This window comes from Camellia sinensis, chromosome 13 (assembly GCF_055761805.1).
Source record: "Camellia sinensis isolate YWXY chromosome 13, ASM5576180v1, whole genome shotgun sequence".
NCBI lineage: Eukaryota > Viridiplantae > Streptophyta > Magnoliopsida > Ericales > Theaceae > Camellia > Camellia sinensis.
The window spans coordinates 2,326,440-2,614,797 of record NC_138973.1 but is presented as its reverse complement, the minus strand read 5'-3'; the positions used below and the strand labels follow the sequence as shown (position 1 = coordinate 2,614,797).

Sequence of the window (288,358 nt, the reverse complement as noted above, 5' to 3'; positions counted from 1 at the left end):
GCGCCTTGGTGCGCCTATCGACTTTAATAACACTGGTTGAGAGTATTAGGAAAATTATCACAGATATTTTCATTTGAAAAAATAAATGATAGTATGAACAACTTTCACCTCAATTCTTTACTCTTTTCTTTATGTCCATTTCAAATTCCTTTTACTTGGTTTTGTTCTGGTGTATAGATTGGAATTAATGGATTGAAGTGTTTCCATTATTAGGAAATTTATAGTAGATATGTTCATTTGATAAAATAAATGATAGTATGAACAACTTTTGCTGCTTGGCACTTGCCAAGACTGGTCAGGAAAGTAATTTGTGCATGGAGGCTAATCTAAATAGCTGCTCCTGTTGCAATTTTAGATAGCAAAGTGCTTTGTGTTATTCATTGAGAGCTATTTGGAGGCATGCATTTCATTTTGAGGATTTACTAATTGGGAGATTATACTTCTCTTCCTAGATACCTTCCATGTGGTTCCCCCCCCCCCCCCCCCCCTAATAATAGCGATTAATAATTTTACTTACCAGTGCTTATTGGATAAAAATGAAAAAAGAAAAAAAGAAAGAAGAAAATTTTATTTAACAACAGTGTATGCGCTGTTAGGTCACCTGAGAGATTGTTTGAAGAGAGGAACAAACTACTGTCTTGGTGGTTGAAATGACCATTTCTTTCTATTTCAAATCATTAATGGCATAGCAGTCTTTTTGGGTATTTTCTTTTTTATTATTAGTCTTTCAGGAAATGTAGCTGTGTTTTAAGTAATTGGGATAGTGATGGATTTGCTTTCTTACTTTTCTCATGTCAAGCTTAAAATGATAAGCAAGTATCCATTTTTCATTCATGTGCTGTAAATCGGATGCAGTTGTTAGCTAGCATTCTGTTCTTTATTTTTTGGTTATGAAGTGGTGATGTAACAAGTTATTTTGGTGGCTTGCTCAGGGTTTCAGATACACAGACACACCAGATTGCTGCTCGGAAGGAGAAGAAGCTGGAAACATTAAGAGCTGCTCTTGGGATAAGCACCTCTGTAGTTGACAGTCAAAAAAAGAACGACCAGGTGTCAAATTTTGTAGAGAGTGGTGATGATGATGGAGTAATAGACAACCAAAAAGAAGGTCTTAATGATGATAGCAAGTCGCACAAAAATGATGCTAAAGATGACAAGGATGATGTGACCAAGGCTGAGAAAAAAAGGAATAATGAAGGTGGAAGAGATGAGACTGATGGGTTAAGAAAACACAAGGTTCAAGAGGGCAAAGAAAGTGGGAGAGTGACTGATTCTTCTGATACAGATAGCATTGAAAAGCATGTAAAGGGGATCAGGAAGAAGCATCATAAAAGTAATCAGGAGAGTGATTCTGATATTGATGTTAGGAAGAAGAGACAACAATCATCAAGAAAGGACAATAAAAGTAGAAGACATTACAGTGATGATTCCGATTCCTATTCCGATGATGAGGAGTATGAGAAAATGCGTACGAGGCATGACAAGAAAAGTAGAAGACATGACAGCGATTCTGAACCTGATGGTGAGAAATATGAGATAACTCGGAAGGGGCATGACGTCAAAAGTAGACGACATGACAGTGATGATTCTAAGCCTGATGATGAGAAATATGAGAAACCTCGTAAGAAGCATGACAACAAAAGTAGAAGACGTGACAGTGATGATTCTGAGCCTGATGATGAGAAATATGAGAAACCTCATAAGAGGCATGACAACAAAAGTAGAAGACATGAGAGCGATGATTCTGAGGCTGATGAAGAGAAATATGAGAAACCTCGTAAGAGGCATGACAACAAAAGTAGAAGACATGTGAGTGACGATTCTGAGGCTGATGATTATGAGAAAACCCATAAGAGGCATGACAACAAAAGTCGAAGACGTGATAGCGATGATTCTGAACCTGATGATGAGAAATATGAGAGAACTCATAAGAGGCATGAGAACAAAAGTCGAAGACATGACAGCGATGATTCTGAGGCTGATGATGAGAAATATGAGAAAACTCATAAGAGGCATGAGAACAAAAGTCGAAGACATGACATCAATGATTCTCAGCCTGATGATGAGAAATATGAGAGAATTCACAAGAGGCATGACAACAGAAGTAGAAGACATGACAGTGTTGATTCTGAGGCTGATGGTGAGAAATATGAGAAACCTCATAAGAGGCATGACTTAGGTAATGATGATTCTTTTTTAGATGAAGGCTTTAAGCATAAGTCTCTAAAGGGGAAGCCACTAAAATCGAACAGGCAAGATGATCCTGAGTATGACTCTGATAGAGATAGTGGTGAGGGAAATAAAAGAAATCAAGTGGAGAGAAAAAGGAATAAGCAGAAGCAGAATGGTAGTCACAGGATAGAGAAAGAGGTCTCTGTTTTGGATGATCGCAGGAAAATTGATGAGAGGTGTGAGAAAAGTAGCAGAACGTATGTTGTGGCAAGTGACTCTGATTCTGACAAAGCACGAAAACTGAAAAAGGAAATTGTGGAGAAGAGTACAAGGCGTCGTCATGACACTTATGATGATGATTCTGATAAGAAAATGGAGAAGACTCGGAGAAGTGGAAGGCACGATACTGATAAGGATGACTATGATGACCATAAGAGCGATACTTCCCATGGGAGAGACAGCAAGAGTGTTTCTGACAGTGATTCAACTGATTACAAACATGGGAAGAGGGACAATTCCAAGTCATTGGAGAAGAGCAGAAATGGTCGTGGAGGTGATTCTAGTAGCAGAGGCGGTCAAAGTGGACATCGATCTAGTCTAGATGGGAGGAGTTTTAGATCTACTGTAATTGGAAATGACGACAGGAAAAAAGAAGCAAGTGCTCCTCAAAAGGGTGGTGATGGGTTGGACATGTTCAGGAAGTTGGAGGAGCTGTACCAGTCAAAGGAGGATACTTTGGAGGGTCCTGGTTATGGAAGTCAAGAAATGATGAGGGCCAAGAGGAAGGTCGATGATGGAAACCAGGATGGGCAGCCCGAAGCAAAGTCTAGAAGCCGAAATGTAGGTAAGGTGGCAGATCATAGTAGGGAACAGCAGAAGGAACCCGAAGCATATACTAGATCTCACAGGATCAAGGATGACCAGAAGTCAGATGCTTATTCAAGGTTGAACAGGTCTGGAGGAGGGGATGGGGATGACAATATTGAACGTGGTGGCATAACTCATAGCAGGGAGCAACTACGTCATGAGAGCAGAAGAAGTGATCGGGATAATGAAGAGCAACAAAGGGGCAGGAGATACAGCAGGGATGAGGATGAGAGCAGGGGAATCAAGCATAGAAGAGATGAAGAGGAGATTTATAGAAAGAATAGGATAGATGAGGAGCAGTGTCGGCATGGAAGTAGAAGACGTGGAAGGGAGGAGGAAGAAGAGCGTGAAAGTGGGAGAGATGAGAGGGTTAGACATGTTGATTCCTCAAAGAGAGTAAAATATGAATATTCTCGGTCAGGTGAGGGACGAAGGCATGACATTGACAAGCGGGACGATGGACGGACCAGGCGACGAGACTAAAGTTGCTTGTTATCTTAGAGACGGCTCTATAGATTATGATACATGAATGGTGAGTTTAAATTGAGTTTTTCTGTTATTTCAATGCATGTGCAGATTCTGTGCGATAGTAATCATATTTAATGTCAGATGTTATTACAGATTAGTTGCATGCTTCCATGTTTATATGTTTTCTGCACTGACTATTGCTTCACCTATCAAGAATGATAAATGTGTGAGCTCGCAACCCCAAGGGGTTGGCCTGGTGGCAAGGCCTTAGGTCTTGGGAGTGTGCTCTCTCCAAGGTTCATGGATTGAAACCTCTTTATGTGCTAACGATTCCTTAAGCCCATTGGACTAGGGAAAAACCCTTGCATTAACCGAGGTGTACTTGTGGGAAACTCCTTGTTAAGGGCCTGTGCACCTTTGGGGATTAGTCGGGATTTGATCCAGAGACTCCAGTGCCAAACCAAAAAATAAATAAATAAAATAATGTGCGAGCTCGCCAATTCGTTGCCCCTCCAAGAAAAATTTGTTGAAAGCCACACATTTTTCTGTTATGTTAGTATCCTCTTTAAGGATGGTTTCAGTAGGAAAAGATGAAAAAGTAAGAGAGAGGGAAGCAATCTCTTGGAGTCAAAAAGCAAAAATAAAACGGCTAAAAGAGGGGGATAACAATTCTGAACTTTTTCATAGAGTTGCAAATGGAAAGAGGCAAAAGAAATTCATGTAAAGACTTGAGCTAGGATCTAGAAAATTAAAAAATTTCTTTTACGAGTATGAGGTTTACCTACCTGATGAAAATTTTCATGTCTGGAGTTTTATACGTGGGAGCATGCATGTACTGCTAACAATGAATAGTTGTCGGTTTTTTCATTTTTTCATGCAATAGTTGAACCAGTCAGTAGTCATTTTTTATGCTGTCATGTTTGTGTTGCTTCTATTTATAGATAATCATGGCTTTGATTTGTTTTGAATTGCTGTGTTTTTTCAGTGCCACTGTTTTGTCAAAGCTGGATACTGATGTCATTGGCAAGATGGAACCAAATTATTGCTGGGATTGATGGAGTTGGATGATGGTTTGATGATGTATTTTGATGATACTTTTTGTATGAATGATTGAGAGAATTTTTTGCATAGACCAGTTAGTTTGAGTACTTTTATGCACTATTTCCCCGTCTCTGTATAATGTTGTATGATGTGTTGATTTCATAATATTGTAAGCTTCTTTGCTACAAATTTGGCATGCTTTTATCTGGTAATGTAGATTCTCTTCCTTCTTGCTTCTATTAAAATTTATTGCATAGCATCTTATATAGAATATAGAACATGTTAATGTTGCGATTCCTGTGTATTTTAGATCAGTTATTCTACTTGCATAGAAATCAATTACACTATGACCCATGTGAGTGGGTTGTGTTCTTTGATTGATTGGTTTGTGTATTTTAGATTAGTTATTCTACTCTCACACAGAAATCAATTACACTATAACCCATGAGAGTGGGTTGTGTTCTTTGATTGGTTTGTATTCCCAGACTTATTCTTTTTAGATGCTATCTATGTTCATTGGTGTGCTGGGGAATGCAAAATGTTAGGTACCTGGTAGTAGTAATACAAGTGGTGTTATATGAATAGAAAAATGTTAGGGATTCTAAGGGCTTGTTTGGTTTGTTTCACACTGTGAGTTTTACATTCATACGAGACATTTGGTGAAAATATTGGTAAAATATTTGAGGTTCTTATCATTACTCATATGAATATGCATTTCTTGGACCTACCCATTTATGGATCTTGGTGTATACTCATATTTGTGTCCGCCCTTATTAATGGTGGGGCTTCAATTGGTGATTGTATTGTTGGCCAACAAAGTGAAGGTACTGCAAGATTTTGAGGTAAATTATGTGACGTGTTATATTATGCATGTGTAAGAATTGAGAGTGCCAACACTTGGATAACCATTATTTCTTAGAAAGTGAGATAAATTTATCTTATCTGGTTTAGTAACTTATTTCTTTCATTGATACTTAAATTTGGGTCTTTATATAATTTTTTTTCCAATAATCTAATATTTTAATAATATTTTTATATTTAGTCGTATTGGTTTAAAGTACTATAATATCTTATGTACTATAAAATAGTCTAGGAATAGAGTTATCTCTTAGATTATTTATTCCATTATTGTTTATAAAGAATATAATTTCTAATTTTGTCATCAAATTATTTATTAGTTTTTTGCTTCTTTGTTTAAGTCAATATTTATTATCGAATTCAAATTGTCTATTTTAGATTCTATAGACTCAAATTTGGTTTTTACATAATGTTGATTTATTTTTTGTTTTTTATCTAATTTGGAAAACTAAGAACACATAATATTTGTAATATTATTTAAACTAGAACAAATATTATTTATATTTGCAGACCCTTTAGTAATATGCAAACTTTGGTCATATTTATTATTAACATTATTTTTTGTATTTTCAAAGCATATTATATCTTCAGGATTAATTGTTATTATAGATTATTGTTAGTACTTAAGACCCTCCTAGTATATTTATCCAATGTCTAAAACCTCTTTTTATGAACTTAAAGACTTAATTATGACCAATAGTCAAAAGATCTTAATGAGTATATGGGTTTTGACATACACTAAGTATATAGGTTTTACAATAATTATAAATGAAAAAAATAATTATGAAGATATAAATACACAATTAAAGACTAAACTTGACATTATTTTATTTTTTTTAATTTTTATAAAATAAGGCACACCATACACATTTATATATATCAAAAATTTAGACGTAAAGAAAAATACTTACATAGCTTGATCTTGCTTACAAAATTTTTTCACCAAACTCTGATACCAATTACAAAACAAAAAGGACAGGAGCTTTTTACTATTTTTATTATGGAATTATGATAGAGTTATGATGTTAAGAGAAGTTAGAAGTTAGAAACGAAGTAGGCAAACAAAGATGGAGAGAATTTACATTGTATATTATGTTGGCTTGAAAGCCAATTTATAGACTACATCTTACATATACAAACAAAAAAGTCATCAAGTCTAACCGTAGGCTTTTTTGGTTGATGACTTTTTTGTTTTTCCAAAAGCTAGAAAAAAAAAAAATCCTAATATAATAAATACATTGAATACAGAAAGTCTAAACAACAATAATTATAAGGACTTTTGAGTTCATATCTTCTGACAATCTTCTACAGTTTCTACAATTATATACACTTTTGCAATTATATATACAAGTTTTAAAAGTGTGGATGAAGGCATACACATACGTGCACTTAAAGAGTTAAGGTATGTGTACACTCCATGTGTGAATTTTAAAATAATTATGACAGCTTTGATGTAATTAAGATAAGAAAATCATGAGAGTTGTTATTTATAGTTTTATTTTAGGTATACAAAGGTTGTGACATTTTTTTTGGGTGACATGGTATACGTCAATAGGGATTAGTTTGTTTTGTTTTCTCCATAAAAAGTTTCAGCACTCGAGGACATGTTGTGTTCTCTATTCGTGGGTAATCAACCTCAAATTGATAAATTTGTCGCCCAAAACAGTTCATATAGATTATTATTAGTATTATTTTTGTTGCAAATATATGGAGTAGTTAGGAACCATAAGATTTCATTTGTATATCCACACAAAAAAACTAAACGAATAAAACAAAATGGCTGAAACCACCCAAAAAGGGTTTGTTTGAGCTATTTTAAATGTCAATATTTAGCTATTTAGCTATTTTGATCACCATGACCTATCTATGAACCAGTTTGCTTCCCCTCTCTTTTATTGGTTTACGTACTAAAAAACAACAATATTACATACTCCTTTACAAGCATCATTGGTGGGGACTGGATCACCCAACCACCTCTTACGCAATGTCATGGTCATAGACCTCTTGGGCTCAAGGTCTGTGTTGATTGCTATTTCATTACTTGAAGAATACGAATCATTTTTTTCAGGAAGGACTTGGAGCATCCACTTTTCTTTGCACCAAACTCATTATATACATTGCCTTCCCCAGGATACTAGCAATATCACTGATTCCAGCTGCTCGTTAAAAAGAAAATTAGTAGTACTGACAATAGTTTTTCTGCCCACGATTTGCATTGCAAAGAGACTACACAAACTTGTAGGCAAACTCATTGGCTTGAAGCAGAATTGATGCAAAGCATAATTTATAGTCCAACCTCCAGGTCATTCTGTGCTCCAAGTCTGCTGAGTTTCGACATGACAAAAGAAACAAAACGTAACAAATACAAGCCGCAATCTGAAAGTACATAAAAGAAAAACAAGTATACTGAGTTCAATTTCCGCACATAATATTAGAGGTTCCCATACAAAGCAAGGGGTAAAATAATCATCTAATGTAGAAAAGGGAATCATAGAATGACTTAAAGACAAAATAGGCTAAAATAGTCAATAAGACAAAATAGGCTAAAATAGACAAAATATAGTATGTTAGGATTGTTGAAGAACAATGTTTTACTTGAACCATATGTTTCTGCTTGATTCAAATCAGCATGCCCAATTGTTCACATTTTAAAACATGATGATTATGAAGTTTTAAATCAATATTTGCCACAAGATTTGATAATTTAACATTCACATGTTGTGGACTAATAGTCCTGCACTCAATCTCAAATATGCTTGATGGTATTTTGCAGATGGATTTAGGATGAAAAAATGCAAGTCTAATTTTGTTTTACATGGAAATCAACGTGATTTTGAAATACAAAGGGCATGTGAGGAAAACAATAAGCATTGAGAAGTAGAGGATACTGTTTTTGTTCATCATAAATGAAAAAATTCTCCATGATTTGCAGTTATGGAACTGTTATGTCATTGAAGAACTTACAGCAATATTTGGGACCAATTTCATTGCAAGTATCGACTCTGTTGTTGAACCCATTTGCTATAATCTTGTAGTAATTGTTGCACGAGTAACGGTACAAGCCTGTCCAGTAGAGTTTGCATCATTCTGTATGCCACATAATTAGCTGTCAGAATAGGGTGCTTGTATTTGCTTCACAGAGTGATATAAGTTCAAGAAAAGTTGCAGCTAGTGGAACAGGAAGATTTCAAAGATTATAGAATAAGCCTAGAAACACAGAACCTAGTCGCAAAACCAGACATAATGTATATGAATGGATAAGATTTTCTGGAACAAATTTTGTAAAATATTATCCATTTGTGTATTATGTGTTCTATTATGTGTGGTTGGTTTCTATGCTCATAGCAAAACTGTGCAAGTGATGCCTTGTGCCATGGTATAGGATTGTTACTCTGTGCGAAAGCAGGCTCACAATGTTAACGTAGGGCTATTGAACCCGACGTGGTTAAATGTGAACTTTTTGAAATACTAGGAAGCACGGATACTCCGAAACAGCCCCGTACGCGTATTGGATACAAATAGGCGTCCAATATGGCGGGATACGTATCAGATACGGCAAAGAAGTATCCCATTTTTTTTTTTAATTTTTTGAATTTCCGATGCGTTTAGGATACGCGAGGATACTTCAAGGATACGCTTGGGATACTTTCGGGATACGGCGGGGTGAAAAAATAATTTTGAAACTTATAATTGAGGTCAAAGTGTAAAATAACAAAACTATATCTAAAATAAAACAAAAAAATCAAACAAATCCTACCTAGAGGAGTCATCGAACAGCAGCAAGCGAGTCGTCGTCTCTGAATTGCAAACAGCAGCAAGTCGCCATCGCCGTCCTCATCCTCCTCGTCGATCAAGGTTTGTCACTCTCACTCTCATTCTCTCTCTGTCGCTCGATCTCACTCTCTCTCTCTCTCTCGCTTGATCTCTCTCTCTCTCTCTCCCTGTTTTGATTTTTGAAAATGGAGGCATATTATAATGTTGTTAGTGATTTTTTTCCCTGTTTGATTGAACCCTAATGAATGCTACAATTTGGTATTATAAAATTCTGTTACACACATACAATGGTTTAAAGTTGTATATAAATAAATGCTAGGGTTTTGTTTATGGTTATAAATTGATTGGTAAAGAAGAACCTGTTTTTCTTAATGGATTTTTTAGATTTTGTTTTTTATTTTTTGGTTTTTGTCGTGTCTCAGCCAAGCATGTTGATTTTTCTTGTCTTTGCAATGGGGAAGGTTTTTGCATGCAAGGTGTTTGTTTAGAGGGCTGAACAGTGTTTGTGAAAGGGTTTCAATCAATTCCTAGAATTACCTTTTTAATTCCTCTCAATTTGTTAAAAGAGTAGATCATCTTGATTTCGCACTTTGAAAGTTACTTTCTGGTGGACTCTTTTGCTTTAGGTTTTATTTGTATACATACTACATTACTAAAAATTATAAAAATAATATTTTTTATGAATGTATCTCAGTTGTACCCGTATCCTAGTTTTTCACAGTTTGCCGTATCACCGTATCCGTACCGTATTGTACCCGTATCCGTATCCGTATTTCCTAGCTGAAATATCAAGAGAAGTGCCTTCCAGTATGAGGTTAGTTATACATAATCAAAAGAGAACATCATAGTTTTCTTCTTTTTTAATAATATATATATATATATATTTGTTGCTGATCCAAAAAAAGAAAAAAAGAAAAAAAGACATAACTATCAGTTACATGGGCCGTTGGCTTAATATCATAGACTAGATATACACCCATAAAACATATAACAAGGTGCCCCATAATAAGGTACAGCTTATAAATATATTATTGGCTTTATTTTGAGTAAGTAATTGGCAGTAAATATTAAATAGTTAATTACTCACAAATTCCCGGGGCCCTCAACAGCAGATATTGGCAGCATAGTAAATGGCTGTGTGTAAATCTGTGTATAATGGATGATGTCAGTTATATAATCAACACACCATTAATTGTAATGAACAAGATCTAATGTTCAGTAATGAGCTCAAACTAAGATGAAAGTGAAATTGCAAGAACGATAAACTATTCTCACATAGGGATACATGCAATGGAAAACGAGCAAAACAACTCTTAAAGAAAACATGGGAAAAACATAATCTATTTGTAGTGTTATGCACGTCTCAAACTTGCTTATGTCTTGATAAAAATCTGACCTCAAATTCATTGATATAGGTTGATGCATTATTTAAAGTTTTTGTAAAAGAAATGGGTTGATTAGAAGATCCTCGAAACTTTGAACAAGCCGATTCAACTGAAAAAGGTTGATTTTATTAAGAAAATGTTAAATTAATGGACTGTGTTGGGTGGACCTGCCAGACTTAAGATGATTTAAATGCATACTAAGTAAATATATACTGAGTAAATATCTTTACAAATACTAAAAGGAGAGTAACAACCTCAAGAGTGAGATTCAACTTTACATCAACATCCAAAAACGGTTCAGTGTCATTTGGGTCCCATGTTATGCGATTTCTCATTGATGCTGCATGTTAAAAGCAAAGAATCAAATGCAAATTTCTTAGAGCATGTAAGCTAAATTTAACCATTCATCGCTAAAATCTATTGCTTGAAACAACATGCACAATGAATTCGATGCTCATAAAAAGACTATGATGATGTCCCTAGGGTACCTAGCAATGGAAAAGCTTAAAACAATTCCTGTCATGAGAACCGAATTGAGCACTGGATAAATCTATTTAGGATTGGGTAATGAAAACATTGGGGGTCCTCTGTCAATGAAGCTCTCAATAGTTCATGAGTGTGGGATAAGTTTATATAGTTCTCAATTTCCAAATCTCAGCCTATGGAACAAGATAGAGATGAAGCCAACTATAACCTTCACTCACCTTGTGCGATCATTGTTAAATAGTGATGCAAACCAGGAAAATTAAAGGATTTCGACTCAGCCTTAAAATTTACCTGAAAAATGTTCGTTCTGGCGTTCCAAGACTTCTGAACCCACAAACTGCAACCATGTTCAGAACACATAAATAACCGGATAAATTCCTCAGTCCTCTCGATGGTAACATGTTTAATACTCAATTTGTTTTCTATTATAAATTTGTCAACATAAAATCCAAGCCCCACTGTTTTCACCCTAAATAATATATAAGGAATAAATTGTAATTTTCTAGTACTCATAGAAACTAGAATCCAGAATCTCTATGCACAAATGATATAAGAAAGCTTTTCTCTCTTTCTCCAGCTCTAGCATCCCTCCTTGAAATTAGAATAAAGAAAAGAAAGAAACGAAACGAAACAACAAAGGAAAAGAAAGAAAGAAAGAAAGAAAGAAAGAAAGAAAGGAGAAAAAAACCTCCTCCCTGATGTTCAAATTAAAATTGAAGCTCACCTTGCACGACAACATCTCAACTGTACAATCTTCATCTGTTGGGGTCACGCGTAAGTCCAGCACTGGGGCCACTTCAAAGTTCAGAAGTTGAACTCTTGGCAAGGTACACCTGTTTAGAATACCATTCAGAAAGTGCGGGACAATTGCTTCCATCTTTTTTTTCTTTCTTCTTTTACTGACAATATATGCAAGAACAATGACAAGCTATAGACAAGAAACATAGGTGCAAAAATTAACATGAACAAGCATATACATGTGTGTATATATAAGAACATAGCAAACTTGTACATGAGCATGATTAATTTTGTCAAGGCAATATATAGAAATAGCAAAAACAAAAAGGAAAAGAAATGGAAAGGGAGGAAAACATATCCAACATAGTCCTCAGGAACACCCACACTACTTCAAACATACATAGAATCAAAGATCATAGATCTCTAGCCACTAAACAATGAATAAGGAGGTGATCGACTGATTCCCGTCTTTTCTTACACATGCACCAGTTCACATGACTATGCCACCTCATACTAAGGTTGCCAATGGTTGGTTCTAGCCATGAACCACCATCCACACACACACAAAAAAAAAAAAAAAAAAATGCAGCCTTGGGATCTAGCCATGAACCACCAACATTCGACATAACATGGAGCAAACCAAGAAGGTGCAGCAGCTCCTCCACCTCATACTACTCACAACTGAAAGGACACCTCTAACTTCCCCTCCCCACACCAAAGATGACTCCCAATTTGGGTTCAAAGTTAAATATATCTGTGTGTGTGTGTGATTGCTTTCTGTTTATCAGCATATTTTCATTGCTAAATTTCTTGCGTAAAAATCTGGTATATCTTTTGAATTAAAAGATTCCAATATTGATTTTTGAACTAAAAAAACTACAGAAGCTTTTTTTTCCCTGCACTCTAAAGGAACTTTTTTTTAAAAAAATCTGCCTCGAATGCATATCCTGCATGATGAATAAAAAACAAAAGGAGGAATTTCATTGATTGGAATGCCTAGGTAAAATTTGTCATCAATTGAATAACGAACCAAACCAAACCAAACCAAAGTAACCCTTGTGTCCCACTCAAGTGAAGTTGGTTACATGAATCTTTTTTTGCCATTCTGCTAGGCTTCATATTAGGATTGATGTTCATAAACAACAACTGAAGAAAGGAAACTGTAAGCGATAAACTACACCTGTACAGATTAGCGTCAAGGAACTGAAAAGTCTGCAAGGCACTGGTGTTCAAGATTGCTTCAATCCCAGATGGGTGGCTCAGAAATTCACTGATATGATATATCCTCTTGCCCCCACCACCATCATTATAATTTGGAAGCTTCACTCTGTCCTTCTTTCTTGCAGCTAAGTTTGCTCTTTTGACATTTGAAAATGATGACTCTGCTTTATTTACTATGAGAAAACTGATTTTCCTCCTGGAACAAAATTGACTTTAAGGCCCACACACAAAAAAAAAGTGAAATGAAACTAATGGAAATTTGCTAGAATCCCCAACATTTGACAAAAAGAGAACTTGCTGTGGAATAAATCACACACACAAACAATAGCAAGAAGAATCAATCAAAAACAAGAAAACACAACAAAGATTTTATGTTGTTCAACAAGATTGCGTACGTCCACAGCTCACACAAATTCCATTATTCTAAAAGAAAAGAAGCGTACAATATAGTTTCTACGAAGACGACATTATTATATATCCTAGGGTTTAACATCAACGAATTACTTAATACCCTTGGTGCAATTCACCTTGGGGACAAAGCCCCCAAACCACCCTCCCCTCAACAAACTCAACATAAGTTGCATGTTTTTATTTGGCATTGATGAGAAGTATTTTATTTTATTTTTGCAGGGCAGTTGGCCGCAAAGCCAAAAGAATACCAAACAAAGCCTACTAATTAAAAATTAAAAAGTCTATAATAATGCTCTCCAGGGAAAGTGCTTCTTGTAATTTATAAACATGACCACATTTATGATTAAACATCTATTAATACTGTGTTTGGTTGAGGGATTTGGGAAGAGATTTGGAAAGGAAAAGGGAGAAGGTGTGTGAAATTAGGTGAAATGTAGGTATATTTTATTCATATTTCACCAAACTTTTCCCTTTCTCTTTTCAAATCCCTCTTCAAATCCTCCAACCAAACACAATGTTAGGCAACAAGAGAAGCACCATCCCCTACTTGAATAGGAGATCAAATATACACTGTGGTTGTCATCAGTTAGGCAAAAAAAAACACACACACACAAAGAAGAAACCTCAAAACCAACAACATGACATGAGAATTCAATTGAAGAAAAGAAAATGAATTACCTCGGAGTGATGAACTTTCGGAAAGCAAATACTGGAAATGTTGTGGAAGAATCACATTTAGCTGCCATCGTCATCATCAGCACTGGATAACAGAATCACTCACTCCTGCAATGAAAAAGGTAAAAGAAAAGGATATAAATTTCTCAATTGAAGCTCAAAATCAAAAAGATAAATCATATTTGGGATCAAAGCAGAGCTGTTTGAATTTGAGACTGTAAATCATAGAGAAACCAAATCATCAATAATGAAATATATACATACATAAACGAAGAAGATTTTGTTAGAGAAGTACGAGATTGGGCTCTCTGTTTTCTGAACCAGAACACTGTTGTAAGTAATTAAGTAGGAAGAGAGAGAATACAGAGGTCTCCCTCCCTCCGCTGGAATTGCGGAAATGCCACTGCTTTGCTGAAGTGAATGAATGATGATATCAAATGCCATATGTTTCTCGATAGTGTCGGCCACGTAGGCAACTGTGGAAGCTCTTGAAAGGATAGGCCAAAGATTTTGTGAATGGCATTCAAAAAATATATAACAATCTTATATGTATTTATTAATATATTAATTAGTGTATTAATTGATAATGTGATATAATTTAAAAAAAAATTAGTATTTATAATTTATATATAAGTATGGTCAATAATAATATTATAATTAATTAATGCATATAATACTATCGAAAAATATAATATATTAATAACGCCTTTAATCCATCATCAAATTTATTATTAAATTTAATGATACAATGCATTTCAATACTGAATTAAGATTTTTATTAAATTCAGTGGGTCATCCGATTTAAAGTAAGGGGTTGGTTTGGGGTGTCCTAAAAAAGTATATTTTTTGTCTTTTTACGAAAAGATGTGCAGAAAAGTAGAGAGGTGATGTGATGGAAAAAAGATAAGAAGATAAAAAGATGAATTATATAGTAGATGTCAAACCAAGCCTAAATTTTCTGTTTGCAAGGCTAAAATCCAGTAGTCCAACTAGTTGGCCACCAATAACTATTTACAAAATTTGATAAAAAGTTAAATGTTGTCTTAATTTGATACAAAAAAATATTTCTCTTTTTATTTAATATCAATTTGATAAAACAATTGAAATATTATTTTTACTAAATTTTATTAAATTTAAATTTAGTAAAAGATATAAGTTTGCATTACAAATAACATAAGAGAGAGATTCTTAGGATTTAATATAATACTAGGGCAAATTAAAACTATACCTCATGAGTTTTGCTTAAAATACGAATTATTCCTTATGATTTAGAAAATTATAAATACCTCCATGTCCAAATTTTTTATTTAATAAAATTAATTGAAAAAGTAAAATTTCTAATTGTTCACCTATATAATAATAAAATTATCTGAATTATTAATTGAAATAAGATTTTAATATTATTAAAAATTATTAATTAACTTGATGATTTATTAATAAAAATACTTAATTATTATGAAATCAAAAACCTTAAGAGGCATAATGTAATTTTTAGAATCACAAGAAATAATTTATAATTTAAGTAAACATAAGAAAGTATGTTTGTAATTTACTCATAATACTACTAATAAAGATACGCTTAGGATTAAGGATTCATAAGGCTTGGAGTTGAACCCATACCTTGAAGTGGGACCGATAGGGCTGAATAAGACTATAAATGAGACTCTTACCTAGTTCGTTTATGAAAAATTTAGAAATCTTCTAAATGTTAATTTGTGATTATGCATCAATTTTAAATAGTATATAACAATCCCAATCAAATAATCAAGACAAATCGACACAACGATTTTAACGTGAAAAAATCACAATTTGAGCACCTCCAACTGTGATAAAAAATCATGAGCAACAGCCACAAAACAATCCACTAAGAAGATATAAAGGAATTATACAGGTATACTCTCAATTACCTAGCGAATCCACACTCGAATTGAACCAACCCTTATATGCCTCTTCCAACCCCATCTTCACCTAGGGATTGTCTTGACGATGAGCCCCTCCAAAATCCACCAAAGCTTCAGGCTCGAATTCTTCAGAATCCACCAAAGAACAACTTTCTCTTTTTGTATAGAATGAACAAACAATCCTTTGATGTATGTTTCTTAAACCATGAGTTGAATAATCAATGAAACATCAAAGAAAATTAGCAAAATATCCCCAGATATAAATCCTAGAACCCAAGAAGAAGACCTGGAGAAGTTATCTTAGATTTGGAGCAACTTGCGAATTTATAGAATCTGAAATCGCGAGGTCCGCTCGAGTGTGGGAATTGATGCTCGAACGGGGATTTCGACACTTGAGCGTAAAAACACGGATCACAGTATTTTTGCAGACTCACCAAACTTCTGGAACTCAGCATTCTCCGCTCGAGCGGGGAAACAGACGCTCGAGCGGACAAGCAACTTTGAATGCATTTTTGCATTTTGCTTCGGCAGCAAGCTGACTGGGCAGCTCGACCCCCGTCATAATCAGCGAAGTGGCAATCTTGAAAGCATTAACATCACAAACTTCTCTGCAAGGCACAATTCGGGTTGGATTCGCATCTAATAAACTCATAGCCTCACTGAAATAAAAGTGCGAAAACAAATACAACTAAAAGGAGTTTTGTCAAACAGAATTGCAAAGAATAAAACATAACAGTTTACTTGTGTGTGTGTGAGAGAGAGATGAACCTATTAGACTCCGTGTGGGATATTAGATTGGGTTAAAATAGCTATATAAGATAAAATAGATTATTTTAATTAAATAAAACAAAATATCACATCTAATCCATAATCATTTTATTTTTTTCTCTTACAAAAGTTAAAAAAGTCAAAAAATTTATTAAAAACAAACTTTTTTAGTTTCAAGTTAAAATAGTCAAAAAAATTAAAAAGTCAAAAAATCAACCTATATCCCAAACGAATCCTTAATCTAGTTCTTGACTGGACTCTAATAGAAAAAATATATATATTTTCTAAAAAACGAAAAATGTTCAAATTTAATTTGAATCTTTGTCCGTTGAGCGTAGTGCCATAAACCATCATGTAGAAGTATGTAAGATTTTTAGTATTAGAGCATCACTATTGTTAAAATTGTTTCTTAACTAAATTAACGGTATAAATTTTAAAAAATCACCTCCATCAGTTTTACTTGTAACTTATTAAAATTTGTGTTTATTATAGTATTTCGCTACAACAAGCGAGGTACTATTTATCACTATTTGTGTATTGTCAGATGTCTGGCCGATAAATTGGCATTTTTTTTTATTATTTACATTTTTTTTAGTTTTACCTTTACAAAAAAAACATAAGAATTATTTTCCTAGTAGCTCATCAATTTAATTAAAAAAAATAATAACAAATATTTTAATACAATTGAGTTAGAATAGAGAGTTTGATACAGTGGGGTAATTAACTAAAATAAAAAAATAACTTTTTAAGTTATAATTTTACTAAAAATTTAAAGAGATTGGTGTGAACGCTCTTAGGTCGGTTCATCAAGAAAAAAGTAAGTCAAGCTTAGATATTATTTACTTCTCTATTTTTTTTTTTAACACTGTTTCGTAAAAGATTAAAAAAATATATTTATTTAAATTATCTCAAACAACCCTTTAATTATAAACACACTTGAATCTTAATTTTTTGACCGTATCTAATATGATACTGATTTTTAAATTTTACTTCCGGTTTAAATTAAGAAATTTTATGAAAAGAATATAAATAAGTATAAATTACAAATACTCTCTCTGGGATTTATTTAAATTACAAATTATTTTCTGTAATTCTAGAAATTACATTATATCCTCCTAAGATTTCTATTTTCATAACAAATAGGTTCTTTTATTAATCAATCATCAAGTTGATTAAAAAATTAAAATAGGGAGGTATTTGTAATTTTTCAAATTACAGGGTGCAATTCGTATTTTAAACAAATATCAAAGAGTGTATTTGTAATTTACCTTATAAATAAAGAAGGAAGTTATTAGAGTAAATTACAAACACATCCTCTGAAGTTTATTTAAATTATAAATTACCTTATGTGGTTCTAGAAATTATATTATGCCCCCCTAAGGTTATAGGTCATTTTGTTAATAAATCATCAAGTTAATTAATAATTTTCAATAATGTTAAAATTTTATTTAAATTAATAATTTAGATAATTTTATTATTGTATATGTGAACAGTTAGAAATTTTATTTTTTCAATTAGTTCTGTTAAATAAAAATTTTCTAACAGAGAAATATTTATAATTTTTCAAAACGTAAGAGACAATTTATATTCTAAGTAAATCTCAAAGCATGTATTTATAATTTACCCAATTAATTATTATCATTTAAGAAATATATATATATATATATATAAAAGATAGTAATTGATTAATAATTAAAAGAAATATAAAAAACAAAATTATTTGAGATATTTTAATAAATTATCACATCATCCAGTTTAGAATATGAATCTAATGACATATAACAATGTTAGAGGGATACAATTTTTGTGGTTATAATGACTCAAAATTATCAAAACGACATCATTTTAGGTACAAAATATACCAAAACGGTATTATTTTAACAATTTTAAGCCATTATGACCAAAAAAAAGGGTGACCCTCAGACATTTTCCAATGACATAATGATAAATGTATCTTCTTTTATTCCGGTTTTATTCGGGTTTGTCGTTAATTTGATCAATTACTGTATTTTGCTTTTTCTGACTTGGTTGGGTTTAGCGTTTGGTACGGTACCTGGTTGAGGAGGGAGGTTACGCCGCCGTCAATTGGGGGGGATGATGGCGTCCTGTCAGTGTCGCTGTGTGTGTCTAATAGTAATGCCAGCTGCAGCTACAAATACGCCTCCGAAATTTCCATTGGCGTCGATTCTTGATCTGAGAGGAAGTACAGGAAGAAGAAGGAGATTTTCGGGCATTTCTTCCCCAAGCCCTAGCTTTAGCTTCAGGGGAAGACAAAGACAATGCCTCCTCTTCAACAGAAATTCTGAGTCCACTTGTACTACTAGTGGTCCCTTTCATCGATGCAACTCTCAACTGGGCGGAGACCTTGCCCCTGCTACCTCTGCAGCCTACGGAGTGCTTCTCCTTGTTGGTGGTCTTTTTGCCTGTATGTTCTTTTTCTTTTCTTTTCTTTTCTTTTCTATAATCATATACCAGCATTTACTAATAATATAAAGGGAATTACAGAAATCACAATTCAATATTGAAACCCAACAACAACAACCGACCTAGCAAGCAAAGTTTCAGAGAAAGTGATGTGATAACTTTTTTGACTAAAATTTCATGTTGCCAAACAACAGGAATTGTGGTGGTGGGTATTGGTTGTAGGGTTTTAATGGTTAACTTGGAGTTGGAGACGAATAGGTGGTAGGAGAAGTGATTAGGGTTTATTTAGGCATGTTTGGGTAGAGTTTTGAGACTGACAAGTTCATTTTCAAAGGGTTGTAATGTAAACATTAACTCAAGAGTATTGCTTTGTTTATTCCCGCAAAGAAGAAGGAGAAATAAGATAAGAAGAAGAAAGACGTGTTTCACCCTTGCAACGTTTAGACAAATTCACACAATTACAATATCAAATTATCATCATAATATCGTCTCCATTAAATCAATGAGATTACATGTTTATTTATAGACTAAAACTCTTCTATTTCTATAAAGACTAGTACTCAAATTTAGAAGTTAAGAATAATTAACTAGACTGAAAATAAAACTTAGGTTAGCCTATTTCTATAAGGATTAGTTTAGGACTCAAATTTAAAAACTAAGAATATTTAACTACGACTGTAAATAAAATACAGATAATATTACTTGACTAATTTATGACCCATGATCTGTGACTACTACTAAATCCTAATATAATGATATGAAATCTCCAACAACATACCAAATTAAAATAAATGCAAATAATGATTCAAAATTATTTCAAAACTTTACTCCATGATGCCCTAAAAATGCTCCATGTGAAGTTCTAAATTTGCCTGTTTTCTTCTTGTATGCTCTTTTTGTCTTGTTTAGACTTGGAACGATGGGATGAATTAATTTGGCAATTGTTAGTGATTTTGAATTAGTTTGTAGATCTATTCTATTAGGTTGGGTTAAATTATTTGAATTACATATTCAGTGCTGAATGTATGTTTTCATTTACATTTCCAATATGGTGTTATATGTTACCTCAACCTTAGTAGCTTTGAAATTCAATAAGTAATTACTTTCATTATTATATGTATCGTTCTTTTGTTGTCAATGGAATTTTCTTAGAATTTCATTTCTTTCCTTTCCAATTAGTTCCAAATACACACAAAGGGATTTTCTTGGAATTCCATTCCTTTCCCATTTTGAAATCCAATTTCTAAAAGGATTTAGTTATCATTTCTCCTAATAGCTTGCAATCTAAACTTGCTCAGTTCTTGGCAAAGAACCAAACGAAACATGTACACACTCTTTGATCCATTTTGCTACTGTTTTGACTACCTAGAATTGTCAGGAATTGCTAGTTCTAAATTTTTTTTAATACATTTTTTATTATAGCTACATTTTTTAATTCTGCAAGCAGATACAAGAACAGGAAGCAAAGGATCGCTTCTAGGAGGCCTTACTGGTGGATCTCTAATGGCTGCAGTAAGTGTTCCAGCAACATTGCTTTTTCTGTCTCTCTCACATGTGCTTATTGCAAGTTACGTTATTATGAGTAACGTTTGGGAATAAGCTATTTTAGTAACTTTTTGATTTTTTTTACGAAAAGATGTGCGAAAAAGTAGAGAAAGTGATGTGACAACTTATATTAACTTTTTGACTTTTTGGCTAAAATGTATAGTTGACAACTTAAAGTATCAATTGTTGGTTTGGAAAATATAGTGGAAGCAATTTATTTTAAAATTCTAGAGCTTGGATCATGTGATCATATTGTTCTAGTGAGATGAAGTATGTAATCATACCTTTGTGGCTCATGAGACAATTGCCAATTTAATGCGCAAACGCATAGGAACTTTAATCGCGAACACCTTCAAATTTCAATTGGATCTTGATGAAGTTGTTGATTGAAGGTTAAGTCTTGATGTTCCAACAACTCCTTGAAGGTTTCTTGGTTCTTTCTTCGTGCTCAAAAGCCTTCAATCCAATGTCCTTGGGGAGAACTAGCCAAAAGTGGATAGTGGGATCCAAAAACGATTCACCAAAAACCGGGTCACATTTTTTCATGTGTAGATACACCTTTTGGCTGGTCAATAGTAAATTTGCTAATGTTCTCCCGGTAAGGCTTAGATTGGGACCTTTGAGCTCTCTTAAGTTCTAGCTCCAATTGGACTCTACATTTTGTCTCATGGCTAGGGCATTGAGTAAGTTCTAGGGTTCTAGCTGGAGCATGGTCAATGCTTTTTTAAAGTACCAGCAAAGAGTGAGAATTTTGTGGCATCCTTCTTTTACGAATTAAGGTCTCTCATTTCTGCACACATCTCTGTTTTCCTCATTGTTATCAACAAGATTGAGATTCAACTTTAAATGGGGGATTGCTGTTTATACTCTAGATAACCTGTAGTATTTTCTAGTATAGCCCCTGTAGACCTAGTCGAGGATCCAATAATAAATCATGTCCTGTGTTATTGTAGGGCATTCTTTGAACTCAGGCTAAAAGGATCTGTTAGTCCATTGTGTATTTATTCATTACTTTTATGGTAGACATTGGCTAGATTTCAGTTTTAACTTATATTGTGTAACGTCATTCATCATTGAACTCATTTGGGCTCAGGATTTTCTACTAGTGTGAACTACCCATAGACATGTAGTACTTCAATAGTTTAACATTGTTGGCTATATCTAGTTGGTGAAGGTATCTTGTGAATAAGAATATCCATCTAAAAGTCAAAATCATGTCAATCTAGCAACTAGTTGGTACATTATTTTCTTTAGTTGCCTTCTCTCTCTCCTCTTCCCTCTCTCTTTTGTTTCCAACATTAATATGCACTTCTAGCAGTAAAAGGTTTTGGTAGTAATGTGCTGAAAAAACTGAAAAAGGTAAACTCATCACATAGATTAACATTGCTGTTGATAGAATAGAGGATGCATTAGTATATTATTTATTGTTATGCAATAGATGTGGTGTTAATGTACAGGCTTACTTTCTTATGCAAGCATCAGAGATGAAGGAAATAGGGGATGCCCTTGCGTTTGGATCCACCTTCCTCTTTGCGTCTGTATTTGGTATGCTTTCCCATGTCCTCTTAATGTTTCTCATAATCACAATCAATTTTGTTGTATAGTTCTAAAGTTGATATATATATAAATATATATTAATTTCTAATTTTTGCTGTTACAGGTATAAGATTGGCAGCTACTCACAAAATAATTCCAGCAGGGCCTTTGTTAGGTCTTTCCATCTGCGCATTGGCTGTGTTTATCTCAGCCTATATGCAAGATAAGTCTCTGATGTAAGATATGTTCCCTAAACAGAGTGGTTACATTGATTGAATCTTGGCAATGCTACTAGAAATGGAAAAATTGCAAGGTATTTGATTTTATATGATGTTTTTGTCCTCCTTTTCTGTTCCTGGATTGAACTAGGAGCTGTTGTTTTTCAGTACTAATTTCTCCTTTTCATAAGATCCGTATATTATACATATTCAAAGTAAATTGCAAATTTAAATGACATAATTAACTCATTTTCATAAGATCCGTATATTATACATATTCTGTTCCCGGATTGACCTAGGAGCTGATGTCTTTCTGTACTAATTTCTCCTTTTCATAAGATCGTATATTATACATATTCAAAGTAAATTGCAAATTTAAATGGCATAACTAACTCAATTTTTTATTCAACAAAATGATTTAAATCGTTGTGTTTGAAACTTGTATCAAATTGTATGAATCAAATTATGATCACGCTATTCAAACAAACATGCTTACAATTATGGATTCTGTGTAAATTGATTTAAAGTGTCACGCGCCTATTTTAAGAGTTAGCATGGAAAAAATAAAGCTAAATCCAAATTCAAATTTAAGTGTGAATGAAGCGAGTTAAACCAATTAGTGCAGTGTTTGAATTTAGTTCATTTATTAATCGAGCTTGAATTCATGCTCGAACTGAATTTGAATACATAATCAAATTCAAACTTGACTCATTAAATATTAATCAAAGCTCGAGCTTGAGGCTTGCGTTGGAAGCAAAATTCATAATTCTAAGTATTATTTTACATTATTATATACGTGTCATACATTTTATGGTATTATTTATGTATGTATATGTAATAGTTGAGTGGAACTGTATCAAGCCGAACTTACTTTAACATTCAAATGCTACAGACTGATTATAGGGGAAATCTCAAGTGGCATAGTGGAAGATATATATATATATATATATATATTTGTGGTTTGTGCCAAATGCGGATTATCTCCTGATATTCAGAAATCACACATAGCCCCTATGTGGTTTATGGACTAAAATGCACCGTTAGTTTTTTTTGTCTAAGATAATGGGCTGTGTGAGTCACACGCCTATATAGAGAGTATGTCTACTTTTACGATGAAAATGCCCTTATACATCTTCAAATTTACTAAAGAATGCCATTCTTTTTCCTCTTTCCGTACTCTATTTCTTTTCCACCAGCACCTCCTATTCATGCTGGTATGTTTCTGATGATAAATTAAACCCTAGAAAAGTATCCACATGGGGCTAAAATAGAAATAAGCATAGAGTTTTGATTACCACCATGATCAAAATGATTTGTTACAATAAGATTTTTGGTCACTTCTGTGTTGTAATGTTGTTTGTTTTGTACAGTATGTATTTGTGTTTTGTTTGATTGATTTGTAAATATTATTCCATGAATCTGATTCCATGGATGGGTCTTCTCATGAATCTGATTCCATGATTGATTTATCATTCTTAGACTTTATGGATGGGTCTTCTTTGATTTTATCATTCCCAAATTTTCTGTAACCCTTTGATTTGGTTTTAATGGCTTTAAAGTTGGAACAAATAATTCTTTAAGTGAATCAGTAAATAGTTCTCAGTGAAAAATTATCTCGTCCATCTCAATTTTGAATGACCCTTCTTGGATTGTGCTAGTTGCTAGGAAGGGTATACAGTATGTATTTGTGTTTTGGTTTGATCGATTTGAATCTGATTCCATGGTTTTTGATGAATCCATTATGTTTATAGCGTGCGCGCACAATCTCTCTCTCTCACACACACACACATATATATATATATATATATAAAAATTATGCATGTGTATCATATTATGTTTACAGTCTATGATATATATTAGATATATTTGTGGAATATACAATCACCGAAACCTATATTGATTTATATATATATATATATACCCTTCAAAATTCGAGCTATTTACGAATTAGGTGATCATATATGTATATGTATATGTATCTATATACATATACATATGTAGCAAGAATTAGGCGATCTTCAAAGGTAAAATTTTTAAGAAATTGAGGGGGAGAAATTAAAAATGGGTTTTGTTGTGCGTTTTGTGCGAAAGGCAACACTCAAATTTTGTCTCGGACAACGAATTCCATCAAGCAAATAGATACAAGGGCTCCAATAATAATAACCATGGTTGCTGCCATAAGAGAGAGAAGATGCAAGAAAACTTAAGTTAGATGAAAGGATGAAGAAGGCAAGGGTGAGTATAAAAGTCAATTTACCATTGTTGTTAAAAGAAGTTAGATGTGCACTTTGGTCTATAAACTACATGGGGATTGTGTAGTTATTTTTGAATGTCAATGGGTAATCCACATTCGGCCCAAATCATAAGGGGATAAAGTGAAATTTATCCTATATTCATCAAGTGCAAGTTTATGTTGCGTTTGGTGTAAGTATTTTTGTGTATTTGGTACAATTTTTTTTTGATCATCAAACTTATACTCAAAAGATTCTCATAAGTGGTGCAATTTTTTCAAACTATCCTACTGATTACCAATGTCCTATACTTATATATCATTGTCTATTATCTTCTTTTTAAAATAAGAAAAATAAATAAAAAAAGAACCAATTTGAATACTCTAACCCTAATCATTGTTCATCTACCCCTTTGTTTTCTTTTCTTTTCCTTTCATTTCCATTCCCACCAACACCACCCATTTCCATCAGAGGGTTCGGGGAGCTACTGTTGGTGTTGGTAAGTTCATGAATCATGATTTGTGTTCTAGCATTACATATATATACATAAAGTTGATAGGGCCATATGTACACAATCAAAAGAAAATAGGGGCAGAGAGATTGCTGAGAATCATGTGGAGTACATTGCACTCTAACAAACACATCACCAAAGGTCATGAAATCCTTGCATCAAAAAGGAAAAAGAAAAGGTCAAAAAAGTTGGATATGAATAGAGAGGGAATGAGCATTTAGTGCATTATATATCAAATGAAAAAAACCACCACTAGCACATTCTCATATGCAATTATTATATTAATATGATGGGAATATTTGCACGACGGCTTTACAAATTTCAATCCTGTGATGTGTGGAGATGGATGTATTTTTACAAAAAGAACTTACTCTCTTTCTTTTTTTTATTATTATTTTTAAGTTTTCATAACCTGGCTAATGATTATAGAGAGGAGAGAGTATGTGGCTTGTAGAGCGGGTATAGATTTTACTTTTTTTTGTTGGGCAGTGGAGTTTGGATTAAAAATTTAGTACAATATCACATCATTATTGAAATATAACATAATTGTTTAATAATTATAATATAAGATGAATGAATTTTATTATTTAAATATAATTATAGTTAAACACAATCTAATAAGCATAATAAGATTCAATATATTTATATGTTCATATCATGTACTATTGATGATATGGTTATCACCGTTCTATTGAAATTTTTTTGTCGAGGAAGATAGATTGTGTTTTTTTAGTTGGGTCATGTTAATAATTAACAGGTATCATTTGATTTGAAAATTCATGACTCAGACTTAATATTGTTCAGTTCAAGAGATTTTTACCTAATCCAAAGATGTACCAAAGAGGGCTAGTTTTGCCCGAATAAGATTTCCGCTGGCTGCCTAGGGTTTGAAGCTGGGCCAATTGGGTCGCTAGAGGTGGCTTGTCGGCTAACCCACCAGTTGCCTTGTTGGTCCGTTGACTTGTGAAAGGCAACTTGATGACCAGAGTGATGAGACTAGAAGAACTAGAAAAATAGACAAAAAATGAAAGGAATTTTTTTTTTTTTTTTTTAATTTAAAAAAAGGCTTCAATCTTGACTCGTTAACCTGTGAGAGATGGCATGCCAACTGGAGTCAGTTTAGACCTAGTCTGTTGGGTAAGGGTTGTGTCTAAAATTTTGAGCCGTCGTTGCCCTGGACTCAGCTTTTTTTTGGGTGACATGGATATCATTTTCGTAATGTGGCATTACCTGATGTTAATATATACTTTATTAGTGCGATTGAAAACATTTGCCTCAATTTTTTTAGTGACTAGTGTTTACTGTTTTGAGAGAGAGAGAGAGAGAGAGAGAGAGAGAGAGAGAGGGGATCAATAATGGAGGAGAGAATTGGAATGAAGGGTGAGGAGGGATGGTGGGAGGAAGAGTTGACTACCTTTAGGGGGATGGGGAGAGTGTTTACTTTCATCATTGCGATCTTTGTTTCCATCATTCAATGAGAAGAGAAGCCTCTCCGAAAAGGACCCTCCACCCCCTCCACTCTATTTTGTCCTTTTCCGTGTTCTTTATTCTGGTCGTGAGTCATGATTTACACCATGCCTCTGTTTGATAGGAATTATTTTCAGTTTATTTTAGATTTTAGTTTAATTTAAGTTATTTTGATGTGTTTGGTTCAACTTAACAATACAGTTTATAGTTTTTTGTAAGTCAAAAATCAACTTATTCTTTGAGTGGGGGAAAAGAAGCTTAATTTATAAGTCAAAAATCAGTTTATGTTCACAGCTATAAATTTTAAGCTGTTAGGCTATAAGTTATAATTATTTTTCCACAGCTCTACCAAACGGGACCAATATCAGGCTCTTCTCCGGTTGTGTTTTTTGATTGGAAAACGCTGCTGAATTTTCATGCCTAATACGTCTCGTTTGGGAACAAGTGTTTTAATGATTTTTTAATTTTTGGCTAAAATATGATATAAAAAAATTAATATATTTAGGATGATTTTTTAATTTTTTACAAAAAGATGTATAAAAAGTATAGAGAAAAAATATTTTTTGACTTTTTGGTATAGATTGTTAGTTTTTTAGTTTTTTTAGTGATTTTTTAGCTTTTTGACTAAAATCACCACTTGCCAAACGAGGCTTAAGTCTTCGTTTGGGAAGAGCTAAAATAGTCTGATTTTTGAGCTATTTTAGCCTGATTTTTTTTGCCTCGTTTGGTTTTTGTTTTTGTCTTTTTTGACTTTTGTGAGAGAAAAAATATAATGATTATAGTTTGAATGTGACATTTTATCTTATTGACTCATGTAGCTAATTTTGTCTTTTGTGCTTTTTTTTACCAAAAGGCCAAAATCAAACATAGCTTAAGAAATTCGCATTGTTAATTCGAATCCTTTATTATATAGAACTTGTCGAGTATTTTATTTTTATAAAAAATTAAATTGATGGAATATTGATAGTGATCGAATCAAATTTATGTTAATAATTTATTTTAAAAATTATACTTACTGTTAATACAAATATGATCTGTTGAAGTGGATATCGATATCCGATCAACATAATTTTTTATACAAATAAAATACTTGATGAACGTTATATATTAAACCGTTCAAATTATCAATGCAAATTTTGTAATAGATTCACGAAAAGCCCAACAATATCCTATTCTATTTAGACTGGAACTAGCCTGCTCTTTTTATTTATTTGTAAGTAGTTCTATTGGCGTCAAATTTCATGCTATTTGATTTCATTTTTTTTTTTTTCAAGGTTCGGATGTAATATAAAGTTTAAATTTTTTTCCTCTAATTTTCATCGATCTAATATTTGTTTATTGATCTGAATTATTCATTTATCATATAAACACTTATTGAGTTTTCACTATTTTTGAGAACCATGGTATACGATAACTTTACTCTTTAGTAATTATCTACACCACTATTTTGAGATTTCACAATTGCAATATATTCTTCTAATAACAATGTATTATATCATTACATGGCACAAAAAAAATATAAAGTTATAGAAAAAATACACAAAAAAAAAAAAATCCAAAATCACATCAATTTTGTCATTCATAAAAAAAATAAATTTTTTTAATAACTTTTCAAATGCATTCACTGAAAAACTGTTTAAAAAAATCTTAAACAATCACTATGTGACAATAAAATTTTTGATGGATAATTTTGTTGGGCATGCAGGCTTACTGCACTTTTCTTATGAATGAAGCCTTATCTGGGAAAGTAAAGTTTTTAGTAAAAAATTATAATAAATTATCAAAAAAAATTCTTTTTGTTTTTTTTTATACTTCTTTTAATAATTTTTTTTTTTTTAACAATCACTAAAAAAATCAATCCCTATATCAACTCTAAGAATGACTTGTCAAAAAGTCAGCAAATGCAATCTAAAAAGAAACAAAAGAAAAGAAATAAATCATTAAAAGAGAGGTTAGTGCTTGTGAAATGGGCGGTCAAGCATTTCTGTGATTATGCTCCCTCTAATCAACCTGAAAAAAAGAAAAAGAAAAAGTTAGTAATAGAATTATATAATGTTAGAAATTTTTTGAACGGTTTAGGAATCTCCACTACTAACATTTAAGACCTTTTTTTTAAAAAAAAAAAAAAAAAAAAAAAAAACCCTTTTTCAAGCTAAAGGTTGCATCAACTCTACACTTATTTTATGCAAATGATGTTTCCCTTGATGATTAACAAGGCATCATCGCAAAAAAATTCTTTCTTTCTATTTTATTTTATTTTTTTACTAAAAAAAAGACAAACACATTGCAAATGAGGGTTGCCTTTGTGATTGATTATACAAGGCATCATCATCATGGTTGCCTAGTTTTTTATTATACTTTTTTTTTAAAAATTAATTATTAATAATTAATTTTTAAATAAAGAACAAATCAAAATAATATTTGTGTAAGAATCAATACAAAACAATAACAATATTAGTGACATATTTTAAACTTTATGCTAATGAAACAAAGCATATTTTTTTTGAGAACTATATGTGTAATTAGTCCAAACTATGTAAAATTACCACAAATCATTAAAAAAATTAGGTAATTAAAATAAAGAAAAATTAATGAAAAAGATTAAAGAAAAAAAGGGCCCAAATAATGTTAACTTCCTTTAAGATTTAAGAAAAATACTAACCTCTTAAGCTTGACTCAATGACACTATACTTTCTTAATATTTAAATTTTCATGACACTTTACTCCTTACCATCAATTATAGTATTAGTAATAGATAAGAATCCAAAAAAAAGATATTATCACATCTTTTATACAAGTATATATTTTACCTTTAATTATACAGGTGACTATATACTTCTACATTGGTTATGCCTTTTTTATCCTTACTAAAACAAGGAAAACTCTATTTACAAACAAAATTCACATAAAAAATAACATAAGAATAATGTAGCAATATTATTTTTGTAAATAAAACTCATCTTCATGGGTAGTTTGTTTCAGAATTAAAGGTTTATATTGAGCCATACTATTTTGTGTATCGTTACTCTTAAAAAAAAAATGATATAATTATGTCAAATTTATAAGACAATGTAAATGTACCTAAAAAAATATTACTAAGTTTCTAGATTTGAGTGCTTTCAACTTTAATGTATTAATAACAATCTAATTGTGAAGTAAAAAAAAATATTGTCACAACTTAATCGTTTATGTGTCACATTTCTGACCAACCAAACCTCAATACATATAGTTGATAAATAAATAAATAAAATCTCAATAAATTTATGTCAATGTCTCAACCCTGTTAAGTTAACTTTGATAGGTCAATCCGACGACTAATAGATTGGAGTATAAAAGTTAAAAAGTAAATAAAATTAAAAAAACCTACAAAAACCTACAGAATGATTATAGTTGAGAATTTGTGAGGTAGATTCGAATTTACTTGTCAAGCACAAAGATTGGTCTGTTCTCCTCCAAATTGGTCCAATAATCACCTGTTCCAATGTTCCCAAATTGTATAGTAATCTATAAGATGTGAGTCAATCAATTTTCAAATTTTTTAATATTTTTTAACAGCAAGTTAACTTTTCCATATTAAAATATTCACCACTGATAAATTTAAAATAAAGTCATATATATGAGGTTTATAAATCAACTAATTGCTAATAGTAAGAAATAAATCTCATGATTTATTTTTTCAATAATTCCGAACATGTATCAATTAAAAAAAGGGTAAATCACACATACTACTCTTACAATATTAAAAAAGATAATAAATCTAGTATAATTACACTAATATTTCTTTTTGTAAAGTTAAAGTATCTGGAATTAATGCAAGTAATTTGTACATACGTAGATAAATAAGAGAAAATATATATTTTAATATAAAATATATGATAATATTATTTTTTTATCTATATGATTAATGAATTATTGATGCAAACTGAAAAGCTTCTTTATGGATTCATAAAATGGAAAGAAAAGGTGGAGAAAACAAATATAATGGTGCCATGGTCACCTCTCTCTCTCTCTCTCTCTTTCCAAGTCATAGAGCCAGCAACAGTGCTATGACTATGAGTTTCAAAATAGTCTGAATATGAGCTGATCCATCATGTAAGTAAGGTCCAGTATAAATTCCAAATCCCATGAACAGGAATTAATAATGTGATGCTAACTTGCAAGTGGTCTAATCTAAAGTCTTCCTAATCCTTAACCACTCATTTTTTACATTATATAAAAAATAAAATAAAAATACACAATTATTTTCCAGCTTTTTTCCAACCCCTGCTTGGTAGGCTACTGTTACCACCCACATTATTCCAAAACCTAAAATCCTCCCACAAAACAAAACAAAGGGAAGAGTCAAACTTCTCAAGCCAAAAAAAAAAAAAAAAAAAAAAAAAAAAAAAAAAAAACAGAGATATTTGTTCCATCTATCAAACAAATAAGATTTAAGCTTTGTTTTTTTATAGTTAAAAAAAAATCAGCCTTATTAGCTATAAAAATTCATTTTGCTAAAATAATCTTAACTCATGTGATAAATTCATTTCTTGTAAAAAAAAAAAAAAAAATCCCCACTTTAACACTCTAGAAAGTCATTAAAATTATTAAAAAGTTGAGTGCATACCGATCAAATTAGTTTTAAATTTTTAACTCCCAAAGGAAGTTGAAGTATTGACCTAGTAGCAAAGAGGTGATTTTTTGATTAAATGATATTTAAGTTCAAATTTTATCTAAATTAACTTTTAGCTTTTTAACTAATTCTTAAAAGAAGTATAAATATTGACTTAATAAATGAGATGATTTTTCTCTCTATATGTTTTTGGGTTGAGGGAGGATGTACTCATTAGAAGACTAATTGTTTGGATAATTTACTTGCCTATGAATCTTCTGTCTAGTCTCATTTCAAATTTCAATGTATCAAAAAATAATAATAAAAGCTAGTTTACCAATTTTTTTAATTTTATTATAAATGTAATGCACATGTATTATCTCCTCCTCCAATCCAACACTTATATAGTGTCATGTGATGATGATATGTATAATGTATGGCATAAGCGAAAGTAGACCACCACACTCCCACATTTGACGGAGTCACTCATTACACGTCCGGAGCATTTAAGGACTACTTGTAATTTAAAAAAACAAAAATAATAAAATAAAATAAAAACTAAGGCCAAAGAGTTTACTTGGCGTGGCTACGTAAGAAAATGTAACACCAGTCGTTACCTAAGTAATCTGTATATTATTATGGGGACATATATTTTTGAATGTTAACACGTGATTAAAGTGACGTCGAAGTGTCAGTCAAGGTGCTACATGTCTTGGTCATGACGCCGAGGTTATCTCGGCTAGGTTGAGATCATTTCCGAAGATATCGGAGTCTGGGATAAGCGGATAAGGGACAAGAGTCTTAAAATAAGAGAAGACTTCAGTTTGGGTAAAGATAAGACTCTTAGAGAGTTTATCCCAATCCTACTAGGAGTCCAAGATTTGCAGTAATCCTAAGTCCACTAATGCTAAGCTTCTAATGGGACTAGGATTGTATTGACTATAAAAGAGATGCACCCCCATGAGTCTAAAGTACACAATTTATATTATGAATAGTGAGTTAAGCTCTTTTGCTATTTTTGAGAGATAACTGACTTGATCATCGGAGTGCCCCTGGGTGGACGAACCACCGCCAGAATCTCTTCTTTTTGTTGCAGGTTGTTCGGGACTAATCTATTCTGCCAGTGTTCTCCAACTAAGTACTAATTTGGCAGTGTGATCGGAAATTGACACACACAATTTGGCGCCGTCTGTGGAAAAGAAAGGAGAATAGATGGCTAACAACAGACAGAAAGAGAAGGTTAGGAACGACACTCCTACTAGGAGTGGGAAACTTGTTGACCTTGATGTCGAAGAAGACAACTGCAATGAAGAGACTCGTGATCAGAATCACGGAGGAAAGGACGTCGGCCAGGAAGGCAACGTACCAAAGAAAACGGACCAAAGCGGGTATTACAACGAAGACGACCTTCAAGTATGGAAGGATAGATGCCTACGGAGGGACAATGAGATGAAAGGAATGGCACACAAATTGGCAGACCTGCAATCGGTCGTTAATTTCATGATACAAAATAACGTCATGCAGCCATCATTCTCGTTGCAGGACACGCTAATTCCAGCAGCCAATGCCCAGAAGGGAGTGTAGAAAACAATCCCTGTAGCCCCCTAGCACACCAGGAGCGAAAAATACTCTCATCGGCCTTCAAGGGAGGTCGGGCGAGGAGAGTTGAGAAGGGAAGAATCTCGAAAGACACATCGCACCAAGGAAATAGACCCCAAAGAACATCGGCATGTTCAAAGGCAGGAGTTATGCTTTGACGCAACTAATGGAGAAAGGTCGAAGATGGCTCACAGCGAAGCTAGAGTAGTCCACCTAAAAGGCTGAAGTCAGGAGATAGCCGAGCTCCTGGTCGCACTAATGAGGACCTAAGGGATTACCTACAGAGAAGGCAACAAGATGCCGAGGTAACCTCCCCGGTCAAGCCGAGAATGCCATTCTCGGTAGAATTAGACAAATTCGAAGCCCCGAAGAGATTTAGCATGCCGAGATTCCAGATCTACGACGGGAAGTCGGACCCCAACTTTCATGTCGGCTTGTACCTGAACTCGATGGCGTTATACACCGGGAACGAGCCGTTGCTTTGTAAGGTGTTCCCCTCATCTTTTGGAGAAATTGCATCAGACTGGTTTCACAAGTTGTCGAAAGGAACTGTGAAAATCTGGGAAGGCCTGGCCGAGATGTTTGTGTCCAGGTTTGTGACAAACAAACTATAGCCGTTAAGGGTAGACGCCCTGATGGCTCTGAAAATTTGCAAGGACGAAAGCCTGAGAGCCTATGCCAAAAGATATTATAAGGTATTCAACCGAATACCCGAGTGCAACCAAGAGGTGGCGGTCGTGTCTTTCAAGAACGGCTTAAAAGATGATTATCCACTACGAAAGTCATTGGCAAAGACATTGCCAAAAAGCATGGAAGAGCTTATGGCCAGAATTGAGAAATATGCCAGAGCCGAGGAGGACACGCCAGGGACTAAGGAGACAAAGCAAGAGAAAGGAAACGGCTCGCCGAAGTGAGGCCGAAATAACAATGGATCCAACAAGCAAGAGATAGGATTGAGGGCTGCATAGGCAGTCACAACCGTATTCCGAATTCCAGTTTACAAAGTCTTGGAGAAAATCCGAACCCAACCCTATTTCAGAGCACCGGCAAGGGTACCAGGAGAGTTTATGGGAAGAAGCCTTGGTAAGTATTGTGCTTACTACAATGAAGATGGGCATCTGAATCAGGGTTGCAGAGCCTTGAAAGCATACCTGGAAGACCTGGTAAGGCAAGGCCATCTAAGGAACCTTGTAGATGAAGCCAGGACAAGGGAACAGTAGGCAAGACTGCCTCAGGCACCAGTAGCTCCACCTCCCGTAGCACAACAACCGCAGGCAGGCGGACCTCGAGTAATTAATGTAATTCACTCGAAGGTCAACGAAAACGAAATACGAGGGGAGACCCAGAAGGTAAAGCACTTACAGCATGTGTACCAGGTCTGAAAGAAAAGACCTCGGGCTGAGAAGTGCTAGGGACCAGTAATGTCCTTTACAGAAGCCGACCTTGAGATGGTGCAGCATCCACATAACGATGCCTTGGTAGTATTCCTCCAGGTTGGGGAGTGCCAAGTAAAGCGCATCCTAATTGACTAAGGCAGCTCTTGTGACATTATGTATGTCAGGTGTTACAAGAAGCTTGGCCTTCACCCAGACGATATGGAGCAGTCTAACAGCCTAATGGTCGGGTTCAATGGAACGCCGACGTGGCCACTGGGAGCAGCAAGCTTGGAGGTGCAGGCTGGCACCAAAAAGATAAAAACAGAATTCACCATAATCGACACACTCTCCCCTTACAATGCTCTCTTGGGAAGGCCATGGCTGCATGCAATGGGGGCTGTTCCCTCAACGTTGCATCAGCTATTGCGGTTCCCAACAGAGCATAGGATAGAAGAGGTCAAAGGGCATCAGCTGCAGGCAAAGAACTGCTCCATGGCAGCAATGAAATCCACCTGCAGCATACGAGAACCAGAGACAGTAGAGATCGAAGACGAAGACGTGGAAGTCCTAGATGACGTCGACAAAGAGCCAGCCGAGAAGAGTGAAGAAGCCCTAAAGAAAATCCTTGTCCAGCAAGAGGATGAGGAACGCTTCTTCCTTCTCGACTTGGGCTTAGCCGAGGAAGAGGAAAAAAAGCTTGAGGCTTTCTTGAGAGCAAACATTGAGGTATTTTCCTGGACGCCTTAAGAAATGCCTGGCATTGACCTTGAGGTCATTTGCCATAAACTGAACGTAGCCAGGTCGGCCAAACCTATAATCCAACGAGCAAGAAGACCGACGTTGATGCATGTTAAAACAGCTGAAAAAGAAGTGTATAAACTTTTGGAGGCCAAAGCCATTCGAGAGGTAAATTACCCGACATGGCTATCAAATACCATGGTAGTGAAGAAAAAAAGGGTAAATAGAGGGTCTGCGTGGACTTTATTAGCCTAAACAAGGCTTGCCCCAAAGATAGTTTTCCATTACCCAAGATTGACCAATTGGTGGATGCCACTTCAGGGCATGGAATGATGAGCTTCCTGGATGCCTACAGGGGGTACCATCAGATAGCTATGTACCCGCCAGATGAGGAGAAGACTGCGTTTATCACCCCAAAAGGGCTGTATTGCTACAGAGTGATGCCTTTTGGGTTGAAAAATGCAGGAGCAACTTACCAGAGATTGGTAACCAAGATGTTCAGACATCTAATTAGCAGAACAGTGGAAGTTTACATCGATGACATGGTCGTGAAGACCAAGGAACCTGAAGGTCATCTGGCCGACCTAAAAGCAGTCTTTGATATCCTTAAGACATATCGGCTCCGACTCAATGCATCGAAGTGTGCATTTGGAGTTGGATCTGGTAAGTTCTTGGGATACTTGGTGACTGGAAGGGACATTGAGGCCAGCCCAGATCAGATCAAGGCCATCCTAGAACTGAAAAGCCCAACATCGGGGAAGCAAGTACAGATATTGACTGGAAGGGCTGCAGCCCTGAATAGGTTCATAAGCAGAAGTTCTGACAAATGCTAACCCTTTTTCAGCTTAGTGAAGAAGGCCACAGACTTCTTATGGACAGAAGAGTGCGAAGTCGCCTTGGCCGACTTGAAGAAGTATTTGACCACGGCTCCAGTTCTCTCAAATCCAGAACCTAGAGATGAGCTATTCCTGCACTTAGTAGTTTCGGAACATGCGGTAAGTGCAGTGGTAATCCGAGAGGAAAAAAGGGAACAAAGGGTTGTTTACTACGTAAGCAAAACCCTGACTGATGCAGAAACCAGGTATTTACCCTTGGAGAAGTTAACGTTGGCTTTAGTAATAGCTTCAAAGAAGCTGAACCATTACTTTCAAGCCCATAAAATTATGGTGCTAACTGAACATCCTTTGAAGTCCCTGTTGCAACAGGGAGATCTGACAGGCAGAATAGCCAGATGGGCAGTGGCCTTGGGCCAGTATGACCTGGAATACAGACCCAGAATAGCAATCAAAGGCCAAGTTTTGGCCGACTTCGTGGTCGAGTTCACACTAGGAGCCATCGTACATCGGGCTCCGTTGAGCCGAAGTGAACGATGTCCAAACGAACAAAGAGGAGCCTAGCCGAGGGCAACGGAACAAAGACAAGAAAAAAAACTCAGGTCCTGCAGCATTTACATCGGTGACTCCTTTCGACTGTTTGTTGATGGGAGTTCAAAACAACAAGGAGCGGGGGCAATAGTAGTACTGGTATCTCCAAATAAACAGATACTAGAACAATCCATTCGTTTGGGTTTCAAGGCCTCAAACAATGAAGCAAAGTACGAAGCACTGATTGTAGGACTAAAACTGGCAATAGCAGTAGAAGCAGATGAGGTGATAGTCTTCTGTGACTCTTAGTTTATAGTCAACCAGACAATAGGCGAGTTCACAGCCCGAGAGGAAAGGATGTCGGCCTAAGCAAAGGAGGTTGGCAGATTAGTGGTTCTTTTTCAAAATTACCGAGTACAGCAGGTTAGCCGAGATGATAACAGTCACGCTGATGCCCTGGCCAACCTGGCTAGTGCAATATAACCTGGAAAGGCAAGGATGATAATCGTTGACTACTTGCCTAGTCCAAGCATAGAACCAATGAACACAAAGCGCGGAGCAATGTGTGTGGAGATGGGACCAAGTTGGATAGATGCAATAATGGTATTCCTGAAAAACGGGAAGCTGCCTGATGACCGAAAAGAAACGCTTAAGATCAGACTAAAGTCGGCAAGATTCAGTTTGACCCTAGAAGGACACCTCTATAGAAGATCATTTACTGGACCCCTTCTGAGGTGTGTACATCTTGCACAGGTTGAAGATTTTCTGTACAAGATACATGAAGGAATATATGGAAGCCACGTTGGGGGCAGGTCACTTGCCGACAGGGCCATCACTCAGGGGTACTAGTGGCCCTATATGCAAAAAGATGCCGAAGCTTATGTGAAGAAGTGTGAGAAGTGTCAAAGGTTTGCACCTTTGATACATCAATCAACAGCCGACTTGAATCCAGTATCCAGTCCTTGGCCATTTGCCCAATGGGGCATGGATCTCGTAGGAAAATTATCTCAAGCAACTGGACAAAGAAAGTAGTTACTAGTGGCAACAGATTATTTCACCAAGTGGGTAGAAGTTGAACCCTTTGCCAAGATTCGAGACATTGATGTGAAAAACTTCATCTGGAAGAACATCATTACCAGGTTTGGGATTCCAAGAGCAATAGTTGCAGACAATGGAACACAATTTGACAGTAAACTAATCAAAAGCTTCTGTGCAAAGTTCAAAATCAAGAAATACTTTTCAACCCCAAGTTTTTCCCAAAGCAATGGACAAACAGAAGCGTCTAACAAAGTTATCTTGGATGGGATAAAAAAGAGATTGTAACCAGCAAAAGGAAAGTGGGTGGATGAATTGCCCAGTGTACTCTGGCATATCGGACTACGCCGAAAAGATCAACGGGGGAATCCCCGTTTGCCATGGCTTATGGCACAGAAGCAGTCATTTCGCTGGAGGTCGGCATCCCAGGAATCAGAACCCAGGCAGTGGAGAATGAAACTAACGATGTATTTTTACCCCGAGATCTAGATCTTCTAGAATAGAGAAGGAAGAAAGCAGCAATTCAGTTAGGGACATACCAGCAGCAGCTTGCCAAGGCTTACAATAAAAAGGTGAACCCATGAGAGTTCCAAGTTGGTGATCTCGTCCTGAGAAAGGTCGTCGGCAACAAGAAGGATCCCAGAGAAGGCAAGCTTGGCCCAAATTGGGAAGGACCCTATAGAATCATCTCGGTCTTGGGCAACGGGGCATATCGGCTTGAGGATTGCAAAGGCAAAGAACTACCAAGACCTTGGAATACTTGCAATCTGAAATTTTTTTATCATTAGACTTTCTTGTTCTTTGTTATTAGCCGAAGTAATAACAAAATTCTAGCTTGATTTTTTATACTAATGACTGATAAGATACTTGACGATGTCTCTGGAATACAATCATAATGAGAACCCAAGTGGAACTTAAGTTCACAATAGAGGGCAGAGAGTTGGGAAATGGTTCCTGGAAAGGTAGAATTTACAAAAGAAAATTAGTTTAACGCTTGTTGAAACTTAAATTTATAAGTTGAAGTTAAACCGATGTCATGTCTAACACTTGTTGAAATTTTAAGTTTACAAGTTGAAGTTAAACTGAGATAATGTTTAACACTTGTTGAAATTTGTGAGAAATTTATAAGTTGAAGTTAAACTGAGGTTATGTTTAACACTTGTTGAGATTTGTGAAAAATTTACAAGTTGAAGTTAAACTGAGATTATATTTAACACTTATGTTTTCATTGTAGACACCCCATTTTTGACCGACCTTAAGACTCAGACGTCATCGATTGAGCGCTCGGTGATGATGCATATTGTGCTCATTCTGAGGTTTCAGAGTCTCGGCTGCGAGCCTTGCCTTTAGACCTCGAGGCTCTTTTGTGCTTTGCCTCGGTTTACGAACCAGGTCCTGTTTTCTTTGTTTTCTCTTCCCGAAGGGAGGGAGAGGTCTCGTAGACCATCTCTCAGTGGCCGTAGGCTATTTTTCCCGTTTGGAGACCAGTTTTCGGAGCCGTCGGCCGTGTGCCTCGGTTCGGGACCGCTTAACTACTTCCGTTTGCTCCGATTTTTGGCACACCCCTTGTTTCCTCCCTTTAGAGGGACACTGTGGCTCAGGAGACCACCTTCGTGGTCATACGCCACTTCCGATGCCTAACAGCCTGTTTTCGGGGCTCCGAACTGCGCGTTTTGGCCCCCGAACCTTCGTTTTGCATCTGTCTTGGTCCATTTTTGGTAAGGACCCTATTTTCATTTCTAGGGAGGTGGTAGGATGGTGGGAGGCCACCTTTTCCCCTGAAAAACAAGTTTTCTCTTTTCCTCTCTCCTAAAGCCGATTTTTCTGACGGAAAACTGGTTTTTCTCACTTTTGAGCCACAATTTCTGGCTTTTCATACCACCATTGTGTTGTGCTCATCTGGGAGACCACCAATATGGGTAGGCCGACCAGTAATTCATCTTGACCCTTTTGAACCTTGCTAAAAAGCTAGTTTTTCTCTCTCTTAGGTCACATTTTCTGGTTTTTCACCACAGGACTGTGTTCTACTCATCTGGGAGGCCACCTTTCTGGGTAAGCCGACCAGCAATTTTGCTTGAACCTTTTGACCCCTGGTCGGCCGACCACCCTGACCCTTTTGAACTGGTCGGCCAATTTTGTCTCTCTGAGTGTGTTCCAGCTGTGCCAGCTGTTTTACACTTGACCCACTGTCTGAGGGTTTTGTCCTTGTTTTGGCCCCTTTTAAGTTGGTTTTCACCTCTTTGCTTGGCTTCAAAGAGGAATTGGCCCCTTTGGTCAAGCTTCTTGAGGAAGCTTGACTTTTTTGGTCTAGCTTCCTTTAGAAGCTTTGAGCCTCTCTCTTGGCTTCTCCAAGAAGCCATGGCCTCCTCCCTCTATATAATCAACCCTTCACCTCCATTTTCAAGGGTTAGAAGCTTTTGGCTGGAAATATACATACGACCCTCTATCTCTATACTTCAAGCCTCAAAACACTCATATTCTTGGCCATTTTACCTTACACCTCTTAGCCTACCACCTCCCTCATTCATTCCAGCACCTTGGAGGTCATTTACAGAGGTTGAAAGCTCACCAACTTGGTCTAGAAGCTGCTAGAGTTCGACTCTACAAGGGTAAGTCTTCATTTCCCATTTTCTAGCCTTATTTTGCTTCATTACTTAGCCCCATTTTAAAGCATTTTTGGGCCTCGACCTAAACTATTAAATGTCTTATTTTGAGCTTCTCTTCAACTTTGCTTAAGGTCACTTTGCTGTTTGAGGTTATCTACTTCCCCTTACCCTCTATCTCTCTTTTAGGGCTTTTTTTACATCATATTTCAGCCTTACTTGTGAACATTTTCGAGATTTGTCATAAACTGAAAACGATCTTGTTTTAATCTCCTCTTTAAGTTTGGTTAAGGTCTCTTTTCTGTTTGGGGTCATCTTCCCCCTATGCATGCTTCATCTCTTCATGATTAGGGCTATGCATTAGAGCACTTGCATTGGCCATGGTTTGGCCTCTTAGCCACTGAAATCCAGTGGATTTTCAGTGGCTTAGATGCATTTTTGAGAGCCAAAATCAGAGGGGAGTGACCTCCTCTCTCCTTGTCATGTTTGGTGGTCTTGTTGGCCTTCCAAAGGGACCCCTTTTTGCATGCTTTGAAGTCATGTTCCAGGCCTCATTCTGAGGGTTTTGAGGTCTGCCTTAGCTCTGTCCAAGGCCCTTTTGGTCATATTTTATGTCCCTTATGCATGTGCGGAACAACCCTCCTCAAGGCCTTTCAAGAGGACCTTTCGTTGTATGCTTTATTGATCAATTTCAGGCCCTTTTTGGTGAGTTTTAGGGTTTTCATATTTGATTTCCAGAGGTGGTTTTGCCATGTTACATGTCTATCTTGTATGTGCTTAATAACCCCTTGTATGGCCCTCTAAAGGAACTCATCATTTTTGCATGCATTGGTTGCATTTCAGTGGTTATTTGGGCATATTTTGTCATGTTTTATTCACTGTTTTTGGCTGGTTTGATGAGTTCTCATACGCTTCATATACATGCCATGTAAACCATGCTTGCTAGCCAAATTTGCTTGCTATTTTAGTCCATCATGTTAGCACTTTTTGGCCATGCTTTAAACTAGAAATGTGCATGTTTTGGGACTGCCTTGGCTCTGTCTTTGTACTTCATGGCCAAATAATGCTTGCTTTGCATGGTTATAATTCAATACATATGCCTAACTTTGAGTTTCGGGGCTTATTTCATGCATCGGGTGCCATATTTTCACATTTCGGGACCATTTAGCATCATGTTTCAGTGCTGGAAATTACATGTTTGTATGCCATCTTTCATCTCTTGCCATGCTTTGGTAGAGTGGCATTTTATGCCTTAGGTTCGGTCCTCGATATGCGTGCACGTGTGCACACATTTCGGTTGTCTCATTTTCATCTAATGGCCACTGATGTGAGTGTGGCTGAGATCCATTCATGTTGGTGTAAGTCCATCGTGCATTGTGTATGTCATTTCGGTCCATAGCATTGTGTATGCTAGATTGCATGTTAGAGCATCGTGTATGCCATGTCACATCGAGCATTGTGTATGCCATTTCATAGCATTGCGTATGCTAGGTTGTATGTTAATCGCATTGTGTATGCCATCTCATTTGCATCGTGTTTGGGATAGGAGTTAGCCCAAGCACGGGAAACGAGGTACGCTTCGTACTCCGAGTGACGGAACGTGTCTCAATTCCCTGTCGCCAACACTCTCGATTACCCATGATGGAGTTTAGGTCTTGTTGTGTTTTCATGCGCATTCATTTCATATTGAGTCGTGCAATTCGACTCCTCGGCCATCATGCATCGAGATGCATGATTGGTGACACGAGGATTGAGGTGTGCATATATCTGTGAAAATACTTTGCCATGCCTCTTTCTTGCTCTCTGTTACAGCAAACCAGAAATCAGCAGCCTTCTAGAGCTTTGCACAGCATTCCGGGATTAATTGCAAACAGAGGCAAATTGGGGCATCGCAAGGAATTTCCCGACCAAGGCAACTCAAGCATGCATCATTCATCATTTGGAATAGAGCTGAGGCGGTCCATGGATTTGCGTGCTAATTTACCTGCTTTCCTAGATTAATTTGTTAATTAATTAGGATTTTGTATTTATGAGGACTGTACTATTTATTCAGACTGTATATTATTTATTCGGACCCTCCGAGCGAGTGCACAACTGTAATAAGTGTGCGTGCGTGTGATGTATGTCTTCCAACCCCACGTCTTTCTCCTTTTTATTTACTAGCTTATGATGGTTAGATTAGGGCATGTTTCAATTAACATACAGCATGATAGCATGTTTTCATTCATCTGTTTTGCATGCACCGGGCTCGGCGCATCATACTAACTGCATTTGTATTTCAATTTCAAATTGAATACGTGTTAGCTGTAGCATCATCATATGCCATGTTTAGAATAGCCGAGCCTATAGTAGTTGCATTTTTGCATATGTTGCATTAGGCATTTCTGTATAGTTAGGATCATGCATGGATTTCTAACTAGTTTCTGTTTTGGCTTGGAGTACTCGGTAAGTTTTATGCTTTAGCATCCTTGCATGTGTGCAAATGACTGCCATGATAGCATGCTTACCATGAGGCTAATTGCTTATGTGATATAACTGCCTGAATGCCTATGGGTGAAGGTTGGGTTATTTGGATTGGAACAATTCATCAATTGTGAGTTTTAAGCCCACTAGATAGTGGCAAATCATCTTGTTTTCTAAGCCCACCTGAGGGTGGCAAATCTACATTTTAGCCTACTTACGAGTAGCAAACCATTTTCAAAACAAACGTGAGATATTTCGTTCCAATTCAGGCGATCTAGTCTATACTTGTATGCTGTGCGCATCACATAGTAAAGTTAGGCTAATAACCGGAATAAGAACGCATAATATTTTCAAAACTAGATATCATGGTTAGTAGAGGCCGATCTTTGATCGGGCGAGCAGGGGTGCTCACGAAGTGACCTTCCCCAATCGTACCCAAGTTCCCAAGCCGAGGCAACTTTGGTGATGACGGACACGTGGCCTTAGGCAACGAGTCGGGGTTTCCTAAATCCCCCCAAAATAAATATTTAGGTGGCGACTCTGTATCTGGCAAAGCAGTACATGTTTGGCACTTCTTTCTAAAAAAATCTATTTTCCAAAACGATTTGCCGGATTTGGACTTTTTGATGAGTCATCGGTCTTGCATTGCACTCTGCGAGATTAGATACAGGACCGTGACACAAATTGAGTCCAAACTGTAGTGAGGCCCGAGGGCGCGTCTACAGTTTCTGCCGACTCTGCTGGGGATTTAGAGAACTTGACTCGAACTCATAGTATTTGGTTTTGACTACACTTATGTGTTTCTTTGCATTGCATTTGCATTGGTGCGCCTAGAACACCGTGTTTGCCGTATGCTATTCCTGAACGGTTTGCCGGAGGCTCGCTTTGCGAAGCGTGCCATAAGGCTGACCGGTTGCGGGCTCTGCCACGATGGGAACACAAACTCCGGTTTTACCGGGGCACCCTTTTGACCATTCGACCTAGTGCATATTTGGAATCCGTAGTGACCATTCCAAATTTGGACAGGTTGCTTACCCGATCATAGGTTGTTTAAAACCGCTGCATGCGTAGTGAAACCCTAGCTCTTGACAAAATAGGACAGGGAAACCCTACCCCCAACATAGGGGTGTTTTAGCTCTCATTTGCTTGCTATGTGCTTTTAGAGTGTGCCTCTACAGGAATGCATGCATCAGTTTGCAAATTTGGGTATCAGGCCTGCGGGCACCAGCATCAGTATTTTGGGGCAATCAGTTTTACCTAAGGGTATCAGTTTATAGGGCAGACTTTTGGGCAAAATTTAGTAGAGAGCATAGTTATTCGGCTACTCATATCTGTTTTGGTGAAATCAGGCTGAAATGCTGCATGTTTTCTCTTTTGCTAGGGCAGTCTTGGAACTGTAGCTTCAGAAGGCTCCAATATCCCCTGAGGTTCATTGGACTTGTGCTGATAGACTTTGTCAGGTTAGAGTTTCAGTTCAAGCGAAATCAGTGTTCCTTTGCCAGAGGCAGAGTAAAAAGGCCAGTCAGGCACAGATCATCAGTGCAATAGTCTTCGGATCAGCAGTTATCTCACCTGTGCGCAGTTGGGTTGAGATATCTGTTTTTACAGAGATAGATACACCGGCAGTTCAGATAAATCAGGGGAGTATGTCAGGGGGCAATATGTCAGGGATGGAAGACATGGTGCGTCAACTCCAGGAGAGCATGAAAGCCATGTAGGAGGACGCTGCCTGTCAAGCGGAATTTGCCAAACAGCAGGCTGTGATCATGGCCCAGCAGGCAGAGCTAATCACTAGGTTGCAACAACAAAATGGAGCATCTGTTTCGCATTAAGCTCCTCCCCCACCCGGAATTCCAACACTCGGGGAGACAGCTAATGTCCAGGAAGGTACGGATATTTCCATAGGGCCACCTCCGCCCCCGATTCTACCTCAACTATCCAAGGCACCTACGCCTATCAATCAACCGGACTCTCTCTTTGAGTTCGAGACAGACCATACAGCGTTGAAGTTGAGCAAGCTTGAAAAGTTGTTCAAGAAATCTCAGGGAGTAAAGTCCATCCCGGACATCGAGGATGGGTATACCGATGCAGCTGTGACGTTGCCGAACAGATTTAAAATTCCGCATATCGACCGCTTTGACGGCTCTGGAGACCCAAGGGTGCACCTCCACCTGTTTTCTGATATCTTGAGGCCAATGGGTTTGACCACAGCTCAGAAGTTGTCTTTCTTTGGCCGAACCATGTCTGGGATAACCGTAATCTGGTATGCGAAATTGAAGGACTCCGTGAAGTAGAACTGGAAAGAGCTGGCTGAGGCCTTTATTGCTCAATACTCCTACAACACACAGATCGAGGTCACAACTCGTGATCTCGAAGTCACCCGCCAAGAACCAAATGAGGGTTTCTCAGAATTCGTGACGAGATGGAGAGTAAAGGCCTCAATGATGACTACAAGTCCTTCTGACAAATATCAGATCAGGATGATTGTTCAGAATTTACATGGCATGTTATTGTAGAAAATGATCGTACTACCGCTGTTTACCTTTCCAGACCTTCATGGAATGGGGGTTCAAATCGAGGTTGCCATCCGACAAGGGATCTTTGCAGAAGATAATGAGCTGTTGATGAGAAATGTTGCTCGCAGTTCCAATGCTACTACTGATGGTAGTGTAGTTGTGAAATGCTCAAAAGTAGACTCTATCACCACTTCCATCAATGGCCAAAAAACTGCCACTTCAAATCGGCCCCAAGCCCGAAAATTTCATCCTCTTTACATGAGTCTCTCTCAAGCTTTGAAAAAGCTGCAAGAAGAAGGGCACCTAGAACTCCTAGAACCCCAACCCCTTCCAAATCCTCTTCCACCAAGGTATGACCCAGTTAAATACTATGCCTATCATCAACAACACGGTCATGATACGAACCGTTGCATCCGCCTCCGTCATAAGATTCAGGATCTTATTGACGAAAAGGCCCTAGCTCCACCCAAAGGACCTCAGGTTAGTACTGACTCGTCACCTCCCCACCTCAACCTCATCCATACACTACCATCCACCTTCGACCCCAACATATACATCACCCTAGCCCATCTACCCAAGCCTGAGGTGTTCATTCCAGAAAGCATGGACTCATGCATGATGGATGCACCTGGACCCTAATCATCTCAAACCCGTGAGCCCACTACTTCTGAGCTGAAGAGAATGATCGAAGATCTTCAGAGAACTGTGACAGATCTGGCCTCCGGGACATTGGCTCCGTCATCAACCACATCACATACCAGGGAGTTCATGTCAAAAGGCTTCCCAGTCTTGGAACGGGCTGCATTTGAGGAATGCCAATACCTTGGCAAAGTGGAGGGGAGTGGAAAGAACAAGATAGGGGCGAACATGGATCCCCGTGAATATCTTCTGTTAGCTGTTGAGGCTTTGAAAGCCGAGGGACTGAACAAAGAGCAAGTGCTCGCAGTTGTTGAGAAAACTATGGACGACATTTTTGCCACTTAAGTTGGGGGCAGTTTGAATCAAGGGGCAAGCCGGGAGAAGGGCCGTTGTACCAAGAATGTTCCTTTCAGCTCTAATCCCGTGCTCGGAAGAAATCAACAAACCCTGTCAGTGCCTGCCAATCCCTTTATTGGTGCGTCCAGCAAAAATCCATAAACCTCGAAGTATCTACCCCGAGGACAGAGGGTCTTCCATGCCCTCTATATGCCTTTGTCCAAAGCTCTCCAAATCCTTGTTGAACAAGGCCATCTCAAACCCCTTGAGCCTCGGCCTCTCCTGAACCCTCTTCCGGCTACGCATGATGCTACCCAGTACTGTGTGTACCATCAGCAAACTGGCCATACTACCGACAGCTGTTTCCGTCTTCGCCATGAAGTACAGGATCTATTTGACAACGGGGTCATCCTCCCGCTAAGCTCAGCAAAGTCTATCGGCACTGGAACGATGAACTTGGGAGATAATGTGATGTGATCGGGGGATGAACCAGCTACGGGTGGCGCTCAATTAACTCCAGACGTGGGAATGGCACACACTGTTCTAAGCAATATGAAAACACCAGTTTTTGTGCTTTCTGACTTGGGTATTGAGTCAGTCTTGTTGTTTTGTACAGAGTCAGTCTATTCTTATTGAGTCAGTTGGGTCTGTCTTGTTGTACCGAGTCAGTCCTATTTTGTTAGAGTCGGGTGATTTCGGGAGTGTTACCTCGGACATCACTTGCTAGTTTTGTGTTTGTCTTTTCATTTTCTTTTGAGTCTGTTTCTGCCTTGGAGCCAGCAATGCCAACAGATTTGAATGAACAACAGTGATTTTCACACTCTCGTGTTTGCTTCTGGCTTGTGCTAGTTGTGCCAAAAGTTCTGAATGAAACGACAGTACATTCCACCTGCTCTCTTGTGCCCTGAAATTATTGCATTGACCTAAGTTTTTCAAAACTTTTTGAACACTGCGGTGAAAACAAAGAGGAAGGAATTCCTTGGGATTTGCAAAAAATTTTTGATCAATTGAGAGAAAGAGAGGCGTGCTAAGCCCTTAATGATTGAGATCATGCTTGTTAATGTGAGTACTGAGAAGGACCTTGGCTTTGATCCAGATTGGTTCTACACTGTCTTCGGCGCGAGCGATTTGTCGCTTTCTTAAAAACTTTCAAAAAAATGTTTTGTGCAGTCCTGCGAAGACCTGTGTGGAATCGCTCTTGAGATTGTGCAGCTTAGGATCGCTCTCAGCCTTGAGACTCGACCCCCCCTTTTTTTTTGCTTTCCGACCTTGAGCCTTAACTCAGAATGTTCAACGGTCAACCGTAATGTGAGGCTTGTGTGGCCAGATTCGAAGCAGCTCTCGACCTAGAGGCAGAAAAATGTCCGATTGTGCTCGAAGAGCCGAAGATGGATCATTCCACAAATCAATGAAAAGAATGCCAAAATCCCAGAAGGGAGGAAAGAAGAAAATACTGTTGAAGGACAACTAAGTTCCTATCCACAACACTAGGGGCAAATTCAGCCCCCATTGGATGGACTCCTGCATCGTCAGCGAGCGGCAGCCATTCTCCTTGATTCAGATGATTTTAGGATCTCAAAACCATTTGACATGGACAAAGCTACACTTTTACCATTGATGGGCTCGCTGGGCTGAAAACTCGGAAGGGCGACCCAGGCAAAAGTTAGAGCAAGAAAAAAAAAATGAAGAAAATGAAAGGAAAAGATGAAAAAAGAAAAAAGAAATGAAAAGAATTGAAAAGAAAATAAGAACATAGCTCGCAAGGTTGAAAACCCGGAAGGGCGGCCTTGGCAAAAGTTAGAGCGCAAAAAGAGAGGTTAATACACGAGTGTACCTTAAACCTGAACTACGTAAGGCTTGATTCCCATCTTTGGGATACGTAGGCAACTTCATCCTGGAGTCCAGCCGTAAAACACTTCAAATTGATTGTGCCCATGTAATGGTTTTGATCATCTTCACCTTCTTTGTATCCGAGAATTTGGTTGTGTTCATCACTCTGAGGACTGACTACAATGCACTGTGGTGCCATTCAAACAAGGGGCAACTTTCCGTTGCCATTCAATGTGCTGCGGTGCCATTCAAACAAGGAGCAACTTTCCGTTGCCATGCTGCCCTCTTCGATCAAGGGGCAATTTTCCTTCGGATCTGAGGTTGCGCATCTCAAGAGTAGGTTCCATGCTCGTTGAGCAGTGGCCATTTGCAAAAAAAATTTTGAGAATTTTTACTGAGGTTGACTAATTCTCTCGAAAATTATTCCATTCTTCTAAAACTGGACCATTTCTTTAACCCCAAAAAGGAAAATTTTCAGTGCTCATAGCCTGACTTGCATGATTTTAAATCAGAAAATTGAACAAGCATGTTAATCTAACTCTCATTTTGGTCAAAATTGTTTTAACAGAAAGCCAAAAACAAAGATGGTCAAAATGATGAACTAGGGGCATAGTTTGAGTCAGGTGTTCTGTCTTTTCCCTATTGTCAACACACTTGCTAGAAAGGGCACTCTATCTGCCAGAAAGGGCATTCTACCTGCCAGAAAGGGGCACCACTGAAGCTAACAGAAAAGGGCTGAAGGCTCTCTCGTCCTCCAAGCAGCGAGGTATCGAGTCAAGTGTGAAGCACGAACTGGAATGGATCAAAATATTCCACTCCCTCATCCGGACAGATCTGGTCAAGTCCAAACTCCCCAGCAGAGCATCATCAACCGATGTTAGCTGCAGATTGGCTACACATCCTGTTGTAGCACAACCCCTCTGTAGGAGAAACTCACTGTTGTGAGCAGAAGAAAGAGAATCTAGCAGAATGCTAGGGGCATGAGCCTGCAACTTCCTGTTCATCCATCAACCACCCAGGGGAGGGATGAAAAATGAGAGATTGAAGAATAGAGAGATGTACGATGAGAGAAAAAGTGACAAAAGGGCTTTTTCAGGAAAATAGAGATTGAGTGCCAGAGTGATGTGAGAATCACAAATGAGAAAGGGTGGGAAGCAATACCCGGAGAAATTGGCTCTTCACGAACTGAGAGGTCTCTCATCTTTGTAACACGTCTGTGTGTCGTGTCTCTTGTTTTTTGTTTGTTTCGATTCTTGTTTTGAGTCGTTTCAAGTGTCTGTGTTTGTGTTTAGGTTGTTTACTGTCACGACCCAAACCCGGCCCTATGGGTTTAGCACCATAACCGGCCAGTAATCCGAGATTACCGAAGGCCTGCAGAACAGTAGTATAGTAAAACAGAGTACAGGGCCTGGCGGAAGCCAAAACAGTAAATAAATAATGTCCATTGAGCTGTGACAGTCTGCATGCCAAAAAGATTTTTCATGCATTCATACATACAACAGTACAGTCTATACAATAATTTACAGTCACACAGTACAGGGACCTAATCCCTTGATAACAGTACAGTAAACATTCAGTCTATACAGAACAGTAGACGGTACAGAAGGGGGAATTGTAAAACACCCCGAAGCCTTAACACGATAGGCTCGGAACCTCGCAGTAAGGCACAAAGGCTGGCTTGACAAAACTGGAGTCTAACCCGCGCTCCTAGCTCCGATCTGGTGGCTGAGCACCTACATATATATATATATATATATATATAAACAGTGAGCTAAAGCCCAGTGAATAACATGATGCGTAAAGGGTTTAAGAATGAATGTCCTTACAGTAATGAAAACAGTCCATTAAATCAGTATTTCAGTCAGTACAGTCATATGTGGTACATCCATTAGCATAACAGTACAGTAAACAGTAGGTCTTAAAAGACCGAACAGTAAATGATGGCCATCAATCAGTAAACAGTAGTGGTTCCACGAGGGAACCGACAGAGATCTCTGTAACAGTAACAGTCAGTAACAGTAGTTGCTAAGGATGCCACAATACAGTTCAGAATAGAGGACATACATTCATTCAATTAACAGTAACAGTTCAGAAAGCAGTGCAGTTCAATTGTTCAGAAGATAATCATTTTGAACATATCTTTACACAGTTGTTACTCACAGAGTTTGGGTTATAGTATGCTAGGGCGTGCCTCCCCAGTCGCCAACCCTACACAGTTAACAGATTGAACACACACTAAGCTACACAGTTGGGAGATAACATAATTTAACCCCTAATGCCTCGGTGTGTTCTACATCTATCCTCAACAGGATGTCTTAAACTAGGCCTAAGAATGCCTAGAATGGAATGAGGATGCAGAGATGTGATCAGAAGACTGTTTCAAGATTTTCAGAAAACAAGGTCCCGCTCGAGCGCAGGTTTCCCCGCTCGAGCGGTCATGTGACAAAGGTACACGCTCGAGCGTCAACTTTCCCGTTCGAGCGTACTGTAAAAGTACTGGATGGGTGAAATCTCCGCTCAATGCCCGCTCGAGCTTGAGACATGACTCCGCGCGAGCGCCCAATCCTCCGCTCGAGCGGACTGTAAAACAGTGCAGAGATACTGGATGCTCGGATTCCACGCTCGAGCGGAAGTGCAGAATCTGGGAATTCCAGATTGCACCTCCAAGCTCAAACTCGCATTCAAATGCATCAAAACCGATCCTCTTGTGCCCATTTTCTGGAAAACATTTATAAACACATAGAATAACATGTTTCAAAGCTCAATTTTAAGAAATCAAAGCCCAAGGGTGTTTAATTCAAACTCAATTTAAACCATTTTTCAAGCACAAGATGAACATGCAGACATGCATGAATTCAAACCATTTTGAAGCTCCAATTTGATGCTCTAAGGAGCCAATTGATCCAAAAACAAGTTGAAAACATGGACCATTACAAAATTATGGACATGCATGCACCATTTTGCCATGAACTCAACTCCAAATTCAACCAAGAACACATGCAAGCATGAATTATGCTCTATATCAACATGTATGAACTAAAACATGACTTAGCTCTACAATTTAACATGGACCATACAAGAATTAGTTCAAACACAAGAATGAGAAGGTGAAATTCATACCTAAGTTCCTTGAATGCAAGTCTAGGGGTTCAATTTAGCAATCCACACTTCAATTAGCAAGCAATACACCAAGCATTTCAAGCCAATTCAACAAAATGAACTCAATTCTCTCCTCTAGTCTCTCTCTTGTCGGCAAGGCAAGGAAGAAGGCTGAGGTAAACGTTTTTGGCTCAAGTATAATGAACTCAAAAGTGTATAGGTAGTGGCCCACTCAAGGGCAAGGTTGTAATTAAGGCCAACTCTGTATTTTATCAATATTTAATCTAATTTAATCATACCTAATCAGTTTTCAAATAATTATACCATAAAATCACATTAATTATGACGATCATAGGACACCAATCGGTTTCTAATTCGGCCGTCGATAAGGCCTTCAATTAGCGGTTTAAACACATGGACATGAACAGATAATTAATCAATCAAACAGATAGAATATGCAACACAATAGATATACTTGGCTAATTCAGTTTCAATTTCAGTCAGTCGGTTCAGTACTTTTAATCAGTTCAATCATCAGTCATAATCAGTCCAGTTTAACGGTAATCGGCGATTATTCGGTAAACAGTAACGAGGGTTGTTACAGTCTCCCCTCCTTATAAAGAGTTTAGTCCTCTAAACTCGAGTTACCTTCATTCTGGAAGAAAACAGGATTCAGTGGAAACAGTTCAGGATATCTTTTGGCCATCTCATCTTCCCTTTCCCAAGTGGCATACACGCCACCATGGTTCTGCCAGTCAACTTTCACTAGCTGGATCTCTTTGTTTCTTAGTTTCTTGATTCGTCTATTTACAATCTGTATAGGCCGTTCCTCGTAAGTGTAGTCATCACTCAACACTACTCAAGTAGGCTCAATCACATGGAAGGGATCCCGGAGATAATCTCTTAACATCGAAATGTGGAAAACATTTTGCATGTGCTCCATTTCAAGAGGGAGGGCAACTTGATACGCCACTGGATTAATTTTCTCAATAATCTCATACGGTCCGACGTATCTCGGCGCTAACTTGCCCTTGACTCCAAAACGAGTCTGACCCTTCATTGGTGTCACTTTCACAAAAACGTGATCACCTACTTCATACTCTATGTCCCATCTTCTGACATCTGCATAACTTTTCTGTCTACTCTGTGCAGTTTTCAGTCTCTACTGTATCAGTTTCACTTTCTTAGTGGTTTCATAAACAATCTCGGGCCCAAGCAAAGGCCCATCTCCAACTTCTGCCCAGCAAATCGGAGATCTACACTTTCTGCCATACAATGCCTCGAAAGGCGCCATATCAATACTCGAATGGTAATTGTTGTTGTAGGCGAATTCAACTAATGGCAGATGACTCTCCCAATCTCCCTGAAAATCAAGGACACACATTCTCAGTAAATCCTCCAGAGTTTGGATGGTCCTTTCTGACTGTCCATCTTTCTGAGGATGATAGGCACTACTCAGCCTCAATTCAGTACCCAATGCGGTCTGTAGACTTTGCCAAAACCTCGATGTAAACTTTGAATCCCTGTCAGAAACAATAGACACAGGCACTCCATGCAGTCTCACAATTTCATCAATATAGATAACGGCCAATTTGTCCGCATTATAGATTGTCTTAACAGGTAAGAAGTGAGCAGATTTAGTCAGTCTATCAACAATAACCCAAATTGAGTCCATACCTTTACTGGAGCGAGGCAATCCCACAATAAAATCCATAGTGATATGTTCCCATTTCCACTCCGGTATCGGTAAGGGCTGCAATAAGCCTGCGGGTCGTTGATGTTCAGCTTTGACCTGCTGGCAATGAAGATATTTGGACACAAAGTCGGCAATTTCTTTCTTCATCCCCGGCCACCAGAAATTCTGTTTCAGATCTTGGTACATTTTCGTATTCCCCGGGTGGATAGACAATTTCGAATTGTGGCCTTCTTGCAGAACTCTTCTTTTCAGTTCAGTATCATTTGGTACACACAGTCTTTCATGAAATTTCAGTACATTGTTCTCAAATTTGAATCCTGGTCTCGGTTTAGATTCTCTTTCTTCGATGATCTTCTTCAAGAAGTCATCCAGTTGTTGTTTCTCTTTAAGCTCTTCAATCAGTGCCGGTTGGGCAGAAATAGCAGCTAAGGTTCCACCTTGTTCTCGCAAAACAATTTCGATTTCAGATTTTTCAAGGTCACCAAGCAACTCTTTCTGTCCTGTAAGCAAACATGCCACGTTTTCAATTGATTTCCGACTCAATGCATCGGCAACGGTATTGGCTTTTCCCGGATGGTACAAAATCTGCAGGTCATAGTCTTTAATCAGTTCTAGCCATCTCCGCTGTCTCATGTTCAGTTCTTTCTGTGTGAAGAAATATTTTAAACTCTTGTGGTCGGTATATACTTCACATGTCACCCCGTACAGATAGTGACGCCAGATTTTCAGTGCAAATACTACTGCAGCAAGTTCCAGATCATGGGTCGGGTAGTTCTTTTCATGCGGTCTCAGTTGTCAGGAAGCATAGGCAATTACTCTCCCATTCTGCATTAAAACACATCCCAAACCCTTATGAGAAGCATCACTAAAGACAGTATAACCATCCGTACCTGATGGTAAAGTCAGAACAGGTGCAGTCACTAATCGAGTTTTCAACTCCTGAAAAGCAGATTCTCTTTGGTCAGTCCAGTCAAATGGTATCCCCTTCTGAGTCAGTTGAGTCAACGGTAAAGCAATCTTGGAGAAATCTTTGACAAATCTTCTGTAATATCCAGCCAACCCCAAAAAGCTTCAGACTTCAGTCACGTTTGTTGGTCTAGGCCAGTTCACTACAGCTTCAATTTTCTGCGGATCAACAGAAAGTCCATCTTTGCTAACAACATGCCCCCAAAACATAACATGGTCAAGCCAAAATTCACATTTAGACAGTTTAGCATACAGTTTCTGTTCTCTTAAGGTTTGTAGGGCAAGTTTCAGGTGATATTCATGTTCTTCTATGCTCTTGGAGTAAATCAATATGTCATCAATAAATACAACAATAAAATTGTCAAGGTATGGTTTAAATATTCTATTCATAAGGTCCATAAATGCAGCAGGGGCATTCGTGACTCCGAATGGCATAACTAAAAATTCATAATGGCCATACCTTGTTCTAAAAGCAATTTTATCAATGTTTTCCGGTTTAACCTTCAGTTGATGATATCCCGATCTGAGATCGATCTTAGAAAACACTTGAGCACCCTGTAACTGATCAAATAAGTCATCAATGCGCGGTAATGGGTATTTATTTTTCACAGTTACCTTGTTCAGTTCACGGTAATCTATACACAATCTCAATGAGCCATCTTTCTTCTTTACAAACAAAACAGGAGCGCCCCACGGTGAAGTGCTAGGCCTGATAAACTTCTTATCCAGCAGTTCCTGCAGTTGCACTTTCAATTCTTTCAGTTCAGTTGGAGCCATTCTGTAAGGAGCTTTTGATATCGGCTGTGTACCCGGAATCACATCAACGGTAAATTCAATCTCCCTGTCAATCAAATCTCCTGGCAGATCATCTGGAAATATATCTGGGAATTCCCTGACTATAGGAATGCAATTCACATCAGTTTTAACACTATCGTCAGTGGACACAGTCAACACAGAACACAAATATCCTTTGCACCCCTTTCTAATTAATTTAACAGCTTTCACCGACGAAATCAAATACGGAGGAGGTACTACTCCACTCCAATTAAACACGAATTCAGGCAAACCAGGTGGACGGAAAACAACTTGCTTGGTCACACAATCAATAGTGGCATGATATTTTTGTAACCAATCCATCTCCAATATTACATCAAAATGATCAATGTTCAATGGTAGTAAATCAATAAACAGATGCATATCCCCAACAATGATTTCACATGCGGGGTACATATAAGCACATGTCATGGATCCTCCTACGGGTGATGATACGGCTAGCAGATAGTTCATGAGTTCTAAGGGTCTATTCAATTTCTGTGAGAAAGCATGCGATACATAAGAATGTGTAGACCCCGAATCAATCAATACATATGCATTTTGTGTACAAATAGAGAGGATACCTGACACAACGATCTCTGTATTTTGCACGTCTCCCGGTACTAGGGCGAACACTCGGCCCTGCCTCATGGGCTCTTTCCCGGTAGCTTTGGGGTTAGGCTTTGGTGCTACAGTTGATGCTGCCACGCATGGTGCAGCTTTACTACTGGCTTGTGGAGCAGAGGGGCAGTCTTTAACCATGTGACCCACCTTGCCACACCTGTAACAGGCTCTAGATATTTTGTAGCAGACCCCTTTGTGCTTCTTGCCACACTCAGAATAGGGTGGTATGAAACCACTCCCTTGGCTGGGGCTAGTTGTCGACCCCGTATTCTGTTTCTTGTTGGCCGGGTTGTGCTTGCCTTTCTTGAATTTGAAACCCTGCCTCTTACTACGCCATTCCGACGTTGGTGTTTCAGTTTTCAGTGCTTCAATGTTTGATTCAGCCATCAAGGCTCGGTCAAGAACATTTACATAGTTCGGTAGCTTCAAAACATTGATTTTGTCGAGAATTGCAACATTAAGGCCGCCTTCAAACTTCCTGGCCTTCTTATATTCAGTATCCACCATATGCGATGCATATCTAGCAAGCTCGGTGAATTTCGTCTCATATTCCGCAACGGACATTGTGCCCTGCTTCAGCTGTTCAAATTCAGTCACTTTTCTATCCCTGACACACTGAGGGAAATACTTTTCAAAGAAGGACTCCTTAAACTGAGCCCAAGTTATAACAGTATTTGTATCGCGGATCAACATCCACCACCTTCTAGCTTCTTCTTGTAGGGTGAAGGTAGCTAGCAATACTTTATTCGCTTCTGAGCACGGGAACACCTCAAATAGTTTTTCTGTTTCAAGCACCCAAGCTTCAACCTTTAGCGGTTCCAGTCCTCCCTGAAAGGATGGCGGTTTCATCTTGCTGAATTTATGGGTGAGAGCAATAATATCCCCATCATTCACATTCGCATTAGGTTCCGGCTGTACCGGAGGAGGAGGAGGTGGGGGCTGTTGGTTCTGTTGTTGTTCAAGTCTAGCGGTTATTAGTTCCATCATTCTTTCCATTCTTTCCATTCTTGCCTCAGTAGATGAGGATTCAGGTTCATTTGCATTGTCCATTTCACTATAAGCAGTTATAACAGTTATAAATTGTAACATAAACAGTGCATATTTAGACAGTTATCACATCAACATGTATTCAGTCATAACATAGCCACACACTTTTCAAGTTCATGAGATGCCCTAATTACTTTTCTAGGACACCCTATAGCTCATTTGGACACGTGTGTGCGGTATAACTCGTGGTTAACTATCGCTCTGATACCACTCTGTCACGACCCAAACCCGGCCCTATGGGTTTAGCACCGTAACCGGCCAGTAATCCGAGATTACCGAAGGCCTGCAGAACAGTAGTATAGTAAAACAGAGTACAGGGATTGGCAGAAGCCAAAACAGTAAATAAATAATGTCCATTGAGCTGTGACAGTCTGCATGCCAAAAAGATTTTTCATGCATTCATACATACAACAGTACAGTCTATACAATAATTTACAGTCACACAGTACAGGGACCTAATCCCTTGATAACAGTACAGTAAACATTCAGTCTATACAGAACAGTAGACGGTACAGAAGAGGGAATTGTAAAACACCCCGAAGCCTTAACACGATAGGCTCGGAACCTCGCAGTGAGGCACAAAGGCTGGCTTGACAAAACTGGAGTCTAACCCGTGCTCCTAGCTCCGATCTGGTAGCTGAGCACCTACATATATATATATAAACAGTGAGCTAAAGCCCAGTGAATAACATGATGCGTAAAGGGTTTAAGAATGAATGTCCTTACAGTAATGAAAACAGTCCATTAAATCAGTATTTCAGTCAGTACAGTCATATGTGGTACATCCATTAGCATAACAGTACAGTAAACAGTAGGTCTTAAAAGACCGAACAGTAAATGATGGCCATCAATCAGTAAACAGTAGTGGTTCCACGAGGGAACCGACAGAGATCTCTGTAACAGTAACAGTCAATAACAGTAGTTGCTAAGGATGCCACAATACAGTTCAGAATAGAGGACATACATTCATTCAATTAACAGTAACAGTTCAGAAAGCAGTGCAGTTCAATTGTTCAGAAGATAATCATTTTGAACATATCTTTACACAGTTGTTACTCACAGAGTTTGGGTTACAGTATGCTAGAGCGTGCCTCCCCAGTCGCCAACCCTACACAGTTAACAGATTGAACACACACTAAGCTACACAGTTGGGAGATAACATAATTTAACCCCTAATGCCTCGGTGTGTTCTACATCTATCCTCAACAGGATGTCTTAAACTAGGCCTAAGAATGCCTAGAATGGAATGAGGATGCAGAGATGTGATCAGAAGACTGTTTCAAGATTTTCAGAAAATAGGGTCCCGCTTGAGCACAGGTTTCCCCGCTCGAGCGGTCATGTGACAAAGGTACACGCTCGAGCGTCAACTTTCCCGCTCGAGCGTACTGTAAAAGTACTGGATGGGTGAAATCTCCGCTCGATGCCCGCTCGAGCTTGAGACATGACTCCGCTCGAGCGCCCAATCCTCCGCTCGAGCGGACTGTAAAACAGTGCAGAGATACTGGATGCTCGGATTCCACGCTCGAGCGGCACTTCCCCCGCTCGAGCGGAAGTGCAGAATCTGGGAATTTCAGATTGCACCTCCAAGCTCAAACTCGCATTCAAATGCATCAAAACCGATCCTCTTGGGCCCATTTTCTGGAAAACATTTATAAACACATAGAATAACATGTTTCAAAGCTCAATTTTAAGAAATCAAAGCCCAAGGGTGTTTAATTCAAACTCAATTTAAACCATTTTTCAAGCACAAGATGAACATGCAAATATGCATGAATTCAAATCATTTTGAAGCTCCAATTTGATGCTCTAAGGAGCCAATTGATCCAAAAACAAGTTGAAAACATGGACCATTACAAAATTATGGACATGCATGCACCATTTTGCCATGAACTCAACTCCAAATTCAACCAAGAACACATACAAGCATGAATTATGCTCTATATCAACATGTATGAACTAAAACATGACTTAGCTCTACAATTTAACATGGACCATGCAAGAATTAGTTCAAACACAAGAATGAGAAGGTGAAATTCATACCTAAGTTCCTTGAATGCAAGTCTAGGGGTTCAATTTAGCAATCCACACTTCAATTAGCAAGCAATACACCAAGCATTTCAAGCCAATTCAACAAAATGAACTCAATTCTCTCCTCTAGTCTCTCTCTAGTCGGCAAGGCAAGGAAGAAGGCTGAGGTAAACGTTTTTGGCTCAAGTATAATGAACTCAAAAGTGTATAGGTAGTGGCCCACTCGAGGGCAAGGTTGTAATTAAGGTCAACTCTGTATTTTATCAATATTTAATCTAATTTAATCATACCTAATCAGTTTTCAAATAATTATACCATAAAATCACATTAATTATGACGATCATAGGACACCAATCGGTTTCTAATTCGGCCGTCGATAAGGCCTTCAATTAGCGATTTAAACACAAAGACATGAACAGATAATTAATCAATCAAACAGATAGAATATGCAACACAATAGATATACTTGGCTAATTCAGTTTCAATTTCAGTCAGTCGGTTCAGTACTTTTAATCAGTTCAATCATCAGTCATAATCAGTCCAGTTTAACGGTAATCGGCGGTTATTCGGTAAACAGTAACGAGGGTTGTTACATTTACCTTTTGTTTTTCGTTGTTGAGTCGTTTTGACTGTGTTCAGTTGTAGGCTCGATACCCAATTGAGAACTCCTCTCACTTTCAAAAAAATCATTTTGTGATCAGAGTGCCGTGCCGTTCTCCGCATTTGTGCAAAACAAGATTTTGTTCTTTCAAAAACCGCAGGGTTCAACCCAGGTCACGTGAGAACAGTAAAACCAGGACCTATTTGAAGCTACATGGGTTCCGGACTACAAAGCAAAAGAAAAGAGAAAAAAGGGAAGCATCTGAGTGTGTTTCATCTTCAACAAATTCAGTGATTGTGCTTCGGATGCACCTCTTCAGGCTTTGTCAATGCTCCGAAGTATGAGTGTGCCTCTACCTCAAGTACAAGATCAAGCCTGCTTCAAAGTTATGCACCCTTCCACCCACATTGTTATGCACTCTTCCACTCATTGTATTGTCGTGAACACCTTTAAGGGCATTTTATTTGCATCTTGTGTTATCTATTGTTTATCCTTTTACGCTGAGCAGCGTTTGGGATTGTTGTCCTCCGGGACTTTCTCAAGTTGCGTTGTACGCGCACTTGAGCGGTTGTTTTCGGACCTCTTCTCACGATTTTCGCGTGGTTAGAGTGTTCTTTTCCTCACACGATTTCAGCGTGTTTGGAATTTATCCCAAGTTGCGTTGTAGACGCGCTGGGCGGGTTGTTTGGACCTCTTCTCACGATTTCAGCGTGGTTAGAGTGTTCTTTTCCTCACATGATTTCAACGTGTTTGGAATCTATCTCAGGTTACGTTGTGCGCGCACTTGAGCGATTGTTTTCGGACCTCTTCTCACGATTTCAACGTGGTTAGAGTGTTCTTTTCCTCACACGATTTCAGCGTGTTTGGAATTTATCCCAGGTTGCGTTGTAGACACACTGGGCGGGCTGTTTTTGGACCTCCTCTCACGATTTCAGCGTGGTTTGAGTGTCCCGTTCCTCACACGATTTCAGCGTGTTTGGATTTTATCTCAGGTTGCGTTGTGCGCGCACTTGAGCGGTTGTTTTCGGACCTCTTCTCACAATTTCAACGTGGTTAGAGTGTTCTTTTCCTCACACGATTTTAGCGTGTTTGGAATTTATCCCAGGTTGCGTTGTAGACGTGCTGGGCGGGCTGTTTTTGGACCTCCTCTCACGATTTCAGCGTGGTTTGAGTGTCCCGTTCCTTTTTCAACGTGTTTGGATTTTATCTCAGGTTGCGTTGTGCGCGCACTTGAGCGGTTGTTTTCGGACCTCTTCTCACGATTTCAGTGTGGTTAGAGTATTATTTTCCTCACACGATTTCAATGTGTTTGGATTTTATCTTAGGTTGCGTTGTGCGCGCACTTGAGCGGTTGTTTTTCGGACCTCGTCTCACGATTTCAGCGTGGTTAGAGTGTTCTTTTCCTCACACGATTTCAGTGTGTTTGGAATTTATCCCAGGTTACATTGTAGACGCACTGGGCGGGTTGTTTTTGGACCTCCTCTCACGATTTCAGCGTGATTGGAGCCTCCCCTTCCTCACACGATTTCAGTGTATTTGGAATTTATCTTAGGTTGCGTGGAACGCGCTCCTAATTTGTTTTCTTTGTTCTTCCTCCACTCACGAGTCCAGCGTGGTTGGCGTATGTCACCATTTTACATCTATTGTACTCTCTATTGCATCGCATCTATTATCTATTGCATCACATCTATTACATCCATTGCATCGTATCTGTTTTATTGTCTGGTCTAGGAGACCTTAAATCCTCCGGTCTAAGGAAACCTTAAATCCTGCATCATCATTTGCACTGTTTTGCGCATCGTACTTGCATTTTACTTACATTTCATCGCACTATCTTGTGCACTCTTGGTCTAGGAGACCTTAAATCCTCTGAAGATGCAATTCCTTTGGTGTTTGTCGTGCCTGAATGACTTCTGGTGGTCTAGTATAACCACCTGCCTGTGTTTGCGGTGAGTTCCTAGGAGACCAACTGAGACGGTGGAAACTAGAGTTCGAATGCTCTTGCCTAGACCGCAAAGGTTCGGGATTTCCGAGACTAAAATCTGGTTTAAATACCCAGAGGTATATCCTCGGCTTGAAATTTGTATGGCAGCCCCATAGATTGAGATAGCATATGTATGCACCTAAATTCTGGATACTGAACCAACCTAGTCTGTCACCCTGTTGGAGAATAGGGAAAGCTACGACCACAGTCAGGGAGAAAAGTAGTACCTGTAGTTCAACCGAAAAGAATGGGAAGATTCCCATATCAGCATGAGGTAAGACATTGCTGAGGTAGGTCATTGCCAATTGCCCCTATAAGGTACCTTCACTTCCTATCTATTGCATCACATTATGTTCATTGCATTGCATGTAGCATCCATCGCATGCATCCTTTCCATGTTAAGCCTGGTCTCGCATGTACCCATACTTTTCACGTCAAAGCATAGTTATGTGATTAGGTGTACGCGCCTATTCCACTGATGGAATTGTGGTTTGAGGGTGACGGCACCATTTCTGTGCTAGACGTGGTTTGTTTGTGTCTATGCCTTTTCTAGGCAAGGAATGGTTTGGCCACGTGCCATTTTCACTCCATTCATTGCATCCATTACATTCTAGTATGTACATTGCATTGTATATAGCATATATTGCATGCATTTACTGCATATTCGTTGGATCACCTCCATTCTGTCGCTCGCGCCTTTTCATGTTGAGCTTGGTCTGCTATGTGCCCATACTTTTCACGCCGAAGCATAGTTATGAGATTTTGTGTACGCACCTAGTCCACTAAAGGGATTGTGGTTTGAGGGTGACGGCACCATTTCTGTGTTAGATGTGGTTTGTTTGTGTCCATGCCTTTCCTAGGCAAGATATGGTTTGGCCGCGCGCCTTATCCATTGCATTCATTGCGTTGTAGTGTAGTGTGTTACATCCAGCATTTAGGATCATGATCTTTCCTCAGCAGATCATTCCTCACTTATATCATGCCATCAAATTATTTGTATCTTGTGTTCCGTCTACGCACACATGGTTCTGCATGTGTACGAGCCTATTCCACTGATGGGATTGTGGTTTGAAGGTGTCGGCACCTTTTCTATGGTAGACGGATTTTGCATCTCCATCATCTTTATGATATTTGTGTGGTTTTATACTGCTTGTGGTTTGATCATCTCAAATGCATTGCATATCATTGGCATTGTTTCATTACATTGCATTGCATAAATTCTGAATTTCCAAACCGGCTTCGCGTAGCGTATAAGTCCAATTGTCGAAATCTTCTTGCATATCGTTTTGCATTTTGCCCCCGCCTGCGGGCATGCCTGCGGGCACATGTTTGTTTATCTCGCTTGTTTATCTAAGTCTTCGGCCTTATAAAAAATGGGTCGTCTCTGGGCTTTGACATTTACTTCCGTCAATTACGACTTTCGAGTTCTGTCAAAGAGGAGCAACTGTAGACACCCCATTTTTGACCAACCTTAAGAATCAGACGTCATCGATTGAGCGCTCGGTGATGATGCATATTGTGCTCATTCTGAGGTTTCAGAGTCTCGACTGCGAGCCTTGCCTCTGGACTTCGGGGCTCTTTTGTGCTTTGTCTCGATTTGCGAACCAGGTCCTATTTTCTCTGTTTTCTCTTCTCGAAGGGAGGGAGAGGTCTCGTAGACCATCTCTCAGTGGCCGTAGGCTACGTTTCGTGGTCGTAGGCTATTTTTTCCGTTTGGAGACTAGTTTCCGGTTTTCGGAGCCGTCGACCGTGTGCCTCGGTTCGGGACCGCTTAACTATTTCCGTTTGCTCCGATTTTTGGCACACCCCTTGTTTCCTCCCTTTAGAGGGACACTGTGGCTCAGGAGACCACCTTCGTGGTCATACGCCACTTCCAGTGCCTAACAGTCTGTTTTTGGGGCCCCAGACTGTGCGTTTTGGCCCCCGAACCTTCGTTTTGCATCCGTCTTTGTCCATTTTTAGTAGGGACCCTATTTTCATTGCTAGGGAGGTGGTAGGATGGTGCGAGGCCACCTTTTACCCTGAAAAATCAGTTTTCTCTTTTTCTCTCTCCTAAAGCTGGTTTTTTTAACGGAATGCTGATTTTTCTCACTTTTGAGCCACAATTTCTGGCTTTTCATACCACCATTGTGTTGTGCTCATCTGAGAGGCCACCAATATGGGTAGGCCGACCAGTAATTCATCTTGACCCTTTTGAACCTTGCTAAAAAGCTGGTTTTTCTCTCTCCTAGGTCACATTTTCTGGTTTTTCACCACAGGGCTGTGTTCTACTCATCTGGGAGGCCATCTTTCTGGGTAGGCCGACCAGCAATTTTGCTTGAACCTTTTGACCCCTGGTCGGCTGACCACCCTGACCCTTTTGAACTGGTCGGCCAGTTTTGTCTCTCTGAGTGTGTTCCAACTGTGCCAGCTGTTTTACACTTGACCAACTGTCCGAGGGTTTTGTCCTTGTTTTGGCCCCTTTTAAGTTGGTTTTCATCCCTTTGCTTGGCTTCAAAGAGGAATTGGCCCCTTTGGTCAAGCTTCTTGAGGAAGCTTGACCCCTTTGGTCAAGCTTTCTTTAGAAGCTTTGAGCCTCTCTCTTGGCTTCTCCAAGAAGACATGGCCTTCTCCCTCTATATAATCAACCCTTCACCTCCATTTTCAATGGTTAGAAGCTTTTGGTTGAAAATATACATACAACCCTCTATCTCTATACTTCAAGCCTCAAAACACTCATATTCTTGGCCATTTTACCCTACACCTCTTAGCCTACCACCTCCCTCATTCATTCCAGCACCTTGGAGGTCATTTACAGAGGTTGAAAGCTCACCAACTTGGTCCAGAAGCTGCTGGAGGTCGGCTCTACAAGGGTAAGTCTTCATTTCCCCTTTTCTAGACTTATTTTGTTTCATTACTTAGCCCCATTTGCAAGCATTTTTAGGCCTCGACCTAAACTGTAAAGTGTCTTATTTTGAGCTCCTCTTCAACTTTGTTTAAGGGCTCTTTGCTGTTTGAGGTCATCTACTTCCCCTTACCCTCTATCTCTCTTTTAGGGCTTTTTTTACATCATATTTTAGCCTTACTTGTGAACATTTTCGAGATTTGTCATAAACTGAAAAAGATCTTGTTTTAATCTCCTCTTCAAGTTGGTTAAGGTCTCTTTCTGTTTGGGGTCATCTTCCCCCTATGCATGCTTCATCTCTTTATGATTAGGGCTATGCATTAGAGCACTTGCATTGGCCATGGTTTGGCCTCTTATGTAATGACCCTCACTCTACTCCAGTCTTGCTTGCATATATTACATGATCTTGTCTTGATATGTTGCATTTTGCAAACCTTGATTTGATTTGCTTAAGAGTTTCTTGCATGTTTTGTACCCTGTTTGGTGTGAGTTTAGCCGAGGTCATCTTTAGTTTAGAATTTCCTCGGAACCACTTTGACCTCCACCTTCGCCCTGACATATTGGCCGAGATGTCATTATCTAGGCCGAGGTGTTCATCACCAAGGCCGAGATGTGTATTATCTGGGCCGAGATGTCACCTTTGCACCTAAGTGATCTTGTCCTGGAGTGGTATGACCTAGACCAAGGTGCGGCACATTTAGGCCAAGGTGTGGCACAACTTAGTCAAGTGTTGTCCCTCCTAGCCGAGATCACTGTTCCCCTACTTGCCGATGTCTTGTTATTAGCCGAGATCATTACCCGCCGGAGTGCCCATGCCATCTTGCTTGTTGAACACACTTTGTCATAATCTTGTCTTTTCACTCAGCCACCTTTTTTAGAAGAACCAACTCGGTAGTGCCACGTGTCCCAGCTGAGTGTTAAGTCAGCCAGCTGACCTAGAAATGTATCATTTGCTATATGTCTTTGTTTATGAGGAGAGAGAAGCTCTAGAAGAAGAAGAAGTTTTAGAGTGAGAGAGTGGGCTTTCGAGCTTAATTCCTAGAGATCAAACTGTTAGATTCGCGTATTGAGGTTAGATTCTTAATTTACTTTTGTCGTTCCTTATGTTTATCTAGCTGCATTGCACGATCGAACCTGCTCTGCATGTTATGCATTGGTTTAAAGTTGGTTTTAGAAAGAGAAGATAGTGTTCATGTGTTTTTGAAGAAAAAGTCTTGTTTGATTCGAAAGTTTGCCTTAAGATTCATGTTTTTTGTGTTTGTTCTCGCAAGATCCTTGAATATGGGTACCCAAGTCCATGTATTTGAATTCATAGCATGAAATCTCAGATTTTGTAATAGCAAATTCTGATCTTGCATTCATCTTCTTCATGTTCATGTTCTTCAAGAGAGGGAAACCCAGATTTTTCCGACCTCATTTCCTTAAATGTGGCCATCAAGGCAACACCTCGGCAAGGAGGTGTGGGACCTCGGCCTAGACCTGGTAGTCGCCCAGCATGTTTTCTCGAGATGAGAAACAGTGTCTTGTTTTGACTTAGCTTGGTTTTGAAAGATGCCAAGATCATCTGCATGCATGTGAATTTGTTTGAAAGTGCATTCAACAGACTTTGCCACGTGTTTGTAGGACTTGGACTTGCCTTGACCCCGACGTCTGAAGAGCTATGTGAGTGGTATTTTTAATAAAGTTATGTTATTAAATTTTGATAAAGTTTTGCCTTGCTTGTTTTGGAAAAGTATTTTGTGAAGCATGAATGATGATCCCTATTTTGTATACCAAGTATTAGCCTTGTTTTGAATGACAACCTTGAAAGTCTATACGTGCTAGGGGACTATAAGCATTTGTAGCACAATCTTGAAAGTCCGTACGTGCTAGGGGACTATAAGCATTTGTAGCACAATCTTGAAAGTCCGTACATGTTAGGGGACTATAAGCATTTGTAGCACAATCTTTGAAAGTCCGTACATGCTAGGGGACTATAAGCATTTGTAGCACAACCTTTGTTAATGTCATCCCTTGGAACTCGAAAGAATTTAATTGTTGAGACTTGAAAGATTTGTTAGACCAACTTGGTTCGCCCTTGGATTTTGTACAAGATGTGTTATACATTGATTTGATAAAGATTTCGGATATCATTCATGTAAACCCCTTTATTATTTGTACCATTCACTGAGTATCCAAGCTCACCCCTCTCTATATATATATGTAGGTGACGAGCAGGACGGCGGTGACGCCTAGATGTACTTGCTACTTGTTTTGGATCTTGCTCTATTGCAGCATCTTGAAGATTATGCTTCTTAGTTGTGTTTTGTTGTATTTTGTATTTGATGGCTGAGAAGCCTTTTGGTCAAGATGTATTTTTGTACTTCATTTGTTGTATTAAAGCTATGTAAAGATGTATGCCATTCCATTTAAACTTATGCACTGCTCTTATGGACCACTTGTATTTTAGATTATTGTTTCTGCACTTGTGAGCCCCATATATTTACATACTCTGATTGTGTGTGAATTTAGAAAGTTGGGCTTTGGTAATCTCGGATTACTGGCCATCACGGCACCAAGCTACTAGGGACGGAATGGGGTCGTGACATCTTAGCCACTGAAATCCAGTGGATTTTCAGTGGCTTAGATGCATTTTTGAGAGCCAAAATCAGAGGGAAGTGACCCACTCTCTCCTTGTCTTGTTTGGTGGTCTTGTTGGCCTTCTAAAGGGACCCCTTTTTGCATGCTTTGAAGTCATGTTCCAGGCCTCATTATGAGGGTTTTGAGGTCTGCCTTAGCTCTGTCCAAGGCCCTTTTGGCCATATTTTATGTCCCTCATGCATGTGCGGAACAACCCTCCTCAAGGCCTTTCAAGAGGACCTTTCATTGTATGCTTTATTGATCAATTTCAGGCCCTTTTTGGTGAGTTTTAGGGTTGTCATATTTGATTTCCAGGATGTGGTTTTGCCATGTTACATGTCTATGTTGTCTTAATAACCCCTTGTATGGCCCTCTAAAGGAACTCATCATTTTTGCATGCATTGGTTGCATTTCAGTAGTTATTTAGGCATATTTTGTCATGTTTTATTCACTGTTTTTGGCTGGTTTGATGAGTTCTCATACGCTTCATATACATGCCATGTAAACCATGCTTGCTAGCCAAATTTGCATGCTATTTTAGTCCATCATGTTAGCACTTTTTGGCCATGCTTTAAACTAGAAATGTGCATGTTTTGGGACTGCCTTGGCTCTGTCTTTGTACTTCATGGCCAAATAATGCTTACTTTGCATAGTTATAATTCAATACATATGCCTAGCTTTGAGTTTCGGGGCTTATTTCATGCATCGGGTGCCATATTTCCACGTTTCGGGACCATTTAGCATCATGTTTCAGTGTTGGAAATTACATGTTTGTATGTCATCTTTCATCCCTTGCCATGCTTTGGTAGAGTGGCATTTTATGCCTTAGGTTTGGTCCTCGGTATGCGTGCACGTGTGCACGCATTTCGGTTGTCTCATTTTCATCTAATGGCCATTGATGTGAGTGTGGCTGAGGTCCATTCATGTTGGTGTAAGTCCATTGTGCATTGTGTATGTCATTTCGGTCCATAGCATTGCGTATGCTAGATTGCATGTTAAAGCATCGTGTATGCCATATCACATCGAGCATTGTGTATACCATTTCATAGCATTGCGTATGCTAGGTTGTATGTTAATCGCATTGTGTATTCCATCTCATTTGCATCGTGTTTGGGATAGGAGTTAGCCCAAGCACGGGAAACGAGGTACGTTTCGTACTCCGAGTGACAGAACGTGTCTCAATTCCCTATCGCCGACACTCCGGATTACCTATGATGGAGTTTAGGTCTTGTTTTGTTTTCATGTGCATTCATTTCATATTGAGTCGTGCAATTTGAATCCTCGGCCATCATGCATCGAGATGTATGATTGGTGGCACGAGGATCGAGGTGTGCATATATCTGTGAAAATACTTTGCCATGCCCCTTTCTTGCTCTCTGTTGCAACAAACCAGAAATCAGCAGCCTTCTAGAGCTTTGCACAGCATTCCGGGATTAATTGCAAATAAAGGCAAACCGGGACATCGCAAGGAATTTCCCGACCAAGACAACTCAAGCATGCATCATTCATCATTTGGAACAGAGCTGAGGCGGTCCATGGATTTGCGTGCTAATTTACCTGCTTTCCTAGATTAATTTGTTAATTAATTAGGATTTTGTATTTATGAGGACTGTGCTATTTATTCAGACTGTATATTATTTATTCGGACCCTCCGAGCGAGGGCACAACTGTAATAAGTGTGCGCGCATGTGATGTATGTCTTCCAACCCCACGTCTTTCTCCTTTTTATTTACCAGCTTATGATGGTTAGATTAGGGCATGTTTCAATTAACATACAGCATGATAGCATGTTTTCATTCATCTGTTTTGCATACACCGAGCTCGGCGCATTGAATACGTGTTAGCTACAGCATCATCATATGCCATGTTTAGAATAGCCGAGCCTATTGTAGTTGCATTTTTGCATGTGTTGCATTAGGCATTTCTGTATAGTTAGGATCATGCATGGATTTCTAACTAGTTTCTGTTTTGGCTTGGAGTACTCGGTAAGTTTTATGCTTTAGCATCCTTGCATGTGTGTGAGTGACTGCCATGATAGCATGCTTACTATGAGGCTAATTGCTTATGTGATACAACTGCCTGAATGCCTATGGGTGAAGGTTGGGTTATTTGGATTGGAACAATTCATCAATTGTGAGTTTTAAGACCACTAGATAGTGGCAAATCATCTTGTTTTCTAAGCCCACCTGAGGGTGGCAAATCCACATTTTAGTCTACTTGCGAGTAGTAAACCGTTTTCAAAACAAACGTGAGATATTTCGTTCCAATTCAGGCGATCTAGTCTATACTTGTATGCTGTGCGCATCACATAGTAAATCTAGGCTAATAACCGGAATAAGTACGCATAATGTTTTCAAAACTAGATATCATGGTTAGTAGAGGCCGATCTTTGATCGGGCGAACAGGGGTGCTCACGAAGTGACCTTCCCCAATCGTACCCAAGTTCCTGAGCCGAGGTAACTTTGGTGATGACGGACACGTGGCCTTAGGCAACGAGTCAGGGTTTCCTAAATCCCCCCAAAATAAATATTTAGGTGGCGACTCTGTATCTGGCAAAGCAGTACATGTTTGGCACTTCTTTCTAAAAAAATCTATTTTCCAAAACGATTTGCTGGATTTGGACTCTTTGATGAGTCATCGGTCTTGCATTGCACTCTGCGAGATTAGATACAGGACCGTGACGCAAATTGAGTCCAAACTGTAGTGAGGCCCGAGGGCGCGTCTACAAAGGAAATTGTACTTGCATTCAGAAGAATCAATTCAAAAAGAAAAGGGCACTTCGGCCTACCAAAAGAGTAGTTGCTCAAAAAGTACAAAAGTGGCACTTCGACCATATGCAAGCTTACATTAATTCAAAAAGTAAGACAAAGTACTAAGTACAAAGTAAAAAACTAAGACTCTTTGGCGTCCATGGCTAGTTGGGTCTGGATTTTAGAAGACAGCTGAGAAGACATCTCGCGCGACCCCTTCAATCGCGAGCTCGACATCGATTTCTTGAAGAGTTTGGTCGAGGCTCTTGTCAGCAATAGGCACGTCTGATGTTGCCTTCTCAAAAGGAGCGTCTTTGGAGACCTCACCTTCCTCATCTTAAGTCAAGTCTAGGACTTGCTCATTTGGAGTAGGGGACTTGGCCCCAGCAGCTTCTTTCGATTTCCTCACCAAAGCTTCCTCCTCAGACTCTGAATCGTCTTCGGATTGGCTTGGAGTAGGGAGGAATGACAGGGGTATAACGTCGTCATTTTTTAGGAGGGAGTCCTCGGGGACGTCAAGCTTTTTTAGAGCAGCCATCCAACCAAGGGTGAAACCGTTGTTGCATGCCTGCTTCACTTGTTTTTTGTAGTCCTCCTTGACGTCGGCCGCCCCCTCTGCGTATGCCCTCTCATTGGCGGCCTTGATCTCGGCTTCCTTTGTGGCTGAGGCATCTTGGAGTTCTTTTTGGGCCTCAGCCGTCTTATCTTCGGCCTATTTCTTTTCGGCCTCAAGAACCTTCTTAATGGCCTCCGCAGCATCTGCTTTTTCCTCGGCCACGTCTTTGGCTTTAATGGCTGCCGCAGCCTAATCTGACAAAGTCTTCATTTTTGTCTCGACCCTTTTGATGGCTTTCTGTAAACCAGAGACCTCCCTGGTCTTGTTGGCCAACTCCTTCCTCATTTCAAAAGATTGCATTGAGAATGAGTGGGCGTGCTAGATCGCCTGAAAGAAAATGAACAGAACAAAAGTTGGTAGAAGTTCTAAAGGTATGAAAAAATAGAGAAAGAAAAATACCAAGTGTAAGAGACTTACTTGAACAGAATGCTGTAGCATCAGAGCAAAATTTTCGTATTTGCTCATCTGAGCGTTACGATTAAGATCTTCGGGCAGAAGCAAGGCGGTGGAGAGGGCAACGCCAACCTCAATGTCGTTGGCGCTATCATCAGCCTTAACCGGCTTGTCGTCGATTGTGATTGACGGGGCCCAGGGGGAATCATGTTTTAATGGCCCCAAGGTGGTCGCAGAGGATGACCTCGGCCTCTTTGATCTAGTAGATTTGGATGGTTAGGCCTCGGCGGGCCTCTTCTCAGTAGCAGAATGGGTCTTCTCGCTCTCGGCCAATTTAGAAATTGGCAAGGTGTCCTCAGTGTCAATCTGAGTCACCGTTACCTTGGGCTGAGCCTTCTTCAGACGTTTTGGCCTTGGCTTTGGTTGAGGCTGGGTTTGTGCTGGTTGAGCGTCAACTATGTCAGGGATGTCGGCTAGAAGATCTTCAGCGATAGCTTTCTTGCGGCCCATCTCGGCGACAGATGCAGTTCTACGACAGCGTTAGCGTTGAAATGGTGGGATCAAATATGGAGCCGAGGTTGACAGTTGCCCTGCTGGATCCGAGGTCGATCCTTGATCTGGCCGAGATGATGAGGCTGTAGGAGGAGTTGTAGCGGAAGGGGGAGAATTGCTTTTCTTCCTCTTTGGGACATCGGGAAGCACCGATTTGTAGGTCGGGATGAAGTTCAGAAACAAGGGAGCTCTCCGCTTGTGAACTGGCGGATCCAGTAGCTTCTTTAAGTCCTTGCTGGGGAAGAAGCACTTGCGAAAGCCCTTCGGTGGTTGTGGAAGAACTGCAAAAAGATGAGCACAGACGTTAGAACAAAGTATTAAAAACTTGGAAAAAAAGGCAAGAAAAGGTGACACTTGGCTCTTACCATCTCTTTCCTTGAAAACGGTTCGGCTTAGGAGATAAATATGGAGGTCATCGTTTGGTTGAAATTCCCAATTGCCCGAGACGATGAAGTAATCGTCTCCAACACCCTTGTTTGAGTCTGGAAGGTCGGTAATAAGCTTGTACTCCGTGGACCTCGGCTTGAGGCAATAAATGTGGCTTGTTTATGATTTTAAGCGACACATGGTGTAACAGTACTGGATGTCGAGAAGGGTAACCCTAGTATTTTCTTTCTTGGTTAGGGCGATTATACCATTGATAACTTGATAAGAGTTGATGGCAAGTTGCATTGGGTTTAATTTGTAGTAGTGGATGACTTCTCGGAAAAAGGTGTCAAGTGGAAACCTAAGTCCACACTCGATAAAGGCCACTACTGGGAAAGGCATGAGGTTCACGTCGGGCATAATGGAATCCTCCTCGCCTGCCAACCTGAGGTGGACGTCGGCAGGAATGGAAAACTCCTGCCTAAAGTACTCTAACTTAGTTGGGGTGTCTACCCTATGCTTCCACATACCCATGACGTCGGCTTAATTGAAGGAGTTGGATTTCAGAAAGAAGTGTTTTGGGAGGGTTTGAGGGACCTTGGCTAAAGCCTAAAAGTGTACTATGGTAATAGTTTGTATAGATCTAAAGGGAATTCATGTCAGTTTTTCCTAAGGTTCGTAAATTCTATAGAAAAATCTCAATCCTAAAGTCTAGGCAAGTGAAGATTGAAGGCAACAATCTGGAAAAAAAACACAGCAAACAAAAACAAGAATGCGATTCAAAGTCAAGAACAGTGATGAATCATCAAGAACACAGTGGTAAAGCTTGTGCAGGTGTGTGAAGCCAAGAATAGTGGCAAAAATCAACAGATATGTAAGCAATGTGAGTATTCAGGAAAGGATTGGGCAAAAAATAGAATCACGAAGTAAACATACTCAAACACAAGGTATTAATCAAGGTACAGATTAAACGATCAGAGACATGAGCAAGCTCGCAAATATGACAGAGTTCGAGGTAAATCAAGAACTGAAACCAGGAGGAACAGTGGCTTATCAGAAAAAGTGAGGCCAGTTTGAGGATCACCGAAGTCAGACGACGGTTGCAAAAGTGACGGAGCAGTAAAAATCTCGTCGGAAGAGATGAACGGAGCAAGTTGCAAAGCTCGAACGCTTGAATCAATGGCAGATTTGGGAGAGTGAAGAGAGAGAGAGCTTGCATGGGAATGAGGATGCAAAGGTGAAACGATGAAGAGAGAGGAAGAAAATTTTGTTTAAACACAAAATGGCGGCAAAAAGGCAATTAATGTGCCTAAAACGACGTGCGTGTCAGACGACGCACGCGAGAGTAATACGACTTAGTGGTGCGTGTCGGGTACAGCCCAAAGAAAGAGAGACGCGTGGCAAGAACGATTGAGTAGTCATGTGTGATAGCTCATACGCGTGTTAAAGCTCTTAGAATTCTCGATTTAATGGAGTAGAACCTCGACTTTTATAATGATCTCAGCTGAGAAACTTGAACAAAACTTGGTTTGTGATTTTGTGGCATTGGTGAAAGCAGACTGTAGGTTTTTGGTCATATTGAGCCGACAACCTCTTGACCTCGGTAATGAACGAATGAAGTGAGTTTAGCCAACGTGCTAAGTGGAAGAAACGATATAGGTTCCATCACCTTAGGATGCCGAGGTAATAGAACCTAGGTGGCAGTTGTGGGGACATATTTTCTGAGTGTCAACACGTGGCCAAGGTGACGCCGAAGTGTCAGCCGAGGTGCCACGTGTCCTGGTCATGACGCTGAGATTATCTCGGCTAAGCCAAGATCATCTCCGAAGATATTGGAGTCTGGGATAAGCAGATAGGGGACGAGAATCCTAAAATGAGAGAAGACTTCAGTTTGGGTAAAGATAAGACTCTTAGAGAGTTTATCCCAATCCTACTGGGAGTCCAAGATTTGCAGTAATCCTAAGTCCACTAGAGCTAAGCTTCTAATGGGACTAGGATTGTATTGGCTATAAAAGAGAGGCACCCACATGAGTCTAAGGTATGCAATTTATATTCTGAATAGTGAGTTAAGCTCTTTTGCTATCTTTGAGAGATAACTGACTTGATCATCGGAGTGCCCCCGAGTGGACGAACCACCGCCGGAATCTCTTCTTTCTGTTGCAGGTTGTTTGGGACTAATCTATTCTACCAGTGCTCTCCAGTTAAGTACTAATTTGACAGTGTAATCGGAAATTGACACACACAATTATAAATAAAAACAATTTATTTAAGTAATGGGCTAGGGAGGTAAACATGAAAGCAAAAGAGTGAAATGATAATATTCATTTATTTGTTGACCTTATTTTTACTTTCATAACTTAATTCGGTTTCTGTTATTTTTCGTTTTCATGCCATAAGTTTCCCTTTATATATGTATAGTTTGTAGCCTCCCTTCCAATAATATCAAATCTCTTATTCAACATTGTCTTTGATAGTAAACATAATTAAGAAAACAAAGCTATAATGTCGTATTGAGAATATAAATTTTCTTATTTGCAAAGCATGATATATTTTAATTCCTTAATTGCATTAATTGTTATGACATCGTGAAATAAGATAATTGATATTACTTAATACGAACATATATAAAGAGAGTCTTATAACCAGGGACGGAACCAGACTTTTGTCTTTTGAGAGGCCAAAACTTGAATAAAAATGTGAGTAATGTTAGAAATTTAAAATTTATCCACAATTATATGACAGTGAATAAGGCATTATATGGTTGTATTTGTGACCAAAAAAATAAAAATAATAATAATATATATATAATTTGCAATCAAGAGATAAGTCCAAAAGAAAAAAGAAAAAAAAAACTTAAAATTAAAAGAAGAAAGAAAATAAAAAATATATAAGAATAAAAAAAAAATTACAAAAGACAAAAGAAAGAGAAGAGCATATGAATTGTTTTTAAAAAAAAAAATAAATAAATAAAGAAAAGTTGGGAGCCAATATACATCACATAGGAAATAGCAGTAAAAATAAAAAATAAAAAAATACACAGGTAGTTAAGCCAAAAGCACGGGAATCACGGCCCTTACAGTTTCCACATAAGTCTGTCACTGCTTATAACAAGAAAAGATATTGAAGAGAAACTAAACTAGGTTATGGAAGTAAAAATAAAGGTAACAAATATTGTTTATAGGTAGAATCTTAACGAGGAAATTTATAGTAATTTTTTGTTTATAAGTACTAAAAGTTGAGCATCACTAATCCAGTAATTGAATTTTAATTCTATCAAATATTGTCTAGATTTTATTACCATCATGGTTAACTTAAAAATGTTAATTAAAACCACACTTCTAAATACAGATCATAAAAATGAGTATTTATTTTTAGAAGAAGAAACACAACCAAGTTCATAGATGATATTCATTGAAAGAACTTATTTTTATTTTTGTTTTTATTTTATCAGATTCCTACAAAAAAAAAAAGGGGGTAAAAGGGGTCTTGATCGCTCTAAATTTATTTTAATGTTTTAGTTAAAAATTTTATTTATTTGTAATTCATTTCCTATCGATCAACAAAATAAAAAATAGTATGAAATCATATCAAACAACTTTTCTTTTTCTAAAAACAATTAGTGATAGAGATTGATTTCTTAGGTGAATTTTTATAATTTTTTGATAGAACTACTTGTGAACCATCACGGCCTAAGAATATGAAGTGATACTCATGTAATAATTACATAGGCTTATGAGAAATAAGTAGCATATATCAAAACGATAATGATAGGAATACAAAATTTTTTACCAAATGAATAACTAAATGTCTCACATGAGCGTGGGGTTCACTTTTTTGTGAGCCCCCCACATATATTTAGTCATTCATTTGGTAGAAAATTTAACACCTACTAAATAACAATTTTTTATTTTTTTATTTTCAATATAATGAATTTTGTATATATGTATATATATATATATATACACATATTATAAGTACATGCACAAGATAAAAAAAAAATTATAATAAAATTTGACAAATATTATTTTTATTTTGTTGCAGATACATCCTATTTTTTTTTATTAACAATACGTGCTTCTTGTGTGGCGCATTCATTGGACCGGAGGTGGAACTTCTATTGCTTAAAATATAATAATAAGTGAGGACTTTAATTAATAAGTAGCTGTTGCGGCTAAAACACACTCCGTCTATGTCTCACGGAGTTATATAGCGTAATTATAATTATTTATGATGACATATAATTCTTAAGTTTCAAAATTTTTTTTTTTTTTGAACTATCTCTCATAATACACTGTAATTATTGCCTCAGGGGCACAACATCAGCCAAAAACATTCATCAAAATTGTTAAATTATAGTGGAGTACCTCACTAATCTCAAATTCTTCTATTATTTATTTAGGAAGTTTTGAGAGTTTTATAATTCAAAATTCTTAACAAGTGAAATTTTTTGAGATAGAAGCATATATAATAAAACAAAAATTTATAAAATAAAAAAAATTGATCGAAAAGTAATTCAAACTATTGATGTGTGGTTTAGAGAGTTTTTTTTTAAAAAAATATTCCCCAAAAAAAAAACTAATTAGAGAATTGACCCACATTTCAAATTATTTAGGAAACTAACCTACTTTTTGAAATCGCATTTTCAAAATACGATTTTGAAATTGAAATTGCATCTTGACATACAATTTTACTTCAAAATCGCAAGTTGAAAATACAATTTATGATGATATGATGAAATAGCATGTTCAACATGCGATTTGAAATCGCATTTTCAACATGCTATTTCAAGGTGAAATTACATGTTAAAAATATAATTTCAAAAGCAAGTTAATCTCTCAAATGGTTTAAAAAGTGGATCAATTCTCTAAATTATTTTTTTTTTATAAAATATTTCAAAAAATAAAAAACTCGTGGTTTAGAATCAAATGTGTAGTAGGAAATACACTTAAAATTTATCTCAGTTATCCAATCATTTTTTCTGCTTTTCTCAATTGCTTTGGCATTTACTTTGATTTTAAATAGAGTCTGTACAAGTGAACTGTGGGATTGATTTTCAAATTAGTCAAAGGGTGCATCAGTTAGTTTGGATATCTAGTTATAAATAATAATAAAAAAATGTTGATTAATAATAATAATAATAATGTTGATTATAATAGTGTAAAGATAATAAGAGACCACCACCACAATTTCATAATTCTGAATTTTGGGTAGAAATCTTAAGCATTGGCAGTGATGCGATGACTGTGATAACGCCATTAGAAATTGCCGTTACTTTAGCAATGCATGAAATATAATGATAAAAAGTAGTTTTGATTAGCTGTGAAGACGATGTTGATGATGAGGAGAGTTGGTCATTGACTCTCTCTCTCTCTTCTGTTATTAACAGTCTTCCATTCCTTTAATAATATATGTATATATATAGTATGTGATCAACTCATACATATGCTTTAGGCTATTGCATTGATCATCAAACTAAATTAAACCCACCTCCTCCTCTCAAGTTATCAGGTATTTTTCTCATCTTTCCTTCCTTTCTCTCTCCCTCTTCCATACCCTTTTGTTCCAATCCTATATTTTCCTTTTCATTTTCTTTTGCAGGAAACTGGATCCCTCCATCATCTCTCTTCCTTAACTACACCTTTATAAAATCAGTACCAGCATGTAATTTTCCCTGTCCCCTGTTTAAAAAACCCCCCCAAAAACCACCCAAAAAAAAAAATATTTATTGAATTTTATGAAAAGAGCCACAACTATATTTCTGTTATTTTAAGTGTCTAAGCTGGCTATTTTCGTTTTACCTATTCCTTAATCCTACTCTTAAAAAAACCTGAGCAGCATGTAACTTTGGCCCATTTCTTTGTTTTCAAAACTCAGAAAAACCCCTCCAAAAAAAAAAAAAAATTAGTTTTTCAATTTTATTTTTTACATATTATTGGTGGTAATTTGGCCATATTAATTAATCTGGCCAACCTCCCGACGCTCCTGTAGCAAAGGCTTTATAAAAAACCGCCAAATTATGTAAAAAAAAAAAATTTATTATATTTTCTCTTTAGGATTTTCACCCAAAAAAACCCAAAAAAAAAAAATATATATATATATATATACTTGAGAAAAACCCAAAAAAGGAAAGAAAAAGAGAGAGGAGAGAGAGAGAGAGAGAGAAGAATGGCTGATCCAGAGGTGGGAATGTCGCCGGCAATGTCAACGCCGGCAACACCAGGGACGCCGGGTGGACCATTGATATCGTCGATCCGAGTGGACTCGCTATCGTATAGTGATCGGAAGTTAAGGCCGGGATGCAAGTGCTTGCCCGTTGGAGCTCCTTCCTGGGGTGCTCCTCACACCTGCCTCTTAGATTTCCCTGCTCCGGATGTCTCGCTCACCCGGAAGGTATCTCTCTCCACCTCCACAGTATTTTCCCTCTCTTTCCTCACCCTCTCCACATTATTATGATTTTTTATTGTTTCATTGACATTTTTTTTTTACTCCTGTTTGTTTGACGTTTTGTTTCAGTTGACTTCATTATTAGCTACGGTAAATTACATTAACAATTCCTATACCGTTTAAACTCATTTCAGCCTTTACTTTTTTAATTCAGATACATTCGATAATAAAATTTGAATCTTATTTTATGTAAAGATAATTAAAAATATTTTCTTTACAAATGATAGATTTTAAAAGTACAGTCATCATATAATTTATTGTGTATCAGTTAACTTGTATGTTATTTAAAATATAATAATTTTTTTAATAAATAATATTACAACTTTCTTGGTTAGAAAGTTCTATTTAATTTGATTTCATAATCTATTTTCATAAATTTTTTCCAAGAAATTAAAATTTAAATTGGTGAGAAAAAAATCAAGAACATATTTTTTCCATATAATTTTACCTTTTGGGAGAATAGAAATAAATTTTTAAAATAATTTTTTTTATATTTATTTTCATTAAATTATTTTTTATTTTTTCAAAAGTCAAATATGGTGACAATTTTGATATCATTATTAAACTAATTTATTAAATCAAAAAATCCAAAACAAAAAATATTTCATATATTAAAAATACCAATCACACATTAAAAGTCTAATAGCAATTTATTACATAATAATCATCAAAAAAATATATGTTAACAACAATTACAACTATCTATTACATGATAACTATTCAAAAATATCAACAAAAATAACTAGTCATTACATGATCATCATCCAAACACGCACTAAAAATTAATTTAGTAAAAAATATAAAAGAAATAAAATGTAAAAGATTTATCATTTTTATATAATTTTATCTTTTATGGGTAGAAATAATTTTTAAAAATTTTAAAATAATTTTTTGACATTTGTTTTTGTTAAACTAGTATATATTTTATCAAATTGACGACTTTGCCCTTAAAATAGAGCAACATTGTCTTCAATTGTCTTTATTTGAAATGAGATTCAAAATTAAGATCAAATATATGACAATTAAAAAGTTAGAGACCAAAATAATACAAATCCCAAACTACAGGAGTAGGAATGGCCGTTTTAATCCAATTTGCAGGGCTTGCCCATACTCGCCTGAATGGGGCAGATTTTATCCACCTCGACACTTATGTGGGGCAGGAGTGGATTATGTTTTGATCACCTGCAACGGGGGTGGGGCGAGGGCGGGTATCGTTTCTTTCGATCCAAACCCGACCTAATATAATTAATAATATATAAATAAATAATATATGTATATATATAATATAATTAGATATAAAAAAATAATATTAAAAGTCTATGATTTTGTTTAAATAAAAATAAATAATAATCTTAAAAGTCTCACTGTTTATATATATAAAATAAAAAAATTATTTAGCGTGCTAAGAATTTTAATAGTTCTTAATTTTTTTGACTATTTGAAATGTGATTGAATATCTGCGGAGGTGGGGTTGAAAAATTTCACCGGTAGCAGGGTGGGGTAGGGGCTGGGGTGGGGTGAAGTTTGTCTGCGGGGACAAAAAATGACAACCCCCCCCCCCCCGCCCCCCCCCCCCCCCCCCGCCGCGACCAGTGAGCATTAACTGTAATTTGCCCTAATATCTACTTTACATTTTATTTATTTTTAAAAAAAAAAAAATCTTTGGATCACCAAAAATGTCTTTGCAAAAATAGTCTTGAAGTTGTAGCGACGGCTCTTCAGCTCGCGGCAAAAGTTTAATTTTTTTTATTAATTTTTCAGTAGTCGATGGCTATAATTTTAGGAATATTTTTTTTGGTCAATAGTATTTTTTACATTTTATTCTACAGTTTGATTCAAATTTATTTTAGTTCTTATAATTTTAATTTGAATAATTAGATCTCTATACTTTAAATTTAGTTTCAATTAGATTATTTCATTTAATTTTTTTTTTGTTAATTTTATCTATGTAAAAAATTGATGAGTGTCCCAAATTATTAAATTTTAAGAGTAAATTATAAATAAATCTCTTAAAATTTACTTAAAATATAGATTTCTCAATCACTAATCACAATTGATCATGTCTCATCATATACTTTAATCACTCAACATAAATTCATGAGTATCACCTCTTCCACTCTTTACAATCTTGTTGGGCACCACGTGAAGGTCCCCAAAATGCACCAATAACTTGTCATAGATGTGAGGGGGAGAGAATCTGATTCTATTAGTTAGTCATATATATATAACAAATTAGTAGTAGTTATTTTGAGAATCATTGAGGTGACATATGACATGTATATAATCATTCATGGGTTGAAAGTGGTTTCAGCAGTGTGATTTAGTCTTTTAGTCTTTATATTTGTGTGATTAATTTTGTTGGATTGGAATGGATTGGGTAGCTGGGAGCAGAGTTCGTGGGGACATTCATACTGATATTCGCGGCAACGGGAGGACCAATCGTGAACCAGAAATACAACGGAGTAGAGTCACTGATTGGGAACGCAGCATGCGCTGGTTTGGCAGTGATGATAGTGATTCTGTCTACTGGTCACATCTCCGGAGCACATCTCAATCCCTCCCTCACCATTGCCTTCGCTGTTCTCCGTCACTTCCCCTGGATCCAAGTCCCTGGCTATATCATCGCCCAAGTCTCCGGTTCAATCTGTGCTTGCTTCGCTCTCAAAGGTTGTTTCCACCCATTTATGTCTGGAGGAGTCACTGTTCCTTCCGCTACCACTGACATTGGCCAAGCTTTCGCCCTCGAATTCCTCATTACCTTCAATCTCCTCTTTGTTGTTACCGCTGTCGCCACTGATACTCGAGCGGTATTTCTACTATTCTCTCTTACTCTACTTACGATTTTGCTTCCTTTGTTTTAATAATGTAAAATTATTCAGCTTGTTTGGTTGTGTTTTTTTCAAAAATACTTTTCAGAAAATTCTACATTCTTGTTTTTCTTATTTTTTTGTTTTTATTGAATTTTTTTAATATTTTAAGTAATTTTTTTTTTACTTTTTAGACATATCTAACATAAATATACCTAAATGGCATGTTTGATTGGGTGGATGGGATTGAGATTATTAATCTGTGAGGTCAATTATCCTATATTTGTTTTAACATTTTGGTTTAGAATTATTAATTCAATGGATAATTAATTCAACAAATTTGTAGGATTATTAGTAATGGGGTGGATGTGGGATTATTAATCCAATGGATATTAATCCAATTGGATAATGAATATCACACTAATTTAATAAGATTATTAATACTTCACTATTAGTCTTGTGAATCAAACATGACCAAAAAGTAAAAAAATTGTGAAAAAAACCTTTTAAAAATTCACTAAATACTAAAAGTACAAAAAAAAAAAAAGAGAATTCAGTACATTTTTTTTTATATTTTTATATATTTATTAAAATTTTAAAATATTTTTTCACAATTTTTTTACTTTTTAGATATATCTAAGTAAGGTGCATCTAAAAAGGTTAAAAAAAATGTTTAAAATTTTAAAAATATTCACTAAAAACAAAAAACTACAAAAACCAAAAAACTAAATTTTGAAAAAACTTAATTCAAAAAACTCAAACCAAACACTCTGATTATTATTTTTAATTATTCATAGGGGTGTTAGATGTGGTGCGATTAGTGATGAGGTATAGATATATAGTATGATTTTATTTTAAAAAATATTTTTGACATTTTAAAAGTTAAAACATTTTTTTTTGTATAAAATAAATAGACAATCTCACTTTTTATGGACTATTTTAAATGGTCAAGAGTACTTTGTCTTCAATTCTTTTTATTTCCAATTCTAATACACTTTTAATCACAATATTGTATAAATCTCAAGATATAAGGTAAGAAAATTACTTGCGACAAATAAAATGAACGAGAATTTAAAGATACTAGGGGATTATGTGGCATTTTAGGCTAATGCTTTTTATAGTTAATTTAGCCATTGAAAATGGAAATTTGAGTTTATAAAATACATATAAGTGTGTTATTGTGACAGGTTGGAGAATTGGCGGGAATAGCAGTTGGAGCCACAGTGATGCTTAACATTCTTGTAGCCGGGTTAGTTTTCCTTCCTATCTGAAATCCCACTTTTCTTTGTTCTCTAGCTGTGTCTTTGCTTGCTTCTTTCTTTTCTCGTCATTTTTCCTCTCTTTCTTATGCATACTGTAATTTTAAGGATAAATTACATTTTGATGACTTTTTAACTTTAACTTTTAAAATTTATATTTTTTCACATTGAACTTTCATATTTTAATTTTTTTTCAATTTATTGCTAAAACTAACCTCTGTTAAAAATTACACAGAAAATGACATATTAGTAGTTACATAGTATAAAAATATTTTATTATATGTAACTCACATTTCTGACACAAACTCAAATCCTATTATAATAATATATTTTTTGTATTATGTGATAGTTATCGTGATATTTTCTGATTAATTTTTAAACATAAATTAACTTTAGAAGTAAACTGAAAAAAAAAAATTAAATATGAATAGTTAAAGTTAAAAAAATAAATTTTAAGAGCCAAAAGTAGAAAAATGGTCAAATATGAAGAGAGAAAAGTGTCATTTGCCCCAACGATTTATGGTAATTTCATATATAGATTCTAAGTTGCTATTTGCTTGTTTGCTACCATGTAAATGACTATTTATAGTTTTTTTTTTTTCTTCTTCTGAATTTGGTACTGTAGTTTTTGGGTAAAAAAATTAATTATCATGAAGATAGGTGAGGGGTGTTTTTATTTTAGATTATGCTTATGGTTTATGAGCTTATAATATGGTGACACAAACAATCTATAATGGCCCTGTTTGGTGTAGCTGTTAAAACAGCTTATAGATTATAACTTAACAGATTATAGATTATGACTTTAATCAGAAGTTGTTAATCTGTTTGGTGTAGCTGTTGGATTATATATTTAAGTTGCTGAGTAGTGTTTGTTAAATAAGCTGTGAAATAGTTTTTTCAATTAATTTTTATTTTTTGTTTATCTACATTTCTCATAAAAAATAATAATAATAATCTATAGTCCATTTGAATCTTTTTCTATGCTTAAAAAAATAAAAAATAAAAAAATTTAAGAGTATAACCATAAATTAACATGTCCACAGCAGAAGCTGATAATCAAAAGCAAGGGGTGAGCAGCTTCTCAGAATCAGCTTTTTTGAGTTAAAATAAGCTGTTAGAATCAGAAGCTGTTTGAAATAAGTTTAACCAAATAGTCCAAAATAACTTTTTCAAAGCTAAAAGCCATAAGTTGGCTCTGAAAAGCTGAAACAAACACTCCCAATATAATGTTTAGATCATAAATTTGAATAAAAATTTTAGAAATTTATAAAATGAAAATGAAATGTTGATGAAATAAATAAATAAATAAATATATATATATATATATATATTAAATTATTACCTAAATTCATAATTTAAATATAGTCCAAGAGTTTGTTTAATATATTTTTTGTTATTCAAGCTTTTGAAAATCAAAATAATAAAAGTATTGAAAACATTTGTTTAGTTATTTACGAGAAATTTTGCAAATTTTAAAAGTAGGATTGTATTTAGAAAACTTTGTGAAAACAGTTTTAGAAATAACTCACTAAATAAATATTTTGAATTTTTTTTAAAAAAATAATAATAAATAAATAAAAAGAGATTGATACGAGGGCCCAACTTGTCTCAGTTGAACCTAAAGATAGTCTAATTCCAAGCCATATATATTACGGTCGGTGGACAGTGTACGTGATGTTTCAAGTTGACAATTTCTCTACCTGCTACCCTTCTAATAATTTACCATTACTTTTGTCGCAACCCCCCTACACCTACGGCCCCTCAAGAAAATAAATATTAAAAAGATACAAAATATGATTCTATTTTTGACTTATTAGGCCTTATATTGAAATAAATAAATAAGTACTCTTTTTAAATTTATTTATATAAAATTAAACGATTTCCATAATCTTTTACAGATTTTATTACTATTATTTTAGTTACAATAAATTATATGTTTGTTATGTAAATTCACCAGAGCGATAAAAAATAAATATAAATAATAGGAAATTAACATTCTAGACAATTATTTAGCCCCCAAAAGACACGTACTGATGTGTCAAAGCATGCTTTCAATAATGGTCCCTTGTTTTTATTTCATACTAGCTGAGGACACATGATCTGGGTGTAATTCAAATAATAAAAATAAATTATAAAGAATTTAATATTATCATATATATATGTTGTTTAAGTGATAAGTATATTCTTAATAAAAACTAAGGTCTTAAGTTCAAACACTGCTTACGTTGTGTATAATAATATTTCTACTTTAATATATATAAAGTTGTCACGTAACATGAGAAGAAGAAAATTTTACTAAATCAATTTAGGTATTCACTTTTAATAATAATATAGATAAAAAGCAGCCATTTGATTTTTTTTAATAAGAAACATTTGATGAAATAAATGATGTATAAATAGGCCCTTGACTTGACAAAGGATTGGTTTCATTTCTTTGTTGATGTTTTAAACACGCCTTTATAAAGGAATGGTTTCATTTTTTGATAGCTGTTTTTTCTTTCTCAAAACATGGATAGGAAAAAACGGAAAACTTTAACGAATGGCACGAACTCGATTTTTGTTTAGTTTATTAAAAACTTGTTCAAATCAAAATAGTTCATTACGTAAATAAGTTTCAAAATCAAACTTGAATAACCTATTATTCTATTCAAATAAGTTTCAAAATCAAACTTGAATAACCTATTATTCTATTTAACTCAGTTCAGTCGTTTACAACCCTAGTTTTAGAAAACATTTTAGTTTATCCTCAAAAAAAAAAAAAAAAAAAAATCATAAAAAATATGTTATGAAACTGTGATGTTGAACTCTTCATTAAAAAAAAAAAAAAAAAAAAAAAAAAAACTAAGTATAAAAATAGAAATAAAACTTTTAAGGATGAACAATAATAACAATCTCATACTTTAAACATCCCAAACAAATTCAAGGAACGAAGATACTCGATTGACTCCAAAACAAATCAAACAAATCCAAGGAAGAAAACATCCACACACAAATAATTATATATAATTGGATAAAAAAATATTGAGTTATATATCAATGAATAAAAAAAAAAATGAAACCTGATCAACTGCCTAACACAAACAAAAAATTGTGTAGTTGGACACCTGCCACGTTATTCCTAAATCATCAATATAAAATGGTAGGTTTCACAATACTTGTCAATTATAATTATATTACTGCACCGCCTGACCATAATCTGCGATCGGGCACTGAATAACTTCTGAAATCGAAAAATTATTCAAAACACAACTAAATTGTTGCAAGGCTGTTTGCAGGCCGTCTAGTGGTGGTTCTATGAATCCAGTGAGGACTTTGGGACCGGCCGTCGCAGCAGGAAACTACAAATCGATATGGATATACTTGATCGCACCCACACTCGGGGCTATAGCAGGAGCAACTGTCTACACCGTTGTGAAGCTTCCTAACGAAGATGGTCAACCCCCACGGCTCAGGAGCATCCGTCGTTAAGAAAAATTATCAAATGAGTCGAAAATTTTAGTGCAATCATGTGTCCATATAATTATTAATGGTCATGACTACGTAATATTTTCGAAACACTAGATAATTATTTGTGCTTAATGACTTTTTTTTTTATTATAGTATTTATGTGTAATAACAGTGATGGTTGACAGTGAAAGCTAGACTGTTTGAGAATAAAGGTGATGGACTAGGCCATGTGATTGCATGTCCACACCCCTAGGCTTTGGCAAAATAATTTGCACGGTTTGTTATCTTCTCATCACTTCAAAACATCTCATTCACTTGAAAGGATGAGCTTGTGAGGTGATATGAACGTTTGTGGGCCATGCCCTTTTGTGTGTGTTGATCTTTTGTTCACATTTGTATAATATACCCAGCAATATGTGTCTTGTATTAATTTGTTTATTAAGTAATTTCTATGCTTGAGGCTTCTATGATGTTAGATAGATTTTGGATCTATTTGGGTGGTTGTGTTGGTGGTTTTTTGGTGAGAGTTTTAAATAAAATTATCATGACTACTAATCTTATTGTAATTTTGTGTGAGGTCATGAGGATGTCTTTGACATTATATGCTTTAATCAATATTGTGAAAATCTAACACCTTGGTTGATTTAAACTTGAATCACTCTCTCTCCTGAAATTTCTTTTGGTAGTCTCTTCCCAAATTGAACCACAACCACATAGTATTGTCCCCTCCAATAACTACCCCTTCCTCTCTCTACACATGCTTTAGGAATATAGAGTGAAAAAAAAAAGCAAAAAAATTAGGTTTGATGTTGAAAATGGGTTCTTAATCTCAACCACTTATGCTCTTCCAGGATCTCCTCCCACCAAGGTAGACAAAAGAAAAAGGTATATGGGAGATGGGTGAAACAAATATGGTGTAGGCTTAAGACTTTTTTGTTGTTCAAGTCAATTATATCATATAGTGCATACGTTTGAAAAACTCTAAAACCTTAGGGTTTTTGCGCAACCTATAGGTATTTGCAAGTTTGTGTGTAAAAGCATACACTTATGTATGACAATGGTTTTTGTGACGTCCCAAATTTAAGAACATTATAATAAGATTTAAAATTTTAAAATCAATATTGTCACTAAAATTACTAACATCCATTAATTAACAATTCAGGATTTGAAGTTCTTACATCACAACTTAGTCTTAGTACATAACCGAAATGACACAAATATAAAAAGAAAACTAGAGAAAAACTAGAATTTTTAGGAAATGGTTCATGGAACTTGGGCACTCTTCAAGCTAACCAAGGCTGAGTGTCGCTTTGTAAGGCCTCGGTGTCTCCTTCGGTTTCTTCGGTACCAAACATAAAACGCCAGGGCAACGGGAATGCCAGTGAGCAACGAGCTCAATAAGATACTACAACCCGAAAATGCCCACCCCGATAATAATACTCACAATTCATGAATAATGTGTAATAACAGAATAACTAGTAACATTTAGTAAGCATAAAATAAATGTTATCAGTTAAAATAATAACAATAAATAATAATAAATCAAATAAAAATATAACAAACGGAAACAGTATTTCATCATAAGGAATATGTCCACATTTTTTTTTTTTTTAAATTCTCATAGATTTAGTTTATCAGATAAATTTAGTAACTCCCCGCGGAGCACTATTTCCATTCAACCACTAAGCAATGGCCACGGGCAATTCTGATTCCCTCTTGGTCAAATATTTAAATATTACTTACTGTAACTACCAATGATGCTTACGTACCAGAGTTACGTACCCGAGTCGTGACATCACGGTCTGCCCCAAGGGAACGGTCTATGTTGTGACACCCGCACCACCAACCTTATATCGCCTACACCGATAAGAGCTGAAATACTTTCCCGTGCCATGTTAGGGTTCGCAACTCACTTGCGCAAGATTCTAAACCGTGCTTACCTCATCACTTTTACATTTTAATGTATCATTGGTTAAATTTCGTATTTCTTTACTTGTTGAGATATTCACAAAAATTCAAAATTTAATTACCAATAATGTTATACCAACTCATTAGAATCCCAACATAAAATATTACACATGTCACGCAATAATAAACAATTTATTTAAACTATGGTATGAAATAATAATGTAGATACAAAAAAAAAAAGAAATAAATCATAATCTTCAATAATCTTTTTAATGACATAAACTACACATACAAGTCCAAATTCCACAATAGGATTTTCAGACTACCAATATTTAATATACCATCATAAAATTTTATACAATAAAATCCTATCTACAAGTTTAGACAATTTATCATATGTATATAATCTGAAAATTTCAAATATAAAAAAAAAAGAAAAGAGAAGGTTGAGAGGGTTTTCTTACTTAGTAATAGGATGACAAAATGGTTGAGAATTTTGGCTTCCTTAATCTCCTACTCTTCTTCATCTCCTATTACTAAGCTTGGTTGCTTCAGGGATTTCTCTCTTCTTCTTTTTTTCCACCGATGCTTGCATGCACACCTATATACAATGAAGGCTTGCATGCATATATATATACAATGCTTGTTGAGCACATATCTCTCTCTCTCTCTCTCTCTCTCTCTTTCTTTCTCTTCATTCTAAGTTCTCTTTCCCTCAATTCCAAGAGCATAATCAGCTCTTCTTCCCTAAACAAGCATGCAAACCAACATGTGGAAAGCCTCTATCGAATTTCTGCAAAGGTTTGATTTCCTTTTTTTTTTTTTTTTTTTTGTGTGGGTTTCTGAAAATTGATACACTAAGATTTTTAACTAAGATATTTAGTAAGAACAATTATCATATTGTATCGTAATTAAAATAATTTATAAACAACAAATATTGAACACCCACAAAATTATTATTCTTAATAATGTCTTTGTTAGTGATTGAATTGGGTCAATTTAAAACTAACTTTTACACTAATATACAATTCAGATAGACTGTAGACAAAATTAATTAATTAATTAATTTATTTATTTTCTTTTAAGAATAATTAAATGTAGGGTTTTCACAGTTTTGGTATATGATTAGAGAGATAATTATGAGCATTACCACAAATTTTATAGGAACTACATTTATATTGTTGTGAATTTGTAATAGTTTTGTTAATTCTACTTATTTTAAGTTCAAATTGATATTTATGTTCTCGTCTCAGGAGACATGCACAAAACTATGTTGAAATTGAATTAGAAATGGAAGCATATGGTTTTAAATTTTGTTTTAGGATCTTAATCTCACATTATAATGATATTAAGATGATCATATTTATCTATCATGTTATGTTCTAGCAAGAATGGCTCATAAGCATAAAACTAGTGATTCTTTCCTACAAATCCACTAAAGAGAATCTCTTTCTTGAATTCAAGAATGTGTATTATCATCAATTTATTAGTAACTATTTTTTGTTATCCACTAGTGAGCAATGAAATGTGGATATGTGTAGTAATTTAATTTGTATGTCTATCTTTTTTGTTATTAAGAAGGGTTGAAACCAATTGCAGACGTACTCTTGAGCGTGATTGGGCTAATTTCGTGATTTACTGCGAATGATTGAAATTGTTTATTTTAAATCTCTATCGATTTAGATCACTAACTGTGTTTGGATTGAAGAGAAGAGTTAATTGTGAGGGCAAGGAGACAAACAAAAAAAAAAAAAAAAAGAAAGAGGGAGAGGAGGTCTCATTTGTTTGTTTGTTTGTAATATTTAATTAATGAGATTGTTGGCGGTAGAATTTGTAAAAACCAGTCATAATTTAATACGTGACACGAAGAGGGAAATTTGGAGAGTTAATGTTTCCAAATCCCATGTTCGAAACCATGTTTGGCACAAGGGAGTTCACTAACCCTTTGTTCGAATTCACACCTAGGGGGTTGGAAGGGTTTCCTACGGCTAGGAGAAAAACAACACATGTTTCTCCTCTTGCAGCACCTTTCGCAGGTCAGGCCCAGAGAGGTCAACCATACCCCCAATAGCAACCAGTACCACAGGGACAGCTAGTCCTAAATATACCTCCCTATGGACCAAGAGGACCTCAAGCACATGGGATTCCACCAAACCCTGTGTTTGTTCCTCCAGTAATAGTCCAACAAGCACATAATATGGTTCCTAGGGACTAAATTGCTAATATTGTTAGAAAAATGTGTGGACTTATGGCTCGGGGCGTTCAGACTCCTGTATATAAAAAGCCATATCCAGAATGGGTGGATAAGGTACATGAATACCCAAAGGAGTTTAGAATACCAGACTTTGCGCTCTTTTATGAAAATAGAAACCAATCAACAGTTGAACACATTGCCAAGTTCGCTGGCCAATGTGGTGAATTTACCAATAATGATTATATGAAGTTGAGACTCTTTCTAAATTCTTTAACTGGGACAGCCTTTGTATGGTATATTAACCTTACACCTAGTTCTATCTAAACTTGGCAGCAAATGGAGGAAGCACTTCATGCCCAATTCTTCCAAACAGAGCCTGAAGTTTCCATGTCAGATTTGGCAAGGTTGAGCCAAAGGCCTAATAAGAAGGTTGTTCAATTTATTACTAAATTCAAAAGAGCACGAAACAAGTGTAGAGTCATTCTACTAGAGCCTGAATTTGTGAGATTGACTTAAAATGGTTTAGAGTTTAGTCTTCGAAACAAGTTCGATTCAACTGAGTTTCGAGACTTAGTGGAATTAACCTATAAGGTATCTAGATATGAATCTTTACTTGAGGAAGAATAGGATTGAAGTAATACATCCTATAAGACTTAATATAGGGACCCTAATTATGAAATTGATGCAGCAGAAATCGTAGGGAAAGAGCCTATGACCTATGAGGCATTAATTCAGAAGGACACCACAATAGACCAGCAGTTTAAAAAGAAAGACCTTCATACGAGGTATTCTTTTGATTTAACAAAAGTAGATGACATTTTTGATCATTTGCTTGCAGCAAATTTCCTAAAGTTACCAAATGGAGTTAAGATCCCTTCCCCAGAAGAACTTAAAGAGAAAATGTACTGTAAATGACACAATTCTTGGTCTCATTCAACTAAAAACTGTATTGTTTTTTAGGACAGGATCCAAGAACAGATTTGAAAGGGGTGTTTAAAGTTTCCAGCCAAAGCAGAGAAAGCTATGAGGATTGACACCAACCCGTTCCCAGAGATTGGGGAGGTTACAGCCAATGTTGGCGTGCCAGATTTCCAAAACCTATCCTTGAAGGAATTGGAGGAAGTTAATGTGCAAATGTATGTTGCCAGCCAGACTGCTTTCAAGAAGGATACCAAAAGTTTACCAACAAATGGACAGAGCTTTGCGGACCAAAAGGATGACTCTAGTGAGGAAGCACTAGATGATGACTCTCATGAGGTAGCTGTCATGCAATGGAGGTTAAATTACAAATGGCTGAAAGGGCTTCCAATTAATGGAAAATAGTATTACAAGGATGTACAAAGACGCCCTAAGACAACCAATACCTATAACAAGAGGCCATACTGGTCCCAGACAGCAGCCATTCTTGGCTGGACCACCAGCCACTAGAATTCAATCAAAGGGTAAGAGACCTTTGCATAAGTTTAGACCACCCAATTACTACAGGATGGAAGGCAATTATCTTGAGAGAAGGCTTGAATTATTAGAGCCAGTAATTGGCCTCCAACATCAACTTCAAACAAGATGCAAGGTAATCACCCTGAAACAAGGCCTGAATTAGGCTCGAGACAGCGTACCAGAGCTAATGATTGGCCTCAACAGTTAGCTTCGAAGGTAGCTTCAAAGACTGGGAAAGCAAGTTTAGCAACTGAACTAGTGAGTTCATGGGTACTTGGGGTGCCAGACTGGTTTGTCATGCAGAACAAGCCTACGGAAATACCTGCACAGAGAAATATCTTTGGAGACAAGGGAAGAATGATTAAACCTCCCTTGGTGGCTCTAAATAATTGGATATTACTCAAGCACTCCAAAACAAAGGAACCAGATATGGTTCCAGTAATCTCTAGGTCTCAAGAAGGAAGATCCAGCGAAGGTACACCTAGTACCAAAAGGATCTGAAGGAAAGTGGAAAGAGTTCTTCATTGGCCCAATCAAAAGGCCAAATAGAGGAAAAAGAAAGTCCAAAATTGGCTCCTCAGAACAAAATAAGTGTCAGCAGAGAGCAGTTGGCTAGGGTTCACACTGAACTAAAAGCCAATGAAAGATCCAGCTTAGCAGGTCTTGAAAAGGCCTTGATGGAAAGCAACAGTGAGACTGGAGGAGAAGTTGAACTAGGCCAAAGGAAAGAAATAGCTGAAGATGAGATGTTTAAAGCCTTCACGGTTGAATAGACCTTTTTGGTCGAAAAGCCAGCAGGAGCAACCCACAAACGAGTTGATTCGAAGGAAGTCACCAATATTAAGGTACCAGAGTGCAGCATGGAAGATGCTTCCGAAATAACTGAAAAGTTAGTTTGGAAAAGAAACAAGTGCAACCAGCAGGTCAGTTTGGTTTATTTCCTCTAGTGTCAATAAACATGGTATATATATTGCCACAGGAGTTCCATGTTGAAGATGGAAACCAAGCAGATCAGGAAGATGACCCCATTCCAGTTTTTAGTGAAGATTCATAGGTTAGCATGGTTCAAGATGAGTCTGAAGTGGCCACACCAATAAAAACTGAAGATGAAAGTGAGGAAGTGAGTATTAATCTCTCGTATCCCTTCGAGTATCCTACAACATCTATGACGCAACACGTTAAGCCCTTGTATATCAAGGCTTATTTCAATAAGATATAAATGAATAGGGTGTTAGTGGATAATGGGGCATCAGTGAACTTGCTTCTGAAGTCTTCTTTGAAGAAATTGGGAAAAAGAAACCCCAGATTAATCCCAACCAGCACAACCATTGCTAACTTCGCTGGGGATAAGCAGATGGCTCAGGGCATCCTGCCCATCAACTTGAGTGTGGGAACCAGAGATTGTATGACAGTATTCTTTGTTAAAGATAGTAATGCCAAGTATAATGCTTTACTTGGCAGGGATTGGATCCACACCAACAAGTGTGTGCCTTCCTCTCTACATTAGAAAATAATAATAGCCCTATGCAATGGAAAGACAAAGGAGATCAACACAGACCCTTAACTCTTTATCACTTGTGCTGACTTTGCAGAGGCTAAGTTATATACTGAAGGAGTGACACCACTCAGTATATTGAGGAAACCTGATGGAACTGCCAAAAAGACGGCTGATGAGGAAGTAGCACACCTGAAGCACGTAGTGCAGGAGAGTACTGATGAAGAATTCGTCACCAAGGATGACAATGATGCCTGGTTGTAGGCAAGAAGTTGAGACCTAAGAAGCTAGACCCTTGGCTTTAGTCAAGTTTTCAGCATTGGACATAAAATCAATAGTCCAGAAGGTTCAGGAACGAGAGAGGAAAGCCATGGTGGTTAGCTATAATCAGGAGTAACAAAAGGTCAGGCCTTTGACCCTTGATAAGTACTGTGCATTGGGCATCGAAACAAAAGTCTAAGAAATACATGAAGAATAAGCCTTATGGACAGATTTTGTCTATGAGGAAGAAGAAAAAGATGTTGAACCAGAGAAGATGAGAGCAGAACAAAGCAAAGAAGTTGCTTTGAAGGCAGAAGAAGACGAAGGAGAAAAATTAATAAATGCTCAAGTATAAGACCCTTTGGAAGAAGTCAATTTAGGAGAAAGTTCTGCATAGCAACCCATTTATATCAGTGTTTGGTTAAGTTCTATTGACATGAACCAGTTGTTGGTAGTCCTAAAGAAATATAAGGATTGTTTTTGGTGGTCTTATAATGAACTGTCAGGATTGGATAGATCATTAGTAGAACATAGGCTCCCTATGAAGTCTAACTTCAAACCACGCAAGCAGAAACCAAGACGAATGAGCCATGAAGTAGTTCAAAAAGTGAAGAAGGAAATTCTCAGGCTCCTTAAAGTAGGCTTCATTAGAATAACCAGGTATGTCAAATGGTTGTTTAACATTGTGTCTATGGTTAGAAAGAATGGCAAGATGAGGGTATGCATCGATTTTAGAAATTTGAACTTGGCAACTCCAAAAGTTGAATACCCCATGCCTATAGTAGATCTATTGGTAGACAGTTCAGCAGGACACTGGATTTTGTCTATGATGGATAGGCATTCTGATTATAACTAGATCTGCATTGCAGAGGAGGATGTTCACAAGACAGCATTTAGGTGTTCTGGGAATATTGGCACATTTGAATGGGTAAAAATGTCATTTGGTCTAAAGAATGCTGGGGCAACATATAAGAGGGGAATGAATACTGTCTTTCATGATCTTATTAGAGGATACCTAGAGAGTTACATTGATGATATTTTTGTAAAGTCCCAGTCTATGGAGGAACACTCGGTTCACTTGGTAACAGCTTTTGAAAGAATGAGAAAGTTTAAGTTAAAGTTTAATCCTCTCAAATGTGCTTTTGGTGTGTTAGCTGGAAACTTCTTGGGGTATGTAGTGCACAAGAAGGGAATATAGATTGATCAAAATAAAGCCAAAACCATCATTGAGGCCAAACCTCTATCAAGTAAGAAAAAAGTACAAAAGTTCTTTGGTCAGGTTAATTTTCTTCAAAGATTTATTTTTAACACTGCAGGGAAAACTAAAGTATTTTCTTCTTTGTTAAAGTTGAAAGATTAAGAGGAGTTTGTGTGGACAGCAGAGCATCAAGCTGCTTTCGAAGGAATTAAAGCCTACTTGGCTAAGCCTCCAGTGTTGATGCCGCCAAGGAGCGACAAGCCCTTGAAGTTAAACATTGCTGCAACAGAAGATTCATTGGGAGTTTTCCTGGACAATGAAGAAGGTAAGGAGTAAGCAGTTTATTACCTTAGTAGGTTTTTAAATTCTTGGAAATGTAAATACTCAGTTGTAGAAAAACTGTGCCTTGCATTGTACTTTGCAGCAATGAAATTAAGATATTATCTTTTGCCTAACGTTGTCTTGGTAATTGCAACCACAGACATGGTTAAGTCCATGTTATCTAGACCTATGTTGAGAGGAAGAATTAGCAAATGGATATTAGCTTTATCAGAATTTTATCTAGAATATATCCCTCAAAAGGTCATAAAAGGACACGTTTTGACTAACTTCTTGGCAGATCATCCATGTCAAACAGAAAGCCAGGAGATAATAGATCTTAGTGTGGTCAATGTTGAGCCATGACAGATGTGGTTCGACGGATTAAAGACCAATGGTCTGATTGGAATTGGTATTGTAATTAAGTCACCACAGGGGGTAAAAACCACATATGGTTTCAAGGTTGATGAAATTACTTGTTCCAATAATCAAGCTGAATATGAAGCTTTAGTAATGGGATTGGAAATGCTTATTGGATTACAAGTTCATGTAGTTGATATATTTGGAGATTCTCAATTGGTAGTTAACCAAGTGAAAGGAATTTTCAAATATCAAAGTACAAGCATGTTACCATATTATGTTGTTGTATTACATTTGCTTTCTCAGTTTTATATAGAAAATGTGACTTATATCTCAAGATTCATGAATAACAAAGCCAATGATGTAGCTCAGAAGGTTTCGAATTTCAGAAGGAGGGATAACACTCAATTGAACATAAGTTAAGCAACATATCAAAAATTAATACCACCTTTAGCTAAAAGGAATGATGTGTTGGAAGTCAATCGTAATGACTTACAAGATCAAGATTGGAGGCATCCAATCATGCAGTACTTAACTGGCCCATCTTCGAAGGCTAGCAGAAAGATTAAATTACAGTCTATATAATACATAATATATGGTAATGCTCTTTATGAAAGGGGAGCAGATGGGTTGTTATTGGAATGTCTAGGGTCGAATGAGGCATTGACAGCCATGACTGAAGCCCATGAAGGCATTTGTGATGCCCATCAGCCTGGTGTGAAGATGAGATGGTTGCTTCGAAGGCATTCCTACTACTGGCCAACCATTCTTAAAGATTATATAGAGTATGCTAGAGGTTGCCAAGTATGCCGAAAGCATGGCATGATAAGACATGTACTAATAACTGATTTGCATACAATTGTGAAGCCTCGACCATTCAGAGGTTGGGCTATGGATATGATGGGGAAAATATATCCACCATCTTCGAAGCACCATTGTTTCATCTTAGTGGCCACAGATTACTTCACTAAGTGGGTTGAAGCTAAACCATATAAGGCTGTGGATCAAACTGAAGTTATTGGATTTATTAAAGATCTGATTCACAGATTTGGCATCCCACAGACCATAACTATAGATAATGTGACTGTGTTTGATGGAAAGATGGTAAAATCTTTCACAGTAGAATTTGGAATTAGTTTTATTAATTACACCCCTTATTATGCACAAGCAAATGGTCAGGCAGAATTATCTAATAAGTCCTTGAAAAAAGGAATACAAAAAGTTGTGGAAAACAATCTTGCGGATTGGCATAACTTGTTGTTGGATGTATTATGGGCTTATAGGACTTCTCCAAGATCAAGTATTGGAGTCACTGCTTATACCTTAGTATATGGGCATGATGCAGTGATGCTTGTGGAGATTAACATTAGGTCCTTGAGGGTGAAATGCCAGGACTAGTTAAACTCTAAGCAATATCATTAAAGCATGTTCTTTGAATTAGAGAATATAGATGAAGCTAGAATTCTGGCATTAAATAATATTTTGTTCCAAAAGACAAAGGCAGCCAAAAACTATAATAAGAAGGTTAAGCATATTAGCTTTGATAAAGGTGATTTGATGTGAAAAACAATACTTCCAATAGGAATTAAAAACCATAAATTTGATAAGTGGTCACCTAATTGGAAAGGACCATATCAAGTCTATAGAGTTTTACCTGGAGGAGCATACCATCTGGGAAATCTAAATGGTTGTGTACATTCCAAGAAAATCAATGATAGGTATTTGAAGCCTTATTATCCAACTGTGTGGGAAACACAAGGAGTGTGAGAAATGCTAAACAAAAGAAGCATGAAAACACTCAAATAATAAATAAGGATTTCATTTCATAAAGAGTTAAGTACATGCAGTCATAGATTGGCTTAAAAATCAGTACAATGCTTCAGTTGTTCCCTTATAATTGATTCTCTACTCCTAAGGGATGTGAACAACTGAATGGTTGTAGCCATGTCTTGCTTACGGTCAGCTAGCCCTTGATTGGTAATCTGCAGCTTTGTAACTATTCGATCCAAGGCTAGGTTAACTACTGCTAACTCCTCTTCTAATTAGGCCTTTTTCTCCAAGAGCTAAATGCGAAACTGAGAAGTAGAGGAATGTTGTCCCTTCAATTTAGATACCTCAGTATGTATATGGGACACAAATTCCTTGTCTTTCAATAGCTTCTCTTCTGCAGCTTTAGTAATGGTGCAAATGTTGACATAGAAATCTATGGTAGCTCTTATCTAGGATAAGTGGCTTGAAATGGCCATATTGGATTGCTCAATAACTTTACAGCATTGGAGGAAACCATTCTTAAGTATGAGTCTTTATAAGGCTTCGAATGGGATCCTTGAAAATGATATCAGCAATTCCAAACAGGTACCTAAGTCCAATGGAGGCAAAGAAACTTTGCTGATGGTTGAAGAGCTCTCAAAAATTTTCAAGAGGGAGTCAGCAAGGACCAATGGCTCAGCTTCACTACTGGCTGCTAGAGTGGTTGAAAGTGTGTCAAAAAGGCTAGCCAATCGGGTTTCAAAAATGTCTATCTCTTCCACTAACATGGAAGGTGCAGAAAGGTCTGGAAGAGATAGTTGCATAGGGATAGGAGAAGGGTTGAAATGTCCCTGACAGTGTCTATAGTCTTGGCCACCAGCAGATCAAGGGAAGAGGGACTGGAGTTGGATAGTAGTGGTGGACAAGAAATTGGTAAGCTACTAGTATCTTCTCTGGAAGCACCAGCTATCACTGATGAGGTGGAAACTAGGGCCTTCTCGGGTGATGAAGGAGCAGCCAGGATTATAGGGAGAGTAACTTGAGCTGAGGTAAAGGTTAGATGAGATAGATATGGAGTTAAGCCCAGGCATAAAGAAATAGGGATGGTTTGCCTCAAAAAAGGTATGGAAAGTGTAGAGTTGGAAAGTGGAAGTACTGTCTGGATGGGCTCTATACTTAAGGGCACTTCGGTGTTGATCTTCTTCCTCCTTTTTGAGGCTGCCTCTAATGGCCTTTTAACTTCAAACAGGACAAAAGAAGCCATTGTCGAAAGAGGAGGAGGTGGAGTAACTGTTGCAGCAAGACAGAAAATAAGAAACAATGGTAAGTTTTATTGCTGAAAACTTAGGAAATGAAATTACTAGAGAAACTAAAAGAAATTACCAGCCTTAAAAGTAGTGGTGGTAATGATTGGAGAACTGCAAAGAGTATAATGTTTGACAGTTTGTTGCCTCCTTGTAGCTTCCCTTTGAAGTGTATCAGCAGCAACAGCTTCATTCCTTAAAATCTGCTGCTGTCTTATTTTCTCAGATCTCTGGAAAACCACCAATTCCTTGGATTGCTCCGTCTCTACTACTTTGGCAGCTGCCTGATGCGTAGGGTCGTCAATGAAATCAGAGGGAAAGACTGTTATTTTCTTCCTCCTCTTAAGCGGTGTTTCTCTAGGTACCTCCTTCTCTTTAGGATCAAGCACAAGCGTCCTTTTCTTCTGTTGTTGTCACTGCTTGTCTTTAAGAATGTATAGGGCTTGAGCCCTCTGAGAAGGGTCTACTTGTGAAGCTTCTGTATAAAAAAGAAGCTATAAGTAGATGAGCAAGACATTATAAAGAGAAGAAAAATGAGAGATGGAAGTGCATGCATTTCTTCGAAGCAGCCCTAGTGACTCTAGAAGGAGGAGGAGAGGCAGCATGAGCAGTCTCTGTGGCAGCCTGAGTAGGAGTTGGGATAGCAAGAGTAGTAGAAAGAATGATGAGCCCAGTCTCCTTCGACTTGGCCTGAGGCACATCTAGTCCCACTAATAAATCTTGAGAAAGGATAGTCAAGTGCACCTCCATATTAGCCTTCCACCAATTCTAGTATCTTTTCAATGTATCGCCTTGAGAAATGAAGGGTAAGTATTCAAAATCAATTAAGTCTTGTATCAACTTGGAGGTTGCTTTCTCCAATCTAGACCTTGGAACTTTCAGTTCTCTGCTTACAAGATTTGAGTTAGATTGGCTGCAGAAAGGAATAGGAATCCCCTGAGTGAATCCAAATTGCCTAGCAAATTGGGCAGGACAGTAGGGCTCAGAAATACACTTATAAGCTCTAGGATTCACAGTGCCAATGAAAAGCTCCCTCGGAATCAGAATGGAAACCCACATATCTTTGTATTGAGGCCTAGAGCAGGACTTGTCACCCAAAAAGGCCCTCAGCCAAGCTGGTCCATTGTTAGCTTCGAAAGGATAGAAAAATAGGCTAGAAGGGAAAGCTGGAAGTCGATGGAAAAAAGAAAAGTATAAGGCAAAATTGGAAGGGTAAAGGGAGACTTTGGCAAACTTCATGCCATAAGATATAGGGTCTGGTGATAGAAATCTTAGGCATTTAGAGTGCAAGTCAGTGAAGTATGCAAAAAGCTAGAGTTGAAGTATCCAAAATAGGCCTCCTTGATTGGCATCCATGGGTTTTTTTACAAAATTGAGAGCAAGTTCTGTAGACATGACCCAAAACATATGGAGCTAAAGCTACATTTTTATGCAAAACAAAAACTTTAGTGAGTAGAGCAAACTCAGACATAATCCTCTAAGAAGAGGTACAGAAGAGTAATTTACAAAGCCAATACAATAAAAAAGAAAAGAGTTTCCCATTAGTTATAAGACCTTCCCTTTTGTTCTCAGATTTGACAAAGTCACTATAGGATGAGTTCAGAGGAGGAATAGAAAAAGAGACATTAAGGTCAGGATAGTCTGGACCAAAGGGAGTGCCAGTAGGGGATAAACCTAAAAGGTGGTAGATATCAAGGACAGTAGGGGCCATCATACCACATCTAAATAGGAAGAAATTAAAAGCAGAGTTCCAAAAACAAAGAGCAACAGGTATTAAAAATGGATCCTCCGAAATAGTGAACCTGGATAGTTGAAGGGCATCGAAGAGGCAAAGTCCTTGGAGATCCAATGACCTAGTGGGAATAACTCGATCGTACAATTCTTCCCATTCTGGCCTTACTGTGGGCTAGCAGCGATGGGGTCAGTTCATCATCTAGCTTCCCCAATCCAAACCACCTTCATAGAGGAGGTAGTGATTCTCCAAACGCGGGTATTAAGTAGGAAGCTGAGTAGGGGCCTCCCTAAAAATGGGCCCAAGCACATATTCCTATTGCTCGTGATGACAGGGAATGAAAATGCGCCCATCGATTGCATTTTGTTTGCCAACTTTGTATTTCTCACACTCTTCAGCAATGACCCTCTTCAAAGCTACGGATGGGTCATGCGCTCTACAACTGGTACTTTCAAAGAGGAAGAAGCCATTAGCAAAAGTTTCGGAGGACGAAGCTGAGAAAAAGAGTAAAGAGAAAGAGAGAGTAATAAAAATGAAGGGTTTGTGTTTTGGGCGAGCAAGCAAGTTAAAAGCGCGAAGGGAAAGGGTTTTTTCAACCTTTATGTCCGAAAGATACCCAATCAGTCTAAATGGGTAAAAAGACCCGAGATAATTGTTTGACTGATTTTGGAACCCATATGAGTTTAAACCTTTGTCTTAAAATTCATAAGAGTCCTGAAAGTACAACATGAAAAGTTTCTTTCAAGGGTGATTGTTTAGGAGTGAAACGTATCTCAAACACTCAGATTGGCTTTGAAAACAAATATTTTGCTTCGAAGCTAGGATTTGGCTCCAAAGCCAGATGTCAAACATCCAACTAGGGCTTTGAGAGCAGGTAGTCGACTTCGAAATACATTTTGTGCCTAAGAATGCAAGAATGTTTAGGTTTGGTCTATTTCGAAGGGATTAGGGACTTGCTCTTAGGTTTTTTGTAAAAGACAAAATCCTTCGAAGTGAACTTTGAAGTATTCTGTAGCTGGAATTTGATTCTTATTTTATGTTTTAGACTTCAAAGTTGCAAAGCCAGTACCAAGTCAAGTAAAGGATCAAAATCCAAAAAGACTTGCCTGAATATGAAAAATTCCTTTTGGGATTTTCTTTCAAAATAAACCCTTTTTTGGAAAGTAGCATTGTTACTTTTAAAAATACTTCGAAACACTTAAAAGTAACTTTGATACAGAGGATTGGTCAATTCAAAGCTGTTAAATTATGTTGACCATGCGATTGGAATGAGAAGACCTGAGGCAAAGATTGTCAATTGTATTCCATAGTTTGGAGATATTCAAATCAAGCTTCAAGTATTCTATATTTTGGAGATGTTCAAATCAGGCTGCGAAGCAAAAATTGGTTAATTCGAAGCTCTAACTTTATTTGAATTGTGTGAATAAAATGGTCACAAGCATGCAATTGAAACATAAAACTAGATCATGCCAAATAGGGAAAGAAAACCCTAATTTTATTAATATGTAGGTAATTACATTAGAAAAGCCTACTTGGCTACGAATTTGATTTCATAATAATAAGAATAGAAAAAGTAACAAGTTCATTAAATTTAACCCAGTAGTGTTCAATGAACTTATGTTCTTTCTTTATTCTATCTTCTATCTTATCAAAGCTAGGTTGTTACAGTCGGGTATGCTCTTATTTGGTAGAAAAGTTGTTCAGCTTTCACCTCGAACTCTATCTCTTTCAAACCTTGCTCCATTTCGTCCATATTTAAATCATTCCAGTATGTTGAATCCTTATTCTTAAAGTCATCATATTCTTCAATAAGGTTCTCTGCTTCGTACTGAGTCTGAATTCGATTGGCTGTGATTTTGTCCAAAGAGTCACTGGTAGCCAAAGAAATTTTGTACCAATAAAGAAGGAGTGAGAGTTGATCCAAGAAAGCTTGAAGCTCTGTCTAGGCAATGGGGTTGAGAACATGACCCCGAGTCATAACATTACAGGCCCATTGGAAGTTCTTGAGAGGAATCTCATCTCCAAGAACATTGAAAAGCAAGTAAGAGAAGGCAGCAAGCAGAAGCTGAGCTTTGTATTGCTCAAATGCAGTTGGAAGAGTTGGAGGTTGGTAGGAAGGTAAAAACAGATTCTCGAAAAGAGTAAGTTTCAATTCTTCCATCCAATGAGGATTCTGAGGGAGAGAAGGTGCAGAGGGATCCATCCCGAAGGAAAGGGGAAATGGGAGGTACGCATTTAAGCCAGTTAGAAGAGCAAAGTTTTGTCTTCTTAGCCAAGAATGACGGATTATATCCCTGTGCTTCGTCTGGATGAGGGGTTGCTCGCACTATCTTCGCCACGCCACAAGCAAGTTGTCCTCCAGATTGTGTTAGTAATCAATGGGTATGTAGGGGAAACCACTGAGCTCTGAGTAGAAGGAGGAATAGAAAAGGAATCATCGAATTTGACAAATCGATGATAAATCCGCTCCCTTAATTGGGGTTCATCAAGTTTTGACCAACTTTCCTAGCCAGTGGACTGTAAGGAAAAAGAAGCGACTTTGTCCCATGCGGAGAGTGGTGGGACAGAAGAGGAGCTTCCAAGATCCATTTCTGCAAATGCTTGGTCCAAAGGTTTGTAGTTAGCAGATTCTTGGTCTAAAGGTTGGTAATTTGCAAAAGCTTCCATGACTTGTATAAGTGGAGGCGGATAGGTGTAACCAACAAATGCATTAAGCTTCTTTCGAGGCCTGCAATCATCTTCCAAAGACTCCTCGTATGCTCGATCAATGTAAGAGAATGTGTGATTGGCCATTGGAGATGTACTAGTCTTTTCGTCTACTCAAAGAATAGAAGTGCAAAGCACAAGGATTTAATGAAGTTCACTGCTTCATTATTCAAAAAACGATTATACTCCCAAAATATACTGAGTCCATGCACATCCTAGAGCGTGAGTAGATTGCATTAGTTCACTAATATCACGAAGTATTGGGTATATTAGTGCGAGGGGTAATGTTGGCTGTGTAATTTGTAAAAGCCAATCACAATTTAACACATGGTATGAAGAGGCCAATTTGGAGAGTTAATACAAGTTGTCAATCAAAGTCAGATATGTGGTAGTTCATATTGGTAATAATGGATCTACGTAGTATTGGAACAATAGAGATACAAGATGATGTGGCCTAACAGTTACTCATAAAGTTTAAATTCAAAATCAAGAGGGAAGCCTAACTGCAAGTGTGACTTAGTGGGACTGACTGTGAGAGAGCATGTTCATCAATCATGGGAGGACATTTCAACAGTTGGAAGCCCACTTCGACGATTACCACTAAGAAGTATAAGTAGCAAGGAATGCTCCCAGAATAAAAGACCCAGACTCAGACAAAAAAAACTAGTTTATTTACTTCTTATTTCCTTCTAGTTTTTACACTTTTCAGTTCTTTACATTTCTAGCACTTCAATTCCTGTCCTGCATTTCATTTCTTAGGAGTAGTTTCAAATAGTTTGTTGTTGTAAACAGAGGCTAGGTCAGATTATTGTAAGTTTTCATTTACTTAATGAAATTCAGATTCTGAAAATTGTTCTTCACTTATTATTGTTTACTAATTTCTCCTAAACAAGCTACCAGTAAAAGTTATCTTCATTGAGGCTGAAAGAACTATAACACAATCGTCTGATAATTTGTTGGCAATTAATATTCTGTAAGGACTAATTGATCATTACTGGTACGCTTAAATTTACATTATTAACCTTCGAAAGTCAAAAAGCTAACAAAGATATATATATATATATATATATGTATTTAAATATATTATTATGAGAAGCATTCTCTTTCTGTTCCAATTTCATAAGAAAAGTGAAGTGTTTGAAATGTTTGTATCTTTTTTTTTGCTCATTACTCCTCTGTGCACTTATTTTTCCCTAATTAAAACTAATCTAAGGTCTCGTTTGGCAAGTGAGTTTTTTAGGCAAAAAGTCAAAAAATTACTGAAAAAATCAAAAAGCCAATAACCTATACTAAAAAGTCAAAGATTCCCTTTTTTATTTATTTTTTTGCACATCTTTTCGTAAAAAGTTAAAAAATATCTCAAATATACTGATTTTTTTTACATCATATTTTAACCAAAACGTCAAAAAATTACTAAAAAAACTTGTTTCCAAACGAGGCCTAAATATGATTTTAACTAATTTTATCCTTCTAAATCTTTCATTTCCCCCTCCTAAACCATAAATTCAAATGGAGTAAGTAAATACCAAAGTATAAGATGATTCTTTATAACCTTTTTTTAAAATACATATATATATATATATATATATATATATTTTTGTATATAAATTTTTTTATTTTATTATAATTATAATTTCAATATGGTTTTTTTTTTTTTTTTTTGAATGGTGGCTTTCCAAATCCACACACACTTTTTTGACCAGTGGGATGTCCCCATGGGACGATCTACTTTACTCATTTTATATCACACACTAGTACTCGTACTAGTACTAAATACTAATAATAAGCAACAACCACCAAAAACCTAAATAATAGAATATTAGTATAATCATTCATTTGGTCATACTCATACACATGGCTGGCCTGGTCCATCCGATTCCTCTCTCCTAATTCTCGATCTGGAAAACGATCCTTGGTTGCCTCTGTTCTGCTTTGTTGTGGGTTGAGTTGTTGATTCATTCATTCATGGACTCATCAGGAGGTGATGATGATGATCAGCAGCAGCAATCGCCGCAGCTGCTGTCGTCGGGAGGAGGAGAGGAGAAAATTATGATGATGAATGAGGGAAGTCCAACTCCAACTCCTATTATTGCTCCTCCTCCTCCTCCTCCCAAAGCTGAAACTTCCAATTTTATTGGGAAGCATCGCATGGCTGCCGCACTAGCCCACCTTCAACACCAAATCCAAATCATTCAGGTCTCTCTCTCTCTCTCTCTCTCTCTCTCTCTCTCTCTCTCTCTCTCTCGTGCATATATATATATATATATATATATATATATGTTAGGATTGATTAGTAAGTAAGAATTGATGCAGGAAGAGCTGGAGGAGCTTGAAACATGTGGTGAATCATCTCTTGTTTGCAAAGAGTAGGTCTTGCTTACTTTTCTTTCCTTCTTTCTTTCTTTCTTTCTGTTGTACTTAACCCTCTCTCTCTCTCTCTCTCTCTCCGCCTAGACTCGTATCAACAGTGGAATCCCTCCCCGATGCTCTGCTTTCTGTGTAAGATATATTTCTCTCATATATTTTACGCTTTTTCGCTTTGTGAATTCAAATAACAAATGCTTTTTGATGATTGTTGGGTTTATTGAAACCAGTTTTTGGAATACAATTGTCATATCCAATTTTAAATTAGATTGGTAAGAACATATATATACATATATTTAACCTTAGTTATTTCATTTCTATTTAAAATTATTCCAGCACATTATTAAACATTATTTGGTTAGAATGAACGTGGAATAAAATTATACAAACTAATAAAAGTTGACAAGCTTTTCTAAACATCATTTTGATGTTTTAGTTTGGAAAGAAAATAATGTTAGTTAAACAATAACAAAAAAATCCCAAGCAAATATAATTTCCCCCAAAATTTTGACCACCATTGTATATTATTTGTGACAGAAAAGCCTATGTTGCCATGGCAACATCACCAACCAAATATTTTTCAGGCACAGTATAAAACAAATGTTTAAAATATTTGACAATTGTATATATTATTTTAATCAAAGTCAAAACTGCCAAGCCAATTAATTAAAAAAAAAAAAAAAAAAAAAAAAAAAAAAAAAGGTCAATACTGGCAAGGCATCAGCACCACCCTATTTTACATGTGTGACTGGTCATGAAAAAAAAAATTTAAAGTCAAAAAGTTTTAAAAAAAAAGAAAAAGAAAAAGAAAAAAAGTGCTGGGTATTAACTCAAGTGATGGTTGATTTGCAGGACCAAAGGTCCGGCAGTTGTTGGTTGGGACAGGTGGTTCCATGGCGCCCATGGCTCTCGTGGTCGCAAACGATGGATCTAAGCCCAAGCCCCCCCTTTTAATTCTATTCAATTCAAACCGTGAGGGGGAGGAACTGACTGAAACAAGCTACATGTATGTGAGAGTGGTTGTTGAGAAAAATGTGTACCGGAGTGCTTAGTTGCCGATAACACTTTCGTAAAAATAACTAACGAATATGTGCCTCAACATGTTATTTGGGATTGTGTTTGTTTGTTTTTTTTTTGTAGGGTATTATTGAAAGAATAATACTATATGCATCAATTAAGATATCAATTAGTGTACTAATCGATGATATGACATAATTTAATAAGTTTTTGGTATTTATAATTTGTATAATGAGTGAGATCAATAATAATGTCGTAACATATGTTGGTACATTAATTGATACATATAACACTGCAGTTATTGAAACTAGAACTCACAATAAATATATACTAACTACACCTACTCACATCATGTCTTGCTTACTGATAACCCTGACCTACCTATCAATGAAATATAAAATTTTGGGATTTTTTTTCTTAATGCCCCTCTTTAGAAAAAGTTATTTTCTTCATACAACAACAGGACCATTCATTTTTGTACACTAACCCCTCATCTTAGTTCTCATATCAACACTATCATCCTTATTCCTCGTACAAGGTTTCGAAAGTAATTGTTAGAGTTTCTTTTGAGTTTAATTAGCTTAGAATTATTTGAAAGTGAGGTATTATTTTACGGTTGAAATGTATACAATGTTCCAACTCTAATTCACAGAATAAATTAATGTTGTTCAACTGCATTTGGCCGAACATAAGTAGTTTGCTTAATTATTTGGACATTCAACAGAATTCGACCAAACTAAGTTTGTTCAGCTGCAATCTGTCGAACAAATCAAGTTTGTTAAGCCATGGTTTGCCGGACAAAACTTGAACCTAAAAATGGAAAAGGCTTAAAATCACAATTTTCCATCCAATGACAAACAACTATTTGACTAGAGTATTCTCTGATCACCCTCCTAAAGCAAACTGCTACACAATTATAACTTTAAAAGAGGACTAAAATTTAATTATATTCAATTTGTGTGCACACGTGCATTTTCAGGAGAGACTTGCAAGAGGTATCCAAACTCAATGGGGGTCTCAACAATTCAATGATTTAGGAATAAATAAGAATTCACACACCTCGCGTGAATTATTGAAGCCAGAGATGGAGATGACCGGATTGCAGATAGAGAGGGTTGAGGCTTGGCTTCCTCAATCTCATACTGGTACTGGCAGGAACTCCCCAGTTTCCTACCAAGCCAGCATGAGGGTTTTCAAATGCAAGGATCCTGCAGCACATAGTTTTAATTCACAAACTGCAACCAATTGGCCATATATGCCAAGTCACATCATCAGTTAGTCTTACATGGAAGGTGCAGAAGAGAAAATATCATCTGAAGCACAGAGCATCCACTTGGGATCATAACAAAATGTTTCAAGAACAACCGACTGGAAAATGCATTTGATCAAGCTACAATTTTGAATTGTAAAACAAGTAAATGATATTAATACTTTTTCATGCTTGAAAAAGAAGAATTTCACAAACCTAAAGAACAGTTATATGCATAACAAGCATTACTAGTACATTCGATGATCACTATGTAATCGGCAAGACATGTACATTAAGCGACCGGCTAAGCAATCGACTATTTTGATATAACTTTACCAATACCCAAAACTGTCTCACTGACCGGAACCCAAAACTAATGTGTTTGAAGCCGAGAGCTCGCCAAAAAGGAAAAGAAAAAAAATACATAGTTTTCCTTTCCAAGATGTGGGCGATGTTACAAAATGACGCAATGCACCAACACTTCATACAAATGACGCCTGCATTCACAAAATATACCAGATTGCTGGAAGGGAGCAACCCACAAAACCCAATGTTAGCCTTACTGGTTCTGCTCATTTATGAGGAAGCAAAAATAACCAAAAAGCAAATAAGGGTAACAGGAAAATGTAAATACAAAAGCAACACACTTTCCCAGTTCATGAAAAATCATTTCTCAATTCCACAATGTATATGGAACATACAGATCACTTTAATGCAGTCAAATCTCCAGGCAGCAAGAACTCAACTTTAAGAATTGATTTATTAAGAACCACAGTTGCTCAGTTTTCCATTTTTTAGCTTTTCATTATTCCTGCTCGAGCTACTCGGCTAACTCTAGAGTACAAGTTAGCTTGAATAGATTACAAAAGTAACAAACTAGGTCACTAAGAGATGATATTAATGACCACATTAAAAGCAATATATATCTAATAACCAATCAAATAAATTGACATGACTTTTTCACTAGGAAGCACGGATACGGATACGGGATACGGATACGATACGATACGGATACAGCGATACAACAAAATTTGAAAAATTAGGATACGGGTACGGCGGGGATACGTTCATAAAAAATATTATTTTAACAATTTTTTGTAATGCAATATGCATAAAAATAAAACCTAAAGCAAAAGATAACTTGATAAAGAAGAAAAATTCCTATAAAACTAAGAGTCTTCAAGGTCAATAGCTTCAACTTGTTCCCCTTCATCAGTGAATATCACAGACCTTAGCTAAAGCCAAAAAACCATTCTTAAATAAAAATTTCAGCAAATATACTTTTTTAAGTCATCAATGATAGCCTAGGAAGCACGGATACGGATATGGTGATATGGGGATGTGGATATGGCGATATGTCAAAATTTGAAAAAGTATGATACAAGTACAGCGGGGATACATTTGTAAAAAAAAGAAAATTATAATTTTAATAATGTAATATGCATGAAAATAAAACTTATAAATTAATAAATAAAAAGAGGGATTCCTATTAACCTAAAAGTGCTCAAACATTCATAAAACATCCAAAACTAAAAGCAAAAACAAAAGCAAATGCAAATTAAACATCATCATTACATGCCAACACCAAAAAAAGAATGAGAGCAGAGAGAAGAAACGTGAGAGAGTGAGAAAGCGAGAGAGAAGTGAGAGAGACAACAAGGATACATCAATTTGACAAATTCTATTGCTTCAACTCTCACTATATTCCTCTTATCAAAGAACTAAATAAAATATTATAAGTAATATGTAACTTCGAGTATCCGATACTTCAAAATTAAGTATCCGATACTTCAAAATTAATAAAAAAATTAATTAAGAAGTATCCGATACTTTTAAGAAGTATTCGATACGTATTCGCGAGTATCCGAGGAGTATCGGTATCTGATAAGTATCCGATGCAGATACGTCACCCTTTTTGAAGTATCTGTGCTTCATAGCTTTTTCAGGCCTTAATTGAAAGACCAGATGGACACGTTACTTTTTTGGTTTAAGTATAGGCTAATGTGCATGAGAATTCTCATAGCTAAGTCAATCGGTCACCTTTCCTTTTCTCATCTAAAATTCCACGCTTATTCCGCTGACAATGTCTAGCAAGTGTAAGATAACGCAAGAGGGAAATCAATGATGTGCAACCCCCCCCCCCCCCCCCCCCCACAAAAAAAAAAAAAAAAAAAACAAAAAGAAAAAGAAAAAGGCTCATCGTAAGAAATTTACAATTTTTGTTGTTAAAATTTGTGGTAAAAGTTAGGTGTGCACTCTAAAGTGGAAGTTGTACTTCTTGTGTTGAGCAAAAAGTTATATTTTTTGTGGTGAGAAAAGTAATGTCATTTTATAGTTTGTTGCAAAATTTTGTGGTGGTTATGAAGGGCATACCATATACACCCTTTTAGCGGTGCACATAGTAGCATCTCCCCAATGCAAGTTCTCATATTTACATACTTCTCATTATTTGACTAAATTTGCTGGGTCAGTATACCATCAGCATGAATAATTCAAGCAAGCATTTTTTGTACAAAATAAAAGTATACCTAATTATGCAGGAATGCCAGATTTTTTTTGTCTCAAGTGTGTATCTGTAGCCATTTTCGTTGTCTAGCCATCATGCCACAGTATGGTTTGTGTCCAATACAAACCAAACCAAAAAACCCCTACCTAGCACCTAAATACTCGCAAGGAATTTCCTCTGCAAACAGCCGTATAAAGTTGTTTGCCTCACCCAACCAGAAAATGAAAGCCACTAACTCCAGTGTATAAGAAACAACTCCACCCATTGTGCTAACTATACCACAGGTCTCTCTGAAAGTGTATGTTTATGATCACACTTTGCATGGCTCCAAACGTTGTGCATTATCCACCCAAAAGAAAGTATAACATGTGATATCAACACTACTTCAGTTTCACAGGTAGGATTGGAATCAGAATTCCTTAGACAAAAATCATTGTGCTTTCTGAAAGAATAGCTCTTCAAATAGCCACCAAATAATTCAAGTCCTGGTGTTCATGACAAAATCCTTTCTTCCAAGCATTATCAGTTATGACACAGGTTTCTTAAAAAGTTTTAGCCATTTTCGACATAATTATGAGACAATATGAAAAAGCACCAGCATGCAGCCTTCATCATTGTAATTGGGGCACTAAATTCAGGCACCAACTAGGATTCCAGGTCTCTCTGAATGTGTGTTATATTTACATAAACATGCCCATCATAGACAACAAACAATTAATAAATCTGAAGACAACAGAAATGGAAAGAATTTGGAAAATTTAATAACATCTCACCTCCAAAAAATACGTTGAAGCTTCAGTCCCGTCCCTTCCCAGTAGAAATATCATAAAAGCATTGATCATTAAGATGTCATGCATCCTAAATAACCTGAGATGAAATATTTGAAGTCAAAAGTGTTCCACGAAACCCTTCTTCTGCCTGTTGCACCTCCATCTTTTGATCAGAAAGTTCATCTGTGGAAATTTAACATTAGGCAGCTTACAAATTATCAATAGGCATAATGGCACAAATGGTTGGTTCAAACAAAAGAAAGTAGGAAATATATTTCTAAAATACAATCTTGCATTATATGCTTGAAATTAGCAGACAAACTTTCTCAGTCCCCGCAAAGACAATATTTCAGAAGTGAAACCACAGAGCTGGTGTTTGTTTGTGCCTATAGGGGGATGAATAGGCCAAACTTAAAAATAACAAATTTTAAATTACCAATAATTATTTTAGTTCAACTTCAAAATTCAATAGTGATTGTGAACAAGCAATCCACGAAAATAAATAAAGCAGAGATGCACAAAAAAATTTCGTGGAAACCTTGAGGAGAATACTCCCCAAGCACAAAAACCACGGCCCCAACAACCTGGAATTTTCGGCTTGATCTGCACTTTGTGGCTCTAATCCTCTCAACCTCTTGTGATTCAACAACACTCCACAATGAACCTCGCCCCAATCTCCACACACTAATGGTTTCCTTACCGATGAATAAAGGTGGATGAGATAGAATAGAATATGCTCGTGAGGTTTTTATTGAGAGAGACACACAGAGAGAGAGAGACTTTAACTATATGATCTAAGAAATTCTTATTTCTAGATTAAGGAAAACATGGACTTCAATTAAAAAATCATTCAATAAGGCACGGAGGCTATCAAGACTCGAGAACACTTGAGAACCCGAGGCTGCTCAAACTCATGCCTCTATAAACGTAACACACTTGAGTACTCAGGGCTTCTTGAAATCATTCAATTAAAATTTGTTTTCATTATACATTTTAAGCTAAAAAGTTACAAAAAAAAAAAAAAAACTGTCGATTTAAATTGCTTAGGAATATGACAGTTCCTTCTCCTCCTCATTGCATTTGAGTAGCCTTCATATTCCTTTTTACAGCCTTCATCCCATTTTATGTGTTGTTTGATCATGCATACAGTTTAAGAAAAGGGAGCCGCTAATAGCCCCCACCTTCTTTATTTTTCTTTTATTACCAATTTACTTTTCTTTTTTTTTTTTTGATAAAACTCTTTTATTACCAATTTACCCTAACATAAAATACCAATTTTATCGTCATCCCTATCCTCCCAAATCCAAATCCAAACTCTACCCAACCCACCACCTGCAGCCACCCTCCCCAGCCTCTTTCCCACTGGTGACCACCCCCCCCCCCCCCCCCCCCCCCTCATTTTCCCCGAAAGCCAACCTACAACAAAGAACATGAAAGAAATAACAACAAACAAAATATAAGTGGAGGGTATTTTTGGGATTATGTGGGGGTCCAAAGAAATAGAGGTGGGGAGCAATTTGGATGGTGGGGGTCCAAGAAGTGGAGGTCCTAAAAAATTAAGTGGAATACCCTTCGTCATATTCTATGAAGCACGGATACTTCAAATAGGAAGACGTATCCGTATCGTATCTATTGGATACCGATACTCCTTGGATACTTATGGATACATAAGTATCTGATACTTCTTAATTAATTTTTCATTAATTTTAAAGTATCGGATACTTAGTTTTGAAGTATCGGATGCTCCAAGTCACATATTATCGGATACTTCTTAATTAATTTTGAAGTATCAAATACTTCAAATCACATATTACTCCTTTTTCAAAATTAGAATTGTATCATTTCTTACATAACATCATAATATAATATAATTGCAAGAATAAATAGAATATTTTTACAATATTTTGCTTAGTTTTTTTTATGAAAATAACATAGTAAGCTAAAGTAATAGAATTCATCAAATTGACATATATTCATTGTATCATGCATGTCCCCTATAACTACATAAAAGTAAGGATTAATAAGATAATATAATAATAGTAAAATTAAATATCAATAAATAAATAAACAAATAAACTTGCATAGAATATTTTTGACTAGTGCAAAAGGAAAAAACATAGGGTCAAGTTGTGGATTGTTTTGATATTATAATATCAACATATTAGACTTGATATTAAAATAAAATATTAGCAAGACCTATTGAAAATTTAAAAACTAAACTAGCTACTGCTTAAAATTAATACTTAATTCTTAAAGATTAGTATTTTGCATCATAAAGTTACTGTGGTTTCTCAACATTTTTGAGCTTATGTGTAGCTCACTACTAACACTTTATTTATTTTTTATTTTTTTATTTTTTATAAACGTATCCTAACGATACCCGTATCTTACTTTTTTAGGTTTTGCTGTATCGCCGTATCCGTATCCGTATCGTATTGTATCTGTATCTCGTATCCGTATCCGTACTTTCTAGGTCATATTTGATTATTTTTTCGGAATTGTGATTGTAATTAAATTTTCAACATACATATCAAAAGGGGTAATATGGAAAGATAATGATTAAACTTTGCAAAATTCAAAGCTAAGACACACAAAATGGGACTTAAAAAAAAAAAGGAAGCAAGACACAAAATAGGGGGGAGGGAGTAGTAACGAAAGATATCTTCCAAAATGGTTCCTTTTGGTTATACACTAATTACCTGCAATATCACGATTCTCATGGATCTCTGAATCTGTCACCCACAGAGTATCTCCAGCAAATATATTCATGTCAGCAAGAGTAGCAGATTCCCCATCAATTATCTTGAAACCTTTGTGAAGTATTTGGTTTTCCTTCACAACCTGCAGATAACAACAAAATAAGGAGAAAGGTGTACTTCACTCTAAAAATGGGATGTAGGTACTAAACTTATTTAATCATCACAAAATCACTCTGTTTGGTTTTTGTTTCCAGAATTCACTTTTCAGAAAATTCTACTTTTTTATTTTCCGTATTTTTTTGTTTTCATTGAATTTTTAAAAAAATTTAAGCAATTTTTTTTTTAATTTTTAGACACACCTAACATAAATACACTTAAAAAGTATAATATTTGTGAAAAAAATCTTTATAAAATTCACCAAATACTTGAGAAAAAAAAAAACAAAAATTTAATACATTTTTTATATTTTTGTGTATTTATTAATTTTTTAAAATATTTTTCCACGAATATTTTTCTTTTTAGATATATTCAAGTAAAGTGCATCTAAAAAAGTCAAAAAAAAAAGTCAAAATTTTAAAAATATTCACTAAAAACAAAAAAAACACGAAACACGAAAAACAAAAAACAAAAAACAAAAAACTTAATTTCCAGAAAATTGAAGCTAAGAACACTTAATAGAATTTTTTGTATGTTACGACGAGTAAAGGAATATGAAAATAATACAAGTAAATAGTAATCTAAATAAAAGGAAAAACACACTTTACCCCTATGGTATGGCCGTAGAGCACCTCCCTCCCATTTAAAAATAACCAAAGACTTCTCGTGTGATTTTGGACTAAGGTACTACCCTAATTCGGCTAAGGTGCTACCCTAATTCCATTAACCTTAGCTATAAAATGGCATTTAAACTCATTTTGTCTTCTCCTTTGCAAAAGAAAGGATTTGGAGGGCTACCCACGAAACAAAAATTAATAAAGTTCAAAGGGGTTAAAACCAAAAAACCAAAACCAAAACCAAAACCAAAACCAAAACCAAAACCAAAACCAAACCCAAACCAAGCCTTAAGTCTTAAGTCTTATCAAATAAGGTCGGCTACATAAATCCTTCTTTTCTACTTGACTCTATCAAAGACCATTTGGTTAGTCAAATTAAGGAGATTCATATCTCTATTTACTACACTAGCCCACGTCAATCTAGGTCTGCTCCTTTCCCTAATACTTCCCTCTACTGTCACGGTATTGCATCTCTTTATTGTTGCCTCTGTCGGTCTCCGTAAAGGGGTTACTAATGCAAAAAATAATAAAGTTGGCCTACTTTTTAACTTAGTTTCAAATTTAACCACATACTAAGTTATACAGATTAATCACATAAAGTCCGTTCTTTCTGAAAAAGTAAAAAATGCCCATCATTCACTCCTAGATTGATTATCATCTTATCTTAACTAGTTTCTTACATACAAAAAGCCTATCATCCCCTCACTAATACCCCTCCAAATGTGCACACGTACAAGACCTTGAGACCCAGCAATAATCATCTCAAATTAGTGAAATGTAGAACACCGAGACACAATGCAAATTCATGAAGTTGTTGCATATGTTATTTTTAGAGAATACTAGATTAGGGAATGATTAGGATATCATCCCCTATTTATATTAATGAATTTAATAATTACAAGGGAGCCCTCAGGCACAGAATAATTACAAAATAAGAACCCAAATAATAATATATTATTCTAACACTCTCCCTCAAGCTGGTGCGAAGATATCTCTCATGCCCAGCTTGCCTAAGATGTCATGAAATGGCTTACTCTCAACTTCCTTGGTAAGGATTTCAGCAAGTTGTTCACCAAACTACACAAAGGGAGTACATATTGTGCCACTAGTGAGTTTCTCCTTAATAAAGTGGCAATCAATCTTAACATGCTTTGTCCTATCATGTTGAACCGGATTGTGAACGATGTTGATAGCGGCCTTATTATCACAGTATAACCGCATGGAATCCGTTTGATCAATACCTAGATCATTCAACAATAACTTGGTCCATAAGAGCCCACACATCCCTTGTGCCATAGCTCTAAACTCAACTTCTGCACTTGGCCTGGCAACTACATTCTGTTTCTTATTCCTCCAAGTAACTAAGTTGCCTCCAACAAAGGTGCAATACCCTAAAATCGATCTCCTATCAGTCACTGATCCAGCCCAGTCAGCATCTGTATATGCTTCCACACGAAGATGATCATACTTTGAAAAATAAAGGCCCTTACCAGGAGTAGACTTCAAGTACCTCAAAATCCTCATAACAGCCTCGAAGTGAATCTGATGAGAAACATGCATAAATTGGCTAACCACACTAACAGCAATAGCAATATCAAGACGGGGGTGAGATAGGTAAATGAGCTTAACCACTAATTGCTGATAGCTTCCCCTGTCAACAGCTACTCCTCCTTCGTCATCCCTTAGTTTCTGATTGAGTTCCAGTGAAGTGTCATAGGTCTTGCAGCCAAGCATCCTAGTTTCCTTCAACAAATCAAGCACATATTTCCTCTGTGAGATAAATATCCCATCCTTGGAGCGAGCAACTTCAATTTTCAGAAAATACTTCAAGCTCCCCGAGTCTTTGATTTTAAACTCACTAGCTAAATATTTCTTCAACATAGGAATTTCATCACTATCATCGCCCGTAAGAACTATATCATCTACATAAACAATGAGTGCTGTAATCTTACCAAGTGAGGAATGTTTCACAAACAAGGTGTGATCTGCCTAACTCTGTTTGAAGCCATATTTAAGCATAGCATGAGTGAATTTCTCAAACCAAGCCCTTGGAGATTGTTTAAGACCATATAATAACTTCCGAAGCCTGCATACTTTGACTTCGGTCTGATGATCCTCAAAACCAGGAAGAATGTCCATATATACCTCTTCTTCGAGGTCACCATAGAGAAAGGCGTTTTTTACATCAAACTGATGAAGTGGCCAATCTAGATTAGCAGCTAGAGGGAAAAGTACCCTGACTGAATTCATCTTAGCTACAGGTGCAAAGGTTTCCTGATAGTCAACGCCAAATGTCTGAGTGAACCCTTTGGCCATAAATCTCGCCTTGTAACGCTCAATAGAACCATCCACTTTGTGTTTCACAGTATACACCCATTTGCATCCCACAGGTCGTTTGCCTTTAGGTAACTCGGTCAATTCCCAAGTGTCATTCTTCCTAAGTGCTTTCATTCCATCAATCATGGCACGTTTCCACTCAGAGGTAGCAAAAGCATCCTGAAAATGGTTAGGAATGCTAACAGAGGAAATATTTGACACAAACACTCTATATGAGGACGACAAATGAGAGTAAGGCACAAAATTTGAGATAGGATGTTGAGTGCAAGATCTCACACCCTTCTTTTTGGCAATAGGAACATCAAGATCAATGGACTAAAGAGATTCAAAGTTACCTGAACTCTTATCAGAAGCAGGAGATGGCAATGGAAGAGCAGAAGTGGTCTCTTGTATCCAGGTAACTTTCTGTCTGTCTTTGTCTTGGACATAAACTTGTCCTTCCCTATCCTTGGTGACATTAGGTTCTGTAGTCCCAGTAGGAGGTAGTGGTGCAAGAATAAATGGTTCCACCATAGGAATCACAGGAATCACTTCACACCAAGGCTCTCCCTGAAAGGAGGACTGGGACACCGGAGAGAACAAGAAATAGGACTAGGATTCAAAGAAAATGACATCCATGGACACAAACCACTTACGAGGAGGGTGATAACACTTGTACCCTTTTTGAGTAGGAGAGTACCCAAGAAAAACACATTTGAGAGAATAAGGGTCCAACTTACCATGAGTAAGAGAGTGATTATGGACAAAACAGATAGAGCCAACTATTTTGGGCGGAATAGAAAATAAGGACAGGGAATCGAAGAGAACTTGAAGAGGAGCTTGTTTTTGCAAGACCTGAGTAAGAAGACAATTAATAAGATAGGCAGCAGTGAGAACAGCGTCGCCCCTGTAGGATCGAGGCACACACATAGAAAAACACATGCACCAAGCCATGTCAAGAAGGTGGCGATTCTTGCGTTCTACCACCCCATTTTGTTGAGGGATATTGGTGCAAAAGGTTTGATGGATAATGTCATGAGTAGAAAAATATTGCCCTAACTCAAAATCGATGTATTCACCCCCATTATCAGAATGGAATATTTTGACAGTGGTCCCAAACTGAGTACAAATCATCTTATGAAAATTATGGAACACAGAGAAAACCTCACTCTTGTCTTTCATGAGATATACCCAAGTAGTACGGGAAAAATCATCAATAAATGTAACAAACCAGGGATGACTTTTCACAGACACAACACGAGATGGACCCCAAACATCAAAATGTATTAATGAGAAAGGAACTAAACTTTTATTAAAACTGACAATAAAAGAAGCTCTGTGTTATTTTCCAAGCTGACAAGACTCACAAAGAAATTCAGACACATTATTATTTCAAAAAACATATGGAAATATATACTTAAGTAGAGAAATAAAAGAATGCCCAAGACGCCGATGCCACAGCCATATATCATCGGTGGTAGTAGGACCCTTAGTGGAAGAATGAGCAAGCTTATCCGGTTAATCCAGGAAGTAGAGACCATTTTCTGCACTACCACTGCCAATCGTCCTCCTTGTGACAAGGTCCTAAAAAAGACAATGATCAGGAAAAAAATGTCACACTACAATTCAAATCCTTTGTAATATGACTCAAGGATAGCAGGTTAACAGAAAAATTGGGAACATAGAGAACAGAAGAGAGAGGTAAAGTAGGAGTGACATGGACTAAACCTTTCCCAAAAATAGAAGAAACAGTACCATCTGCAATCGTAACTTTGTCATGACCTGATGAGGGCTTATAGGCAGAGAAAAGGTCAGAGGAGTCAGACATATGATCTGAGGCACCAGAATCAATAATCCAAGGCAAAGACGTATGAGATAGGAAAACACAAGCAGAAGAAGCAAAGTTACCTGAGCGGGCAAACGACGTGGAAGATGTACAGAGAGCAGTAAAAGACTAGCGGTCCAACAAGTGACGCAGAACATCCTCAAGCTCATGAGTAGTCATGCTCGAGAGACCATCAGAAGCCTGGCCAACGGAAGCAGAAGTAGAATCAAGTGTATCAACGGCACTAGACTAATGAGCCCGGGGATAGAAGCCATGTCCTCTAAACTGGCCTGACCGACCTCCTTTAGAACCAGACTGATCACCTCGACCCCCGGATGGAGTTCCATGAAGCTTCCAACATGTCTCACGAGTATGCCGCAGCTTCTTACAGTAATCACAGAATACAGACTCCTTAGCGACAGACGGAGGAATGGGAGTCGGGTTGAGGCCATCTCCAGAGGTAGACAGTAATGCTGAGCGTCAGTAGAGAGAGGGGACATCATAGCAGACCGGCGACTCTCCTCATTTTGTACATAGGCAAAAGCCTCCTGAAGTGAAGGAAGAGCGTCCATACTCAGGACCCGACTCCGAACCAAATCATACTCCACATTGAGACCGGCCAGAAACTTGAAGACTCTTTCCTGTGAAATGAACTTCATGTACCCGACTGACTCAGCAGTGCAAACAGGCTTATAGTCCTGTAGGTGATCAAGGCGTTCCAGCCATCGGTGAGGAAGGTGAAATACTGAAGAACCGTCTGCTCCCCCTGAACAGAGCTCTCAATAAAGTAGCATAACTCAAATGCCTGTGAGAAATTTCCTATGCAAGAATAGGTGGTAGCCACAGCATCCCAAACATCCTGAGCAGTCTCCATAGATAAGAAGCCCTCGCCAATGTCTGGTACCATCGAATGAATAAGCCAACCCATAATCAAAGAGTTGGTAATCTCCCATTGGTCATAACCCGGGTCAATTGTGCTGGGTGCCTGTATCCTGCCATCCATAAACCCCATCTTCCCTCTGGTCTTCAAAAACATAGTCAAACTCTGCGATCACGCGAGATAATTCTGACCATTAAACAGAGAGGTAGTGATTTTAAGCTAGGGTTGGGATTTTCAATCATAGTAGTAGGTATAGGGAAACTCTCACTCCTAGGTGTCTGAGAAGTAGTGGACACACCGTTGGAATCTGCCATAGATACTGTACTACTGAACCCTCAACAAAATTAGTGCCAATCACAAATCCGGAAAGTGGAGAAATACAAACACAATGACCACTAAGAAAATTAAAGATTTAAAAAACTCATCAATCCTTTTTTTTTTTTTCTACTGCATTATTTTACTTCTTTTTTTTTTTTTGAAAAGACAAAAATAAATAAATAGATTAAAGAAAAACAAGGCAGAGGTGAGTTACAGACCACAAACAGAGCTTCCAAGTAACGAACAAGTCACGAAGAGAACTTAGTGATACATCTTCACGAAGACGACAGACGACAGAGACAGGCGCACCAGTCAGGGCTGCCTAGGGCTCTCCCAACCCAGTCGGCTACTGCCATCAGGCCTCCTGGCCTTAGCTTCGTCGCCGATATACACCCAATCGAGGCTGCCTAGGGCTTTCCTAGCCCAATTGGCCACTATCGTCAGGCTTCCTGGCCTTAGCTTTGTCGGCGAATGACAATGGATGACGACTATGGAGTGACGATGGTCCTAAGGGTGTAACAATGGAAGACAACTGTGTGGTGTCTCTGTGGTGGCTCCAGTGGGTACTGTATGGGTAGAGGAATTTAGGTTTTAAGGTTAGACTCTGATACCATGTTATTTTTAGAGAATACTAGATTATGGAATGATTAGAATATCATCCCCTATTTATATTAATGAATTTAATAATTACAAGGAAGCCCTAAGGCACAGAATAATTACAAAATAAGAACCCAAATAACAATATATTATTCTAACAACATAACCACAAAGAGATGCATTAATCCTAATTAAATCTTCAAATCACCTGGAAGGTTGTTCATATCATAAACAAGTAGGCATGCTAGGCCTTTAGATGAACAATGTAGGTCTAACAAGAAAAACAACCCATTAAGGCCTTGGACAAACACATGGGTGTACAAGACAATCTGAAAGAAAACCTTCAAATGGGCATTTGTAGTCCTCATACATAAAATCAATTTCATATATCCAGAAATTCAAGATAGGGATTAAAACTCTGAGATGAGTTGCATCAATGATCTATTAAAAGAGGTGGCTAGAGGTGTCGGGGAAGGTAGGAAGGTAGTTAGAACTTGGAAGTGAGTGTCCAAGACAATCAGAAAGAAAACCTTTAAATGGGCATTTGTAGTCCTCGTGCATAAAATCAATTTCACATATCCAGAAATTTGACATGGGAATTAAAAACTCTGATATGAGTTGCATCAATGATCTATTAAGGGAGGAGGCTAGAGGTGTCAGGGAAGACAAGAAGGTAGTTGGAACTTGGAAGTAGGCTTGTAGGAGGGTGTGGAGGGGTTAGGGTTAGTGTTTTTACATGGGTTAAAGGGTAAAATGAAGACAGGGGCAATATTGTCTTTTCACATTAGAATTTAACCTTAACATAATTTTTTTTTCTTGCCAACTCTTAAAATATGCACATGGCACAATTTCTATCAATTTGGATGGAAAATATTGACAAAAAATGTAAAAATTGCATATAGTCCAAAGCCACATATGGCTATTTTTTTAATGTGAGGGGGTGAAATGCTTCGAGGCCATGGGGGGTAAAATGGATCATGCCAAAAAAAATAATCTTCAGGTTGCTTGTTATCAAATAATAATCATCTAGCAAATGCAAGATATAAAAATGGCATAATATCTAAATTTTGGAAAGCTCGATATCAAATCCATCTAAAATTTTAAAACCGAGAAGTATCATACTATTATCTTGGATACCACATATCGATCACTACAAGTTTTCACGACCAACAATTTTGTGCAATACTTTTGAAATGGCATCCTTATTTTGCGGTTCACAAAATTTTGATGTAAACAAAACTTTCCTTTTTCCACAACAAACTATATCAACATTTCACATAGCAACTAATATAATGCAAAATATGTGGACAAGAAGACAATCAAATATTGCAGGATTGCATTCTTCGATATTATGTCTTCCATTTCAGGTACGACATTATGAATTTAAGTAATAAATTTGTTGCTACAGGTTAGCAACAATATATTTTTTACATTAAATTAACAAACAATCTCAGTCACGAATGCTGATCAAACTTTACCACAACTCCGCAACAATCTGAACCTTTATTTATCTCATAACTGTATGCTATTAATGGATTGGCAATGAACAATATGCAGATGTTTCATTTTTTAGTGAATAAAGGCATGCCTTGCATGAACTGCTATTTCCAGTGAAATTTCCATTCCACATTCTTAAGGGTTTTAATTCATCATATTTGGAGTTCTTTTAAACATATTATGGCTAAATTGCTGTGCAGAAATCCATCCAACCCTACCGACTACGTGGGTGAAAAGGATGGGTGGTGCCGGTTCTGTGGATTTCAAGTTTATTTTTGGCAGGTCAGTTAAGAAGCAGTTTCAAAATCTTCAACACACCAGTGAATTGAACTGACCTGCCATAATATGTTTGGAGACAAGGTACATGGTGTACCCTCCCACATCTGATTTCTCGTCTTTCAAGTCTTAACCCTAATTCCCCAAATCACTCATCAGTCTCACCTCTTGATTGCGCAACAATAGCCAACTCCACCACCCCACCACACGATGGTCAATTACACCTCAGTCTCACCTCATTGTCGTTCCACTCCACAAAGGTCATTGGCCACCACTAGGCCCACCACCCCTTGAGGATTCAAACACCAACGCCCTCACCACAAATCTCACACTTGTAGTCTGTAACCTCCCAATGGTTTCAGAGACTTCTCTTCACCCCACCCCCCCAACCCACCGGCCCCAATGACCAGCGAGTTTGCGACCAATGATCACCGTCGTTCCCCGACCTACTTGATGAGCAAATCTCTTATCTACATGGTGCTCTCTCTATTCTCTCTCTTTGATCTTATTCTCATCCCTCTTATGATCTCAACTTTTGAAACTTAATGTATTTGGTTGTTTTGATTAGTGCTTTTTATGAGTCTGATTTTTTCGTTGTGTATGTTGATAATGACTTTCTATTTGATTTACTGTTTTGATTTTTTTGTTGATTTTATGTGAAAATGATTAAAATGCTCCCTTTGAACATGCTTAAAGTCACCTGCCCAACATGTCCAACCCAAACCACTTAAATATTTAAACAAACCCGCTGGCTTTTTGTGAACTGCAGGTCGCCTGCAGTTGGCAAATTAGTCAATCCGCCATTGGCGGTTCAGAGCTTCCATTTTCCCCCTAATCCACTCCGCACTGATTCGTGCAGACCTCTAGCTCTACAGATATTACTCCCACAATAACCATAATCAACAGAAAAAAAAAAAACAAACAAACAAACAAACAAACCATAAACAAAACAAAAATGGAGCAAGTTCTTATTTTCATCCAAGAAAATATTTGGAACATGTCATATCACAGTATTCAGATTTTAAAAACCTCATAGAAAGGTACTGACATAATAAATGCAAGAGAAAACTAAAAATGTACTGGGAATTAATCTACCATGGAAAAACATATATATATATATGAATAAATGAAGGCAAATACATTCATTGATGAATTTGCTCTATGAAATAGTAGCTTACCCCAAAGGATTCCCATATCATCATTTTCAATTGGTAGATTGATGTGGATCCAGAAACATTCAAATTTATAGAGTTTCCAAAAGTAGTCTTCCTAGAGCGCTTGGAGGTTCGACGATCCTGCTCAAAACTGTTTCCAGATGCTTCTAAAATGGATCTTGGAGGTTCTGTGCCACGAACAAAGCATACACAAATATCCTCATTGCAATAGTTGAGCTTCCTCATAAACTCACAGCTTTCTCTTTCACCAATGCAAGCTTCACATACCTAACAGAATCACAAGACATTAGAGGAACAAGAAAATATAATAATAGATAGAAGCAGAGAGACATCCATCATAAAATTGTGATGCAATCGCATCCAACAATTGGAAATTTGAACTTTGACGGCATCAAAACACATTACTGACATAATTATTAGAGAAAGAAAACAGTGAAATATTTTAACATCTTTGACATCTACCATTCAAGAAATAAATCTTCAAATGTCACAGCACCTGTTCGTGCATCTGAGTTTATCAAAGAAGATCAGACATGCAGTGCATATTAAAGAATTATACATGCATAACTTGTTTCATAATAACAAAACTTGCAGACAAAAAAGACAGGATTCTGTAATTACCTCAGGACAAGTCTTTACCAGAAGCCGTTTAGAGTCAGCCTCACCATTTGCTTCATCTTGAGCATTCGTATGCTCCTCAGAAACTGCCATTTCTGCAGAAAACCTGATTGACTCATCACCCATGCAATTACTAATCTCAATTTCAGCAGATATGCCTTTCTCCTCTATTCCGCCCCAATCTTCACAGAATAGTTTCCAGTCATTCTCAGTAATGATAGTCAACCCATCTGTCTAAAATTCAAAACCAAAGTACAAGAGATTTAACATTAGAATGTTCGTACAAGTTTTAAGTGACTACAAGCAGAAATAAATAATGTGAGACTAACACAAAGTTCAATGGCAAGACCACCAATAATTCAGTGTCTTGAACTAGAGAACAACAGAAATCTACATTAAACAAAATAGTATATTAGATTATACACTACGGAACTACAACAATGGACATCAAATGAGGTAAGCAAATCAAATGGCTGTTGTACACTTACATTCGGTGACCTTTGCAGAATCACACCACGTTTGCAAATCAGATCAGGAGGCCGTTTAAGAAGTCTTGAGTGCTGATTAAAAAAGAAAAGAAAAATAATAAAAGGACTGTTATGGTAGTTATCCTTAAGGAAAACATTGCTTAAAATCAAAGCAGACAACATAGTTTCGGCACAAAATCAAAGCAGAGGGACCAGAGCTGATTTAATTCCGATTCATAACCAAATAAATATCAAATATGATAGCCGTGGTTCCTCCCTCATACTAAGTTGGAGCCTTGTTTTTGTTTCCTCCTAGAGAATAATAGTTTATCAGGATAAGTAGAAGGGAACAAAAGGTATCCATCCAGAAAACTAAGAAATTAACAGTTGAAACTTCTCCCGGTACAGGAAAAACGCAAAGCCCTCTCGAGAACCTAAGCATCCCCAAAAGTCGATAACCAAGTGTGGCCATGGATGACGATCAAAAACCTTAATCTAAATGAAGAGTGAGCTAAATGCATATAAAAAAATCCCTAGATGAAAGATATCCTGCAAAGGTGCCAGAATATAATTACAGAGAATCACTGCCAATAAAGTTGCATCCTACCTTCTCACATTTCAGCAAATCAATGAAATTACTCAAAGTTTCAGGTTCTGCAGAAGAAGCATTCTTGCCACTTGTAATGATGTAGCTTTTCCATTTTGACAACCATGAAGTGGGTAACAAGTAGTATCTTTTAAAAGGAAAAAGTTCAATACTTTTTCCTAAAGCTAATCTATCATGATTCAGGCGTTGCTTCAACTTGAACTCTCTGCAGCATGAATAATCAAGTCAACCAATTATGAAATCATATTAGCTTAATTATTTAAAAATGTTCACACGACCTTAGACTATCCTCCAAGCATGCTACTTCTGTGAGTTCAATATTGCATTGAGAACACGGTGCAGAGTCTGAAGGAAAAGTTGAACAACCCAAAGAATCATCAGGCTTTACTGTGTTGGCAGTGTCGTATAAAAAAAGCCAGAGATTCTCAGGAACCAGCACCCGCTTGGCACGAATAGCTTGCTCAGGCATAAGTTCCCCATGAGGGCACCTGATTGAAGCTGTTGGTCCTGCATCAGCTTCACAAGGTGATTCTACTTTTTTTCTGCGGATCCATTGATTCAACCTACAAATTGGAATTGATCAGTGTCAGTACAAACACGCCAGAAAACTACGCACGCAGAACTGAAAGATTTAAATGGAAAATCAAACAGAACAAATTGTTACATTGAAGAGGATCACTATGAAATTTGTTTCATTAAAGAAGAAGACTTAGCCATTCTATTCTCTGTGTCAAGAAGCAAATTACTCATCACAGAGAAGGAACTTGTCTGACAAGGAGTGATGCAATATAGACGGCTATAGGCAGAGCAGCTCAGAAGATTTTAACATGTTCGTATACAAGAACATACCAAATCTTAGAGACATAGTACATTGGTTCATCTAGACACTTCCCCGCAAGTGCTGCCTCTGCAAGTTCTTTCATTGATTTAATTCGATCCCTATAGCTATCAGCATTAGCTATACTATGTGCCCCTTCAAAAAGACAACCAACACAGTAGTCATCCTTGGATAGTGCTGGGCCACCCTCATACTAGATTTACAAGCATTAGAAAAATATCATCAGCAACAATAAAAGGAAAACTTAGTAGCAGGAAAAAAAAAGAAAAAAAAAAATCAATTGATAGGCATATATAAGGTAATCAGAACAAACATCAGTAAAATAAAAAAGTACAGATAAATAAATAAAGTCATGAACAAGATTTAAATGAACTAATTAAATTATCTCTACAAATTCAAAGTTTCACATGTCATGTCAAACAGCTACCAGAAAAGATTGAACACGTAATCTTGCTCTAAATGGCTAGTAGGCCAGTCTCTATTCCTTATCAAAGATTTTGTTCTCCAACATTGCATAACAACCTAAGATGCCCTAACAAACAAATGATGGAGACTGACTTGGTAAAAGACTAAGTTTTTGAATCACATATCACCCTCATAACAAACAAGCTTTTAAACTTGGATCAAGCCAAACTTCAGTCAACATATAAAAGTAGAATTCAGTCGACAAGCTATTTTGAAGATTATATGCCAGACTTCATTTCTATTCAGGTAAGCTCTAGCAGTTCCACTTCATGGAACCTCCAAGGTAAATATCAACCCAGCCCAAACTAAGCCTTGTGTCCCAATTAGAAGGGATTGGCTACATAAATCCTTTTTCGTCATTTTGCTCCTGTAAAGGCTATATGTTCAGTTATAAATAATTATCGGAGAGCTTGATATACATTGTTGGGCACATTTCCTAATAACTTAAGCTTTCGAGATGAGATAATTGATGACTTAACATGGTTACCAAAGCTAAGTTGGCGGAGGTCTTGGGGTTCAAGTCTCTCCATTTGCGTTTGGTCTCTATTTGCATTCTTTCTTCTTTACGAGTATAGATGCTAGCATCCCAACAGGTTGTACGTGACGGAGGGTGTTGGAGAGCTTGATATACATTGTTGGGGCTTATTTCCTAACAACTAAAGCTTTGGGGACAATTGGTGACTTCACAAATTCATATCCTTATTTACTACCGCATCCCATGTTATTTTACAACTCCTTCATTGGTATCAGAGCATTTTTCTAGGCAATGGCTACTTTAATGGGTTCCAAACATTTCCTCATCCACAGTTAGTTACTCTGCCAGAGGATCAGTGGTTAAAACCTTGGCTTACTACCTTGAAATTATGGGTTCAAGTCTGAGGATAGCCACTGTGTGCTTTTATGCCAAAGTTTAGGTATGAACCCAATCTACCCCCTCCCAAACACCCATTAACCTCCTAATATTTCCTGATGTAGTGATCACAAACACTCTTCCTTTTCGTTACAGGTATTCGTCATGCATAACCATACCAACTTAGTCTATTCTCTCTCAACTTATCTTTAATTGGTATTACTCCTACCATTTCATGAATATATCGCAACTTTTTCTTTCCTAGCCTTACCAAACATCACTCAAAGCCTCCTCATCTCAGCTACACTCATTTATATAAACATGTTGTTTCTTAGTTGTCCAGCATTCTGTTCCCAAAAGCATTATTGGCCTTGTAGTTGCTCTAAAAAAAAAATTTAGTCAACTTTGCTGGGATTTGTCGTTCACATAATATGGCAAAAATACTCTTCCATTCTTATTAACAATCAAATCTAAGTAACAAGAAAGCTCACTCTTTGTTATCTCCTAATTTTTAATCTTCACTTCTCCATTAAAAGTTCTACTCTATGAAGCACGAACACCTCTCTGAGGGATACGTTTCAGTGACACGTGTCCGGCACGTCCCAGAGGGTGTCCCTATTTTTATTTTTATTTTTTTTTGATTTTTTTGCAGCTGGACATGCTATGGACACGTTTTGGACACCGTAGGGTCAAAAACATAATTTCTGAAACTTCGAGTGGGGGCCAATTTGTAAAAAACAAAAATTGAAACAATTAAGTCAAGCCCTAACCTGGATGTCGAACAGAAAGAGGAGAAAAGGCTAAAAAAAGGCTACTCGCTGCTCATTGCTCTTGCGAAGGTATGTTCTTCGATCATCTTCTTCTTCTTTCGATCTTCTTCTTCTATTTTTCGATCTCTCTCTCTCTCTCTCTCAGTCACTCTCTCTTTCTTCTTCTTTCAATCTTCTTCATTTGACTTTTCTCTCCGTCGCTCTCTCTGTCTCTCTTTCTTCGTTTTTTTTTTTTTTTTTTTTTTACGTTGAATGGCTCTCTCTTTCTCTCTCTGCAGTTTTTTTTATTATTTTATTTTATATATATATATATATATTTGTGGCTTTTCTCTGTCTCTATCTGTTATTTATTTATATTCTTCTTTTTATTTTTGGCTAATTAGTTTATAAGAACAAATTAGTTTTGTTAATTTAAATGATGTGTTTATTAATTTTTATTAATAGTGTTATTTTGTATTTTTTATTACCTTTCAATGATTTTCTTTATTCATAATTTTATGACATATAATAAATAATTTAATTATATATATTGAATGTGTCCCAGCATGTCGTGTCCCCCATTTTTTGAAAATTTGTGTGTCCATGTCGTGTCACGTGTCCGTGTTCGTATCCGTACTTCATAGGTTCTACTAAATTTTTAACTCAAGTGCTTCTCTCTAGATTTCTATATCATTGTTAATTGCTCCCTTAGTTTCACCCACTAGAATAATATCATCTACAAACAACACACATCACTAGACATCATCCTGAATATATTTAATTAATTCATCCGTAATTGAGACAAACATATAAGGACTCAAAGTTGACCCTTGATGCAAGCTTACAATGAAACCATATTATACATGTCCATTATCACCATAATATATACTTTGGTCACACCATTTTTTTCTATCACCCAACATATTATATCTCTAGGTAGTACTGTAAATTTCTTTTCTAAATTATAAAAATTCATATGACTTCAATTATCACTAAAAGAGTAAGCATCAATCGTGATGAACTTTAATTGAGGGTAGAATACGCCAATGCAACAGGAATTCGCAAAACTAAAACTACACTAGAGGTGTTAGAAGGAAATTTTAATAGATTTTCATCAAGCAATTGATGAAAAAATCTAAAATCTTCAGAAAACAAATAAGAGAAATATTCAAAGACATAAAGAACTAAAAACTAGGGTACGTATCAAACATTTATAAGGGCTACAAAAAAAAAAGTTCATTGCATCTAACCACCAATGAATGGTGGGAAAGATAACTTGCACAAGCTGCACCCAAGAGAGAGAGAGAGAGAGCAACTAGCCAAAAGATTACTTTTGGAAAGAAAAAAAAAAAAAAAAAAACAGAACCTACCTACATGATTTTAAACATAGGATAATTAATTGAGGAATTTTGTTTAAGGTACCCGGTATTAAGATTTTATAGGATAAAGACATGCAATATTTTCAAAATAATTGGGGTCCCTCAACATTTTTCTAGAGAAATTTCGAAACCAGAGAAATTGGTTTCGAAATTTCGCTGAGTGTATTTGTGTGTTCATGCTTGGAATTTCTCTGGGACACATCAGAATCCCCTTAGAATTTCTCTAAGTGTGTTTGTGTGTTCACGTTTAGAATTTCTTTGGGCATTTTCACTGAAATTTCTCACAATTCCGCAGTGTTTGAGAAAATTCACAGACTGACCATAGCCAGAGAAAATTTATACAGTGACCACAGCTAGAAAAAATTCACAAAATTACAAACAGTAACCACAACCAGAGAAGATTCATAAAATTACAAACAATGGTCACAACCAGAGAAAATTCACACAGTTCCCACATCCAGAGAAAATTCAATCTGATTCCTGAGTTGCGCTGTCGATGGAATCGGCATTGTCCACCCAGGCCACATCTCCATATCCCATATCGATGGCATCGACGATTCCTCCAACAAACTCACCAGAGAAGTTGCCGCCTTTGGCCTCTTGGAACCACCGCTTCACGCAGTCCGACACCACCATTGACAGCGGAGTTGTGCGGTGGTTCTCCCTATCATCGTTGCTGCTTCTACTGCCATTCTTCTTCTTCTTCTTCTTTTCCTTCTTCTTCTTCCAACCTCAATTCGCTGCCAATTTTGGGGAGTTTAGTGCTTTTGGGACTGTTGCTACTTTGGTTTGTGTATATATATATTTGTTCTTGGTGGGTTTGGAAGATAATTCGATGAATATTTGATTTCATGATCCAAATTTTGAGGATTTATATAGGGTTTTCAGTGGAGGGAGATGAATTTTCAGACCAAGTTCTAGGAGAGCGAGCGGTTTGGCGCGAGAAGAGAGAGGAGAGAGAATAAGAGAGTGGGTGTTATATATGGGTGTGGGTGAAGGACCTTAGGCTATAAAAAAAATATTGTGGACCTCTTTCATCACTAAAAGTTGGAGTGGGTTGTTAGACCAATTTTCCCTAATTAATTCAACCACATTCTACAAAGCTTGTGTAGACTACTGCTTTACATAAAAAAATAGTTATCAAGCAGAATGCATAGCAAAGAATATTAAAATAGAATACTAAAGAGAGTGTGAAGATATAATCTAGGGAAAAATAGATACAGTCCAAAAAATCACATGCAGTCTAAATGTCTATCACTATTAGGCAACAAAATCAAGAAACAAATAGCGTCATAAAAAAAACACCAATCATAAGCAACAAATTATAAATAACCAACGAAAAGTGTAAGTTCATGCAACAGCAGCAACTCTAACCATGAAGTTCATGCAACAACTCAAACCATACAGGTTACAAACGGGATACCTTAGAGAACAACATGGTCCAAGCTTTGGCCGACAATCGTTTCATGTTGCCAATCTTTGAAACTGGGACTTTTCCATGTAAGCATTGGATAGGGTTGTTTTCAATGATCCTGCAGGAGACAACAAAATAAGCAATGAAGAGATTGAACTTTTCTTTCTTTCTTTTTTTGGTCTGCAAAGGAACGACAATAAGACTCATCACCAAGTCATGAAATACTCCCTATTTTTGTTCAAACAAAATGAGTTATGAAAAAAGGGATGAAAATTTAAAAAAAATGATGAAAACATGTGGACGCTTGGCAATCTAAAATTGAAAGAAATTGAAAAAAACTATTGTTATTGGGCAGAACAAACCACTAGTCATTTACTTAACCAAATCTTCTCAAAAATGGCAATAGGAGAATAAAATCATCATGGGCACTTGTACTCACGAGGGACAGATATTGTCAGCCCAATGGCGAAGCCAGTCAGTTGAAATCCAGAAATATGGTTCCCCAAGTGACTGGACAGGCGCTTGAGAAAGAACTGATCGAACTTCCTGCCGGCGCTCAGTGATGCAATTCAACTCTAAATCCTTCTTTAATTTGTATTGTTCGCAAGCATCAAGATACGACGAATTTAATTGTTCCATCTCTTCACAAAGATGAGATGGAAGAGAAACACCATTTTGTGGAGCCACACCACTACCATTATCCATTTTCATTCCACCAAACTCCATTTGTGCATTTTCACCACCATTCTTTGAATGCCTTAGAATATACATCAACATGTAGGCATCACTAGATGAGAATGTCTGTACAGAATTAACATTATATTCTGAAGATTTTGACTGACTATCATCTACATGATTTCCAGTCACAACTGCATCAATTGACTCAGAGCATGGTGGATGGACAACTTGCTCAGTTTGAACAGATTTAGCAGCATAATTTGAAGAACCTTCACTAAATGGATGCCGCCCCAAGTTTGAGACATGTTCATCATCAAATTCCCACCACTGCCCAGTATTCTCATCCTTAATATGCGCTATGTAATGACCACTATTTACAGCAGAACCCTTGTGAATCAAGACAGCTGACAAGTCATAAATTAATGCTGATTGAGAATGCTCAGACAATCTGTGTCTCATATCCAGTTCCCCAGGAAAACAGAATGCAGAAGTGATTTTCTTCTTGGTTGTTGTCTACAGAAGCAAATAAAAAAAGCAATGCAGCAGGTTAATTTCAAATACAAAACAAGCACTAGTATAAAAAATAAAATAAAAAACTACGAAAAAAACTAAATCCACAAGAACTAACTACAGCACTAACATAGCTGGCAGAATCCTTCTCCCAGAGTACTCCGTGTATAAAGCATACAGAAAAGACAGACAAAGGAGCTCAACAAGAGCAATGCTGCTCAGTGTCAGATTTCATTAAAGAGCCAACTATAGTCCGCAGGTATATAACCATAACAATGCCTACATTGCATAGGCAGCAGCCAGACTGGTCACTTAGGTTTTGCCCACCTAAATAATATGTATTAGCATCACTCTAGCTAGTTTTTATAACCAATTTCACAATTAAATGCAACTGTTTTTTATGATGCCATGGTGAAACCAAATCCAGAATGGGCTTTATAATAAAACAACGATTCAAACAAATTCTTTGAAAAAAATAGGGGAAGTAAAGTGGTTCAAAATCAAGGATGAAGTAACAAAACATGTCAACCGCACCAGAATCATTAGTAACAAGAATAAAAATAAAAATTATCGGTGTGTTGTTTTGGTTTTGCTCATAAATGGAAACATTTTAAGAATATTTCAGAAACATAAAATGAAACAATGAAAATTTTGGAAATCTAAATAGATGTTTGGAACAAAGTTGTCAATCCATACTTTTTATTTTTCGGTTTTAAATTCATTTGAACTTACATGTAGCTGAATGTCAAGACACACGTAGTGTAGACATTAATATATATACATATATATATATCCAAAAAACTCCTAAAATGAAGAAATTTAAATGAAAGAAGTGTGATATGATTGTCTGGTACTTGTGTGAGGTTTAAAAATACAAAACATAGATAGGAATATACACCATACTAGTAAGTACCTTTGGAAGGAAAACACAACGCTTGAGCTGAAAATTAAGGACAACAGGCAGTGACCGCAACTTAATGCTGCGGGTAGCATCAACTCGAGCTTCACATGACTCACAATAGTATTGATTTTCTCCTTGAAGCTCTTCTACACTCAGGTAATCGTCCAAACTGTCATCTAAACTTTTTAAACCCTTGACATTCAACTCCAGCTCATAGAAGTCTTCCATTTTGGATGAAGCTTCAGAGTCTTTTCCACATTTCGAGCACCTAAATAATAGCAAACAAAATAACAAAGTCATCACTTTTCATGTATAGACTCTAGGAGGTAAATGCACTTGCTCAACACAGAAAAATACACTGTGTGTATTTTTTTAAATTATATATTCTTACTATTTATAATTTTATTTTTGATTACCAATATATCAGGCTCCTTGATTAGAAATAGCAACCTTGAATAGGAGATAGACCAATTTTTACCAGCAGATTGATCTGAGGAGATTATGCTATAAAAAGCAAATGCATGCCATCTTGGTATTGTAAATATTCTATACCTAATCAACTTGTTTCTCATCAAATCTCACCACTTTTGGTGAGAGTTCTAGGTAAAATAAGAGAGTTATCTTTCTCACCATTTCTTACCTAATCTATAAAACAAACATGAGAAAGATTTTCCTCATCCTTTCTTATCATTTTCTCACCAAATCACCTCATCCAAACAGAGTGTTTACCCTAACCCTAATTTCTCATATTTTACACTTCCGACTGGTAAAATAATGATAATGCTTGCAAACCATCAAGCCTTGATTCATCAAATTGCCTTTCCAAATTGTAACATAAACTAATCAATCAAGCTGTAACAGATCAGATGGAAGGCACCAAATTTTTACAAGTTTAGAAAAGTTAAAATTTTCAACATTCTGCAGAGAACAAAATGATAACAAGGAAGATGATAAATTCAAAAACTTAGTCTCAGAGTAAGAGCAAACTTACGTGGTGACATGTGACACACTCCCACGGAAAATATCTTGTACAATTGTTCTTGCCTTGGAAAGTTTTGAACAGCTCAAACATCGCTCAAGCAAGGAGAGAAGTAAGGTAAGGAACTCATGGCTGTCCTGCTGAACACCATTATCTAGCTCTAGTGTTTTAATAAATGGGCCTGAATCAACAAAAGACATTTTACTAGCATGCAACTGTGCAAAGAGCCGAGCAAGTTGATCCAACACTGGCTGCTCTTTCAGAACATTTGGTTCCACAGAGAAAACACCTTCCCTAAATGACTTATTCATGTACAAGCATTGAAGTATGCTGTTTGCATAGCACGTTGCCCCCAGATTAGTAAGGCCCGCTGGTGAGCTGGTGGAAGCACGAAGTTCCTTGGATGGGTCAGGACCAAGTGAATGAACAATCTCTGACATCTTCTGCCACAAGCCAGATTTCCGACTTCCATTGAGAGGTGGAACCAGTCCACAAAAGCAATTAGGATTGTCTTTTGTATTCACTCGACAACCTTGACAAATAGGCTTCCATATCATGTATAGCTGATTTAAATCATCTTCTGTAAATTGACCAGTTGAGTGAATTTTCCTACACAATTCAAAAAATATACATAAAAAATACCAAAAATTATGATTATTACGATAGCATTTGGCTAACAATTCAAAGCTGACTTGTTGCTTTTTTGAAGCAAGAATTCAGTAAATTTATGCGTTCAAAAATTAAGTTGCAGTAGTTAGTATCCTCAAAGTACATTTTTTGCTTTCTTGAGAAAGAACCAAGCCAAAATTGTTGAGCATTGATATCTCAAAAATGGACTTAAGGTGACAAATCCAAGGCTACTCCTCTTGCTTATTGAGCCAAAATCATTTTCCACATACTTCTCTGCTCTACTAGGCAAGAAAAAAAGTGAATCCCCCCCCCCCCCATTTCCAGAGCAAGATGACCAAGATAACACGTTATATTCCAAAACATACTTTTCTTAATAATTTTATGCAAAAGTCAAAAGAATATATATTTTTGTTTCAAAATAAAGTTAATAGTAGATAAATAAAGATGAATGCTGCATTTTATTTTACCAAAAAATCTCTGCGTTGGCTTGTGCACTGTCGTCTGGCCTATGCCTTTTATTTTTACTTCGGGTAGTTGGCCGATGGCTCATCTTCATATCAATGAATTTTCAACTCTGAAAATTGACAATAACAAAACAATACGAATTGTGTCACTATACATTTTTCAGCTCACCCAATTTCAATGTGAACAAAAAATGTGGCATTGTATGGAAGCTCAAAGGAAAATGTTCCTAAAATCAATTATTATCTAAATAACAGGAGAGAATAAAATAACCACACAAAAAAACCCTCAAAATTCAAGAAACAAAGCAAAAAGTTCGACTCTTTTAACAGAACATCAACAGCTACCTAGAAACCATTTTAAAAAAAATAAAAAAAACCTCGAAATTCATGAAAACATAGGATACACGGACTCTAGGTACGAACAAGAAAACAAAAAAAATTAATTAGGGCTAATTTTTCTACAGTGAAACATTTTAATTGAAATTGAAATTGAAATAGAATTGCTCGAACAGACGATTGATGGTAGAAAGAATCTGAGACAGCACTCAAAGTATACAAGTGTGCATATACAAAGTATATATATATGGATATTGCATGCAAGCTAGAGAGAGAGAGAGAGAGAGAGAGAGAGAGAGAGAGAGAGACCTGGGAAGATGAATAGAAGTCTCTGGTGTTCCCGATCAGAACTTTTTGAAGGATTGAAGTGTGTATTTTGGTTCCCAAACCCCAGACCCTGAGAGACCAAAATTGGCCTTCGTATGTGTATACAGGTGCAATATATATATATATATATATATAAATAATAATAATTATCCACGGACCGCCGGTTCAATTTCTCTTACAGTATATGTTTTTTATGAAAAAATAAAAATAAAAATTAATTTGATAACAATACACACGGAAAAAATATTTTAAAATTTATTAAAAAATATCATCATATTTGGCTTCAAAAAATTGAATCTGAGTTTTTGTATTTTTTTTATTTTTTATGAATTTTTTTCATATTTTATATAAATTTTTTTTTTAGATAAACATAATCTAAATACACTTAAAAATGATATTATTTGTGAAAAAAAAATTAAAATTTTTCAAAAAAATATAAAAATTCAATATATTTTTATATTTTCTTATATTCAATGAATTTTGTAAAGATTTTTGTACAATTTTTTTACTCTATTAGTAAATTAAGATTAGAGATTGTTTGGGTGTCCTAAATAAGTGCACTTTTTGTCTTTTTGAACTAAAAAAATTAAGGAAAAAAATATAGATGTTTGGGTTAACTTTTTGACTTTTTATGAAAAAATGTGTAATAAAAAATTGTAAAAATTGGTTTGTAAGAGAAAATTAGAATTGGGAGTTGTGCAGCCGTAATTATTGACTTTTTGGTGAATAGTGTTAACTTTTTAACTTTTTGAGTAACTTTTTGACTTTTTGGCTTATTCTGGACCTGCCAAACTTGGCCTTATCCAAAAAATTTTAAAAAATGATAAAATCATTAAAAATGCAAAAATACAAATCAAAATCTCATAAAACTATTTTTTAAAACTCAAAACCAAACGGGATTTTTTTTCTGAAAAACATTAACCATATAAAAAAAAATTTTGGGTAGTGCTACATACACCAATTAGTGTACTAACTAGTGTACTAATTAGTGTTATGCTATTGTTACTAACCCCACCTATTAATTAAATTACAAATACTCAAACTAGGGGTGGGCGCGGGTCGGTTGCGGCCACGAAACCTCCAATCCGCCATCCGTCCGCCAGATTGGCGGATTGAAGAAAATCAATCCGCATCCGTCCGCCAATCCGGCGGATGTGGATTGAGCGGATTGGCGGTTTGGCGGATGGATGCGAATCGGTTTGGCGGTTTAAAATTTTATAAATTTTCAACATAATTCAACTTGTGCACTTCCTTAAAAAAAAAGAAAAAAAAAATATTACAGTCAATGACTTAAAAAAGTATTACAATCACTGTATGCCTTATCCAAAGAAAGAAAGTTTGAAACTTTAGAATATCACGATCACTGTATGCTTCATCCACATATTACAATTACAGCATGATTCATTCCTATAAAGTATTACAATCTGTGATTCTTAAAATATAATAACAATTCAAACCACCAAAACCATAAACAGAGCAGTAGTAGAGATTGAATGTCTCTATATTGTTACATCTACATATGTTTTTGAAAACAAAAACCAACCAGCATATATCATATTTTTTATTTATTATTTTTAGAGTTAGATTTAAAAACTAAAAAATATAGATGAATAATATGTTTATTTTTTTCAATTCAAAAATATATTCAAGTTGAAAACTTTTTTTCAACAAAATATTTAAACTCTTTTTCAATTGAAAACACAAACAGAATATTTAAACAAATTGAAAATACAAAGTCTTATAAATTACTACAGGTGCTCGCGATTTGGCGGTTTGGCGGTTCGGTTGCGGCCAAAAAATCTCAAATCCGCCATCCATCCGCCAAATTGGCGGATTGGAGAAAATCAATCCGCAACCGTCCGCTCATCATCACGCATCCGTCCAAAATGTGGCGGATCGGTTCGGTTCGGTCGGTTTTGGCGGATCGGTATATCCGCTGCTCACCCCTAACTCAAACCTTTAAAATTATGACACATCATTTGTTAGTACACTAATTGGTACATATAGCATTATTCTTTTTTTTTTTACTAAATAAGTTTTTAAGTTTTTTTGAATTTTTCACATAAAATCAATTTTGAAAACTAAATCAAACATGTCTTGGTTTTTTATTTGGATTTTTTATGAAAGGTTTCATTTTTATTATATCAACATTTTTTTGTGGTTTGAAAAAAATATACGTCAATGATTCAAATAGAGATAACATTGACATTTAACACAAACACACACACACAATATGTATTTTACCCTATCTTCTTTTTATTTTTTTTTTCCTTTTTTGCATTTAAGCATAAAGATTATATCAATGTGAATTACAAAATTACCATCACCCTTAACCTTAACCTTGTCTTTAACGCGCGAACTCTTTCTTTATCTTTTGTTCTCTCACAATAAATTCTTACTTTTTAAAATAATAATAGATCACAAATCGCTAGTCAACGTTATTTTCTTTATCTTTTGTTCTCTCACAATAAATTCTTACTTTTTAAAATAATAATAAATCGCAAATCGCCAGTCAAGGTCACTGTCTTCTGTTTCTTCCCCTTTTCCATACACCTTCAGCGCACAACTATCATACTGTCACCCAGTCTCGTCCTCATGTTTCGTTATCTTCCTTTTCTCCCGTCCATCTCATCATAACTCTATAACAACCAAAATGAGTGAGATTGGCACTGTCTGAGTTTTGTAGTTCTACTTGGTAGCATTAGACTAGTCAATCTCATGCAACTTAATTGTTGATCTTGTGCCACTTCTTGCGATTCATTAAGGTTTGTTATTGTTGAACATCAATTCACTGTCCCTTCATAGCTAAGTTTTTTATTTTTTTATTTTTATATTCAATTTGTGATTGTCGTGGTTATAACAGTGGTAGCGGAGGAAGGTAGAGTGGAGTGACTGTAGTGCTTGCAAATGAGAGGGAAGTGGGGATAGGGGTGGGCAGCACTGGAGGGGGGGCACAGGGGGTGGGGGAGTGGGTGGCCCTAGAAGGGGAAGAGGGAGAGAGGCATCTTTGCTTCTCAGTTGTGCACGCCACCACCAGCAGTGCTGCCCAAATCATTCTGGCTTTACATAGGAAGAAGGTTTTGTCTCCGATCATTATGCCTTTCTTCCATGTTTTTCAAATCAACTTGATTTGCGAATTGTACATAAAAAAATTCCCATGAGAACAAAAACAAAATTTATTCTTTTACTAGTAAAATGTACAAGACTTTTTTACCCCCATAATACTACAAGGAGGGCAGTATGACAAAAACCACACAAATTATAGAAACAATTGACGGAAAAGGCGCATATTCAGCATCTCCAGAAATGAAAAGAAAAAAAAAAAAAAAAAGCCGAAAGGAGCTCAGATCATCAGGCCCGTTACCAGTGCTCTACTCTGATTGCACCAAATTAGAACCAAAACAAAATAAGCAAAAAATGACTCAATTTGTAAAACCGAAGGCACTGTCTCTTGCAACATGATGAGGCATCACAACATAATAAGGGCACATTACGCATGCATTTGATTTGAACTTTCCTTTGACCGGTGCTTCCGTTTTTTGCTCCTGAATCCATAAATCAGCATTATAAGAGAGATTGAGAGTACGTGGATGTTAGAATGAGAATGGTTACTCTAAGATATGTGCAAAGTGCATCAACAGTACTTGTCATGTGAGCCAGGATCCCGACAAGATTTCAGCTTCCGATCAACGTGCTTCATATCTGTGGCAGTAGGGATCTGAAGTTTACTTACCTGCACAAGTAACCAGCAAGAAGTTTCAGGTACGCTGATGAAGGTGAAAAAGAGCTAGCTATACTACTGTGCACCTCAACACTAGTGTATATTCAAAATAAAGAACACAAGCATTATAGCTCTTTTTGGAATGAAGTGGCGGCGCTGGCAGTGGAAGTGGTGGTGGCATTGATAAAACTTTAGTCCGAAAAATGTCTGGGACTTTTAAAAGTGGAGAATGTTTTCCACCCAAATAGGCTTTGTTTTTGTTGACCACGGAAAACAATTTCTGTTTTTTGCTGTACCAAATGCCAAACAATGCAAAAAAAATGTTTTCCACTCAAACAAAACTAGTGTAAATAATTAATTTCATGCATTGTCCCCCTGCAAGAGAATAAAGAACACAAGTATTTGCATTAACATCAAATTAAGATTGTTGTGACAAGTAAAATATTTGTACCAAAGAATCTATGGCATCTAGAGAAACGGTGAGCTCTGAAATAGAGTGTGTAGCATGCTGACGAGACATGAGGCTCAGAAGATAACTGCAAAGAAATTCAATTCGACAAAAATCATTATTTCAAACGAAATGGAATTGAGATACAAGAAATCTATTTGATGTATGCCTCAGGAATTAGTTCAAACCTTTCCAAGTCAAGAATCCCATGGACCTCATTTGACCTGCGTAAGGCAGCCAACGCCAACTGCACCAAGGTAAAAAATAAACACAAATTAAACAAGCTGTACGGATGAAAATTTCAGCAGTTCATTATAAAACTCTTTTAGAAAATTTACAATTAATACCACTCCCAAAAATGCACAAATTCTTTTGTGACTCAATTGGCTAAAAAAACTTCAATGCAGACACAAGGGCAAAGTAATTGAAAATTACAAAAAGCAAAAAAGAAAAGACACCAAATCAAACAAAACCTCAAAACCTTCATATTTTTCCTAGAGACTTGAAGCCACTCCCAGCAATAAAAGTTTCTATCATATCTTTTCTTATTTTCAAAAAAAGAAATAAAAAAAGTTTCAAAGTTTGAAGTATTAAAGCAAACAAGTTCTTTCATTACAGGAGGATGTTTGAATAATGAATACCTGCCCAGGAGGGAATAGAAGTGGTGCATCAGTAAGCATGATTTTGTCTGCTTCCACCTTAGCAGTTTCACTCGTATCCTACAGATACATTGAAACATTGAATATCTTCTGAGGGGAGGGGGAACTAAGAACATCAGGAGGGGAACTAAGAACATTATGGAGATTCCCCATTTAGAGCAATTCTTTATGACATGCTGTAATTAAGCTTAAGTATGAGATTCAAGGAAATGGTTAGGGGTTCTCAAGTGGTAAATTGGGAATTCCCGATCTCCTTGGAATTTCATTTCTCAAGGTTTATTGCATTTTTTCTTGATCCATTTGTATTATTGTGAGAGATGGGGAAAATGTTCATTTTTTGGAGAATGATTGGAGGGGGCATGCTCCATTTGCTCATTTGTTTCCTCGATTGTACTGTGTTGCATTCTCATAATGTTTCGATTGCCTATAAGATCTTCTCTTATTCAAATTCAATTTCTTGAAATTTCTCCATTTTTTAGGAAGGCTAATGAACTTGCTTCTTTGCTATCTATTCTTGAGGGTGTTTCTTTGAACAATGCAACAGATGATAAGAGGTTGTGAATTCTTCATTCATCCGGAATTTTCTTTTGCAAATCCTCCTTTCTTTGATAAGTTAATTAATGTTCCAAACATACCACTCTTTTTTCCCCATTAAATGATCTCTAGTGCAAATGTGCCGCTTAAAGTTAAAATATTGGCATGAACCAGGGCTCATGAGAAATTATACCAATGATATGAACAGAATTGCTATTTACATTCATAATGTTGTCTGTTTGTAGGAGGGGGGAGGAAAGTATTGATTACTTATTTTAGCATTTCCCTGATTTGGTGGGGGTGGCTTGGGTGTTACTGTTTTTTCTTTTTTTGTTAAGTTGCTTTGTATGAGCCAAGACAAATAAAACAAACAAAAAAATGGCATGATCATCCCCCACCCACCAGCATTACAGAAAAACATTAGCAAAAGCAGCAGGATTAGAAATATTATACCACTTCCAGGTTGGCAACTGCTTTCTGCCCCTTCATTTTCTGATGAGAAATGCTTATTTTTTCTTATCAACATGTGTTGAAAAAGTGCAATGAGCACAGACAATAAAAAATAAATAAATTCTGTGAGACAAAAAAGATGAAACAACATTGAGTTCAGTAATTTGGATATTAGATACCATCTACCAGGAGACTATTTTTAATTTAATTAGTGTGTAACTGTGTAACCTAGAACAAAGATTGTTCTGGTATGTGGAATGAGAATGAGAATTAAAATAAGGAAGTGTAGGCTTTCCTTTCCCAAATTAATCATGTAGCAACACATTTCTATGATCATTATGACCTATTTGTACACTTCATGGGTCCATTTGTATACTTTTATAGTTTAGGGGGCAAAGTGATACTCTTCAATAGTTTAGGGAATTCATTTGTACACTTTATACTTTAGGGGGTCGAAGTGATACTTCTTAATAGTTTAGGGGGTCTTCGTGTAAATAACCTGTGTGTAATATAGTAGTACGTAGTCCAATTGTAACACTTCTAGGGATCAGATAACAAGAGTACCAACACTATATTCAGTTAAGAATCACCTTTAGCATTTGAAGTTGCTCATCATTTACTTGAAGAAACTCCTACAGGACCAAGAATAATTGTCATAATTTGCAAAATTGCAGTACAAGATACAAACCAAATTAAATTAATCACTGATGAGGCCAACTATAAGCAAACTACTATGGTTATGCAGAAAAGTGATTTAAAAAAAGAAATGGAAATCAGGTGCAAAAAACTGATTGGAAAACTGACCTCCAGATCACTAACAAAACCATCAATTGCACGATATGGTGCATAAACGATAAGATCAAATCCTACACTCTGCAATTCAAACGTAAATTTTAAAAACAACACAAACCAGAAACAAGGTAAGATAAGAATGACGTGCAGGTCATATTCATGCCTGAAGAACGAGCATCTCATTATTGAGGATCATTTGATGATCTTGTTCAATCCCCTTGCCAAGCTCCTCTGCTGATACATGATTTTCTTCTGCTTTACAAGCTGCATATATGCAGGTTAACCTGGGTGCATAAAAGGTCGTCTGATTCAGTTTGTAATGAGTGACAATCAAGGAATTCCATTTCAAAGTCAAGCATCAATGAAAATAATCTGCTACCATATGAATGACATATAAAAGTGAAGAACATTCAGATAGGATAGAGGTTCACTGGACGAATCAAGTTCGAAATCTTTTGTTTCTTTCTAGTTTCTACTGGATGAAATAAAAAGCCAGTTTTCAAATTGGGCCATATAAGCATCAGACAACTATAGGCCACGATGGTGAATTAGATCTAAATCAATCTTACATAATGTGTTTTGGATGATGTTCCATAACCGACCATTGTAGATAAAACCTTTTGAAGTATATAAGAGCTGTTGCCTGTACAAAAGGTACCATTTTCAGAAAGAAAAATATTAAATCATGATATACAACCCCAAAATAAATAAATAAAGACTCAGAGCCACATACCTGAATTTTTCGTGGGAATTTGAAGGCATCACATACATCTTGAATTTTGAACTCATAGAATGCCCTTAAAAGTTGTTCTTCTTCAGTCTTAAGTGGTTTAGGACGAGAATGCTTCTCAACTACAGTGAAAACATAAATAAAACGGCAAAGAAATTTTGATATCTAAAACCAAACAACTCAATAATTTTTTAGAACATACAAATTGTACAAAAGAAAATTCTCGATAACGTGTTTACCATTATCTTTTGCATCAATTTGAGGTTCAGGATACGACCAGGACCCATCAAGATCAACTTCCATTCTTGTTGTTCCATACTTGAAAGTATATTGCATGATCAGTGTCGCAAGTATGATAACTTTGATATGCTAACTAAAAAGAGTTCTTCTTAATAAAAATAAAAATAAAAATAAAAATTTGATTGTGACAGGTACTTGTGATAATCACAAGATAATGAATTTACAGAGAACAATAAGAGCAAGAGGAACAAATATTTGTAATAGCTACTTGGATATATATATATATATATATATTAGAGAGAATGAAGAAAGATTTTCTCCATACCTTCTCCAGGGTTTGCCTTGCTCTTTGATTAGCAGCTTTGTACCTCTCCTTCTACACAAAATCAATTACCAAAATTACTTTTAGTAGGACAAATTGAAAAAATATCTAAAAGCTACACCTTAAAAATAAAATAAAAAAATAAAAAAACATTTTCTTTATCACCAGTTAGAAATTATTCCTTCTTTGGTTGCCAAGAAAATGCAGGGAAAGAAAAGAAAATCTAAAATCTTAAGGCCAGAGAAACGAGTTTTGTACAGTTTCTCAGAAACCTCAAAAAGTCGAGGCAGAACAATAATTTAAGGTTTTCTTCTGTTTTTTCCTCCATTTTCACAGCAACCAAACAGAAAATCAAGGGCATTAATATGTACCAGATCTTGAGGAGAGAAGATCCACTTGGCTCGGTGAGTGGAAGTCAAAAAATCAGCCATTCGTTGAAGAACCCTAGGAGGAGTCACGCCGTAATGAAGGGCTTGGGTTTCCTTCTTCAATTTTGGGTGACGGCAATCGGGGAGAGATGCTAGACGCGAGGCGAGGTGAGGCGGGTAGATGACGGAAATCTCCTACTCCCTCCGTCCCAAAATATTAGTCCCTTATTCCATTTTTCATTGTCCCAAAATATTAGTCCCTCTTCAAAAATCAAGTACAAAAATAATATAAATTTCCTATTTTACCCTTCTTTTAAATTAATAAACAACATAAAAAGTACAATTATGCATTGATATTCCCAAAAAATGTACTATCAAAAGGATAATTTTGGAAAATCAATTTTTTTCAAATGCAATAATTGTACTACCAAAAAAAGTTGGATTCCCCAAAAGGGACCATTATTTTGGGACGGAGGGAGTATGTTATTTTCATTTTAGTCCTTGGATTTTAAAAAATGAACAACTTGTGCCCAGTATCAAGACTGGATTGTTCAGTCCGCGCGGTGGCGTGGCATGTCGTGGGCTCACTTTTGAACTATTTATATTTAGAGCAAATTACAAACACCTCCCCTGAGATTTAGTGAAAATACAGATTCTCCTCTGAGGTTTGAGAAATTACATCCCGCCCCCCAAGGTTTATATTTTCATAACAAATTGCCCCCTGAGGTTTTTATTTTCATACAGATTCCCCCTAATTTTTCCTAATTTGTTATGAAAATTTGACCTTCAAGGGGCAATTTGTAATTTCTCAAACCTCAGGGGGGAATTTGTATTTTCACCAAATCTCGAGGGGTGTTTGTAATTTGCCCTTATATTTAAAAAAAATGTTATAAATTTTAAAAAATTTATTAAAAATTTTATTAAATATTTAAAGGTAAATTACTGACACTTTTTGAAGTTTATATTTATTATAGTTGCTCTCTCACCTTTTGAAAATTACAAATTTAAAGTTTTATTACAAATTTCCTTCAACAAATTAATTTTTGTAAATATCAATTTTGCCCTTCATTGGGTAAATTACATTGACACCCCTCACATTTTAGAAATTACAATCTCCTCCCTAAAATTTAAAGTAGCATTACCAATTGCCTCTTTGGTTAGTATTAGTTGGAAAAAAAAATTTCATTGAAAAAAATATTAATTGCAAAAAAAATTAATTGAAAAAAAAATAATTGAAAACATTTTTTGTTAGTAAAGTTTTTAAATCTCTATTTAAAAATCAACGTAAGCTCATTTTTTAAATTTACGTTTTTTTCTCAAATTTACAAACTGAGATAACTATTTATAAATCAAAAAAATTGTCAAACAAGTTTTTATGACAATTTTTAAAATTTTTGTAAATATAAATTGAAAACTGAAAACGAAATAGTTACCAAACAGGCTTGATGGTAAAAATGTCGTAAAATTAACAAATAATTAAATAAGTTATCAACATAAGAAATGACTTATCAAAAGGTTCTGAGGTTATGTATGGTTTGATTTTTAGAATTTTTTTTTAAAAATTAAAAATTAGTTTGGTTAAGAAATAAAAAATAAAAAATAATTATCGTTTTTATATGATTTTTATCTTTCGAGTGGTTAGAAATAATTTTTTAAAAATTTAATCGAAACAGTCATACGTATGTATATAACCTGCCCAAAAATGAAAATGATAATTATTTTTTACCCTTAAATGATAATTATTTTTTATTTTTTATTTCTTAACGAAATTAATTTTTAATTTTACAAAAAATTATAAAAATCAAACTATACATAGCCTAATCTTTTGATAAGTCATTTCTTACGTTGCTAACTTATTTAATTATTTGTTAATTTTACGACATTTTTACCATCAAGCCTGTTTGGTAACCATTTCGTTTTCAGTTTTTAATTTATATGTATAAAAAATTTAAAAACTGTCATAAAAATTTGTTTAATAATTATTTTGGTTTATAAATAGTTGTCTCAGTTTGTAAATTTGAGGAAAAAAATGTAAATTCAAAAAATAAGTTTACGTTGGTTTTTAAACAGAAATTTAAAAACTTTACTAACAAAAAAAATTTTCAATTAATTTTTTTTTCAATGAATTTTTTTTCCAACTAATACTAACCAAGGGGGAAATTGGTAATGCTACTTTAAACCTTAGGAAGGAGATTGTAATTTCTAAAATGTGAGGAGTGTCAATGTAATTTACCCAATGAGGAAAAAATTGGTATTTAAAAAAATTAAATTGCTAAAGGAAAAAATCTGTAATGAAACTTTAAATCTCAAGGGAGAGATGTAATTTTCAAAAAGTGAGAGGGGAACTGTAATAAATATAAATCTTAGGGGTGTCATTGTAATTGACCCAATATTTTATATGGATATGAGTTTTATATAATGTGAGTCTCACATTTATGTGAGACATTTAATAAAATTTTTAATAGAATTTTTGAAATCTCCAATATTTTTATATAATTTAAGATTTGTTAGGTATATTATTTATATAAATAAATAAATAAATAAAATAATAATAATTATGTATTTGAATAGTTTTATATATATAAAAAATAAATGGTGAGAAAAAATAAATGATTCATATAAAATTTATTTAAACACGTAATTGTCATTATTCGATTGACTTAAATTTTAACATAAATGATAGACTTGATGAATTTTAAAATATGAACCATACCAATTATCAAAACAAGACCCAAAAATGAACCCACGACACAGACTAAATCATCTAGTCTTGATTTTCAACTGGAAAGAAGATGGATACTTTAAGAAATTAAGGGTTAGTTATATTTTTCAATTCTATTATTTTTTAATTTTAAATTGAACAATTTTTTTTTACACTTAAGTGTAATTTTAATTTTATTCTTTTGTTCAAAATGAAAATTAAAATTAATAATTTTAAACACTTTTAAGGTATACATGTAGAGAAAAGTAACAAAAATTTAGACATAATAATGAGCAAATTGCAATGAGCTTAAAATATAGAAATTAAATTATTCAAATTAAAATAATAAAAGCTAAAGTGAAATTTTGATCAAACTATAGAGGTAAAAAAATGTAATTAACCCAAAAAATAATTATTTTATATTATGTTACAAAATTAATCTTGTATAGGTATCACTTTTTTATTAAAATGGAATATTGTGCTTAAATTTCTCCCTTAACTCTAATAATCAAGGCAATTCATAAATAAAATGTTAATTTATTTCATTTTATATGAATAATTTAGTACAAAATATAATTAAATGTCACTTTGCTAAGCTAATGAGAGGGAGGAGTACTTTTAAGGGAAAATTTGTCTAACATCCCTCCTCCATTTTTAGTAATGGAAGAGATCCACAATATATTTTTTTTATAGTCTAAGGTCCCTCTATATATCACACCCATTCTCTCATTCCCTCTTTCTCATAGATTTTACTTTCTCTCTCTTCAAACCCTACATCTCTCTCCGCTCTCTCATATTTTAACCTCATTAATGGCGACTTTGACTCCGTCAATGGCAGCCTCGGCGATTTTCGAAGCCAACTCAATCACACACATCTCGGGCTCAGTGTTTGATGTTAGTTCATTTGGAAATCACAATTCTTAAAGCTTCACAAGATGGCAAATCATGCTTTCAGGGTGGGAAAGAAGCTTTGGAAAGAGATTTCATATGGGACAATTTTACTCAAATTGGAAAATATGGAAGATAATTTATCCGAATTGTGTATTCATTCGATTTCGATTTCAGGCAATGAATTCAAACAGAGAGGTTAAATCATGGTGATACCATGTGGGTTGACATTGGGATCACATATTATAGTGGTAGGAAAGGCTAATCGGGCTCACCCAAAGACTGGACCAAAGGTTGCATTGGTGAGAGAGAATGATTACTCTGTGCAGAGAGAAATTCTATGTTATTCAATTTTCTCTGGGTAATTTTGAATGAACGTTTGTTCATATCTCTCTCTCTCTCTCTTGCTACTTGATCTCTATGCCGTCTCACTAAGCTTTAAGCAGTTCGATTTTATCTCTCATTCTCTCCAGAGAAATTATCATCCAGAGAAATTCAGAAATTTCTCTGGAAAAGGTTAGAGAAATTCCCATAATTTGCTTGACACCAAGAGTGAAGGCAAACAAAGCATGCTGCTCAGGCGTCTGACCATCCTTGGAAATACCGACTTCAAAACTACCAATAGTGGAGCTGATGAAATTACGATGGCCAGGAGCATCAATGACAATGCAATCGTGGTTGGTGGTCTCAAACTTCCACAAAGCAATATCAATGTTCCTTGTTGAAAAATATTTCTCCAGCTGCAAATCATGCATGGATATACTTCGCTTCAAGAAATGATGTTGAAAAGAGAAAACATGATGGGATGAAGTGCACAAACATGCCTGCAGAAGTATCCTTGATGTTGATACAAGAGTTAAACTTGTTGTTGTTAGGGGAAATAAAAGCAAATCAGTGTTGTTTGATACTTGCATTCTTACCACGTTCACATTCTCTTTAGAGAAATTCCCAGTAGATTGAATTTTCTCTGGAGGGACCTTAGACATTATGAAAATATTAGATATTCTTTATACTATAAAATCTTAATATAGGGACTCTAAAAAAAAAATCCCCTACTTTTAAACCAAAATTTATCTTCTGTAATACAAAAATAAAAAATAAAAAAATCCCCTACTTTTAAACCAAAATTTATCTTTTGTAATAAAAATAAAAAAATAAAAAAATTCCGTTCCCAAATATACTCATTTTGTTATGCCTAATATTTGCTTAGATTGGTCAAGTTACTATATTCAACTAGTAAGTCATTTGACTCTTGCTTGTGAATTTGATTTGATTTACAATAATGATTTATAAAACATGTGAATATATAAAATAATTAATTTTAATCCTTTTTTTTTTTTTGAAGAATTTATATATTTGTGCATTTTACAAAATTTCTCTTTAATTATATAAAATCTATTTATTTTGTTGTTCTATTCTTGAGGAATCAGTATTTGCCAAAGCAATACAAACTGCTACCACCACTATTTAAGGAGGTATAAATATTGAAGCTTACTTGACAGTTACCTCTCGTATTCATATTCATATTGTACTCAAGACTTGGCACATCTAAAAGAGAAAAGAAACTGAAATAGAAATAGAAATACACAATTTACATATATTTGTTTTTATATATGAAGCACAAATAATTTTGTCTACTCTCTGTCTCATCTTCTGTTTCATATTCCTCAGATATTGTTATTGTTTTGTCACTAAAATCAATGGCTAAAAAAATATGAATAGAGGCTTCATTTGGTTATTTTAGTAGACTGCTTTAGTTTTTGGTTATTTTAGTAGACTAAAATATTTGTGTTTCGGAAGAGAGTTGGATTTTTTTATAGTTGAATGTGATATTTGTGAGAGAAAAAATAAAATTATTGATGTGACATTTTATCTTATTGACAATTTTAATCTATTTTATCTTTTTATAAATTTTAGCCAAAAAAAACCAATTGTTGACTTCCCAAATGCAACCTTCCTTTCTTTACTACTAGTTATTACTACCATTAATTAACTAATATGAGAAATATTGTTCCATAGGCAAATAGTAAAAATGTTAACTACTTCTTCTTCTTCTTCTTCTTCTTCTTCTTCTTCTTCTCTTAAATAAAACGGACCACGAGAAGGTCACTGGTCATGGATACTGGAGGTGGAGGTGGCAATGCCAATAGTAAATCACCGGAGTCATATGATGGCCTCCACCTTGACCAGCAGCACCACCATAATCATCATTTGTTCGAACGAGTTAGGAGCATTGGGCTGTTATTTGGGATTATTGTTGTTACATGCTATATGCTTTATCCTTCGGCCTATCCTTTTCAATTTTCGCCCCACTCTTCGTACAATCAGGTTCGTAAGTTTGCACACACAAACTAGTTTCTATTTTTAAAATAAAAATTAAAAAAATTGACATAGCAGAGTTTCAATCTCCGTCTCCCTTCCTCTTTCCAAGCAATTAGTGTATTGTTCTTTTGACTATTTAAAAAACAAAAATGACATAAATTGAGATGATTACACTTTTCTTTTTCTTTCTTTTTTTTCCTTTTTTAAATTAATATTTTTGTCTAGGACAAGGGAGGAGTTAAGTTGGAGAAAATTTTGGAAAAGGTGGCCATGGCAGACAAAACAGTCATAATAACAACTCTAAATGGAGCATGGGCAGCCCCAAATTCTATATTTGATGTCTTCCTTGAGAGCTTCCGAATAGGGAATGAAACTAGTAGATTTTTGAGTCATTTGGTTGTTATAGCCGTGGATCATTACGCCTATGATCGTTGCTTAGCTCTACACCCTCATTGTTATGCTCTTAGCACCACCGGTTTGGATTTTTCTGGCGAGGCATCCTACATGACCTCTACCTACTTGGAGATAGTTTGGAGAAAAATTGACCTTCTACACTCTGTTCTTAAGATGGGATACAGCTTCATTTTCACGGTACACCCTTTAATTTTCTCAATGTCATACACATGATACCTCCAATTTTGTTGTATATTTCGTTAGGTAAATATAACATTTTGATTTAATGATGTAACTCTTGCCATTCCCCCCTTTTTCCTCATCGCATTCTTTTGTACATAACCAACTCTCTGTAATCTTATATATTCAATATATAAGATGAGAAATCATATCATTTGGCAATAATGCAATTTTTCATTAGCAAAAATTGGTGGTTGTCTTCATAGTTAATTGTTTTCTTTTATCATTCTATATGTTTCACATTGTTGAAACTCTTTCCATATGGATGATAAAAATTGATAAAAGGTATAGTACTTAACTCTCTCTCTCTCTCTCTCTCTCTCAACAGGATGCTGATATAATGTGGTTTCGCAATCCATTTCTTCATTTTTATTTGGATGATGATTTCCAAACTGCATGTGATTTTTTTTGGGGCAACACTTCAGATTTAGAAAACCAAGCAAATACAGGTTTTCACTATGTGAAATCAAATGAGCGTACAATCAAATTATACAAGTTCTGGTACACTTCAAGAAAGACTTATCCAGGCTTACATGATCAACATGTGCTTAACAAGATCAAATTTGATTCATTTGTCACCACTAACATTGGAGTAAAAATAAGGTTTTTGGATACGGCTTACTTCGGTGGATTTTGTCAGCCTAGCAAAGATCTCAATCAAGTCTGTACAATGCATGCCAATTGTTGTATGGGTTTAGGTAGTAAAGTTCATGAACTTAAAGTCATGCTCGACAATTGGAGGAAGTTTTTGTCATTACCAACTGATGTAAGGGCATCCCAACCAACATCTTGGGCTGAACCAAAAAGTTGCAGGTATTATATATAAATGTATATATGTATCATTGGTTATATGGCAGAATGAATTAAATATTTTGTTTTTGTACAAAAACAAATGAATAGCTAGGGATCTTATGGCTAACAGAATATATATATATATATATATATATTTATATTTATCGGTGGTTTTCTTGTTTCCAGCATAAAATCTTTTCATCTTCCCCATTCGCCCAAGAAGAAAGTTCAACAAGGAAGCAACAATGGAGGAAGCTAGTGTCTGGACTTTCATTATACAAATTGTTTTTAAAGATAAAGTCTTTGTTAGTTTCAGATAAAATGTTTCCAACGCTTTGTTTGGATATATATTGGATTCAGGGGAAAGGAAATTGAAATAAACAAATTTAACTTCCTTCACTCAATTTTCTTCTCATCTTTCCCTCTAGAAATCCAGGATCCAAACAATAGCTTATGTATCTTATTTTTCAATAATTTTTGTAAATGTGCTTCGAAATGCTTGTTTGTACAATTAAGTGGAGGCAAGAAATAGGTAAAAATGTCCCCCAAACACACCCATAGCTTTTACATCTAATCACATCCCATTAATGTTATTGTATTATTTATAAATTTTTTTTTAAAAAAAATGTTATTGTATCTTGAACGGCATTTAAAACTGAAGCAAATCTGTATTCATTCTATTCTTTCAATGTTCAATGCAATGTGATTCCGTCGTTTGTATAGATAGCCACAGGTTCAAGGCTATTAACTAACACTCATTCAACCACTATAATTCTGGTAACTTTTAACTAAATCTATATTCATTGAACAAATCTCAGTACACAGAATTTTCACAAAACTAAACTCTAACCTGTCACATGTGGAACCCACGCCTCATCTCACATCTATGTCCATCACATGAAAACCTTCTGCACGAAAACATTCTGTTTTTCATAGCATAGCTGATATCCATTCTACTCTTCAATGATCAATACAATGGTGTGTGGATGGTGCATATACAAAATACATATGCTTTTTTAAGAAAACCTACTCAGTTCCAGTCAAAAGTAGTTTCATGAGCTGATAACAACAATAAAGAGAGAATTAAAATTTAGGGCAACAAAGATTTAACCTTTATTCAATAGAAGCTGAATGTATATACATAATCCGAAATTTACAATTTCTAATTTTTTTTCCTCCAACCCATGTTTTGTCCCATGCCAGCTCACTCCTGTATTAACTGTCCAAACCATCCTTTTGTATAGCCTCCACAAAATATAATTAAAGCATATATATGGAACAAAATTTAAGGAGAAAGGAAAAGGGATAAAGAACTACACTAAATTGTCAAAAATTCAAAATCTTGGGCTCTTGCTGGGAAAATATACATTTTGTACACACTGCAGCTCGGTTTGAGTCATCTTTTTCCTTGATCAGAAATGATGGTTCAGTCATCAAGCTTTGTGGAGAGCTGGTTCGTATGGTATTCTTCGCCATACAGTTATTGATTGAAAAGCCATCTTCTACATGTGCAGCTTGGGTTCACCCATTTAACTTGGTTAAGAAATGACTCAGATTGTATTCCTCAGTGTACTGTGATTGATCCCAAAGCTCCTCTAGTCCACCAAGGATAGCTTTTAATCCCTTCCCAGTACCAACAGATTTTGTATCTCCATCGAAGTTACCATCGGAACCCTTCGAGGCAGCAGTGGCCTGGAAATCAAATATTTATAAAAAGTCACCCAACGGAGTAAAAAAATATAGCCTTTTCAGGAGAAATTTCATGTGACAATAGCTTAAGAAGAAAGTACTAATTTGATTTACTGGGAAAATATGTGTTGGAGTATGTGCTATGAAGGCATAAAAGCAACGGTAACAAGCACTTCCATACATTTGATTTAGAGGTGGTTGCCGGCTGCCGGGACTGGTGGTCGGAAGTAGTTTCCAGTGAGAGGTGGTTGTAGAGGGCCACTGAAAGTAGAGGCAGGTAGTGATGGGTGGTCGAATGTGATGGGCAGTGGTGGTTATGAGCAGTGAGTGGTGGCTGGAGTGGGTGGAAGAGGAAAAAAGGAATAAAAACAAATAAAACTAGCTTCTTTTTTTTGTCCTCTTCATTAGTTACAATAATTCAGTAAAATTTTTGAATTGTTTTCAATTTTTTGAAAATGAAAATAGACACCAAACAAATTTTTGTTTTTATCCAAAATATGTTTTATATGTTGTACTAAAAAAAATAACACAGCCATAAACTTGAGAGTTAAAACTGGAGTCAGCCATACCTTTTTAGTTTCTGCTGATGTGAACAGATCAAGCAACTGCTCTGTATTCATTGTTTTCATACTAGCATTTTCTGCATTGATGACAGAATTAGCTACAGAAACTTTGAATTTCTGGAGGCTCATAACTTTCTCCTCCAAGGTTCCTCGCATAATGAGACGATGTACATTCACCACTTTCCGCTGACCTAGCCTGTGTGCTCTATCCATTGCCTGCAAATGTTTAATATTAGAAACAGTGGATCTTGAGCAACAAAATAAGTAATTGATTTGTCACACATCCCACTTAATCAAAATGTCTTAACACTCTACTTGTGTGAGTGCCTCCATGTTCAGACAACTGTGCTCACATGGGCACGTGCGCGCGTGCGCAAGAGAGAGGGAAACAGAGAGAGAGAGAGAGAGAGAGAGAGATAAAACAATAGAAAGTCGTAAAACCAAAAGGGACCTTGGCTTCCATCAGTATTTATTAGACCTCCACTGGGCATCATTAATTCAAAGAGGCAAGTCATTAGAGGACTCTGGAGTGACAAATATAGTATTCTACAAGTAAGATGAATTATATTTGTGGTATACAATATGCATATAATATAAAAGCTTAATTATAAAATGGACCAAGTTATTAAAACATAAAACCAAGAGCACAATAAATTAGTCAGTTCACCAGGCCTGTCCATAACTTTTTTCCAAAAATTTGTTAGGTTCTAATGGGTTGAGGCACCTTAATCAGGTTCTCCTTAAATAACCCAACAGTTGAACCAAACTGAGCCAAGAGTTGAACCAAACTGAGCCAAGAGTTTAGATAAAAGTACACCAGTACGAGTGGTCAAGTCCACCAGGTTTTGGCACCTAATGTTTTCTGTTCTCAAAAATATTTTTTTAAAAATAAAAATGAAGCAAATAATTTATAGGGAAAACTGGCAGAACTGCCAAATTTCTGATGACATGCAGTAAAAAAGTAGCTTGAGAGTAATTAATGGTGTATAATGTGTAAGAGGGATGCAGAATCGACGGACCACTTGTTCCTACATTGCCCTATGGCAGCGTCTCTTTGGTCTTTGTGATGTGCTGTGGGTTGCTCTGCGGGTGTGCACACATTTTGCTGCTGGTTTCCTATGGAGGATTTGGAAGCAATAAGAAGGCTAAATCATTGTTGTCTTGCATTACCTTTGCTATCTTTTGGACCATTTGGTTGGAAAGAAATGATAGAATATTCAATGAAAAGGAATCTGAGGTTGATGCTTTGTGGGATAGGGTGAGGCATCTTGCATCAGTTTGGGCCCGTGCGTCTCCCCTTTCAAGGACACACCCCCTTTTTTGATTACTAGGATTGGGCTCATGTTTGTTATTCTTAGTGGTGGTTTATTTTATGTTTTAGTTGACGTTTCTTAGGTTTTTGCTTTGATCTCTTGACTTTGTATGAGGGCATGCCATGCCAAACCAAGCCTAACATTAAGTCCCATCAAAGAGAGTCGGCTACATGAACCTTCTTCTCCCCTTGACTCTATTCAAGGCCATTTCGTCAGTCAAATTAAAGAGATTCATACCTCTATTTACTATATGTTAAAAAATACTGTATTATTGATTGTTTGATCTTGATGTATTACAAGATTGATTAATTACAATTCCTATACAATCTATATATAGAAGAAAATGTGGTAGTAGGTGTAGTGGAGGTGATAGTGGGTTAGGTGAAGTGGAGTGTGTGGTGAAGTGGAGGTAGGTGAAGTGGAGTGTGTAGTGGAGTAGGTGAAGGTAAAGATGGGAAATTCTAACAGCCCCCCGCAAACTCAAGGAGGAGAGAAACTAACCAACTTGAGTTTGGAGAGAGTAACAAAACAAGAAAATACATAAAAATAAAAAAAGGATAGGAGACACTGTATGGTCGTGTCAGACCGTTGGTGAAGACACTGTATGGGGTGTCATAACGTTGTAGAGGACACTGTATGGTGGTGTCAGACCGATGGAGAAGACAGTTTATGGGGTCATGTCGGACCGTTGTAGAAGACAGTTTATGGGGTCATGTCGGACCGTTGTAGAAGACAGTGTTGTGACAGTTTACGGAGTCTTGCTGGACCCTTGTAGAAACTAACCGGAATCAATGTCGGGACAGTTTACAGAGTCTTGTCGGACCCTTGTAGAAACTAACCGGAATCTATGTCGGGACAGTTTACAGAGTCTTGTCGGACCCATAAAGGAGCTAACCGGAATCAATGTCGGGACAGTTTACAGAGTCTTGTCGGACCCATAAAGGAGCTAACCGGAATCAATGTCGGGACAGTTTACAGAGTCTTGTCGGACCCTTGTAAAAGTTGCACCCTCAAAAGGTGTGCCCAATTTTTTCAAAAGGCGTGCCATCAAAAGGCGTGCCATCAAAAGGCGTGCCATCAAAAGGCGTGCCCACTTTATCAAAAGATGTGCCATGAAAAGGCGTGCCAGTTTGTCGGGCGGCAAGAGGCGCGCAATGCGCGTGGCTGGCCCTGGCTATTTAAAACAAGGTTGAGGCGAAGGCTGTGCATACGAGTCTGAAACCTCTGAACGCTCGGAGAGCTTGTCTCTGCAAATCTTGAAACACCCGGAAACCAACCCTTCTCTGAAACACTTAGCAACCCAAAAACATGGCCTCTTCTTCCCGTCCAGCTACCCAGAACCTGCTCACGCTCTTTCCAGAACTGAACGAGCCCACAAAAGAAATAACTGGTGCGGTGGCCAGTGAACCGCAACCAAACACCTCTGGTTTTGCTCCATTGAACTTTCCGATGCGGTCGGTGGAGCACAAAATGGCGGTGCAAACTGATATTGAGGCTAATCAGTACACTCTGAAGTCATGCGTGGAAACCATGACGGCGGTCACAAATTTGTCGAACCGGCTGCAGAGTAGGACAAATGAGGTGCAGCATTTAAATTCCCAGCTGGCTCTGCTCCAACGCATGTATAAGGATGCGCGAGCAGAGATAAGTGTGCTGAAAGCAGAAAATAAAGAGCTGAAGCGGAAGGCCACCGTGATGTTCCGATTTGGAGGGCCGCCATATGCTGCAGTGGAGGAGCAGGCAGGAGGCAACTTGCTTGGTGGTCTAGGAAGTACGGAGGCAACTCCGTCAAGGACTGCCCAGGACGGAGGCAAAAAGAAGAGACCGGCGGCAGAGTAGAGAAGAAAAATCTCGCCTGTGGAGGGGGTTGTTTGTGTTTTTTTTTTTTTTTTTTGTTTTTTTTTTTTTTTTTTTTTTTATGGTTGTGGAAAATGGTGATCGGGGTGAGTCCCGACATGAATAAAATGAGTTTGGTGTGCAGTTCTTCTTCTTTTGGTTTTTTTTTTTTTTTTTTTTTTTTTTGGTATGTGCAAATCGGATGGCAGGAAAAATTATCACACACTAAAAAAAAAAAAAATTAAGGAATATATGAGTCACAGATAATATATACCATTCGAAAAAGTGTGTACTACATTGTTGTCGGCCAAGTGGATTATAAATCCATGTGTTGAGCCATTAAAAAAAGAGATCCCATGTGACTAGTTTTTTTTTTTTTTTTTTTTTTTTTTTTTTTTTTTGTGGATATCCATGTGCGTAGTTAGGTTCCAATAAAAAAACAGCTGATTGTTTCAATTTTTTTTTTTTTTTTTTTTTTTTTTTTAAAGGAAAATATATAAACATATATATATAAAATAAAAGAAAGGAAAAAGCTGAGGAGGCGGGGTGTGTTGGGAGAGTGGGTGGACAATATTAAAATAAAAAGAAAAGAAAAGAGAGGGTTTAAAGGAAAAGAGAGATTGAGTGGGTGCCCCATGTGCGTTGCAGAGAGACCCAGCTAAAAAACAAATATTTTGGGAAGGCATTAGGGTGGTACCACTCAACTGTGGGACAGGTGTACCTGGCATAGGACTTGATGCAGCAGTTGTATCTGCAAAAATTTATTTTGTGCAACAGTGACAAGTTTAAGAAGATTATAGAACGCGGCTCTTCCGAGGAAACCAGTTTTATGTTGATCAGCATACATCCATATCTGAGCGAGGACTTGTTGGGGCAAATTGGAGTTCTGCAAGAAGGCAACAGCCTCAGCGCCACTGATCCGACCGTCGTGATCCAAATCTGCTCTCCGAAAGTAGGCATCAAATGGATCGATATTCGGCGTCTGGTTCTTGATGAGCACCTCATGATACCACCGCGAAGCTCTCCGACAAGCTCTTCCGACCACCGCCCTGAATCTTCCTGCTCGTAAGTCTCGGAGTATTCGTTCGGAGTCTCAGTCCCGGCAGACCATGGCGGCGAATGAATCAGCGACCAATTCGGGTAACAAAGAATCCGGGTCGGAAGAGCTATCGGGTGGTGAATTCGGGTATTCCTCAGATGTCGAATCGGGTTTGGTGCTGGACTCGACTGTGGCGCAACAGCTGCAACTTGAGGAGACAGAACCGGTGACGAGGTTGAGCTTGGGTGAGGATGCTCTGTTTCTGTTTCTAGTTCTGGTTCGACTCTGTTTGGATGATTTTCTGGGAAAGTCTGAGAAATGAGTGTTGTTGGGATGGTGAGGAGTGAGGTCTCTGGTGAAGTAATGAGACTTTCTTTGAAGAGAAAGGAGGTGAGATTGGCTGCCATCCGTGAGGAGTGAAGGTATGTGTAAACAATTCAAGCGGAATAGGTTGAGGTCCGGCGGACGGCTAAGGTGAGGTTGCCGCCCGCCGGTGAAGCGAAAAAAATAGTAGGTTCTAAACCTGCTCTGATACCATGTTAAAAAATACTGTATTATTGATTGTTTGATCTTGATGTATTACAAGATTGATTAATTACAATTCCTATACAATCTATATATAGAAGAAAATGTGGTAGTAGGTGTAGTGGAGGTGATAGTGGGTTAGGTGAAGTGGAGTGTGTGGTGAAGTGGAGGTAGGTGAAGTGGAGTGTGTAGTGGAGTAGGTGAAGGTAAAGATGGGAAATTCTAACACTATACTAGTCCACATCAATCTAAGTTTACCCCTTTCCCTAACACTACCATCTACCGTAACTGTATCACATCTTTTCACTACTGCCTCTGTTTGTCTCCATTGTATACGACCAAACCACCTCAATCTATTCTCTTTCAACTTATCTTCTATCAGTACTATTCCTATCCATTCTCGAATATACTCATTCCTAACACGGTCTTTTCTAGTCTTGCCACAAATCCACCTCAACATCCTCATCTTAGCAACACTCATCTTATCTACATATTGTTTCTTAGTTGCCCAACATTCCGTCCCATACAACATTGCTGGTCTAATAGCCGTTTTATAAAACTTCCATTTTAGTCTAATAGGTAGTCGTTTATTGCACAGTACTCTAGATGCACTCCTCTACTTAAGCCACCCCGCCTTAATTTTGTGGATCACATCCACTCCGATCTCCCCAATTGTTGTGACAATCGATCCTAAATAACAAAAATGATCACTCTTCGGTAGTTCTTGATTCTCAATCTTCACTTCTTCTTTGTTTCCCTTGTGACTGTTACTAAAATTTCATTCTATATACTCTGTCTTAGTTCTGTTTATTCTAAATCCTTTAGATTCAAGTATTTTTTTCCAAATCTCCAACTCAGTGCTAATTCATTCTCTAATCTCATCCACTAACACGATATCATCTGCAAAAAGCATATACCATAACACATCATCCTGAATATTGTGCATCAACTCATCCATAACTAAAACGAAAAGATAAAGACTTAAAGTTGATCCTTGGTGTAACCCTACAAAAATTGAAAATTCACTCATCTCTCCAGCAGGAGATCTAATAGTGATCACTACACCTTCATACATATCCCTAATTACATCAACATAACCTTTTGTCACCTCTTTCTTCTTTGACGCCCACCAAATTATATCCCAAGACACTCTATTATATACTTTCTCAAGATCGATAAAAACCATATGAATGTCTCTTTTCTTTTCTCTATACTTTTCTATTACTCTCTTCAAAAGATAGATTGCTTCCATTGTTCACCTACTAGGCATAAACCCAAACTGATTTTTTGGCACCTCTGTTACATCTCGTAATTGACGTTCCATCACTCTCTCCCACACTTTCATTGTGTGACACATTAACTTGATTCCTCTATAGTTGTTACAATTCTGGACATCTCCTTTATTCTTATATATTGGCACTAAAATACTCTTCATCCACTCCTCTGACATTTTCCTAGCCAATAAAATCTTGCTAGATAGCCTAGTCAATCACAGCCCCCTTCTTACCCAAACATTTCCACACTTCAATAGGTATATCATCAGATCCTAAAGCCTTATTCAATTTCATCTTCTTAAATGTAAACTCCATTTCAAAGTCCCTAATCCTACGATAGAACCTATAGTCCTGGTTTTCCGTATTACTGCCTACTTCCTCCCTGTTTGACCTGCTTTCATGTTCCTCATTTAACAATTTTTCAAAATAGTTCTTCCACCTCTCCTTAATCTCTTCATCCTTCACCAACACCTTAAAGTCCTCACTCTTGCTGCACTTAACCAGATTAAAATCTCTTATTTTCCTCTCTCTTATTTTAGCAAGTTTGTATATCTTCTTCTCCCCTTCCTTACTATCTAGTCTAGTGTATAGGTCATCATAGGTTTTCAACTTAGTCTCTCTCACTATTTTTTTTGATCTTCTTATTGGCCAGTCTGTGGTGCTTAAGGTTTTCCTCAATTCTATCATTCTGCCACTTTTTAAAGCTCTCTTTTTTCGTCTTTATTACCGCTTAGACCTCCTTTCTCCATCTCCAAGTTTCCCTAAAGTTGGGTCTCTTTCTTTTCGAGTTCCACATAGTGTTAGCATCATCTTCCAAGTACCAAATACCTTCTTTATCTATTCTATTCTTAAATAGTTTATCCCTTTTTAGGTCCCATCATCTAATTCTGCGACACCCACTATCTTTCTTTCTGAGTTTGGTATTGCCCTTTAAAGCATAAATCTAGTACCAAAATCCTCTATTGAGACGTCAAGCTCTATCTAAGAATCACCTTACAGCCACTACATTTTTTACAGTCCCCTTTTCTTACTAGAAAGTAATCTAGCCACAGAAAATTAGTGTAGATTTTATATACCTGATGATCTCGCATAGGATTCCAGTCATGCTCCATGAAAACGAGGGTGTCAGCTGACGTTAGGTTCAAACCAAGTCCACCAACTGCAGGAAGAGATTAGAGATTAGTGAAATTCCTAACCCAAGACTGTATGCTGTATATAATAAAATCTTACCATGTGTAGTGAGCAGTAGTACATCAATAGTAGGGTCTGAATTGAAAGCCTTTACAATATCAAAACGCTTTTCTGGTTCAACTGATCCATCAAGCCTCAAATATGTGACACTGCTTTACAGCAAGTACAAAATTATTAGAACAATGAAACAAGTCAAATACAAATGTGAGACCTTTTATTTTAACAAAAGGAAATGGCAGGTATTATTCCAGCCAGTGAATATATATTTGTTACAGTTACTCTATGAGTCCTGCAAGAATCAATGAGTAAAACATGACTTGAGGTGATGAAAAGAGGCCTCCATAAAACATTGAGCTTCAAGCATTCATCTTTTGTTGATTTGACACTAATAGATATCAGTGGGAAGATACAAGGTATAGTGAGTTTTTTACCTTCAATATGAGCATGAAACCATAAACTACAACTTGATGAAACCATTACATGACCAACCATTATTTTTCCTTCAATATAAAATAAAGAAGCAGAGGACTCACCTCTTCATATGACCATGAAACAGGTCTCTTTCAATTATGTCAAGAAAAGCCTGCATGCAATGTCACAGTTACATAACAGATCACATTGAAAGAACATAAGACTCACATAAAAAAGTTTGTCAAAGGCAAAGTAAAGCTTACTTTGTGTTGGGCAAATATCAAAACTCTGTGCTGGCCAACACTAACACAGCCTTCAGAAGATGAGGCATCAACACCTATTCCACACTCTTCCAGAATCTCCTGAAGAGCAACTAATTTTGGAGAGTGGTGGAGTTTATGGAGTTCTGAAATAATGTCAGAATTGGCAGGGAAAAGTTCTGACAAAACGCATGAGAATGAATCGGGAATCTTTTCCCCAATGACAAGCAATGGATGACCACAAAGTTTCAGCAAGTATTGAAGCGCCTGAAACATTACATAGGACAGACATCAGGTACTACAAATGGGATGAACTAATAAAGAGAATTATCGCTTAAATAATGCTACAACGACGACCATCTATTTCTACCATCTTATCCTACCATCTGATGTGTCAGTCTAGTTCTTAGCACTGCATTGGCGATATACACAAGTGGTGGGACCCATTACACCAATATTGTGTTGACAAGTAAGATGGTAAAAATAATATAGGATAGAAAGGTCTTGTGTAGCATTATTGTTATCGCTTTACCTGGAAAACATGAGAAGATGCTCTGGGTGAAGCACTACTTTCTCCTGTATCTCGCTCATTTGACTTTACCATGCTTGAAATTTCTTGTCTCATGTGTGAACCAGAAAACCGCTCATAAAGTTTTAATTGGACAGGACTCAGGTCACAATATCTATCCTGAATAATTTTCTCTGGCAGATCAGACAAGACCTCATCTTTTGTTCGGCGGAGGAGAAAAGGCATGACCTGATTCATACATAATCTTTCAGCCAGAAGTGAAAGCATGGAGCTATTTGATTCTTAAAAGTTATCACCAGCTTAAAAAAGTGTAAAGAGAAGGCACCTGCTTGTGTAATGCTTCCATGGCAAGTGCCCCTGCTTCGGCATCCTTGGCTGAACATTTAGAATCCCTAGCTGCCAGCAGTGGTTTTCCATAAGTGGCTTGGAACTGTCAAAGTGGTCCAATGAATTATCCTCAGTCTCATAACATAACTACAAATTAAATTTAAACCAATGGCACATGGAGATAGAATCACTGTATATATAGGGATTTCTACACCGATATATCTATCTTTATTATGGGAGCTAGCAATCCCCTACAAATACACATCTACATATCTATCTTTCAATCTATATATACACACATATATAGTCTAATATTTCAGTTCTTGCCCATAGCTTCCTTCAATGTATCATGCAACTCAACCTGGAAATGAACCTCTTATGAAGGTGGCTAATTTATTGAGAAAACTTACTTGCAACAAGACATTTTTGGTATATAATGACACTTCTGCATGTTATTTGACAACGCAATAAGGTCATAAGAGCCATAGAGCAATGATATGCACCAGTTACAAGTGATCCAAAACCAGTATGTTAATCAACCATTTACAGTAGTACTTGACTGACTGGAAGAAATAATTTTAAGAACATGCAAAAATCAAACAAGTCAATTCCACAAAAAATCCAATGGCTTCACCCACAAAATAAAAATGTACGTATACAACAGAATATGGCAAATGCAGACATATTCAATCTAGATTAATTTCCATATATTTGTTCTTCTAAAAATCTACATGCAAAACAAACAAAGGCAAATGTGTAAGAGATAATAACTGATATGTTGCTCACAACCTTCTGTGGCAAGGTGAAGATACATCTATGCACTGTACGATATCCAATGATCAATTCGCAGATACTGTGGTGCATAACACAAATAATTTCCTGACACCATTCACTATATATACAAAAATTTGTCTTAGCTAATGCAATATTTACTATCATGCTAATTTATCAGGATAAGTTTTAAGTTTGGGAAACATAATACAGGTCTGAGAGTTCAATGTACACTCATAGTTCAAATCCGTATTGCAGTCCATAATGGAGGTGAAATTTCACATACACTAGGCCCAGCTTCTTAGCCATGTGGTCATTAAAATATCTTATTTACATGCTTCCTATACATTTATGTATTGCTTTTTAACATTCACATTCTTCATGACTATGACTATCCAACAAACAGCAAATGAAACTAAGAACAGATACTGCATGCACTAAATGTTCAATAAAAACTTACTGCAGGATAACTACATAGAAACATAACACAGATGGAAAAAACATGCCTGTCTCTCAGTTCCAAGAAATCCTGGCATTAGAAAGTCAAATAGGGACCACAGATCCAAGACATTATTCTGCAACACGAGGCAAATCATTTGTCAGGAAAACTTTAAAACTATTTTTCAATGCTCACCAAGTATTTACACTAGCAACAACCTGTATTGGTGTTCCACTCAATACGAGGCGGTGTTGGGCCTTCAACTGTTTCACAGCACAGGTGATTTTAGACTTAGAATTCTTGATGATATGACCCTCATCTAAAATACAATAGTTCCAGAAAAGCTGTCCAAGATAATCAATGTCTTTGCGGACCACATCATATGATGTTATAATGACATTATGCTTATCAAATTGACTTCGAAGTAAAATTCGCTCTTGAGCTGAACCAGCATATTGAAGTGTGGTTATTAAAGACGCATCAATGAATTTCTCTATCTCATAGACCCAGTGTCCAACAAGCGTTGATGGGCAAATAATTAGTGATGATGGAGGATCCTTGCCAGCATCTGCAGCACGGTGCTCTGCTATGTCAGATGCCAAGATTGCTGATGCTTGAAGTGTTTTACCAAGGCCCATATCATCGCATAAGATTCCATGGAGGTTAAAACGCTTCAAAAAAGCCAACCAGTTTATACCTTCCTGTTGGTACCTGGAAGCACCAAACAAGAAAATATGACTGCCAAAAAGTAATAATTTTAAAACAATAATAATAATAATAATAATAATAATAATAATAATAATAATAATTAAAACTGAAGATTCCCAAATTAGGTTCAAATACAGCCACATATTATGATTAAAAGCCAAGGAAATACATATAGTAAGCAAGTGAGATAGTAATAGCAGTAATGAATTGACATTCAAAAAAGGCATCCGAAAAGGGTTCAAATTACAACAAACTTTTAGTATAGATTCATATATATATATATAATAAATAGAAATCTGTAAATCCTACTTGACATATTTTCTCTACTGCAAAGATCATATAAGTTGAGCAGCACAGCTTAAATTCACTAGAAAGTTAACAGCACATGAGCTGGTTGACAACTGATGGGACTTGGATTGTCTTACTAACATCAGGAGATAGTGAGAAAGATAGAATTAGAGAAGAATTTCCACACAAAAAAAGGGGGAGAAAAAGGAAAGAAGAACGAAAAGAAAATAGAAGAAAGAACAACATAGAAGTAGTGTAGGGGGAACTAGGAGATTTAAGCAGAGTATTTAGGGGAAAAGAGAACCTCTGGGGATTAATACCACCAGTTACTCTAGCTGAGAAATATCAAACCCAGGCTCACTCATATGTTCTATTCTAGGAAACAGAAGGTTCGCTTCTTTTCCACAATGAAACCAGCCAGGAAAAGAGGATCCAACCATTTCATAGACCCAAGGTGTATGAGACACCCGATCATAGTCTCTACTCTCCACTGATAAAATAGATTTTACAAAAAAGGAGAACTTCCTGAAGTTACAAAATTTATGTTCTCAATCATTTTCTTACATTAGATAAGAATCACGGATGAGGACACGACACCCGAACAAAGACACAATATGGAGACACGACATGAAAATTTTCAAAACTTTACATGGCAATAAATAAATACCAATCATAGTTTTCAAATCGGGATTCGAATCGTGAATTGTAAATATTCGGTCAACTTTTTTAAATTACATAGAAAAACATATGTACACACTTAGATGTTAAATATCTAATAAATATGAAATATTTATATTTAAATCAATGAAAATATTGTTTTAAATGATGATCATGTGGTATGGGTGAGAAGTTAACAAGGGTTTCCATGTTTACTACTTCACCTTTTCCCTTTTAGATACTATTTCTTATCAACCATTCTTAATAAAGAAAGCAAACAAAAACAAACTTTTAGTTTTTAAGTAACAATAACTCAACACCAATGTTTTTAACTTTTTACAAGGTTAAAAAACCAAAATCTTCAAATTTTTTCAAAAGTCTTTTTTAATGCCATAAAAAAAATCATTTTGTAAATGCAAGTATTTAGATAAAATTAAATATGTATGCCTAGAATATTGTAGAGAGAGAAAGTTCATTTTTTTCTCTAAGGTTTGAGTATTTGAGAGTAAATAGAGAGAGAGAAAGTCAAAAGATGGCATACAGTAATACTAAAGACCATAAAAAGGTTTACCCTTTTCCAACAATACAAAACCAAAAAAGAAAGTCAAACATCGATTTTAGCAAATCAAATCGATTCGATTTGATTCACTAACGATTCATAACTATTTGCGATTCACACAACCTGTTTGTGTCGATTATCCACCGAATTGAATTGAATCATACGATTCAAATCACGAATCATATGATTCTAATAACAGAGATATCAATATATATAACATAAAATCAATTTTTTTACAAAACAAGAAAATTTTCTATTTATCATTACTAATAATTCATTTCTATTATAATATCTGTAAACCCTATTATGTTCTTTTGCATCTTTTTTGTAGTTTATTAGACTTCCTACAATGTAGAACCATTCCATAAGATGATCAAATGTGATCCTTGACTTCTTGAACATAGAGTGAAATGTAACAAAACTACCTCCTTTAAAAAATATATAAATAAAAACTACCTCCTTAGAATCACTTTTAATTCGGTGGAGAGCTCATAATCATCAATATGGGAGTTGTCAACTAGTTGCTCCAGAAATTGTGCATCTTCTTTACTGCTAGATAAGCTGTCACTTAGGTCTATAGGTGGAGATAATCCCCGTGCTAATGGAAGAAGAGGCACGAGGGCAGCAAAACTGTGTGTTACGCTCTGTCTGACAGATTGATCGCAATCGCTCATACACCTCAACAGTGGTACAACTAACAACGGAGCATAAGAGACCAGCTCCACGCCCAAGCCCTGAACAAGAAGACTAACAAGTATGCCAGCTCCTTGTCTGGCATATACAGACGTCATGTCACCTAACATAGGAATGACATTTACAATTACAGCACCCATCACGTTCACTGTCATTGACTTGGCCATTGATGCGATACACCTTGAAGCAGCCAGCCTAACAGCAACATGGGAATGGCGAATACATTTGAAAATGCATGGGAGAAGTGTGAGCAGTTTTGGCCGTAGTGTCTCATCCAGCATAGGCGCAACAGAACGCACAACCTGCCAATAAAAAATGATACAAAAATAAAAACGAAAGTGTAAAGGCTCAAATCAAGAAAGAATTAAGCAAGCATATGAGAGGATCAGGATCCTGATACATTATTAGTTTCAAGTTCAAGACTAACTGCAAAAAGTACATGGGCCTGTGTTTTGAACCAAATTATAGCAAACACCTATATAACAGTAAAACTTGTTATATTTCTCACCACTTGCAAAAAATTCAAAATTTTAGATTTGACCAAGATTCATTACAAAATTCAAACTAGTTAGTGCTGTGTGGTAGATTAACATGTGCAACACTATGCCAGCCACAGAATAAGTTCTCTGTTCAAGGAGCTGCATTGGGCCATATCAAATCCAGTGCGTGAAGTTTGCAGTCCTCATGCTTCAGCAGATATCTTCTCATTTAAAGAGATAGACACTAAGATCAGTATGGCATGAGAAAGAGGGTGTCTATGACGCATGGACACGGCAAAATTGGCGCCGTGGCCATGTCGGACACGGGGGCACGCCGGGGACACGTACAGGATTTAATTATTATTTTTGCATGGGACACGTCAGGGACACGCTTGTCCAGATTTGGACACGGTGAGGACAGAGAGACAAAGGAGAGAGAGTATGAAGGAAGAGTGAAAAGACAAACCTTCGACTCCAGTCGTCGAACATCCAGTTGACTCGAACCATCGATCTCGTCTCACTCGCATCAAACCATCGATCTCGTCTCGCATTGAACCATCGAACCATGTCTCGCTCGCGTCGTCTTCTCTCTCTCTCGCCATCTCTGTCCCTTCGCTTTCTTTCTTATCTCTTATATATATATATATAAGTATATATAAGATAATATTAATAAAATCATATTATTTTATAAGTATATGTAACATAATATATACTACTCATACATATTAATAAAAAAAACACATGTATATAAAATAAAAAAATTACCAAAAACATATTATTCAAAAAAGGAAATAAATAAATAAAATAATTAATGCATAAATAAAAATATTTATAAAAAAAAAAAATTAAAAAAAAATTGCCGTGTTCGTATCCCCATTTTTTGGAAATTGCTGTTTCCCGTGTCCGTGTTCGTATCCATGTCCGTGCTTCATAGGAGGGTGTCATATGGACTTTTCTACTTCTCCCACAGTGCTCATGTCCGCGGGATATGACAAGGGTAAGGATGCGTGGCGTGTTTGATAACCCATATCCAATTTAGACACTTGAATCTTCTAATTTTATATGATAATTAAAGATCACATTTGCTAGTAAAGAAATATTTCTTGCTTCTCACATGGATGGGAGATGATAATTCCATATTTTTCCTAAATCCTATTATATTTCATATGTTCTCCTAAACCACAGTACTTCAAAATGATTCAAATTAGAGAAAACAACAAAACTGTTGGAATGATGAAGATTCTAGAAACCAGTTGCAATTCACGTGGTAATCTCAATAACAGGCTCAACCATCACAAGACCAACCCTCATAATTTCAATTAGACAAATGCAACTACAAATGATGCATCACGATAGTTTGTTATGGTAACAAGGACATAATAGATCAAAACCTGAAAGTGCAAGGATGGTATCAACCTGGATATTATTTATCAATATCTGAGGATCCTTAATGGATTCGATGACTTGAGTAATATCCTTTTCATCTTCTGAAGTCAGCCCTTCAAGACTACCGGGTTTGAGGACTTCAGTAAGACAATCCCACAGTTTAGGAATCATATCAAACAATGAAGCACCAAACTTCTTGCACAAATGCTTCAGTGCAAGTTCAGAACCTCGTCTGCTAATAAAGCCCTCAACCCTTGACCGGTCCTCACCAGAAGCTAGCATATGAACCTTTGACTTCTGCTTACCGGTACTGCTCCCAAAGGAGAGGAGATCTTGATCCTCAATAGTTTCTATGGAGCTCAAGACTGCAGCTTGTGGAGTCTCACAAGGATCCATGCACGTCAAACTACACAGATTCTTAATTAGCTTGTCATTTGGACTAGGCTTACGTGCAATACAATGAGAAATAAGCTCCGCAAGTGCCTCAGCTGCCTTATTTTGAAGAATTTCCTCCTTGAAAAGGAAAGCAAGACATGTTAGAATTGAATGAATGCCATGTTATCAAAATAGTATATGCTTAAAATGGTATACCTGCTCTCTTTTAATAGAAGCCATTAAAGGTAATATAATTGGATTAAGCTTTGCAGGAAGCTCTGACATCCAAATAACAGCAGCAGCAACTAAAGAACAGACCGTAACATGCAAATTACCCTGTGAATCATTTAAAAATTAGATATAGCTAATGGATCCTTTTAACCAACAATAAACAAATCACACAAGAATTCACAATGTAAAAGACAATAAATTTTTTTTTGGGGGTGGGGGGAATCTTGGACTTAATAACGCTTTTTGAAGCTGCAAAAATGGTTTCACAATTACATTTCAACCATACCTGGACACATTTTAAATAGCCTGCAGTTGACAAAAGTCTTTGTTTCAATGATTCTAATTCATCAACAATGTTCCTTCCTACAGTTTCTTCACTCGCAGTATCATTACTTAGCAGTGGAAGTCTTGATGCAAAACTCATTGCATCATCTGCACTCACACTTTCCAGGTCAATTTTGGTAGTTGACAACAAACTATTAAACATGCCAGATGCTTCAACAGCACGAAACAATTGACCAGCCTCATTCCGCATCTTAGCATATGTCCTTGAAAGTTCCGTGTAAGGAAGAAGGGAATCTTTCGTAGGGAATGCAGGGTCACTGCATCCTAATAAATCCAACAACCAGTTCTTTAAATTGTTGGAAAAACTGAGGAAAAAACTTGTGGTTCCAGAAAGTTGCTTGGTTTTAACCTCCTTGAACCAAGAAATAAGAACCATGGAAGCCACCTAATAAAATGAACAATAAACCCAGTAAGTCAGAGGAGACAAAAAGGAATTGAAGAGGCGGTGAAGGGGAAGGGGAGGGAGAAGGGGGTAGCTGTTGAATTTTCTGTTCCATTAAAAGGAATAACTGGTACCTGCCGCTGAACTCCAGATAAAGAGGTAAGGGCCTTCCACAATGGATCGACTACATATTGCATACAACCCTCGAGCAACTTAGAAATGAAAGTTCCCAACGCTGTTGCTGTAACTACTCGTGTATGAGAGATGGACATTTCCACATCGGCACCAACAATTATCTTGATCGGGTTGGTGGACGGATCTCCGTTTTTCTCCTGTGAAACGGTAGCTTTCGCATAATCTGAAGCAACACTTACACAAGAATCACTCTCAAGCTTCAAGGCTCTCATCTTAGCTGCTGCTTTAAAGTGACTTTTACGAGGAAGAGCTACAGGCCAAAACATTTTTGTGGCATCCAGGGGTGAACCATAAGGAGTAGTTGCCAGTTCTAACCAATAAGAAATATACAACTTGGCAGCAGCTTCCAAGTCTTCCACTGAGCACTAATATCAATTGAAGGAACAAGAATTGCAGCAACAAGAAAAAAATAAAAAAATAAACCAACCATTTCAAGCATTAAGAATAATAAGATAGTGCAAGATGAACAAACTGAGTTTTAATGAAAGTGTTCACTCCAATGAATTTAAAACCTGAAGGAGGAGCCTCCAAACCCTCTCTGAACATTGCAATATTTCAGCATTTGATTCTAGGAGCAAGTTCTGAAAAACAATCCTAAGTGTATCACCCAAAATAAAAGAAGGCCAAAAAGAAGTCGAAGAGGACTCAGCTATGTTCCTTTTGTATCCAGCTTCAAGAAGCCGTTCCTGCATGTGAAATTCTAAGGATGAGATAACACATACGTATCTAACTTGCAAAAATGCAGATGAGAACAGAAAAAACAAAATCACACAAAAATATAGATATTGAAAAGACAAATATCTCAAAACCAATTGTCACAGCCAACCATGAACAGAAAAATCGGCCATTAAGTAACTATTGGCCATAACATAATGAATTTTGGGCCTCCTAATTTGGATTCTCTTCTTCATATTACCGTGAAATAAAATCACAAACAAGTAACAGCCAATATGTATCGGGTAGTGTTTCCTTATTGGAAAGAATCGGCTGATATTCCCAAGAAATTGCCCTTTACCCACTGCTACACACTCTGTGCTAAAAAAGCAAGTCCTGACGTGATGGGTTCCTTTTTATTTCCTCAGTTCTGTCGTATCTCCATGTAATACTCCTCACCACTTGTATTATAAGCCTAGATCTACTCATCTCAAGATACTTTGACGCTAAATCTACTCACTTGTTTCTTCAGGTTTTCAGCTAAGTGTGTAACGATCAAGTGATTTCAACGAAGATTGAGGATTGATTTGGCATTGAAGCTGTGTTTTATGTACGAGTATCATTGTGCCAACAAATTGCATTATGTTTACTTTATTTTTATGAATTGTCAATTATCTATTCTAGAATTTCTAACTATCCTAGATCGTAAAAACCTCTTCTACATGAAATTTTCAATTTTTTTAGCCTTAAAAACAACATAAAATTTAATAATTTCTTCCAGATCACGTTTTAGGTGCCATAAAGTTGATTAAAAAGAAACATTCAAATTGTGATAAATAAAGTTAGAACATACTTATTTATGAGTTTTTTTGGCATTTCCTAGTGCTTGAACAAAATTCATGAGTTTGGTTTTCAATTCTTGTTATACATTGCATTATAGTCTCAATACCCGTTACACACTACCGCAACTGTTACACCAGGTGATACCACAATTTAAAACCATACAATCAGCCATGCTAAGTAAGCACAAAATGAAGATAAAAAAACGATTCCAGGCAAGCTAAGATAGCACAACATAAAGATGAAAATAAATTCCCTTTTTCAACAAGATTTCATTAAGAAAGTATAGCAAAATAAACAAATCACCAAAGCAATCAAAAGTTCTGTTAAGTTGTAAATAAAAAGGCACAAAATAAAAACTTACCAAAGTACGAATAGCTGAATAACGGACTGACGTGATACTATGCCTCATAAATGGCCATAACCGTGGTGCCAATGTTGATAACATATAGGGATTTTCCTGAGTACTTGTTCCTTCTCCAAGATCATCTAGACCAACAAGTTCATTTAGATCAAATTCCTGTTTCATTTTTGATGGCAGTATTCCAGACATCTTAGGAATCATCTCTTCCTGAGAATAGATTTCTGCCAACAAATTCATCACACTGCAACACAAATAAATGAACAATTACAAAATTATTGATGCAAAATATACCCATCATTTTAACTTCCAAAACGAAATTCTAAGCTTACAATTATAAATCTCTGCCAATTAATTTTATTTCTACTCACGAAGAGACTAAAAAAAATTACCTTCCTTCACCCACCAAAGTGTGATACATTTTATTCTTACATTAAAATTTCAACATATTCAAAATCATTCTATTCCTCTCATTTCTAATGCTCCACAAAACATGATCACCCACCATTTTCTACATTCTATTGTTTTCACTGCCATGTAAATCAGCTAGTTTCTGCTTGTTCTTCCAGCAAATTCCAAATCAGAAATTATTAAAATTTGTGGGCCTTCTATTCAAGTCCTTGTTTGTACTCCTTGCTGAAGTAATGTCAGTCAATAACTCTCTCATAACCAGCCACATATTTTCCTTTGGCATTTTCTAGTTCATTTATGCAGGTGGGAACCCATACAAGCATACACTGGCATTGTTTGGTTACTTATATGCATTGTAGATTGTACCAAAAATGTAATATATATCATGAATACTTAAATAATATATAAAGCAATAAAGGACAGCAATAAGGAACCCATTGTGCAAAAATACCTGCTAGTTGATGGACTTAAATCATCCAGGTCAAGCAAGATATCCCAGAGTAGCATAACAATAGAATGCAATGTTTGACCCTTCAGAGAAACAATAGCAGCAGCAGTAGGTATTAGGGCATCTGCAGCAACCGCTCTTACATCATCATCAGGATCCTCCAGCCCTGCTTTGCATGCAGGGAGAACATGGCCAAGCAAATCATCGAGCATCTCCTAATGTCAACAAAAGAATCACAGAAGAAATAAACAAAAAAGCAACAATCACTAACATGAGCAACAAAAAAAATACGAGCAGAAGAAATACAACATAGAAACAATGAAACGTTCTTGGGCAGTGGCAACTAAGGAGGGAAAAAACACTAAGGCAGAATAAAGACAGGCATACAGGCAATAATAATAACGCATACGTACAAATATGAAACTACTAATTTCACTTTCTTACTATATCACAGAGGCATCCTATGTACAGTTGTTGGTATACTGAAATACTTTGTAAATTCTGAAGAGCAGAAGATACATTCAGTTATTATTGTGTATCTATTTTTTTCTCTGTAGATAGAAAGCAAAAGGCAAATGATTTAATAATTTTGCCACGTGATATAATCACGTCATGTAATATGGGCATATTATTAATGTCCAATAGACTGTCAATTCTTCACTAAGCCTGAGGGAAAACCAAACCAAACCAAACCAAACCAAACCAAGCCAAGCCTTAAGTCCCATCAAATGAGCTCAACTACATGAATCCTTCTTCTCCACTCAACTCTGTCCAAGGTCATTTTGTTAGTCAAATTAAGAAGATCCATATCTCTATTTACTACATTAGTCCACGTTAATCTAGGTCTACCCCTTCCCCTAACACTACCATCTACCGTCACTGTATCGCAACTCTTCACTACTGCCTCTGTTTGTCTTCGTTGTATATGACCAAACCATCTCAATCTATTCTCTCTCAACTTAACTTCTATCGGGTACTATTTGTACCTATTCTCGAATATACTCATTCCTAATCCTGTCATTTCCTGTCTTACACACATCCACCTTAGCATCCTCCTCTCAGCAACACTCATCTTATCTACATGTTATTTATTAATTGCCCTACATTCCGTCCTGTTAAAATATATCATCACCTACCACCTCCACTCAACTCACCTACCACACACACTCACCTCACCTACCACACACACTCACCTACTCCCCAATCCTCTCCTATATAATTAGTACCTCACCATCTGTAATTTACACATCAATGTAACACATCAATCTTGTATATCAATCAATAATACATAAATCCTTTACATGGTATCAGAGCAAGGTTAAGAAGCTAGTAATTCTGCTTCACCGGCGGGCGGCAGCCTCGCCTTGGCCGCCCGCCGGACCTCTACACATACCTTCCATCCGCTGCCACAAATCCCATAACTGAATCATCGGAATAGTTGCCGTCGTCCACGGCTTCACCGGCGAGTCGAGCTGGCTCATTCAGCTCACCTCCGTCCTCTTCGCCAAGTCCGGCTTCGCCACTTGCGCCATCGATCACCAAGGCCCACGGCTCTCTCTCAGTCCTCTCTTGGTGTTCGAACTCGCCCCAAGTCCCTCGCTTTGCAGAGACTCCAACCAGCACCACCCTTAGCTTTCGCAGCCATCTCTTTCACACCTCCTTCTACTCGTCGAGCTTTATCCGAAACCGCCTCAATTTTGGTCATCGTCTCCAAATCTAGCTAGTGTTTTGAAGAACAACACTACACAGCTCTGAGAGAAGATGGGTCACTCGAACATCTGGAACTCGCATCCCAAGCCCTATGGCCCTGGATCGCGTACTTGCCGCGTCTGTGGGAACCCTCATGGGTTGATCAGGAAGTACGGTCTCATGTGTTGCAGGCAGTGCTTCCGCAGCAACGCCAAGGAAATCGGTTTCATCAAGTATCGCTAAGTGGTTGAAGTCAAGCACAAATGGAGCTGCACTGGAGAACTTTTTTCATATCATAAGATTTTGTTATTTCCACTGCCTAGAAGTACTATTTTAGTATCTGGACCTTATCAAAAAAAAAAAAAAAAAAAAAAAACAAAACAACAAAAAAAAAAAAAAAAAAAAGAAGGCCACAGATCCACATCACCACACACGGCCGACACGCACATGCATAAAGAGACACATTTTCTTTTATTTTATTTCTTTTTATTATTCTTCCAACAACACAACGTTCCCACACTCTTTTTTTTTTAATAGCGTCTAGCAGATTCCCTATTCGAAACCATTCTTTTCATGCGTTTTCCATCAATAGTAGGTTCAGTGCTCTGTTCACCAGGACCTCCACTTTAAATCCCACTTTTTTTTTTTTTTACATATATCTATTATCTCCCTTTTTATTATACTATAATATTTCTTTTATTTTAATATATGCCTATTATACTATATTCACTACAGCACCCACGTCCACTTCTGCAATTCACCCACAGCCTCCACCCACCAAAGCCATCATCATGTTCTTATCTCCTTTCACTTTATTCCTTTCTTTATTTATTTATTATTATTATTTTTTTATTATACTATAATATATATATATTTTTTTGATTTGCATCTCAATGTTCTTACTTTTCCTCGTGGGCTTGTTCCCCCACACTATTATACTATATTCTATTATTATTATTATTATTATTTAAAAAAAAAAAAAAAAAAAAAAAAAAAACCATTGCCGGTTTTCACAACACCGTGGGTCACGAAACCTTGTTTTCATTATTCTTTCTTTGCCCATAAAAAAAAAAAAAACAAAAAAAAAAAACAAAAAAACAGCAGAAGAAGAAGAACTGCACACCACACTCATTTTATTCCTGTTGGGGCTCACCCCGATCACCATTTTACAAAAAAAAAAAAAAAAAAAAAAAAAAAAAAAAAAAAAAAAAAAACAAGACACACAAACCAAAACCAAACACCCACATCCACCGTGGGATTTTTCTTCTCTACTCTGCTGCAGGTCTCTTCTTCTTGCCTCCGTCCTGTGCGGCCCTTGACGGTGTTGCCTCCGTGTTTCCCACTCCACTGGGCACGATCACTACTCCCTGCTCCTCCACAGCAGCATATGGCGGCCCTCCAAATCGGAACATCACCGTGGCCTTCCGCTTCAGCTCCTTGTTTTCCGCCTTCAGCACGCTTATCTCTGCTCGCGCCTCCTTATACATGCGTTGGAGCAGAGCCAGCTGGGAGTTTACATGCTGCACCTCATTTGTTCTACTCTGCAGCCGGTTCGACAAATTTGTGACCGCCGTCATGCTTTCCACACATGCCTTCAAAGTATACTGATTGGCCTCCACATCCGACAGCACTGCCATTCTTTGCTCCACAGACCGCATCGGAAAGTTCAACGGAGTAAACTCCGGGGCGCTTGGTTGAGTTTTCAGTGCCACCGCACCAGTTCTCTCTCTCGTTGACTCATTGAGGTCGGGAAAGAGGGTGAGCAGCCCGCGGGAAGACGATGAAGCCATTTTCTGGGCAAGTGTTACAGACTCTCTCTCTCAGAAACGGAAGAGTTTTTTCCAAGGATTTTCGCAGTTTTTTTTTTTTGTCTCAGCCTTTTGCCTCAGCCTCCGTCTTATAGCCGAGGCAGCCACGCGCATCGCGCGCCTCTTACCACCAGCCGACAAACGGGCGCGCCAACCAAGGCACTCACGTGCCTCGCCATGATGAATCCGGCACGCCTTTTGATGAATTGGGCACGCCTTTTGATGGCACGCCTTTTGACAAATTTAGGCACACCTTTTGAGGGTGCAACATCTACAACGGTCCGACATGACCCCATAAACTGTCCCGACATTTGATTCCGGTTAGCCTTTTTCAACGGTCCGACATGACCCCATAAACTGTCCCGACATTTGATTCCGGTTAGCTTCTCCATCGGTCCGGTGTGACCTCGTCAACTGTCCAGACTTTATCTGCTACAGCGGTCTGACACAGCCATCCAGTGTCCTCTACACCGTTATGACACCACCATACAGTGTCCTCTACATGGTTATGACACCCCCATACAGTGTCCTCTACAACGTTATGACACCACCTTTCAGTGTCTTCCCCAACGGTCTGACACGACCATACAGTGTCTCCTATCTTTTTTTATTTTTATGTATTTTCTTGTTTTGCTCCTCTCTCCAAACTCAAGTTGGTTAGTTTCTATCCTCCTTGAGTTTGCGGGGGGCTGTTAAAATATATCATCACCTACCACCTCCACTCAACTCACCTACCACACACACTCACCTCACCTACCACACACACTCACCTACTCCCCAATCCTCTCCTATATAATTAGTACCTCACCATCTGTAATTTACACATCAATGTAACACATCAATCTTGTATATCAATCAATAATACATAAATCCTTTACACGTCCCATATAACATCAATGATCTAATAGTCGTTCTATAGAACTTCCCTTTTAGTCTAATAGGTATTCGTTTATCACACAGTAGTTCAGACGCACTCCTCCACTTAAGCTACTCTGTCTTAATTCTGTGGACCACATCCACTCCAATTATTTTCTTTTACTCTCAGCAACACTAAGCCTGCGAGTAAAAGGACATAATTTCCTCCATCTGCAACTTATCCCAGGAACATAAATCTTTGGTGACAGGTTTCAAACAGCACCAGTTTTTAAAGTTGACAATAATTGTAACAATGCCATACGTCGCTCATTTCTAGGGTAGCCAAATTCAGCTTAAAGATATAATTTGAATTATGCGCAATGAGCTAGACATGACCTTACAAAATTTACAGAATCAAGAGGTTGAATTTGAGATGAGCTGAATATTGGCAGAAATGATCAATTCCGAGAGTGAGAAAGTAAGACTTACGCTTCATAACAAATCATACCAAAAAATAATCATACTTGATAACACAACAGAAAGGGGAACTGGCTATTGATTCTACTCCCAGTTATTTTTGTCAACAATTGAGTTCGGCTTCTTTAGTTTCAAAGAGAAAATAAGAATAAACTCCAAAAACCAATACACAACTTGCCTTTTGCACATGTGACTTGCTCGTAAAAAATTGGGACCAAATGATAGTAAAAAAATTGGGATAAAAAGAAAATATCATCTAACGAACCTATATAAAAAGTTGATACCAAATGATTCAGACATTCCAATATTACGATGCTTCCTTAGAAGTTTGACAGGAAATAATTTATAAGAGAACAACGACAAAGTTTGTTTAGGTCAATCGGGAAATTGGCTTGCAACTAGTTGGAGGACTTCAACCACCAAGTCCACAAGTCCAATTACATTGCCAAAATTGAGAGGATAATATTCCTGAAAGGAAGATACCCACTGTAACCGGGAAGCAGAATGTTTTGCTACATGGAACAGGAATAGGAAGAGGAACCTGAACTAAATAAGTCAGGTACTCTAGAATGTGGCAGATAGGGGAACGCATACACAGATCACAACTATGAAAGGTTTGAGGCAATCCAAATGTGATATTAAAACATTTATAATAAAAAGGACGATACATAACAGATAGTACCCTTCAGCTACACGAGTAGTCTGTTTACTTCTTTAAATTATTTACATTGAAATTAATAAGAGAAAATCATAGAACTCAGTGCACCCTATAAGGTGAGATCTTGACATGACAAGGCCCTTTCCATAATCTTGACATCACACACACACACACACATACATATTCTTTGCTTTACTTTTATTTAGGCCTTGTTTAGAAGCAGCTTTTCCTAAGCTAAAAGCTAGTAAAAAGATATTTTTAACTAGCTTTTAGCTTTAAAAAATTAAGTTACTTAAAAAAATCAGATTCTTTAAGATGCATCCAAACAAAGCCTTAATTAAGGCTTCTGCTTATAAAACATTATCAAGAAGAAGAAGAAATTACAATAATACTGGCAAAAAAGTTCGGATCTTATTATACACCACAATCCACAAGGTTACGAAAAAAAATTCATATTCTCTACCACACAGTTTTGTGAAATAGGAATTTGCGCATGGTTCCAATGTTAATCAATTTGCGTAACATGAACTAAGCGTGGCAGGAATCAGAGCAGATTTTGGAATAGCAAAAATATTGCAAATAACAAAATTTTACCTGTCGCACAGCAACCAAATATTTGATACCCAAAAGACTCCCATGTCGAACTTCCCATTCTGGTCTACACTGAAAAAAGAGGAAGAGACAATTAAAGCAGATGATACAGTCAGATCATATATATCTTCTTTATTGCAGTACAAAGAGTACGACTGTCACAAAACCATATATCTAATATAACTATAAATAATAAAAAAACAGGCAAGTTCTTAAGACAGTATTTACCTGCATTTGAAGCAAGATATTCAATGTCTCATGAACTAATGAGGAATGCATGTACTTTAGGACAGCACCTAATGCTTGTGCACAAGTTTCTCGTATTGGAGCAACAACCTGATCAGAGACATAGTCTCCAAAACTGCAAAAGAGAGAAATGAAAAGAAGAAAAAAAATTCATGCAAGGACCTTCAAGAAAACTTCTCAGAACCATCACCACGATATTTGCAATTAACTCATGAATCAAAACTATAGATTATTATTATGGACAGGTGTCAATTCCTATCAACTAACTGAAAAAATCAATAAGAAACTAAAGTTCATGACTGGAACCCAATGGAAAAACAAATTCATACCGGTCTAGTGACAATACACACAAGAAACGAATCGCGCAGTCTTGAAGAAATTCACAATTTTTAAGCCAAGAATGCCTAGTCACTTTAACCAAGTTCATCAGCACACAATTTTCAGGAAGACTTTTCAGTGTATTCATCTTCCCCATTGAACAATTATCTTCACAGGAACCCTTTGCATCAGCCATATCCGGATCTTCATGACCATCAATGCATGATTGAGGCTCTATCTTAACAGAACTAAAATTAAGTTCACCATTAGTTGGTGCAGCAGACAAATTCCTTTCACTATCTTCAACCTTTACACAGGCATCAAACTTATCATCCCCACTGGCAGAGATTATTGTACTTGTAACCGTTAATGGAGACGATGAATCTTCAACCTTCAGCCTCTTCTGGTTTGGCTCAATCTCATCTGCTGGCACTTGCATATTCAAATCAATTTCTCTTTCTCTCTTCACTGTCACTTCAAGACCTTTATCTTTTGTTTCAGAAAATGGATCATCAGAACTCAGGTCAAGCATATAAACTCCAGCACAAGCACCCTGATGGGTTAAAATTTCTCTTAGAGCCATGACACTACCATGGCGAACCTCCCAAACTGATAACATATAATCAGAGAAACTCTTATTCAGTAAAAATAATACTGGAAGATCAAAATTGCAGAAAAGAATACACAAGAGCTTACCAGGATCAAACATATCAACAATGAGTTGTTCGACAAAATTATGGAAAGGCCAACCTCCATCTCCATCATGCTCAAAGTTGTCTTCATCAGGAATAGGATCCGAAAATGGCTGCATTAAAAGAAAATTTAAAACCAAAGTTCATATAAGAAGATAGAACACAAGGAAATTAAAAGTCGATTCTTGTTTCCTTTTGTTTTCTATGTTGGGAATAATTACAGTCTGAGAATAAATTTGATCCAAGCAGTATGGACACGGACACAAGATCCGGACAAAAGCACATATCATAATGGTGAAACTTATGAATCACATATCATAATGGTGAACACATAGACAAAAACAGAGCACACAATCGCATCTCTATGAGTTTTTATAAGTATTTAAATATCTAGAGGTTAAAAAAAAAAGGACAATTTTTGAAGTTTGCTCCTGTATATTTAGGATAAAGAAAACAGGTTCAGTTTCCATTGCAAAAAGTCATGTAGCTATCCGCAAAATGAAATACAACTAGTTTGAAGCCAATAGACATGTAAATTACAAAAACCACTTCTAAAAGTGATAACATAACGCAACATAACTAGCAAGAAAGAAATGAAAATAACTAGCATACACTGGCAGCACCCAAATACTATTTTAGTACCTTATTAGAGATTGATGAATCCGGACAAAAGCCCTTTGGCGACATCATATCTTGACAATATGTTACCTCCACATCTCCATCCTTAGACCAACCTTTTGTTTGATCTTTCGAACTTATTTTTGCTTTTCGTTTTAAAAGATTCAGTTCCCTAGCACTAGGCCTTCTAGATTTGTAACTGGGTACCATATTTGAAACTAGTTGCCGGACATTGTGTACAGAATGTTGAGTATAAAATTGATGGGGTACCCCATTCCCATGGGAGTTAAATTTGTGCTCAATAAGATCTTCATCTCTAATCATGTCATTGACATCCATGAACTGCTCACACATATCCAAACCTGCACAAGTCAAATGTTAGTGGGAGAAGTATATGCACATAAATTTATAGCAAATACATCACTTAATAGTCATGAACTCAAGGTGAAATAATTAAAGGAAAACAGATATTTAAAATAAAATAAATAAATAAAACAGTACCAAGGTTTCAAAAAAAAAAACACTAATTTGGGACAGAGAAAGGCAATGACAAACAGGAGAAAAATAAGTAAATAAGATACTTACAACTTCTTGATGTGGGTGACTAGAAGAACAATAATAAAGCCATCCACATAGCAGAAACCATTTCAAAGTAGATAAAAGATTCCAATAGACTAGAAGGAAGAGTCTACTAGTAGTCATACCAAAACCTGAGAGTTATCGATAAAAGAGCAAAAGATATATCTCCATATCTAAATAAAAAAGTATTAGATACAGCCAGGACAACTACAGTTTGGAAATTTCATAAGAATTGGACTCTTCAAGTGTTTGTAAACATTATAAAAATTATACAAGCACCCAAATTAAAATATCAATAACAAACCCAGTTAAAGGAATATGCCTATATCGCTAATCCATAATAAATAAATGAATGAGAATAAACTTACCCAATCGGCGTCGGAGATTTTGCTTTTGACGAGCCAAACGCTCCCTTGGGTTCTTCATGTTATCACTTGCAATATCGTACTCCTAAAGAGAAACTAATGTGAAAATTCAAAATGCACTCAAATTTGTTTAATGTACGGTTAAAGGGGCTAGTACCACCAACGCAAAGTCACACAAAATGTAAGAAACAATTGTATTGCAGAAACCAATACCAATTAAGTCTGATAATGCACATACCATACCAAACCAAACTAACCTCTGTGTCCCAATCAAGTGGGGTCAACCAATGCACATATCATACCATGACTATTAAAATCAGTTTCAATTTGGTAATTAGATTTTTTCTTTTCTTTTTTCCAATAAGAAAAATGTTAAGTTCACTAAATAAGATAAATGCCTGAGAAATAAACATTGTGCTACGAATGCATTGCGTGGCTCCATAGAAGCACCAAAAAATGAGAAGAGGTCTCCACCATCAACTTCAAAGATGGTGTCCAAACCTAGCAACAGTTGTCCATCAATGCCGGGCATTGCAATTTCCAACTTCTTCTTTGAGCAATCAAAGACAAATAAGGAGAATAGCCAAAGAATTATTTTCTGATCTCATAAGGAAGCATTTCATTCAATGCAGGTAAAGTAAGTTTCTGGTGAATGACCATAATAGAGAAACACTCATCATTCGTCACATTGGGTTTGTAATAACTCCCCCTCAAACTTGATAACATAACCATAAAGAATAAAAAAACAAAATAGAAAAGTACTACAAATGGAAGGCCGGAGGCCAAGAAATTTTGTTCTTTGTATGTCATTTTTTATAAAGAAAGCGTCAAAAGGAAATGATGGCCTATGCATCAAGTCTGAAACAGAACTCTTAAAAGCAAAGATAGCCCTATGCTCACTTAAAATTAAGAAATACAGCAGTCTCACTTAAAATTTTCGAGTATAGCTGCCCCTCTCTAGGCCAAGAAATCAATTATCCATTCCCTAATGAATCAAGCATTCAACAAAGCAAAATCATAACGTGAATCAAAAAGGGGAGAATATCCAAAATTTTGTGATTTTACTCCTAGCCCACTAGCAAAACATCACATCACCTTCCACCCAAATATGCCTACAAACAAATACTTTGGCATGCTATACCCTTTCAAGCACACAAAAATCCCCAGTTCACTGCATTGCCACAGCCTGGACAATTCAGCCTTGATTACCTGAGGAACCCCATCAATTCAATTTCATGAATGATGCGGCTGCCCTCAAAACAAATTCTACAGCCGAAGGCTGAGGCATTTGACTTGTAGCAGATGAGGCTGCCTTCAAATCTCTCTAAATTAAAAATATATGGCACACCCCCAAAATGACTTCACTCCACGAATCAACAAGCATCTCCCTCTCCAAGTTCCCCCAAGGCCAAAGAAAGCCAATTTAAATCATCAACATGATGTGCACTAGAACATTTTACTCATGCAAACCATACAGAACAGGAAAGAAAACTCCTCCACAAAGAAATGATACCAGAACAATGGAGATATAAATGGATGCATGTCTCTTGATTTCTACATAAATCTAGGGTAGGGTAAAACGCTAAGTTTTGATCAAACCAGCCATAAAATATATTTACAAGCAAAAACTACATCTAAAGGTCCAACACCTCTTGTCCAAGAAAGTTCACCAATTTTTAGAATCAAGGTCTCAAAGAAATTTGCGATTTCAAGAGACCAAAGAATAGGAAGAAAGCATACTGCCAATGTCAGCACTTTTAGATATTTAGAGGTAGTAAAGGCAAGGTAAAGAAAGAAAAAATTGCATACGCTTTCTTGCCAAAAAAAAACACGTGTTAAGATAAGACTTCAAGCTCCTAAGCAATGGACTTGCACAAGCCTCAAAATTTGTGTCAAAGAAAATTGTTTACAAAGATCTTCTATTACCCCTTTCCTATAGGAGCTAAATTTCTCAAGGTACCATTATTCAATGCCAAGACACCTACCCTTCTTATGATGATAAACAACAATTCAATTCACCAATCCTTTCTACCTTCTCCACTAGTCTCCAGCAAAAAAGTGTCTCCATAACCTGTTAATCTTGAAGCCACCTTAGCTAAACTCTAAAAATGGACCAAATTTAACAAACTCTACTCACCCTTGATCACAACTATACTACATTAAGAAAATTGTATACTACTCACCCTTTAATAGAAAGAAAATTGTATCTCCTGAAATTGAAGGTTGTAAGAACCATCTCCATCTCCTCCAACCTTAAACCCATAAAATATAACTATCCATTATGCCTTATATATCATTCAACATACACCACTAGTAAATAAAATGGGAGAGAAGACCCCGAAGAGATGAACTTGCACAGGCCTTGAAAAATCATATCAGTCGCAACTCTAAAGCCCCACCCATATAAAGGTTGAAACACTTTCAATTACTAAGCGGCATTGCAAATTTTGTTCAACAAACAACCACCAAACCAATTTAATTGCAATTAATTCGAAGTAACTGAGAGATCATCCAAAACGCTAATAAAGAAGCACAAAGAAATAATTTTCCAAATCAAGTTGAGTACCTGTCCCCCAGAAGCCAATAAAGCACCAAATTCCAAAACCTTGTTAATATCAAAGCTGTTACAATTAAAAATAGAAATTCGTTAATGGAATAACATGAATTCCTGGTTCACTTGTACTTCTGAACATAGAAATCAAATTGTTTTTGCAACACCAAATGGAATGCTCATGATCACATGTAACGAATAGGAAGTATATATAGTAAAGGTGAGGGAAAAATCAGATACAAGGAGCCAGAAACAACCTTCTAAACGAACTGCTTACTACAATTTTAGAATCAAAGTTAGGCCATGCCACCACATCTTCCACAATACCAGAAATTCCAGCCTCTGACATCTTTGTCTCAACACAACTATATAGTTCAGTCAATGTTGTATGCTTAACATTCCCTGCAATAGCCCCAATAGCATGAGCCGCAGCAACCCTTGTATCCCAGTTTTTACTGCGGAGATACTGAGAAACCTGAATTCGAGAGAGAGAAGATTAAAGCTAAAATGATCAATGTCAAGTGTAAGATCTGGACTGAAAAACCAACGCTTCACCAATTAAATGATGAATAAGGCCTCGTTTGGGAACAGGCTAATTTAGTAACTTTTTGACTATTTGGCTAAAATATGAGCTAAAAAAAACTAGTATGTTTGGGATGACTTTTTGACTTTTTACGAAAAGATGTGCAAAAAGTAGAGAGAAAAGAGAATCTTTGACTTTTTGGTATGGATTGTTGGCTTTTTGGCTAATTTAGTAACTTTTTGATTTTTTGGCTAAAAAAGAGGGTTCCCAAACGAGGCCTAAGAACAAAACCAATTTTCTTAAAGGCATAGTGTCATTTGTATTATTAAAGGCATAGGCTCTTTGTTCTAAAGTGATAGGTTCAAAACCCAGACAAGTCATCATGTATAAGTTTTTTGTATGGATTTTCAGTTTGCATATCACTACTCAAATCATAAAGTACCACAAAAGAGAGTCAAGGCAATAAGAGATAACTTTTGCAAAAGTCCATACTTTACTTAATAGAGAGCTCAGGTCTTGCGGATGTGATTTTGCAATATCCCCTATCTGCCGGGCTGCTGTAAATCTTGTTGCTTGGGTTGAACCAGCTTAGATTTGGTTAAAGAAACACACCATTTAAAAACTGCAAACTGAGTCCATAACTATATATACAAACACACATACTCAAAGGTATACATATGCCTACTTATTTTAACGAAAAATACTCACCACATAATACACCGAACAAACAAATAGCAAACAGAGCCAATAGATTCATGTAACAGAACAAGGATACTGTCCAACAGAGTAAGGAGACGATTAAGACGAGATGATTGCTGAGCCATAACGCCTTTTCCAAAGATGTGGTGGGAGCTGGAGCCGCAACAGCCTCTCTCATTCGAACAAAACAGTTTCAAACAAGAAAAGCAGCATTTTGTTCCATTTCAAGTGTGTGCATATCACTGAGGACAGCAGACAGAGCACCACAATTGAGTTACTAGAGCAAGACAAGCACAATGCACATAAACACCCACAATCAAATAATCACATACACACAAAAAATCAAAATAAAAAACCCAAGGAAATGGTGATAACTCAAACCCAGTATGTGGTCCACATGCAAAGCAACGAGTTGAAGATTATATCGTTGATCGATCCTCGATTAAGCCAAAAATTCCTACTTTTAGAAATCGGAACAACGCAATAAAAATTTCATTCAAAACCTAAAATTGTTGAATCTCCATTTGTAGATAAGAAGATATATGATAACGGAAATAGAAATGGTTGAAGAGAACGATGAAACAGATAATCATAGATCATGAATACAATTACATATACATATATATTGCATTGAAGCTATAGAGATACCTCGGGGATGAACAATCGTTTCATGAAAAATGCGAGCGAATTGAGCTAACAAAAATGCAAACTTTTGACTTCCAATCACAAACCCTAGGCTTCCACTGCGTTGCTGTATATAACGGGCAATACAAGGTTGTCCGGTTCATGTACTGGGTGGTTCAGACCACCGGTTCTCGAACCGGTTCAGATGAGTATCACTTGTTGAGCGGTTTAACATCAAAAAGGGGTACCGAGGATAGATTGGGTCGAATGATCTCCCCTTCATCATCCGTCTAATCTTACATTGATTAAAAAAAATTAATTTGTATCAATCTACTTAGTTAATTGATGAAAATTGAAATTCTTTATTATTTTTGGTCAAAAAAATTTTATTCTTTATTTTTTTATAATAAAATTAAGAGTCCAACTTTTATAAATAATAAGTATAATTACTAAATAAAAAGTTACTTTTTAACACAAAATATAAAAACATAATTTTTCATCCATCATCCGTTCAAATTTAGGTAGATTGAAAAAATATTTTTGCATCCCTCAACTCAAACTTTTAAAATCATACATTTTATAGTGAATTGGTTCGAACCATTAGATTTTGACTAATCAGATATATGTGTATCTAGTCCTAACAACAATTTTCGAAAGATTGAGATCTCAACATGGGAGAACTTGAGGGATCAATAAGACTCATTACGAGTCCTGTTTCGAAAATTCGAATCATTCATTTTGTATGGCTCTCAATATGTAACATCTATGAAAAAAAAAGTAGATCGATCCGATAATTGTAATATTTTCTTTTTATAGTATCTGTCCTAAAAAAAATAGATGATTTATTTCAAATATATATTTCTTATCTAGCTTTTTAGATACAAATGTAATAAAATGAAAAAGTTATGATTACTGAATCAAATTAATTTTTTTTTATAAATATTATACATTTAAAACTCTACAAAATAAATAATTTAAATCATCAAAACGGTCTTATGACAGGTTCAACCCATTTTTGAAAACATAAAACGACACCACGATCTAAAATGACGGTTCAGTCGGTGTTCCGCAGCTGGTCCAATCTGGTCCGATTTTACAATATTGGTTTTATTTTCTCCGGTCCATAGGAATAACACATCATCTTACAAGATTAAAACATGGGTTTTATATCTCAACCACAACAAAGCAATAAGAGAAGTTATTGCATTTCAGAACTTTTTTTTATTATTATTATTTTTAAGATTATAAAATAACTTAGTTTTAATTTTACATGCACCCCCATTTTATACATAAAAATTGGTATTTTTTAATTTTAGATTTCAACAATTTTCAAACAAACCCATATTAAATACAAAATTATATTAAAATTTAAAATTTTATTAAAATTATAGCACGGTCAAGTTTAATTATGTTAGTATTTTGAACGGCATACCACTATTATTGAAAGTCACAATTTATCTACCATTAAAGTAAGTATAAATTAAAACATAACTAGTAGCTGTAGAAAGGGAAGGTTCTAGATTTCCAGCTCAATTCTCGATGCGATTTGCAGTGTCAACTCCGGTGACAAGCGATTTCCATCGAGAGGAGGGGGTGTTTGCTGGCTGTGCTCTGAGCTGTTTTGGCTCTTTTTTTCCGGTTTAGATCTGATCTTCCCCTCTCCCACTGCGATTTGGGCATTTTCCGACGCCTTTTAACGGTTCTTACTATCCGGCGACCCAGAGGTTTGTTCCAACGTGGGTATTCCCTGTTATGATGTGTTAGTCCTGATCTGGGTGTCAGCTGTGTTTGCTTGATTTTTTAGTTGTATTGGCTTGTTTTCGTTATTTATGTTTGGGGTGCGTGTCGGTTTTGTGAGTTTTTCTTTTGTCGTAGTGGCTGGATTCATTCACGTTGAAGAAATGTTTTCTTCTTACATCTAAGTTGATCGTTCAACGCTCGTCGAAGGAAGATAAAGATAAAGGTATAGTCATAGAAGGGGAGGTCTTGCAGGCTAAGACCAAAGGTTCTTTACCTTATGATATGTTCAAATTCTTGGATCCTTTGGACATTGCTTTGATCGAGGATTCTCTTGAATATGACTTTTTGTTTGATTGGAATTCTGCTCTGACCCAATCTAAAAATTCCATGGGTTTCGATGAAACGGACTATAAGACTAACTCTCTCTCCAATGACGTGCCATGATTTGTCTGAGTCTTCACATGTTGGTGTTGGTTCTAGTCCGGGTGGTTCTTTTAAGAGGTTGCTGTAGACACCCCATTTTTGACCGACCTTAAGACTCAGACGTCACTGATTGAGCGCTTGGTGATGTTGCATAATGTGCTCGTTCAGAAGTTTCAGAGTTGCGGCCGTGAGCCCTGCCTCCGGACTTCCGAACCCTCTTTTGTGCTTTGCCTCGGTTTGCGAACCAGGCTCGGTTTTCTTTCTTTCTTTTCCTGAGGGGAGGGAGAGGTCCCATAGACCATCTCTCAGTGGCCGTGGGCTACATTTGGTGGCCGTAGGCCATTTTGCCCATTTCGGAGTCCGGTTTCCGATTTTTCGGGACCGTTGGCCGTGTGCCCCGGTTCGGGACCGCTTAACCATCTCCATTTGTTCTTATTTTTGGCATACTTCCTTTCTACTCCCTTTTGAGGGACACTGGGGTCTGAGAAACCCACTTCGTGGCCGAATGCCACTTTCGGTGCTTAACAGCCCATTTTCGGGACCCCGAACTGCGCGTTTTGGCCCCCGAACATTCGTTTTGCAACGGTTTTCGTTCATTTTTGGCAGGTACCTCTGTTTTATCACTGGGAAGGCCGTAGAAGGGTGGGAGGCCAGTAATTGTTGCAGCAACCAGTTATATATCCTCCGACGCCCTCCGATGCCCGTTTTTCACACTTCCGGGCTAATGTTGAACACCTTAGGGCCACTTTCTTGAACTTTGAACCACATACTTGTGATGTACACACATGGGAGGACCCAAAAAGTTGGTGGCCGGCCACTAATGTTGCTTGACCCTTTTGAACCCCTCCTTTCCGGGCTAATGTTGAACACCTTGGGGCCACCTTCTTGAACTTTGAACCACATACTTGTGATGTACACACATGGGAGGACCCTAAAAGTTGGTGGCCGGCCACTAATGTTGCTTGACCCTTTTGAACCCCTCCTTCCGGGCCAATGTTGAACACCCCTTGAGCCACTTTCTTGGATTTTTAACCATAGGGTTGTGTTGAGGGCACATGGGAGGACACCATTATGTGGTGGCCGGCCACTAAACCAACTTGACCCTTTTGACCCCTAGCCGGCCGGCTAGGGGATGTGGCCGGCCGGCCACCTGAAACAAAAATAACCAGCCGGCCATGATCCTTACAACATCCACTTTACAGCTGTATAGCTGTTTCCCCCAGAAAATATCCCAATTCGGGGGATATTTTGTGGGGGAAAACTTGCCTATTTTCCCCCACCTTTTGCCCCTCCTTTACTCCCCCTTTTTGGTCCATATAATCAGCAGGCAACATGGAGTTTAGGGGTTAGAAAAATTGCCTTCAAGCCTTGATACACAAATTCCTCTTCCATCTCTCTCATTTCCTAAAAAACCCTAAGTCCTACACCACCATTTCTTCTACACCACCAAGCTCTACCACCACCACTCCATTCCAGCAGCAAGGAGAGGAATTCCAACAGCTAAGAGGCAACAAATTTGGTCCAAGAAGCAACAAAAGTATTGATCTTCAAGGGTGAGTCCATTTTTCCTCTTTTCTAGCTCATTTTTACATCATTTCTTAGCCTCTCTTTATTGAATATTTGAGCTCCGACCAAAACTGAAAAGGTCATTTTTTTGAGCTCATTTTCATGTCTCATTAATGGCTCAACCCTGTTTGAGCCCTCCTTCTTGCACTTGCTTCAATACCCTCCTTGAATGCCATTTTCTTGCATGACTTGGCAGCCTATTATGCTTCTGTTTTTGGTCATTTTTTAGAGCTAGAAAAGGTCTTATTTTGGCCCATTATTCATGTTTCATTAAGGATCTTTCATGGTTTGAGGCATATTTTATGCACTTCATGTTATATCTCTCTTTTAATCCCCATTTTTGTATGATTTGTTAGCCTATCTTGCTTCGGTTTTTGGCCTTTTTACAGTACTAAAAATAGTCTTATTTTGGCCCATTCTTCATGTTTAATTAAGGGTCTTTGGCTGTTTGATGAATATTTTGCATACTTTGTGTTATAGCCACTTTTGAGCCTCATTTTGCATCGCATTTCTAGCATGTTTGTATACTGTTTTGGGGTTTTTACAGTTCTGTAAATGTGCATATTTTTGGTCCCTCTTCAGTGTTGTAGAAGGGTATTTTTCTGTTTGGGCTTTGTATCTACCACTTCCTTCTTTGGCCATCTTTTGGCCCTTTTTCTTGCACAAGAGTGCAGCCATACCTGTGCTGGTTTTTGGGGTTTTTACAGTTCTGGAAAAGATCATATTTTGGGCTCCTCTTCAACTTTGTTGAAGGGCCCAAACCTGTTTGGGGACAGCAGCTGTGAGTTGCTTCTTTATCTCCCTTTTAATCCCCATTTTTGCATGCTTGTTTTGCCCTGTTTTTGTCCACTGTTTGGCCATGCTTTAAACTGGAAAAGTGCTTATTTTGGGACTTCCTTGCTTCTGTATTTACATTCCATGTACCAATTTTGCATGTTTGGTATAGCTATAGGCCATTTGGGGTGCCAAAATTCACCTTTCAGGACTTTTTCATGCATCGGGTGTACTTTCGCCTCATTTCGGGGCTGTTTTCCCCCACATTTCAGTGCTGAAATCCCATTAGCATGTTTGTATGCCATTTCCATGTTATTTGCATTGCGTATGCATTGCCTCGGTTTGCGTGCCCGTGTGCACGCATTTCGAGGCACTTCATTTTCATCCATCGGCCTCTTATGTGAGTGTGGCTGAGACTCTCTCATGTTAGTATAAGTCCATGTTGCATTCTATATGCCATTTTAGCCATATTACATTGCGTATGTTATTTTCTCGGTTTGCGTGCTCGTGTGCACGCATTTCGAGGCATCTCATTTTCATAGCATTGTGTATATTAGGATTGTATTTTAGTTGCATATCATGCATATTGCATTGTGTTCGGAATAGGAGTTAGCCCGGGCACGGGAAACGAGGTGCATTTCGTACTACGAGTGACGGAATGCGTCTCAATTCCCCAGTCACCGACACTCCGGATTATCCATGATGGAGTTAGGTTTTAGCTGTGTTTTCATGTGCATTCATCCTATATTGAATTGTGCATTTCGACTCCTCGGCCATCACGCCTCGGTATGCGTGATTGGTGGCACGAGGATCGAGACATGCGTATATCTGTGAAAATACATTGCTATGCCCCTTTCCTGCTCTCTGTTGCAGCAAAATGAAGAATCGGCAATTTTTCGGGACTTGGCGCGTTTTCCAAGGATAACTGCTAAACAGAGGCTAATTGGGGCATCCCGGTGGATTTCCGCGCAAGACAGCCCAAATGTACATAATCCATCAGAAGCAAGGCAATCCCGGGCTTGCACGCCAGTTTTATTTGCTTTCTTAGTTAATTCATTAATTAATTAGGAATTTGTATATTATTCGGACTGTAATATTTGGACTGTAATATTCTTTTATTCGGGACTGTATATTTATTCGGACCCTCTGCGCGAGGGCACAACTGTAATAAGTGTGCGTGTGTGTGTTGTATGTCTTCCAAACCCCACGTCTTTCTTCCCTTTTATTTTACCTGCTTATGATGGTTAGATTAGGGCATGTTTAAATTAGCATACAGTATGACAGCATGTTTGCATCATTCATCTGTATTGCATGCACCGGGCTCGGCGCATCATACTAACTGCATTGTACTTTCAATTCCAAATTGAATACATGATAGTTGTAGCATTTCATATGCCATGTTTAGAATAGCCGAGCCTGCTATAGTTGCATTTTGCATGTGTTGCATTAGGCATTTCTGTATACTTAGGATTCATGCATGATTTCTAATGAGTTTCTGTTTTGGCTTGGAGTACTCGGTAAGCTTTATGTTTTAGCATCCTTGCATGCGTGTGAGTGACTGCCATGAATAGCGTGTTTACCACGAGGCTAATTGCTTATGAGATATAACTGCCTGAATGCCTGTGGGTGAAGGTTGGGTTACTTAAATTGGAATAAATCATCAAATGTTTCAAGCCTACCTGCGGGTAGCAAACCATTTTCAAAAAACAAACATGAAATGTTTTGTTCCAATTCAGGCGACCCAGTCTATACTTGTATGTTGTGCGCATCACATAGTAACCTAGGCTAATAACCGGAATAAGAACACACAATGTTTTCAAAAATAGATATCATGGTTAGTAGAGGCCGATCTTTGATCGAGCGAGCGGGGGTGCTCACGAAGTGACCTTCCCCAATCGTACCCAAGTTCCCGAGCCGAGGCAACTTTGGTGATGACGGACACGTGGCCTTTGGCACCGAGTCAGGGTTTCCTAAATTTCCCATTAAAAAACATTTAGGTGGCGACTCTGTATCTGGCAAAGCAGTCCATGTTTGGCACTTCTTTCAAAAAAATCTATTTTTCTCAAAACGATTTGCCGGATTTGGACTCTTTGGTTCAGACTTAGAACCGTGACTACAAATCGAGTCCGAGCTGTAGCGAGGTCCCCCGCGGACTTGTTACAGTTGCCCTACTCTACTAATTGCGATAGTGGGTTTGGTGGAGGCAATGGTAGCTTGTCTCGTAAGGTTTGTGCTAATGAATATAAAAGAAACCAAGGTCCGTTGAAGGGTGATAAATTTGAAACAGAGGCCAAGCGAAGGCCTAAAGTGCGTCTTGGCAAGAATCCTAAAGTGCGTCATGGCAAGAATTATCTTCTCATTGATCAAAATTTGCGTCAAAATTTGCAAATTGGTGGCTCATTTCAATTTTCACACCGACGAAGTTTGTCGGTTGTTGATATCCAACTTCAAAGGCATTCCATCTCCAATATGCAAATTGATAAGGTGGAGATTCCTACGAGTGCAGTGTCGCCTTTAACACACCCTTCATCTATTCTTATTGTCGATTCCTACTTTTTGTCATCCCTACTTCCGCCAACTAATCGAGACGACTTGTCACCACGGGACCCGGAAACACCGTTGTTTTTTTATCCTAATATTAATTCTATTATAGTTTTTTGTGCAGAAGGTCGTAAAAGAATCCATGCGCCTCGATAGAGTAGCCTAAGGTCCATTATGACCACCTCTACCCCAGATTCTAGAGGTGTTAGGAAAAGTCGAGCTCCAAGAAAGCACAACTCAAGGTCAAGCCAACCATCATTTGCTCATGCATATGGTAAGCGCAAGAGAGAGTATTGGATTGAAGATTACTACGATAATCTCAGTCTCTTTCAACCACCACGGCGCCGTGCATTTTGTTCCCGGAGTTTGGGTGATGATTAGAAGTTTGTTTGTGTCACGACCCAAACCTGCCAATATAAGTTTAGTGTCGTAACCAACTAGTAATTCTCGGATTACCGATGGCCTCTGACCTGAATAATAAATTATAAGGGGCTAGCAGAAGCAAATATAAAATATATGTAGTCCATTGAGCTGTGTAGACATACAGGGGACAGAAATTTTAAAAACTTATATACATAGGCGTGACACCATAATTGCAGTAATCCACGTCACATTCATTACTGATATAACAAAAGGATACTTAGCCCAAGATACACCTAAACAAACTTGTTCATGTTCCATAAGAAAACAAAGTCTGAAACATGTATGTTACAAAATGGAGTCTCCTCATGAAGCACAATAGTTGGCTGACACGACTGAAGCTCCAGGTCATCAACTCTGAGCCTGGTCACGTGCCTAGTTACCTGTATACATATATAATCCAGTGAGCTGGAGCCTAGTGAATAATAACAGAGCAAGGATTTTAATGTATGATGTCCATAACAGATATAGATTTCAATTCTCTTCTCGAACAGAAACATAAGCAAATTCGTATAAGAAACGGAGTCATAATCATATTCATAACATGCGTGGTGTATCTATTAGTATTAACATATCTCTTTGGTCAAGCATATCAAGTTCCATATTAGAACCTCCGGTACCGGGTAACATATCTCATACATGGTTCATGGTATTGTTTCCCTCGGGCGAGGGCATTATGACCATAAGCCACAGTATTATGTCCCCTGGGCAAGGGCCTCTGCTAAGGATACCACAATTACATTTTAGAACATAGTATTTCAGAAAACTGTTCATTTCATAGCACCAAAAAATAATTAAAGTCAAACATAACTTTACAGAGTTATTACTCACAGATGGTTGGCTCCAGACGTAGACAAATAAAGCAGGTAAATCAAATAGTTTACGGCGCATTGATCTACACAAACATAATATACATATTGAAACACACACTTGGATTGTACTTAGTTTATTTCGTTTTGTTCTTAGTGTGTTTCCAAGTTTTATCCTTATTATTGTGTCTTAATCATGGCCTAGGAATGCCTAGGATGCAATGAGGATACTACAGTGCACTTGACAACACTTAGTTAAATATGCTGAAAATAAGGGCCTCGCTCAAGCACAACTTCCTTCGCTTGAGTGGACATTCAAAAATGTGAGTGGTCGCTCAAATGCAACTCTGGTTGCTCAAGCAGTCTGTAAACTTTACAAAAGTGCTGGTTGCTTGATTTTTCTGCTCGACGCACACTCGCCGGTTGCTCGAGCATGAGACTGAGGTCTTCGCTTGAGCGCAACTATTTTCGCTCGAGCAGTCTGCAAAACATGGAAACTTCTGGGAGCATGTAATTTATACTTGAGCCAACTCTTGGTTGCTCGAGCGGAGGTGCTAAAATAAAGGTGGTCACTCAAGCGCAAGATTTGTCGCTCGAGTGGAGGAGCAGAGTTCTGAAATTTTTAGATTGCACTCTAAGTTCAAAGCTTGAATTTAACACACCAAAACTCATCCTTTTGGGCCAAAATTCAAGAAAACATTTAGAAACTTGTAGAATATCATGAATTGAAGATTATTTCACAAAAATCAAGGCCCAAAAGCTTGTCAATTGTTCAAAATCAAACTTGGAACTTTGAAATCGCAACACACATGCAATGGTATGAACTCTAACCTTCTAAAACATGATCAAATGAGGTGTTTAACTCAAAGATACATTGAATTCTTAGAACAAGACCACAATAAGGACATGCAAAGGAAATTCTTTGAAATCAACTTCTCAGTGCCATGAACTTTGCATGCATGCATGGTTTGAGTTACAATTCTTTAATTATTTTATTCTAGCTTAATTCTCATGTCAAACCACCTCTTTCACTTGAATTCTTACATAAACTAACTCAATTACATAACTAAGGGTTTGATTTCTTACCTTAGATGCTTAATTGTATTCTAGAGGTTCACTGGCTTGAGTTTCCAAGTCCAACCCTTCAATTCTTTATAATTCTTCCACCATCTTTTGAGCTTAAACTCTCTCTCTCTAGACTTCTCACTCACACTCCCACGTCTTTGCTCTCAAGGAAATGAAATGAGAGTGTAAGAATGTATTCTAGAGCCCACTTATGCCTTATATAGGCTCGATTAAGAAGGCTTAATTAAACTAAGCAATTGGATATTATTTATTTTAATTAATTTGTTCCGAATAGAATTTCGGTTAAATTTATCATACAATTCTAAAAATTACAAATAACACATAAATCAAATCAATTCTGTGATCGGATGCCGATAAGGCCTTCAATTCACAGAACAGAAATAAACACAAATAGATATTCCTTCAGCAAACAGATATAAACACTAATAATGCAACACACATGCACTTAATGCCAAATTTCACCTTAATTACTTATTAGGCATTTTTAATTATGGCTTAATAGTTAATCATAGGTCGGGATATTACAGTTTGTGGAGCTTGGTTTTTCTATATTTGTCTTAGCTTTGCTATGGCTTGGTTTTTCTGTATTTGTCCTAATTTTGCTGTGTTTGTTTGCTTATGGTTGTTTGTTGGTACTAGTTGTATGGTTTCTTTGTTTCTAATATATGATGATGATTTACTTGTTCTTAAAAAATGGCCACATTTAAAGTTTCATTTGGATATGTCTTAAAAGTTAATTTATTAGCTTAAAAAAACTCATTTTGGTAAAAATAACTTAAATTATTTGATGAACTCAATTTCTGTGACTCAATAATCTACATAGTTTCCTAACAATGAGAGAAAATATGGTAAAACAAACTTAGCAACCTAGTTTATGATTTAAACAAATCTCTGATAACAAAATTTACTTAGGCACAATCCATTTCCAATCAAGATTTCTACATAGTTGAGAGTTCATGTCCTTCAACTGAAGGAGTATGTAGGTATATGTACTCCAACAAACAAATGTGATCAGCACGAAAGGAATAAGATGTATGCAAAATAGAAAATTAAATGTTTATTTTACCCAATATATATTGTTAAATCTAAGGTTCTCTGGCCTCTCAACTCAACTATCATTTACTTCAAATTATTTTTTGTGTTTTCTTTTCTCTCCATCACCATTTCTCTCTCACACCCTTCTCTATCTCTCCCTTTAACATTTTCCTCCAAACTTTCCTAGTCAATCTTCTTTCTCTCCACCCAACATCTTTTTTTTTTTTTTTGGGATAAATTACACTTACACTCCCTGAGATTTGGGTTTAATACATATCACTTCCTGATATTTGGAAAATTACACTAACCTCTCTGTTGTAATTATTTAGACGAAATGAAAACATTAATTAAACTCATGCACTCTCTCTTTTCTTGTTTTGCTTTACTTATTCTTCTTTTTTTTCCTTTCCTTTGCTTTACTTTTTTTGGATAAATTACAAACACACCCCCTAAGATTTACTTAAATTACAAATTACTCCATGTTGTTCTAGAAATTACATTATGCCCCTAAGGTTTCTAATTTCATAACAAATAAGTTCTTTTATTAATAAATCATCAAGTTAATTAACAATTTTTAATAATGTTAAAATTTTATTTCAATTATTAATTCAGATAATTTTATTATTGTATAGGTGAATAGTTAAAAATTTCACTTTTGCAATTAATTCTGTTAAATAAAAATTTATGACAATGAGATATTTGTAATTTTCCAAACCACAGGGGGCAATTCGCATTTTAAGCAAACCTCAGGGGGTGTATTTGTAATTTACCCATTTTTTTCAATGTAATTTTTTTTATTTTTCTATTAAGAGTTGTTACCTTTTATATAAGTAGGAGATTTTATGAAATGAAACTATTAACCACAGGAGTGAGAATATAATTTTCAAAACATCAGGATGTAAAATGTAATTGGACCAAATCTCAGGAGGTGTTAGTGTAATTCACCCTTTTCTTTTTTTCTTGTTTTATTTGTCGTTTTCTTTAATTGCTCATGTCTTTAGTGGGTTATATATCATTTTCCTTCTTCTTCTTTTTATTTTTCTTCTGTGAAATCACTTTTTATTTTAATTAAAAAAATTTACCTTTTGGGAGATGTAATGAAATTAAGGTTATGGTGGTGCTGAAGCTTTGGGTTAATGTGTTCAAATAATTTTGTTAATAAGGTTAAGGTGTCTTTCAATTTTAATTGAAAACCCTTTTAAGTTTCATTCTCTTCTACACACTACCACGGTGCAGCCTTCACTACACATAGAGGTGTAGCTTGACTTTTTGTGTCCCCTTTCAGAAGACGAATACCCTACAGTATCGGACTCCCAAGCCCTACAGTATTGGACTCCCACGGTTTTGAATCTGATCTCACTAGTGTAATATGAAATAGATAAACACTAAAGAGTCCAAATCCGACAAATATTTTGAAAAAAAGATTTTGAATCAAAATGCCTATTCTAGGGTGTAGAGTTGATTGGCCTCACGCATTGCATATTTTATTTTCCTCTCTGGTTCTGACACCAGTTCGAGCATGATCAGATACGTCCAGATGAGGGAGTGAAATACACAGTTTCATTTCCGGTTCACGCCTCTCATCTGCCCTGGTATCTCGCGACCTGGAGGACGAGAGAGATTCTAGCCCTTGCCAGTAGTTTCAGTTACACCTTGTCTGAGGAGTGTTTGGCTTGGTTTGAAGAGGAGGCAGAGATTGGGCCGTCTTTGGCATAAAGCCACCTGACTTAGTTGTACCCCTAGTTTTACTGCTTTGATTTTTTCTTTTCAAGTTTTAAGATATAAAAACAACTTTCATTTGTAGCAAAGAGTTGAAGAATGTATTAGATGTTGAAATCAATAAAATTAAAGTCGCGAGTACTGAAAATTTTCCTTTTGGTCCAAAAAATGGTCCAAGTTGTAAAAGGAAATTTTTTTTAGCAAAATAAACTTTTATTAAAACCTTTCAAAACAATTTTCGGAAACGATCACCACCTGATATGCACATAATCGATTCTTAAGATGTACAGTCCTGAATCAAAAGAAACCATAACTGCCCCTAATTGCATATCACTGCTGCTTTGCACTGTACTCGGCTTTTCTTTCCAAAATAAAGGGCACAAAACAAAGATGACTTGATCAAGAAAATGGATAAAACAATTGAATCGGAGATAGTTACGATCGAACTTCAGGGTGAAGTTGCCTACGTATCGCAAAAATGGGAATCATGCCTTACGTAGTTTGGTTCAGGTTCATTCGAGTATTAACCCTCTCCTTTTGTGCTCTAACTTTTGCCAAAGTCACCCTTTAGGATTTTTAACCTTGCGAGCTCAGTTTTTCTTTATTTCTAATTTTTTATGCTCTAACTTTTGCCTAGGTCGTCCTCTCAGGTTTTTTTTATGCTCTAACTTTTGCCTAGGTCGTCCTCTCAGGTTTTCGACCTAGCGAGCCTTTCAGGGATGGTATTTCTTCAACTTGTCCATATTGATCGGTTACGAGAACTCCAAGCCATCCAAGTCCATAAGAATAACCGCCCCTCCTGACTAGATTGACTTAATGATGTAGGGACCAGTCCAGTTGGGTTTGAACTTGCCCCTAGGGTCATGAATGGGAGCCCGGTTGTCTTTCAGCACCATGTCCCCTTCTTGAAGATTTTTGGACTTAACTTTCTTGTTAAAATCCCTGGCAATTTGGCGTTGGTAGCCTTGGACATGATACAATGCTCTTAGTCTTCTCTCATCAAACAACATTAACTCTTCAAACCTACTTTGCTGCCAATCTGCCTCTGCTATTTGACACTCAGTCGTAACTCGTAGCGAAGGCACTTCAATTTCAATATTCAAAAGGTAATTTATCTGGCTAGTCCTTGTAGGTTTCCACTATCTTCTGCAGAATTCTCTTGATATTTTTGTTCACAGCCTTGACGGCTCCATTGGTCTGTGGCCTGTAAGTTGATGACTTATGGAAAGCCACGTTATATTTCTCAAGCAAGTTTGTTACCTCTTTCTTGAAGTGCGACTCGTTATCGGAGATAATCTCATTTGGAACTCCATACCGGCATATGATATTGTTTTTGATGACCTTGGCCACATGCGATGCTTTCAATACAGAGTAAGATTGGGCCTCCACCTATTTCGTGAAGTAGTCGATTGCTGCCAGAATGAATACATGCCCATTTGACCCCTTCGGCGTAACTGCCCCGATGACATCTATTTCCCAAATAGATAATGGCCATGGTGAAGTCATGTTGTAAAGCTTTGACGGTGGAATGTTCATGCGATTGGCGTGAATCTGGCATTTGTGAAAGTGTTGAACAAAACCAATACAATCCTCTTTCATAGTTGAAAAGTAGTAACCTTGTCTAAGGATTTTCCGGGCGAGCATCACACTGTTCATGTGGGCTCCGCACTCTCCTTCGTGAATGGCCTCCATAAGGCGCTTCAATTCATCTTCCTCAACACATAGCTTGTGCATTCCCAAATGGCCTCTTTTGTATAACTTGCCTCCGCAGATGATAAATTGAATGGCTAGGCCCCGTATTCCTTTTTTGTCCTTGACATTTGCCCCTGGTGGATATGCCTCATTTTCCAAGAAATTTTAGATATCGTAGTACCGGGGGTTCTTGTCTGAAGCCTCATCTATCGCATCAATAGTTTCATAGGTCGGCGTGTACTTCTGCTCGATAATAATTGGACGTATCCTGATTCCTAATGAAATGTCTACCATAGAAGATAGAGTTGCTAGTGCATCAATGAATCGGTTATTCTCTCTTAGTAGATGGGTAAACGTTAACTTTTCAAACCTTGGAATTAGCATATCCAATACCTGATGGTAACTTTCATTTTCTCATATTTTACCCGCCAATGTATGTTGGCTTGAGACACAACCAAATTCAAATCCCCGATGACGTCCAACCTTTTTGCCCCTAGTTCCATGGCGGCTTCTAAACCAGCAATACATGCCTCATATTCTGCTTCGTTGTTGGATACTTTGAACTAGAGTTTGAAGGCTAAGGGTATTTGGGAGTCATTAGGTGCTATTAGCAACACACCGATCCCATAACCGTATTGATTGGCTGCGTTGTTAAGCACTGCACCTTTTCATCCCCTTCTACTGGTTGATTTGCCAGGAATTCCGCTACAGCTCTCCATTTAACCGACTTGCGTGTAACATATAAGATCAAATTCGGAGAGAAGAAGCAACCAACGGGCTAGCCTACCCGTAAGTGCTGGTTTCTCAAAGAGATATTTGATGGGATCTAATCTCAAAACCAGGATTACAGAGTGAGCTAACAGGTGGTGCCTCAACTTCCGGGTAGCCATACTAAGGCTGGACAAGATTTCTCGAGAGAAGTGTAACGGGTCTCGTAAGCCAGCATTTTCTTGCTCAAGTAATAAACGACTTTGTCTACCTTGGCCTCGAACTCCTAAGCTAACATACACCCCATGGTTGAGTTTGTCATCAATAGGTACAAAATCATCGGTTTTCCCGGTTCTGGTGATGATAACATAGGCAGATTCTGTAGGTACTGCTTAACCTATTCAAAAGTGAACTGACAGCGATCGTCCCATTGAAACTTCTTTCCTTTCTTTAAGAGACCAACTAGTGGTTCACAAGTCAAGATTAATTTGGAAATAAACCGTCTAACGAATTGCACTTTACCCAGAAAGCCGAACACCTTTTTTTCAGTCCTTGTTGATGGCATTTCTAAGATGACCTTGATTTTGGAAGGATCTACCTCAATTCCTCTCTGTGTGATTAGGAATCCCAGCATTTTCTCTATCGTTACGCCACAGGTATATTTTTGCGAGTTCAACCTTAATCTATACTCTTTGATCCGCTAAAAGAATTTCTCCAAGGTGGTATAATGGTCCTCTCGATCTTTGGACTTGACAATTATATCGCCCACATACATCTCAACCTCTTTGTGGATCATATCGTGCAAAATGGTGGTTGCAGCCCTTTGATAAGTGGCCCCAGCATTCTTCAACCCAAACGGCATGACTCGGTAGCAATAGGTACTTTACGGAGTAGTGAAAGCGGTATTCTCCCTATCCTCAGGTGCCATCAGAATCTAGTTATACCCGAAAAATCCATCCATGAACGAGAGCAATACATGGCCCGCAGTGAAGTCTACCAACTCATCAATATGCGGCAGTGGAAAATCATCCTTCGAACTAGCCTTATTTAGATCTCTAAAGTTGACACAGACTCTGATTCTGCCATCCTTCTTTGGGACTGGAACAATATTAGGCAACCACGGTGGATACTCAGATACAAGCAAGAACCCTGCCTCAATCTATTTGGTAACTTCTTCCTTGATTTTCAAAGCCCAACCTGGGCGAACTTTACGTAACTTCTTCTTAACTGGCCGAGGTCTCAGGGTCAAGAGAGATTTGGTGCTGTACAATCTCAGGATCGATTCCAGGCATATCGTCGTAGGACCACGTGAAAACATCTTTGAAATTTTTTAATAAAGCAATTAAATGCTTGCATTCCTCCGAAGACAGCGTGGACCCGATCTGAACCAAACGAGGATCTTCCTCAGTACCCATGTTAATTGATACGATTTCATATGTACAAGGCTTAACACGCCTCTCCTCCACATGAGCAATTAAATTTTTCAAAACCCGAGGAATTTCTTCCTCTTTGTTTATGTCAAAATTTTGAAAATTAAGATCAGTACAACAAACCAAAGGCACAAACAAGTAGGCAAAGTCCGCAATATTCCCATTCAAAAAATCTGGATCTTCGGTTACAGTGGACTCAAAAGAAAAGCTAAAAGACGACCTGGACAAGACTTTGGTTTTCGAGTTACCACTCCTAGAAGTACCAGACTTAGAAGAACTCGAATTTGACTCTGATTCTACAAACTCAGTGGAATTAGATCCGGATTCACTATCCGATTCAGAACTGTTGATGACGCATTGCTCAAACTTCCAGACCAGGCGTGGAGACTTAAACGCATTCACGATAAGATTGAAGAAATCTGCTGCAGGGTTATTCCCGATCATTGAGATAGTAAAACTATCTCCCAAGTTGGTGGTCTCAGCTTCAGCAGTAGAACTTGTCAGTAAGTTAGCCAACGCTTTTCCCAATAGCTCGTCCTCTTCGATGTCCAGGTTTACAGTCCTGTCTTGATCTGTGCTAGGGCTCAGGTCTACTTGTTCATCATCCTCTTCTGGTAGCTGGTGTCTGAAAAAGATCTCGAACCCCAAATACCTTGTTCATGTTTACTAGTCATACTAGGGCTCTGGAAATCTACAAAAGGGGAAATTTTCCCCTTAACGAACAAAATGTCCGTTCAAGGTTTCCTGTATTGGTTTGTGGACTAACTCGTACTGCCTCCTAGTCTTCTTTGCTTTCAGCCTTTCTTTCAGCTCCTGCCCTTTCCTTTGCTAATCTGTAGCGGTAGGTTTGTATCTCAACCTAAAAGCGTGGGGGTTATGACTGATTTCCTTAGCAATAGTACCTCCTTGTCTGCCACTTTAGCCTAGTCTCGATCCGGGCATATGCCCCTGTTTGTTCATCATATAGATAGATTGTGCACTTACATAGTCTCTATCACCCTCTACCATGATGGTTTAGACCAACCGGGCTTCTGCCAAAGAGAAGCCAGAAAGAAACACGTCTTCTTTACCATGTATGATTTCTAATAAAGGTACAGTGGTTCCCGGGGGAGAATGGATTGTAGAGTTACTGTAAACAGTGGCAATCCCGCCTTTGAAGGGGTACTTTGCTAATTGGTGGACTGTTAATGATACAACCCTCATCTGATGTAGCCAGGGCCTTCCCAATAGTAGGTTGAATGTGGCCGGTACACCCATTACATGGAATTCCATCTCATGTTCAGGCGGGCCGATTAGGATATAGCTCTTGAACGTTCCCATAACATCCTGACTTGTATTGTCATAAGCCCAGACTACTTGGGTCGTGGATGTAAAGTCAATCGGCCTCAAACTGATGGCATAGACAGTCCTCACTGGACACACAATGATCGCCTATTCGGTATCTACTAACACTATCGGAATCTACTTTTTTTGACTTTCCAAGGATACATATAATGGACGGTTGTACTGTGATACCCCTGTTTCGTAATGTGTTAATTGGTCCTTAATATGAGTATGATTATGTGTTTAATATGATTTTGTGTGCAATTATGTGAAAATATGTGGTTTTGAATTTCTATCTATCTACCGTAGGAATATCTGTTTGATCATCTGCTTTCGAAATTAAATTGAGGGCCTTATCGGCCACCGAAACCAAAATTGATTGCGCCATTGTGATTGGCATAATTTTTAGAGCCTACGGTGAAATTTAATTGAAAAATTGATTCAGACCAGATTAAGTTGATTAAATTAATGAATTAGTGCCCAATTGTTATTATTATTATAATGAAATTAGTGGAGAGTGTTGTAAAAAGGCACTACACCTCAATTCTTCTCCTTAGTTGCATTTTGGCTGATCTTGGACTCAAAATTAGAGAGAGGGCTGGCTATAGAGAGGGAGAAGGAAGGATTGTGCCATTTTGGTCTTGAGGCTTGGAAATTTGAAGTCTAACTCAAGATTTGATCATAAATTGGGGAGAGTAAGGCTCCTAGGTGAGTAAATTTGTGCATCTTAGTTTGTAATCTTTGTGAATTCAAGTTGAATGTTGATAAGGAACACAAAATGAATTGATCATGATGAAATCAAGTTGGTTTGTTGATTTGGTAGTCTATATGCACATGAATGTGAGAAAGTACCTTGAAATTGCATGTTTGAACATAAAAATGTATAATCCATGTGCAATTTTAATTGAAACTCATGTTTTGGTCACCTTTTCACCAATTAAGTTGTGAATGATGAGCGTCTCCCACATGCATGTACAAATCATGGGGATGTAAGGCTTGAACGTTTGAATTTGAGCATGTTGGTGTTGAGTTAAGGTAATTTGAGTCTTGCATGTGATTAAATTGTGAAATTGAGCTCCATTGTATTGTAATTGGGTGTTGGTATCATGTTAGTATATGATTATGTAAAGTTTGAGCCAAAAACATGCATTTGGAGCCTTTGAACATCGTATTGAAGCTCAAGAACTTGATATGGAAAACCCAGAAATTTGATGTCCGCTCGAGCGGGGAAACCGCCGCTCGAGCGTGAATTTTGTGCTCCCATTATTTTCTACAGACCATGATGTCCGCTCGAGCGGGGAGCTATGTAAGATGGACTTCCGCTCGAGCGTCCAAGTTCCACGCTCGAGCATAAAAATGACATAACCAGTACTTTTGCAGACCTCATGGGTCCGCTCGAGCGGGGACCCTGCTTTATGAAATTTTGAAAGTGTATTCTGTGTTTTGTTTTCCGTTCTCTTTCACTTGCAAGCACTGTTAGACATGCATTAAGCATTGTAATTGAGTTGAAGAGATAAGAATGGAGCCTAAAGAGGAATATGTGAATTAAAGAACGGATTGAATCGGCTGTGACCCTTATTTGCTATATGATGTGTAAGATCAAGCTCCAGGGCAAATCCATAAGCCGATCACTGTGAGTAATATCGATATTTGAAACTTGTCATTTGTCCAATTGCTTATTTCCTTATAAGTCTTATGAGTCTGCCAGTTTGAATTATGGACAAATGTTTGATATGAATGAATGGATGGGCCAAAGGCGATTTTGATATGAATGGATGGGCCAAAGGCCGTTTTGACATGAATGGATGGGCCAAAGGCCGTTTTGACATAAATGAATGGGCCAAAGGCCGTTTTGATACGAATGAATGGACCAGAGGCCATTTTGACATGAATGAATGGGCTAGAGGCCGTTTTCACATGAATGAATGGGCCAGAGGCCGTTTTGACATGAATGGATGGGCTAGAGGCCGTTTTGACATGAATAAATGGGCCAGAGGCCGTTTTGACATAAATGAGTGGGCCAGAGGCCGTTTTGACAGGAATAAAAGATAAATGGGCCAAAGGCCAATATGTTTGAACCATAGTCACTTGACTTAAATTGCGTCTATAAATGTTAAATAAAAATGTGAATTGGGCCCAAGGTCGTTCGGAGTATTTTGTTCTACATATTGTTTGTATCCTCTTATTTGATATTATTCACTAGGCTATCGCTTACGCTCTTTCATGTGTTTGTAGGTGAGCCAAGAGAGGTCCAGACCCAGCCCCAATGAAGTCTGTGTGGAACAACCGAGTATTGGAGAGTCAGCCCTCACGTCTCACACATGAGACCCGTCCTCGCTCTTTTGTTGTCTTGTTTATTTTGTCATATTGGCGAGGACTTTGTGTATACTTGTATATAGTTTTGATGGGTTGACTTAGACTTATATGATCCTGTCTGTACAGAACTTTATGGTACTATTTTTCGTTGTGAGTTATTAATGTTTATATGTTTGGTTTATTTGGTGTGCCATGTAAGCACAGCTCTATGGACAAAGTTTTAAATTTTGCTTCCGTTTGGCCCCTTTACTCTGATGAGTTATGTTTGTTTTGGTTTGAGGTCGTAGATAATCTCAGGATTACTGGTCGGTTATGTCCTTAACCCATAGGGGCGGGTTCGGGTCTTGACAGAGTGGTATCAGAGCACGAGTTAATAACTCACACACTTGTCCAAAAGAGCAACGAGCGTCTAGAAAAGATCTAGGATGCATTCATGTGATAAATATGAACTCGGAAGCATCGAGAATATGCTTAACTGCTTTGATATGAACGACTATGTGTTATAAGTTTGTGAACTGCTTGCATTTCAAATTATTCGATGATGTATGCTCCTTAGTATGTGTATACCCGTGTATCTTTTGTATAAAGTATAATGCAAGTTTAATCAGATGGTGAGAACAAGAGGTGATGAGATAGAGGAATCTTCTACTGCCAGACTGGATAGGATGGAAAGACTGATTCAGGAAATGACAGAGACATTGAGACAGCAACTGTGACGCCCCAAATTTTTTTTTTTGAAACGTCATAAGATTTAAATAACAATAACTTGCTAGATAAAATTATAAATACTAGTTAGGAACTTTCAAGTTCTTACAAAGCCAAAGTCCAACGACAAAATAAAACTACAAGTTCACACACAACGTCACAACATAGTTTAATCCTAATACAAGGGATAACAGGATTTTATTCTGACAAAATCTTGACTCTAAGTCAGCCAAGGTTCGATATTGGCAGCAGCTCCAATTTCAGCCTCAGTCCCTTCTTCAACATAATCTGACATGAAATGCCAGGGCAACAAAATATATGCCATGAGTTTTGCAACACAGTAAGAAAACGTAACCAACCTACCATTCTTTTTAAGAGACAAATAATAATATTCTAAACATGAGATAACAATATAATTATACACAGAAATTACAACCATTAGAATAGTTTCAGTAATTTTAATAGATTAGGTGACACTCGAAATCTCACCAAAGAGATTTAACTTACCAACCACTAAGCATGGCAACGCTTAATTTGAAACCCTCCCTTGGTCAAATATTTAAGTGTTACCAACCGTAACTACCAAGGATGCCCACGTTCGGAGTTATATACCCAAGTAGTGGCATCCGTGGTCTGCCCCAAGGAAACGGTCTGCCAGGGGTAAGTAACCTCCCTGTGTGCCACCTGCACATCCACCCTTATTCCAAAACCGAATACCGAAAAGGGTTCAAATAAGTTCCGTGCCATCTTAGAGTTTCGCAACACAATTTACATGAGAATTCTCAAAACCAGGGCTCACTCTGAACAACCGGTGTTAACCGTCAACCCTTAATTCCGTACAGTCTTTAAACCAAGACTCACCCTAAACAACTGGTATTAACCGTCAATTATTAACTTTGTATATGTCGTTAATCATTTCAGTTAATTTTGATATTGATCACAAATAATTCCAAATTTTAAATCACAAGTAATGTTATACCAACTCATTAAAATTCCCAATCATAAAATATTGCATGTGTCACACAATACTAAATAAAAGTACAGAATTTAAATAAACAATTTATTTAAACCATGGTATGAAATAATAACTTAGATACAATAATTAAATCGTAAATACACACATGCACAAATTTTTGATTTACAAAATTAGACTAGCATAATATTAAAGTGGTGATTTTATCCTGTGCAGAAAAATTTTCAGAGTATATATCTTGCAAATAAAATTTTAAATACATCACTTATACAACTCTAAAATCCATATCAATCTACAGGATACTCAATAAACATGTTATGGTTATTTTTCAGAAAGTATTTTCCAAAAATAACTTATAAATAATTCTAAACAAATTCCAAGGGTGTTTATGACACAGATTTGTCACATTTCCTTACATTAATTCCATGCTTAAATTTATAGATCAAACCCATAATCTAAAAATTTATCATGAAACTAGACTTCTCAAATTTCATATTTTAGTTAGAAATCACCAGATTTGGCTTAGTATAGAATTTTAAATAAATTTTCAAATACATGGTAAAGTCTGTCTCACAGTTTCAAATTTAGTTAGAAAATTTGTATAAATTCGTAGAAAGCTAAAAAATTGTTTTCAAAAATTTCTGGATAAACTAGACATCATTATCAACAACTTTGTAAAAGAAATCATCTCAAAATTTTGAGTGTAAAATTATCTAAAAATTCGGGTAAACATGCTTGCAGATTCAAAACAGTTTATTCTCAACACAGTTTCAGATTTAGTTAAAAACTTGTATAAATTCGTAGAAAGCTCAAAACTTATTTCCAATTTTTTTTTTGACAAACTAGACATCATTATCAACAACTTTGTAGAAGAAATTATCTCGAAATTTTGAGTATAAAATTATCTAAAAATTCGGGTAACATGCTGGCAGATTCAAGACAGATTATTCTCAACACAGTTCAGTTTTAGTTAAAAATTTGTATAAATTCGTAGAGAGCTCAAAAATTGTTTCCAAAAACTTCTGGATAAACTAGACATCATTATCAACAACGTTGTAGAAGAAATCATCTCGAAATTTTGAGTATAAAATTATCTAAAAATTCGGGTAACATGCTGGCAGATTCAAGACAGATTATTCTTGACACAGTTTTAGACAATGTATCAAATATACATAATCTGAAAATTTTCAATTATATAAAAAAAATGAGAGGGTTGAGAGGGTTTTCTTACTTAGTAGTAGGGTGACAAAATGGTTGAGAATTTTGGCTTCCTTAATCTCCTACTCTTCTTCCTCTCCTATCATTAAGCTTGGTTGCTTTGGGGATTTCTCTCTTTTTTTTTTTTTTTCCTCACTGAATACTTGCATGCACAAGGAAGGCTTGCATGCATATATATAAATTGAAGACATCTCTCTCTCCCTCTCATTCTTTCCATTATTTTATTTCTCAAAAAAATTCCATTCCCTTTCTCCAATTTCTAAGAGTAAGCTTTCCCTAAATTTTATAAACTTTTCCCTAAATTTTACAAGCTTTCCCTAAATTTTATAAAAGATGGTGGGTTTGGTAGGAGCTGTGGGTTGTTTGCCCACGGTTTGTTTGTTTGTTTGTTTGTATTTTTTTTTTTTTTTTGTGTGGGTTTCTGAAAATTGACACACTAAGATTTTTAACTAAGGTATTTAGTAAGAATAGTTATTATATTGAATCCTAATTAAAATAATTTATAAACAACAAATATTGAACACCCACAAAATATTATTATTCTTAATAATGTCTTGTTAGTGATTGAATTGAGCCAATTTAAAACTAACTTTTACACTAATATATAATTCAGATAGACTGTATTAATTAATTAATTTTCTTTAAGGAATAATTAAAAGATGGGTTTTCACAGCAACAGGAGTGGCAACAACAGTGGCAGCAACCACATCCGCCACCTCCACCTCTGGCACCACCTGTGCCAGATAATCAGAATGATGATAAGATAATAGCTCTCACCAAAGAATTCAAGAAAATGAAACCACCACAGTTTCATGGTGGATTAGATCCGTTGAAAGCCGAAGCATGGGTTCTCGGCATTGAGAAATTGTTTGAAGTGTTCCCCTGCTCGGAGACACAGAAAGTGCTTCTAGCCACTTTATGCTAGAAGACGAGGCAAGAAGATGGTGGATGTTAATGAGAGAAAATCATAGAGATGTTGATTGGGTGAAATTTCTGGAAATTTTCTATGACAAGTACTTCCCGTAGTGTGTTCGGGATAGGAAAGTGGCAGAGTTCATGGAACTAAAGCAAGACAGTATGACTGTAGCTGAGTATGAGGCCAAATTCACCGAATTGGCCAGGTTTGCACCTCATGTAATTGATACTGACTATAAGAAGGTGAGACACTTTGAAGGTGGGCTCCGAAGTGACATCCTAGAGAGAGTGAATGTCTTGAAGCTGGAAACCTACATTGGGGTGCTAGACAGGGCCATCATATTAGAGGCTAACATAGCTAGACAAGCTAAGCCAACGACAGAATGGAAGAGTAACAAAAGGCAAGGCTTCTTCTCAAAGAAGAAATTTTCGAAAAAGCAAAACACGGGCTCCTCGAATACTTCAACTCCTTCTCGAGAGACAGCTCCCATGTGCAACATTTGTAGCAGCAAGCACCATGGAGTTTGTTACCGTGTGTCCGTGTGTCAGGAGCTTGTTTCAAATGTGGGAAACAAGAGCATATGGCCCGAGATTGTAATCAGAATGGGGGAAAAATAACTGCTAGTTCCACTGCATCGATCCCGAAACCGGGAATTACTTTGAGATCCGCTACCACCGGGGATACCGTGAGACAGGGGAGAGTTTTTACGCTTGTTCCGAGTGATACACGGAATGCTAACTCAGTTGTCTTAGGTACTATTTCTATATGTAATCAGGATGCTTTTGTATTAATTGATTCCGGATCAACACACTCTTTGTTGACATATACATTTGCATCTAGACTAAATAGACCTTTAGAATTACTACCATATCTGCTATGTGTGTCGGCTCCATCTGGGGAATCTGTATTGTGTGAATCTATATATTGGTTTTGTGATATGCGTGTTGAGGATGCTATCCTATATGTGGATTTGCTGCCCTTTAACTTTAGGCATTTTGATGTAATTTTGGGCATGGATTGGTTGACCAAGTGTTGTGCCACCATTGATTGTGTGACAAAACGAGTTGTATTTAAACCACCAGAACATAAAGAGATTGTGTTTGTGGATAATGGGGTAGTGCCTCCACCTTATTTGATATCTGCAATGAAAGCATGTAAACTGATCAGGTGCCAGGGTTATTTGTGCTATGTGTTGTCTGAACAATCTGTGAATGTTGAATTGAATGATATCCCTATTGTTAGAGAATTTTCAGATGTGTTTCCAAATGAATTACCATGGGAATTGGTAGACAGGAAGATAGAGTTCACTATTGAGACTGTGCCAGGCACCCAACCCATTTCTAAAACTCCCTATAGAATGGCTACTACTGAAATGAAAGGACTGAAAGAACAGTTGCAAGACCTACTTGAATAGGGGTTTATCCGACCTAGCACTTCACCTTGGGGTGCAACGGTACTGTTTGTGATAAACAAAGATGGAACCCTACGCCTGTGCATCGATTATTGGGAATTGAACAAGGTAACAATAAAGAACAAATATCCTCTATCCCGTATTGATGACTTATTTGACCAGTTGTAGGGATCACAGGTGTTTCTAAGATCGATTTGAGATCCGGGTATCATCAACTGAATGTTAAGGCAGAGGATGTTGAGAAAACCGCATTCAGAACGAGGTATGGACATTTTGAGTTTCTTGTTATGCCATTTGGAGTGACTAATGCTTCGGCAGCATTTATGGACCTAATGAACCGAATTTTTAAAACCTACCTTGACGAATTTGTTGTGATTTTTATTGATGATATTTTGATATATTCTAAAGATAGACTTGAACATGAACATCATTTGAGAACGGTCTTACAAATACTTCGGTAAAGGAAATTATTTGCTAAACTAAAGAAATGTGAGTTTTGGTTGGATGGAGTTGTTTTCTTAGGGCATGTGATCAACAAGGAGGGAATTTCAGTAGACCTGTAGAAAATAAAGGCTATTGTGAATTGGCCTGCATCGACAAATGTAACAGAGGTCCGCAGTTTCATTGGCTTAGCCGGGTACTACAGGAGGTTTGTGAAAAACTTTTCCAAGATAGTTGTACCTCTTTCCCAGCTGACTCGTAAGGGGCAATTATTTGAATGGAATGACGAAAGAGAAACTGTCTTTCATGAATTGAAAATGAGATTGACCACTGTACCAGTGTTGACACTACCGTCAGGTACGAAAATTTTTGTAATTTTCAATGATGCATCTTATAAAGGTTTGGGTTGTGTGCTAATGCAGAACGGAAAGGTTATTGCCTATGCCTCCCAACAGTTGAGACTGCACAAGAAAAACTACCCAACACATGACTTGGAATTGGCCGCAGTCGTTTTTGCTTTGAAAATCTGGCGGCATTATCTGTATTGGGAAAAGTGTGAAGTCTACACGGATCATAAGAGTCTCTGAATATGCGATAGAGAAGATGGCTTGAACTGATAAAAGACTATGATCTTGAGATTCAGTACTACCCCGGGAAAGCTAACACAGTTGCTGATGCCTTGAGCAGAAAATCGACGGGAAGTATGGCTTGTTTGCTCACTGAACAGAGAGAGATCTTGCAAGATTTTGAGAAACCTGAAATTGAAGTGGTAATATGTAAACAGGGCAGATTGATAATCGCTATTACAGCCGAGCCGGCAATCATTGATGAAATTAAGCAGAAACAGAAAGAGGATGAATTCCTCAAAAAAGTGATTGACGAATTCAAGACATGTCTGAAAGCAGAGTTCAGTATTGTAAATGAAGTGTTGAGATTTCGAAACCGAATGTGCGTCCTAGACATTCCGGAACTAAAGAAGAGGGTTTTAGATGAAGCCTATAGATCCGTATTTGCTATGTATCCGGGTAACAATAAAATGTATCGGGATTTGAAACAAACCTATTGGTGGCCTAAAATGAAGAAAGAGATTGCAGAATATGTGTCCAAGTGTTTTCAGTATCCGCAAGTTAAGGCTGAACATCAGAAACCAGGCGGTCTACTTCAACCTCTCCCTATTCCTGAATGGAAGTGAGAACATGTGACTATGGATTTCGTTGTTGGCCTACCTCGGACTTCTCGAGGTATGGATTCTATTTGGGTTGTAGTTGATAGACTGACTAAATCTGCACATTTTCTCTCTGTCAAAACTACATTTACTACTTATAGATTGGCTACTATTTATATTGATGAGATTGTTCGTTTACATGGAGTTTTGGTATCTATTGGGTCGTATAGAGATCCGAAATTTGTATCTAGATTGTGGAAGAGTTTGCAGGAAGCTATGGGGACAGAACTAAGGTTCAGTACTGTATTCCACCCACAGACATATGGGCAATCAAAACGAATAATACAGACTCTGGAAGATATGCTTCGGATGTGTGCTTTGGATTTCTAGGGGAGTTGGGAAGACTACTTGCCACTTGCAGAATTTGCTTATAATAACAGCTTCCACTCTAGCATCGGTATGGCACCATACGAGGCTTTGTACGGTAGAAGGTGTAGATCACCAATTTGTTGGACAGAGGTCGGGGATAGAGCTTTGCTTGGGCCTGAAATTGTGCAAGACACTTCTGAAAAGATCAAGATCATTCGGCAAAGGCTCAAAATAGCTCAGGACCGACAAAAGAATTATACAGATGTTCGGAGAAGACCTCTTGAGTATGAGGTTGGTGACCATGTGTTCATCCGTGTATCTTCGATGAAAGGCCAAGTCAAGTTTGGAAAGAAGGGCAAGTTGTCGCCCCGTTACATTGGGCCGTTTCAGATTCTAGAAAGGCTTGGCTCGGTGGCTTATAGAGTTGCTTTGCCACTGGGATTTGAGCAAATCCATAATGTGTTTCATGTGTCGATGTTGAGGGGCTACCTCCGAGATCCGTTTCATGTGATTGACTATCACCGGGTAGCTATAGATGAAAATATAGAATACGCCGAATGGCCAGAACGAATTGTTGATCGGCAAGTGAAACAATTGAGAAGCAAGTCCATCCCAATGGTGAAAGTAGAATGGAAAGAACACTATGGGATGGATGCCACGTGGGAGAAAGAGGATGAAATGCGCTTGCGATATCCACATTTGTTTCCCGACGAAGGTAAAATAAGTTTGAGGGACCAAACTTCCTAAAGGGGGGAAGACCGTGATACCCCTGTTCCGTAATGTGTTAATTGGTCCTTAATATGAGTATGATTATGTGTTTAATATGATTTTGTGTGCAATTATGTGAAAATATGTGGTTTTGAATTTCTATCTATCTACCGTAGGAATAACAATTTGATCATCTGCTTTCGAAATTAAATTGAGGGCCTTATCGGCCACCGAAACCAAAATTGATTGCGCCATTGTGGTTGGCATAATTTTTAGAGCCTACGGTGAAATTTAATTGAAAAATTGATTCAGACCAGATTAAGTCGATTAAATTAATGAATTAGTGCCCAATTGTTATTATTATTATAATGAAATTAGTGGAGAGTGTTGTAAAAAGGCACTACACCTCAATTCTTCTCCTTAGTTGCATTTTGGCTGATCTTGGACTCAAAATTAGAGAGAGGGCTGGCTATAGAGAGGGAGAAGGAAGGATTGTGCCATTTTGGTCTTGAGGCTTGGAAATTTGAAGTCTAACTCAAGATTTGATCATAAATTGGGGAGAGTAAGGCTCCTAGGTGAGTAAATTTGTGCATCTTAGTTTGTAATCTTTGTGAATTCAAGTTAAATGTTGATAAGGAACATAAAATGAATTGATCATGATGAAATCAAGTTGGTTTGTTGATTTGAGAAAGTACCTTGAAATTGCATGTTTGAACATAAAAATGTATAATCCATGTGCAATTTTAATTGAAACTCATGTTTTGGTCACCTCTTCACCAATTAAGTTGTGAATGATGAGCGTCTCCCACATGCATGTACAAATCATGGGGGTGTAAGGCTTGAACGTTTGAATTTGAGCATGTTGGTGTTGAGTTGAGGTAATTTGAGTCTTGCATGTGATTAAATTGTGAAATTGAGCTCCATTGTATTGTAATTGGGTGTTGGTATCATGTTAGTATATGATTATGTAAAGTTTGAGTCAAAAACATGCATTTGGAGCCTTTGAACATCGTATTGAAGCTCAAGAACTCGTTCTGGAAAACCCAGAAATTTGATGTCCGCTCGAGCGGGAAACCGCCGCTCGAGCGTGAATTTTGTGCTCCCATTATTTTCTGCAGACCATGATGTCCGCTCGAGCGGGGAAGTCCACGCTCGAGCGGGAAGCTATGTAAGATGGACTTCCGCTCGAGCGTCCAAGTTTCACGCTCGAGCGTAAAAATGACATAACCAGTACTTTTGCAGACCTCATGAGTCCGCTCGAGCGGGGAAGTCCACGCTCGAGCGGGGACCCTGCTTTATGAAATTTTGAAAGTGTATTCTGTGTTTCGTTTTCCGTTCTCTTTCACTTGCAAGCACTCTTAGGCATGCATTAAGCATTGTAATTGAGTTCAAGAGTTAAGAATGAAGCCTAAAGAGGAATATGTGAATTAAAGAACAGATTGAATTGGTTGTGACCCTTTTTGATATATGATGTGTAGGATCAAGCTCTAGGGCAAATTCATAAGCCGATCACTGTGAGTAATATCGATATTTGAAACTTGTCATTTGTCCAATTGCTTATTTCCTTATAAGTCTTATGAGTCTGTTAGTTTGAATTATGGACAAATGTTTGATATGAATGAATGGATGGGCCAAAGGCCGTTTTGACATGAATGGATGGGCCAAAGGCCTTTTTGACATAAATGAATGGGCCAAAGGCCGTTTTGACACGAATGAATGGGCCAGAGGCCGTTTTGACATGAATGAATGGGCCAGAGGCCGTTTTGACATAAATGAGTGGGCCAGAGGCCGTTTTGACAAGAATGAAAGATAAATGGGCCAAAGGCCAGTATGTTTGAAACCATAGTTACTTGACTTAAATTGCGTCTATAAATGTTAAATAAAAATGCGAATTGGGCCCAAGGCCGTTCAGAGTATGTTGTTCTACATATTGTTTGTATCCTCTTATTTGATATTATTCACTGGGCTATCGCTCAAGCTCATTCATGTGTTTGTAGGTGAGCCAAGAGAGGTCCAGACCCAGCCACAGTGAAGTTTGTGTGGAACAACCAAGTTTTGGAGAGTCAGCCCTCATGTCTCACGCATGAGACCCGTCCTCGCCCTTTTGTTGTCTTGTTTATTTTGTCATATTGGCGAGGACTTTGTGTATACCTGTATATAGTTTTGATGGGTTGACTTTGACTTATATGATCTTGTCTGTACAGAACTTTATGGTACTATTTTCTATTGTGAGTTATTAATGTTTATATGTTTGGTTTATTTGGTGTGCCATGTAAGCACAGCTCTATGGACAAAGTTTTAAATTTTGCTTCCTTTTGGCCCCTTTGCTCTGATGAGTTATGTCTGTTTTGGTTTGAGGCCGTAGGTAATCTCAGGATTACTTGCCGGTTATGTCCTTAACCTATAGCGGCGGGTTCGGGTCATGACAGTTGTGGTTGGTGGTAACTCTTTATCTGTAAAAGATATCACCGGTGTAACGTCCCTAGATGTTACCAACGATATCAATTGGTCGGTAGTGGTATCGATAGACAATTTAGTCTAGTTCGTTGCCTGCAACAGTGCTTGCTTATGCTCCCGGAAAGCCATTATCAGCCCCTAGATTGATATGTCGACCTGAATCTTCTTGAGCTATTTTAAGACCATGTTTTCTTCAATATCCTTCTCTTTTGCTCTCTCAACCTCCTTGTTAGAGGTCTTTGCTAGTCTAATGCTGTGGGTTTGAAGTACCGACAGCTTCGCGTCATATAGTTGATCCCATCAGTATACCGGGTGTCATCCAGGGTATCAGCTTTCCAACCTTCATCAGTGTATGCATGACTTAGGTCGCTGTCTTCCCACCACTCTCCTACAGTCATGATTGGACTAACATCAGGTTCTAACCAGAGCATATTAACATTACGCGTCCCATCATCATACCATTCTTCCTTCACCTCAATCTCGATTTCTGAATCCCAATATTTTCTAAGCTTCCTCAACATCCTTTTCTGGTCGCTAGGGTCCCATTTGACCTTTCTGGTAGTTTGGGCATCACCCACCGTTGTTTCGAGTTCTTCTCTCCCTTTTCCTTTGCCTTGCTCTAGAGTTATCTTCGCCTGAATCTCTTTTATCATTTTTCTTTGAAATTGTTTCAGTGCATGTCCTTTCTCAGTAAGAGGTGCAGCCTCAGCCTTGCCATTAGCAACAATTTCCTCTTCTATCCTATTCTCTCCTATCTGTTCCTCCATATCAGACTCTTCCTCACTCAACCATTTATTGTTTGTTTCTAGCTAGCTTGGATTCCACCATTCCATCTACACACAGCTTGTATCTTCTTCCTCGAAGAAGTAAAGATGCTCCAAATCCTCTTCTAATTCTGCCAGATCCTCCTCTAGGTTCACTAAGTCATTTAGGCCTTACTCAGGCCACTCATTCTGATTCTGCGCCATTTGGTCTTCCTCGATAGCATTGATCCTGAGGAAGTCCGGCAGTATGACTACTGGCTTCAGCTGATCGATGGCTACAATGTATAAACTGGGATCGTACTCCTCTGCGAGTGAGACCCCCTTTTCTATGACACGGGTATCAGGCAACCCTGTCTTTAGTGCATTTCTCTTTCTCCGTTTCTATTACCACGGGCCTAGATTGGGTTTGTGGTATTAGATCCATCATGCGCATCTTTGTGCCTTCTAGAATGACCACCTCCAGTTTTGGTAAGTGGGTTGAGGTAATGTATGTGCTAGGGTTGATGGTGGGCGGTAGTATATGGATGTGGTTAATGTTTCTAGGCGGGGGGACTTGGTTTTGTACAAGAAGTGGATTGGTTGTTACGTTTGGTTTAGCGGGTAGGGCGATGACTTTGTTGTCAATGAGATCCTGAATCTCATGACGTAGACGGTAGCACATGTCTGTAGGATGGCCATGTTGTTGGTGGAAGATACAATATTGGGTAGAATTATGTTTGGGCGGCAATGGGTCTGGAAGTGGACAATGATCGAGAGGCTTGAGATGTCTATTTTGCATTAATAGCTTGAGGGCGTGGATTAGGCTCATATGGAAGGGAGTAAAAAATTTTCGATTCTGGGGTGGACTGGTACTTTATGAAGGTTGTGAGGTTGTGGCAGTAGCGAAAGGATCAGCCATCTTTGCTGTTGAAACAACAGTACTGACGTCCGTTGGCCATGGAATAGTGCTACTGTTAGCATTGGTACTTCGAGAGAATGGCTTTCTTGTGGGTTCATTTGTTTTGTGGATGATACTCTTTTTGAATGCACTGTCAATATGGACCCCCAGCTCATGTAAGGAAGCAAATATGGACAACGGTGCCACTATCATTCTCTGTAACATGTCTGGCTCAAGGTTTTGGACCACTAGTCAGACTTTCTTTATTTCGGCAGGCCTATTTGTCCTTCGGGCTGCCTTGGCTCCCCATCGGGCAACAAAATCAATGAACGATTCTTTGGGATTCTCGGTAGTGTAGACACCCCATTTTTGACCGACCTTAAGACTCAGACGTCACCGATTAAGCGCTTGGTGATGTTGCATAATGTGCTCGTTCAGAAGTTTCAGAGTTGCGGCCGTGAGCCCTGCCTCCAGACTTCCGAACCCTCTTCTGTGCCTTGTCTCGGTTTGCGAACCAGACTCGGTTTTCTCTGTTTCTTTTCCTGAGGGGAGAGAGAGGTCCCGTAGACCATCTCTCAGTGGCCGTAGGCTACATTTGGTGGCCGTAGGCCATTTTTCCCATTTCGGAATCCGGTTTCCGGTTTTCGGGACCGTTGGCCGTGTGCCTCGGTTCGGGACCGCCTAACCATCTCCGTTTGCTCTGAATTTTGGCATACATCTTATTTTCTCCCTTTTGAGGGACACTAGGGGCTGAGAAACCCACTTCGTGGCCGAACGCCACTTTCGGTGCTTAACAGCCCATTTTCGGGACCCCGAACTGCGTGTTTTGGCCCCCGAACATTCATTTTGCAACGGTTTTCGTTCATTTTTGGCAGGTACCTCTGTTTTATCACTAGGAAGGTCACTGAAGGGTGGGAGACCAGCAATTGTTGCAACAACCAGTTATACATCCTCCGACACCCTCCGGCGCCCGTTTTTCGCACTTCCGGGCTAATGTTGAACACCTTGGGTCCATTTTCTTGAACTTTGAACCACATATTTGTGATGTACACACATGAGAGGACCCTAAAAGTTCATGGTCGGCCAGTAATTCAACTTGACCCTTTTGACCCCCTTCTTCCGGGCTAATGTTGAACCCCTTGGACCCTTTTTCTTGAACTTTGAACCACATATTTGTGATGTACACACATGAGAGGACCCTAAAAGTTCATGGCCGGCCAGTAATTCCACCTGACCCTTTTGAACCCCTCTTTCCGAACTAATGTTGAACCCCTTGGACTCACTTTCTTGGATTTTGAACCACAGGGTTGTGTTGTACACACATAGGAGGACCCTACCAGTTGGTGGCCGGCCAGAAAATTTGATTGACCCTTTTGACCCCTAGCCGGCCGGCTAGGGGGTGTGGCCGGCCGGCCACCTGCAACAAAAGTACCAGGCCGGCCGTATTCCTTGCACTGTGCACTTTACAGCTGTGGAGCTTTATCCCCCAGAAAAGATCTTTATCCGGGGGATATTTCTTGGGGGAAAGTTACTCTCCTTTTCCCCCACCTTTACACCCCCTTTTTGACCCTTATAACCAGCTGGTGGCCTCCTTTGTTGGGGTGAGAAAACTTCACCTTCAAGCCTCTATACACAACTCCATTTCTATACCTCTCATTTCTTTGAAAAACCCTAAGTCCCTAACCATCATTTCTTCTACACCACCAAGCTCTACCACCACCACCTCATTTCCAGCAACAAGGAAGGTTTCTCAAAGGCCAAAGAAGCTGCAAATTGATCTAAGAAGCAACAAAAGTTTGAGTCTTCAAGGGTGAGTAACCTTTTCTTCACTTTGACCCTTTTTCTTGATCTATTTGTAAGCCCCACTTGTTTTTTGTTTTAAGCTCCGGCCCTAACTGAAAAGGGCCCTCTTTTGAGCTCATCTTCACTTTTCATTAAGGGCTCAACCCTGTTTGAGCCCTCCATGACACACTTGCTTCATTGATCCTCTTATATGTAACAATCTTGCATGCTATTTTTGGCCCATGAGAAATTTATTTTCGAGCATGTTGTAAACTGATATTAGGCTTATTTTGAGCCCTTCTTCAACATTGAAGAAGGGCTCAACACCATCTGGGACTTCCATGTTGTACCTACCTTTATACTCCTCTTTTCTTCCCCATTCTTGCATACAATGGCAGCCTACCATGCTTTTGTTTTTGGCCATTTTACAGTTCTGAAAAGGTGCTTATTTTCGTCCATTCTTCATGTTTCATTTAGGTCCTTTCATGGTTTGGGGCCTCCATAGGTCACTTCATGTTATATCCCTCTTTTATTCCCCATTCTTGCATGTTTAGTTAGCCTACCATGCTTTTGTTTTTGGCCATTTTACAGTTCTGGAAAAGTGCTTATTTCGGTCCATTCTACATGTTTTATTAAGGGCCTTTGGCTGTTTGGTGATTATTTTGCATACCTCATGTTATAGCCATTTTTGAGCCTTATTTTGCATCACATTTTTAGCATGTTTGTATACTGATTTTGAGGCTGCCATAAACTGTAAATATTCATATTTTTGGTCCCTCTTCAATGTTGTAGAATAAAATTTTTCAGTTTGGGTTTTGCTTGTATCACTTGCTTCATTACCCCTCTTTTGGCCCCTATTCTTGCATGCCATTTTTACCATACCTATGCTTGCTGTTTGGCCATGTTTATAACTGTGAAAGTGCATTTTTTGGGACTGTCTAGCTTCTGTCTTTGCATTGCATGTCCATATTGTGCATGTTTGGCATAGCTATAGGTCATTTCGGGTGCCTAAATTCACATTTCGGGACAATTCCATGCATTTCATGTCATTTCGCCTCATTTCGGGACTGTTTTCCCCCATATTTTAGTGCTGAAATTCCATTAGCATGCTTGCATATCATTTTTACCATATTTCATCACATTTTGCCATTGCCTCGGTTTGCGTGCCCGTGTGCACGCATTTCGAGGCACCCCATTTTTATCCGCCGGCATCCTATGTGAGTGTGGCTGAGACTCACTCACGTTGGTGTAAGCCCATATCATGTTTCCATGTCATTTCATCGCATTCTGTCATTGCCTCGGTTTGCGTGCCCGTGTGCACGCATTTCGAGGCACCCCATTTTTATCCGCTGGCATCCTATGTGAGTGTGGCTGAGGCTCACTCACGTTGGTGTAAGCCCATATCATGTTTCCATGTCATTTCATCGCATTCCGCTATTGCCTCGGTTTGCGTGCCCGTGTGCACGCATTTCGAGGCACCCCATTTTTATCCGTCGGCATCCTATGTGAGTGTGGCTGAGGCTCACTCACGTTGGTGTAAGCCCATATCATGTTTCCATGTCATTTCATCGCATTCCGCCATTGCCTCGGTTTGCGTGCCCGTGTGCACGCATTTCGAGGCACCCCATTTTTATCCGCCGGCATCCTATGTGAGTGTGGCTGAGGCTCACTCACGTTGGTGTAAGCCCGTATCATGTTTCCATGTCATTTCATCGCATTCCGTCATTGCCTCGGTTTGCGTGCCCGTATGCATGCATTTCGAGGCACCTCATTTTTATCCGCCGGCATCCTATGTGAGTGTGGCTGAGGCTCACTCACGTTGGTGTAAGCCCATATCATGTTTCCATGTCATTTCATCGCATTCCATCATTGCCTCGGTTTGCGTGCCCGTGTGCACGCATTTCGAGGCACCCAATTTTTATCCGCCGGCATCCTATGTGAGTGTGGCTGATGCTCACTCATGTTGGTATAAGCCCATATCACGTTTTCATGTCATTTCATAGCATTTTACCACTGCCTCAGTTTGCGTGCCCGTGTGCACGCATTTCGAGGCACCTCATTGCATTTATTACTGCCTCGGTTTGCGTGCCCGTGTGCACGCATTTCGAGGTATCTCATTTTCATTGCATAGCATTTTGCCATCGCCTCGGTTTACGTGCCCGTATGCACGCATTTCGAGGCATCTCATTTTCATTGCATTCATGCATTTTCTCGGTTTGCGTGCCCGTGTGCACGCATTTCGAGGCATCTCATTTTCATAGCATTGTGCATACTAGGTCGTATCTTAGATTGCATTCTGTCATTTTCCCGGTTTGCGTGCCGTGTGCACGCATTTCGAGGCATTTCATTTCCATAGCATTGTATATGTTAGGATTGTATCTTAGTTGCATTTCATACATATCATGCATATTGCGTCATGTCCGGGATAGGAGTTAGCCCGGGCACGGGAAACGAGGTACATTTCGTACTCCGAGTGACGGAATGTGTCTCAATTCCCCAATCACCGACACTCCGGATTATCCATGATGGAGTTAGGTTTTAGCTGTAGTTTCATGTGCATTCATCCTATATTGAGTTGTGCATTTCGACTCCTTGGCCATCATGCCTCGGTATGCGTGATTGGTGGCACGAGGATCGAGACATGCATATATCTGTGCAAATACATTGCTATGCCCTTTCCTGCTCTCTGTTGCAGCAAAACGAAGAATCAGCAACTTTTTGGGGCTTGGCACGCATTTCAAGAACAGGCGTAAACAGAGGCTAATTGGGGCATTCCGGTGGATTTCCACGCAAGACAACCCGGACATGCATCATCCATCAGAAGCAAGGCAGTCCCTGGCTTGCACGCCAGTTTTACTTGTTTTCTTAGTTAATTTGTTAATTAATTAGGATTCTGTAATATTTTGGACTGTAATATTCTTTTATTCGGGACTGTAATATTTGGACTGTATTATTTATTCGGGCCCTCTCTGCGAGGGCATAATTGTAATAAGTGTGCGTGAGTGTGATGTATGTCTTCCAACCCCACGTCTTTCTCCCTTTTATTTATCCGCTTATGATGGTTAGATTAGGGCATATTTAAATTAGCATACAGTATGACAGCATGTTTGCATTCATTCATCTGTATTGCATGCACCGGGCTCGGCGCATCATACTAACTGCATCGTACTTTCAATTTCAAAGTTGAATACATGATAGTTGTAGCATTCCATATACCATCTTAGAATAGCCGAGCCTGCTATAGTTGCATTTTTGCATGCGTTGCATTAGGCATTTCTGTATAGTTAGGATCATGCATGATTTCTAATGAATTCTTATTTTGGCTTGGAGTACTCGGTAAGCTTTATGCTTTAGCATCCTTGCATGCGTGTGAGTGATTGCCATGAATAGCATGCTTACCATGAGGCTATGTGCTTATCTGATATAACTGCCTGAATGCCTGTGGGTGAAGGGTGGGTTACTTAAATTGGAATAAATCATCAAATGTTTTAAAGCCTACCTGCGGGTAGCAAACCACTTTCAAAAACCAAGCATGAAATGTTTCATTCCAATTCAGGCGACTCGGTCTATATTTGTATGCTGTGCGCATCACATAGTAACCTAGGCTAATAACCGGAATAAGAACATACAATATTTTCAAAAATTGATATCATGGTTAGTAGAGGCCGGTCTATGACCGGGCGAGCGGGGGTGCTCACGAAGTGACCTTCCCCAATCGTACCCAAGTTCCCGAGCCGAGGCAACTTTGGTGATGACGGACACGTGGCCTTTCGGCACCGAGTCAGGGTTTCCTAAATTTCCCAAAATAAAATATTTAGGTGGCGACTCTGTATCTGGCAAAGCAATCCATGTTTGGCACTTCTTTCAACAATCAGTTTTCTCAAAACGATTTGCCGGATTTGGACTCTTTGGTTCAGATTAGGAACTGTGACATTTGAGAGTCCTGAGCTGTAGTGACCCTGAGCTGTAGTGACCCCAAATGAACAGAACGGGACTTAACCCTCCCGGGGCGTTCGGGGACGTCTACAGGTAGTAGCCTCCAGTTCACTAATGGTTACTTCTATCTGGGTGTTATATGAGTACTGGTTGACAAACGCCTCAGATAACTCTTCTAAATTCTGCTTTGTTGAGTCTTGCAATTAATGTACCAGATGGTCCCCACATCAGACAAGGTTCTTCCAAACAAGAAAAGCTTCTGTGCCCTAGACAAACCCATGGGCCTTAATATGTCTGAGAATAACCGGATGTGCACAATGGGATCCCCACTCCCGTCGAATCTGTCGATGTGGGGCATCTTAAGTTTCTTCAGTAATCTGACTGAAGCCTCAGTTACCCATCTTCGATATCCGAAATAGAGTTGAAGCCCTGGGATTTTTTCAATGCTTTTTCCAGTCTAGCAATCTTGACTAAGGCCAGATCAATTTCATTGATATCAAAAGGAAAAATCCATACAGGAGGTTGAACCGGAGGACGATAAGCTAGAGCTGGGGAAAACATGTCCTGAGGATTTGGGACTGGCAGATTTTCAAAAGATGGGAGTGGATCTGACTTTGGCTGAGCAGCCGGGATCGGATGCACGGTTGATACGGATACCCCAGATGTACGTCATAGATTGGCAATAATTTCATCTTGTGCAGCCATTTTCTGGTTTATAGTATCCATGGTTCTTTGGAAAGCCGTCATCATGGCAGCAAATTCCTCTGCGTGCTGTGCTATATTCTGTGCCATTGCTGGTCTAGGTGAACTAGATGCTGGTGAATTGATTGAGTGAGAACAGATAGGTGCTTGTAAAGTGCTTTGTACCGATGATACTGACTGTCTGTTCCTTCTTCGTTGAGTGACTGACCGAAGCGAGACAAACACGGGCTGACCACCAACAAGGTCTTGAGCTTTACAAAGCCTACCAAAACGAGTCCACACAACTTGGGGAATGTCGGGTCTTTCTGAAACTATGATGGTAAACTACCTAGCAAAAAGAAAGAAAGAAAAACACAATCAAAATTGGACAATATTTTGGCCCTAATTCACAACAGTCATAACACATAGCTGAACTGTGATCCCCACTGAACTCTGTTCTCAAACTTATACTGATATGAACCATCCTGTGCAGTCTCACTATAAAAAGCACATATCAAGTAAAAAGAACCAAAACACCCCTATGAGGGGGTGGGGTTACCCTGTCCTAGATTTTTGGCATGATCTAGGCTGCACTATTTCAAACAACGAGTTTCACAATATCCTACAAATGGGTGGCATCCTGTCTTAAGTTGGAATAGTTACTATAGCTTCACTATATGTAACTAGGTAAATGGTCAAAAGGGTACCTCAGCAAGATTACCTAATATGCCTCTCACACCTAACAACGAGAAGTAAAAGGTGGATCAAGCGGTACAGCGGTAACCCAGATCCAAGGGTTGTGTTTCCAACATGGCAGACCCCATGACCGGTCAGCCTTTTGGGCAAACCGTCCAGGAATAACAGTGGACAAACACATTGACTTAAGTGCACCAATGCAAATGCAATGCAAAGAACATGTAAGAGTAAATAAAATTTCACATCATGAGTTAAAGTCAAGTTCTCTAAATCCCCAGCAGGGTCGTCGGAAACTATAACTTGACTTTTTGTGCCTCCTTTCGGAAGACGAATAGCCCTACAGTCTCGGACTCCCGCGGTTTTGAATCTAATCTCACAAGTACAATGTGAAATAGATAAACACCAAAGAGTCTAAAATCGGCAAATCTATTGGAACAAACGATTTTAAATCAAAATGCCAAAAATAGACTGCTTTGCCAAATACAGAGTTGCCACCTAAATAGTTTTGGAAAATTTAGGAAACCCAGGACTCGTGCCAAAGGCCACGTGTCCGTCATCACCAAGATTGTCTCGGCTTGGAAACTTAAGTACAAGAGGGGAAGGTCATGAATTGAGCACTCCACTTGCCCGATCAAAGATCGACCTCTACTAATCATGATGTGATTTTTATCTACATTATATACTCTTGTTCTGATTATTAGCTATTTTTTTTTACTATGTGACGCACACACAAATATAGACTAATTTGCAAGAATTGGAACATTTGATTTTGTGTTTGTTTGAAAATTGTTTTTGAATTTGCCACTTGAAAAAGTGGGCTTTAAAATGGACATTTAATCAAACTATCCCAGTTCAAGCAACTAGCTTTCATCTACAGGCATTCAAACAGTTATATCATTTAAGCACTTAGCCTCATGGAAGTATGCTTTGACATGGTACACAAACATTCAATGCAAGATGCTAAAACTCAAATTACTCACCTAGTATTCCAAGCCAAAACAAAGCAAAATTATTAGTAAAAATATGTATGCTCCTAATTAAATACAATATGACTAATGCAACACACACATTATGTATTTTTATAGGGTCGGCTATGAGCATGGCATATGATTCTATTCAAGACATTCGATATAGCACATATTTAAGTAATGAATTTGAACATTGATATTGGGTTAATGTGATGAGCCGAGCCTTGAATACATGCAATACAATGGATGCAAGGCATAAGAATGTTAATTTAAAAAAATGATGTTCTATATTAACCATCGTAAGCAAGTAAGTAAAACGGAGAAAGATGTAGGGTTGGAAGACAAACAACTTATTACATAATTGCCCTTGTGCAAGAGGGTGCGAATCAAAGTTCGAAAGTCCAAATTAAACTAATTGTTACAAAACCGAATGAATAAACAAGCGAAGAATTAACTAGCTAACTATGCTATTGTAGCTCGGCTTTTTCGTGCCCCATTTCGGAAGTTTGAAAGAAGCCCTACAGTTCAGACTCCCGTGGTTATGAATCTAATCTTATAAGTGCTATGTGAAATGATAAACACCAAAGAGTCCAAATCCGACAAATCGTTTAGAAAATTGATTTTGAATAAAAAATGCCAAAATTGGACTGCTTTGCCAGATACAGAGTCGCCACCTAAATATTTTATTTTGGGGAAATTTAGGAAACCCATGACTCGTGCCAAAGGCCACGTGTCCATTATCACAAAGATTGTCTCGGCCCGGGAACTTAGGTACGAGAGGGGAAGGTCATGAATTGAGCACCCCCACTCGCCCGATCAAAGATCGGCCTCTACTAATCATGATATGATTTTTATTAACATTATATGCTCTTGTTCCGGTTTATTTAGGCTAGCATTTACTATGTGATGCGCACACACAAAGGTATATACTAGTTTGCTCAAATTAAAACAATTCAATTTCATGATTGTTTTTCGAAAAGTGTTTGCTTTTGCCACTCAATAAAGTGGGCTTAGAGTTTTTGAATTTGCCACTTCACAAAGTGAGCTTAAGCGTACATTCATTGAATCATTCCAATTCAAGCAACAAGCCTTCATCCATAGACACCCAAACAATTTAACAAGTAAGCACTTAGCCTTATGGCAAGCATGCTAGTTATGGCAGTCATTCACACTCGTGCAAGTATGCTAAAGCACTAAAACTCACCTAGTACTCCAAGCTAAAATAAAACAAAAGAGTTAGAAAAATATGCATTGTCACAATCCAAACCCGCCCTTAAAAGTTTGGTCCATGACCAGCCTGTACTTGGGCCTCAAAACAAAATTTCATGAATATTTATTCAATATGGGGCCTTAAGCGGAAGCAAATACCAACGTAGATATAATGCCCATTGAGCTTGTGCATACATGAAGATTTAGATTAATTTAAGCATTTAAATACACTTTCCATATTTACACATATAATCACAGAATTTATACAGATCTCACACACACTTACATAAGACTCAATGAATTACATAATTCTCCAATACAAAGTTAAATCCTCGACATAGAGGCGTAACTCGGACGGCTTGACAAAGAGACGGACCTCGATACAACTCTAGTGTCGATCCCCGATGGCTCACCTACATAAATATATATAGAAACATAGTGAGCAAGGCTCAGTGAATAATAGCAATGTAAGGAGGTTTGATGAATGAGTATAGCCTTGGAGAATATAAATATGCATATATCAAACCATATACAGGTCTTATCCATAACTATATTTCAAAACGGCCTCAGGCCCACACGTAATATAGAACAGCCTCGGGCCCATGTATAATACGAAACGGCCTTTGGCCCAACATAACAACAGTTGTCCAGAGCAACATAGGGAAGATGGAACATCGACATGTCTCCATCTCCTTGGGCGTTAGAACCTTTAGTCAAGTACAATTCATAACATTATAGGATAGATGGAATATTGGCATGTCTCCATCTCCCTCGGCCTTAAGGCCATGAGTCATAAACAATTCATATCATAACGACCTCGTGCCCACCTTTATTAATAGAAACAAAACGACCTTAAGTCCATATCAATGCTATCATTCAATCATGTTAATTAATTCAATCAAAGCACAATGTCAATAGTATATGTCATTTACAAACAACAACATATAAATCATAATCACAGGAAATAAGTAAAACATATCGTTACACTACTATTACTCACAGTGATGGCCTTTTGGTAGCAATGGGATGATGTCCTCGTCTTGACCTTAGTTCAATCTTTGCCTTTCTCTTAGCTCTCTTCAATTTCCCAAGCTTCCATGGTTGATCTTTTTCCTCTCTCTTCAATCTCTTCAATTTATCTTTAAACCCCATGAATGCTGAGCTCTCTCTCTTAGAGAAGCTTTCTCTCTCCTTTACCCCCTCTCTTTCTCGGTTCTCTCCCTCTCCCTTCGATATTTTGGACTCAAAGTGATGAGTTCAACTCATATCATATATATATATATATATACATAAGCTTATCACAATTAGAGAGAGCCAAGCGCAATCAAATTTCAATTAAACTTCCCAGATGACTCTAAAAATCATGCTGATCATAACTATATACTCCGTTCTGGTTTCTGAAGTCTCTAGAGCCTTCAATTCGCAGTGCAAAGTTAACCACCCAAACATACTTTAACGAATCGGACGAAATAAATTTTCAATTAACTTTCCCAAATAGCTCTAAAAATTCCCATTAGCATACCCATGTACTCAATTTCAGTTTTTGAACTCTTAAAAGTCAGCAATTTCAGTTCCAAGGTCGTAACTCAATAGATAATTCCTCAATTTGAACAAATATCATTAAATTAAAGTACATTAACCCACGATTAGTTAAAGATAATTTTTGATACGCAATTTGGGGTCGTTACATGCATGATATCTAACTATACAAGATGGCTAATGCAACGCACAATAATGCAACTAAAATAGGCTCGGCTACTTAACATGTTATTTGCAACAATTTTATAGCATGCGTTTAAACATGTATTCAACGAGGTAATAAACGATAATGCAAGTTTGAATGATGAACCAAGCCTTAATGTATACAAGACAAATGAATGGATGAAAACATGAAATATGCTAATTGAAATGTGACGCGCCTAATCTAACCATCAAAAGTGGATAAACAAAAAGAAGCAAGACGTAGTGTTGAAAGATATATATATTATTATAACATTGATGCCGTCGCCCAGGAGGGTCCGAATGAATAAACTAGCTAAGCTAAACTACTTAACTAATTATTACAAAACTTGAATAAATAAGCTAGCTATCTAAGCTAATTAAATATTACAACAATTAAATAATTAATTATGCTAAGCTAATTAATAACACTAATTTAATTAACTACTTTAAGCTAATTAAATAAGTACAATATGAAGCTAATTAGCTAACTATATTAACTAATTAATTACAAAGTGACTAATTAAACTAGCTAACTAATTAATTACAACACGAATTAATTAACTAAATAACAAATCTAATTAAATAATTACAACACTTTAATTAGCCATAACACAACTAAGACTAACTAATTAATAATTAAACTAATTAATTAGTCCCGGGAACGAGGGTGGCCCAATGCATGCTCGGTTTCCACCCAAAGAACGTTCACTGTTTGCTCCTGAAAGCCTCTATTGCACAACCCTTGCACTGGTTTTCCTCTTCCAGATCAATTCTGCTCTACTTCACAAGCAGTCTACTCAAAATTCACGGGTGGCTGGCAGGCCAGAAGTGGTGGCCAGCCGGCCACCAATAGGGGGTTGCCGTCCAACACTGATGGCCTACAGGCCAAAAACAGTGGCTGGCCAGCCATTGATGATGCACCATTTCTTACTGTGACAGAGAGAAAACAGAGCAAAGAGAAGGTATTCTCACAAGTTGTTTGTACTGTGTATCCCTCCATATCATCAAAACAAGTTTAAAGGAGTGATACACTTGTTTCAAAAACCATCAATTAAGCAATTTCATTGCATGATGGCTAAAGAACCAAGGTGTACAAGTTAATAAATGTGTAAACAAGACCCACAACCTTCACCCTATCATGCGTGATCAAGGGCAATGAAGACCTAGGAAACTTGTCACATTTCATCACTTTAAGTATGAAATGCCCCAATTTTCCTTGCGTTCAATTAACGTCCGATTGAACACACCAAAACATGACCAAATTCTTATCTTTGGATAATTTTAGTTTCAATTTTTTGTTACCTATTTTAACTTACCAACCATGCTTTAACCAATTAAGTCCATTGATAAGAAGTCCTCTAAAGAGAAGGAAGTGTTAAACAAAGGGTAGTGTAAGGCAAGAGAGAGGTGTCATACCATTGATAATGAACCCCAAAAAGAGGATTAAACCATTAAGCATAGACCTTAATGTCAAGCTTAAACAATTCTAAGGTTGAAACAACCCTTAAAGCAAACAAAGAGTCAAGAAATGAGGGAGGTTGCAGAGATTATACTTGCTAAAATTAAGTGAAAAAAACACTAAAACAATGCAATCAACTCAAACAAGTGGTGTCTAAAGTCTTAAAACACCAAGCTTGTGAAGACACTTACACTAGAAGCATGCAAAACAAGACTCCAATGCAACAACCAGCCAAAAACAAAGGCAAGACAGTCCAAAACAGAGGTTAAAATATGCTAGAATTAAGCTATAACTGGCTAGAAAATTAAGCTAACACATAGAGCTAACTAGGCTAGCAAACAAGGCACACAGAGGGGAGGCTAGCCCCTCCAAATTTGGCCTTCAAAACATGATTTTCACCACTAAAATTACTCTGAAATTTAGTGTTCAAAAGCCCAAAACAAGATGGTTTGAAAGTGGGAAACAAAAGTGGAAAGGCCTTATAAACAAAGAAGAAAGAAGGGTGAACCACCCCTACCTTTAAATGGCCTACAACCACCAATTTCAGCCCACAAAAATAGAGTTTTTATAGCCCAAAAAAAACCCAAAATCAGTGGGAAAGAGATAGAAAAACAAATATGCAAAGCAAGTTAAAAAGGCAAGTGTTATACCTCTAAAGGGAAAACCAACTTTAGACAACAATTCAAGCCAAAACCACCTTCTAGAGCTCCAAGAAGGCTTCCAAGAACCTCAGCTTTAAGATGACCAACTTTGGTTAAGGAGGTATAGGCAAAAGTATAGAATATCTAAGCAAATATGCACAAACTTGCAAGAAAGAGAGAGAAATTGAGAGAGAGAGAGAGAGAGAGAGAGAATTTTCGCTCTAAAAATTCTAACCCTAAAAAATGGGGGTGGAGATCCCCTATAAATAAAAAAACATGCATTTGGCTGAGATATATCCCTCCATACACGTGTAGGGAGATGTATCCAATTGTGCCAACAGCTGGTACAGCTGTCAACAAAATATCTAAAAAAAGACACTGATGGCCGGCAGGCTACTAATGTGGCCGGCAGGCCACTTGGATGGCTAGCAAGGCACAATTGGTGGCCAACAGTTTCAAACAGTGGCCGGTTGGCCACCAGGGGTTGCAGGCTTGAAGGTTTTGGTCCAAAACAAGGCATAGAATAGATAAGGTTTAAAGGCTCAAAGACAAGGCATTCCACCGAGGACTTCGAGCACTAAAACAAGCACATGAAGTCATAATCATCGAGTGCACAAACGATGACGTGCAAATCTTGAGGACGGTCAAAAATGGGGTGTCTACAGTTGCCCCTCTTTGACAAAACTCGGAAGTCATGAAATGACGTGAGTGAATGTCAAAGCCCGAAGACGACGCATTTTGACAAGGCCAAAGACTTGGATAAACAAACAAGACGAAGAACGGTTGCGCACACAGGCTGCCTACGTATCCCTTTGCAAGGAATAAAACCAGCGAAGTTCTGGGGCAAAATGCGAAATGATATTGATAATGTAACTTTGAAAACTGGACTAACACGCTTTGTGAAGCCGGCTATTTGAAAACTCATGATTATGCGAGATGATGCAATAGGCAATAATAAATGCGATAAGCAAGGATGAATACAATAAGCAAAATAACAACACATGAATAAGCAGTTTCAAGCAAAAAGAAGATGAAACCGCACTCTAACCACGCCAAAATAAAGACGAGGAAAGAAAACACCGCTCAGGATTGCGTTTCACGCACCTTGAGAAACTAAGAAAACTGCTCAAGGTTGCGTTTCACGCAACATGAGAAATAAGAAAAATCGCTCGAGGCCGCGTTTCACGCGTCCTAAGAAACAGAGAAGATCGCTCGGGCACGTGTTTTACGCGTCCCGAGATACAAGAAAAAAATCGCTCAGGCACGCATTTCAATCATGTGGCCATATCTCATCTCTCAACATAGATACAAATATAAAACCATAATAAATAAATAAATAAATTCTAGTCCTTGGGTATTTATAGTAGGCAAAACCATAATGTCATGCTAGAAAAAAAAATGTTTTTTGTTCTGATGTCCATACACTTGCAAGATGGTCAAGTATATTCAGAATAAGAAAACACACACACACACAAAGGCTCCAATTTATTTTATTTGAAGTTTATGTAGAAATTTACTATTGTGATTGGGCCTTCAAATCCACCAGAAATTCCATACAGATTCTTAGACATTCAAAAGCTTTCATTAATATTCTTGATTTATGATCCACTTGACAATAAATAAACCAAACAAAGAACCACAATATCCAAAATATGATGAATTTTTTAACACTTTTGAACCAGAAATTCAATTGTTTGGTTCCAATTTATTTTATTGGGCATGTAAGTAGAAATTAAGTATTGACATTGGGTCTTCAAATCCACCAGGAATTCCAAACAGATTCTTAAAATCCAAAAGCTTCCATTAATACTTAGGTTGATCACTAAGGTTGTAAATCACATTCAAATAGCTAAATTCCAATTAGTCAAAGAAGCACTTGAGAAGTTTGTCTGATCAATAAAAGAAATTAAAAGAAAAAAGAAAAAGAAAGAAATTGAGAATTCTTAATCAAAGAGAGTTTTCAAGGAAAAATTGACGTGGATGAATTTACCAACGAATCAATCTATTCATTGTATTTGACAAATAAATCATTACGATTTAATAGGTCCAACAATATTGTCTAGCAATCATTCTTAATACCCAATGACACATAACATGTCACATATGACACCATAATGAAGTTTCATAGTAGTTTTTCTAACCAACTTCCCTAATCATTCTGAGAGGGGATTTGAAATAAAATATCATATCAAACTTCTTGAGGCACAAGATAAATGTAGAACAATAGAAATTAAACAAAAGGAAACATGCTCTTGGTCATGATTCATAAAGACTTGATGTGGACACCTCCTATATAATAAAGAAAACACACATCCTGGTGGAAAGCAAGACAATGGACTTCACATGTCATACATTCATGTCTTCTTAATTAATTCACTCAAAGCTGTTTATTTGAACTTCACATATCATGAACTCTCAATATGGTGGACGCATGATAATTTGATAGGATTTACCTTTGGCTACACGGGTAGATGTTGTAGATTCAATTGCCGATTCAAATGTTAATTAAGAATGTTATTTTTCTTTTATCTTGTTAAGAAAATTAAATAAGTTAGAAATCAAGTTGATATAAATTGTGGGTTTAATTATTTAAAATTAATGGGTGGTTGTTTAGCTTGAAACAACAGAATGAATTGACAATGAGTGGATAGATTGCAATAGAATGAATTGACAATAGCCCTTTTTCTCTGCCTTCTTAAAGGCAAAAAGTAATTCCTTGAGTAGCATTCAATCATTATCATGTGGTCTTTTTGAGTTATCCATCTAAATGGGATCCCAGTCACTTCCAAATTTAACATTATATAGCCAGTGTATCAATCATTCATTGCTAACTTCTGATTTTCATAGCTTTTGAATTGTCTTCCAGAGGAATAGCCATGTAATTGCAATTGTCATTCCATAATTCGTTATGTATACAATTTTGGAACCTTATGGGATGCTACCTTCCAGTTTGATGAAGGGATTCTGAATTATTTCTTCACCGGTAGTGATTGAAGATGCAAAGCAATAAAGAGAGGCTACCTACGGATAAAGTGAATTGTGGCAATATAAACAATTTATTTCCTTTTGCTCATTGAGATGCGAAGTAATTCAATTTAGAAATATTAACTAGAGTAGGTTTTCAACATTATTGGTGGTGGTAGAATCACTGTTGAATCCACTCTTAAAGTAAGTCATGTTGGATCTCTCACTATAAATATTTGTTAATTCTATAATTTTTGGTAATTCTTCAAGTTGAATCACTGGATTTTACCTTGTCTGATGTAGCATACATTGCTATAACTCGTTATGCTAGCTATGATTCATCTCTTTTGCATCTTAAAATTATTCAAATACATAATGACTATGGAAAATTGACTGAGTTATTGACAATTTTTTAAGACGCTGCTCACTAGATACTAGTAACATCAATTTGGTAGCTCAAGACACCTGAATTATATTCTAAAAGTATCTTATTCTCAGCTAACAATAGCACGACTCCCATGCACGTAGCACATGGGGTCCAACTAATAATTACTAAAACATGCAACAAAACCAGCTGAGACTGCAAATGTATGTTGAATTTGTCTTTTTCTTTTTTGATTTTAGTTTCTCTTGTGTCTTTCTATTAAATGTAAAGTTTCTGTCTTACAATAATAATAATAATAATAATAATAATAATAATAATAATAATAATTTATCAAAATTTTAATAATTACTCACATGTGAGACCCATAGGTAGTAAAAAAAATATTAGTATATTAATTTGTAATTATAACAAAGCTATAATGAACTAACTCAGTTACAAATTATTAATGTTATTTGATGGTCTTTTTTTTGGATTTGGAAATAGTTATGGTCTTGAAATATTACTCTACGCGATTAATATTATAACACTTGTGTAATATTATTATCTTTAAAAATTAAATTCACTAATGGTTGACCCGTGTGATGTATAGATTAATTTTTTTTTAAATAATATTTTATAAAATAAAATTACATTATTTATATATGTCTATATATAAATTAGTTTTAGAAATATAATGTATGTATTATAAAAAAATAATATATATCTATGTATATATATAGAATTATTTTAAAAAATATATTACGAAATATGCAGTGCAATTTTCATTCGAGAAAATTACAAATACACCTCCCGAGATTTGCTTAAAATACAGATTAGCCCCTGTGATTTGAAAAATTACAAATACCCCCTTATTAGAATTTTTTATTTAATAGAATTAAATGAAAAAATAAAATTCATAATTGCTCTCCTATACAATAATAAAATTACTTAAATTATTAATCGAAACTTATTTTTAACATCATTAAAAACTGTTAACTGACTTAATGATATATTAATAAAAGGGGCAATTTGTTATGAAATTAGAAACCTCAAGGGGTGGAATGTAATTTTCAAAATCACAGGGAAAGATTCGTATTTTAATAAAACCTCAGCGGGTGTATTTGAAATTTACCCTTTTCGTTATGTTAAACTATGAAAGTGTAGTTTACATATATACACACACATATATATATATATATATATGACACTTTTGTACTTAATTTCAATATAATAAAATAAATATTTATTTTAATATTAAAAATAATGATTAAATTGGAGCAAAAAGTCATTTAAAATTAAAGAATAATTCTAATTATTTATTTTGATAATTTTAATCTTATCGTTCTATAAAAGTGTTATTTAAACAAATATATATAATAATTTTATTTCAATTATTTATGTGTATTTTAATAATTTAGCCCTATCATACTACAAAAGTGTAATTGAAATAAATATATAATGATTTTATATGATATTAATTTATAACGTAGTAAAATAAACACTCAATTTGATATTATTAATAATAGTTAAAACGAAAAGAAAAATAGTAACATACAATTAAAAGTGATTCTATTTATTTATTTATTTTATTCAGTTGGAAATAAAAAGAAAAAACAAGTAGGAATGGAAGTTATAAGAAAAATTATTTTAAAAAATTAAGAAAAAATAGATAAATTAATTACGTTGAGTATTAATTTTTCTTTAATATCTATTTTAAAACTATTTATAGATATGTATATAAAGTTTAAATTATATATAAATTTTTCCTAATAAACAACTTCATGTTAAATAAGAAACTCAACATAAATTAATAATAAAATATAAATAAGATAGACAAAAAAAAAACATATATTTAATTTTAATATAAAAATTGAATACTTGAATATAAGTGAAAAAAGAAGAAGAAAATTAATTCATAAAGTATTTTTTTAGTACATATAATTATTTTAAATTTTATTTATGAATAGTTTAGATTAAGTAGAAATCTGTTAAATATTAGATTTTAGAAATAATTATGTATGAGAGTATGTTACGTGGCACATAAAAAAAAAAAACACAAAAAAAAAACAAAAAACAAAATAGAGATATGCCATATATGAGAGAATTTTTTTTGAGGTAAACACTACTTATATATATATAAAATTAAATATAAATTAATATTAAGACATCGATGAAATAGGCAAAAAAATAAAAAAAAAACATAAAAGAAAAAGAGTCCGTACAAAATTGGTTATTATAATTGAAATTGAGTTTGTATAGAATTTTATATTTTATTAGAAAAGACATACTCACGTAGATTTTTTAGAAAAAAAATGAAGCTTTTAGAATTTTTTTTTCCCGATGTGGGATATCGTGATAATTTTTTTCAAATATCATAGTAATTAAATTATAATTATATATATGGAAAATAATTATTTCTCAAACAGAATCCATATAAAATTAGTTATTATAATTGAATTGAGTTTGTGTAGAACTTTATATGTAAATGGAAAAAACATGCTGACGTGAATTTTTCAGATAAATAAGCTTTTAAATTTTGTTACCTAAGCAAGAGAAAAATATGACTTTTAATAATATATATATATATATATATATATATGATGGGTGGGACTAGGGGTGGTCGCGGTTCGATTTTGGACGGTTTGCAGATAGGTTTGGATCCGCCCGCATATATGTGGTTTGGGAAAAATTCAACCCGTAATCGCCCGCAGTGCGGGTTGCGATTTGTGCAGATAGGGTTCGTGGATATGCGGACAGTTGCAGGTAGTTTGCAGATTGAATTTTTTTTCTTTAAAAATTTATTTTGGAGTCTTTTTTTTTCCCCATTTTGAAAATATTTATTTTGGGCCATTTTCTCCTCATTTTCTAAAATGCTCCAACATTAAGAATTAATGAATTAAAACTTATAAAATTAAAAACACAACAAAATCAATTCATAACACAAATAAATCATTCAAAATCCCAAACTTTTAAATCAATCATAATCTAACACAAGTACATCTTTCAAAATCCTAAACTAGATTATCAATCTCATTCACTATCTACTACCCAACAATACAATTAAAGTAAAATCATTCAAAATCCTAAGCTTACCTAAAAGTAATTATTCATTAACTTTTACATTCATCTAAAATGCAATAATAAAATAACAATTTAGGTTTTAAAAAAAAGAAAAAAAAAATTCTAAGTGCAGGTGGGTTCTTGTGGGTGTGGGTTAAACCTGCAACCCGTAATCATGCCATATTCTAAATCGCATCCGTCTGCATTATGTCTGCGAAACCGCCCATTTATATATAGATCGGTTCGGCTTTGGCGGGTTTGGTGGTTCGTGCCCAGTCTTAAGTGGGACACTAAATGTCCAAAAGTAGAGGTGTGGAGGGGTCGGTTCAACTCGGATTCACACTCAAACCATCAATCATTTCTTTCAAAGTCCTATTTTTCTTTTCAGCAATTCTATTTTGTAACGCCCTAAAAAATAAACCCATCATAACATACATTCACGATAAATAGAAGAGATTTCATATTACAATCATCAGAGTATTCTTACAAAAGGTGTTACATGTTGACAACAAAAGTAAATGCCCTATAGGCTTACAACTTTCCAAGTCAACACTTGGTTACAAAAAGAGAGTACTAACTCTACACAAAATAAGCCCTTGGCTCGATATACATGTAATACAATAAAACAACAAAAAGAGTCTGACAGCCCCAAGCCTCCCAAGCTACGTCCTTGGCGGTGGCATAACACCTATACCTGAAAATGATGTCCCATATAGGGTGAGCCAATGCCCAGTAGAGATATGCTAAACATAATATGAGCAATAACTAAAACATTAGCACTTGATAAATGTTTAACTCATATAGACCAACATATAGTACAATCCAGTTCCATAATCCTTCACTTAACAAACTCAACTTATAAACACGGCTCAGAACCTGGCCAAACAACTTAAGCAAGACTACATCTCAAGCCAATAATACTTCAAATTACCATTTCACGAAAAATTGCGTCCCCGGGATTCGACACCCATGTGTAATTATTTTCTTATGGCCATTTTACGGAAATTTCATCCACGGGACTCGGCACCCATGTATAGATGTTTTCGGATTGCCATTTTACGAAAATTTCATCCGCAGGATTCGGCACCCATGTATAGATATTTTTGAATTGCCATTTTACGTAAATTGCGTCCGCAGGATTCGGCACCCATGTATAATTATTTTCGAATGACCATTTTACGGAAATTTCATCCGCGGGATTCGGCACCCATGTATTCAAATACACAACTTGATTAGTTTTAATTCACCTAATCATCATGCAGTGTCTACAACAATCAAGACTATCCTCCATCGATAGCCCAAAACAGTTATTTCTAAACAGATAATAAATGCACCAACAGATAAATTAACAACATTTTCAAAGGTGAGTGATTAATGAACCCAACTCCACCATTCTACTACATAATGAGCCAATTTCATTATTCCCAACTCAATTTCATATTTCCATAACATTCCCAAATTTACTATATAAATTAATTCATAACATCAAATTAGGGCTTTTCTCCCTCTTTCCCAATATTGACCCAAAGGCCCAAAATATCTTCAATAACATCAATACCCTCATTTTTGACCCAAAATACACAAGTGTGGGCCAAAATAACCAAAACCCCTCTTTCTCATTCTGAAAACCCTAACACCCAAAATTACCCAACATCAACATTATATCAAAATGACTAAAAATTTATGTCAAAAACCATAAGAATGAGTAGTTGTCCCTACCTCAAATTCGGAGCTCAAAGGGAGAAGATGAAGAATACTCGAAGTGCTCCAAATCAAGAAATTTTCGGATCAAAGTGAAGCCCACGCCAAGCACAACACTTTTTACAAAGGGACAAAGGTGGGAGATCACTCTAACTAGATCAATACTTAGAGAGAAGTTGGGTTTTAGAGAGAGGAGCTCTCTAATGGAGGTTTTGAAAAGTAAGAGAGAGAAAAGGAGTTGAAAAGGTGATCAAAAAGTCGAACTACAGACTGATATATTGCACTCCTCGCTCGAGTGTGGAACGCCCCGCTCGAGCGTCAGACACAGACTCACGCTCGAGCTTCAAAAGCCCCGTTCGAGCGTCGATTGCACACTTCCAGAAGTTTTGCAGACAATGGTCCTCGCTCGAGCGTCAAAACTCCCCGCTCGAGCGGAGGAACAAAATCAAAAGGTCCCGCTCGAGCGTCGAAACTCCCGCTCGAGCGTACAACGACCTACAGAGCAAAATGCTGAGAGATGAAAAACCACGCTCGAGCGTCAAAACTCCCGCTCGAGCGGAGATGCAAAAACGAAGGACCCGCTCGAGCGTGAAGGCCAAAATCTAGGCATCAACTCTAGGTTTTTAAACACAACCAACCTGTTTCAAACTTGCCCAACATAACCCAAGACTCAAATAGAAAGAGTAAAGGATGAAAATGAGAATAAGACAACAACATAACCACGGAACCAAGTCTAGAATACAATAAACAAAGGAAGGGAAAACCAGGATCGCTATAACCTCCTCCCCTTAAAGAATTTCGTCTCCGAAATTAAGTACAAGTTTTCAAAACAAGTTTTCCTCAATTCTCAATAATATTACCAACCAACATTCCACAACCTGACCCATTACCGGTCATTCCATCTCTTTTCAAGAGGCAAATTCCAACATAATCTCCAACATGCATTATCAACATGCATCACAAAACAAATTCAATGCCAATATTATATTTGCATTTCTAAAACAGAGTTAACATATGCAATGCTAAAATAAACTTCCATTACAAGGCAAGTTTCACAATATTTCCATAAACCAAAACGTTCACATTGTTTTACAACTTAAGACATATTTAATGCTCTTAAAGTTTATCAATATTACAAAATTCTCAATACATGATTAAACATTTACAAACAAGTTCGGATATTTCTCACGGACATCCATCTCACATTCCCAAGTGGCTTCCTCCACTCCGTGATGTTTCCATAAAACTTTTACCAAGGGAATGGTCTTGCCTCGCAAGACTTGATCCCGTCTATCCAAGACCTGAACCAGCCTCTCCTCATACGAGGCATCCTCGTCAACCTCTAAGTCGGTCCAATCCAATACATGCGATGGATCCGGCTCGTACTTTCGAAGCATACTAACATGAAATACATCATGCACTCCGGACAACTGCGGGGGCAAAGCTAAACGGTAAGCAACCTCTCTAATCCTCTCAAGGATCTCAAAGGGACCAATAAATCGAGGGGACAACTTCCCACTCTTCCCAAACCTCATCAAAACCCGCCTAGGTGATATTTTTAGAAATACATGATCACCCGCCTCAAATACCAAAGGCCTCCTCCTACGGTCGACATAACTCTTTTGGCGACTCTGAGCTGTGACAAGCTTCCTACGGATAAGCTCAACCTTCTCCGTCATTTCCCTCACCAACTCCAGGCCTAACGAAGGTGCATCACCCACCTCGGCCCAACAAACTGGAGACCTACACGGTCGGCCATACAAAGCCTCAAACGGTGCCATACCGATACTCGACTGAAAACTGTTGTTGTAGGCAAACTCCACCAAGGGTAAGTGCCTCTCCCATGTCCCACTAAAGTCAAGGACGCAACTCCGAAGTATATCCTCAAGGATCTGAATAGTACGCTCGGACTGCCCGTCAGTCTGAGGATGATAAGCCGTGTTAAAGGTCAACCTAGTGCCCAAAGCACTCTGCAAACTCTGCCACAACCTAGTAGTAAAACGAGGATCTCTATTAGAGACGATTGACATTGGGACCCCGTGCAACCTCACTACGTCTCGAATATACAAGTCGGTAAGATGATCTACCGAATCTCTCACGCGCATAGGGATAAAGTGCGCCGACTTAGTCAACCGGTCTACAACCACCCAAATTGCATCACTACCTCGCTGAGTCCTCGGAAGACCTATAACGAATTCCATAGTGACATGCTCCCACTTCCACTCGGCAATAGGCAAGGGTTGCAACAAACCCGCTGGCCTCTGATATTCGGCCTTCACTTGCTGACAAGTAAGGCACGTAGACACAAACACAGCCAAATCTCTCTTCATACCCCGCCACCAAAACTGGCGACCCAGATCACGATACGTCTTGGTGCCTCCCGGATGTACCGCAAGGCGTGAATGGTGAAACTCTCAGAGTACTTCTTCTTGGCAAGACTCCGGCACAAACAGACGGTCTCGGTATATCACACTCAGGTCGGGATACACAGCCAAACCCTTCTCAGCCTTTCTACTGGAAATCTTCTCTCGGAGGGATTCTACCTCAAGGTCATCTTCCTGTGCATCTAACACTTATTTCACAAGTGTGGGTTGCGCAACAACAGAAAACAAGGCCGCAGCCTCAACGGATTCGCCCAGAAGCAAATCGAACTTGCCAAGTGCACCCAACATCTCCCACTCCCGGATGGCTATAAAAGCTACATTACTAATGGATTTCCTACTAAGAGTATCGGCCACAATATTGGCCTTTCCCGGGTGATAGTGTAACTCGAAGTCATAGTCCTCAATGAACTCCATTCACCTCCTCTGCCTCAAATTCAAGTCTCTCTGTGTAAACAGGTACTTCAAACTCTTATGATCCGAGAATACCTCGAATCTCTCACCATAAAGGTAGTGCCTCCAAATCTTTAAGGCAAAAATTACTACTGCCAGTTCTAGGTCGTGAGTAGGGTAATTCTTTTCATGAATCTTTAACTGAAGTGAGCCATAGGCTACCACTGACCCCTCTTGCATCAACACACAACCCAAACCCTCTCGTGAGGCATCACAATAAACCACATAACCCAAACCTCTCTCCAGAATAATCAACACCGCAGCGGTGGTCAATCTAACTTTCAACTCTTGGAACGACTTTTCACAAGTCTCACTCCATACAAATTTGACCCCTTTCCGTCATTGAGTAAGGAGTGGTGGTTTGATGAATTATTCTATGTTCTTTACAAAACTCACCAAAAGGTGATTCATATTCACCACCTCTATCACTTCTAAGTTTTTTAATTTTCTTACTAAGTTGATTTTCAATTTCATTCTTATATTGAATGAAAGTTTTCAAAACTTCATCTTTGGTTCGAATTAAATAAATATAACTATATCTAGTATAGACATCTACGAAAGTGATAAAATATTTTTTTCCCACCTCTTGTTTGAATTGATTTAAAATCACAAATGTTACTATGAATTAATTTAAGAGTAAACAACCAATATGTCCTAATAGTTAGACTCCCATCAAGTCCTATTGAAAATAAATCTTGGTAAATTTGTTGCTAAAAATAATTTTTCTGTGACGATTTTTTACATGTCGCTAAAAATTAACAATTAACGACTTTTTTTTTATCATGGTTTTTATAAATTGTCGCTAAAACTTACAATTAGTGACTTTTTTGTGACGAATTTTTTAAATTGTCGCTGAAAGTTGTGATTTGGTGACATTTTTTTGTGACATTTTTTTTAAACTGTCGCTAAAACTTATAATTAGTTACATTTTTTGTGACAAGATTTTCATATTATCACTGAAAATTAACAATTTGTGACGTTTTTTTTTAATAATGTTTAATGAAAAATGTCATTAATTATCATAGGACCTATTGGACAATAAGTCCACTTATTAGGACCTACACGTAAGTCCCCCTTAATTTAAATGGTTCTGTACTTCTTTCAATTGAATAAAAAGAAGTTTTGATTAATTTTGCCTCAACACAAATTTCTCATTTTTAATTTAAATCAATGTCAAATTTAGGCAAACATTCCATATTAATTAATCTACGCAAAGATCCATAATTAACATGTCCTAGTCCGAAGAGGTTTCGAAATAAGTCAAGCCTTGTGGCCATGTTTTGTAAACATTTAATACTTTATTTTCTATTGATATATGAGCAAACTTTTGTTTATCTGTATATGGGGCTCAGTTCCCTTTTTGCTCCATCTGTAATGAATGTGACGTAAGATGACTTTATTTTTGACGTCACATATTTGTATATAAAGTTTTAAATTTCTATCCCATATATGTCAGCATAGCTCTATGGACAATGTGTTTTATATATTTTCTTCTACATCCCCTAATTATATGTTATTCTGTTCAAAGGCCTTTGGTAATCTAAGGATTACTGGCCAGTTATGACACTAAACCTATAGGGGCGGGTTTGGGTCGTGACAGAGATCCGTTCGCCAAGGCAGTAGCCTGGGAGAATTTGAGCAAATGCTCATTTTGTTTTCTAAACCCATTTTTACTCAATAGAGATCCGGAGACTAGATTCTGGCGAATGTCCAATATATACAGCACATTGTTGAGAGTGAGTTCCTTTCTAGATGTCATCTTCAGAATAATCTTTCCTTGTCCTTCAACTTTAGAAGTCAAGGAGTTGCTTATAAAAAGTTGTTCGCCGTTGTCCACTACAGAATATGATATGAACATCTTTTTGTCAGCACAAATGTGGCAAATAGCACCAGTGTCCACCCACCATTCTTTAAGATTTTTGACAAGGTTTGCCTCGGAAATAACTGCAAAAAGATTGATGTCCTCAACACCATTGGGAATTTTTTTCACTTAGATTATATTGGCTTGAGCAGGCTTCTTGCTTGATCTTTCTTTGCCTTTGCATTTGATACGATAATCTTTGGCCCGATGTCTCTCTTTGTCATAGATGTAACGTTTTCCATTAAACTTCTACTTCTTACTTTCCCCTCCTTTAGAGCCTCGTGAGGAACTTTCTTCAGAAAACTTTCATTTCTTTGCTTTTGGAACATGTTCCACCACATTTGCCTTTGACTCCATTGGATGCTTACCAGCCCGTTTCTCAGAATTGCAGTTGTCTTCGTCAATCCTAAAACGCACAATCAATTCCTCTAAAGTCATTTCTTTGCGCTTGTGTTTGAGGTAGTTTTCAAATTCCTTCCAACCTTGTGGTAATTTTTCAATTAAGACAGCAACTTGGAAAGATTTATTGAGAGACATGCCTTCTGCATGAATGTCATGCAGAATGAATTGGAGATCTTGAACTTGACTGATCACAGTTTTTGAATCAGTCATTAAAAAATTCAGGAATTTGCCAACCATAAATTTCTTTGAACCAGTATCTTCTGTTTTATACTTTTTCTCCAAAGACTTCCAAAGTTCCTTTGCCGTCTTAATAGGACTATAGATGTTGTACAATGTGTTATCAAGTCTATTCAAGATGTAATTCCGGTAAAGGAAATCAGCATGTTTCCAAGCATTGACCGTAGCAACCACTTGCTGGTCAGTTTTATCCTCGTTTAGAGTAGGAGCATTCTCACATAGAAAACACGCCAGGTTTAGAGTAGTAAGATAGAACAACATTTTCTGCTACCATATTTTAAAATCAGTTCCTATGAACTTCTCTGACTTTTCACCATGATTGACTAGCACTGTCACAACAAGAAGAAGGGTTGGTGCAATTGCAGTCACCATATCAGTACTTGTTTGAGCATTAGTTTTAGTAGCCATGAATTCTAAATTATAAAACAAAATTATAATTAGAATTTTATGCTACACAAAAAATTAAATAAAAAATACATAATTTAATTCTATAAAAATAAAAGAAACAAGAATTGTTACTTTTATTTCCAATTAATTTGAAAAATAAAAATATTTATTTAAACAAATTAATTCCACACAGAAAAATATTTTTGTAGCACTTGAAAAATTAAAATACTGAAAATAGAATTTTAATTAATGAAAACCCAGAAATTATTTCTGAAAACCAAGATTAATTTCTGACCAACTTCACAAATAAATATTCTGAATTGTTAATGACTACTAATATATTACTATTAGTTGTCAAAGAAAATAAACAGTATATTACTACTATTTGTATTTTCTAACCAGAATATTATTTTGTAAAATCACAAAAAATAATTTTTGTAAGAAGACGAAAGAAAGAAAAGAAAAAAAATGAAAATTTTTATATAAACAGAATAATTTGAATCTATTTTAAGATTGTTAGAACAATCTTTTGTGCAAAATAAACAACTTGAAACCAAATCAAACAAATAAAAATAAATTACTTACATAATTTATTTTGAAAAGTACAAAATTAGATTAAGTCGAGTGTGTGACACTCTGTCCTTAAGACAGATTCGCTCCGCTTCGGTGCTTATGGATAAATGACGTCTATCTTCCAGGATACAATGATCTTTATACAAATTGTAGTAGCACTTCAAACAATCTGTACAGCGAATAAAACCTATGATTTATACTCTCTGAATTTTTTTTCCTACAAAACTAGTATGTAGAATAATGCAAAGAGAGCACAAAGGAAAGTAAGAAAAAAGATTTTTGGAATATTCAGGATACTACAAACTGTTGGAATGTCCTGGTATTTATAAAGCTGAACATGTGCGATTTTCAAACCGAATAGATATGAATTCAAATAGAACAAGTGTAACACAATTTTGAACAGATAACAGCTAGGCAGTTTCAAATCTGTTTCAACAGATAATTGCTGGGCAGTTTCACACCTGTTTAGACAGTTTGAATCTGTAAGAGACTGGAAGGGAATTTTGGACAGGAGGAGGCAGAAAATTGAATTCAAAATTTTTACCAAAATTTGAATTAATTTTGTTCAGAAAAAATAAATTTTCCAGCAAGTATTTTTGGAAAATATTCAAACAAATTTTGTCCAAAAATTAATAGTATGACCGACTGGACCCACAACCTACAACCATGCCCAGCACGGTCGGACGGGCGGCAGTGTGCGCGCGTGTGGTGGTTTGAGCCAAATGTCACTTTGTCTATAACTCTTATCTTCTACAAACTTGGCGTGCCCCTTGAGGCCTAACCCAAGTATCCTCACCTAGAGCTTATAAACACATACAAGCTCTCTTCAAGTTTCAATGTGGGACAATCATTTTAAGGAAACCCATATTTTACTTCTTTAATTATCAATTCCATGAACCCGAAAATGACGTCAACTTCCCATTTACTCACAAATGGTTTTGACGAATCGTCTTCACTGTGTGAGTTGCCATGTGGCAAGGAACACAGCACCTCTTTGGACCTACTCCAAAAGACGTGTGGGACCCACTCAAATTTGGGCTCAAAGTTGATCCAAAATAAGCCTATAAAACCATTATTTCCAACATTTGTTAAGTAAAAATCATTATTTTATTTGTTTTATTTTTTTTTGGAATTTTTTTATTATTTTATTTTTATTTTTTACATGTTGGGCATTTTTTTTTGAACATTAATGTTTAATGTGTAGACACCCCATTTTTGACCGCCTCTAAGACTTAGGTGCCTCAGGTTGATCACTCGATGATGAAAGTTATGCTGTACAAACGTTCGATTTCTTCAGCAAGAAGAGCTTTTAAATCCCAACCTTAAACCCCATTTTTGACCAAAACCATTTTGACCAAAACTACATTAGACATTAAAACCCTCTTTGTCAAAATATTTTTTCAAATGTTTCTATGATGTTCTGAGACTCGTATTTCGTTTAAAATATTGCACTTTTCGGTAAATCAAGCAAGGACAAAGTGGAAATAAATGGAAGGGAGGTGAACTCTTTGAAAAATCTTTAAAACATCTTATTTATAAGTTTGGAGTTGAAGGAAATAGGAAGGGAGGGAAGAAAACTAGTGGGGGAAAAGTTGGGCATCAATCGTTAACATAAAAATGAGCAACCTTCACTAAATTAGGCATATGTAAACACCCCATTTTTGACCATCCTCAAGACTTGGACGTCATCGTTTGAACACTCGATGATCATCCATGCTCGTGTTCGTTTTGAGTTTCTGAAGGTCTCGGCCGTGCGCATTGCCTTGGAGCCTCTCAACTTATCTGTTTTGTGCTTGGTTGTGTACCAAGAGCTTGTGGCTTTATTTCTGAGGGAAGAGGGTGGCTTGTTGGCCAGCCTTACAACCCATTGGCCAGGCCTCATGCCAACAACTATTCCTTCTTTCCATCAGCCATTAGTGGTGGTCGGTTGGCATCACTGATGGCCAGTTGGCACCTTTATTGGCCAGTCGGCCATACTTTTTGGCCGAGGCCTTTTTATCTACTTTTGCAGATATTTTGTTGTCAGCTGTGACTGCTGGTGAGCATAGAACTCATCCTCCATACACGTGTATGGAGGGATTGAACCAAGCCTCTAGCTTGTTCAACAAGCTTGAGACTTGGATTTCTATAAGAGGAGAGGTCCCTCTCCCTTTCTAGAGGTTCAGAAAAATTGAGATACAAAACATATCTCTCTCTCTATATTTCTCTCTCCCTCTATATTTGTGTTAGTTTGTGCCTTAAAGTGATTTTTCTTCACACTTTTGCACAAAAGCACCTAGTGAAATACCTTCACTCTTGAGCTGAGGTTCTTGGAGGTTTGTTTGAAGCTCGAAAGCTTGGTTTTGCGTCAGAAGTTGCTGCCTTGTTCTTGTTCTTCAAGGGTGAGCCCCATATCTTCATTTAAGCTTTGTTTTACTTAAGTACTTGGCCAACTTTGCATGCTTCTTTTGGCTTAGCTTTCAACTGTAAAAAGCTTCATTTTTAAGTATTGAAAATGTTTGTTTGAGACCTCTTTGGTGTTAAGGGTGTTCTACCCTCTTGTGTGCCTTATTTGCTTAGGCTTGGTGCCATCTTTTTAGGCCTTTGAGATCATCTTCTCTTGGCCTTTTAGCCACTGAAATCCAATGGATTTTTAGTGGTAGAAAGTGTGTTTTGAGGCTTCAAATAGGTAGGGGTGGTCCCCTCTTTTTGTATCTTGTTTGCTTGTGTTGATGGCTTATCAAAGTAGCATGTCTTTTTAGCATGTTTTGGCTCCATCTTAGCATGTTTTTGTGACTTTTCTAACATGTTATAGCTCTGTTTGGGTTTGGTTTGGTTGCCTCTTGTATGCTTCATACCCTTGTAGTGCAATCCTCCCCATAGCCTTAACATGCATCATGCTTTGGACCATCATTTTAGCATGTTTTTGGCTTCACTCCAGCAAGCTTTTACTCATGTTTTTCCATGCTTAAGCTCTGTTTGAAGTTTTTTGGTCATGCATGCCTTGCTTTATATAGCCATGGTGTCATCTTGCTTACTAGCTTTGTGTTTTGGGTCCACTAGCATGCATTCCTTGGGCTATTTGCATGATTTAGCATCATTTGATAGGTGATTTCAGAGCATATTTCACTATCATGCTCTCACATCTTTCACTCTTTGAATGCTTTGGAGGGTTGGTGCTTTATGCCTTGATCTTGGCCTAACTTGTATGCATGCATGCCGAAGCCTTTGGGCTACCATTTCAGTGTATTTTTGGTGTTATTTTGCCATGATACAACTCTATTTTTGGTTGGGTAGAGCATCCCTCATTTGCTTCTTACACTTGTAGTGTGACCATGCTCATTGGGCTAACTTACTTGATGTTTTAGCCCTTCATGCTAGCTTGTCTTGGTTATACTTCATACATGTTTTAGCATTATTTTGACATGCTTTAGGACTATTTTGGGTGTTCTTAGTCTTTTGAGGCTTGCTTTGTATAGCTATGGTGTTAATGCCTTGACTAGCTTTGAGTTTTGAGGTATCTTGCATGCTTGACTTGAGGTATTTGCATGTTTTTAGCATCATTCGGAATGATATTTCAGAGCATATAGTGTTGTTACACTTCCATGTTTTTCACTCTTTAAGTGCTTTTAAGAGTTGACCTTTATGCCTAGTTGATGAGCTATCACATGAGCATGTGTTCTTGGCCCTTTTGTGCCTAAGTTTTGGTGTGTTGGCCACTGTTTTGGATCCTTTTAGGTCTGTCCATATGTGGTTTAAGTCCATTAAGCATCGTATTGCATGCCTCTTCTATGATGCTCTTTACTTGCTTTCATGCTTTAGCCTCCAAATATGTCATGCATGCATTGTTTGCATGGTAGAATCTTGTGCATGCCATTCTAGCATTGTTAGGAGAGCACGTTGTTTGCATGTTGTTGCATTGCATGTCGTTTGCATGTGTGTTGCATTGCATTGTGTTTTGGATCAGATATTGATCTAAACGCGAGAAACGAGGGACGTTGCATACTTGAAGTGATGGAACATGCCTCATTTCTCGGTTACCAACCCTCTTGATCAAGCATGATAGAGGTGTAGGCTCATTTGTGCATTCATTAACATTGAATTGTGCAAACTTGGCTTCTTTGGCCATCATGCATTGAGATGCGTGATTGATGGTTCGAGAGTCGAGTACCGCACTTTCTTGAGCTTGAGAAATGATAGGGAGGGTGGTTGTGCACACATACCTTGCAAATACACTGCCATGCATCTGTTTGTGCTCAGTTGCCGCAAAAGGAGAAATTGCAAGAAGCAGTGGCCGACCGGCCATCAGAGCTGCCGATCGGCCACCAAGTCTGCCGATCGGCTATCAAAATTGGCCAATAGCCATGAACTCTGGCTGATGGCCATTCCTCTTGGCCAACCACCCCTCAGCATCTTCCTAAGGTGGATCAGAAGCATCTTGGAAGTTGGCACAATTTTCAAAAGTCCAAAAGAGTGCAAACAGAGGCATCACGAGGCACGGTAGTGGATTTCCATGCGAAGCTGACCGAGCATGCATACACCCCTCGCCCTGAGGCTCCTTTTAACTGCTTTGCTTAGCTAGTTAACTATTTGGTTTTGTACTTAAGTAGTTAATGCACTTAGCTATTCATTTGCGTTTGTAATTAGTTAACTTGTTAGTTAATTAGTTTCGGTTTGTAATTAATTAGCTTAGCGTAGCTAGTTAGTTGATTTATTCGGACTTTCCGTCGAGAGGGCAAATGTTGTAATAAGCGTGCGTGTGTGTGATGCATGTCTTCTAACCCCATTTCTTTCCCTCTTTTACTTATCAGCTTTCGATTGTTAGTTTTAGGGCATATTTCAATTAGCATCCTTATGCTTGCATGCGTGCATCATTCATTTTGTCTTGCATCCATCGAGCTCGGCGCATCATTCAAACTGCATTGTGTTTCAATACACTTTCTTGAATACGTGTTTCAAAGCATGTTATCGAGTGTTGCATTCATATGCCATTCTAGATAGCCGAGCCTATTTTAGTTGTATTTTTGCATGTGTTGCATTAGGCATTGTTGACATAGCTAGGATCATGCATGATTACTAACTAGCTTCTGTTTTGGCTCGGACTACACTGTGAGTGTTTACGCTTCAGTATCCTTGCATGTGTGTAAGTGACTGCCATGATAGCATTCTTGCCATGAGGCTATTTTCTTAACTGATATAATTGCATGAATGCCTGTGGATGAAGGCTTCATTACTTGAATTGGAACAATTCATCAAAATGTGCGTTTTAAGCCCACTTGAAGTGGCAAATCATGTTTTCTAAGCCCACTTGAGGGTGGCAAATCCTCGTCTTAGCCTACTTGCGAGTAGCATCTTTCAAACCATTTTCGAAAACAAACATGAAATGTTTTGTTCCAATTCGAGCGATTTAGTCTATACTTGTATGCTGTGCGCATCACATAGTAACTAGATTAAAAACCGGAATAAGAACACATGTGTTTTCAAAGACTCGATATCATGGTTAGAAGAGGCCGATCTTTGATCGGGCGAGCGGGGGTGCTCACGAAGTGACCTTCCCCAATCGTACCCAAGTTCCCAAGCCGAGGCAACTTTGGTGATGACGGACACGTGGCTTTAGGCACGAGTCAGGGTTTCTTAAATTTTCCCAAAACAAAATATTTAGGTGGCGACTTTGAAATCTGGCAAAGCAGTCAATGTTTGACGCTTTTTGATAAAAATCGATTTTCCAAAATGATTTGCCAGATTTGGATTCTTTGGTGATTTGTCAATCTTACATTGCACTTTGTGAGATTAGATTCAGAACCGTGACAGGAGTCCGAACTGTAGTAGCTAGAACTACAATTCGAGCCCTCGCGCGTGGAGCGGAGTTCTGGCGGTCTATAGCATATCTCTTGGCACACTTAGAATTTAGATGTGAAGCCACCATCATTGGAAAGTATACTTCCGGGGCTTCAATTTAGACTCAAGAATCACCTAAAATTGAGTCAGGATGAAGGAGATATGCCCGTTTGAAGTCAGGCTTGAGAGTAGATTTTTGTGGCCGGCCGGCCACTAATAGTGTATGGCCGGCCAGTTGTTAAAAATTAGGCCATTTTGAGTGGAATGGCTAGCCAAGTCTCCCCATAAGTCATTCTTGAGTGTATAGCTATCCACTAAAGGTGGCCGCCGACCATCCACTAAAAGTGGTCGGCTGGCCACTTGTGTCAGAGGGTAGATTTTTGCAGATATTTGTGCCAGCTGTCTCCACAGGTGCATGCACTACACCAGCTGTCTCTATAAGGATATTTCCGAGATACTAACATGTTTTTCTATATATATATATGACCACCTCTTTTGAAATTAAGGTTAGAAAAAATTCCAAAAGGTCAAAGACTTACATAGCACACACACACACACACACTCTCTCTCTCTCTCTCTCTCTTTATCTTGCGACCTACACACTCTCTCTCTACACTTCTTAAACAAAAAATTTAGCTCTTCTTGCTGAGGTTCTTGAGCTCAAACCTCAGCTCTTGAGAGTGAGAACTTGTGGGTTTGTTAACAAAAGAGTTACTTTGCTTCAAGAGGTATAATTTTGAGCATCCCTATACTACTTCTCTCCTATCTTTCCTTGCTATTTTTGGACTGTTTTTCCATTGTTTTTATGGGCTGAAACTTGTGGTTTAAAGTTATCAAAGGTGGAGGGTTTAACCACCATTCTTTGTACCTTGTCTTCCAAGCTTTTGCCCTTGTGTTTCCCATATTTTCATCAACTTTTTTTTAGCTTTCTACTACTGAATTTCAGAGGTTTTCAGAGGCTAAAATTTTTGTTTTGAAGTCTCAAAAATGGAGGGGTTAGCCACCACTCCTTATGCTTGTTTACTAGCTCAATTTCTTCGTTATTTTAGCTAACTTTTTAAAGCTTTTCCATGTTATTTTCAGTGTTATTTTGGACTATTTTAGGCCTGTTTTAAGTCATTCATTTCATTTGTGCTTTGTATAACATGCTTGTAGAGTAACGATCTTCACAGGTTTGGAGGTTTAGGCCTTAGCCACCAACCTATTTGAGTTAATAGCATTTATTTGAAGCTCTCCATACTTGTGTTCACCTCTAATCATCCCTGCAACCTCCCTCATTTCTTAGTTTTTTTTTATTTCTTTGAGAGTTGTTTCAACGAAAGTGTTGTTAAGCTTGAGAAAGAGGACACTCCATGCTTAATGGTTTAATCCCCTCGGGGGTTCATTACCAAAGGCATGACCTCTATTTCATGTCCAAACAACCTCTTGTTTGACACTTTCTCCATTAGTGGACTTAACTTCCATGTTGGACTAAAATGGCTAATGAATGAGAAGGTAACTAAAAGAGGTAATAAATGGCTTAAAAAAGGTAACAAGATAATAAAGTCAACTTGGGTTCAATCGAGCGTTAATTGAACCCCTTGAGTCTTGGATCATTTCATACTTGCTAGTGATGAAAATGGTTTAAGTTTCAAGGTCAACCACTTCCCTTGATCAATACCATGATAGGGAGAGGTTTTTGTTGGTCTTTTTGAGCTTCATTTATTAACTTTTGTCCCTTGGTTCATAGACCATCATGCAATGAATTTGCACAAATTAATGGGTTATGAATCGGGCTTACCCCTCCTTTGATCTGTTTGATGATAAGGAGAGGTAGGGCGGACAAACATCCTCTGAGAATACTCTGTTTGTGTTCTGTTTGTTGTTTGTTGCAACAAGAGAAACCCAAAATTATCGGACGCCTGACCACTTATACTGTACGACTGTCCAACATTAGTGGCTGGTTGGCCACATTTTTCAGCATGGCAGTGGCATTTTCTTGCAATACAGAGATGAAGCTGAGGCAAAACAAAGGCATTCTCTGCAGACAGAACATTTCTGGCAACAAAAACAGAGGCATTTTAGGAGGGGAACCGCATGCATGCAAGAGCATTCCTTGTTTCTTGGGGCTAATTAGTTAGAATAATTAATTACTTAGCTTAATTAATTCTATAGTGAAACTAATCAGTTTGCCTTTTGTATTAATTAGTTAGAATGGCTAATGGTTGTATTTGTGTTTTAATTAATCAATTAGTTAATCTCAATTTGTAATAATTAGTTAGTGTAGTTAATTTATTTCTTTTGGTTTGTGATAGTTAGTTAATTTGTAGTAATTAGCTAATTCATTTATTCAGATCCTCTTGTGCGAGGGCAAACATTAATAATGCGTGTATGTCTTCCAACCCATATTCTTTCTCCCTTTTATTTCTTTTCTTATGATGGATAGCTTAAAACATCATGTTTCCTTTAGCATTTCCCATGTTTTCATCCATTGTCTTACATGCATAAAAGTTCGGCTCATCATTCTAACGAAGCATTATTATTTATAAACTCTTGCTTGAAAAGGTGCTTAAACCGCATGCTATCAAATTAATTCACATGTCTTGTTAGTAGCCGAGTCTATTAATCGCATTGTGTATGTGTTGCATTAGTCATATTGCATTAGTTAGGCTCATGTATTTTTCTAAATTGTTTCATTTCTTTTTGCTTGCCTTGGAGTACTAAGTGAGCATTTTATTGTGTTTAGCATATCGCATGCGTGTGATTGTTTCCATGACAAACATGTTTTCTATGAGGCTAAGTGCATAAGTGATATAAATTGTTTGAATGCCTGTGAATGACGGCTAATTGCTCAAATTGGGGTAATTCAATTAATGTACATGAACCCACTTTTTCAAGTGATACACAGTCAAAACAATTTTCGAACAAACATAAAATCGAAAATTTCCAACTTTTTAAAATTAGTCTATACTTGTGTGCGTCACATAGTAAGTTAGCTTAATAAATTGGAACAAGAGCATATAAATGTAAATAAGACTCATATCATGATTAGTAGAGGCTGATTTTTGATCGGACGAGTAGGGTGTTCAATTCATGACCTTCCCCTCTCGTACCTAAGTTCCCACACCGAGACACTTTGGTGATGACGGATAAGTGGCCTTTGGAATGAGTCTCAGGTTTCCTAAATTTCCCAAAAATATTTAGGTGGTGACTCTGTATCTGGTAATGCAGTCCATCTTTGGCATTTTGATTCAAAATCAATTTTCCAAAAGAATTGCCGAATTTGGACTCATTAGTATTTATCTATTTCATATTGCACTTGTGAAATCAGATTCAGAACCACGGGAGTCCAAACTGTAGGGCTAGTCGTATCCGAAAGGAGCACGAAACGCAAGCTACATAATGTTTTGTATTTTTTTATTTGTTTTATTATTTTATATAAAAATAATTTAACAATTCCTATACTAACAACTATCATCAAAACAAACACAATTTTACTTAATCCCCTCACTATCAATTTCCTCACTAACAATTCCCTCACTATTAATCCCTTCACTATGAATCCTCTCTATTCTACATCTGAAAACAAACGGGGTCTTATTGTACTTGTTTTCAAAGATAGAATGTGGGGGGATTCATAGTGAGGGGATTGTTAGTGAGGGGATTAAGTAAAATTGTATTTGTTTTGATGATAGTTGTTGGTGTAGATATTGTTAAATTATTTTTATATAAAATAATAAAACAAATAAAAAAATACAAAAACATTAAAAATTAATGTTAAAAAAAAAAATGCCCAATATGTAAAAATAAAAAAAAATAAAAAATTTCCAAAAAAATAAAACAATGATTTTTACTTAACAAAAAATAAAAAAATTAAACATTAATGTTCAAAAAAAAAAAATAAAAATGCCCAACATGTAAAAATAAAAAAAATAGTTCGGCGGGCTATTTTTCTAATACCATCTCCATTTCCACTTCCACTTCCTCCATCCCAATCCCCCTTCTAAAGCTCAACCTAATCCTCTCCACCATTTCAATCCCTTCTCCAAATCTGCAAACAAACACACCATTAAATGAGTCCCACCTCTATTCTAATCACATCCCTCCCTTTATACCCCAAAACAAGCGGGGCCTAAAATTATAATAATGTAGGTTAAACTTGTTTGGCTTTAATATATTTCCACAAAATCTCAAGGAAAATTGTTGTAATTTGTGTTGCAAGATGGTTTTATAAACTTTTTTTGTGGCTATATTTGAGCATTAATTAAGGTGGAACTCGAGTGTTAATTTTGACGGATCCAAGTGGGTTCATGTTTAATGCTACGTAGTGAATAACATTACGTATTTGATTGCTTAAAACTATTTTCGGATAAAAAAGAATTTAATGCACATTTGAGCTTCGTGAAAATGAAAGTGGGCTTTCTACACATTTGTGAAATGTGCTTACTCCATATAGGAAATGCTTGAGGTTTTTTATGAGTATATAAACTCTAAGTGGATACACTTGGGATGGGTCCCAAGGGACATCCCAAGTTTTATAAGAAGCGGAGTTATAACAAAATGAGTTTAACCCAAATTCACCACACATGCACGGGTGCAGTCGCCGTCCAGTCGTGTTAGTCATTAGGTGCTATTAGCAACACACCGATCCCATAACCGTATTGATTGGCTGCTCCGTTAAAGTATATCGTCCACATTTTCATCCTCTCTATTTGGAAAATATCTTCATCTGGGAACAAGTACTCCACCGCTTCATCCCTTCTACTGGGTGATCTGCCAGGAATTCCGCTACAGCTTTTCCTTTAACTAACTTGCGTGTAACATATAAGATCAAAATCAGAGAGAAGAAACAACCAACAGGCTAGCCTACCCGTAAGTGCTGGTTTCTCGAAGAGATATTTGATGGGATCTAATCTCGAAACCAGGATTACAGAGTGAGCTAACAGGTAGTGCCTCAACTTCCGGGTAGCCCATACCAAGGCTAGACAAGATTTCTCGAGGAAAGTGTAATGGGTCTCGTAATCCAGCATTTTCTTGCTCAAGTAATAAACAGATTTCTCCACCTTGGCCTCAGACTCTTGAGCTAACATACACCCCATGGTTGAGTTTGTCATCGACAGGTACAAAATCAACGGTTTTCCTGGTTCTGGCGGTGATAACACAAACAGATTCTGCAAGTACTGCTTAACCTGTTCAAAAGCGAACTGACAGTGATCGTCCCATTGGAACTTCTTTCCTTTCTTAGGAGACCAAATAGTGGTTCATAAGTCAAGGCTAATTTGGAAATGAACCGTCTAATGAATTGCACTTTACCCAGAAAGCCGCGCACCTCTTTTTCAGTCCTTGGTGATGGCATTTCTAAGATGACCTTGATTTTGGAAGGATCTACCTCAATTCCTCTCTGTGTGATTATGAATCCCAGCATTTTCCCTATCGTTACGCCGAAGGTACATTTTTGCGGGCTCAACCTCAATCTATACTCTTTGATCCACTGAAAGAATTTCTCCAAGGTGGTATAACGGTCCTCTCGATCTTTGAACTTGACAATTATATCGTCCACATACATCTCAACCTCTTTGTGGATCATATCGTGCAGAATGGTGGTTGCAGCCCTTTAATAAGTGGCCTCAGCATTCTTCAACCCAAACGGCATGACTCGGTAGCAATAAGTACCCTACAGAGTAATGAAAGCGGTATTCTCCCTATCATCGGGTACCATCAGAATCTGGTTATACCCAGAAAACCTATCCATGAACGAGAACAATGCGTGGCCCGCGGTGAAGTCTACCAACTCATCAATATACGGAAGTGGAAAATCATCCTTCGGACTAGCCTTATTTAGATCCCTGAAGTCGACACAGACTCTGATTCTGTCATCCTTCTTTAGGACTGGAACAATATTGGGCAACCACGTTGGATACTCAAATACAAGCAAGAACCTTGCCTCAATCTGTTTGGTAACTTATTCCTTGATCTTCAAAGCCCAATTTGGGCAAAATCTGCGCAACTTTTGCTTAACTGGCCGGGGTCTCAAGGTCAAGAGGGATCCGGTGCTGTACAATCTCAGGATCGACTTCGGGCATATCTTCGTAGGACCACATGAAAACATCTTTGGAATTTTTTAATAAAGTGATTAAACACTTGCATTCCTCCAAAGATAGTGTGGACCCAATCTGAACAAAACGAGGATCTTCCTCAGTACCCACGTTAATTAATACGATTTCATCTGTACAGAGCTTAACACGCCTCTCCTCCTTATGATCAATTAAATGTTTCAAAACCCGAGGAATTTCTTCCTCTTCGTTTATGTGAAAATTTTGACAATTAAGATCTGTACAACAAACGAAAGGCACAAAGAAGTAGGCAGAGTCCACAGCATTCCCATTCAAAAAATCTGGATCTTCAGTTATAGTGGACTCAAAAGAAAAGCTAAAAGACGACCTGGACAGGACTTTGGTTTTCGAGTTACCACTCCCAGAAGTACCAGGCTTAGAGGAACTCGAATCTGACTCTAATTCTATAGACTTAGTGGAATTAGATCCTGATTCACTATCCGATTTAGAACTGTTGATGACGCATTGCTCAAACTTTCAGACCAAGCGTGGAGCCTTAAACGCATTCACGATAAGATTGGAGAAATTTGCTGCAGGGTTATCCCCAATCATTGAGATAATAAAACTATCCCCCAAGTTGGTGGTCTCAGCTTCAGTAGTAGAACTTGTCAGTAAGTTAGCCAGCACTTTTCCTAACAGCTCATCCTGTTCGATGTCCAAGTTTGCAGTCCCGCCTTGATTTGTGCTAGGGCTCAGGTCTACTTGTTCATCATCCTTTTCTGGTAGCTGATGTCTGAAAAAGATCTTGAACCCTGAATACCTTGTTCTTATTTCCCAGTCATACCAGGGCTTTGGAAATCCACAAAAGGGGAAGTTTTCCCCTTGACGGACAAAATGTACGTTCAAGGTTTCCTATATTGGTTTGTGGACTAACTTGTACTGCTTTCTAGTCTTCTTCGCTTTCAGCCTTTCTCTCAGCTCCTGCCATTTCTTTTGCCAATCTGGAGCGGTAGGTTTGTATCTCAGCCCAAAAGCGTGGGGGTTATGACTGATTTCGTTAGCAATAGTACCTCAATGTCTGTCACTTCAGCCTAGTCGCGATCCGGGCATATGCCCCTGTTTGTTCATCATATAGATAGATTGCGCACTTACGTAGTCTCCATCACCCTCTGCCATGATGGTTTGGGCCAACTGGGTGTTTTCCAGAGAGAAGCCAGAAAGGAACACGTCTTTTTTCCTATGTATGATTTCTAATAAAGGTACAGTGGTTCCGTGGGGAGGATGGATTGCAAAGTTTCCGTAAACAATGGTAATCCTGCATTTGAAGGGATACTTTACTAACTGGTGGACTGTTGATGATACAACCCTCATCTGATGTAGCTAGGGCCTTCCCAATAGTAGGTTGAACGTGGCCGGTACATCCATTACATGGAATTCCACCTCTTGTTCAGGCAGGCCGATTAGGATATAGCTCTTGAACGTTCCCATAATATCCCGACTTGTATTGTCATAAGCCCGGACGGCTTAGATCATGGATGTAAAGTCAATCGGCCTCAAATTGATGGCATAGGCAGTCCTCACTGGACATACAATAATCACTGATTCGGTATCTACTAACACTATCGGAATCCATTTTTTTTGACTTTCCAAGGTTATATATAATAGACGGTTGTGGTTGGCACCCTCAGGTGGTAACTCCTTATCTGTAAAAGATATCATCGGCGTAATATCCCTAGATGTTACCAACGATACCAATTGGTCGGTAGTGGTATCGATAGGAAATTTAGTTCGGTTTATTGCTTGCAACAGTGATTGCTTTTGCTCCCGGGAAGCCATTATCAGTCCCCAGATTGATATGTTGGCTTGAATCTTCTTGAGCTATTTTAAGACCATGTTTTCTTCAATATCCTTCTCTTTTGCTCTCTCAACCTCCTCGTTAGAGGTCTCTGGCTGGTCTAATGCTGTGGGTTTGAAGTACAGACCGCTTTGCGTCATATAGTTGATCCCATCAGTATACCAGGTGTCATCTGGGGTATTAGCTTTCCAACCTTCATTAGTGTACGCATGATTTATGTTGCTGTCTTCCCACCACTCTCCTGCAGTCATGATCGGACTAACATCACGTTCTATCCGGAGCATATTAACATTACGCATCCCATCATCATACCATTCTTCCTCCACTACAATTTCGGTTTCTGAATCCCAATATTTTATGAGCTTCCTCAACATCCTTTTCTAGTCGCTAGGGTCCCATTTGACCACCGTTGTTTCGGGTTCTTCTCTCCCTTTTCCTTTGCCCTGCTCTAGAGTTATCTTTGCCTGAATCTCTTCTATCCTTTTCATTTTAAATTGTTCCAGTGCATGTCCTTTCTCAGTAAGAGGTGCAGCCTCAGCCTTGCCATTAGCAACGATTTCTTCTTCCTTCCCATTCTCTCCTATCTGTTCCTCCATATCGGACTCTTCCTCACTAAACCATTCATTGCTTGTTTCTAGCTAGCTCGGATTCCACTATCCCATCTGCACACAGCTTGTATTTTCTTCCTCGAAGAAGTAAAGATCCTCTAAATCCTCTTCCAATTCTACCAAATCCTCCTCTAGGTTCGCTAAGTCATTCAGGCCTTGCTCAAGCCACTCATTCCGATTCTGCGCCATTTGGTCTTCCTCGATAGCATTGATCTTGAGGAAGTCCGGCAGTATGATTTTGGCTTCAGCTGATCGATGGCTACAATGTATAAACTGGGATCATACTCCTCTGCGAGTGAGACCCCATTTTCTATGAGACGGGTATCAGGCAACCTTGTCTTTAGTGTATTTTTCTCTTTCTCCGTTTCTACTACCACGGGCCTAGATTGGGTTTGTGGTATTAGATCTATCATGCACATCTTTGTGCCTTCTGGAATGACCACCTCCAGTTTTGGTAAGTGGGATGAGGTAATGTATGTGCTAGGGTTGATTGTGGGCGGTAGTGTATGGATGTGGTTAATGTTTCTAGGCAGGGGGACTTGGTTGTGTGCAGGAAGTGGATTGGTTGTTACGTTTGGTTTAGCGGGCGGGGCAATGACTTTGTTGTCAATGAGATCCTGAATCTCATGACGTAGACGGTAACACGTGTCCGTAGGATGGCCATGTTGTTGGTGGAAGATACAATATTGGGTAGGATTATGTTTGGGTGGCAATGGGTCTGGAAGTGGGCAAGGATCGAGAGGCTTGAGATGTCCCTTTTGCATTAATTGCTTGAGGGCATGGGTTGGGCTCATATGAAGGAGAGTAAAAATTCTTTGATTCTGGGGTGGACCAGTACTTTGTGAATGTTGTGAGGTTGTGGCAATAGCGAAAGGATCAACTATCTTTGCTATTGAAACAACAGTACTGACATCCGCAGGCCGTGGAATAGTGCTACTGTTAGCATTAGTACTCCGAGAGAATGGCCTTCTTGTGGGTTCACTTCTATCTGGGTGTTATATGAGTACTGGTTGACAAATGCCTCAGATTACTCCTCCCAATTCTACTTTGTTGAGTCCTGCAATTTAACGTACCAGATGGCTGCCACATCAGACAAGGTTCTTCAAAACAAGGAAAACTTCTGTGCCCTAGACAAACCCATGGGCCTCAATACGTCTGAGAACAATCGGACATGCACAATCAGATCCTTACTCCCGTCGAATCTGTCGATGTGGGGCATCTTAAATTTCTTGGGTAATCTGATTGAAGCCTCAGTTACCCATCTTCGATATCCGGAATAGAGTTGAAGCCTTGGGATTTTTTCAATGTTTTTTCCAGTCTAGCAATCTTGACTAAGTCCAGATCAATTTCATTGATATCAAAAGGAAAAATCCCTATAGGAGGTTGAACCGGAGGACAATAAGCTAGAGCCGAGGAAAACATGTCCTGAGGATCCGAGACTGGCAGATTTTCAACCGATGGGGGTGGATCCGAGTTTGGCTGAGCAGCTGGGATCGGATGCATGGTTGATACAGATGCCTCAGATGTACGTCATATAATTTCATCTTGTGCAGCCATTCTCTGGTTTATAGTATCCATGGTTCTTTGGAAAGCAGTCATCATGGCAGTAAATTCCTCTGCGTTCTGTGTTGTATTCTATGCCATTGCTGGTCTAGGTGAACTAGATGCTGGTAAACTGATTGAGTGAGAGCAGATAGGTGCTTGCAGAGTGCTTTGTACCGATGATACTGACTGTCTGTTCCTTCTTCGTCGAGTGACTGGCCGAAGCGAGACAAAAACGAGTTGACTACCAACAAGGTCTTAAGCTTTACAAAGCCTACCAAAATGAGTCCACACAACTTGGGGAATGTCGGGTCTTTCTGAAGGTATGATGGTAAACTACCTAGCAAAAAGAAAGAAAGAAAAACACAATCAATATCGGACAACACTTTGGCCCTAATTCACAACAGTCATAACACATAGCTGAACTGTGATCCTCACCGAACTCTGTTCTCAAACTTATACTAATATGAACCATCATGTGCAGTCTCACTATAAAAAGCACATATCAAGTAAAAAGAACCAAAACACCCCTATGAGGGTGTGGGGTTACCCTGTCCTAGATTTTTGGCATGATCTAGGCTGTACTAAATGGGTGGCATCCTGTCTTAAGTTGGAATAGTCACTATAGCTTCACTATATGCAACTAGGTCAAATGGTCAAAAGGGTACCTCAACAAGATTACCTAATATACCTCTCACACCTAACAACGAGAAGTGAAAGGTGGATCAAGCGGTTCTAAAACATGTATGTAAGGAAGCCAAAACAAGCTACCATGAAGGGCATAAGGAATGATGTATGCAAGGCAAATAAGGTGAAATACACTACACCTATCAAGACCAAGCATGAAATGGCTTCACCAACAAAAATCAGAGTTATATCATGGCAAAATAACCCCAAAAACACATTGAAATGATAGCTCACAAGCTTAGGCATGAAGGCATACGCAATGACTCGTGTTTAAGGCATAAAGGGTAAACCCTCCAACGCATTGAATGAGTGACAAATGTGAGTGTATGGCCATACTATAAGGACTGAAATAACATTTCAAATGATGTCAAATCATGAAAATAGTCCAAATAATGCATACTAGTGGACTTGATACATAAAGCTAGCAAGCTAGAATGCACTATAGCTATACAAAGCATGGTATGCATGACCAACACAACACAAATCAGAGCTAGACCATGCTAAAACATGGACAAAAACTTCTTAAAGTTAAGCCAAAAGCATGCTAGAATGATGGTCTAAAGCATGGCACACATTAGGCTAGTTCATGGAATTGCACTACAAGTGCATGGAGCATGCATGGGGCTATCAAATCAAGCCAAAAAGATCTAAGGCATATTAAAACAACACCAAAAACCTACTGAAATGGACTCAAAACATGCTTGAAAGACATGCTCAAACATGAGGCATACAAAGCTAGTTTGTGAGGATTACACTACAAGTGTATTAAGCCTGCATGAGGTGCTCAAGACAACCAAAAACAGTGGTATGCCATCTCAAAGTAACCCCAAATACGTGCTAAGAACAAGCCAACACAAGCTTAACAAACATGCTCAAACATGAGGCATTCAAAGCAAGCATACAAGAACACAAGGAGAGGGGATGACCCTCTCCTATTTGGGACCTCAAAACCACCTCTCCACCACTGAGATTTTCAGTGGTGAGAAGGCCATGCAAAGGCTAAAACAAGAGCCTAAATGGATCGCTTAAAACAAGGCCTAACAAGGCCTAAGAGGGGGTAGACTACCCTCAACATAAAAGTGACCTCAAACAAACATTTAAAGCATGCAAAAATAGAACTTTTTGTAGTTAAAATTTAAGCTTAAATCAGCATGCAAATAGGTCCAAAAGCTTAAGCAAAGATAAGGGTTTAAAGGGTTAGAAGCTCACCCTTGAAGAACACCTTCAAAGCTGCAACTCCAGCAACTTCTTTGAGCTCAAACCAGTCCAAAAACTCCAAAACAAACCTCAAGAAGTCTCAGCAACAAAAGGATGGTGTTTGAGTGTGTCTTTGTGTGTTAAAGTGTGATAAAAAGGCACTTTTGAAGCACAAAATGAAGAACAAGAGCAAGATAGAGACAAATGTGTATGTCTAACTCTCAAGCCCTAAAATCTGAACTTGGAGGAGGAGGGAGGAGGTTCTCTCTTATAGAGAACAAAGAAAAAGCTTATTGGACAAGCTTTTGGCCTAAAGCCATCCCTCCATACATGTGTATAGAGGATGGCTTCTTTGCCTTCCAGCTGGCACAGTTGGCTCCAAAATATCTCAAAAAAGGTGATGAAAAGCAGCTGACAACTTGAAGTGGCCGACCAACTACTTATAGTGGTCGGTCGACCACCACAAGTGGTCTCCCAAGACAAAAACTGGTCGACCATGGGAGGAGAAGGTCTACAGCATGAAAACAATGCAGTGGTGTGGTGGCCAACCAGAAAAGGTGGCCCAAAGACCAAGGAGACCAGTTGGCCGACCAGAAAACTGGCTGGCGGGGAGGAAAGTGGTCTCCAAGGGAAAGAACTGGTCTCCCACCCTTGTATTACCTTCCAAACAAGGAAAATAAGGTTTGTACCAAAAACAAACCAAAAAGGATGCAAAACGAAAGTTCGGGAGGCAAAGCGCATAGCCGGGAGCCTAAAACACTAGTCTACGGGCATTAAAAGTGGTCTACGACCACAAAAGTGGTCTCTCGGACCACAGTGTTCCTCTAGGCTGAGGCAACAAGGCATGGTTCAAAAACCAAGCCAAACGAAGAACGTTAAGCGCTCCCGAGACAAGGCGCGCGGCCGAAGGCTCTGAAAATCGAAAAATTGTCTCCAAGCGCGAAAAGTGGTCTACGACCACAAAAGCGGGTTCACAAGACCCCTCTCTCCCTACAAAGGAAGGAAAACAAGGTTCGGTCCACAAACCGAGCCGAAGCACAAAGAGTTCAGTGGTCCGGAGGCAAGGCTCTCAGCCGAAACTCCGGAAACTCGAAACGAGCACAACATGCACAATCACTGAGCGCTCAATCGATGACGTCTAAGTCTCAAGGTTGGTAAAAAATGGGGTGTCTACACTAGGCTTCTACAGTGATCAGGTTAGTGCTGACTAGAAGAGTGAGGTACCCTTATGGGTCTAAGCTATGCTTTTTGTATTCTGACTAAGTGAGTACTGACTTGATCGTCGGAGTGCCCCCGGGTGGAAGAACCACCGCCGGAGTCTCATCTTTCTGTGACAGGTCATTCGGGCGCAATCTATTCTGCTAGTGTTCTCCAGCTGAGTACCTGTTTGGCAGTGTGGTCAGAAAACAACATACACAATTTGGCGCCGTCTGTGGGAAAGAAAAGATAATAGATGGCCAACAATGGACAAAAAGAGAAGATTGGGGATGACATCCTCACTAGAAGTGGTAAACACATTGACCCTAACGTAGAGGAGGATAATTGCAATGAGGAAACTCGAGATCAAAATCCTGGAGAGAAAGACATCGGCCAGGAGGGCAACGTACTAAAGAAGTCAGACCGAGGCGGGTATTATAACGAGAACGACCTCCAGGTATGGAAAGATAGATGCCTACGGAGGGATGAAGAGATGAAGGGAATGGTGAATAAATTGGCGGACCTGTAATCGATCATCAATTTCATGATGCAGAACAACGTCATGCAGTCAGCGTTTCCGTTACAAGACACGCTGATACCAGTGGCCAAGAACGATGCCCAGAAAGTAGGGCAGAAAACAGTCCCTGCAGTCCCCCAGTACACCAGGACCAAGGAACACTCTCATCGGCCTTCAAGGGAGGTCAGGCTAGGAGAGTCAATGAAGGGAGATTCTTGGAGGACACATCATACCAAAGAAGCTAACCCTAAAGAACATCGGCATGTTCAAGGGAAGGAACTCTGTTTCAACACAACTAATGGAGAGAGGTCCAAGAGGACTCATAATGACATCGGGAGTAGCGCACCAAAGAGCCTAAAATTCGTTGATAGCCGAGCTCCTAGGCGGACTAAGAAGGATCTGAGGGATTACCTCCAGAGAAAGCGACAAGACGCCGAGGTAACCTCTCCGGTCAAACCCAAAATGCCGTTTTCAGTATAATTGGACAAATTTGAGGCCCTAAAAAGGTTCCACATACTGAGATTCCAGATATAGGATGGTAAGTCTGACCCTAACTTTCACGTTAGCTTGTAGCTGAACTCAATGGCATTATACACCGGGAACGAGCCGTTGCTCTGTAAGGTGTTCCCCTCATCCTTTAGGGAAATCACATCAGACTAGTTTCACAAGTTTCCAAAAGGAACTGTGAAAAGCTAGGAAGGCCTCGCCGAGATGTTCGTGGCCAGGTTTATGACAAACAAACTATAGCCATTGAGGGTGGACTCTCTGATGGCTTTGAGAATTGACGAGGATGAAAGCCTTAGGGCCTATGCCAAAAGGTATTATGAGGTGTTCAACCAAATACCAGGGTGCAACCAAGAGGTGGCGGTCGTGTCTTTCAAGAACGGCCTGAACGATGATTGCCTGCTCTAAAAATCATTGGCAGAGACATTGCCAAAAAGTATGGAGGAACTAATGGCCAGAATAGAGAAGTATGCGAGGGTCAATGAGGACACGCCAGGGACAAAGGTATCAAAACAAGAGAAGAGAAACAGCTCGCCGAAGTGAGGCCGGGGTAATAGTGGATACAATAAGTAGGAGATAGGACTGAGGACTGCACAGGCAGTCACAACCATATTCCGAATTTCGGTTTACAAAGACTTGGAAAGAATCCAGAATCAACTCTATTATACAGCACCAGAGAAGATTCTTGGTGAATTTATGAGAAGAAGTCTAGGGAAACGCTGTACCTGTAGACACCCCATTTTTGACCGTTCTCAAGACTTGGACGTCACCGTTTGAACACTCGGTGATCATCCATGTTTGTGTTCGTCCTGAGTTCTCGGAGGTCTCGGTCGTGCGCCTTGCCTCAAGACCTCTTGACTTGCCTGTTTTGTGTTTGGTTTTGCACCAAACACTTGTTGTTTTGCTCCTGAGGGCAAGGAATGGCTTGTTGGCCATCCCCACACCTCACCGGCCATGGCTTGAGGCCACTGGTCATGTTTTGTTGCCATCGGCCAAATGTTTGGCCGGTTGGCACTCTTTTTGGTCGGCCGACCATTGTTTTGGTCAATTTGTCATTTTTGGCTGGCCGATCACTGTTCATCTGCTTTTGGCAGATATTTTATGCCAGCTGTGATAGCTGGCATCCACTTTGCACCCCCTCCATACACGTGTATGGAGGGATTTCACTCTTGCTTAGCTTGTTTTGTAAGCTTTGCAAGAGTGAACCTCTATAAATGGAGGGCTTCTCCTCCCTCCTCCAGGGTTCCAAAAAAAGTTCCAGAGCTCTGAGATTAGGGTTAGAGGATTGTGTATCTATTTTATCTCTATATCTCCTTCTCCTTCCATTTTGTGTGTGTTTAAGGTGTTTTTGTTCATAGTTTTGCATACAAACACCTAGTGCTACACTTTCCTTTAGCTACTGAGGTACTAAGGAGTTATTTTCAAAGTTCTTGAGTTGATCTAAGCTTGGAGAGGCTGCTAGAGCATTGTTCTTGAAAGAGGTCTTCAACGGTAAGAACTTTACCCCTTTATTCCCCATTTTTGCATAGGCTTTTAGCCACCCTTGCATCTGTTTTTAAGCTTAGTGTATAACCAGTAAAAGTTCTATTTTTACTTGCTTTTGATAGTTGTTTAAGGTCTCTTTGAGGTTTGGGGTTGTTTGACCCCTCTTAGGCCTTGTTTGGCCTCATTTTTGTGCACTTTTGGTGAGCTCCTGGACCACCTTGTGTTGGCCTCCTCACCACTGAAATCCAGAGGGATTTCAGTGGTGGGGATGGTGTTTTGAGGTCCTAAGAAGGAGAGGGCCATCCCCTCTCCTTGTTGTCTTCAATACTTGCCATTTTAGCCTCATGTGTGAGCACCTTTCTTGAGTTCATGTTGGCCATGCCTTAAGTAATATTTGTGCTTATTTTGCCATGATATAGCACTGTTTTTAGTTAGTTTAGACACACCATGCATGCTTTGCATACTTGTCTTGTAATGCCATGAAATTGCCTTAACATGGTTTGTGCTTTGAGCCTTGTTTTTAGCATGATTTTGACTTAGCTTTGTGAAGCTTTTATGCATGTTTTGATGTGCTTGAGTTCTGATTTTGGTCATTTGGGTCATCCATGACTTGCTTTGTATAGCTACTATGCAATCCCCCTTTGTAGGCCTTGGGTGTTAGATACTCTAGCATGCTCTACATGTATCATTTTAGTGGTTTGGCACAATTAGTTATGCCATTTCAGTCCATATAGTATGCTTGTATGCTTGCATTTATGGTTCCTTTGATGTTTCAAGAGGTTTGTGTTTTATGCTCCATGTTTGGATCATCATGCATGCCTTTAGACTTAGGCCATTTAGATACCATCTAGGTGTGTCTTTGACCTTGTTTTGGTCTGCTTTAGGACTATTTTGAGTCCTTTTGTCCCTTTGAGGCTTGCCTTGTACGGCCATGGTTTAAGCCCCTTTGATAGCTTTGAGCCTTGAACCTTGCTTGCATGCTTTGATTATTTTGTTTAGTTGGTTTGGCACCATCCTCAACATGATTTTCAGAGTTTATCATGCTTGCCATTTCTCCATGTTAGCCCCCTTTTAAGTGTGCTTAAAAGTCCCCTTTCTATGCTTAGGTATTGGACCATGTTTGCATACATGTTTGTATGTACATTTGCTTTCATGTACTTAGCATATTAGCCACTGTTTTGGGCTTAAAAGTTACTCCTTCATGCTCAAGTTTTGGACCATGTGTGCATGAATGCTTGTGTTTACATTTGCCTTGCATGCTGTCACATACTCGGTCTATTGGCACGTTGTTGCATGTTCAAGTGGTGTTGCATTTGGCATGCATCTTGTGTTAAGTTGCTTTACATGTTCCTATGCTAAGTCCTCTTCACATGTTGTTGCATGTTGGTCATTAGCATTATTGTTACATGTCTAACATGCTTGTTTGCTTAGGTTGTGTGACTAGTGCTCATTACTTGCTTGCACGCTCATATTGCATACTTAGCTTGCATGCTTAGGTTGCATTTTGCATGCATGCCTTGCCTCTTGAATTGATTGTGATAGAGGTTGGGCCTATTGTTTGTTTTGGTTTGCATTTTATTTGACACCAAAATGCACAACTTGATTTCTTGGGCCATCATGCATCGGAATGCGTGATTGGTGGCCCGAGGGTCGAGGGCCATCCTCCTTTGAGTCATGAATATGATAAAGAGTATGGTGGTGCAAACATTTGCTTTGAAATGCATTACCATGCCTTGTTTGCCCTCTACTGCTGTCAAAACAGGATTCTGCAGGAAGATATGGTCGACTGACCATTCTCAGTGTCGGCCGACTAAATATCTTTGGCCGAGAGCCATACCAATGGTCGATGACCAGTTTTCCCTGGCCGGTGGTGTTTTCTCTTGGTCGATGACCTTCCACAGTGATTAGGAAGTGATTCTGGAGCATCATTGAGACTTGCACAATTTTCAGAGGAGCAGAACAGCGTAAACAGAGGTAACTTGTGGATGGTGGTGGATTTCCGAGCGAAGCCGAGCATGCATGCATTGGATCCTCTTCCCGAGACTGTTTTACCGCTTTATTAGCTCAGTTAATTTGCTTAACTAGTTAAGTGGTCTGTAACTATTTAATTAGCTTGTTAGTTAGTTAAATTTGTATTATTCTTTTGGTCCCTCCGAGAGAGGGCAATGTTGTAATAAGTGTGTGTGTGTGTGATGCATGTCTTCCAACCCCCATTTCTTTCTCCCTTTTATTTAACCGCTTATGATGGTTAGATTTAGGGCATATTTGAATTAGTATCCTTATATATCTTGCATGCATCGGGCTCGGCGCATCATATTAACTGCATCGTATTTCAATTCCAAGTTGAATACGTGTTAGTTGCAGTATCTCACATGCCATCTTAGAATAGCCGAGCCTATCTTAATTGCATTTTGTATGTGTTGCATTAGCCATCTTAACATGAACTAAGATCATGCATTAATTACTAACTAGTTTTTGTTTTGGCTCAGAGTACTCGGTAAGTGTTTATGCTTTAGCATCCTTGCATGTGTGTGAGTGACTGCTATGATAGCATGCTTACCATGAGGCTATGTGCTTATGTGATATAACTGCCTGAATGCCTGTGGGTGAAGGTTGGGTTGCTTGAGGAATAATTCGTCGAAACCCGTATTTTAGCCTACTTACGAGTAGCAAACTTCAATCCATTTTTCAAAACAAACGGATATACGATGGTTTGTTCCAACTTAGGCAATCCAGTCTATGCTTGTATGCTGTGCGTATCACGTAGTAATTCTAGGCTAATTAACCAGAACAAGAACGCATGTGTTTTCAAAAATGAGATATCATGTTTAGTAGTGGCCGATCTTTGATCGGGCGAGCGGAGGTGCTCATAGCTGACCTTCCCCAATCGTACCCAAGTTCCCGAGCTGAGGCAACTTTGGTGATGACGGACATGTGGCCTTAGACAACGAGTCAGGGTTTCCTAAATTTCTCAAAAATAAAACATTTAGGTGGCGACTTTGTATCTGGAAAAGCAGTTTATGTTTGGCACTTCTTTCTAAAAATCTGTTTTTCAAAACGATTTGCCGGATTTGGACTCTTTAGTGATTTATCAATCTCACAGCGCACATTGTGAGATCAGATTAAGAACTGTGACAATTTGAGTCCGAACTGTAGTGAGCCCCAAATGAACAAAACGGGATTCCCTCCCGGGACGTTTAGGGACGTCTATAGTACCACAATGACGATGGGCATCTAACTCAAGGGTGCAGAGCCCTAAAAGCACATCTAGAAGACCTGGTAAGACAGGGTCATCTAAGGGACCTGATAGATGAGGCCAGGACGAGGGAAGAGCAAGCGAGATTGCCTCAGGCACCGGCAGCACCACCTCCTCTAGCACTACAACCGCAAGCAGGCGGACCTCGAGTGATCAATGTGATTCACTCGAAGGTTAATAAGAACGAGATACGTAGGGAAACTCAGAAGGTAAAACACTTACAACATGTGTGTCAGGTCCGGCAGAAGAGACCTAGGGCAGACAAGTGCCAGGGACCAATGGTGTCCTTTACTGAGGATGACCTAGAGATAGTGCAACACCCACACAATAATGCCCTGGTAATATCCCTCTAGATTGAAGAGTGCCAGGTAAAGCGGATTTTAATCGACCAGGGTAGCTATTGTGACATCATGTATGTCAGGTGCTACAAAGAGCTTGGCCTTCACCAAGATGATCTGGAACAATCCAATGGTCCAATGGTTGGGTTCAACGGAATGCCAATGTGGCCCCTGGGAGCAGTAAGTTTGGAGGTGCAGGCTGGCACCATGAAGGTAAAAACGGAGTTCACAATAATCGACACCCCCTCCCCTTCCAATACTATCCTGGGAAGGCCATGGTTGCATACAATGGGGGCTGTTCCCTCAACATTACACCAGCTGTTGCGGTTCCCAACAGAATATGGAATTGAGGAGGTCACAGAAGATTAGGTGTAGACACAGAATTGCTCCATGGCAGCAATGAAATCCACCTGCAACATACGAGAAACAAAAACAGTAGAGATTGAGGATGAGGACATGGAGTTCCTTGAGGACGTCGGCAAAGAACCAGCCGAGAAAAGTGAGGAAGCCCTGAAGAAGATCTTAGTCTAGTTAGGGGATGAAGAGCGCTTCTTTCTTCTCGGCTCAGGTTTGGCCGAGGAAGAGGAAAAGGAATTAGAGGCATTCTTGAGAGCAAACCTTGAGGTGTTCGCCTGGACACCATACGAGATGCCTGACATTGACCCCGAGGTCACTTGCCATAGACTGAATATTGACAGGTCAGCCAAACTTGTCATCCAGCGAGCAAGGAGGGCTACGTTGATGCATGTTGAGGCAGTAGAAGAGGAAATGGAAAAACTTCTGGAGGCTAGAGCCATTCGAGAGATAAACTACCCAACATGGCTATCAAACACGGTTGTTGTGAAGAAAAAGAATGGGAAGTGGAGGGTCTGTGTAGACTTCACCAGCCTAAACAAGGCTTGTCTCAAAGACAGTTTCCCACTCCCCAAAATTGACCAACTGGTGGATGCCACCTTAGGACATGGAAGGATGAGCTTCCTGGACGCTTACAGGGGGTACTATCAGATAGCCATGTACCCCCCAGATGAGGAGAATATCACATTTATTACCCCAAAAGGGCTGTATTGCTACAGAGTGATGCTTTTTGGGTTAAAAAATGCAGGAGCAACTTACCAGAGATTTGTGACTACGATGTTCAGACATCTAATAGGCAAAACAGTGGAGGTATACATTGATGACATGGTCGTGAAGACCAAGGAACCTGATGATCATCTGGCCGACCTGAAAGTAGTCTTCAATATCCTGAGGACATTTCGGCTCCGACTCAATGCGTCGAAGTATGCATTTGGAGTTGGGTTCGGAAAATTCCTGGGATACTTGGTCACCAGAAAGGGCATCGAGGCAAGCCCGGATTAGGTTAAGGCCATCTTGGAGTTGAAGAGCCCAACATCGGCAAAACAAGTACAAATATTGACTAGAAGGGTTACACCCCTAAATAGATTCATAAGCAGAAGTTCTGACAAATGCAAACCTTTCTTTAGTTTAGTAAAGAAAGCCACAGACATCTTGTGGACATAAGAGTGTGAAGTCGCCTTGGCCGACTTGAAGAAATACTTGACCACTACTCCAGTTCTCTCAAATCTAGTACCTAGAGAGGAATTGTTCTTATACTTGGCTGTTTCAGAGCATGCAGTGAGTGTAGTGGTAATCAGAGAAGAAAAAGGAAAGCAAAGGGCAGTTTACTATGTGAGTAAAACCTTAGCAGATACAGAGAGCAGATACTTACCCTTGGAGAAACTGACACTAACTTTGGTGATGGCCTCCAAGAAGCTAAGTCATTACTTTCAAGCCCACAAGATTATGGTGTTAACTGAGCATCCTTTGAAGTCCCTGTTGCAGCAAGGAGATCTGACAGGCAGGATAGCTAAATGGGCAGTGGTGTTGGGCCAATACGACCTAGAATTCAGACCCAGAACAGCAATCAAAGGCCAGGTTTTGGCAGACTTTGTGGCCGAGTTCACACCAGGCGCCATTATACATCGGGCTCCGTTGAGTCGGGGTATACGATGTCCAGGTGAACAAGGAGAAACCCAGCTAGGGACAACAGAACAGAGGAAAGAGGAGAAACTCAGGCCCTGCAGTATTTATGTCGGTGACTCCTTTCGCCTATTTGTTGATGGAAGTTCAAACTGACAAGGAGCGGGGGCAGGAGTAGTGCCAGTATCGCCAGACGGGCGGATGCTGGAACAATCCATTTGACTGGGATTTAAGGCCTCAAACAACGAAGCAGAATATGAGGCACTGATCGCAGGATTGAAGTTGGCTACAGCAATAGAAGCCGATGGGGTGATGGTCTTCTGTGACTCCCAGCTGATCATTAACTAGGCAACAGGTGAATACTCAGCCCGAGATGAAAGGATGATGGCCTATGTAAAGGAGGTGGGCAGACTGATAGCATTGTTCCAAAATTGCCGACTACAACAAGTTAGCCAAGATGACAATAGCCATGCTGATGCCTTGGCCAACCTGGCTAGTGCAATAAAACCAGGAGAAGCAAGGACCATAATGGTTGACTATTTGTCAGGTCCAAGTGTAGAACCATTGAACATAGAGTATGAGGCAATGTGTATGAGGCAATGTGTATGGAGATGGGACCAAGTTGAATGGATGCGATAATAATATTCCTTAGAGATGGGAAACTGCCAAATGATCATAAAGAAGCACACAAGACCAGACTGAAGTCGGCAAGATTCAATCTAATAGCAGAAGGACATTTCTACAGAAGATCTTTTACTGGTCCCCTTTTGAGATATTTGCATCCTTCATAAGTTGAAGGCTTCCATTATGAAATACACGAAGGAGTGTGTGGAAGCCACGCTGGGGGCAGGTCACTTGCTCATAGGGTCATTACTTAGGGGTACTGGTGGCCCTATATGCAGAAAGATGCTGAAGCCTACATCAGAAAATGTGAGAAGTGTTAGAGGTTTGCACCTTTGATACACCAACCAGCAACGGATTTTAACCCATTGTCTAGCCCTTGGCCATTTGTTCAATGGGGCATGGATCTTGTTGGACAACTGCCTTAAGTGACTGGACAAAGGAAGTTCCTGCTAGTGGCAACAGATTGCTTCACCAAGTGGGTGGAAGCTGAATCCCTTGCAAAGATTCGAGATGTTGATGTGAAGAGCTTCATATGGAAGAACATCATCACCAGGTTTGGGATCCCGAGGGCAATAATAGCAGACAATGGAACACAGTTTGACAGCAAGCTGATCAAAAGCTTCTGTGCAAAGTACAAAATCAAGAATTATTACTCTACTCCAAGCTTCCCTCAGAATAATGGTCAAGCAGAAGCATCTAATAAGGTTATCTTGGATGGGATCAAGAAGAGGCTGGAAACAGCAAAGAGAAAGTGGGTGGATGAGTTGCCCTATGTACTCTGGGTATATCGGACTACGCCGAAAAGATCAACTAGGGAATCTCCATTCACTTTGGCTTATGGCACAGAAGCAGTTATTCCATTGGAAGGCATCCCAGGGATCAGAACCCAGGGAGTAGAAAATGGGACCAATGAGACATTCTTGGCCCGAGATCTGGATCTGTTAGAAGAAAGAAGGGAGAAAGCAGTAATTCAGCTAGGAGCATACCAGCAGCAGCTTGCTAGGGCTTACAATAAGAAGGTCAACCCATGAGAATTTCAAGACGGGGACCTCGTCCTAAGAAAGGTCGTCGGTAACAATATGGATCCTAGAGAGGGCAAGCTTGGCCCAAATTGGGAGGGACGTTATAGGATCATCTCGGTCCTGGGCAATGGGGCATATCGGCTTGAAGACAATGAAGGCAAAGAGTTTCCAAGACCCTAGAATACTTGTAACCTGAAGTTTTTCTATCATTAGATTTCTTTTTGTTTTTTAAAGTTTTTTGTTATTAGCCGAAGTAATAATAAAATTTTAGCTCGATTTTTTATTACAAACTTGTGTAAAATGATTGACCAGACCCTTGGCGATGTTTCTGATTGAAACATGACGAATAACTTAGACTTATTATATAGCATAATTGAATTATACTTGCATATAATAGAGTTGAACTAAGTTGGCGATGTTTCTGATTGAAACATGACGAATAACTTAGACTTATTATATGGCAGAGTTGAATTATACTTGCATATAATAGAGTTGAACTAAGTTGGCAATGTCTCTGATTGAAACATGACAAATAACTTAGACTTATTATATGGCGGAGTTAAATTATACTTGCATATAATAGAGTTGAACTAAGTTGACGATGTTTCTGATTCAAACATGACGAGTAACTTAGACTCATTATTTGACAGAGTTGAATTACACTTGCATATAATTGAGTTGAACTAAGTTGAAACAAAGTACATTTGAGTAAGATTAATAGAGGAACCACTGTTGAGAACTTCGGCTAGTCTCTGTTTGAACATAACCTCGACAACAAGGTCATAGCTGTAGACACCCCATTTTTGACCGACCTTAAGACTCAGACGTCGCCAATTGAGCACTTGGTGATGTTGCATAATGTGCTCGTTCAGAAGTTTCGGAGTTGCGGCCGTGAGCCCTACCTCCGGACTCCCGAACCCTTTTCTGTGCCTTGTCTCGGTTTGCGAACCAGACTCGGTTTTCTCTGTTTCTTTTCCTGAAGGGAGGGAGAGGTCCCGTAGACCATCTCTCAATGTCCGTAGGCTACATTTGGTGGCCGTAGGCCATTTTGCCCATTTCGGAGTCCGGTTCCCGGTTTTCGGAGCCGTCAGGCCGTGTGCCTCGGTTCGGGACCGCTTAACCATCTCCTATTGTTCTGATTTTTGGCATACATCTTATTTCATCCATTTTGAGGGACACTGGGGGCTGAGAAACCCACTTCGAGGTCGAATACAATTTTCGGTGCTTAACAGCCCATTTCCGGGACCCCGAACTGCGTGTTTTGGCTCCGGAACATTCGTTTTGCAACGGTTTTCGCTCATTTTTGGCAGGTACCTCTGTTTTATCCCGAAGAAGGTCACTGAAGGGTGGGAGGCCAGCAATTGTTGCAGCAACCAGTTATCTCTCCTCCCGAGCCTCCCGGCGCCCGTTTTTCGCACTTCCGGGCTAATGTTGAATACCTTAGAGCTAGCGTTGCCAACTTTCAACCACATATCTGTGATCTACACATCTGGGAGGCCCCTAAAAGTTCATGGCCGGCCATTAAGGTCACCTGACCCTTTTGACCCTTTTCTTCCGGGCTAATGTTGAACCCCTTGGACCTTTTTTCTTGAACTTTGAACCACATATCTGTGATGAACACACCTGAGAGGCCCCTAAAAGTTCATGGCCGGCCAGTAAGTCAACTTGACCCTTTTGACCCCCTCTTTCCGAGCCATTGTTGAACCCCTTGGGCCCACTTTCTTGGAATTTCAATTACATGGTTGTGTTGTACACACATAGGGCTACCTCCCCAATACCTGGCCGGCCAGAAAAGCTGGTTGACCCTTTTGACCCCTAGCCGGCCGGCTAGGGGGTGTGGCCGGCCGGCCACCTCCGGCCAAAGTGAGCGGCCGGCCGTGCTCTCCTCACTGTACCCTTTCCAGCTGTGGGGCAATATCCCTCATATATTTTCTGTATCCGGGGGATATTTTGGGAGAGAGTTTTCCTCTCCATTTGACCCCCCTTTTACACCCCTTTCTTGACCATATAAACCAGCTGAGGGTCTTCATCACGAGGGTTAGAAAAATTCTTCTCCAAGCATAAACCCTAAACTCCATTGTCTTCTTCTTCAATTCTTAAAAAAACCCTAAGTCTATAATCTTCATTCCTTCTACACCACCAAGCTCCACCACCACCATCTCATTTCCAGCACCTAGGAGGGATTCTTGAAGGCTAAAGAAGCTGCAAATCAACCCAAGAAATAACAAAAGCTTGGATCTTCAAGGGTAAGTTACACTTTGATCCTTTTGACCCTTTCCTTTGATCTATTTCTAAGCCTCATTTCTTTTTGGTTTCAAGCTTCGGCCCTAACTGAAAAGGGCCATATTTTGAGCTCATCTTCACTTCTCATTAAGGGCTCAACCCTGTTTGAGCCCTCCATAATACACTTGCTTCATTGACCATCTTGTATGTCATAATTTTGCATGCTATTTTTGACCCATGAGCAATTTATTTTCGAGCATGTTGTAAACTGATATGAGGCATATTTTGAGCCCCTCTTCAACATTGGAGAAGGGCTCAACATTGTTTGGTGTTTCCATATGTCACTTGTAGTTATATCCCCTATTTAGCCCCATTTTTGCATAAATTAATAGCCCTCTTTGCTTCTGTTTTTGGACCTTGGTCCGAACCGAAAGTGGTCTTATTTTGGCCTATACTTCATGTTTCATTCACATTTTTTTTCTGTTTGGTGATTATTTTATACACTTCATGTTTTAGCACCTTTTGAGCCTTATTTTGCATCATATTTTTAGCATGTTTGTATACTGATTTCGAGGCTGCCATATACTGTAAATGTTCATATTTTTGGTCCATCTTCAGTGTTGTAGAAGGAAATTTTTCAGTTTGGGTTTAGCTTATACCACTTGCTTCATTACCCCTATCTTGGTCCCTATTCTTGTATGCTATTTTTGCCATGCTTATACTTGCTGTTTGGCCATGTTTATAACTGGAAAAGTGCTTATTTTGGGACTGTCTAGCTTCTGTCTTTGCATTGCATGCCCATGTTGTGCATGTTTAGTATGGCTATAGGCCATTTCGGACGCCTAATGTCGCATTTCGGGACATTTCCTTGCATTTCATGTCATTTCGCCTCATTTCGGGGCTGTTTTCCCCCACATTTTAGTGCTGAAATTCCATTAGTATGCTTGCATATCATTTTTGCCACATTTCATCGCATTTTGCATTGCCTCGGTTTGCGTGCCCGTGTGCACGCATTTCGAGGCACCCCATTTTTATCCGCCGGCATCCGATGTGAGTGTGGCTGAGGTTCACTCATGTTGGTATAAGCCCACTTGTCATTTTCATGACATTTTCATATCATTTTAGCATTGCCTCGGTTTGCGTGCCCGTGTGCACGCATTTCGAGGCACCCCATTTTTATCCGCCGGCATCCGATGTGAGTGTGGCTGAGGTTCACTCATGTTGGTATAAGCCCACTTGTCATTTCCATGTCATTTCATCATATTCTGTCATTGCCTCGGTTTGCGTGCCCGTGTGCACGCATTTCGAGGCACCCCATTTTTATCCGTCGGCATCCGATGTGAGTGTGGCTGAGGTTCACTCATGTTGGTATAAGCCCACTTGTCATTTCCATGTCATTTCATAGCATTCCATCATTGCCTCGGTTTGCGTGCCCGTGTGCATGCATTTCGAGGCACCCTATTTTTTTTTTATCCACCGGCATCCCATGTGAGTGTGGCTGAGGCTCACTCATGTTGGTATAAGCCCACATCATGTTTTCATGTCATTACATTGCATTCCGCCATCGCCTCGGTTTGCGTGCCCGCGTGCACGCATTTCGAGACACATATCATCGTCTCGGTTTGCGTGTCCGCGCGCACGCATTTCAAGACACATATCATCGTCTCGGTTTGCGTGTCCGCGCGTACGCATTTCAAGACACATATCATCGCCTCGATTTGCGTGCCCGCGTGCACGCATTTCGAGACATATCATTTTCTCGGTTTGCGTGCCCGCGTGCACGCATTTCGAGACATATCATTTTCTTGGTTTGCGTGCCCGCGTGCACGCATTTCGAGACATATCATTTTCTCAGTTTGCGTACCCGCGTGCACGCATTTCGAGACATATCATTTTCTCGGTTTGCGTGCCCGCGTGCACGTATTTCGAGACATATCATTTTCTTGGTTTGCGTGCCTGCGTGCACGCATTTCGAGACATATCATTTTCTCAGTTTGCGTGCCCGCGTGCACGCATTTCGAGACATATCATTTTCTCGGTTTACGTGCCCGCGTGCACGCATTTCGAGACATATCATTTTCTCGATTTGCGTGCCCGTGTGCACGTATTTCGAGGCATCTCATTTTCATAGCATTGAGTATGTTAGGATTATATCTTAGTTGCATTTCATGCATATCATGCATATTGCATCGTGTCCGGAATAGGAGTTAGCCCGGGCACGGGAAACGAGGTACATTTCGTACTTCGAGTGACGGAATGTGTCTCAATTCCCCAGTCACCGACACTCCGGATTATCCATGATGGAGTTAGGTTTTAGCTTCATGTGCATTCATCCTATATTGAGTTGTGCATTTCGACTCCTCGGCCATCATGCCTTGGTATGCGTGATTGGTGGCACGAGGATCGAGACATGCATATATCTGTGCAAATACATTGCTATGCCCTTTTCCTGCTCTTTGTTGCAGCAAAACAAAGAATCAACAACCTTTTGGGACTTGGCACGCATTTCAAGAACAGGTGTAAACAGAGGCTAATTGGGGCATTCCGGTGGATTTCCGCACAAGACAACCTGGACATGCATCATCCATCAGAAGCAAGGCGGTCCCTGGCTTGCACGCCAGTTTATTTGCTTTCTAGTTAATTCATTAATTAATTAGAATTCTGTAATATTCTTTTATTCGGGACTGTAATATTTGGACTGTATTATTTATTCGGACCCTCCGAGTGAGGGCATAACTGTAATAAGCGTGGGTGAGTGTGATGCATGTCTTCCAATCCCACGTCTTTCTCCCTTTTATTTATCCGCTTTTGTTGGTTAGATTAGGGCATGTTCAAATTAGCATACAGTATGATAGCATGTTTGCATTCATCCATCTGTTTTGCATGCATCGGGCTCGACGCATCATACTAACTGCATTGTATTTTCAATTCCAAGTTGAATACATGATAGTTGTAGCATTCCATACGCCATGTTTAGAATAGCCGAGCCTGCTATAGTTGCATTTTGCATGTGTTGCATTAGGCATTTCTGTATACTTAGGATTCATGCATGATTTCTAATAAGTATCTATTTTGGCTCGGAGTACCCGGTGAGTTTTATGCTTTAGCATCCTTGCATGTGTGTGAGTCAATGCCATGATAGCATGCTTACCATGAGGCTATGTGCTTATCTGATATATCTGCCTGAATGCCTGTGGGTGAAGGTTGAGTTATCTGAATTGGAATGAATCATCAAAATGTTTCAAGCCTACCTACGGGTAGCAAACCATTTTCAAAAGCAAACATGAAATGTTTTGTTCCAATTCGGGCGACCCGGTCTATACTTATATGCTGTGAGCATCACATAGTAACCTAGGCTAATAACCGGAATAAGAACTCACAATGTTTTCAAAAATTGATATCATGGTTAGTAGAGGCCGGTCTATGACCGGGCGAGCGGGGGTGCTCACGAAGTGACCTTCCCCAATCGTACCCAAGTTCCCGAGCCGAGGCAACTTTGGTGATGACGGACACGTGGCCTTTTGGCACCGAGTCAGGGTTTCCTAAATTTTCCAAAATAAAATATTTAGGTGGCGACTCTGTATCTGGCAAAGCAGTCCATGTTTGGCACTTCTTTCAAAAAATCAGTTTTCCTAAAACGATTTGCCGGATTTGGACTCTTTGGTTCAGATTTAGAACCGTGACAACGAAAAGTCGAGTCCGAGCTGTAGCGAGGCCCCCCCCCGCGGGCTTGTTACAATAGCCACATACTTAATGAGAACCTAAGTGGAACTTAAGTTCACATTAGGGGGCAGAGAGCTGGGGAATAATGCTTGGGACAACACTTGTTGAAATTTTCAGGAAAATTTACAAGTTAAGGTCAAGCCGAGGTGATATTGAAAGAAGTATCTTCTTACTTGCTGAGATTACCAGGTTTCCAAACTTGGAAAATATGGAAGACTAAAGTCTTGATAGAATACAATAAGTAAAGTGGCAAGTTTTAGATAAACACTTGTGAAAACTTTCTTACAAAAAGTGTTAAAACAAGGCCGAGATAAACAAGTTGGAAGTTATGTCCGAGGTATTCTTACCCAAGGAGATCACACAAATAGGGTGCACTTTTGAAGACATGCAAATGGAATCATACAAGATAGTAAAGAAAAAACAAGCATTCAACATTTAGTCAAAAAAGAGGACTTGCATTCGAAAAGACAACTTGTTCATATACAAAACGGCACATCAGCCAAACAAAAGTCAAAACATTGTCCAAAAGGTTACAATGACTCCAAAAATAGAAAACTATTAAGTACAAAGAAAAATCTTGTAGTCAGACTACTCGGCGTCAGCGGCAGACTGTGTCTCGGCCCCAGAAGAGAACTGGGGAATCTTCTCGATAGCCTTTTCAGCCTTAAGCTCGGCGTCGATCTCTTGTAGAGTCTGGTCGATGCTGTTCTCGATGATTGGCACCTCGGATGTTGTCTTCTTGGGCGAGGCACCTTTTGAGACCTCATCCTCCTCATCTTGAGTCAAGTCTAGGACTTGTTCATTCAGAGTCGGGGACTTGGACCTTGTAGGATCTTCAACATCAGCCACCTCGGCCTCTTCGTCTTCGGCTTCCTCTTCTTCTTCTTCCTCTTCCCCAGCCATAGCCTTAAATTGGCTTGAAGTGGAATGGAATGGCAGAACAAGTCGACATGCATCTCTGAGAGGAGAGTCCTTGGGGACAGCTAACTCCTTCAGAGCAGCCATCCAACTAAGGGTGTAACCCTTGTTGCATGCCTTTCTGACTTGTTTTTTGTAATCCTCGCAGACGTCGATTGCCCCCTCAGCATAGGCCTTCTCGTCCGCTGCTTTGATCTTAGCGGCTTTTGTGGCCAGGGTATCTCAGAGTTCGGCTTGGGTTTCGACCGTTTTTGCTTTGGCATCTTTCTTCTCTGCCTTGAGGACCTCAGCAACAGCCTCGGCAGCCCCCGCCCTTTCTTCGACCTTATCTTGAGCTTTCCTGGCTGCTTTGGTCTGATATATTGAAGATTTCATTTTGATCTCGACTCTGTTTAGGGACTTGAGCAAAGCAATAGCCTCCTTGGTCTTGCGGACCAACTCTTTCTTAATTTCCTTGGCTTGCATCGCGAAGGAATGGGCGTGCTAGATCGCCTAGAAAAAACAAAATGAAGAAAGTTTAACTTTAAGTTTAAAGACAAAGAATGAAGAGTACTAAGTGTTAGAGATTTACCTGTACAAAATGCTGAATCATCAAAGTGAAATTCTTATATTCGCTGACCTCGGCCATTCAGTTGAGGTCATTGGGAAGGAGTAACGCAGTGGAGAGGGTGACGCCGACCTTAATATTAGAGGCGCTGTCACCAACTCTAACTAGCTTATCCTCTATTGTGATGGAGGGGGCCCAGGGGTCATCTGATTTAAGAGAACCCGAGGTGGCTGCTGAGTCTAACCTCGGCTTCTTTGACTTGGTGGATTCGGAGGGTTCAGCCTCGGCGGGCCTCTTTTCGGCAGCAGAGGAACTTTTTCTCCCTCAGCCATTTTTGAGATCGGCAATGTGTCCTCAGAGTCGATCCAAGTCACCGTTGCCTTTGCTTGGGCCTTCTTCAGCCTCTTTGGCTTCGGTTTGGGTTGGGACTAAGAATGTGAAGATTGCACTGTGACGACATTGGGGATGTCGACAAGAAGGTCTTCAGCAACAACCTTTTTTACCCTATCTCGTCGGTAAAGATGGCAACAATAAATTTAGTGCCAAAGCGGATCGCTGGAAGTATGGTTGGTGGGTTGGCTGGATCGCAAGCCGATGCATCAGTACTTCGGCGTCTTCAGCTACGAGTTCTGCCTGCGGAGGCAAGAAGTGGAGCTCGACGTCGGCGTTGACACTAGGAAGGTGGAATCAGTTGTGGAGCAGAAGTTGATGGTTGTTCAGTTGGGTCGGATGTGGAGGCTTAGTCAGGTCTTGGTGATGAGGTAGTTGGGGGAGTTATTGCTGAGAGTGGAGACTTGCTCTTCTTAGGGACATCGGGGAGGATGGACTTGTAGTCGGGATATAGTTCAGGAGCAGAGGAGCCTTGAGCTGATTAACAGGCAAGTCCAGTAGCTTCTTGGAGTCCTTGCTAGGAAAGAATGTCTTGCGAAAGTCCTTGGGAGGCTGAGGAGGGACTGTAAGTAAAAAAAACAGATATTAGAACATACAAAATTATCAAATATATATATATATATATAAAGGCTAGAAAGCAAGAAAAGCGACACTTGGCTCTTACTATTTCCCTCTCTGAAAACTGTTCGGCTTAAGGGGTAGAGGTGAAAGTCATCATCTGGTGGGAACTCCCAGTTGCCCGAGACGATGAAGTAATCGTCTCCAGCACCCTTGTTGGAGTCTGGGAGGTCGGCGATGAGTTTGTATTCAGTGGATCTCAGCTTAAGGTAGTAGACGTAGCCCTTTTCTGACTTCAGGCCACACATTGTATAGCAGTATTGGATATCGGCTAGGGTTATCCTAGCGTTCTCTTTTTTGGCTAAGGTAATTATGCCGTTTAGGACTCAATAAGAGTTAATGGCTAGCTGCATTGGGTTGAGCTTATAGTAGTGAAGGACTTCTCGGAAGAGGATGTCAAAAGGGAACCTAAGTCCACACTCTATAAAGGCCACCACAGGGAAAGGCATGGAGTCCCATCAGGCATGATGGAGTCCTCCTACCCTGCTAGCCTAAGGTGGACATCGGCGGGGATAGCAAATTCCTGCCTAAAGTACTCTAGTTTAGTAAGAGTGTCTACCCTCCACCTAAACATACCCATGATGTCGGCTAAGAGGGAAAAGTTGAGAATTCAAAAGAAAATGGTTTGTATGGGTTTGAGGGACCTTGGCTTAACTCAAAACAAAAGGGGGCAAGGGTTTTTTCAGAGATCAGGGGGAGATTGTTACAGTTTTCCTAAAGTTTGTGAGTTCTAAAGCAAATCCCAAACCTAGAGCAATTAAAACAGAAATTAGGAGCAAGAATCTAGAAAAAGCAACAAGAAAACAGAGAAACACCACGATTCAGACTCAAGAAGGTAGCAAAAATTCAAGAACACAGATTAAAAATAAAAAACAGTGCATATGTGTGCCTATGGGCTATGAACCAAAAGTAGATTGAACAACCAGAAATCCCAAAACAAGGTGTGTCTGGTAGTCAAAAGTGACGGAATTCAGAAACACCAGCAAGTGTATCAAGAACATGAATGGACTCGCAAATGACAGTACACAGGCATGGCAAAGTTTGAAGTAAATCAGAAATTAGAACAAGGGAAAGCAGTGGCTTATCAGAGAGAGTGACGCCGGTGTGATGTATGCTGAAGTTGAACGATGATGGAACGAGTAGCAGAATGGTGAATGTGTCGCCAGAGGGGGGGATAGAGGTAGTTGTAGAAAGCTTCGAGAAGATAGAAATAGCGGATTTGGGAGAAAAAGTTAAAGAGAGAGAGAGAGAGCTTGAGCGAAAACGGTGGTGCAAAAGTGAAAAGATAGAGAGAGAGGAGTGTTTTTTATTAAAACACGAAAATACGACAAAATGGCAATTAGTGAGCCTAGGACGACGTGTCTGTCAGGCAACGCACGCAGAAATGACGCGACCTGATGGCGCGTGTCAGGTACGGTTCAATAAGAAAGAGACACGTGGCGAAAACGGTTGAGTTACTGTGCGTGACAGCTCATACGCGTATAGAAACTCTTGGAGTTCTTGATTTAATGAAGCAAAGACCTCGGCTATGGGGACGATCTCGACTTAAGAACTCGAAAAAACTTGGTTCTTGGTTCTAAGGCATTGATGCAAACACATTGAAGTTTTGGTCATATGGAGTCGATGTGTGATAACCTCGGTAATGAAGGATAGAGCAAACTTAGCCGACGTGCTATAGGTTCAAATGATATAGGTTCCATCACCTCATAATGCCGAGGTAATAGAACCTAGGGGCCAGTTGTAGGGACATATTTTTTGAATAACGACACGTGGCCAATGTGGCACCGAAGTGCCAGTTGAGGTGCCACGTGTGCTGGTCATAACGCCGAGGTGATCTCGGCTAGGCCGAGGTTATCTGCGGAGATACCGGAATCCGGGATAAAAGGATAAGCTGTAAGAGTCCTAAAATGGGGGAATATCTCAACCTGGATAAGGAAAAAGCTCTTAGGGAGTTTATCTTTATCTATTGGAGAGTCCAGGATGAGCATTGGGCCAGAGTCCAAGGGAAGCTAGGCTTCTACAGGGATCAGGTTAGTGCTGACTATAAGAGTGAGGTACCCTCGTAGGTCTAAGGCATGCTTTTTGTATTCTGACTAAGTGAGTTAAGCACTATTTGCTATCTTTGAGAGATAATTGAGTACTGGCTTGATCGTCGAAGTGCCTCCGGGTGGAAGAACCACCACTGGAGTCTCATCTTTCTGTGACAGGTCGTTCGGGCGCAATCTATTCTACCGGTGTTGTCCAGCTGAGTACCTGTTTGGCAGTGTGGTCAGAAAACAACATACACATACACACACACACATATATATATATATACATAAGCTTATCACAATTAGGGAGAGCCAAGCGCACCTTTACAAATCGTACGAAATCAAATTCCAATTAAACTTCCCAGATGACTCTAAAAATCATGCTGATCATAACTATGTACTCCGTTCTGGTTTCTGAAGCCTCTAGAGCCTTCAATTCGCAGTGCAAAGTTAACCACCCAAACATACCTTAACAAATCGGACGAAATAAATTTCCAATTAACTTTCCCAAATAGCTCTAAAAATTCCCATTAGCATACCCATGTACTCAATTTCGGTTTCTGAACTCTTAAAAGTCAGCAATTTCAGTTCCAAGGTCGTAACTCAACAGATAATTCCTCAATTCAAACATATATCATTAAATTAAAGTACATTAACCCACAATTAGTTAAAGATAATTTCTGATATGCATTTTGGGGTCGTTACATGCATGATACCTAACTATACAAGATGGCTAATGCAACGCATGCAATAATGCAACTAAAATAGGCTCAGCTACTTAACATGTTATTTGCAACAATTTTATAGCATGCGTTTAAATATGTATTCAACGAGGTAATAAACGACAATGCAAGTTTGAATGATGAACCGGGCCTCAATGTATGCAAGAAAAATGAATGGATGAAAACATGCGATATGCTAATTGAAACATGACACCCCTAATCTAACCATCAAAAGCGGATAAATAAAAAGGAGAAAGACGTAGTGTTGGAAGACATACACATTATTACAACATTGATGCCATTGCGCAAGAAGGTCCGAATGAATAAACTAGCTAAGCTAAACTACTTAACTAATTATTACAAAACTTGAATAAATAAGCTAGCTATCTAAGCTAATTAAATATTACAACAATTAAATAATTAATTATGCTAAGCTAATTAATAACACTAATTTAATTAACTACTTTAAGCTAATTAAATAAGTACAATACGAAGCTAATTACCTAACTATATTAACTAATTAATTACAAAGCGACTAATTAAACTAGCTAACTAATTAATTACCACATGAATTAATTAAATAAATAACTAATCCAATTAAATAATTACAACACTTTAATTAACCACAACACAACTATGACTAACTAATTAATAATTAAACTAATTAACTAGTCCCGGGAACGAGGGAGGCCCAATGCATGCTCGGTTTTCACCAGAAGAACGTCCACTGTTTGCTCCCGAAAGCCTCTATTGCACAACCCTTGCACTGGTTTTCCTCTTCCAGATCAATTCTGGTCAAAATTCACGGGTGGCTGGCAGGCCCGAAGTGGTGGCCAGCCGGCCACTAATAGGGGGTTGCCATCCAACACTGATGGCCTGCAGGCCAGTGTAGACACCCCATTTTTGACCGTCCTTAAGACTTGGACGTCATCATTTGAACACTCGATGATTACCCTTGTTTGTGTTCGTCTTGAGTTCTCGGAGGTTTTGGCTACGCGCCTTACCTTAAGACCTCTCGACTTGTTTGTTTTGTGTTTGGTTTTGCATCAAACACTTGTTGTTTTGCTTCTGAGGGTGGGAAATAGCTTGTAGGCCATCCCCACACCTCACCGGCCATGACTTGAAGCCACCGGCCTTGTTTCCTTGCCACCGGCCATTGGTGATGGCCAGTTGGCACTATTGATGGTCGGTCGGCATTGTGTTTGGTCGGCCGGCCACTGATTTTGGTCAATCGACAACTTTTTCTGGCTGAGACATTTCTTGAGGGGGTTTGAACCTTTTGAACCCTTGATTTTAGCCTCTTGAGGAAGCTTGAAACTTTTGAACCCTTGGTTCTAGCTTCTTGAGGAAGCTTGAACCTTTTGAACCCTTGGTTTTAGCTTCTTGAGGAAGCTTGAACCTTTTGAATCTTTGTTCTAGCTTCTCCAAGAAGCTTGAACCCTTTGTCTAGCTTCTCCAAGAAGCTTGAACCCTTTTGCCTAGCTTCTCCAAGAAGCTTGGCCCTTTTGTCTAGCTTCTCCAAGAAGCTTGGCCTTCTTGGCCCTTTTGCTCCAAGCTTCTAAGAGAAGCTTGGACCCTTCTTCCTCTATAAAAGAAGAGCTCCTCTTCCATTACAAGGGTTCCCAGAAAGTTTTCTAAGGCAAAAACCACACACTTCCCTCCATATCTCTATATTCCAAGCTCTAAAGTCCATAGTTCTTGGCCTCTTTGCACCACAACTCCTAAGCACACACTTCCACCACTCATCTAAGGTTCTTGGAGGGTCTTGTGGGGACTCAAGACTTGGTTTTGACTCAGAAAAACTTGCTGCAGTGCTGATTTTGAAGAAGGTCTTCAAGGGTGAGTTTCTCTCTCTTTTATTCCCCGTTTTTGCACAAGTTTTTAGCCTATCTTGCACACTGTTTTGAGTTTAGTGTATAACTGATAAAAGCTCTATTTTTGCATGTTTTTTAAGTTTGTTTCAGATCACTTTTGTGTTTGGGATTGTTTACCCTCTCTTAGGCCTTGTTTGGCCCCCATTTTATGCTATTTTGGTGAGCACCGGGACCACCTTGTTTGGGCCTCCTCACCACTGAAATATTGAGGGATTTTAGTGGTGAGGATGGTGGTTTAAGGTCCTAAGAAGGAGAGGGCCATCCCCTCTCCTTGTTGCCTTCAATATTGGCCATTTTTGCCTCATGTGTGAGCATCATTCTTAAGTTCATGTTGACCATGTCTTAGTAGGTATTTGGTAGTATTTTGCCATGTTTTACCTCTGTTTTAAGTTGGTTTAGACACACTATGCTTGTTTTGCATACTTGTCTTGTAATGCCATGAAATTGCCTTAACATGTATCTAGCATTTAGACCACTATGCTTACTTGTTTTGGCTTAGCTTTGTGAAGCTTTTATGCATGTTTTCGTGTGCTTGAGGACTATTTTTGGTTGTTTGGGTCATCCATGCTTTGCTTTGTATAACTACCATGTAATCTCCCTAGTAGGCCTTGAGTGTTGGACCCTCTAGCATGCTCTATTTGCATTATTTTAGTGGTTTGGAACCACTTGCCATGTCATTTCAGTCCTTATGGCATGCTTGTATGCTTGCATTTGATGCTCCTTTAATACTTTAAGAGGTTGGTGTCTTATACTCCATGTTTGCCCCTTTTGCATGCCTTTAGAATTAGGCCATTTAGATGCCATCTAGGTGTGTCTTTGACCTTGTTTTGGCATGATTTGGGGCTGTTTTGTTTCACTTTGGTCATTTGCTTCATGTGTCACATGACCATAGTTTAAGTCCTTGGGCTTGGTTCCGTGCCTTGCATGCTTGTTAGCTTAGGTTGTGTGCCTAGTATACATTGCTTGCGCCCATGCTCATGTTGCATACTTAGCTCACATGCTTAGGCTGCATTTGGCATGCATGCCTTGCCTTTTGATTAACCATGATTGAGGTTGGGCCCCTTGTTTGTTTGTATGCATTTTATTCTAATATTGAATTGCATGCTTTGGCTTCTTAGGCCATCACGTATTGAAATGCGCGATTGGTGGTCCGAGGGCTGAGGACCATTCTCCTTTGAGTCACGAACATGATAAGGAAGGTGCTGGTGCAAACATTGCTTTGAAAAAACTTTTCCATGCCTTGTCTGTCCTCTGCTGCTGTCAAAACAGGTTTCTGTAGGAATCTTTGGCCGGGCGACCATCTATACTGCCGACCGACCAAATATTTGTGGCCGAGAGCTCCATAATTGGTCGATGACCAACTCCCTTTGGCCGGTGGTGATTCCCCTTGGTCGGTGGTGTTCCACAGTGTCCATGGAGTGTACCTTGGGACTTATGAAATTTTCAGAGGAGCAGAGCAGGGAAAGCAGAGGCAGCTTGTGCATGGCGACGGATTTCCGAGCAAACTCGAGCACGCATGCATCGAACCCTCTTCCCGAGGCTGTTTATTACTTTCTACTAGTTAGGTGGTCTGTAATAATTAATTAGTTTGTAGGTTAATTAATTTGTATATTCTTTTGGTTCCTCCGAGCGAGGGCGAATTTGTAATAAGTGTGGGTGCGAGTGTGCATGTCTTCTAACCCCCACTTCTTTCTCCCTTTTACTTACCTGCTTTCAATGGTTAGTATTAGGGCATGTTTCAATTAGCATAGTTATGCTCGCATGTTTGCATCATTCATTTGTCTTGCATGCACCGGGCTCGGCGTATCATACTAACTGCATTGTACTTCAATTCCAAATTGAATACATGCTATCTGTGCATCTCATATGCCATCTTAGAATAGTCAAGCCTATATCTTAGTTGCATTTTGCACGTGTTGCATTAGCCATCTTAACATGAACTAGGATTATGCATTGATTACTAACTAGTTTTTGTTTTGGCTTGGAGTACTCGGTAAGTGTTTATGCTTTATCATCCTTGCATGCGTGAGAGTGACTGCCATGATAGCATGCTTATCATGAGGCTATATGCTTATGTGTTATAACTGCCTGAATGTCTATGGGTGAAGGTTGGGTTGCTCGAATTGGAATAATTCGTCAAAACCCGTGTTTTAGCTTACTTGAGAGTAGCAAATTTCAATACATTTTTAAAACAAACAGATATGCGATGTTTTGTTCCAATTCAGGGAATTCAGTCTATACTTGTATGCTGTGCACATCACATAGTAATTCTAGGCTAATAAACTGGAATAAGAGCACATAATATTTTCAAAAATCGATATCATGGTTAGTTGTGGCCGATCTTCGGATCGAGCGAGAGGGGGTGCTCATAGCTAACCTTCCCCAATCGTACCCAAGTTCCCGAGCCGAGGCAACTTTGGTGATGACGGACACGTGGCCTTAGGCAAATGAGTCAGGGTTTCCTAAATTCCCCCATAAAAAAATATTTAGGTGGCGACTCTGTATCTGGCAAAGCAGTCCATGTTTGGCACTTCTTTTCTAAAAATTTGTTTTCCAAAACGATTTGCCGAATTGGGTCTCTTTGGTTTAGATTAAGAACCATGACGATTTGAGAGTCCGAACTGTAGTGAGCCCAAAACGAACAGAACGGGATTTCCCCTCGGGGTGTTCGGGGACGTCTACAGTTTCTGGTGACTCTGCTGGGGATTTAAAGAGCTTGACTCGAACTCATGATATCCTGTTTTGATTACACTTATGTGTTTCTTTGCATTGCATGTGCATTGGTATACCTAGGACACCGTGTTTGCCATCTGCTATTCTTGAACGGTTTGCTGGAGGCTTGCTTTGTCAAAGCTGCCATAGGGTTGACCGGTTATGGGCTCTGCCAATATGGGAGCACAAACCCCGGTTGTTACCGGGGCACCCTCTTTGACCATTCGACCTAGTGCATATTCGGAATCCATAGTGACCATTCCAAACTAGGACATGTTGCTTACCTGATTGTAGGTTGTTTGAAATCACTGCGTGCGTAGTGAAACCCTAGCTCCTGACAAAATAGGACAGGGAAACCCTACCCCAACATAGGGGTGTTTTGGCTCTCACTTATTTGTTATATGCTTTAGAGTTGGCCTCTACAGAGAATGCATGTATCAGTTTGCAAGTTTGGGCATCAGGCCTGTGGGCACCAGTTTAGTATTTTGGGATTCAGTTTACCTGAGGGTATCGGTTTACGGGCAGAATTTTGGGGGCAGAATTCAGTAGAGGGCACAGTCATCCTACTATGCTCATATCTATTCCAGAAATTGGGCTGAGATGCTGTCTACTTTCTCTTTTGCTAGGGTAGTCCAGGAATCATAGCTTCAGAAGGCTCCACTATCCCCTGGGTGCATTGGATTTGTGCTGATAGACTTTGTCAGGTCAGAGACTCAGTTCAAGGATAATCAGGGCCAGAGAAGGCTAGTTAGGCACAGACCACCAGTACAACAACTACTAGATCAGTGATCTTTGAGCAGTTGGGTTAAGATTTCTGAGCCTACTGCAGACATAGATGTACCGGTTGCTCAGTTAGATCAGGACAATATGTCGGGTCTGGAAGAGATGGT

General features: G+C 37.8%; 10 protein-coding genes across 42 annotated transcripts in view; 6 read left to right on the top strand and 4 right to left on the bottom strand.

Moving 5' to 3' along the window:
- LOC114281957 (pre-mRNA-splicing factor) overlaps window positions 1–4,737 on the top strand; it is a 6,976-nt gene extending 2,239 nt beyond the window's left edge. For all 3 annotated transcript variants that reach the window (XM_082901224.1, XM_082901225.1, XM_028224539.2), the window contains 2 exons: window positions 933–3,571; window positions 4,493–4,737. In XM_082901224.1, the coding sequence (XP_082757350.1) occupies window positions 933–3,522 (2,590 nt within the window). In that variant the 3' untranslated portion in view covers window positions 3,523–3,571; window positions 4,493–4,737. The remainder of the gene's footprint in view (window positions 1–932; window positions 3,572–4,492) is intronic.
- A 2,446-nt stretch (window positions 4,738–7,183) lies between these two features.
- Window positions 7,184–14,599, bottom strand: LOC114281958 (DUF1997 family protein, putative (DUF1997)). 16 transcript variants are annotated; one of them, XR_014348105.1, is made up of 10 exons: window positions 14,361–14,535; window positions 14,100–14,204; window positions 12,970–13,206; window positions 11,776–11,884; window positions 11,343–11,388; window positions 10,820–10,905; window positions 10,268–10,326; window positions 9,164–9,960; window positions 8,371–8,493; window positions 7,184–7,782 (listed from the first exon to the last, which is right to left on the bottom strand). XR_014348105.1 is itself a non-coding variant. In XM_028224547.2 (9 exons), exons 2-8 carry the CDS (start codon window positions 14,174–14,176, stop codon window positions 8,391–8,393), a joined length of 717 nt encoding a protein of 238 aa, XP_028080348.2. In that variant the 5' UTR covers window positions 14,177–14,204; window positions 14,361–14,599; the 3' UTR covers window positions 7,184–7,782; window positions 8,371–8,390. The 16 variants fall into 16 exon arrangements, 14 of the variants coding, with proteins under 14 accessions (XP_028080348.2, XP_028080349.2, XP_082757349.1 ...); XR_014348106.1 differs by having other exon boundaries at window positions 14,392–14,518; XM_028224547.2 differs by lacking the exon at window positions 9,164–9,960 and having other exon boundaries at window positions 14,361–14,599.
- A 4,152-nt stretch (window positions 14,600–18,751) lies between these two features.
- LOC114281935 (Transmembrane proteins 14C) lies at window positions 18,752–22,598 on the top strand. Its single transcript, XM_028224516.2, has 4 exons — window positions 18,752–19,190; window positions 20,637–20,701; window positions 22,192–22,279; window positions 22,395–22,598. The coding sequence occupies exons 1-4, from the start codon at window positions 18,860–18,862 to the stop codon at window positions 22,508–22,510; spliced, it is 600 nt and encodes a 199-aa protein (XP_028080317.2). The 5' UTR covers window positions 18,752–18,859; the 3' UTR covers window positions 22,511–22,598.
- A 53,432-nt stretch (window positions 22,599–76,030) lies between these two features.
- NIP5;1 (NOD26-like intrinsic protein 5;1) lies at window positions 76,031–85,212 on the top strand. The gene is made up of 5 exons (XM_028230765.2): window positions 76,031–76,333; window positions 76,424–77,215; window positions 79,651–80,076; window positions 81,264–81,325; window positions 84,611–85,212. Exons 2-5 carry the CDS (start codon window positions 76,991–76,993, stop codon window positions 84,801–84,803), a joined length of 906 nt encoding a protein of 301 aa, XP_028086566.1. The 5' UTR covers window positions 76,031–76,333; window positions 76,424–76,990; the 3' UTR covers window positions 84,804–85,212.
- A 6,328-nt stretch (window positions 85,213–91,540) lies between these two features.
- LOC114287396 (uncharacterized) lies at window positions 91,541–92,933 on the top strand. Its single transcript, XM_082902839.1, has 5 exons — window positions 91,541–91,751; window positions 91,914–92,073; window positions 92,155–92,192; window positions 92,308–92,426; window positions 92,523–92,933. The coding sequence occupies exons 1-5, from the start codon at window positions 91,541–91,543 to the stop codon at window positions 92,931–92,933; spliced, it is 939 nt and encodes a 312-aa protein (XP_082758965.1).
- A 10,173-nt stretch (window positions 92,934–103,106) lies between these two features.
- Window positions 103,107–104,994, top strand: LOC114287427 (guanine nucleotide-binding protein subunit gamma 1). The gene is made up of 4 exons (XM_028230763.2): window positions 103,107–103,640; window positions 103,758–103,810; window positions 103,899–103,943; window positions 104,661–104,994. Exons 1-4 carry the CDS (start codon window positions 103,410–103,412, stop codon window positions 104,740–104,742), a joined length of 411 nt encoding a protein of 136 aa, XP_028086564.2. The 5' UTR covers window positions 103,107–103,409; the 3' UTR covers window positions 104,743–104,994.
- Window positions 104,995–105,742: 748 nt separating this feature from the next.
- UBP26 (ubiquitin-specific protease 26) lies at window positions 105,743–134,053 on the bottom strand. 4 transcript variants are annotated; one of them, XM_082901218.1, is made up of 18 exons: window positions 133,901–134,034; window positions 133,259–133,365; window positions 132,174–132,770; window positions 131,195–131,450; window positions 129,533–130,284; window positions 129,103–129,211; window positions 124,248–124,429; window positions 123,677–123,961; window positions 123,399–123,603; window positions 122,813–122,884; window positions 122,328–122,558; window positions 121,710–121,973; window positions 117,047–118,727; window positions 116,867–116,930; window positions 116,556–116,722; window positions 112,050–112,191; window positions 109,354–109,533; window positions 106,222–106,597 (listed from the first exon to the last, which is right to left on the bottom strand). In XM_082901218.1, the coding sequence occupies exons 2-13, from the start codon at window positions 133,345–133,347 to the stop codon at window positions 118,650–118,652; spliced, it is 3,120 nt and encodes a 1,039-aa protein (XP_082757344.1). In that variant the 5' UTR covers window positions 133,348–133,365; window positions 133,901–134,034; the 3' UTR covers window positions 106,222–106,597; window positions 109,354–109,533; window positions 112,050–112,191; window positions 116,556–116,722; window positions 116,867–116,930; window positions 117,047–118,649. The 4 variants fall into 4 exon arrangements, with proteins under 4 accessions (XP_082757343.1, XP_082757344.1, XP_082757340.1 ...); XM_082901217.1 differs by lacking the exons at window positions 106,222–106,597; window positions 116,556–116,722; window positions 116,867–116,930; window positions 117,047–118,727 and adding an exon at window positions 105,743–106,033; XM_082901214.1 differs by lacking the exons at window positions 116,556–116,722; window positions 116,867–116,930; window positions 117,047–118,727 and having other exon boundaries at window positions 133,901–134,053.
- A 3,023-nt stretch (window positions 134,054–137,076) lies between these two features.
- On the bottom strand, window positions 137,077–142,380 carry CYCH;1 (cyclin H;1). Of its 3 annotated transcripts, none has more exons than XM_028230762.2 (13): window positions 142,186–142,380; window positions 141,818–141,868; window positions 141,492–141,625; window positions 141,256–141,374; window positions 141,092–141,165; window positions 140,686–140,806; window positions 140,535–140,603; window positions 140,321–140,362; window positions 138,729–138,806; window positions 138,276–138,334; window positions 138,091–138,175; window positions 137,563–137,651; window positions 137,077–137,463 (listed from the first exon to the last, which is right to left on the bottom strand). In XM_028230762.2, the coding sequence occupies exons 3-13, from the start codon at window positions 141,586–141,588 to the stop codon at window positions 137,409–137,411; spliced, it is 888 nt and encodes a 295-aa protein (XP_028086563.1). In that variant the 5' UTR covers window positions 141,589–141,625; window positions 141,818–141,868; window positions 142,186–142,380; the 3' UTR covers window positions 137,077–137,408. The 3 variants fall into 3 exon arrangements, with proteins under 3 accessions (XP_028086563.1, XP_028086561.1, XP_028086562.1); XM_028230760.2 differs by having other exon boundaries at window positions 141,492–141,621; window positions 142,186–142,374; XM_028230761.2 differs by having other exon boundaries at window positions 141,492–141,570; window positions 142,186–142,374.
- Window positions 142,381–147,886: 5,506 nt separating this feature from the next.
- LOC114287395 (uncharacterized protein At4g15970-like) lies at window positions 147,887–151,009 on the top strand. Its single transcript, XM_028230724.2, has 4 exons — window positions 147,887–148,099; window positions 148,319–148,684; window positions 149,055–149,539; window positions 150,949–151,009. The coding sequence occupies exons 1-4, from the start codon at window positions 147,887–147,889 to the stop codon at window positions 151,007–151,009; spliced, it is 1,125 nt and encodes a 374-aa protein (XP_028086525.2).
- On the bottom strand, window positions 150,608–184,282 carry RGD3 (ROOT GROWTH DEFECTIVE 3). Of its 11 annotated transcripts, none has more exons than XM_028230759.2 (30): window positions 184,015–184,282; window positions 183,748–183,823; window positions 183,443–183,608; window positions 183,160–183,254; window positions 182,402–182,619; window positions 182,160–182,214; window positions 179,597–179,678; window positions 178,674–179,011; window positions 178,036–178,144; window positions 177,351–177,948; window positions 177,004–177,136; window positions 176,779–176,847; window positions 170,701–170,912; window positions 169,842–170,082; window positions 168,496–168,669; window positions 167,923–168,348; window positions 167,348–167,791; window positions 167,047–167,166; window positions 166,486–166,968; window positions 164,354–164,892; window positions 161,904–162,396; window positions 161,753–161,821; window positions 160,474–160,578; window positions 160,152–160,376; window positions 159,623–159,886; window positions 159,482–159,531; window positions 158,988–159,097; window positions 158,834–158,916; window positions 151,777–151,986; window positions 150,608–151,210 (listed from the first exon to the last, which is right to left on the bottom strand). In XM_028230759.2, exons 3-30 carry the CDS (start codon window positions 183,489–183,491, stop codon window positions 151,040–151,042), a joined length of 6,165 nt encoding a protein of 2,054 aa, XP_028086560.2. In that variant the 5' UTR covers window positions 183,492–183,608; window positions 183,748–183,823; window positions 184,015–184,282; the 3' UTR covers window positions 150,608–151,039. The 11 variants fall into 11 exon arrangements, with proteins under 11 accessions (XP_028086560.2, XP_082757333.1, XP_082757337.1 ...); XM_082901207.1 differs by having other exon boundaries at window positions 183,699–183,823; window positions 184,015–184,143; XM_082901211.1 differs by having other exon boundaries at window positions 179,597–179,689; window positions 183,742–183,823; window positions 184,015–184,143.
- Window positions 184,283–288,358: the final 104,076 nt, after the last annotated feature.

Coding starts and splice junctions, on each gene's coding strand:
- LOC114281958 (XM_028224543.2), bottom strand. CDS start 14,176: ATGATGACGATGGCAGCTAAATGTGATTCTTCCACAACATTTCCAGTA. Junction 13,222..14,099: donor CGAAAGTTCATCACTCCGAG/GTAATTCATTTT, acceptor TGGGCCTTAAAG/TCAATTTTGTTCCAGGAGGA. Junction 10,327..10,819: donor AGTTGAATCTCACTCTTGAG/GTTGTTACTCTC, acceptor CATTATACACAG/ATTTACACACAGCCATTTAC.
- LOC114281935 (XM_028224516.2), top strand. CDS start 18,860: ATGATGGCGTCCTGTCAGTGTCGCTGTGTGTGTCTAATAGTAATGCCA. Junction 20,702..22,191: donor GTGGATCTCTAATGGCTGCA/GTAAGTGTTCCA, acceptor GTTAATGTACAG/GCTTACTTTCTTATGCAAGC. Junction 22,280..22,394: donor CCTCTTTGCGTCTGTATTTG/GTATGCTTTCCC, acceptor TTGCTGTTACAG/GTATAAGATTGGCAGCTACT.
- LOC114287396 (XM_082902839.1), top strand. CDS start 91,541: ATGAATAGGGTGTTAGTGGATAATGGGGCATCAGTGAACTTGCTTCTG. Junction 91,752..91,913: donor AGTATTCTTTGTTAAAGATA/GTAATGCCAAGT, acceptor CTGACTTTGCAG/AGGCTAAGTTATATACTGAA. Junction 92,427..92,522: donor AAAAATTAATAAATGCTCAA/GTATAAGACCCT, acceptor GACATGAACCAG/TTGTTGGTAGTCCTAAAGAA.
- LOC114287427 (XM_028230763.2), top strand. CDS start 103,410: ATGGACTCATCAGGAGGTGATGATGATGATCAGCAGCAGCAATCGCCG. Junction 103,811..103,898: donor TCATCTCTTGTTTGCAAAGA/GTAGGTCTTGCT, acceptor CTCTCCGCCTAG/ACTCGTATCAACAGTGGAAT. Junction 103,944..104,660: donor CCCGATGCTCTGCTTTCTGT/GTAAGATATATT, acceptor GTTGATTTGCAG/GACCAAAGGTCCGGCAGTTG.
- UBP26 (XM_082901214.1), bottom strand. CDS start 133,347: ATGAAGATGAGCCATCGGCCAACTACCCGAAGTAAAAATAAAAGGCAT. Junction 129,212..129,532: donor GCTGACAATATCTGTCCCTC/GTGAGTACAAGT, acceptor TGTCTCCTGCAG/GATCATTGAAAACAACCCTA. Junction 124,430..129,102: donor GGACCATGTTGTTCTCTAAG/GTATCCCGTTTG, acceptor TTGTAAATCTAG/TATGAGGGTGGCCCAGCACT.
- LOC114287395 (XM_028230724.2), top strand. CDS start 147,887: ATGGATACTGGAGGTGGAGGTGGCAATGCCAATAGTAAATCACCGGAG. Junction 148,100..148,318: donor CCCACTCTTCGTACAATCAG/GTTCGTAAGTTT, acceptor ATTTTTGTCTAG/GACAAGGGAGGAGTTAAGTT. Junction 149,540..150,948: donor GCTGAACCAAAAAGTTGCAG/GTATTATATATA, acceptor ATGATGGTTCAG/TCATCAAGCTTTGTGGAGAG.
- RGD3 (XM_028230759.2), bottom strand. CDS start 183,491: ATGGCTCAGCAATCATCTCGTCTTAATCGTCTCCTTACTCTGTTGGAC. Junction 164,893..166,485: donor TATTGATAAATAATATCCAG/GTTGATACCATC, acceptor TTTTATTGGCAG/GTTGTGCGTTCTGTTGCGCC. Junction 159,887..160,151: donor CATCTTCTCATGTTTTCCAG/GTAAAGCGATAA, acceptor GTAATGTTTCAG/GCGCTTCAATACTTGCTGAA.